This window comes from Jaculus jaculus, chromosome 1, assembly GCF_020740685.1.
Source record: "Jaculus jaculus isolate mJacJac1 chromosome 1, mJacJac1.mat.Y.cur, whole genome shotgun sequence".
Classification (NCBI taxonomy): Eukaryota; Metazoa; Chordata; class Mammalia; order Rodentia; family Dipodidae; genus Jaculus; species Jaculus jaculus.
Genome location: NC_059102.1, coordinates 334,436,767 through 334,725,124, shown reverse-complemented (window position 1 = coordinate 334,725,124; position 288,358 = coordinate 334,436,767). Strand labels below are relative to the sequence as shown.

At 44.6% G+C, this 288,358-nt stretch overlaps 1 protein-coding gene and 1 pseudogene across 7 annotated transcripts; one reads left to right on the top strand and one right to left on the bottom strand.

The window, feature by feature from the left end:
- Nucleotides 1-59,900: 59,900 nt before the first annotated feature.
- Nucleotides 59,901-281,557, bottom strand: Rps6kc1 (ribosomal protein S6 kinase C1). 7 transcript variants are annotated; one of them, XM_045156300.1, is made up of 15 exons: nucleotides 281,433-281,557; nucleotides 258,320-258,355; nucleotides 245,352-245,472; nucleotides 229,944-230,059; nucleotides 214,667-214,760; nucleotides 202,490-202,849; nucleotides 158,599-158,714; nucleotides 150,899-150,991; nucleotides 111,709-111,756; nucleotides 110,497-110,629; nucleotides 98,493-100,055; nucleotides 98,132-98,221; nucleotides 75,075-75,157; nucleotides 73,777-73,872; nucleotides 59,901-60,765 (listed from the first exon to the last, which is right to left on the bottom strand). In XM_045156300.1, exons 1-15 carry the CDS (start codon nucleotides 281,535-281,537, stop codon nucleotides 60,655-60,657), a joined length of 3,165 nt encoding a protein of 1,054 aa, XP_045012235.1. In that variant the 5' UTR covers nucleotides 281,538-281,557; the 3' UTR covers nucleotides 59,901-60,654. The 7 variants fall into 7 exon arrangements, with proteins under 7 accessions (XP_045012235.1, XP_045012241.1, XP_045012260.1 ...); XM_045156306.1 differs by lacking the exon at nucleotides 150,899-150,991; XM_045156325.1 differs by lacking the exon at nucleotides 202,490-202,849.
- On the top strand, nucleotides 114,886-115,048 carry LOC101594632 (annotated as a pseudogene).
- Nucleotides 281,558-288,358: the final 6,801 nt, after the last annotated feature.

Sequence of the window (288,358 nt, the reverse complement as noted above, 5' to 3'; positions counted from 1 at the left end):
CCAAACCCATGCCATCACCCACCATGGGACACAGGCATGGAACTTTTTTTTCTAGCACAGGATTTTTCCATTGTCTTTTGTTCCCTCATATCTTGTGATGCCCAGATAGTTACCAAAATAACCAGGAGCTGCAACATCTGGGAGCCCAAACAGGCACAGGAAAAACACAGCAGAAGGGGAGATCATGGAAACAGGAAACAGAGAGGGGAGAGGGAAAGATGTCAAAACAAAGGTGGCGTGCCCAGGCTGCGAGAGAGGAGCCGCCAAGGGAGGCCAGGAGGTCAGCCCTTGCCACGTCCCTCGGAAGGGTGCAGAGAACTGCCTGCCCCGCCACTTAGTGCCTCACCTACACAGATTTACAGGAAATGTTATGGCCTCCTTCAAAACCAAACACAGCACTAAAACCAACTGCCCTCTGCAGGCAACAAACCCAGCCTGTCTGGGCCTGCCAGCCTCCAGAGCAGACAGGATGGCAGATAGCCCCCTGGGGACAGATACAGAAGCCCTCTTCACCTGCACCCAGTCAGGCCCAGAGGCTTCCAAAAGCATCTCTTCTTCCCTGCATCTTTCTTATCCCAGCCAGCACTAAGTCAGACCCACTTTTTTAGTATTTGACCAATCTGAAAAAAATGGCTTTGACCACCCCCCCCCAAACCAACTGCCCACTCAATTCCTAGCCCAGGCTTCTAGCTCCAGCCAGGGTAAAAACTCTACCCAGAGCTTAGGGGGCAGCATGGGAGTGGCCTTCACTCAGTATTGGTCAGTTCACAAGTACCTAGGGCTTTCAGAGTCACAGGACCTAAAGTTCATCAAACCCAACCCTTTTCTTCTAGACATATTTTTTTTCTAACCATATTTTTTATATTTTATTTTTATTTATTTCTTTGAAAGAGTGAGAAAGAAGCACAGGGAGGGAAGGAAGGGGGAAAGAAAGAAGGGGGGGAGGGAGAGAAAGGGTGTGCCAGGGCCACCTGCCACTGTAAATGAACTCCAGATGCATGCACTACCTTTTGCACCTGGCTTATGTGGGTCCTGGGGAATAGAACCTGGGTCCTTTGGCTTTGCAGGCAAATGCCTTAACCACTAAGCCATCTCTCCAGCCCTTCAAAAATATTTTTATTATTTATTTGTAAGAGAGAGAGAGACAGACAGACTATGGGCTTACCAGTACCTCTTGCCATTGCAAATGAACTCCAGATGCATGTGCCACATTGTGCAGCTGACTTTTTGTGGGTCCTGGGAATCAAACCCAAACCAGCATGCTTTGCAAGCAAGAGTCTTTGACCACTGGGCCATCTCCCCAGCCCCTCTTCCTCCTCCTTCTGCTTTGTTGCATGTATATGTGCATGTGGCGTGCATGTATGTTTATGCCCATTCACACGACTTCCGTCTTTTAAACCCAAGTGTGTGTGTGTGGAGGTGTGTGTGTGTGCATGCACAGGCTGAAGAAGGGCAGGGGTCAGTGCCAGATGTCCTCCTCAGTCATTATCCACCTTATTTTTTGTGACAGAGTCTCTCACTGAAGGTAGAAATCACCAATTCAGCTAGACAGGTTGGCAAGTGAGCCTTAGGACTCTTCCTGTCTCCACCTCTCCAAAGCTGGGGTTTCCAGCATGCACCACCACACCAGCAGTTTACGTTGGCTCTGGGGATCTAATCTCAGCCACGACGCCACCCCCTGACTTCTTAGACATGAATTCTCCATCTTCATCGCAGTCACAGTGAGAAAACCGTTAGCTCATAGAGTATAGTGCCAAGATACCAGCAGACACACAGGGACACTGGTTCACCTCCCACCCACGACACTGCGCTGCTCGATGCTTGTCCATTCATTTTCTTCGAATAAAAGGATCCTGACCACCACCACATCTCACCAGAACAAAATGCCACCTTCTTATTTGGCTTTTCCAGAAGCTTCCCTGGGTTGGAAACAGCCTGGCAGAGAGCTGAGCTCCTCTGCTTCAGCCATCCGCCCCTCCCCTCAGAGTAGCCACCACCACCCTGAGATACTGTCCCCCAGGACAGACTGGAACACTGAACCCAAGAGTCAGGCACTTACCCCACGAAGTCCTGGCTGGTGGCCTTCCCAGGAAAAGCAAGGGCCATGGAAAGAAAAGCAGGCATGTCCTCATTCCACAGGTTCCTGGAACGTTCCTCCACCCTCTCCACTGGTCACAACCCTGTGAGTGAAGAGAGGGCGCTCTCTGGGAGGTTCGCCATGGCTCCAGAACTTACATCATGTGTGCTTTGTCAAGAGCTCCCTCCTTTGAGCCCAAGAAACATGGGGTCAGCGTTCAGCATCAGCCATCAGGTGGCAAACCCCGCCTGCGTGCTTGCAGGGAGAGCAGTCTCCCTGAGGGACAGCTTCTCTCTGGAATGTCATGCACACGCCTTTGATCTCAAGCAAACGAAGTTCAGTAGGTGCATGGTTTTCCTCCCTGCAAGACTCCAACTAGGTAGTCACACACATTTGTGTGACAGAAGCATGAACCTAAGACAGAAACAGGGAAGCCAGGTGGTTGTGGCATTTATAAGCAGAGTGTTGAGGTAACTTGGAGGTGAGGAAAAGTAGAGGATTTTGAGACTAAAACCCCAACTTGAAAGCTTAGGGAGCTGAAAGGTGACAGCACAGATTCTGCCATATTTCATGGGAATTCTTTTCTTCAGCTGCTTCAAGTGGGGACTAAGGAGCCAGGGAGGACTCAGTGCGCAGTGTGCACGGGCCTCCACCTCCCAAAGCCCCCAGGCAGGCCTTCATCCAGGCTGGAAGGGAGCTCCGGGGGGAGCTTTTCGGCACAAAGCGACCTCCCTCTTGAACCCGTCTCACTCCAGGTTTCTTTGAGAAGGTGCCAGGGTTTCGCTTGCTGGCTGGGGAGCAGCTCCTTGCTTGTGAAAGGCGAAGCAGGACGAGTTTTTGTCGCCCGCACTGCTGGGAGGGGCCGGGGTCCAACGGTGAGACCCCCATAGAGGAAGGACCTTAGACAGCTGTCTGCCAAGGCACAGAGGCACGTCTTTCTTACTTTATGAGAAAGAAAACAAACAAACAAACAAAAAGATCTAAGGAAAAAAGAAAGAAAGGTAACCATGGAGCTCTTTCCAAGGAGTCTAAGACAGCCCTCTCCGCCAGCCGGGAGGGGAAGCCTAGCTTTGTTCTGATGGAAGGATCCAAGGCTTATTTGGACCAGAAGAAAACAAAACCGCTGACTGAATAACCCGACGCCTCTGGACGGCTACAGAGGCTCTATCTGGTGGAGCCCATGCTGCTGGCTTCCTACGGAGATGAGAACCTCCCCCAACACCGCCATTCTCTACAAGTCCGGCTCTTGGCATGGAGCTGGGGCTCTCTCAGTAAGGGATTAGAGGGTCTGGGGCCTGCTCTGGCCTCCTCCCTGACAGCCCCACATGGAATTAAAATACCCAGAGCTGGAGGGGCTCACTGGGAACCAAACCCCACCCCACTCCCCACTCCCAGCAAATCTGTGACTACAAGGTCCCCTAAAGTTTGGTAATGAGATTCAGTCCACTGGAAGATGTCTCACTAGCTTTCCTAGGAGAGGAGTCATTCAACTCTTAAAACAGGATCAAAAATAAGCCCAAGGGGGTTGGACACAGCTCAGTAGCACAGAACTTGCCTGGCATGTGTGAGGCCCTGGGTTTGATTCCCATGACAAGGAAGCATGAAAGAAGAAAGGAAGGAAGGGAGAGGGGAAGGAAGGAAGGAAGGAAGGAAGGAAGGAAGGAAGGAAGGAAGGAAGGAAGGAAGGAAGGAAGGAAGGAAGGAAGGAAGGAAGGAAACAATAGAAGGGAACAGAAGGGAAGGGAAGGAAGAAAACTCCAGTTACCTCAGTGAGAAAAAGAAATATTTGTATTCTTTTGGGGTTTTTTGTTTTGTTCTGTTGTTTCATTTCAAATGGTCCAATTGATACTCTGCCTGACAGAAGAGGACTTTTTCACACTCCAAAGATACAACAAGTACTGTGCACTGAATGCATGTCTAGGGTTAGGATAAGGGGAGATCAGCATCTGAAACCCCAATACATAAAAAAAAAAGGATTATCAAGGGCTGGAGAGATGGCTTAGTGGTTAAGGCACTTGCCTGCAAAGTCCAAGGTCCCAGGTTTGATTCTCCAGGTCTCATATAAGCCAGATGCACAGGGTAGCACATGCATCTGGAGTTCATTTGCAGTGGCTTAAGTCCCTGACATGTTCATTCTCACTCTCTCTCTTTCTCTGTCCTTCTCTCAGTCTCTAATAAATAAATAAATAAATCAGGAAATTTTTTTTTTAAAAAAAGGATTATCATATCCAAGGAATAAATTTCTTTCTCTGTGACCCACTTGACTTGTTCGGCTCCTGGAATTAGCGGTTAAAGCATTTATTTAATAATAATGCGTGTCCACTGATTTAATAAGGACCAACTTGGCATTTCGACCACCATGGGATCCATTTGCACTGTCACCAGTGTTACCAGCTGGTCAGTAGACAGAGCACACACGAGGACGGAGAGCGTTGCTCTTCCCCACCTCCTCCCCCCTGCACACACTGCGGGGACTTCTCAGGGGCCCCTGCTCTCCCCCACCTCAAAGACTGCCCAGAACCACAAAGAGGGCAGATTCACCCCTAGGATGTCCACAGGACAGCAAGGACAAAATCTGGGGGAAAAAAATTGCCTTTCCTTCTCAAAAGTCACATCACATTTACTCAGCCAATGGTTATCAACCTTAAAAAAAATGTGAACTAGACAGAAAAGCCCAGTCACTCATGATTCTCAACTGGCCTAGACATTAGGCTCCAGGAAAATTTGTCATGACTTCCACAGATAGTAAACCAACTTGGGGCTGGGCATAGTGGTGGTGGCGCACACCTTCAATCCCAGCACTCGGGAGGCAGAGGTAGGAGGATCGCCGTGAGTTCAAGACCACCCTGAGGCTACATAGTGAATTCCAGGTCAGCCAGGGCTAGAGTGAGACCCTACCTTGAAAACAAAAAGACTTGAGAAACATTTGGAGTTATCTGTAAATGGTATTTAACTGCTAGTTATCATTAGTTTTTTTTTTTTAAATAACTTCTTTAAACAATAAGTATTTATCGTATGCTTACTAAAGGCCAGATCCTGCCCTAAACACTGGGGACATCAGGCTGCAATAGATCATACTCCTGCCTGGCCTCATGAAACCTCCTTTCTTACAGGGACAAGGGCTAAATTCCATGTGAACAAAAGTAAATAGCACTTATGAAAATAAATTTCCAACAATGGTGAGGGTTACAAAAGAAATAAAAGCATGGTGTGGAAACAGATGAAATGAAAGGGTGACCGCTTTGACCTCTGGGGGCAGAAGACCACGCACTAAGGCTCAGGAAAGCCTGGGGTGCAAGCTGCCCACGGAAGGAGCAGGAGGCAAGAGTGAAGGGCGGTGGGAGCCATGGAAGCCGACCCAGGAGAGCAGCTTCCCACGGTACCAGAGAACTTTCCTGTCTGGATGGGTTCTGTTTTTCAGGTATAATTAATCATAATAATTTCTTTCCAAATACCTTCCCTGCCCAGGCCTCTGGTTTTATACTTGCCTTTTCTTCAGTCCCTCCCCCGTCTTCCTTCCAGCACACCCACACCACACCCATACCACACCACACCCACACACCACACACCCACACCCACACCCACACCCACACCCACACACCCACACCCACACCCACACCCACACCCACACCCACACCACACACACACACCCACACCACACCACACCCACACCACACACCCACACCCACACCACACCCACACCACACACCCACACACACACACACACACCACACACACACACACACACACCACACACACACCACACACCCACACACACACACCCACACCACACACCCACACACCCACACACACACACCACACCCACACCACACACCCACACCCACACCCACACACACACACACCACACACACACCACACATACAAACACATATACACCACACACACACACCACACATATTCATCACACACACACCACACATACAAACACATATACACCACACACCACACACCCACACACACACACACACACACCACACATACACACACCACACATACAAACACATACACACCACACACACCACAATTACAAGGACTTCCCAAAGAAACTGAAGTCCCTTCTTCAAAACATTAAGACCACCCGTAAATTGGGCACATGACCAAAAGTCTGAGAGGGATGAGTGAGCCAGATCCCCATGGCTGGATGGACAAGCCACCATGCCAGAGAAAAGAGGGGGCATCTGTGAGACTTCTCTACATTGTTTTGTTTTGTTTTCCTTCCTCAGTTCTATATGAATGATGCTGGTTAACAATGCTCTGTAAAAAAAATGAATTAAGAACTAGTATGAGGTGAGGCACATATCCCGACGGTTGGCAATTACAGCAACTCTTCTTCTTTCTTTCCTTTTCCCTGTGAGCAATGTCTCCCTCCTCCTCCTCCTCCACCCAGGCCAGGCTCTGGCACCCTTGCTCAGCCAGCAATCTTCCCTTTTCTTGCACTTCATGCGAAGGAGCATTCAAAAGTTGGACAAGGTTTTAATTCAACTTGATCATCTTCTCAAAAAAGAAACGTAGAAGAGAAAAAGAAAAGAAAGGGGGGAGGGAAGAACAAAAGTTGGGAGAGGCCAGACTCAATGGGTATGATCTGAATGCATATTTGTGTTATAACTAATAGAACCAGCATCAGAGAGGGACCAAGATCAAATAAACGGTGAAACCTGACAAAGAGAAGAATGGATGGTATTGGAGCCATCTGTTTTGGAGGACACCCAAATCCGCCTGAGTCTGTGAGGCCGAGCTACCAGCTATTCTAAGGCGCCCATTCCAAGAGTGGCCTGACGCGATCCACACAATCAGCTTCTCTCACCATCACTTTGGCTGCAAGTTTTTTGTGCAATTAAGTAATTTATTCCTTTCTTCGGCCTCCTGATTCTAATGAATCCGAGCCACAAACAAGCCTCAGTTGCTCCCATTCAAGGAGTCTGATTGCATCTGGCTGTGATTGCTGAAACCCTGAAGAGGAAGCAGGGAAGGGAAGCATATTGTTTGGGGGGGTAATAGGTGAAGACCTGCCTCTCTTGACCTATAATACATTAGTGTCAGTGAACATTTGGCAGCCTTCAGATGATTAGCAATGAAGATGAATCAAGCAAAAAAGAGGTAGGAATCTGCCTCTGCCGAATCACCAGCCCTGCATACATTTGCATACTGATGAGCTGTTCTTTTGTCTGTGTTCCTAATTATTATGACACATTATGTCTTCATCACGCAAGATTCTGATCCGTCTTGTTCAAAATGCATGTAGAAAAAAGTGCTGTTTATTGATTCAACATGTAACTTTTATTTTTATGTTTGCTGTAATTAAATACATATTTGATTGCCTTTGCCTGCTGTCCTTTTTTTCACTCTTTTTTTTTTTTTTTTTTTTGCTCTTATTTATTTCATCTTGTTGACAAACACACAGGTAACCTTCCTTTATCAGGCTCAGATCACTTGATGCTTGCTGTCTTCCCCAAGCTGCCTCCCTCTCTCATCTCAGGTGCTCACTTTTCATTACCTTGCAGAGGAGGAAAAGAAAAAAAAAGGACAGGGGCAAGCCAGTGTCCTGGTGACAAGGGGCATAGCTGAGAGGGGCTGCGCGGGCTGCCGCCTCACCAAGAGCAAATAAAGGCTGGTGACTCCAGAGGAGGGCTTCACGGCGGGGCCCTGGGCCACAGAGAAAGCGAGCCACGCCGGGCCATCCCCCACGGGCGGCCCGGGGTCCGTGGCCAGGGTGGACAGCCTGGCTCTGCCAGGCCTCCGGGCCGCCCCGCGGAGCCCCTCGTTCCAGAAGGGAAGTTGTAAGAGAAGCCAAGGCAGACCCTCACAGGCCACCCAGCCAAGCAGCATCCTCGGGGAAGCCGGGCCAGGAAACAGAGCTCGGAAGGAAGGGCTTCCTAAGAGAGCATGGGACACGCCCCGAGGGCCCGAGGGGACAGCCTCCGTCAAAAGACTGGGGACGCTTTGGATGCGGAGGCGGGCGAGCAGAGAGGGCGCGGCGCGTTCATTCCTGCTGGCCCCGCGCCCCGCGCCCCGCGCCCCGGCCCGCGCCCAGCCCAGCAGCCGCAATCGCGCAAAGCTCGCGGGCCTTCGCGAGCGAGCGGAGGCTGGAGCCCCGCAGCGCCAGGGTCCACGCACGCCCAGAGAGCAGGCAGGGCCCACCGAATGCAAATGGCTCCTCGCTGAAGAGGCATAATGCCCAAGCTCTTCCTGTTAATGGGCAATGATTGGCTGGAAATGTAATCAACAGCTCTGCCCCCAACATCCACTCCACAGGAGGGGTGGGGGAGATCCATATTCATGAGGACTCGCCGCCGCGGGTGCTGGGTGCAGAGGGAGGGGCCGTCCTGGGGCGTCCAAGGTCCCCCCCCCAGAGCAGTGCGCAGCCCTCCCCCCAACACGAACCCCACGTCGGTGAGCAGCCCTGAACCTGGCACGAAAGAGAACTTGAATGTAAGCAGTGGATGCATAATCCCTTAGCGGGGAGCGTGTCTGCGCGGGTGCCCCCCGCATCGGAGTTGTTAGGGACACAGAGCCAATGGCCACCAAAGCACAGGTACTACACAGGCGTCATGAGAGCCATCTCAGAATCACAAACAGTTAGCCAAGCTGTTTTCTTCCGAAAGATCTCAGGCTGTCTGTATTAGTTGGCTGCTGTTCCCATAACAAAATAACTTGGCCATTTATCGTGTCACAGCTCTGGAACTAGAAGTCTAAGATCAAGGACTTCATTCTGAAGTCATGTCCTTTTTACAACTTACACGTTTAAATGTCCTAAAATGATGGTCATGAGAAATGCTAAGGATTTCTTTTCTCGTGTTTATTCTTAGCAAAATTAAAACCCAGCAATCTTCTGACCGGTTCCAATTAAACAATATAAATCTATGGTGTAGGGGCTAAGGAGATGGTTCAGCAGTTAAAGGCGCTTGCTTGCAAAGCCTGCAGGCCTTGAGTCAATTCCCCTGCCACCCATGTAAAGCCAGATGCTAAATGTGGTGAAAGCTTCTGGCATTCTATTGCGGCAGCAAGAGACCCTGGTGTACACACACACACACACACACACACACACACACACATTAAAAAAGAAAGAAGAAAGAAGGGAAGGAAGGAAGGAAGAAAGAAAGAAAGATTCACACGACTAAATCCTCCCAACTGGTGCATGTGATACCCTGAAGAGCATGAAGGACTTTGCAACTGTGAATCTGAGTTTGAGATAGGGAAATTATCCTAGATTCTGTGGGTGGGCCCAATACAGTCATGGGATCCTACATAAAAAGCAGAGGCTCAGAGTCAGAGCAGTTGATGTTAGTGAGCAGTCTCTCTCTCTCTCTCTCCCCCTCTCCCTCTCCCCCCACCCTCCCCCTCTCTCCATGTGACAGCCTTTGCAGGGTCTCTATCTTCACTTCCCAGTGCTGACAGGAAGGAGACAGGAGCCAAGGAAAGTTGGTCGTCTCTGGAAGTTGGCAAAGTGATGGGCCAACTCCAGTCGGAACTCAGCTTGCCACACCTTGACTGTAAGACTCTATGTGTGGAACTGTAAAATAATAAATTTGTGTTCTTTTTAAACATTTAAGTTTGTGGCACTTTGTTACAGCAATAATAAGAAGCAAATACACCTTCGCACTGGTCTTCCGGCTTTGCCCCCGACTCTGACAGTCTATTCTTAAACAGAAGGCAGAACCATCCTTCTAAAGCCCAAGTCAGGTCACTCCCTCCTCTACTTCTCACCTTCCTCCAGGCCCTGCTTTGAAGAAACGATAAGCTGCCTGACCCACCAAGGCCTCTCCTACTCCTTCCTCCCACCCGTTCCACTCTGGCCTGACTTTGGATACCCTCCCGACTTGAAGGTCCTTATACTTGCTGAGCCCTCTGTCCAGAGGGCTCCTGCTCCCAGACATCTGAGAGCTGTCTACCACACCTCCTTCATGTCTGTTCAAAGGGCACCTTCTCCATGTGGCTTTCCTTGAATGTCTAAACCCGGAGTCCTCCTCCAGCACCCCGACCCCCACATCTCGCCCTGGTTCTACGGCACCCACCCCTTCGGCGTGCTGTAAATGGAACTTTCTCTGTTCATCTCCATCTCCAGTAGCACGTATACTTCACTAGAACCCGGGCTTGGCTACTTTACCGAAGTTACCAGAGCAGCATCTGGCGGGTTGTCAGTGTGCAATAAACATCTGCCAGCCCTGCCCTGTCAGGGCCACGCTGACGTTGCTCCGCGTGGATACTGAGCCCAGCAGAAGCTAGATGGAGCTACGAGCCGTGTGGGAGGGTTAAGTGCTGACTCAGACCACAGCGATGTGGGTGGGGAAATGCAAACTTCAGAACGTGGGGAACCTTATAAACATATGACTTTGCTCAAGAGCCCAGACTTGTCAGGATCCTCTGGGTCCTGCCCTCTACCCCACATTAGAGGCCCAAACAGCACGGATCAGACAGCAAGAGGGGTAGTGAGTGGGGAAGGAGCCACAGACAGTGACATGGGACCAGGGTACCAAGACAGGGAGGACCAGTGTCTTGTTCTCCAGAGACTCACAGAGAAATAGTCTCTCAGATGGTGACCGTTCCTCAGTGGTGCTGTGCCCCCACCCTGGGTCTCAAGGGAAATGGTTCCTGATGGGCCTCCACTCACAGGTCTGCTGTCCCTGGAGGGGGAAGAACAGGAATCCCCTGGGAGGCCACGTTCCGGGCAGGAGTTTCATTTGTTTGCAATAGTCATCTCTGTAGTCCATAAACAAACAAGTGAAAAGATGCAGCGAGGTGTAAAAATAGATTTGCTCAGGGCAGACAACTGCGCATTCCATTTATTTACCTCTTCTAACAAACCGATACCTGGGGTGACATTTATTAATAAGCGGCATTACCAGGTGCCTGATATGTGGCTCACGGAAATTAATTACCCAGCCCATGGTAAAACCATAACAAGCCCACGGTGCTGTAACATTTGTGCTAATTGAAAATGAGATAAGTGCTGTGGGTGCAATTTGCATTCAATGCAGTGTATTAATTATCTTTAGTTCTCTTCGTGATAAATACACCTGACTGAATCACTCTCCTAATTTACCGGGTAATAGAGTTGTAAGTGGATTCCCTTAGGTCCGAGGGAAGGCACAGGGCTGTGGGCAAGATGGAGGTCCAAGTCACCTCTGAGCCCCTCCGCCAGGTTAACTTGGGTACTTGCACTTGCTACAGCATGCCCCAGGAAGACAGCAAAGTGCGCCTGCCATGTCACCCCAGCTCCCAGCCTCCGGCACTAACCCTTCCTTTCTCTTGTACCACGTGCAGAGATTGTTCCAGAGGACGTCAGAAAGCACAGAGAACTTGAAGTCGGAAGGGCTGTATTTCAATCATTACTGACTCTACACACTGAATAGGCTCCCTTCAAGGAAGAGCCCCTTGCTAGGCATCGCCCACACACCAACCCAAGACTGCATGCATTTGGTTCCAAGTGGAGAAGAAATTCGAACTTTCACTGCAATAACGCTGAAGGAAAAAAACATGAAGACCGTAAAACGTTGGTAGCTGCAGCCAATTAAATGCCTGGATGCTGATGGGGGGAGAAGACTCCGGTGACTCCAGTATGTGATCTAGACCAGCACCCTCAATCATGCCACCTGAGAAGGAAGGCGCCTCAAGACGCAGGGCAGGAGACAGATTTTAGTGCTCTGAGGTGCAGATCGCCAGCCTGCCAGCGTGGGGACCTCCGCGAGGTCTTTTCCACTTCTTTAACTTTTGGCAATGCCTTTCTTCGCGCACTGAATGAAAACTATACTTTTTTCAAGGGAGAAGTGGCTGTAGCAGCTCCTGGGAAATTTTGTAGCAGCTCAGGACCTCATGAGGCAGGTGATCCTCAGCCGACTAGGGCCCTGCCTCCTGTCCCCACCGTCCTCCTCTGCCCCACAACAGACTCTCCAAGACAGCGCCGCCACACGGAGCTCGCCTCTCACCTGGCCCTGTCTCATCCCTGGTCACTTTGCTTGGTGCCTACCCGAGAAACACCTGTGCCCTCCCTAACACGCGCACACGCTCCCTCGCCCCGTCTGGCACAATCGCATGGTCGGTCTTTCTGGAGTGAATACGAATTTGCCATTATCCCTAAAGTAGATAAACCAAATTCAAGTTGTGACCTAGTCCGAGCAGTGCATAAAATATGTTCTCTAATTAACAAGCTTGCAGGGTGTCTCAGCCCTACCCAGAGCACTCAAGGTGTCCAGGAATCCCTTGAGACAAGCAAATGTGACCAGGACATCCCCGCACCTGCCAGAGGGAGGCTCCGGGCTGCTTCTCAACCTCCTGATGATGGTCCCTGGGGGCAGGAAAGAGGGGCTGTAAACACCTGCAGGATAAACAACCTGGGCCTGAGGGAGGCGAGCCGATCCCTGACACAGACCACGGACAGGGAAGACACCATGGTGAACCACCGCTGGCTCTCAGGTACCTTCTCCTGTACACTGGAAAGGCAGGCCTATTCCAAGCTGCCACCGTCCCCAGGGGACAGGATAAAGGTGGCTGAGGGAAGCCCCGCTGAGCACCAGGGCCGGTGTCCTGCATGGCTGTTCAGGCACAGCCCTACTGAAGAGACAAGAGGGACTGTCCCCTCCTACAGCCCTCATGCTAAAGTAAGGCCCAGCGACACCACCACGGAGATCCAAGGGGTGTGGTCTTGGCTCCCACCTCTCAGTCCCTGTGTGTGCCAGCACAGCCACTGCCGCCAACTTCAGATGCCACCAGCTCTCCTACTCAGTCATGATTCCATATGAAAAACGACAGTGTTCCGCGGCTTCACCTGATAAGAGTACATTTCTTCTTTCAGGTAAATGAGTATGTTTTACATTTTGGCGAAAGAATCCAACTTCTGACATGTCATTTCTTTCTTGAATTGACTAAATGTTTGGTCCCCCAATCTAAATTCAGGTGTTGAAGCCCCAGACCCAAATCTAACTACACTTGGAGACAGGGGCTTTAAGGAGAAAACTGAGGCTACATGAAGTCAAGCCAAGTCCCTGATCCAATAGGACCAGTGTCCTTAGAAGAAAAGACATGGGAGTCTCCCTCTCTCCCTCTCTCTCTCTCTTTCTCTCTTTCCCTCTCTCCCATGAGAACAATTCAATAAGACAGCAAGAGAGAGAAAGAGAGAGAGAGAGACCTCTCAGAATGATACAGTACCTTGATTTGAACTTCCACCCTCCAGAATTATGGGAAATACATTTCTGTTACTTAAGACCCCCCAATGTCTGACACTGTATCATGGCAGCCGAAGGTAAGCCACACACCTTGGTCAGCACAGCTGGCATTTTCCCCGCTGGGAAACAGCCTGCTCCACAGGCAGGGTCAGCAGAGTAAGGAAGATCAGCAAGAGAAGGAAAAGAAACCCAGGCAATGAGTCCAGGAAGGCTTTCTTCAGAAAAGAGCTTTGAGAGCCTGTTACCTCAATGTTATACATGTTTCACTCTAACAAATTCTTAACACTGGCCAGGTTTGTCCTCTCGAACAGGTAAGATGTCGTCACTCCCCTGCTTGGAGTCCCCAGCAGTTCCATCCTCCTCAGAACAAAATGCCCAGTGCGCACCAGGTCCTTACAAGGCCCCCTCTGACCTCGCCCCCATTTCCTTCTCTCTGACTTTGAGGCCAGCCTGAGACTACATAGAGAATTCCAGGTCATCCTGGGCTAGAGCGAGACCCTACCTCAAAAAAACAAACAAAAAAAAAAACACAGAGAGAGAGAATGGCAGGGCCTCCAACCATTGCAAACGAATTCCAGACACATGTGCCACCTTGTGCATCTGGCTTACGTGGGTCCTGGGGAATCGAACCTGCGTCCTTTGGCTTTGCAGGTAAGTGCCTTAACCAACCACTAAGCCATCTCCCCAGTCCTCCAAAACCACTTTTTATTTGGCTTTTTGATTATAGCTAATATTTTTTGCCAGAAACCTGACCTGAGCTTCAATTTAGTTACTTTTCTTATCACTGTGACAAAATACCTGAGAGATGTAACACAAGGAAAGAGCAGCTTAAATGATCCAGCCACCATGGAGAAGCGTGGTGATGGGGTGACTCGGCCCTGATGATGTAGAGGCGCAGATGTGGTGGCAGGAGCTGGCGCTGCAGCTTATTCACATCTTGGTAGGTCAAGAAACAGAGTCAGGACTGGACACCAGCCTGGCTTTAACCCTCAAAGGCCCACCCCCCATGACCCACCTCCACCAGCCATGCCTCCGGCCCCATCAGCTCTATTGCATCTGTCCACCTGCTGGGGACCAAGTGTGCAAACACACATGCCTTTAAGAACACTTCACATTCCATCCATAACACCTTCCTTCTTAGGGTTAGCTCAAACTAGTGCCAAAATGGACATATCTCCCCAAATCTCACTAATAGACAAAATTCCCTTTACAAGTTTGCATTGGCCAGCCTGGGATTAAACTTTCTCCAAAAAGACACATCATGTTAAAAGGGTCAAAATAAGATTTCTTGTTGCTGAAAATTATCACCATTATGTTCTTTGAATGTGAGCAGAAAACCGAGTTTCCCCGGCAGCTCAGCGCTTCACTGTCTCATTGAAATCATTGAGATTGGAAGCGCAGAATGGCACAAGGGCTTCCTGATGCCGCAGATCCTCCTGCTGAATTGCTGGGCTTGAAGAGTAATTATGCACTGTGTGATTTAAGATACATGTTTGTCCTGTTTTCAAAGGAGAAAACCCACTATACAGGGGTGAGGGGGGCAGGCTGAGCAGAGAGGCCTAAGCCGTTGCATCCACCTCTTGACTGAATCTGGGTGTCACACAGAATCGGGTCTCTTAAAAATCCCCTCTATTCCTCAACACCCATTTCATGCTCTTTAAAACAAAAATTACGCAACTGAAGGTCATACTATTCTGCTGTCCTCATTTGGGGCGATTCATATAGCAAAAGCCGATTCAATGGACCTATATTCCCACAAAGTGTTTCACTGGTGTTAACAGAGGAAACATGGAGTAAAAAGAAAAAAAAATGTTTATTAAAGTTTCTATGGTCAAAAAGTTTGCTGGCTAGAAATAAGTTTTGTATAATCAAGAGTCTGTAACAAGATTTCTTGGGACATTTCAGGCTAGGAAAGGGAGAGAGTTAGGAAAAGGGTGGCCAGCAGGTTCAAAGTTACAGGAGAAGGGGCTGGCACGCTGTTGCACAGTACGGTGCCAATGATCACTTGCTTACTACAACTATGGCAAGACACTTGAGATGGCTGGGAAGAGAGACTTAGTTTGCTCAGGTTCCAGAGGTCCAGTCCCGTGGGGTGGCAGTGTGGCTGGGAGACCTCTGGTGACACAGAACAGCGCACTGAAGTACGTGGTGGAGGAGGCTGCTCACCCGCGATGGTCAGCGAGAAGCGAGGAGAGGAAAGGGCTGGGGTCCTAGTAGCCCTTCAAGATGTACCCCTATGACCCAACTTTCTTCCACCAGGCCTGCCTCCTAGACTGGGGACCAAGCTTTTAATGTAGGGGCTTTGGGGGGACTAGCAGTATAAGCAATAATTCAAGATCCAATGTAATAATAATGGCAGCATATTGTACATCTCAAAAGCCAGAGTTTTGGAAACTTTCATCATAAAGAAATTATAAATGTTTGAGGTGATGGATATTTTTAAGCTGGTTTCAACAGCATACCAATGTGTACATGTATTAAACAGCACATTAATACATGCATTTTTATATTTTACATGTCAGTTAAAGTTAACTTTAATTTTTTTTAATTTTTATTTATTTATTTGACAGCGACAGACACAGAGAGAAAGACAGATAGAAGGAGAGAGAGAATGGGTGCGCCAGGGCTTCCAGCCTCTGCAAACGAACTCCAGACGCGTGTGCCCCCTTGTGCATCTGGCTAACGTGGGGCCTGGGGAACCGAGCCTCAAGGGATCCTTAGGCTTCACAGTCAAGCGCTTAACCGCTAAGCCATCTCTCCAGCCCTAACTTTAATTTTTTAAGAAGAAAAAAACATACTGGTAGGCATCTCATGTCCCCATGTCAGGGCACTGTTGGTTTATTTCTCTAAACCATGTGACCATAGGATACTTTCTCAAGTCCCTAGGTCAGAGCACCATGGTTATGTTTCTGTAAGTCACATGACCACAGATAGTTTCTTTAGAGAACCTATGGATTCCTAGTCTAAAGCTAAGGTTTCCCTAGATCTCTGAATTACAAAGAAATTACCAATTATTTGGAGGGAGGGTTGAACTATGTCCCTCCAAAAGACATATTTTCTTCTTAACTTCTGATACCTGTGAATGTAACTTGATTTGAGAATAGGTCTTTGCTAAGGTAATTGAGTGAAGGTGGTATCAATGGATCTGCCCTGAACCTGCTATGTCGTGGGCTAATTATTAGGAAGGGTCACATTAAGACAAAGACATTGGGAAAAGACCTTGGGACAGCAGAAACAAAGACTAGAGCGGTAAGCAAGAGACTCCAAGGATCAGAGGCACCACCAGAGCTGGAAAGAGGAAGGAAGGATCTTCCTCAGAGCCTCAGAGACGGTATGGTCATGCTGACACCTTGGCTCTGGACTTCCAGCTTCTGGGGCTGGGAGAGTGAGTGTTTGCTGTCCCAAGCCACCTGCTTGGCATATTCTGTAAGGCCAGCAGGAGTGAACTCACACTGGGGGACAAGGCACATAAGTGCCTGGCTGTAAAAGGGATGTCGCCACCCAGCTGTGCAATAAGTACCACAAGAACAGACTAGAAGGAGATTGAGTCAGGGAAGTGTCAGAGGAGACTTGATGGAGAAGCTCTCCAGTCTCTGCATGGCTTCAAGAAGGAAAGTGGAAGAAGAAGAATAAAAATAAATTCTTCTGTGTTTTTAGGAGTCTAACACACGCATGCACACATGCACGCACGCATGCAGGCAGCTCAAATGAGTGACTAACAGAGACCACCATCCGTCTGAGATCTTTCTTCCTGGACACCCATTCTGTGTGCCTTGAAGGCACCAAAGCACCCACCAGTCCCTCATAGGTGAGCTTTGCAAAACACAAGTAGTTTTCATTTGTTGTGGACTGTGGAGTTCATGCTTGGTTGGCAAGTCATGGAAGGAGATGCAAGCAAGAGCGGCTAAGCAGTTAATGATTTACCTCCAGCCAGGTACCTCGCCCTCCTGTCTCAGCAGGAAATGAATGCCCCAAAGAGGAGAAATCTCTCTGAAACTTTGGGGTAAAGAGCTCCACCGAGTAGAAGAGTGGGCAAGGTTTCTGTGGGGGACGTTAAGGGACTCAGGAACACCTTAACTTTTAGCGCACAATGCGCCTGTTAAATAGACCTACTAATGGTGTTATTGCAGCTAAAAACAGCGACTTGAAAATGTTGTGTACATTATTACCGTCATTATCCACCAACTGTAAGAATGCTATGTTAAAACTAACTCAAAACACCTCAGGAAAGGTAATTGCTACTAATGGATCTGAAGTGTGTAAAATTGGATGTCATTACCCTGTCCCCCCATCACAGGGCTTGGGGATGCTGCTAGAGATGGCAGGTAGGAGACTCACTCGTCTTTCAATCAGGGCTGTGGCTTGAACAGAGGGCCAGCTGGCTTTCAGGCTGTCGCACAAACATTCCACCCTGTTCCATGTTCCAGACAAGTGCTTACGTGGACCTCCCAAGGTAGGAAATGGAGACTCAGAACAGCTCCTCTGTCTTCCCCAAGTCCACACCTGGAGACGTGATAGATGTTTCCTACCCCAGGAATACTCCCCTCAGCTGCCAGTTTCTCAGATCAATTTCCACCTAATGAGTCAAATCCTCCTGACCCTGAAATTAAAGGTAATACCTCAGAATCAAAGGCTTGTAAAAGGCAAGTGGGTCACCTCAGTGGTGGTTCTGTCTGCAGAGGCCTATGTCCCACTAAGAAGGGAGTAGACCCAACCAGTTCCCTGGGGGGCAGCTGCTCCCTGCATCCTACCTTGCCTCCTAGCTGCTTTGGGATCAGGGTCTGCTCTCCTGAGGCATAGCCAAACCACCCTCAGCTGTAAGCACCCCCACTCTGTGCTGATCCCCATCCCCTCACACATGCCCCCAAAATGTCCCTTTCCCAATGCCAGTCAATATATTTTTTTTTAAAAGTCTCAGTCCAAGTGTGGGGGTGGGGAGGGAGGGAATTACCATGGGATATTTTTTTATAATCATGGAAAATGTTAATAAAAATTTAAAAATTAAAAAAAAAGTCTCAGTTCTTGAATGTTTTCTGAACCTATAAAAGGAATGTCTCCAAGCAGCACATGCTCCCCAATGTCAAGGTGCCTCACGAGCCCAGCTCTCTGGACAGCTCCTGCACACCCATCACACACCCATACAAACTTCTTCACACATCACACACCCACACAGACTTCTTCACAGAAGATCCCGGAAAGCTGATGTTGACCAGGAAGTTCATCCTCTTTTCCAACCACAATTTGGAGTTTCCTTCCTCCCTTCCAGATACAATATAGAAGAAAAAAAAAGTTCAAAAATTGTGTAAGTAAGTTCTGATCAAAAGAGAGCTGTCTAATGTGGGTAACATCCACAATGATCAGAGAGACCTACAAGGTTTCCCAAAAGAAGACAGAATTTGGTCAGAGTACTTGATGACCCACCAAAGGTTAATGGTAAGACCCTACTACCGAAGATACCATATGCTGTTGGGACAGAACATGGAGCAACCTGGCCGGAAGCTGGAAGAGAGTCAATCCCCAGACAGTTAGCTCATCTAGTGCTAGAAGGTGTTACATGAGCAACGGGGAAAAAGACCAACATCTGACCAAGCAACTCGTGGTCTAAGCTACTCAGCAAAAAATAGCCTGATGTGATGCTCACAAAAGTGCAATAATGGCACACAGCCATGGTGGGTTACCAACTGCTCTTGACTTGGCTAATGGATTTGCTCAGTTGAACAGAACCCATACCTGGAATGGGAAATAAGTCAGAACCATATCCATAAATGAGCCCACTTTCCAATGTCAAGCTCCCACCAATAGTGGGCCACAAGAGAGCCTGTACCTATTAAATTCTCTCTAAAATAATAATGGGTATCCATGCATTTTGCACTGACTTCACTCCCCATTGGAGAATTTGCTTCTCTTTTTCAGACAGATGCAGAACCTGAGGAGAGAATCAGCCCATCACACCCCACCAGGGCACCAGCTGAAGCCATAGAGTTAGTGAGGAAATGAGCAAAAGCCACTTTCTCGGTGAACCTGGTACCATCACAAGGGTGAAGGAGACAGACACAGAGAACACTCAACTCCTACCAAACCAGATACCCAGAGGCACAGAGGCTCCCCAAACCTCATCATTGAAATAGACCTAAAATGAACCCAACATGGCTCAAGGAAATTCGTGAAAGAGGGCAGAAAGATTGTTAGAGCCATAAGTTGGGTCATTATGCACAGAGACATTGCCTCTCCCCCATAACTTATGGCCACTCCCACAATGCAACACCCGCAATCCTCATGGGGGGACGACAGGAAGAAGGCTAAGGATGGTATCATCATGGCTGTAAACACACTATATATATAACTAATAATAAATATTATTATTTTTTACTATTATGCAAAAAAGCGAGAGCTGTCGAAAGTCTAACTTTAAAGGAAAAATAAATAAATAAAAGTTCTAAGCCAGCCATGGTGGTGCACACCAGTAATCCTAGAAAGCCTACGGGAGAAGAATGAAAAGTTTGAAGCCATCCTGGGCTACAGAGATCCTGTAAATAAATGACTAACCAAACAAACACACACATATGTAATGTTCCACCCATGTAAGCTATTCCATCCATATCCACTGGTTGGTTTCCAGAGACTGGGACATGCAGAATGCTCAGAGCCTGGGCCTCAGAAGTGGGTTGCTGAGTGGTTTCCAAGTCCCTGGGTGAGCTTCCCCACGGTAAAGTGCTGCAGGGGAGAAGGCAATACAGGCCCATGCCTGGCAGTCAGGGTGCCACAGAGGAAGGCCAGAACCCCTGAAGAATGACCCATCTGGAAAAACACTCTGATTGGTTGGTTGGATGTTGGCTGTTTTGGTGTTGAGAGAGGATCTTAGTGTGCAGCCCATCTGACCTCCAACGTGGGTTCCTTCTGCTTCATACTTCCCGTGTGCTGAGAGTGCCAGCCCATGCCACCTTATCCAGCTACTCTTATTTTTAAAATAGATTCTTATAAAGAATCTCAATAAAGGGCTGAAGGGATGATTTAGTGGTTAAGGCATTTGCTTGCAAAGCCAAAGGAGCCAGGTTCAATTACCCAGGATCCACATTAGCCAAATGCTCAAGGGGCACATGTATCTGGAGTTCATTTGCAGTGGCTAGAGGCTCTGGTGTGTCCATTGTCTTTCTTTCTTTCTCTCTCTCTGTCAAATAAATAAATAAAAAATAAAATATTAAAAAAGAATCTCAATATAGATCCTATTAATTTATTCATTCGTTAACATCATTTATTTCTTTGTTTATTCAATATTTGCTTATTTAGTTTTGACCTACTCTGTCAATGTAGGGATAAAAGAGATGCAGATGGTTGTAAAACACCATGAACGTGGAACTTACCTGTGATTCTGAGAGGCAGATAATCACAGATGTATGTCTAAGGTCTAAGTAAATATATCTTGACCATTTTTCTTATGAAGAACTATTAAGGAGGACAAAGTGATAGGGTTGGGTTTTCTTCAAGCAGATGTTAGGGAACATGTGAAAACAACGCAAGGATGAGAGATATCTGGGGAAGAGTTTGGAAAGGAAGCACAAGGGCTGGAGCTTAACCAGAACAGACACAGAGGGCCTCACGACTGCCAACCACAGAATAATGGCTCCTCTAAATCACGTAAGTCTATAAAGTACTTTGATCTCTTTGTCATCCTCTCTCTTGCACCTCCTCCCCCTTCCTGCTAGTTTCCTGCCTCTTCCCAGAGGTGTCCCCTCTACTTTCATGATGTCTTAAAACCATCTAGAGGCCACAAGGAAGAGAAAACGTGATCTTTGTCTTTCAAAGTCAGGCTGATTTTGCTTGATGATCCATTTTCCTACCAATAACCCAGTCTCATTATTCTGTATAGCTAGACAGAACATCATTTTATACGTGTATCCTGCTTTCTTTATCCATGCATCTACTGATGGGCAGCTCTGCTAACTCCGTAACGTGGCTTCTGTGGACAGTGTGTGGTAAAGATGGGTGTGCACTGGGGTGTCATTCTGAGGGACAGAAGACTCTGAAAGGTTTTCATAAGGGGTGGAGGACAAGTTAAGATCTGTTTAGAAGGGGTCCAAAGATGGCCATGTGGAGAAGAAACTGTGGATACTGGCGACACAGTGGTGGCTGCAACAATGCAGAGGTGGGCGTGGGGAGATGGGCCAGCAGTGGGCAGCAGTCAGATCGCCATGGTGCGCTGACAGAGGACCGCCAGGATTTGCTGACAGGCAGAACAGGAATGGAGCGATGGGCCAAGTGTGACCTATTGTGAGGCCATAACTTTGTATACACAGCATCCTCTCTTGGGTCCGCTTTGTCTTCAAAGCAAGATAGCAGGACCCAAAACAACTCTAACATTTTTGCCTAAATGTTTGGCAAGCAGAAAGATTAAAAAGCAGATCACTTTTTTCAATTTATTCACAGTTTTTTTCTTGTTTTCAGAGGTAGAGTCTCACTCTGTCCCAGGCTGACCTGAAGTTAACTATCTAGTCTCAGGGTGGACTCAAACTCACAGCAATCCTCCTACCTCTGCTTCCTGAGAGCTGGAATTAAGGGCGTGCACCACCACGCCCAGCTTATTCACAACTTTTTAAAATCATGTATATGATGTATTTTGATCATAATCTCTTCTCGGCACTTTCTCTTAACTCCTCTTCCCATTTCCCTTCTGATGAGCCCATTCTTCTTCCCAACCAGTCCTTCGGTGCGTGTGTGGATGTGACCCGCTCACTTTAATCAGGGCTGCCTGTGTGGGCACGGGGCTGGGGAGGGGATTATTTACCAGGGCACGTGAAACCTGCCAGTGCCCACACCACAGCACCATTAACTACCTGATTCCTCAGGGAACAATAAGGAAGAGGGAGTGGAAAGAACGCAGACTGCTTTTTAAATACGCAGCCATCACCCCAGCGTTCTTGGAATTCAAACACTACCCTTGGGCTCACTGACCGCTTTCTCCTCCTGACATTCACTGCCAGCTCTGCCAGGTCTCAGGCAGTCCGAGCTTCTCCCATGCCCATGGCAGTTATGCGATCACTCTCAACACCCCTGTGTACACGAGGGTCTTCCACAGATCTGGCCATTTGATTTCGCAATCCAGTTATCTTCTATTTGTCTTCGCATTATCGAATGTTTTCTACACCCCAAAGTTAGCTATGAAGTGGGCTGTGAGCCAAGGATGCTGGTCCAGTGGGCGAGGTTAAGGCTCTGGTGTGAAGGGGCAGGGATGAGTAGGGACTGGTTTTATGAGTGGTCACAATATTGCTGAGAACTTTCTAGAATGGCTTTTCCTTCTGTAGGCAACTGGAGACTTGCATAATGAATGCTTAGACAACATAAGGATCCTTGAGCCAATGAAGCGGTCTGCTCAGCAAGTTCTCATCATGGTGCTGGAATGTCACTCAACAGAAACAGCTCCTGAGGCGTCTGGCTGTACTTATTATCACAATTATTATAATGCCAGATGTTCAGTAGGCTCCCAGAAAGAAATCCTTTCATACAACCTGCTCCTAGACTTACCATGTTTGTTATACAGGGGTAATAAAGAGGGAAATGGGTAAGAGCACACAATTCTTGCTGGGTTTTTTTGGAAATAAATTCATGTTTCTTCTTTCCTTTTAACTTTAACAACAACCCCAAATTGTTCTCCAGTCCTGTTATCACTGCAGACTGGCACCATCCTTGACTTGCTGCCCACTACAGACCCTGAGGAAATGTCAAGCAAGTGCTCTACACTGGGGGTGGGGGCTCCCTGGGGGCCAAGGCAAGGAAGGGAGCCAGGAACAACTCAGGTGGCACAGGGGGCAGCCCTGCTGAGGCTCTGTGGGCACTGCTCAGCGCTGCACTGCATTTGCAGAATGGGTTCTTCTGTGGAGAAGCCAACCCTGGGCCCAGGCTAGAGCAAGTCACTGGGGAGAGTCCACTGGCCTGTCACGTCTGCGGTATGATCTGAATAAAGTCAGCCTGGGCTGGGGTAAAGTGTGTGTGTGTGTGTGTGTGTGTGTGTGTGTGTGTGTGTGTGTGTGTATACTTTATCTGTATACAGAGGAACGGATGCTATTCTCACCAGGGCGATGTAAAGAGAGACAGTGTTCATTACACCCTCAGGTTCCTTTAGAACATGTTGCCTAGAACAAGCATGTGTTCAAAAATTCATTCTGTGGCAGCCATTATAGCAAGGGGAACATTCCAAACCCCACCGCCTTCTCATGGGAGCCCTTGTGAGAGACAGCAGATCAGCACTGAGTCCTGTTGCCCAGAGCTGGCGCTGACTGACCCTACATGATCTTGTAAGCTCAGGGTAGGAATATGAAGTGAAAAAAATAATGCACCTCCATGTCTCACACCTACTACACATATGTGCACATGTCATGGTGACCACCACTGAAGGACACCTCTGTCCCACATGGCTGGAAGCATTAGCGGGCATCGTAGGTGCTTGTCAATACTTGTTCAATGAATGGGTCACCACTCTTCGCCTGCTCCAGAGCCCTCAGCTACTTACCATCCTCCCAGTGGAGGGCCAAAACCATCAGGAGCTTCTAAACGTCCCTTCACAATTGGTTAAATTCCAAAATCCCCTTTAAGTGACGCAGTTTCTATACGCCTGCACAGGCTTAGTCCCCTGCATTCCAAACAGCATCACATATTTGTAAACACATTCTGTCTGAAACATAAAACCTATATAATGTTCCCACAATTCACTGTTTGCCAATACTGTTTGCACATTGCTAATAATGGTGTTTTCCCCTAATTACTGTGATTGGAATACATGTTAAGATTTTTTTTTAACTCAGGTAGACAAAATTGTCATCAATATGTCCAGGTCTCCTCCTTTCCTGGATACACAGAGAGTCACATCTTCTGACCACTGACACTATGAGGTTGGGGGGGCACAGACTCGTCTAAAGAACAATGCTATAACTAGTCGGACGTGGTGGCACACGCCTTTAATCCCAGCACTCGGGAGGCAGAGGTAGAAGGATCACCATGAGTTCGAGGCCACCCTGAGACTACATAGTGAATGCCAGGTCAGCCTGGACTAGAGTGAGACCCTACCTTGAAAAATCAAAAACAAAAAATGCTATAACTGTGTGTTATTTCCAGGTTGAAGCACTTAAAAGATATTACCTAGGTGGGTGATGGCTCAGTGGTTAAAGGTGCTTGCTTGCAAAGGCAAAGCCTGCTGACCTGGTTTAATTCCTCAAAGCTCACATAAAGCCAGATGCAAGGTGGCACATGCACCTAAGGCCCAGTGTGCCCATGACAATGAGAGGCAGAGAGACAGGCAAACCCAAAGCTCATGGGGCAGCTAGTCCGACGTTCCTTTGAAGTCCAGCAGTTTGTTGTGCAGTGACAAAAGACCCTGTCTCAAAGAGGAGGTGCACAGACACCTCAAAATTGTCCTCTGACCTCCACATGCACACTGCGGCACATATACCCCCCACCCACATAAATAAATAAATAAATAAATGTTTTAAAAGATAACCCTCAGTGTTCTGCATCCTCATTGCCTACCATAGTGCTATAGTTAGGGTCTATAGAACAAGATCTCTCACTAGAACCCAGAGCCAGTAAATTCGACTAGTCTAGATAGCCCTGGTGACTCCCCATCCATGACTTCAAAACTCTGGCATCACCAGAAGGCTGCCATGTCCTCCTGGCATTTACATGGGTGATGGGGCAATGTGGATTCAAACTCAGGTCTTCGTACTTGATAGCAAATGCTGTATGAACTGAGCCATCTTTGCAGCACCAGATATTTCAGTTTCTGATGCCCAGACTCTACCACTACCTGGACCTTCTACTACTCATCAGGCCACTCTCATGAGCACAGAGACCTCAGGGATTGGAAGCCTCGGAGACTGGACAGCCCTATCTCCAGCTAGCACTTGGGTCTCTGTGTTGAGACATCATCCCTTGTTCTTCTCAAGGGCCCTTGGAGAGAACCCTCGCTCCCTCAGCCACACCTGGCTATAAGCAGAACGCAGAACAGGATGCCACGATTCTGAGAATAAGCACCAGCCACTCCACGAAACACCACGTCTCTGTCCGGCTTCTCACTTGTCAGACATGAGGCCGAGACCACCAAGTATTTTAGGCTTTGATAGAACTTAACCAGAACCAGTCAGAACTTCAGTGGCTACACCTGCCGACTTGGGACGTAAGTAAGATAATCCACAGTCCGTTTGCATGACATTGTGGAATCGAAGGCTCGGAGTTTTCTAATATTCAATGATTGGTATTTGTTTCCTTTGAAAGGCAGAAAAATTCTTTCTTCCTCTAGAAAGTCCTTAGAAGCCAAGCCTGACGAGAAACATACCTGCAATTCTAAATACTCTAGAGCCTGAAACAGGAGGACCACAAGTTTGAGGACTGCTTGAACTGTACAGCTGGTTCAAGTCCAGCCTCCAGCCTGAACAATGGAACTTGGCTTTGTGAGTGCAGCTCAGGGCCAGGCCACTTGCCTAGCAAGCATTAAGCCCTGGGTCCAATCTCCAGTGCTGAAAACAATAACGTGCTCCATAGGGTAAAGTGGAATAGAAACCTGAATGGGAGCTGAGGAGATAGCACAGTGGTTAAAATTGCAAAGCCTGCTGGCCCAGGTTCAATTCCCCAGCAGCACATAAAGCCAGACACACAAAGTAGCATATGCATCTGGAGTTCATTTGCAGTGGCAGAAGGCCCTGCATACCCATTCATTCACCCCTCCCCTCTTTCTCTCTCTCTCTTCCTCTTCCCTTGTTAATAAATGAATAAAAAAATTTTAACCTGGAGGTTATAAAACCTAAACCAGCTCTCCTAACAGTTCACGCAGGCCGAGCCCAGTGCACTTCCCTGTAACTCAGCTTTCTCCTCCCGCTGGCTCTGCTCCCCTCACCATCAGGAGACCTCCTTCCTCTCCTCCACCGCCTCCTCCTCAGCTCTGCTCTTACTGGACAATACAGCCTCCTAACATGTTTAAAATATATGTGGGGAGATGGTCACTCTCAAGGTCAGTTGATTTATCCTTTAAGCCTTGCTCAAAATCAGACTGGGGGCTGGGACAAGAGCTCAGTGAGAAAGCCTGCTGAGCTGAGTACAATTCCCAGAAGCCACTGAATGAGTTTATAACCCAGCACTGGGAGGGAGAGGCTGGGAGGCCCTAGCCAGCCATACTAGACTAATGGGTGAGCTCCAGGCCAAGGAATGGCACCCGGGCTGGTTCTCTGGCCTCTACGTGCTCATGTACACACACATGTGAACACACACGTGCATGTGCATGCACATACACATACACACATGTGCGTGCACACATGCACAAACACAAGCATGTGCACATGCACACACACACACACACACACACACACACATGATTGGTAGCATCAAGCTAAGGACTTTCCAAACCCTCGTAAGACAAAGTTTCACCCAAGAATCAAAGGTTGTCCTTGCGGCCAGCCGGGCATGGTGGTGCACACTTTTAATCCCACAACTCAGGAGGCAGAGGTAGGAGGATTGCCGTGAGTTCAAGGCCACCCTGAGACTACATAGTGAATTCCAGGCCAGCCTGGGCCAGAGTGAGACCCTACCTCAAAAGAAAAAAATGATTGTCCTTGGAACATAGATTCTGGAATGTCTGAGTCTCTATCCGTTAATTTGACAATCAAAATAATGTCAAATATATGGATAAAAATCTGACCATGGATGAATGTAAAAAGAATACGAACAGAAGAAAAAAAAATTTTTGTTGAGACAGGGTCTCCTTATCTAGCCCAAGCCAGCTTTGAATGCGTGATGGATCGTGCAGCCTCAGCCTCAGGAACACCAGGGGGTTACAAGCGTGCGAAACCATGCTCAGCAAGAGAAGACCTCTCAGTGGGTGGATCTGAAATCTTTCATGACAAAATTGAATTGCTGGGCATGGTAGCGCATGTCTTTAATCACAGCAGTAGGGAGGCAGAGGCAGGAGGACTGCCATGAGTTCAAGGCCACCTTGAGACTACATAGTGAGTTGCAGATCAGCCTGAGCTAGAGTGAGACTCTACCTCGAAAAAAAAATAAATAAATTGATCAGCAATCTCGTTCGACATCCCAATCTCACAGAAACCAAGACGCCGCTAACCTCTGCCTAATGCTGTCACTATTGCCTTACCTGCTTTCTGCCAGTGTTGGGCTTACACAACATGTGGACCTCTTGCAGTGACATAAAAATACATACTACAGTGTGCCACCAAGGCACTGCTCAGCTGGCTTATGAGTCTTTTGGAATCGCACATCCACATGCCGCACTTTCATTCGGGCAGATCTGTAACTTGGATCAGGATTCTTCTAAAGCAAATGGCAGTACAAAGGAGATGGCTTTTCCTAGGATGTCAAGTCAAGCGGTGGACACTTAGACATGGACGGCTTTCCCACTGACCTCCAACTGCAGCCCCAGATCACAGGGCACCACTGACCACCAAGCCTACAGCCTCAGATGTCTCTTTGTCATCCTTCCCTTCTTATTATCTTTTCTTTTCTGTGTTGGTTTGATATTTTGTTAAAAAAAAAAAAAAGAAGATTCTTAAAATTTCTTCCTGTAATCATGTTACTCTGCATACAAGAAATCAAACCTCAGAGCTGGAGAGATTGCTTAGTGGTTAAGCACTTGCCTGTGAAGCCTAAGGACTCGGGTTTGAGGCTTGTTTCTCCAGGACCCACGTTAGCCAGATGCAAGAGGGCACACATGTCTGGAGCTCGTTTGCAGTGGCTGGAGGCCCCGGCACATCCATTCACCCCCCCCCCCCACACCCGCTGCCTCTTTCTCTGTCTGTCACTATCAAATAAATAAAAAGAAAAAAGAAAATAAGCCTCAGTAATGAGGTGAACAAAACAAGCTGACCAGATCCGCGCTTCTCTTCCAGGCCAGGGCAGATCACGGGTGGAGCAGAACCTTCACGAAGAGCACTGTCCAAGACCGCCTGCTCATTTCCTCCCAGCAGCTGTTGACTAAGCCTGAGTCACTGACAGAGCCTTCTCCAGAGTCATAACTGCTTCTGGCCAACCACATACTCAAGATAATTGATATTCAACTTTACAGATGAAACCAGCAAACCTCCACTAGCCAGTGAAAATGAGACTGAAACTAACACGGACGAGGTCACTGAGCGATTGAACCAGTCTAGTCATCCAGTGATTAGACTTGGTTTCCCTCCTGCTCTCCTTTTGAACTGAAAATGCCCCACCATGGCCCTCGGTGTCCTTGGCTTCTGCAGCTGTTTCCCATCCAAGGACGGTATTACAAGACTTCTCCCGGGAAGACAGGAAAGCACCAGCAGACCAGAGACCATTTTGTACAGTCCAACTTGGTGAACCAGGAAGTTTGTGGAGTTGTGGGGCTTCTGACAGGAGTGGGGACTCAAGGGCAGCTACATAGCCAGGATGGTCCGCCCCAAAAGTCTGTCTCATGGGTGGCCACTCTACTCAATCTTTTACCTTCACGTAATCCTGGTCACGTGAGGACCCCCTGCGCCTCATCAACTCCCTCCTCCTTTCGCAAAGGAATGGATGCTACCAGGCCTCCAATTTTATGACGGCCTTGGTGGTGTGAGCATAGCTACTCTGCTTCATGACAGCAATGATGATGTTGAACCTGAAGAAACAGTTGTATTTCCCTAAGCCATAAGACAAGAGCCATTTTGGGCTGGGAAGATGGCTCAGCAAGTAAAGTGTTGGCTGCACAAACAGATCCTCAGACCTTGTGTGAAAAGCCAGAAGCTGTGGCAGGCTTCTGCGATCCTAACACAGCTATGGCAAGAGAAGGAGGCAGACACAAAAGAATTTTCCAGAAGCACATGGACCAGTTAGCATGGAAAACTGAATGGAACAGTGAGAGACCCTGCCTCAAAACAAGATGGAAGGTGAGAACCAAGCCCACCATTGTCCTCTGACCTCCACATGCGTGCCATGGCATGTGCTCCCTCACTCACACCCATGAGCACGCACACGCGTGCGTACACACACACACACACACACACACACACACACACACACACACACACACACACAATCTTTAGGGGCTGAGAAGATGGCCCAGTGTAAAGTGCTTGTCACGCAAGCATGAGGACCTGAACTCTAATCCTCACTAACGACACAAAAGACAGATGTAATCCACCACTAGGGAAGCAGAGAGAGGTGGATCCCAAGACCTCCTGGCAAGCTCATCTAGCTGAATCAGTAAGCTTTAGTTTAAGCAAGAGACCATATCTCAAAACATAATGTGGAAAGCAACTAAGAAACTAAGAAAGACACCCAATGTTGTCTCTGGACCTCCACACACACGCACACATGTGGATGCACACACACATCCCCACACAAGCATGCATGCAGACTCATGCACACACACACACACACACACACACACACACACACAGACTCGTGCACACACACACAAGCATGCACACACACTCATGCACACACACACAGACTTGTGCACACACACACATACACACAGACTCGTGCACACACACACAAGCATGCACACACACTCATGCACACACACACAGACTTGTGCACACACACACATACACACAGACTCATGCACACACACAGACAGACAGACTTGTGCACACGCACACAAGCAAAAACTAAAAGGATCATCTTTGGCCACCTGTACCCAAACTAGCAGAGCTCTGGTGACTTCCTGCTGAAAGCATGTGACATTTGTTCTTCCTCAAGGTGGAGCCCTCTATCAGGGTGCCTCTGGCTCACCCATCTGAATAGAGCGCTCCGGTGCTTACTGGTGCCCTGGCCCATGTCTTTCTCCACCTGCTGGGCAGACAAAGCACATGAGAGGATTAAGACACATTAAAAACCACTGTTGTGTTAAGATTATTACAGCCACACTTCTTATTTTCCAAGTGCCCCTAAGGTTAAATTTACAGTGATTACCTCCTGATGAAAAAGGGAGTTATGGGCTGGAGAGATAGCTTAGCAGCTAAGGTGCTTGCCTGTAAAGCCAAAGGATCCAGGTTCGATTCCCCAGAACCCACATAAGCCAGATGCACAAGGTGGCGCATGCGTCTGGAGCTTATTTGCAGTGGCTGGAGGCCCTGGTATTGTGTCCATTTTCTCTCTCTCTCTCTCTCTAATAAATAAATATTTTTTTAAAAAAACACACACAAAAAAAAAAGAAAAAGGGAGTTACATTAGTACCCACAGGATTATAACCAACTCTGTCCCACTAAAGATTTTCAAGGATATCTGTAAAAATCTATTTTCTAAGAAGACTCAAGATCAATCTTGAGTCTTTTCTGAGGTATTCTTTTCTTTAAACTTTATTTTGACTTAAAAAAAAAAAAACTAACCTATTTCCCCAGAAGACATGTGTTTGGTTTTGAAATGACAGTGGACTGAAAAGCTTTGATTTTCTGCCACCTACTCTTCTCCAAAGTGCTACATGAGTGGCACCTGATCTAGCGCACCCCAGCTAGAACTGTCTTTATCAAGCAGGTAGGGAGAGGGGGAAACGCAGGGGTAATTTTTTTCCCAATATGTTTGTCATTATTATAGGTTATATATACAGAAGGAAAGTTAATTAAGCTTTTTAAAAAAATCCATCACACATCAATGGCTGCATTTTAATGAGTACAAAAAGTTGAGGTGTTTACTACCAATTAAAGTGGTTTTTAAATAAGCATTAATTAACACAGAGATTCAGAAGAAAGTTACACCTTGTCAGAGAAAGGCCAGTGCAGGCGATGCCCACTCCTGCTCCCATTCATATTCAGATAGTAATTACCACCAACCCTATATTTTCCATAATAATGAGGAGACGGTGTCCTGTCTATCAAACAACAACACACACACAAAAGTGGTGGAATTAGAAATTCTCAACCTGAAAGAAAGTTTTTAATTTTTTTTTCCTTCTGGGTTGTTCCCCCATCTGTGTCAGTTATTCGAAGAGGAAGTTGGCCTGACTTTAAGGGTGAGTGTCTGTCTTTTCTCCCCTTTGTGGGGAGCATGCAGGGGGCCCTCATTGGTCAGAGAGGGATTACTTACATCTACATCAGCAAATCAGAACAATCCCTCCTCCACGTTCCAGGAGGCAGAAGTACTGCTTTGTTTCTTAATAAATGTGCATTTGCATAATCCCAGCCCCTGGACTCTGCTTCCTTGGAAGACAGGTTCATCTTTCCCAAGATCATAAAGAAAAAGGCCGAATCTTTAAAACGCAGGCAGTACCAATCCGATGGGTTCTCTCATCGTTGAGTGATGAAGAATGTGCTAGAATTTGGGGCAGTCCCTGTGTGAAGCCTGGGAAGCTGGTGCAAAAAAGGGGTTCTCAAGTGTCTCAAGCACCCTCCAGCCTGACTCCCCCCCCCACCTTAGAAGTCATACACAACTGCCGAGCAATCAGCATTATCATTTCCTCATAAATACAGACGGGAGCAGACGCCCGCTGTCCGCGTTCTCAGTCTCCCCAGCCAGGTGATCTTTCCAATATTAACGTGTTTGGGGAAAAGGTGGAGTTAGTGACCAGAAGACACCAAAGTGAACAGAAAATCAGAACAGGGCAGCAGAACGGCAGAGTGGTGTGGGAGGATTGTGTTCCCAGGGATGGCCTGCTGTATAACAGGAAGCTTCTCCCCTATGCTCAAATCACTTTGACCCAAAGGACAGGACACCTCAGTTAGGAAGAACCAGCGAGTTCAAGAGATCAACGAGGACACTCTAGTTAACAAGGAGATAGATAGTATATTCTGTTACCATAAGGTAATACAAAATGCCAGGAAAGTGGATTAAATGTTCTCTCCACAAAAATATTAAGTGTGGGCTGGGCAGACGGCCCAGGGGCTGAGTGTGCGGGCTGGGGTTCAGTGCCAGCGCCCACAGGAAGCGCTGCATGTGAAGCGTGCGCCTGTAGCCTCAGCACTTCGAGGCACAGACAGGAGGGGTCCTGGAACTTGCTGACTAGCTAGACTAGCCAAATTGATAAGCCCCAGGTTCAGCAAGAGACTCTATCTCAAAAATAAAATAAAATAAAATAAGATGGAAGTGAGGAAAACAGCCAGTGTCAACTTCCAGCCTCCACACGCATGCACACATGCACATATGAACATGCAAACACGAACACACACCACACATCTCTACACACAAAAATTCACTATGAGACATAGTACACGCATATTAATCAGCTAGATTTTAGTCACTCTACACTATGCCAGATGATATAACAGAAAGATCTTGAGAACATCTTGATGTACAAAGTAAATATATACAATTTTACCTGCCAGGTTACAGCTTAAAAAGTGGCTCTGTAAGAATGTGGAAACTAAAGAACCAGGTAAGGTAGGTGGTGCACACCTGTAATTCCAGCACTCAGGAGGGTAACTGAAAGTTTGAGGCCAGGCTGGGATACTTAGTAAGACCCGGTTACACACAAACATAAAAGAATAGCGTTTGCATCTACCAAACAAGCTCTAAAGGCATTTGGGTAATACCTTTTTTTTTTTCCAACTAAATAATCAGACTGTTCAGCCCTTCCACTATTTAGTTTGGTGTTTTTAATAACTGCCGGCGGGCTGGAGAGATGGCTTAGCGGTTAAGCGCTTGCCTGTGAAGCCTAAGGACCCCGGTTTGAGGCTCGATTCCCCAGGACCCACGTTAGCCAGATGCACAAGAGGGCGCACACATCTGGAGTTCATTTGCAGTGGCTGGAGGCCCTGGCGCGTCCATTCTCTCTCTCTCTCTCTGCCTCTTTCTCTCTCTCTGTCACTCTTAAATAAATAAAAATGAACAAAAACATTAAAAAAAAACTAACTGCTGGCATTGGTGCGGTTCAGACGTGAAATGTCTCCCACTGGCTCGTGGGTTTGAGCGCTGGATCCCCAGGTAGTGCCATTGTTTCGGCAGATTGTGGGACTTTTAGGAGATGGAGTCTTACCGAAAGGAGGGGGTAGGGAGGGGGAGGGTCTGAGCCTTTAGAGCCTGGCCCCTTCCTGTCTGCTCCCCACTGCCGGCTGCAGCCACTCCTGCACTCGTTCTTCCCACTGCCGTCACGAACTCTGTCCCCTTGAACTGTGTGCCAAGTAATCCTTTCCTCTGCCTTTAGTCAGACATTTGATCAAGGCAAAGAAAGATCAAAATATAGTCTAAAAACATAAAGACCCCTTTGCACCTCCTTTCACAGGGCCACAAGCAAGCCTACGTTGTTTTCTTTGGACCCCAATTTCCAGTGTGGATTCTGTTCCCATTTCACTGACAAGAAAGCCCCTCCTACGGTGATTTCATTGGTCACGTCCTCACCAAGTAAGAAACTCTTTAGAGTTGTAGTTTTTAATGACCCAAGATTGAGCCCTAAACAAGACAGAGTCCAGGGACCTATGTTGGAAATGCACAAAGGATCAAGTTGTCTAAATTGCTATGGGACTCATTCTTGAAGTTGGGGCAGCTGAAGAGACATTAGTGTCGCCCAGAAAGAAGTGGATCCTTATTTATTTACTTATTTAAGAGAAAGAGAGAGAGAAAGAAGGAAAGGATGAAACGAAGGAAGGAAGGAAGAGGCAGAGAAAGAAAGAGAATGGGCACGCCAGCATCTCTATAAAAATAAATAAAGAAAAACTCCACATGCACGTGTCACCTTGCCCATCTGGCTTACATGGGCCCTGGAGAATTGAACCTGGGTCCTTTGGCTTTGCAGGCAAGTGCCTTAACCACTGAGCCATCTCTCTAGCCCACAGAAGTGGCTTCTTTCCAAAGCATAAAGCATAACCAGGTGCAGGATGCTTCCAGAACACCTCACAGAGAAGAGAGAAGGGAAGGAGTGCTAGTTGCCTTAGATTGGGTTGAAGCCCCGTGTTACGCCTCAGCTAATAGATGGACGAGGCCTGGTCTGCAGTGGTCCATGCCTGTAATCCCATACGTGGTGGGCTAATGCAGGAAGATTCAGAATACCAAGCCTGGCAACATAGCCAGGTTTGTCTCAACAAAAACAAAAACAAAGCCAGACATGGATGAAGACATAGTTTGACCATTGGTCTTTTAGTTGCCACCATCCACTTTCATGATCCTGAAGACCCTGCAGTAGCTTCAGAAGTTCTATGTAAGACATTTGGAAGGGTTTAAGTAGCTAGTGCTGGCCAGGTGTGGTGGCTTAGGCCTGTGATCCCAGCACTGAGGAGCGAGGTAAAAGGACTGCTGAGTTCAGGGTCAAGCTGGGCTACCTAGCAAGACCCAGTCGTAAACAGATAACAAAACCACACATGCAAACCAGATCTGCGGGTTTTCCATTGTTGAACGTTCCTCGGAGAGACCCAGGGCACTGGTGTGGGAACAGAGAGGATGAGCACTCATTGGCCATGAGGTGGTGGTGGAGAGGGTGGCCAGGCTCATCTGTCTTCACCCATGCCCTATGCCTGGCAGATGTGCAGACAGGACAAGTGGTCAGGGGCTGTGGGCATGGCATGTCAAAGACAGCCAGCGCTTGCATGGATTTGCTTCCTAGTGGCATCACTGGCTCTGCTAGTGACTTCCTCCTAAAAGACCAATCAACTTACACACCTGCCCTTGTCACAGCTAGACAGCCCAGCAGGGCACAGAGGATGGGGGCTGGGAAGATGGCTCAGTGGCTAAGAACGCAGAGCCCTATCACAAGAACCTGGATTCAATCCTCAGCCCCACTTTAAAAAGCCAGGTGTGGGGCTGGAGAGATGGTTTAGCGGTTAAGCGCTTGCCTGTGAAGCCTAAGGAGCCCGGTTCAAGGCTCTATTCCCCAGGACCCATGTTAGCCAGATGCACAAGGGGGCGCACGCATCTGGAGTTCGTTTGCAGTAGCTGGAGGCCCTGGCGCGCCCATTCTCTCTCTCTCTCTCTCTCTCTCTCTCTCTCTCTCTCTCTCTCTCTCTCTGCCTATCACTCTCAAATTTAAAAAAAAAAAGCCAGGTGTGGCCCCCCACGCACAAGACCGCAGGCCTGAGGGGGCGGAGACAGGAGAACCCTGGGCCGTTCTGGTCAGCCAAACTCACTGAAAACTGGCAGCTCCGGGTTCAATGAGAGACTCCGCCTCAAGGAAACAATGTACAAGACAGGCAGGAGAGGGCACCTGAAGTTCTCCCCGGGCCTCTGCACAGGTGTGCGCAGGGCGTGCACGTTGACTGCACACACATGCACACAATATACAGACAGACATACACATACTCCACACACACATGCATATATATACATACATCCACCACGTAAGGCACACACACTATATACATACAACACAGTGCACACACACACAAATAAACAAAACAGAGACCGAGGGTAGACCAGCCAGAACCTCTGGAAAAAAAACTCAAAACCCTAGGGATTTGGCTCACAAAGACTATGGGATACTGACCCCAAAGGAGGAGAGGCTGGAACTCTGTGTCCATGTCAGAGACGCACCCTCACAGAGGAGTACAAGCACCCCTCTTTAATGTAGCTGTTTGTGGCTGGCAATCTCCTCTGCTTTATCTGATCCATTTGCACAGTGATCAACAGTCTTGCAAGAACATTTTGGGGCTGACTTGCATCTTGCGGGGAGAGAAGGCTGGCAACCCCGCAGTGCCAGGAGGAAGAAAGCACTGCCGCTTGCCACGGCTGCCACCTCGGCCTCTGCTTCTCATTCCTTTCTCTGCTCACTTGGGCCTGGTTTGAATCCTTAGGTGACTGCAGCTCTTTTTGGAAAATGTGTGTTCCCTGGGGAATGGGCATGGGTAGCATGCCTCCCTGGTCAGGTCTAACAACATAAACTGTTCCTTTTCGCGAAATCCCCCAGTTATGTTACACCCATTGTCTTGCTTTATTAAAATGGAAAGAACTCTCCCCTATGTGTGTCCCATTCTTCCATTTATCAGAATTGGGATAGATTGTGCCTTTCCACTCAATTTGGACAATGAAATGAGTTTCATTTTTATTTATGGGCTTCATAAATCCGTTTCACTTGCTGATTTTCATGCCCCACTTCCACGCTGTTGTGTTGGGATTTCCCACCCTGCCAGGCAATTAAACCAAAACTCATGGAAGATCCTTTTTTTCTTTACAAAACTCGTTTGAATTCAAAACACACATAAATCATCTCCACTTCAGGTCCAATATATGTAAGAGACAGGCTTCTCAATCTTGCTAAGCATCCAACTCCCCAGATGATAAGCAAGCTTGCATTGGTTCTAAAGGTTTGTTCAAAATTCCAGGATGGAAAGAACTTTTTAATTTTAGATGTTATGTTCTGTTTCCAGATCTGGTGCCAGGGATACGGGAAGGTGGCACCCCGGCTCTGGGCTGCGCAGCGTGGGGGACAGCAGGGGCTTGCAAACCGAGACCAGCTGAGCTCAGAGCAGCAGAACCTGAGACACTCAGCAGCAGCAACGTTCCACCAAGGGCGCAAGCTTGAATCAGCAAAGGCAGGTCCAGGCACCCATGCCCGCCGACTCCCTGCTGAGGGAAGGGTGGAGAGGCTTGCTCTCGTGTCCTCTCCCTCCATATCTCTATCTTTCTCTCGGGACTTTTTCTAAATACAGAACAGCCCAGTGGCTTCCACTGATAAGGCTGCATCCAAGAGACACCATAGAGCCTACCCAGTACAGTTACCCTGTGGGCGGGTCCAGGCAGAGTTCAGACTCACTTCCCAATAATCCAAGGAAAGAAAGCCAGTGCAAGTTCATTTAGACAGATATGTAGTAACCTGAAATCTGCGATGGTCCAGAAACAGGCCAAGGTGAAACTTATTTTGGTGCCTTCTTTCTCTGATTCAGTCACATCATTCTCTCTCTCTGTACTGGGAATTGAACCTAAGACCTTGTTCATGCTAGCAAAGTGCCCTACCACTGAGTTCCATCTGCTTTCACAATTATTTGTTATTGATTTGCTGTATGCGTGCACATGTGTGTGTTGAGTGTGGGTCCACATGTGACAGAGCACCCGTGTGGGGGTCAGAGGACAACTTTCCAGTCAGTCCTCACCTTCCACCATCTCACGTTCACTGCTCCATTCACGAGCTTCCTGGAGGTTCTCCATCTCTGCCTCTCTCCCCACAATTAGAGGCACTGGGATTATAGAAACCTGCCACAGCTTCCAGCTTCTACACGGGGCCTGGGGATCTGAACTCATGGACCCAGAGTTGTGAGCACTGAACCATCTCCCCAGCCTCCTTTTCCAGTTTACCCTTCCGGTGAACTAGAAAGCTCGTCAATTTAACAACGCAGACGTGGAGGCGTGTGCCGTGGAGACTGTTAGCCTGTACAGCTCTTTCGGACCAGGCTCCACGGTGGCCTTCTTGGAGTGCAGAGCATGGAAGGCAGTCTGTTTGGCTTTCTTCACAAGTGAAGAAGCTTGCTGCTTCATGGCGTTGATACAGCCAGTGGGGCTCACTGACTGAGGCGTCCCACTCTCTGGGGGTGAAGTCTGGGAAGGCCAGCTCAGGAGCAGGCGCCTGTAAGTGTGCAGCCCGACGCGGACACGGCTGACACAAGCAGTTTTGGCCCAGTTGGCAGGTGTCTCCCTGGAGTGGAGATAGGTGGACCAGAATGTGACGAGGATGCCACCAGCTATTAGGATCATCCTCCTCCCTCTGGCTTCGAAGACATTGCCCTAGTGGCGAGGAGCAAGTTAGCCTGCATACTGCTCTATTCACTTAGAAGTTACTATTTCTATGCAAAACAAATAAACTGAGCCAGCGTGGTGGCGCACACCTTTAATCCCAGCACTTGGGAGGCAGAGGTAGGAGAATCACCGTGAGTTCAAGGCCACCCTGAGACTACATAGTGGATTCCAAGTCAGCCTGAGCTAGATAGAGCGAGCCCCTACCTTGAAAAGACAAAAACAAAAAGACAAATAAACTGGCACTCTGACTTACTCTGTGTGCGCACACAGGCACAAGCGCAGCCCATGCCCCAGTGTGCACAAGTGTGGGGAACTGGAGGTCACCCGAAGGTGTCATCCCTAGGTATGCCAACCACCTCTTTCAGAGACAGGGTCTCTCACTAGCCCGGAACTCATCGATTAAGCTAGACTTGCTTGCTAAAAAGCCCTAACCTGTCTGTGCCCAGTGCCAGTATTACAGGCGCGTGCCACCACCCCGGCATTGGATGAGCGCTGGAGACTGAATTCGCACCCTCATGCTTGCATGGCCAGTTCCTGACTGACTGTGTGACGTCCCCAGCCCTGTAATCTGATACTAGCACAACCCTTTGAACTTTTACTAATATGGAGTATCGATGCCCCTGAATCTGATAAGCTACGGTGAATCAAGTTTTGGAACTTGCCAAGTTGAAATCCAGAGCCCAAATAATGCCAGCCACAGCAGGGAGCAGTACCATGGCACTTCCTGCCTCAGCTGCTAGCCAACCCTCTTCAACGTTCCCAACACTGCATAACAGCACAGGAAGAGCTTAATTCTACCTTGGGGATGCCGTGTGCTAAAACAAACAAGAGAAATATTAGCTAGAATGGCACTTTCTCTGTCCCACTAGATTACACAATAGCACTGAAGTAAAAATTCCTCAAAGAATAAAATGTTTGAACAAAATCCCTGTCCTGAATAATGCTGAATGAAGATGGACTTGAACCAACATAGAGACCCAAGGGTATTGCATAAAGTTGTTCAGGTTGTACACTGTACAAGAGCGCAATCAAAAAGAGGTGCCTGGCCGGCCGTGGTGGCGCACGCCTTTAATCCCAGCACTCGGGAGGCAGAGGTAGGAGGATTGCCGTAAGTTCGAGGCCACCCTGCAACTCCATAGTGAATTCCAGGTCAGCCTGGGCTAGAGTGAGACCCTACCTCAAAAAAACAAACAAACAAAAACAAGAGGCGCCTGTCAGAGCACAAGCATGGAAGGTGTTCTACTTACTGGCCAGGAGCAGTAAATGCTTGGTAGGGGGGAGGCTACCTTGTTAAAAATTGTACAAATAGCGGCAAGTGCCCAGCTCCAGAAATCAGAACAGCAGCCCGACGACCCAGGCAGCAACTTGACTGAGACCAAAATCACCCAAGGTAACTGGGATTGCACCAGGGAAGGGTCTCACTTGGTCACAAGCTGACTTGGATCCCTCAACAGACCAGAACTCTAAACCTCTTTGTTGATAGAGGATCTGGTCATTATAGTAACTACTCTTGCATACATACTCGGGGCTGTTTTTGATTGAATGTGTACAGTGTTTAGTTAAATTTTAGAATCTACCTGTATTTTATTCCACTCAGCCTGCTTGAATACTCCTATAGCAGGGAAACTCAACCCCTAAGAACATCTTTGTAGATACTCTGAGAGTCTTAAGAGCCACACCTAATACCTTAAGGTCCTACCCTGAAAATATATTACATCAAATCAATTGATACAGCTAAGAATACACAGCTAGCTAGAAAATCCAAGCATTAACTTAATCCAAGATGCAAAAATATATACATTATAACACAAGAAACACTAAAAAGCAAGACGATATAAATCCACCTAAAAGTATTAATGCATCAGAAATGTCCTCCAGTGAGAAAGAGTTAGAGGAAATGCCTGAGAAAGAGTTCAAAAGAATAATTATAAATATGTTCAAAGAGGTCAAAGAACACATGAAAACAATCAAAGAAGAAATCAAAGAGGAAATCAAAGGAATCAAAGAAGAGGCAGGACACCAATTTAATGAAATAAAGAAGGCAATACAAGACATAAATAGGGAAATAGAAATAATAAAGAAAAACCAGTCAGAATTACTAGCAATGAAGAACACAGTTAATGAAATAAAAAACTCTGTAGAAAATCTCACCAGTAGGATGGATGAGGGAGAGGACAGAATATCTAAGCTAGAAGACCAGGTGGCAGACCTAATGCAGTCCAACAAAGAGAAAGACAAACTTATAGAAAAGTATGAGTGGGAATTTCAAGATATTCGGGACACTATGAAAAGATCCAATATAAGAATTCAGGGCATAGTAGAAGGAGAAGAACTCCACTCCAGAGGCATATTAGGCATCTTCAACAAAATCATAGAGGAAAATTTCCCCCAAATTGGGAAAGAGGTGCCAATACAGTTACAGGAAGCCTTTAGAACCCCAGCCAGACAAAACCCAGAAAGAACCTCTCCTCGCCATATTATAATCAAACTTCCAAACACACAAACCAAAGAAAAAATATTGAAAGCAGTTAGAGAGAAAAATCAAGTTACCTACAAAAGCAAGCCCATCAGGATTACAGCAGATTATTCAACACAAACTTTTAAAGCCAGAAGGGCTTGGAGTGATATATTCCAAGTTCTGAAAGATAACAACTGTCAACCAAGGTTACTTTATCCTGCAAAGTTATCCATTCAAATAGATGGAGAAATAAAGACATTCCATGACAAAAGCAGGTTAAAGGAGTATTTGAAGACAAAACCAGCTCTACAGAAAATACTTGATAGAATCCTCCATGCTGAACAAAAGGAAAAGCACACATATAAGGAACCTAGAAAAAACAAGCTATACTCAAATACCAGTTAACAGAAGAGAGCACAGGTAGAACCAGAAACACACACACACACACAAATGGCAAACATAAATACACATCTTTCAATAATATCTCTTAATATCAACGGTCTCAATGCCCCAACGAAAAGACATAGATTTGCAGACTGGGTTAAAAAGCAGGATCCTACAATTTGTTATCTCCAAGAAACTCACCTTTCTACAAAGGATAGACATTATCTTAGGGTGAAAGGTTGGAAGACGGTGTTTCAAGCAAATGGGCCTAGAAAACAAGCAGGGGTTGCTATCCTAATATCAGACAGGGTAGACTTTAGTCCGACGTTAGTCAAGAAAGATAAGGAAGGTCACTTTATATTGATTAAGGGCACACTCCAACAGGAGGACATTACAATCCTAAACATATATGCACCTAACATGGGGGCTCCCAAATTCGTCAAACAAACACTATTAGAACTAAGGTCACAGATAACACCAAACACAGTGGTGGTGGGTGACTTTAACACCCCACTCTCATCAATTGACAGGTCATCCAGGGAAAGAATAAACAGAGAGGCATCTGGACTAAATGAGGTCATAGAAGGAATGGACCTAACAGATATATACAGGACATTTCATCCAAAGGCTGCAGAATATACATTCTTTTCAGCAGCACATGGAACATTCTCTAAGATAGACCATATATTAGGACACAAAGCAAATCTTAACAAATTCAGGAAAATTGAAATAATTCCTTGCATTCTATCTGACCACAATGGAATTAAACTACAAATCAGTAGCAAGAAAGGCTATAGAGCACACACAAAATCATGGAAGCTAAACAATACACTACTAAATGATGAGTGGGTCAATGAAGAAATCAAAAAGGAAATCAAAAAATTTATAGAGTCAAATGATAATGAGAACACAACATACCAAAATCTCTGGGACACAATGAAGGCAGTTCTAAGAGGTAAATTTATAGCCTTAAGTGCCTATATTAAGAAATTAGAAAGGTCGCAAGTAAACTACCTAATGCTTCACCTTAAAGCCTTGGAAAAAGAAGAACAAGGCAAACCAAAAATTAGTAGACGGGAAGAAATAATAAATATTAGAGCAGAAATTAATGAAATAGAAACAAAAAGAACAATCCAAAGAATTAATGAAACAAAGAGTTGGTTCTTTGAAAGGATAAACAAGATTGATAAACCCTTAGCAAATCTGACCAAAAGAAAGAGAGAAGAGACACAAATTAATAAAATCAGAGATGAACAAGGTAACATCACAACAGATTCCAGAGAAATTCAAAAAATCATAGGGACATACTATAAAAGCATATACTCCACAAAGTATGAAAATCTGAAAGAAATGGATGATTTCCTTGATCTATATGACCTACCTAAATTAAATCAAAATGAGATTAATCACTTAAATAGACCTATAACAAACATGGAGATCCGAACAGTTATTAATAATCTCCCAACTAAAAAAAGCCCAGGCCTGGATGGATTCACTGCTGAATTTTACCAGACCTTTAAGGAAGAGCTAACACCATTGCTTCTTAAGCTTTTCCAGGAAATAGAAAAAGAAGGAATTCTACCAAACTCCTTCTATGAGGCCAGCATCACCCTGATACCAAAACCAGGCAAAGATAGAACAAAAAAAGAAAATTACAAACCAATCTCCCTCATGAACATAGATGCAAAAATTCTCAACAAAATATTGGCAAACAGAATACAAGAGTATATCAAAAAGATCATTCACCCTGACCAAGTAGGCTTTATCCCAGAGATGAAGGGATGGTTCAACATACGCAAATCTATAAATGTAATACATTACATAAACGGGTTGAAGGACAAAAATCACATGATCATCTCATTAGATGCAGAGAAAGCATTTGACAAAATCCAACATCCCTTCATGATAAAAGTCCTACAGAGACTGGGAATAGAAGGAACATATCTCAATATAATAAAGGCTATTTATGACAAGCCTACAGCCAACATATTACTAAATGGGGAAAAACTGGAAGCTTTTCCACTAAAATCAGGAACAAGACAAGGGTGTCCACTGTCTCCACTTCTATTTAATATAGTTTTGGAAGTCTTAGCCATAGCAATAAGGCAAGAGACACACATAAAAGGGATACAAATTGGAAAGGAAGAGATCAAGTTATCATTATTTGCAGATGACATGATTCTATACATAAAGGACCCTAAAGACTCTACTAGCAAGCTGTTAGAGCTGATCAAAACCTACAGCAATGTAGCAGGATACAAAATAAATACACAGAAATCAGTAGCCTTCGTATATGCTAACAACAAACACACAGAGGATGAAATCAGAGAATCACTCCCATTCACAATTGCATCAAAAAAAATAAAATACCTTGGAATAAACCTAACCAAGGAAGTAAAGAATCTATACAATGAGAACTTTAAAACACTCAAGCGAGAAATTGCAGAAGACACTAGAAAGTGGAGAAACATCCCTTGTTCCTGGCTTGGAAGAATCAATATCGTGAAAATGGCAATCTTACCTAAAGCAATCTACACATTTAATGCAATCCCTATCAAAATTCCAAAGGCTTTCTTCATGGAAATAGAAAAAACAATCCAAAAATTCATTTGGAATCACAAAAAACCTCGAATATCTAAAATAATACTGAGCAACAAAAAAGAGGCTGGTGGTATCACCATACCTGATTTTAACCTATACTACAGAGCCATAGTAACAAAAACAGCATGGTACTGGCACAAAAACAGACATGTAGATCAGTGGAACAGAATAGAGGACCCAGATGTAAGCCCAAGTAGCTATAGCCACCTGATATTCGATAAAAATGCCAAAAATACTCATTGGAGAAGAGACAGCCTCTTCAGCAAATGGTGTTTTGAAAACTGGATAAATATCTGCAGAAGGATGAAAATAGATTCTTCTCTCTCGCCATGCACAAGAATTAAGTCCAAATGGATTAAAGACCTTAACATCAGACCGGAAACTTTGAAACTGCTAGAGGAAAAAGTAGGGGAAACCCTTCAACATATTGGTCTTGGCAAAGGCTTTCTGAATACAACCCCAATTGCTCAGGCAATAAAACCACAGATTAACCACTGGGACCTAATGAAATTACAAAGATTTTGCACCGCAAAGGACACAGTGAAAAAAGCAAAGAGGCAACCTACAGAATGGGAAAAAATCTTCACCAGCTATATATCTGATAGAGGATTAATATCTAGGATATACAAAGAACTCAAAAAGTTAAATAATAAGGAATCAAACAAGCCAATCAAAAAATGGGCTATGGAGCTAAATAGAGAGTTCTCAAAGGAAGAAATACGAATGGCATATAAGCATGTAAAAAAATGTTCTACGTCACTAGTCATCAGGGAAATGCAGATTAAAACTACATTGAGATTCCATCTCACTCCTGTCAGATTGGCCACCATCATGAAAACAAATGATCATAAATGTTGGCGGGGATGTGGAAAAAAAGGAACCCTTCTGCACTGCTGGTGGGAATGCAATCTGGTCCAGCCATTGTGGAAAACAGTGTGGAGGTTCCTAAAGCAGCTAGAGATTGATCTACCATATGACCCAGCTATAGCGCTCCTAGGCATATATCCAAAGGACTCATCTCATTTCCTTAGAAGTACATGCTCAACCATGTTTATTGCTGCTCAATTTATAATAGCTGGGAAATGGAACCAGCCTAGATGTCCCTCAACAGATGAGTGGATAATGAAGATGTGGTACATTTATACAATGGAGTTCTACTCAGCGGTAAAGAAAAAGGAAGTTATGAAATTTGCAGAAAAATGGATGGACCTGGAAAGTATTATACTAAGTCAGGTAACCCAGGCCCAGAAAGCCAAGTGCCACATGTTCTCTCTCATATGTGGATCCTAGCTACAGATGACTGGGCTTCTGCGTGAGAATGAAAATACTTAGCAGCAGAGGCCAGTAAGTTGAAAAGGAGACATAAAGGGTGGAGAAAGAAGGGAGGAGGATACTTAATAGGTTGATATTGTATATATGTAATTACAATGATTGTAATGGGGAGGTAATATGATGGAGAATGGAATTTCAAACGGGAAAGTGTGGGGGTGGGGAGGGATGGAATTACCATGGGATATATTTTATAATCATGGAAAATGTTAATAAAAATTAAAAAAAAAAGTACAAATATGTAATCGCCTGTAGAAATGGTAAAAGCTAAGGGAGTCAGTATCTATTTAAAATATATGGCTGGAGAGATGGCTTAGCAATTAAGGCACTTGCCTGCAAAGCCTAGGACCCATGTTCAACTCTCCAGATCCCACGTAAACCAGATGCACAGATGATGCAAGCGCAAGGTCACACATGCCCACTATGTGGCACAAGCATCCAAAGTGCAATAGTAGTGGCTGAGGCCCTGGCATGCCAATTTTTGCTCTCTCCCTCTTTTTCTCTCTAAAAATAAATAAATATTGTGGTGTGTGTGTGTGTGTATTTAACATATAGCTATGTGTAGGCACTACAGAAGTTCTCATATATACTCTTCAGAGTGATAATACCCTATATCTTCTACAGTCATCATTTCATTTCCCCTTTCTTTTTTATGTTTTTTTTTTTTTTTGAGGCAAGGTCTCACTCTAGAGTAGGCTGACCTCAAACTCACCAGTGCTAGGATTAAAGGAATGAGCCAGCACACCAAGTTTCATTTTTTAAGATCATGTTATTGTCTAAATGGGCATCTTTGGATACTAGTTTTAGCCTTCTTAAGAATCCTGGTGTCTTTGAATTCTGTGGGTTTAAGCTGGAAGCTTCTCTGTACTTATCTTCATGAGTGGTCTGCCAGAGTAGCCAGGCTCCTTGATGGGCATCTGACGCTGCTCCCTGCTCACAGTGGGGTTCAACCTGGGTCTGTGTGCTGTAGTCCTTCAAACTGACAGCGCGGTCAAGCCCATGTTCGCACTCAGGCTAGGGCTCCCTGTTCATGCCCCGGCCAGAGCCTCTATCACCACAGGCTGAAGCCCCTGTTCACCCTGAGGCTGAGACCCAATATTCACACCCATGCTGGGAGCCCATATTCACACCTAGGCTGAAGCTCTTTAGCCAGATTTTAGGTAGTGTCTGGAATATTCTAGAAGACATGTGTCTGGCTGGCTTTCTTTCAAGCTCATTGTTATTCAATGCTTGAGTTTAAGCACTGGGGGCTGCTAACTGGTGATATCCTAATGCTGTACTTTTTTAACTTTGACAGTTCTCATACATGGCACAGTGTCTTTTGGTCATAAGCCCCATTCATCGCCTTCTTTGTCTTCCAGTCCCCCTTTACACTGACCCCATTCTGTTTTCCAGCTGGCCCTCTTCTAGTTTTTTTTTTTTTTTTTTTTTCCCTCCTGTGTCACACTTGATGGAATGTTGATGGGCTCAATACTGGGAAGGTCTTGTGTAAGTAATGACCGCCCTGTGAGGTCATGAATGCAATGGCCACTTCGTGTGTGGAAAACAGCATTCCAAAGCTGTAGCTAATCCCACTCAATGCTCTTTCACTTCCTCACAGGTATTAAGTCCCAACGTGGGAATTGCATGGGTGTTATGGTCTAAACGCAGGTGTGCCCAGCCCTCCGATCCCCCCCTTTGCCACCAAGCTACAGGTAACTATTTGATTCTTACATTTTTTTAGGATGATGTCTTTCTCCTCACACCAGTTGTCTACATCCTCCATTTGATTTCTCAGGAAAAGGTCATGGGAACTGTAGTAAGTCAAATGACTGGGTCTTCCCGACATGCACAATGAAATCCCATCCCTAATGTGACAGTATCTCTCCATGCCCCTCATGTAAGGACAACATATGTCAACAGCACACAGTCCAAAAGCAGGCCCTTGCCATAATCCAATCACATTGGCCCCATTCTCAGACTCCTAGCCTCCAAAACTAGTAGAAACCAATATCTGTTCATATCCACTCAATCAAAAAGAAGTGGTACCTTTTACAGCACCCCTAATAAGAGCACAGAAACACCAAGTTCCTGCATATTGATAACTCTGTGTCCTTTAATTAAAAGTCAGTTGTGCTGGATATAAAATCTTTGGCTCATTCTTCCTTTCCCTCTATTTTGTAAATATTTTGTTTATTGTATTCCCTCAATAAAGTGGTACCACTGAAAAGGGTAATGATAAACTTTTACCTTCAGGAACCATGTGCTTGCTTCTAGAAGCTGGAAGCATCTTTTTCTCTTTCCTCCATGTCCTCCTATCAACATTCCCTGGCATGCAATGTGCCCTGCCTATTGGAGTCCCATATTTTCTTTCAATTTCAGAAATGTTTTCCTGGATTTACATTAGTTCAGTTCCTTTATTATCATTTTTCTTATGATCTGTCTATTTACTCTAGGATCTATCTGCCCATCTCAGTAGTGAATCCTTTTGTGATATTATTACTGCCAACATATTTGTATTAGGCACCATGTCCCATTTTTATTTACTCTTTTGGTCCCTCTAGTCTGCATTTCTGAAATACTTTTCCTTCTAATTATTCTCTGAGTTGTCAACTCATTTGAAAGCATTCTAATTATGTCTCAGGTCTTAGATAATTTTATAATATCTTTAGGTTCATTTTGAAATAGTCAATTGGCTTTGATCTGTCTTGTAAGCACATTATTCTGGAATGCTTTCACTGTGTAGAACAATACTCTATTTATTCTAATCTCAACTATCTTCTTTTCCTTATATATTTGCATCAAACTTGGTATTTATTTTCTCCCTTCTGGGATAGGGTCTAACTGTGTAGCCCAGGCCAGCCTTAAGTCCACAATCCTGCTTCAGTGTCCTGAGTGCTAGCCACAGGGGCCACCCACCACACTGAGCAATCTTCGCCTGTTGTTTTTACGTGAAATTAGTTTTTCTATGCAATGACAACAGAGTGGTTGATCTCTAACTTCATGGTGCATCCTCCCCTGGTGCTTCTGTGAAGTGTTTGACGTTGCATCTTCATTCTGGCTTCCTGACTGCTCCTCTCTCCTTCCCTCCGGATCTTTCCCTTGTCTCTATCCTGCTCACTTCTGGTTCTATTCCCCGCAGCACCTCTGGAAAGTCCAGGTCAAGAGTGTCCAGACCAGCTGCCTCTGCCTCCTCATCTTGAGCTCCATGCCTGCCTGCAGCTGCTGGTCTTGGGCTGAACTTCCCAGGAGGACTATTGAGTGTCTGGACTTCTGTTCTCAGGATGTCAAAACTACACTGCTGTCCCCTTCATCTCCAACACCCAAACCTTCTTTGGCTGCTGGTATTTCATTTTCAACTGTGAGTGTTCTAGAATCCATGCCACCTAGTTTTTCTAAAAAAAAAAAAAAAAAAAAAAAAAAAAAAAAAAAAAAATTATTGAGAGAGGGAGTGAGAGAGATTTGACAAGGCAAATAGAGAATGGGCACACCAGGGCCTTCAACCACTATAAATGAACTCCAGATGCATGTTCCACCTTGTGCATTGGGCTTACATGGGCCCTGGGAATCCAACTTGGGTCCTTAGGGTTTGTAGGCAAGTGCCTTAACCACTAAGCCATCTCTCTAGCCTCATGGCACCTAGTTTGTAGAAGATATTTTCTCTGAATTTCTGATCATTCTCAGTTCCTTTGTGTCCATACATGGGATGGTGAAGGTAGCGTGGAATTCCTGTCATCTCCATCATTTAAAAACTATTTTATTTATTTTTTAATGTTTTATTTACTTATTTGAGAGAGAGAAAGAGACAGATGGGGGAGACAGAAACAGAGAGAAAGATAATGGGCACTCCAGGGTCTCTAGCCACTGCCTAGGAAGTCCAGATACATGTGCCACCTTGTGTATCTGGCTTCCATGGGTACTAGGGAATCAAACCTAGGTTCTTAGGCAAGCACCTTAACCACTAAGCAATCTCTCCAGCCTCTATTGATTTCATTTTGAGAGAGAGAGAATGGGTGCAGAGCCTCTAGCCACTGCAAATGAACCCCAGGCACATGTGCCACTTTCTGCATCCAGCTTATGTGGGTCCTGGTGAATTGAACCTGGGTCCTTTGGCTTTTCAGGAAAGTACATTAACCACTAAGCCATATCTTCATCTTTTAACTCAAGCCAAATTTTGTTTCCTCTTGGTGGCTCCCTTGAGCTGTCCATGGGCCTCAGTTTAACAAAGAGCCTTTGTCCTTGTCCTACAGTGAGATATGTGCAGGATGCTGGGCGTGTGAATGTGTTTGGGTGGGGAGATGTGTGGAGAGAGGCCATGAGTGCATTCATCAAATGGTATCACTGACAAACATCTGAGAAACAGATTAGTTAAAGGGGCAGAGACTTATTTTGGCTCACAGTTTCAGGGGATGTGCAGAGCATCAGGACAGGAGGGTGTGGGGACAAGACAGATGGGGTGGGGGAACACAGCTGCTGCTCACCTGGTAGCACCCAGGCAACAGAGAAAAGATGGGAAAGAGTGCAAGACGCGCCCTTTCAGTTCCCATTCATCAGGCCCCACTTTAGACTTCATTGCCCTCCAGCAATGCCATCAAATTATAAATGTATCAGTGGAGCAGTCCTGTGATGAGAACATGGCCTCATGATCCACTCACCTCTAGGTGACCGGACCCACCAGCTGGGGACACATGAGCCTCCAGAGGACACTTCACATTCCAACCACAATGGGCTGATAAGTGGGGCAGAGTTGCAGGAAGTTGAAGGTACAATCCCTGCCCTCAGTTTATAACCAAAACTCCACACACCTGCACTCAGGGACTCCAGCCACCTGGATCCCGGAGCCAGCTCTTCTTGAGCGCTCCATGCCAACTGGAATGAATCAACCTCTCAGGACCCTCATGTTTCCGTCTGTGGAATTTTATAAAGTGGGGGAAAGAGAAACAATGGAAGCACACATCACTTGGTCACCACCACCTCTGTCCCTGAGGGTGCGCACCACATGTTCGTGGTGTTGTCTCTGCCCCTCCACCTTGAACATTGTGTGCCTGACTCATTCTTTGCACTAGGAGTCTGCACCACGAGAAGATGACTGAAAGCCGAATTATGTGGTCATGAATTTAGAAAGTTCCTGAGCCTCACCAAAGATGACAAGGGTTAATGTGTCCATGGTTGAAGGTTCCCCTCATAAAAGACCCTTCACATTGAAGAAATGGCCTTCACTTCAAAAGTCAGTCATCACAAAGCACAGAAGAGCTGAGTCTTTAAAATGCATTTTTTATTATTCAGCCTTCAGCAGAAATGTCACCTTTCTAAAGCAAGCTGTTATCATGTGCGCCCTGTGCCAAGCAGGAGCCTCGGAGGAGCTGGATTTTATCTCCACGATTTTAGTGATTTGTGTTTCTCTTTCAAGAAGTTCCATGCCTTAAGGCACCCGAGGTGCCGATGCACAGGAAGATGAGGCAGCTCTGAAGCATGCAACAGGGCCCTCTGTAGAACAAGCCTGGGAGCTGGCATCAAAGCCAGGGGCCACAGGCCTCCTGCCTCTTCACTCATGTCCCCTCCACACACCTCAATGTCTTCTCGTGTGCTCCTTGGTTGAAACCATATTCTCAAAGAAGCTGGGTTTTGTGACAGGGCCCCATCCACAGTTTGGGCATACAACAGGCCTGGAAGCAGCCAACGCCACTGCCGGCGACGCTTGCCAATAAGCCAGATGCTGCCGCGCACTGGCATCTGGGTCCTGGAATAGCAACCATGCTCTCAGTCTGGCTAGGGATTCTGACCCCAGCTTCGAAGGAGACAAAGGCAGGAAAGACAGAGGCGAGCAGGGGAGGGCAGGCAGACTGCAGAAGGTCTCTTGGTAATTTCCCGACCATGGATTTAGAGCCTCCACACAAAGGCTGGTGGAAAGCTACTCCCAGAGCCGCCATGGCCGGCGGGCGGGTGAGGCAGTCGGAGATGCAGGGCCTTCGAGGTGCTAGGGCACCTGGGGCTGGGAGACGGCTGCGGCCAGCAGCGCCAGCGCTCCCTTCCTCTCCTCCGAGGCCCGGTCCACAGGGGAGCCAGCTATGGGATGTGGCTTCAATCTGCAGCAGGGGACTGAATGGCAATGCTAGATGTCTGTTGCTCCCACTCTCTGGGTGCCAAGGTGTGCCCGTGCCAGCAAAGCCAGTGAAACAGGGAAGGCCAGATCCAGACCCCAGTCAAGGGGGTCTCCTCACAGTCACAGAAGGAGAGATAGGGGTTCTCACCCCAGAAGCGAAGTTCAGACAAAAGGAAGAGCCAAGCCTTGTGGTGACTCCTGATCCAAGGTGCTGCTGGCCCAACCCACCGGCAGCCTTGGCTGTGGTTACACTAGGCAACCGGGAAAGGGCAGGCAGAACCTCAGCATGGGGTTCGACGACAGACAAGAAACCAAGACCAATCTGCAGCTCTTTCTTCCTAAAATGGCTGGATTCATCTCCATGCCAGCCCATTGTTGCTCAGAGCCGGTCCCTCAGAAAGCTGGTCTTGGAGCCAGTGAGCATGCTCAGCAGAGCCTCACCTCTGCAGCCAAATGACCCAAGGCAGCTCCCAGGGCCATTCTCTCGGTGCAGGGTAGAGCCCCTAGAGTCAAAATGGCTACTCTGTCACCTGACACCCCATCTTTTTTTTTTTGTTTGTTTGTTTTTTCGAGGTGGGGTCTCACTCTAGCCCAGGCTGACCTGGAATTCACTGTGGAGTCTCAGAGTGGCCTTGAACTCATGGTGATCCTCCTACCTCTGCCTCCTGAGTGCTGGGATTAAAGGCGTGCACCACCACGCCCGGCCTGACATCCCAGCTCTTAACCAGACCTAACTAGGGTGCTGCTAGCCCTCAGGTGTGGGGCACTTCGGGAAACCGCAGCCATCGCTGGCTGGAAAGAGTGTCCTTTATAAAGGACGGTGTTATTACTACTGAGGGTGCATCTATACCCAGCTGTTCATGTGGTAACCCTCCAGCTGGGAACAAATTATCCAAACATTTTACAGGTAGTTATTGAGAAGTCAAGCATGGTCAAGACATAATGTTAACAATATCAGCTAATATTCTTTGCACTTTATGAACAAAAGATCCTTAAAGTAAAAAATAAAACAATGAATTACACCTATTCTCCCCACCCCCACACTCACACCCTTGAGCTTCATAGAGCATGTAGTTTCATTCTTTGCTGTGAAATCTGATGCCCACTGGCCAGAGGTAAAAGCAGACCGCCCAGGACCCTCCCCGCAGTCCTCCTCAGACGTACGATGCAAAACCGCAGGGCTCTGCTGTCGAGGTCCAGTGAGGATGGTCTGCTCTACTTAGGAAACTTGGTTTTGAGTTTGCCCTCTGGTTCTGAACAATGCAGGAATCCAGTTTCAACTGCAAACCTCCTCGAGGAGAAACATGAAACCCAGCAATACTCAAGTCACCAAAACTCAAGTAATTTTCATCTGACATTTATGTCCTCTTTGTGAAAGTGAACCTGTGAGAACAGAGGATGGGCGTCCTGTGGCAGATGGGGCGGGTCTCCCTCAGACTAATCTACCCTCCACCCTGCGCTCTGCCACCTTCCTGCTGACCTTTTCCCTTCCTCGTCTTCACCGTCACACTCCTGTCGATCACACTCTTCCATCGACGCAAGGCCTGCTTGAGCGAGTTTCTGAGAAAATAGACGAAGATGCAACATCCCCCAACTTAGAACGCACATCACGGGCAGGAGCCGTGTCACACGGGCAGGCACAGGTGCTGAGCTCAGGTCAAAGCAGTCAGCGGGCCTCAACTAGCGCGGCAGACTCGCCTGCAAAGTTAGGTCTCGCACTGCTGACCCATGATTCTAGTAGTTGGGATGTAGTTGGGATGGCAGCCACATCTGCCTTTCAACTCTTCCCCAACAAAGCCAGCCTTGATGGCCACGACTCTCGTTTGCTCACTGTGCTGTGTTTGCGTGTGCGCGCCCCTGGTGAGTGCGGGATGAAGATGCCGCCGCCTGGGCCTGTCCATGAGGGTGCTGGTCCTCCCCTTCCCCTTATTTGAAAGGCTCCTGCTGCTCGCCACTGTGGAAGCCAGGCTAGCTGGCCCACAAGCTTTGAGATCCACCCCCCTGCCTCTTACCTCTAAAGAAGAGCACTAAACTTTCAGACACCCACATGCTGCAGCCGGGTTTATGTGGGGTCTGGGGATTGGACTCCGGTTGCTACACTTGACAGGAAACACTGAACTTTTTTTTGGTTGCCTTTTGTTGTTTCTTGTTCTTTGTCCTACAACTTATTTGGAAGTAATTTCAAACTTAAATAATGCTACAGTCAAAACCACCTGGCTCCCCTGAACTAGATGAACACTCGTCGAGAAGCACGGAGCTAAGGAAGGCACAAAGAGAGAGAGATCTCGTAAAAGTGAAGTCAGAGAAGATTCAAATAGAACGCAAAGTGCTCCGTGAGTCAAGTGGGGGAGGGAGCCGGGACGAGGATGTAGGCTCTGGGCAGACAGCACCACTCTCAGCCTGCGGGGACTCCTCCCAGGGGAGTCCTTGGGTACCACGCTTACAAAGAAGCCATGAGCTCCCACAAACTCTTGCTTTAAGAGGAAAGGACGCAAGTGTTAGACTGGGAAACGCCACTAACACTCCTGAGGGAATAAGGATGCTCGGTGGCTACCCTCAATTTCTGTGCTAAGTCCTAACTCCTCTCTCACCTCTTCTCTCTTCCCCTCAACTGTTCTCCATTCTACCCCTAAAACTTTCTTTCCAGCAGCAGCTGTCACCACCACGCGCCCCCACGCAGCCTGCATCCCGGGCTCAGCCTACCTGCCAGGGTCACTACCCCAGCACACCAGCCACGTGACGCCCACCCAGCCTTCCATGCTCCTGTCTGCTTGCATTTGTACACAACTGGGGTTTTTTTTTGTTTCCTTTCTCTTTTTGAGTTTTTTTTTTTTTTTTTTTAATGTCCCGTGGAAACTTCTCTTCTCCCTAAACAGAAAACTTCCTCTGCGTAGACAGCTTATTTCCACTGGCAGGGCCGCTCCCATCAGGAAGGGGCTGCTTACCTCTCACAGCCGCCCAGTGTTTGCTGCACTCTGACCTCCTTCTTGTGCATGCTTGTCTTCCCTGCTGTTCCACGAGGTCCGTTAAACAGGTACATCTGCTCACTGAGCAGAGAAGCCATGCTGAGTGAGGCAATGGGGCACATGATAAGACGTGAGGCAAGCACTTTGCCAACTGAGCCACTGGCCCAGCCCACACTCAAATCTCGAGGTCCATTTGCCTCTTTTGATGGGAAAACAAGTTCAGGCCTTGTCACCCCCTAACCTACCAAATAGCCAAGCTTTTGGAGGAATGTGATCAATATTCCCAGAACAGTTAACTGTTTATGAGTTTATTTCACCTGAGATTGACAAGACTAGGGTGTATGTGCCCCAGAGTTGGCTCATTGTCATTCGCCCTGCCACATTCAGTAAGAGACATTCCTGCCCTTTGCAAATGCTGGCCACCTCCTTCACCACCAGCACGCCAACTGCCTACAGCCCAACGCAGAGCTAGAACACACTTGCTCCATCCATCCCAAGGCAGGCTTGCCATCTCTGATCCCAGAACAGTAAGAGTTTCAGTGTCTGCCAAACTCTTTCTGAGGGATGGACAAAGAAATATTTCTTTAACCCCAGCTATGATGGTTTGAATGTAAAATGGTCCACACAGTCTTGCATGTTTGCATACTTCACCCCCACTTGGTGGTGCTGACTATAGAACGTTTAGAAGGTGGAGGCTTGCTGGAGGAAGTGTATCACTAGGAAGGGAGCCTTGAGGAGTCACAGCCCAACCCTACTTCCCCTCTGCTGACATGAAGATGTGATACAGGCTGTCTGCGCCTGCCACGAGGGGCTCTACCCTCTGGAACTGTAAACAGAATTAAATCCTTTTCCTTCCATAGGTGGCTTCTGGGTGGATATTAAAATAACTGATAAAACCAGCTCAGCAACATAAGCTTTCTGTCACTCCACACTCCTGACCCCAAAACCCCACAAGTACTCTTCACTGACCTGGGTACCTCTCTCACATTGTTCTTCCTAGAGGAGACACCTAGATCAAGAAGTCACACAAGGGGGCTGGAGAGATGGTTTAGTGGTTAAGCGCTTGCCTGTGATGCCTAAGGACCCCGGTTCGAGGCTTGGTTCCCCAGGACCCACATTAGCCAAATACACAAGGGGGCACATGCATCTGGAGTTTGTTTGCAGTGGCTGAAAGCCCTGGCATACCCATTCTCTCTCTCTCTATCTGCCTCTTTCTCTCTGTCTGTCACTCTCAAATAAATAAATAAACAAAAAAATTTTTTTAAAAAGAAGTCACATAAGGGAGACCAAGAAATAATGCAAGAGCACATCATCTTGCTCAATCTCACACTTAGGACAATCTTACTAGGAAGCCAGCCTATTCTGCTTTTCTGTTGGTCCTTGAGAGAATGAGTGGCATGAGTCAGAGACCACAGGACTGCTTCCCCTCTCCCTGCCGCTGTGCTGCTTACGGCTTTGCCGTTCAATAACCCTTCAGCACTGGGGGCTAAATATGGGATTCTCAAGATGTGCCAAGAAGGCATCAAATACTGAAAAAATACCTAGGATGGTGGAATGCCCAAATGGGAAAAGAGAACATGATTTTTGTGCTCTGACCATGCCTGCTAAGGGACTGAGTCTAATGAACACCAAGACATGACGGGAGGGCAGGCAGGGAAGCAGCAGGTCACGGAGGTGGCTGAGGAGGGGAGGAAGGCGATGCTGGCATGCCCCTGTCTCCCCTCAGCAATGCGCTGCACTCTGAACCTTCACTTCTCCTTCCTGGGAAGAGCAGACCGAGAAGCAGCTCTTACCATCTCACGCTGTTTAAGGTCTTCATAGTCGTAGTCCACTGAGCCTGTGGGATTGAGTGGGGAGACCAACCCCTGACTCTAGGATTAAACCAGAAAATAACTATAAGAAAGCAGTGGGGTACCTATGTAAGATTCTCATTAGCCTTGTCTTTCTCAAGTGTGGGCTTTCCCTCTTGGTTCACACTGAAAAGCAGAAACTGCTTGGCATACCGGAAGCACTCAGAGCTCACCTACCCTTGTTCTATGGGTGAGAGAATGCAGCCAGAATGGTGTATTGCGATTAACCCAGATTTTATGTGTTACTTCATGAGCATCAAGGAAAGAGTTAGGGACACTAGGCTTCACTGCCCACTGCTCTTAGATTAAGCAGAGGTTAGACCAGCTCCTCTAAGGGAAGAAGAAGATCCATGTTGTGTTTTGGTCCTGACAGTAGGGAATCAAAATGAGGCCAGGGTACGGTCAGTCAGAGTTCCAGGGAGGCAAAGAGCCATTAGAGCTCTAGACAGATGTCTATTTGGATCGTAACTTGTGGGCCAGGAAATTCAACCAAGGCATGCTATGTGTATTGTTAGCGGCTGTAAATCGTATCCTCCTCAGCACATGCACCGCATGAGAGCAAAACTCCCCACTGGTTGCCAGTGACCCTGAAATAAGCTGGTCTAGGAAAAGGCTGAGGGCGAAGCCCAACAGGAGTTGTGGCTGTTTAAATCAGCTTAAACATCACACTGGTCAAAGGAACAAAGTTCTGGCGACCTGCCTCACAGCACGGTGGCTATCAATAATAATTCACATTTCAAAACTGTGAAGAGAATGGATTAAAGTGTTTTCAGGGCTGAGGAGATGCTCAGTGGGAAAAGTACGCTGCGAGCCCAAGGACCTGTGCTTCCCTCCCTGAGCCCATGTGGAAAGACTGATGTGGTGGCCACATGCCTGGAATCCCTGCTGGAGAGGCAGAGACAAGAGGAACCCTGGAGCTCACTGGCTAGCTTGGTGAGCTCCAGGCCACCGAGAGACCCTGTCTCAAAAAGAGGTGGACAGTGTTCCTGGGAAGAACACCCAAGGTTGTCTTCTGACCTCCACAAGTGCATGCATGCACATGCACACACACACACAAAACAGAAATTTTTTTCAGTGCAAAGATATAGTAGTTGTCAAGATGTAAACACACTGACATGACTGAATCATTCCACAATGTATGTGTGTGCAACCCATAAATGCAGAATTCTTTCAATTAAAGTAACTTAAAAAAAATGAGATTCATGCCAGGCATGGTGGTGCATGCCTTTAATCCCAGCACTTGGGAGGCAGAGGTAGGAGGATTTCTATGAGTTGGAGGCCACCCAGAGATTACACAGTGAATTCTAGGTCAGCCTGGGCTAGATTGAGACCCTACCTTGGAAAACAAAGAAAAAAAATGAGGTTCTTTGTAATAACAGATTGAAAAGGTCTTTGTCTCCAATAAATTAATGTCACAGTTTCAGCAAACTTTCCTTTATTCTTAGGAACCTTACTAGCCTACCCACAGGGCAGAGATGTTAGACTCCACTACAAGTCATGGAAGGGACACTGAGCTATCTGATACTGGCTGCTTGTCTGGACTGAGCCATTCACAAAGAAAGAATGGGGGGCAGATCACTGGATAAAGACCTTGCCCCGCAAGCATGAGGCCCTCACTTCAGATCCCCAGGACCCACATAAAAGCCAGAAAGCGATGGCCTTCATTATCCTAGTATGGTATGAGCTAAAAGAGAGGTGAAGTCAGAGAATTTCCCAGATGCTTGTGACTAGAGCAGTGAACTATGAAAGACCCTGCCTCAAAGTGAGGGGAAGGTGAGCACCAGCAACTTTCCTCTGAAACACACACACACACACACACACACACAGAGAGAGAGAGAGACAGAGAGAGACAGAGAGAGACAGAGAGAGGGAGAGGAAGAGGGAGAGAGAGAGAGACTATTAAAGAAAAGAGGGCATAGCAATAAGTGCTTCTGTTAATCTCATAAAACCCAAAAGAAGTTCAGGTGTCTGCCCATCCACGGTCATCACGCATCAATCACAAGAGCCAAATGGAGAAACAAAACAGCTCAACAGGTATGCTAGGTACCCACAATGGAGGACTGATAAGAGATGAACAGCTAAGCAATTAACCAGTTTAGTAAGAGAATGCCATCAGAAAAACCACTCTGGAAAGATTGTGACCACTCCTTGAAGCTGATTTCCAGCTCACCAGATGAGTAGGTTAACAAAATGTTACATATATTCACAACAGAGCACTGTTCAGCATAAAAAAGAATATTCTTGGCTGGAGAGATGGCTTAGTGATTAAGCACTTGCCTGTGAAGCCTAAGGACCTCAGTTCTAGGCTTAACTCCCCAGGACCCTTGTAAGACAGATGCACACAGAGGCACATGCATCAGTGGCTGGAGGCCCTGGTGTGCCCATTCTCTCTCTCTCTGTCTGTGCCGCTCACAAATAAATAAAAATAAAAAAATTTAAAAAAAGAATATTCTAAACCCTTGGAAACTTCACATTAAGTAGGTCCAACATGCACAAAACTTAAATATTATTTATTTTCACTTATAGCTACCTAGAATCATCAAATTCATAGGCTAGAAGTTGGGGAAAGGGAGGACAGGAGTTACTGAGATGGGACCAGGTGATAAGAAGTTCTGGAGGTGAGCAGTCACAACACAGATGTCAACTTTCATCCCACTCAATTGTGGGCTGAGAAACAGATTTCAAATTATAATCTACATTTTTCTCTATAAGAAATCACATGTGGAATTCTTTCATGGTTTTGACTTATATTCAGTCCCCTGCTTAACAAAAAGAAGGAAGGAAGGAAAGAAGGAAGGAAGAAAGGAAAGAAGGAAAGAAAGAAAATACAACAGAAGCCACTATTGCTGACACCATTCAACCACACATCAAATAAAAATGGTCTGGGTTTCACCTACAGCTATTTCCTGTGTGTGTTATGACTAAAATAATTCATGTCCACCATGATTATAAATTATGTTAAGTATAAACGCCAATCTAACATGCAGAGAGAAATGAGGGAGAAACCAAAGCAACGGAAGTTTGTCAACAGACCAACATAGGAACCATCTGCTGACTTGACTGGGCTTTAAATGCAGAGACCCAAGTCACGCGGAAGGGCAGAGACTGTCACCTTAGCTGTGAGGTCCTTTGTGACTTGCATGTCACAGGGCACTCTGGAAGGAAGTTCTGTAATGGCTGGTGCTAAGTCCTTGCAGATTTCCTACCCATCCACACAGGAAGTCACTCTGTCTCACCTGCATGACTTCCTGTTATGAAGCTGGGGCATTGCTGAGCTGAGATGCAGTTCCAGGGACTGATGTCATCTTAACTGAGGTATGACCCTGGTGACCTGCTCCCCAACCTGGTATTGTTGCAGCCCTTCAGCTGGGTTTCAAGTTATACAGGGTCCAAAAAGGAAAAGCGGAGTGAAATGATAAAATAATAGAAGTTGGAGAACTGCTTACACACTTCCTGCATCTCAATCAAACCTTTTCTTCTTCCACTCCATCTGTCAGGAGCCCTAGTGGACAATGACGGATGGCGCTGGGAAGATGCTACTGGAGCGGGGGCAGGCTTCCACACAAACCTGAGCTGGCTTGCCGTGTACACACAAGGCTCTGGGTTCTATCCTAGATTCAAGAGAAAAAGCAAACCAACACAAAACCCCACCACCCAGATTTCAATCACTTCTGGTGGCCTCTGACTTGGATACAGGACTTTATTCTTTCATCTTTGGTAAGTATGGACATTGACACTTTATAACCTTGTCAGTTTTTATAAACAATACAAGCTAACCTTAGTGACATGGAAAAGCAGCGTAAGTAAATGTTTGGAGGTGTGTTAACACTCGGTGGCACGGTGTGACACACATTAGGAGTTGAGCTCTGCACACTGCCTCACGGGGGTGCTGGTGCCAAGCAGCAGCAGGAGAAGCTGGTAACATTCCCCCCCCACAAATTAATCCTTTATGTGTTTAAAAAAGAGTTTTAAGGACTAGGAGATTGCTCAGTGGTTAAGAGCTCTTACCTCTTACACATGAGGGCTTCTTGAGCCAAAGATCAACTTTCCCTCCTCCCCACAGAACCCACATTTTAAAAACAGAAAATCTGGACATGGCCACATACATCTGTAATCCCAGCATGAAGGAAGGGACCAGAGAGTCACTGGCGGTTCAGTGAGGGATAGTAGTTCTGGTTTGAGAGAAAGAAACCCCGTTTCAAGGAAATGCATGGTTGAGTCAGAGAAGGACAGACACCCGAAGTTCTTCTCTGGCCGCTGCAGGCATGTGCATAGCACACCTATCTGTATCTGCATGCACACATGCTTATCCCATACGTCACTTAGCACACCGCACACACACACATGAAGTGTTTTAAAGATTTTAACTTAAGTTACTAAATGAAGATGAGTAAATTTTACCAATTTATTTTTTCATGATTTCTTAGTCCTTGTAAAGCTGACAATTTGGGGGAATAAATACCCCTTCCCTTTTTCATCGCATGTGTGTGAACAGGAGTGCAAAAGAAAACTTGAGAGAAGCAGCCAAAGGTGGAGAGTGGCCGACAAAGGCATGGCGGGAAGAAGGGCGGCCGAGCCGCGGTAGCAGTGGCCCGCGGTTGCAGGAGGCAGCACGGCGTGCTCTCCCACACCACCGGGGTCCCATTCAAAAGTGCTCGTGGCGTGGGTTCCTTCCAAGCATCCTGTACTTCTCTTTTTGCCGACCTGTAGGTGACACTGTTCACAAATCACTTTAAGTGTTATTTGGCAAATAATAAAGTGATCATATCAACCAGCCTGGGTTAGCAGAAACATGGTTAGCTGCCTTGGAAAAGTCTTCCTCCCAAGTGGAACTTCCTTCGACACTTCCTAGCAGAGGGCCATCTTGAAGGGCAGTCCTATTTCAGGTGGGTTTGCAATATACCTGTGTCCCTAGATGTAAATTCAGTCACACCTTGGTAAAGGTATAGATATAACAGCTGCTAGCAACACGAGCTAATGTCTTGTCCAGACAGTAACTGTGGACAGATCTTTTAGCCTCCTCATTCCCTCCAAAGTCCTTGTTCTCTGGCTGCGGCACACTGTAAAGGAGGCCACGACCCTTCTGCCAGAAATGCTGGTTACAGGAGATCTGCGTATGTGAGCTGTTACCACGCCACGTGGTCTTCACCTTGTCAATTCTGCCCAATCCACTGGGGTGAAAAATGGATGAGATTTGATATCTTCAACTCCGGCCACTCCAGCACCCAGGCGTTCCAGGGGGTTGAACTGCAAGAGCTGAGAAAGAGGCTATTGTGAGTGACAGAACAGAGTGCCTAACTTCAACCTCAGCAACAGACCTCACCACACACAGCTGGCTGCTTTCTTTCAAAGAGCAATGGCTACCATCTCTGGTTGGGAGCTGCTGGGATATCCAACACCCCTCTGGCTGTGGGTTTGTGAGGATATGCAAACTCCAAAACCTAGTTTACGGCTTTTCATCTGCTTGGAATTGTGACCTTGAGTAATTCACAGGTCTCCCTCATCTCAAGTAGTACAATGGTATCAAGTTCCCATTCTAAAACCACACTAATTACAATCACATTAATTAGCTGGTGCACTAACTTTTGAGAGACAGCTACTTCCTGTTGATTCAGAAGCATGGGAGAGCGCTGGAGATATGGCTTAGCAGTAAAGGCACTTGCCAGTGAAGCCTAAGGACTCAGGTTCAATTCCCCAGCACCCATGTGAGCCAGATCTACAAGGTGACGCATGCGTCTGGAGTTCATCTGCAGTGGCTACAGGTCCTAATGTGCCCATTCTCTACCTCCCTCCCTCTCTCTACTAAACTCCTTCACTTATTCCTAAAGAGGAATAAGTTACATAGCATAAACATATCTAGTGTAAGCACTCAACTCAGTGACTTGTAATAAAGTCACCCAGATCTAGGATACTCTAGGTTTGCCTCATGCCATTTGTAGTTGACCCCACTCCCACCCCGTTCTGAGCTCACAATTTGTGGCCTCTGAGGCTCTTTACCTTGCCAAAGCGCAGTGCGTAATTCTCATGCACACTGAGGAGACATCCCCTTCCCATTTCTGAGGAGTGCTCTGCTGTGGGTACAGTCAGTTTGGTGATCTATTCACCAGTTAAGGGGCCTTTGCGCTTTCCAGTTTATTAAGGGCTATAATGAATGATCTGCTGTTAACAGACACGCGCTCATCTCTTAGGAGTCCATGCCGAGGATGGAACTGCTAGATCGCAGCATAGTTTGTGTCTGACTTGTCAAGACTTGCCCGACTTTCCAGAGCGGCGGTGCCATCATCCCCGCCAGCAGTGTGAGAGCACGAGTTCTCCATCACAGCCACACCTGGCCTGCTTTGTGAGAACAACCTGCTATGGACCTGAGCGGTGTCTTATTTTATAGTTTTAATTTCATTCCCTAATGGCGAATCACGGTACGTACCCGTTCATGCCCATCTTAGCCATTCACATAGCTTCCCTGGTGAAAGAGCTAATCCCTCAGCCATTTTCCAGCTAAACTGTCTATCTTATTGTATCACAAAGTTATTTATTCATTCTGACCACAAGTATAAATAAATAATTTACAAATATTTCCTCCCACTCTATGTTTTGCATGCCATGCATGTGCTTTTAATCCTACTGATCTTTATTTTATCAATTCTTCCTTTTATGGATCATGCTTTTGTATCATAGCTAACTAGCTTTGTTATATCCAAGGCCATGAATATTTTGCCTTATGTTGTCTTCTATAAATTTTATGGTCTTACCTTATAAGCTATGTCCAGTTAGTTTTTGCTGTAATAAAGCAAGGGCAAGGGCCTGCTCCTTTGGGCTTGGCCAAATGAATGAATATTTGATTTCCCAGAACCATTTGTTAAAAACATCCTGTTGTCTTAACTACCACAGTGCAGGAGGCAGCTACTTAAATCCCCAACTTCATGCTTCTCTTTTCAAAACTGTTCTGAATGTTCTAGGTTTTTTTATTTACTTATTTATTTTACCTTTTCATATACAATTTGGAGTTGGCTGAAATTTCTCAATTTCACTGATCTTTTCAAAGAACCAACTTATGATTTGCTTTTCTTACTTCTGCATATGCATATGTGCATGTGTATGTGTGCACGCACGTGTGTGTGCTTGTGTGCGTGTGCAGGCACAGGAATGGAGATGAGAAAATGATCTCAGGTGTGCTCTTGCCTTTTGCTTTGCTTGAGGCGCGGTCTCTCGTTTAGTGCTGCGTTCACATGCTTCTGGAGACTCTCCTGCCTCCACTCCCCTCCTGCCACAGATGCACTGGGGTGACAGGCGTGCGCTAGAGCCAGCATTTGGCTTCACGTAGACTTTGAGGATCTGAACTCGGGTCATCATGCTCCCAGTCCTATGTCTTTGATTCTATCTTACTGATTTTTTTTTCTTCTGTTTGCTTCTGGTTTACTTTGCAGTGTGTGTGTGCATGCCCTGTGAATGCATGTGTGTGCATGTTTGCACATGTGGAGGAGTGTACTGTAGGTACACACGCACATGTCTGGGCATGGATACTGGAGACTGACATCAGGCGTCTGCTTCAGTCACTCTCTATCCTGTTCTCTCAGACAGAGCCTCACACTGAAGACAGAGTTCACCAACTAGGCTAGACTAGCCAGTGAACTTCAAGGATTCCCTGTGTCTGCCTCCCCAGCACTGGGAGGCACCACTATGCCTGGCATTTTACCTGGGACTTGGGGATCTGAACTCAGGCCCTCATGCTTGCATGACAAACACTTTACCAGCTAAGCCATTTCTTAACCCTATTTTGCTTATTGTATCTCTTCCTCCCCACTCCTCCTCCCCTCTCCATATATTTTTAAAATATTTTTTATTGATTTGAGAGTGACAGAGAGGCAGGCAGAGAGAGAGAGAGAAAGAGGAACAGAATGGGCACGCCAGGGCCTCCAGCCACTGCAAATGAACTCCAGATGCATGCACCCCCTTGTGCATCTGGCTAACGTGGGTCCTGGGGAATCGAGCCTCGAACCGGGGTCCTTAGGCTTCACAGGCAAGTGTTTAACCTCTAAGCCATCTCTCCAGCCCCTCCTCCATAGTTTTGCTGTCCTCTCCCCTGCCTCCTCTTCCTCTAGAACCTGACTGTATATATCTCGGTGCCCAGGAGCAGAGTGACAACAATACCACAGAGTCCCACTGTCTGTCCCAAAGTTCAGTTGTTTTCAAACAGAAGCACTTCTCAGACTATTACATTATTTGATCACTTTTCAGAGTACTGCAACAATAGGTTTTACCAATTCTTTCCAGCTCTTATACCTCTGGGGGAAGAGTCAATCCAAGTCCTCACACAGCCACAGTGACTCAGATTTGTTGCTATAGCAAATAACCTTTTCACAGAAGGAAGTTGAGATACAACTTAAATATTTAGAGGTTACTTTACCATATGGTCACACACATATGAAATTATACTATCTAAATTTAACCAAAGCTTCTAAGTCTTCTTTCTTTTCTTCATTCTTTACTCATGATTCATTAATTCAACAATTTGTAGAAAAAATCTAAGTGATTGCCTACGTGTCAGTCCATTACTTTTTAAAATCTTTTTACCTCATCACCAGCAGCTGCCTTGCTGAGCATCAGCAGCCCTGTGATTCAAGCGTGCTTCATCAGACTACAAGCACTGTGAGCTTCCACAGTCCTGTTCACAACAAACGTGGGTGACATTCATCATGCGTCAGGTGTTATTCTAAGTTTGTAAAATGGGTTAATTCATTAGCTCATCGCAACCTACAGACAGCTTACTACTAATAACTTTCATAATAAATTTCAGGCCAGTAATGGTTACACAACGAAACTCTGCCTTTAGAAACAACAAGAGGGCTGGAGAGATGACTCAGTGGTTAAGGCATTTGCCTGCAAAGCCAAAGGACCCAGGTTCAATTCCGCAGAACCCACATGAGCCAGATGCACAAGGTGGCGCATGTGTCTGAGTTCATTTGCAGTGGCTGGAGGCCCTGGTGCACCCATTCTTCACCCGCTCTCTATCATAAACAAACAAACAAATGCAACAACAAACAAAGGACTAAGCAGATGACTCAAATGGATGAAGCATTTAGTGTGAGTCACCTTCATAATGCTGAGACTACACATCCAACCAGAAGCAGCTTACAGGAGGGAAGGGTTCATTTTAGGCTTACAGTTTTGAGGGGGGGAAATCTCATCATGGTGGAGAAAGCAGGGCAGAGCAGGAAGCTGTCACATGACTTGGAACTGTACTGAAAAGCCTCAAGCCCACCCCCACCTCCTCCAGAAAAGCTCCACTTTGAAACGGTCCCTCAGCTAGGGACTGAGCGTGACACCTAACCACAAACACAAGAGGCTACGGGGAGCACTGCACATTCAGTCTACCTCACTGCGCAGTCACAAGTACCTCAGTCCAGAGCCCACAAAAAGCTGGACGCTGCAGCGAGAACAAGAGGCACGGGAGACAGAGGAGAGGCACCTGGAAGCTTACAGCCAGCAAGCCCGGCAAATGCGACAGCGACCATCAATGCGCCTCAAGTAAGGTGGAAGGCAGACAAGGACCCACGCCCGACGTTGTCTTCCGACTTCACGCACTGTGACAGGTGCACGCACACACAATCTTTCACTTGAAATTATTTTGTCTAGCATTCACAGTGACTCCAGTACCATATACTGAAGCCATATGCTCAAAAAGCGTTTATATTAGTATAGAAGTTACTACAATGTGCTTACAAAGTTGTTTACAAAACAAGTATCATAGGAATACCCTAACCGTATTAAATTGATTCTCACAGATAATTCATGTCAGCTGTCCAAATGTGAAAAGCACTAGATATTTTACTTGAAGTTTTACTTCAGCTAGGTATGGTGACTCACTCAGCACGTAGGAGGCAGAAAGGAGGTTTGCTGTGAGTTTGAGGCCAGCCCGGGCTACATAGTGTGGTTCTTCCTTATAAAAGTTTAACATCAAATAATGCAAAGTTTAGTTATGATGTTAGATTCAGAAATACTTACAACATTTCAGGAAACATGTGTTAAGTCGGGATGGTCTCCCAAAATGGTCATCATGGTCAGCAGAAGGGTGACAGAGGCATAAGGAAGTAGACTATCCACATTCTTCAAGAAACCACCCAGTCATTATCCTCTCCTTGCCTACCAATGGCCGAGGTCATGGTTTCCTGCCTCCTTATCTCCTAAGTCACCTGGTCACTGTTCTGGTATCACACCCTAGCTATTTTAAATGGTTAATGTAATGATCTCCCCTAAAGGAACTTTTCTATTCAACTTAACTAACCAGTTCTTTTTCCTTCCCCACCTTCCCCAACTGAAAGAGCCCTATAGAGCTCACTACCTGGAAACTCAGGTTGGCTGTGCTCCTCTCTTGAGACTCAGCCCTGGCAGCTCATGCTTTTCCCAAATAAAAGCTTTCATCTTTGCCTCACAGTGGTTTGTGTGGTCTTGGTCACTCCCAAACCTTACATCTGGTCCCCTGACATGGATAGGAGACTTCCAGTTGCCCTCTTGGGCGACCAGGCCTCCTTTCCCCTGACCAGACCACCGAGCTGCCACTGACCCTCTGAAGGCTTCGGCTCATCTCTGTCCGGTACCAGCTCTCCCGCCCGCCACAGCTCAGCCCCACTCTTCTTCCCTTCTTCGTCTCCTCCCTCTTTCTCGGTAGGTGTCCCTCTCAGGGTAACCCCTCCTCGTGGAAGCAGTGTCGACACACCAGGCTATACCCTTACCCCACTTCTGGGCCCCAACCCGAGGTCTTGAGAAGTATGCACTCTTGGCCCCTGGGCCTCTCGCTCTCTAGTCAACTGTGCCCTAAGGGGCGCCTTTTGGTTCAGTCTCAGGACCCTCTCCCCCTCCCCCTCTCCCTCTTGAAGTCTCATCTTTCCCTGCCAGCTGCTTCTGCCATCAGGAGCACAGGTGCCCACCTTGCCCACTAAGAGGCTACAAGCCAACAGTTGTGGCCTGCACAGGCTGTGTCCATGTGGGAGGTGCAGGGCCCGTTCCCCTGGTGGGTCAGGGGGTCACATTGGTATTCTGTATAAGCCAGTTTAAGCCCTCGTTCCTTCCTCTCACTGTTGTTTTGCTCTTTCCCTGTCTCCTTAAGAACTTAAAGCCTCTATTCCTTATACCAGTTAAAAATGTTTACTCTGTGCCTTTATATGTTAAAAGTGTTTAACTTGTTTAATTTTACAGATCTTAATATCTTAAATTGATCAAGACTGTGGGGACCTTTAAAATTAAACTGAGTGCAATTTATAATAAAAAAAAAAAAAAAAGAACTTAAAGCCTCTACGACTTGGACGACATCAAACCACATTGTTTGATCTTTCTTTGCAACTCTGCCTGGCCACAGTATAAGCTAGACAATGGATCCAAATGGCCTGAGAATGGTACTTTTGATTTCCAATTTCTCACTAATTTAGAAAACTGCCAACGTACAGGCAGGAGGTGTGCAATACCCTACATATATTCAGGTACTTTTCTCTCTGCGTGCACGGCCTTCTCTCTCTGCTCTACCTGCTCTTCTCACCAGGTCTTTCTAGCCAAGGTCTCGGGAATGCGCTCTCATTCAACCCCTCCCGCATATTCGTCCTCACCCTCTGCTTTTGACCCGGACGCCATACGACCTGGCCCAACAGCTTCATCTGTCTTCATCTGTCTCCTGTTCTGCCTTTGGGCCACCACCACCACCACCATCTCCCATCTCCTCTCCTCTTTCCCCTCCTGGCCAGCGTACTGGTTCTCACGGGGATGGAATGTACCCTTTACGTGAGGTCGCAGGCACTGAAGGAGTCGTTCATGTTCACATGCCTTTTTCCATGTCTGATTTATCCCAGATTGAAAAACACTTCAGGTCTTTCCCCACTGATCCAACTCACTATACCAAAGAATTTCACTATCTTATAGGCCTGTGACCTAACCTGGCATGATCTCTTTGTAGTTCCTTCCTCCACTCTCACTCCTGACAAACAAGAATATGTCTGGGTGGCCGCTCAGGCCCATGCTGACGAAGCTCACTTAACTGATAACACCTTCTCAGTAGGGATGCTTGCTGTCCCAAGGGAGAACCCTGACTAAAAATACCATGTTCCCAGAAGGATGGCCCATGATAAGATGGTTTTCTGCCAACTGGCTGGCCTCCAAAAGGCATCCCATAAGTTTGTGAAACTCCAGATGCTTACCAAGAGGCCTAATGAAAATCCAGCTGAGTTTATGGGACGCCTAACTGAGGCACTCACCCAATACACTCGCCTCAACCCTGCTTCTCAAGTAGGCATGATAGCTCTCAATACACATTTCCTGTCCCAATCTGCCCCTGACATCAGGAAAAAACTTAAATGCCTAGAAAAGGATCCTCAATCCCCTCAAGGAGATCTGCTTGACCTGGCATTTAAAGTTTTTAACAATAGAGAGGACCAGGAATGGACTGAGAGGGTGGCCAGAGACAGACGGCATTTCCAGCTCCTGGCTGCAGCCCTGAGGTATCCTCCAAAGAAGACAATGGCGCCACAACGCTCACCACGAACACCCTGCTTCAAGTGTGACCACACCAGTCACTGGGTGAAAGCCTGCTACAACCCGCTCCCGCCGCTAGGACCCTGTCCCCAATGCAGACTTGCTGGACACTGGAAGGTCGGCTGTCCTTCTCTGCCTCAACAAAGGTAGGCCAGCCTCTTCCCCTCGTCCCCCATGAGAGCCAATAGCTGATCTTCTGGGCCTGGCGGCTGAAGATTGACGGTGCCCTGGGACCTCGGTCCCCCATACTCTGTACACCACAATGGAGGAGCCCAGGTCAGTCCAGCTGGCAGAAAGGCCTGTCTCATTTGTTACAGGGGCCACTTGGTCAGTCCTGCCAACCTCCTCTGGTAAGACTTTACCCTTGCCGATTTCTGTGCTGGGCACTGATGGCCTATCCCACTCCCCACGTGTCACTCCCCTTTACCCTGTGTAGTTTGGGACACTCCCCTCTTCCATTCATTTCTTGTAATACCCTCTTGTCCTGTTCCCCTCCTAGGTCGAGATCATATGCAAAAACTCCCTCTCTCTCTCTCCGACTTACTGCTCACATCCTGTTTTCCTCTTCACACCAGCCAAGTTTCCCCCTCTCTGTTTCTGAGATTGAACCCGGGGCATGGGACTCTTCCTCACAGGCACCAGCCTTTCACCACACGCCCATCCTCACCAGACTCAGAGACCCCACATACTTTCCCTGCCGTCTTCAATACCCAGTCTCACCTAAACATCGCCAAGGACTCAAACCTGTTATTTCTCACGTGCTGCAAGCTGGGCTCCTTCACCCCACTCATTCCCCTTGCAATACTCCGATCTGGCCTGTTATCAAACCTGACGGGACCTACTGATGGCACCTAGTCAAGACTTGCACCTAGTCAATGCCACTGTTAGGCCCATTCATCCTGAAGTCCCCAACCCTATACTCTCCTCTCTCACACCCATTCTCAACTACTCACTTCAGTTCTTGACCTCAAAGATGCATTCTTCTCCATCCCACACCACCCCAATTCCCATAATCTCTTCACTTTCACCTGGGAGGACCCCGATACTCATACTGCCTCTCAACTCACCTGGACTGTCCTTCCCCAGGGTTTTAGAGACAGGCCCCACCAGGCTCTCTCCACTGACCTCTGTCCCTGGTTCTGTGGCCCAGCACACTTTTACACTATGTAGATGATCTTTTGCTCTGTTCACCCTCTCTTTCTCTATCTAAACTACATACCAACAAACTTAACTTTCTTGGATCTAAGGTATATCGAGTTCCCCCCACCAAAAGCTCAACTTTCTTTAACCCAAGTGGGGTACCTGGGCTTTCTCTTTACCCCCACCTCACAATTCACCCTAAACCACAAAGAGCATCTTTGCTCCCTCTCACTGCCTACCTGTAAGGAAGAAATCTTTCTTTACTTGGCTCTGCTGGGTTCCTTAGAATGTAGATTGCAAACTCTGCCCTCCTGGCAAAGCCCCTTTATGACAAGGCTAAGGAAAACCCTCACGAACCCCTAGACCTAAGTCAGACACAGACGCTGCTTCTCCAGCCTGCTCTTGGAAGCTCCAGCCCTTGCCCTTCCTGACCTTCGGCAGACATTTCTTCTTTATTCCACAGAAAAGGGGGGACGGCAGTGGGAATTCTGGCCAATGAAGGGTCCATCCTTTGCCCCCGTAGCTTATCTTTCTAAGCAACTAAAACACTCCGTCCAGGGTTGGCAACCATGACTATATCCTCTCGTTGCAGCTGCTCTTCTGGCCCAAGAGGCACAGAAATTCACTTTTTGAGAACAACTCACTGTCCTCTCCCCACACAGGCTTAAAGAACAAACTTTATTCTCAAAACTCACCTGTCTAAACTGACTTCTGAACTTCACCTTTCCTGGCTCCAGTTTCTCCCACTTGCCGCAGCCAGAATCAGAGCTACTCCTCAGGCCCCTCCTTCCTTAGACCTTTTTAACTCATGAATGGATGCCCCTTCTTGTTAAACCAGCTTCCTCCACTACCAGAAACTCCTCTCCATGGGTACTTACCAACTGTTACTTTTATCCGAAAGCTTCTCCGGGAGCATGCTGACCGCCTGCTTCCCCAGGCATCATAGGGAGCCACAACTTTCTCACTTAACCCTGGAGATCAAGTCTACCTTAAGCAGTCTTGCCCACAAGGTCTCAAGCCACTCTGAACCGGACCTCACCTGGTGATCCTAACCACCCCCACGGCTGCAAAGCTTCAGGTCATCCCCAGTTGGATCCACCGATCATAGCTAAAGAGAGTCAAACCACCTCCGTCCTCCCCGACCTCGTCCAGGGCTAAGTACGCCGCCACCCCAATGGGCCCTCTTAAGCTTCAACTCTTTCATGTTCCTACTCTTCCCCTGACCCAAAGCGCTCCTCGTGAACACAGCGATGCGCTCTGCCTCCTTCTCTTGCCCCAAGCCCTCTGTCCCTCGCCTCTGAGCGCTCGTCCTCCCTTTATGACTGGGGTTTTGACGTTGCAGCTGTTGACAAGGGTAACAAGCTCCTTAATTCTACCTTCTGTTCTCCCACAGGGTGCACGGAACCCATCTCCCTCACCTTCTTGATAACAGATGTTGCCAGAGACTACCCTGAAGCGAGCTCAATACAGAAATGGCGGAAGTCTCTGTTTGTTCAGGACCAAGTCGTAACAGCATGCTACACAGGCTCTGACGCTGGGTGCTCACTAGCGACCTCACCACTCTGCCGCCTCTAGCCACCATGGAACTGCTCCTTATCCCCTGCCCTGAAGGGAGACCCATCGACTGCATTATCCACTCTCTCCATTAGAGCTCATAGCCCCTATGGTCAGCATGAAGACATTACAGAAGAGAGACCACTGTCTGTTATCATTAACAAAAAGCTAGAATGTTAGGTCAGGATGGGCTCCCAAAATGGAGTTACCATGGTCAGCAGAATGGTGACAGAAGCATAGGAAAGTGGATTATTCATATTCCTCAAGAAACCATCCAGTCTTTATCCCATCCTTACCTAACAAGGCCCAGGTCATGGTTTCCTTCCTGACTCCTTATCTCCTAAGCCACTTGGTCACTGCTCTGGTTATTTAAAATGGTTAATGTAATGACCTCTCCTGAAGGAACTTTTCTTTCCAACTTAACAAATGAGTTCTTTTTCCTTCCTCACCTTCCCCCAACTGAAAAAGCCCTCTTGAGCCCACTACTGAAAACTCAGACTGTGCTCCTGTCTTATGAGTCAGCCCTGACAGCTCATGCTTTTCCCAAATAAGAGCTTTCGTCTTTGCCTCAAAGTGGTTTGCATGGTCTTGGTCACCCCCAAACCTTATAATATGCACATGTAAGTTCTTCCCTTTTTGTTTCAACTGGATTTTCCACCCCATTCTTTCTAAGATATGACTTCAATGTAAAATTCCAAAGGTTCGTATTTTGTTGTTTATTTTTTATTTATTTGAGAGCGACAGAGAGAGAGAGAGAGAGAGAGAGAGAGAGAGAGAGAGAGAGGCGCAGAGATAGAATGGGCGTGAGAGAATAGGTGTACCAGGGCCTATAGCCACTGCAAGCGAACTCCAGAGGCATGCGCCACCTTATGCATCTGGCTTACATGAGTCCTGGGGAACTGAGCCTCAACCAGGGTCCTCAGGCTTCACAGGCAAGTGCTTAACCACTAAGCCAACTTCTAGCCCCAAAAGTTCATATTTTAACTCTGACTAAAGTCAGTTTACTTATTGAAGGGACGCTTTCACTATTCACAACTCTAAGTCTACAGGCAAAGAGTAATTGCTTTACCCACAGCCGACTTCCTTACTGTTTCCAATGTTATCCATGGCCTCAAGAGAGACCACACAGACTGCTGCTCAAGAGCCTGTCAGCCAGAAGCATATTCCCCATGATGAAGCCCAAACCACCCCCACCGCCTCCAGCCTCCCGCGCACAGAGTGGAGCGCGAGGCAAAGGAGCGCCCGGAAGGTCTTGCCCCTGTGCTCCACCTGACCAAGGGTGAGCTACAAGCATGCGGCATTCCCCACACACCACCAACTTGTAAAGCATTTCAAAGGAAATTGTTTCCTTTAGCACCACTCAGTTCCAGGACAGATGACTGGCTATGAGACCCAAGAACAGAGCAAGGAGTAGACAGATCAAAGAGGGACAATTTACCCTATCGCAGAATAATTATTTCCATATAAATCAGTGTTTTTTTAAAGACTCTAATGACTTGTGACTAGTTGAAGAGGAAAGTCAAATGACAAATTGCTCATCAAGCCAACAGCCCCTTTATCTCTTTCCTGACAAGTTCCCTCACCTGAGTGGTCACTTCCTTAGGCTGTGACAGAGGCTGATTTACTGCCAGCTGCACGTCTGTGTCTAGGACAGCACATAGCTCCAGTCTACGCTTCTCCCCAGGAGTAGACCTTTGCTTACTGCAAAGAACTTTGCTGCATTCTCTGTTAACACTCCTTCCTTCAGTATCATATGATAACCACTCTTTCCTTCAGTATTAAGTGAGAATGACTCCTTTAAGGAAAAGAAACAAGCAGAAGTTGCTGGCATTCTCTAAATCATCTCCTCCTGTGGGGTGAGGGGTAGTGATTATATCTTCTGCTTCAACAAGTCAGGACAGATCAGAAGCAGCTGTCCCCCATCACATGGGCTGTCTCCTGTAGTTACCCACTGCCTCTTCCTCCCTCGTCCACAGGGCTCTGGGGATGCTCCTTTGTGCCCCTGGGCCAAGTACCCTTCCCTGTGACCAGCTCCTGTTCTTCCACCTTTCTGCAAATTCTAAATCTCATATTGTGAATGGACTTTCAGTATAGCTTTTGGTTTATGACAAGAGAACTTAATAAGCAAACTCCAACTTATCTTTCTACACTCACAATCACCTGATATTCAACCCTTACCCAAAGTTTTGATTTCCTGAACTGGGTCTCACAGATCTCTTGCTTGCTTCCAGTCAAACTGTCCATTCCACCCAGACTCTTCTCCCTTCATCCAACTCTGCCCTGCTAAATGATGTCAAAGACACAGCAAAAATAGCATTCTGTCCAAGAAAAGTCCTAACACTGATAAGAATGTGCCAAATGACATTAATGGCCAAGTTCTGCCAAATGATAAAGCTGTAAGACTCACCTAATTTGTAGCTGGGGCGACAGCTCAGAGGAAGTACTTGCTGAACAAGCACGAGGACCAGAGTTCAAACCCTCAGCACTCACACAAATGCTGGGTGGGTCTGGACGCCCACCTGTAATTCCAGTGCTTGGGAAGCAGAGACAGGGAATCCCCAGGGCAAGCTGGCTAGCTTGACTAACCACACTGCACACTGGCAACCCTGGGTGAAGGGAGAGAGCCTGTCTCAGTCAGTATGGTGGAGAGCGACTAAGGAAGATGACCATAACACTAACCTCTGGCCTCCACATGTACACACTTGTGTACACACACACGAGTGGCTTAACTTGACAAGATTGTTAATACTTCTCACCTACACAATCTAAACAGTTTATGGGTGAAAACAGCCATTCACCTAATGGTTACAAAACAAAATGCTAAAAAGAGAGCAGCCCAGACAAGATTAAGCAATATTCAAATATGATACCTACACAAATACATGGAATTGTCTAAATATTAGCCTTAGTGTTTTTTTAAGAAAAAGATTCATACTGAGTGTGTAACTACAGGTGAGTCTTTCCTGCCAAAAACTAATTTCTTTAAAGCTTGATAAAGCCACAGACTTTGCTAAGCTGCACAGTTGAGAAACTTAGCCAAGAGGTTGATTCAATTACCTGTTGAATGAGTGAGCGAGCCTCTTCAGAAACACATTCTGGCATGTTCAAAGTAGTGTGTGTATTTATTCCTGCTGGATGGCACTCAACCAAAGTCTGAAACAATCAATCAGGCACATTTCTTATTCCCATTATTATCACACTCTGTTCTATCACAGGGCTTATGGACAGTGAGTACAGAAAGCCCTACAACTACCTGAACCAGAGGCACAGTCATCAACACAATGTTACTACACAGATCAGGATGGGGCTATGAGGCTCCAGACATTTGACAGAAACCATGCTCACATCCTAGGCTTGGTAACCATCCCTTTTTCTTCTTTACTGAATGACTGGCTCATAATACTTTAAAAAAAAGAAAGGCTCAGGGCTGGAGAGATGGCTGAACAGTTAAGGTATTTGCCTGCAAAGCCAAAGGACCTCGGTTTGATTCCACAGGACCCACAAAAGCCAGATGCACAGGTGGCACATGCATCTGGAGTTTGTTTGCAGTGGCTGGAGGCCCAGGCATGCCCAGTCTCTCTCTCTTTCTCTTTCTCTCTTTCTGTCTTCCTCTTTCTCTCTCGCTCTCTTAAATAAATAGCTCAAAAGTGAAAGGGGACTTGTTATCTCTGAATAATTAATGTTCTTAAAACCCTTTGAAATTTAGAATTTTCTGGTAAAAACACTTTAGATCTACAAAGCATTTTCTAATTTAACTGTATATAAAAATGACTTGTGAAATACACAGCAATCTTACAGTAGCTACTTAAAATATTCAAGGCAGAAACTTAACAAAAATACAACTGTTCATTTCCTCTGTTTTCTTCCTAGGAGACATATGAACAATATGTTAAACTCTCTCAACTTTAAGCATCACACTTAAAGGTTATCATCATCAGAAGGTATATAAATTCTGTCCTTAAGCTAGACCAGATAGGGAAAATGCATAGTGTAGAGGGGGAGAAAAGATGTTATCTTTAATATCAATATTAATTTTCTAAAAATGAGAATTCCCTTTTCTTCAGACAAGACATTGAAAACATCAGAGACTTCTAATAAATGTATATTACAAACCTATGGATCTGATTCAGTTAAAGCTATATCACAGCATGTGGCATAGCAATATAACCATCAATTTGTTCAGTGTTACACAATACTTTTTTAAAAACCAAACTTGACAGACTTGCATTTCTGTTTCTGCAGAGGAGCTCCTCTGACTCAGGACTTGACCTAAAACTACAGGCAAAGCTGCTGTGCTGCTTCCAAGCCGAGGTGGCATATGGATAAACGCATTAACTGTCCAGGTCACTACGTACCTTGCCAGTGAGAAGTTCAAAGAGGACAGCGCCCAAACTCCACCAATCACAGGCTTCAGTTTCTTCTGTGATTGCTCCAACCTCTAAACATACCGGGGGAAAAAAAGGTTGATATTAAAATTCCAGAGGTCAATTAAACTTTCAAAATTAACATGTATTAGCAAGGTGACCTTTTTAATGCTGAGAAAGCATATACTAAATATTACTGGGCTTTCAAAATTCCTGAAAGTTCCTTATCCTCTTGGTCACCTACTGTGGTTGCATTTTTTCTGATGCAGTCATACATTAAGCAGAGACATTTGCTCTTCATTTGATGGAGGGACACCTTCAAGATGTTATATTTAAGGGTTATGCGAACCTACTAAATCAGCATTTTTTCCATCTTTCAAATTCAAAAAAAGTATAGTCAATTTCACCTCACATTTTTAGTAATAAAGACTATAATCATAAGGAACCTCAAAAATTATCTAAGCCAGTGCTAATTAGCCTGTTCCACATTAGAAACAGGGAGGTGGAGGGGGGAGGACCTGCCTGGCCAATGTCGTGGAGGAGGGAGCAGCACAAGGAAGACCTGGCTTTAATCCCTTCTTCCCACTACAGCAAAACCAACTGCTTGCAACTAAAAAGGAGCCTCTAAAATGCCAGGTACAGATGTACTGTTTCAAGCTATAAGTGATAAGGGCTTTTAGAGCATGTAAAATTAGAATTTTATCTATTATCTTATCATTTACAACTTCCTGAAATACGAGCTTCTAGGTGTCTTTTAAGTTTCTCCTCATTTTACCATCTTGAGGTTTTTTTCTTTTTTTAAATCTCTGAGCCATTTTCAATGTCTAGTCCTTTTCTAATAGTATTTTGTCACTCAAAAAGTCTTGTCAATATCTGCCTTCTCGGGCTGGAGAGATGGCTTAGCAGTTAAGCGCTTGCCTGTGAAGCCTAAGGACCCCGGTTCGAGGCTCGGTTCCCCAGGTCCCACGTTAGCCAGATGCACAAGGGGGCGCACGTGTCTGGAGTTCGTTTGCAGAGGCTGGAAGCCCTGGCGCGCCCATTCTCTCTCTCTCTCCCTCTCTCTGTCTTTCTCTCTGTGTCTGTTGCTCTCAAATAAATAAATAAATAAATAAAAATTAAAAAAAAAATCTGCCTTCTCAATTCCATTCAAACAAAAAAGCATTTTACTGTTTGACCACAGGTAGCCTGGAACTCATAACAATGGCGTTGAGGAATTTCTAACTGGTTAAGTTGGAACTTGGAAAATAGTAAGCAGAAGTGGGGCTCAGGTGCCCAATTTATTTATTTATTTGACAGAGAAAGAGGGGGACCCAGCCAAAAGGACCTAGGTTCAATTCACCAGGACTCACCTAGGCCAGATGCACAAGGTGGCACATGCATGCATCTAGAGTTCATTTGCAGGATGGAGCCCCTGGTGTACCCATTCTCTCTCCCTCTCAAATAAATAAATGAAAATTTAAAAAAAATTTAAAAGCATGGTAAGAAAATATGAGAAATATTCTAGTGACTTGCCTCTGGGTGGTGAGAATTTACTACTTATCAAAGTATATAAAGATGGTACAAATTTTTTAAAATATAGCAAGATGATGTGAAATAATCCAAATTTGTTGGAAAAGCTACAGAGGAAGATAGACACGTATAGCTCATCATCCCTGAGACAGTGCTCCCCACAGTCTCCCCACAGGTCCAGTGCTCCACATAGTAGAAAGGATGGTGGACTAGGAATCACAAGTCTGGGGTTGAATCTTCAACTCATCTGATCTCTTCCATGATGTGACACTTAGATCTGAGTCTCTAGTTAAGTTTAGCTCTAAATTCTATGACTTAGGATTTCTTAACATCATGATTTCAACAAGTACAATTTCTTGGGAGCTGTTTCAAAGCGCCTCTCCCTTTCTGTGCTGAGTGAACACCCAGGTTCTAAGCTAAAAAGAACATAAACTTGGTCCTAATCTCACCATGACCCAGTACACCTGTGTCACGTGCTGAGTCAATCAAATACCCCTGAGTTGGCAGCTTATTGTTTTGCTTCTGAAGGCCACTTACTGCTGCCTGCCTGTGCCCCCAGTCATGTAACCCAGAAGTTTAACCCACCACTAGTGTAAAGAATTTAAGGTGGTTTCAAACTGCCTACCATACTGTCCATAAAAAATCTGAGCTATTAGAGCTCAGCACTCAGTCTTTGGAAGTTATTCTCCTGAGTCCATGTCAACATGAATAAGTTTTCAGATTCTCCACTCTTTCTCTGGTGCCTTCTCTGTGTGACTCAGTTTCCCATAACATATTTAGGAATGTTAACAAGGATGTTCAATCCTCCAAACCCACATACATGCTGGGCATGGTGGCTTGAGCCTGTAACCCCAGCACTGGGGATCCTGAGCATGCTGGTCAGCAGCATGAGACATTCTGATCTCCAGGAAGGTGGACAGCATACCTGAACTTGAAATGGTGGCACATGTACACAACTGCACCCCACAGACACACAAACAAACACAAATATACCCCACATATGCACATTAATCAATCAACGTGAACAAGGGGATGTTCCCACAAACCCTAGTAAAGATGAAATTTGTCAGAGTCCTGTCATTAAGTATAAACTCTGTACATCCCCTTCCAGTTCCAAGCAGGCAACACATCAGTTTCCTTATTAAAAAAAAAAAAATTATTTTTGAGGTAGGGACTCGCTTTAGCCCAGGATGACCTGGAATTCCCTATGAAGTGTCAGGGTGGCCTCGAACTCACAGCAATACTCCTAACTCTGCCTCCCAAGTGCTGAGATTAAAGGCTCAAAATTCTTAAACAGGGGATGAGGAAATGGCTCAGTAGGTAAGAGTGCCTGCCATAAAGAGGGTCTGAGAGGGCTTGAGTTCAATTCCTAGCTGGGCATAGCCATGAACACCTACAGCCCCAGTCCCATAAGCAGCAGAGACAGGAGACGAGCTGGGCTTGTTGGTCAGCCAGTCTGACTCTGAACAGTAGCTATAGGCTCAGTGAGACTCCATCTTAAGGAAATAATGCAAAGCAATAGTGGAGGACACCCAACATCCTCCTCTGTGCTCCATTCATTGGTATACACAGCACACACATGCACATCCATCACATACCCCCAAACACCACACATACCCCCAAATTCTTTAACAACTTCTCATGAACCATTCAAAAGCATGTGAAGGCCTGGCTTAATCAGGAGCGTTCATGTAACCAGGCCTCAATGTGTCAGATTCACTCAACTAACACATACACAGAAGCAGCATGGATGAGACTGTGCTTTGGCCACACTGTTAAGTAATGAGAAGCTAACACCGACTTCCCACTAGCATCCTAGTAATTTCATCTTTTAGCTCAAGAACTTTAGTTATTCCATCTCTTTAATCAAATAGTAGGTGGTATGCATTTCTTAGTTTTATAAAGGTTTTACCTGTTCAGAACAAGACCCAAAGTTACTGCTCAGCAACCTGTCTGGCATGTGCCAAAACAAGCTCGCCCTCTACAAGTGGGCCACTTTCCTCATAATAAGCATCTGCTACCATACGGATGGTTAAACGGCAAAACAGCAACTGGCGTTATGTCTGTAATAACGAGCGAGGAGCTGTGCTACCATTCTACACGAGTGCGTTAAAAGTTTCCAAACAAGCTGATAGAGAACGTATTTCTGCTGGGTGACTATGCAGATGGAGAAAGTATGCTGATGTGACTGGGGAGAAGAGAGGCATCTGACCCACTCGGCTCAGAGGACTGCAGGAAGAGAAGATGCTCAGTCTACAAAGTGCTGGTGGTACAAGTACGGGGACTTGACAAGGCAGCACATACTTATGTTCCCAGCACTGGGAAGATGGAGACAGGTGGCTTTCTTTCTCTTTGCCACTTTCTCTCAAATAAATAAATAGGAAAAAAAAAAAAAAGATCAGGCTAGGGAGATGGCTTAGTGGTTAAGGTGCTTGCCTGCAAAGCCTAATGACCCAGGTTCAATTCCCCAGAACCCATGTAAGCCACATAAGTGCACAGGGTGGCACATGCATTTGGAATTAATTTGCAGTGGATGAAGGCCCAGTGTGCCCATGTTCGTTCATTCGTTCATTCGTTCATTCATTCATTCATTCATTCATTCATTCATTCACTTCCTTTCTCTCTCTCTCTCTCTGATAAATAAATAAAATATTTTTTTAAAAAAGAAAACAAGCCCATGTTCTGCCTTTCTCCCACATCACCACTGGGAATATGTGCCCAAGGGCAATGGGACAGAGTGTGCGGTGCTGGAATGCTCTTATGGTGAAGAAATAAACAGTGTGTCTTCCAGAGCCTCAGACTTTGTATGTGTGGGAGAGGGCGAGGCATTATTATAAGAAACACAGACCAACACAATGTAAAATTTGCATGGATTTGCCAGATAAAAAAAACAACTTCAAAGTGGGCTGGGAAGTGGTTTGGGAAGTGAAGTGCTTGCTGCGCATGCATGAATAACTGGCTTAAAGCCCCAGAACCTGCACAAAGGCTGGGGTGGTGGTGCACACACCTGGAACTGCACGCGGCACTGGGAAGACCAGGGGCAGGAGGATCCCCAGGTCTTGCTGCCCGGCCAGTCTAGCCAAACAATGAGCTCCAGGTTCAGAAAGAGGCCTGTCTTGAACAATAAGGTAGAGAGCAACTGAGGAAGACCCAACCTCCACATCTGGCTTCTGTATGCACACCGACTACATGCACATACACACAAACGTCCATCCACAAACTCAGGCACACCACACATGTACATACACCAAAACAAAACACAAAAAAAGGCTTCCAAGACACCTCAGAATCCTACTTCAGGAGGCCCCTGAGATACACACTTTATATCATCTCTACAAATAGAAGGCCTCAGATAGAACACTTACCAGGCATTTCACAAGACAGACAAGGTATATCCTTTTACTGTTTTCTATGAGCTTGCTCCACTGGTAGCCTACTAACGAGGTTCACGGGGTTCACACTGCTTTGGAATCCCTGGATCCTCAGCAGGTAGGAAATGACCACCATAGGGCTTCCACATGGGTGGCCGGTCCGAAGAGCCCAGTGTAAGGCAGCAGGGTGGCCAGCTAGCCAGTCCACAACGTGTGCATGGGACCCGAGACACCGGTGGACACACGCTAGTGCTGCAGTCCACAACGTGTGCATGGGACCCGAGACACCGGTGGACACACGCTAGTGCTGCAGTCCACACGTGTGCATGGGACCCGAGACACCGGTGGACACACGCTAGTGCTGCAGTCCACACGTGTGCATGGGACCCGAGACACCGGTGGACACATGCTAGTGCTGCGGTCCACACGTGTGCATGGGACCCGAGACACCGGTGGACACACGCTAGCGCTGCGGTCCACACGTGTGCATGGGACCCGAGACACCGGTGGACACACGCTAGTGCTGCGGTCCACAGCGTGTGCATGGGACCCGAGACACCGGTGGACACACGCTAGTGCTGCAGTCCACACGTGTGCATGGGACCCGAGACACCGGTGGACACATGCTAGTGCTGCAGTCCACACGTGTGCATGGGACCCGAGACACCGGTGGACACACGCTAGTGCTGCGGTCCACACGTGTGCATGGGACCCGAGACACCGGTGGACACATGCTAGTGCTGCAGTCCACACGTGTGCATGGGACCCGAGACACCGGTGGACACACGCTAGTGCTGCGGTCCACACGTGTGCATGGGACCCGAGACACCGGTGGACACATGCTAGTGCTGCAGTCCACACGTGTGCATGGGACCCGAGACACCGGTGGACACATGCTAGCGCTGCGGTCCACACGTGTGCATGGGACCCGAGACACCGGTGGACACACGCTAGCGCTGCGGTCCACACGTGTGCATGGGACCCGAGACACCGGTGGACACACGCTAGTGCTGCGGTCCACAGCGTGTGCATGGGACCCGAGACACCGGTGGACACACGCTAGTGCTGCAGTCCACACGTGTGCATGGGACCCGAGACACCGGTGGACACATGCTAGTGCTGCAGTCCACACGTGTGCATGGGACCCGAGACACCGGTGGACACACGCTAGTGCTGCGGTCCACACGTGTGCATGGGACCCGAGACACCGGTGGACACATGCTAGTGCTGCAGTCCACACGTGTGCATGGGACCCGAGACACCGGTGGACACACGCTAGTGCTGCGGTCCACACGTGTGCATGGGACCCGAGACACCGGTGGACACACGCTAGTGCTGCGGTCCACACGTGTGCATGGGACCCGAGACACCGGTGGACACACGCTAGTGCTGCGGTCCACACGTGTGCATGGGACCCGAGACACCGGTGGACACATGCTAGTGCTGCAGTCCACACGTGTGCATGGGACCCGAGACACCGGTGGACACACGCTAGTGCTGCGGTCCACACGTGTGCATGGGACCCGAGACACCGGTGGACACATGCTAGTGCTGCGGTCCACACGTGTGCATGGGACCCGAGACACCGGTGGACACATGCTAGCGCTGCGGTCCACACGTGTGCATGGGACCCGAGACACCGGTGGACACATGCTAGCGCTGCGGTCCACACGTGTGCATGGGACCCGAGACACCGGTGGACACACGCTAGTGCTGCGGTCCACACGTGTGCATGGGACCCGAGACACCGGTGGACACACGCTAGCGCTGCGGTCCACACGTGTGCATGGGACCCGAGACACCGGTGGACACACGCTAGTGCTGCGGTCCACACGTGTGCATGGGACCCGAGACACCGGTGGACACATGCTAGTGCTGCGGTCCACAGCGTGTGCATGGGACCCGAGACACCGGTGGACACACGCTAGTGCTGCGGTCCACACGTGTGCATGGGACCCGAGACACCGGTGGACACATGCTAGTGCTGCAGTCCACACGTGTGCATGGGACCCGAGACACCGGTGGACACATGCTAGCGCTGCGGTCCACAGCGTGTGCATGGGACCCGAGACACCGGTGGACACACGCTAGTGCTGCGGTCCACACGTGTGCATGGGACCCGAGACACCGGTGGACACACGCTAGTGCTGCGGTCCACACGTGTGCATGGGACCCGAGACACCGGTGGACACATGCTAGTGCTGCGGTCCACAGCGTGTGCATGGGACCCGAGACACCGGTGGACACACGCTAGTGCTGCGGTCCACAGCGTGTGCATGGGACCCGAGACACCGGTGGACACATGCTAGTGCTGCAGTCCACACGTGTGCATGGGACCCGAGACACTGGTGGACACACGCTAGTGCTGCGGTCCACACGTGTGCATGGGACCCGAGACACCGGTGGACACATGCTAGTGCTGCGGTCCACAGCGTGTGCATGGGACCCGAGACACCGGTGGACACACGCTAGTGCTGCGGTCCACAGCGTGTGCATGGGACCCGAGACACCGGTGGACACATGCTAGTGCTGCAGTCCACACGTGTGCATGGGACCCGAGACACCGGTGGACACACGCTAGTGCTGCGGTCCACACGTGTGCATGGGACCCGAGACACCGGTGGACACATGCTAGTGCTGCGGTCCACAGCGTTTGCATGGGACCCGAGACACCGGTGGACACACGCTAGTGCTGCGGTCCACAGCGTGTGCATGGGACCCGAGACACCGGTGGACACATGCTAGTGCTGCAGTCCACACGTGTGCATGGGACCCGAGACACCGGTGGACACACGCTAGTGCTGCGGTCCACAGCGTGTGCATGGGACCCGAGACACCGGTGGACACATGCTAGTGCTGCAGTCCACACGTGTGCATGGGACCCGAGACACCGGTGGACACACGCTAGTGCTGCGGTCCACAGCGTGTGCATGGGACCCGAGACACCGGTGGACACACGCTAGTGCTGCGGTCCACAACGTGTGCATGGGACCCGAGACACCGGTGGACACACGCTAGTGCTGCGGTCCACACGTGTGCATGGGACCCGAGACACCGGTGGACACACGCTAGTGCTGCGGTCCACAGCGTGTGCATGGGACCCGAGACACCGGTGGACACACGCTAGTGCTGCGGTCCACACGTGTGCATGGGACCCGAGACACCGGTGGACACACGCTAGTGCTGCAGTCCACACGTGTGCATGGGACCCGAGACACCGGTGGACACATGCTAGTGCTGCGGTCCACAGCGTGTGCATGGGACCCGAGACACCGGTGGACACACGCTAGTGCTGCGGTCCACAGCGTGTGCATGGGACCCGAGACACCGGTGGACACATGCTAGCGCTGCGGTCCACACGTGTGCATGGGACCCGAGACACCGGTGGACACACGCTAGTGCTGCGGTCCACAGCGTGTGCATGGGACCCGAGACACCGGTGGACACATGCTAGTGCTGCAGTCCACACGTGTGCATGGGACCCGAGACACCGGTGGACACACGCTAGTGCTGCGGTCCACAGCGTGTGCATGGGACCCGAGACACCGGTGGACACACGCTAGTGCTGAGGTCCACAGCGTGTGCATGGGACCCGAGACACCGGTGGACACATGCTAGTGCTGCGGTCCACAGCGTGTGCATGGGACCCGAGACACCGGTGGACACACGCTAGTGCTGCAGTCCACACGTGTGCATGGGACCCGAGACACCGGTGGACACACGCTAGTGCTGTGGTCCACACGTGTGCATGGGACCCGAGACACTGGTGGACACACGCTGGCGCTGCGGTCCACACGTGTGTGGGACCCGAGACACTGACATTTCCTAGCACTGTGAAGCATAGCCGTTCCTTCTTCTACCTTCCTTGATCCTCATCTCTCCTTCCACTAACAGCCTGTTCTTTTCTTCCCCCTGGTATTCTTTATCGTCCCTCAGATGCAGTTACTGCAATGTCTAACGACAGCCAGGTCTTATGTTAGGTTCTTACCACCGTGACAAAATATGGGGCATGAACAACTTAAGGGAGGAAAACCTTGTTTCTGCCAGCCCCATCCAAGAACAACTGCTTCCAAAAGTAGAATAGCCACTGTGTAGAATGACATCTTTAACCTGACCTGGCTCAACATAGAGGAAACAACTGTAAAAGGGGCATTTTCTCCTTGAGACATGAGGGGGAAAGAGACACTAAGTTTTATAACCATCACTTTAAAAGCCAGGTCAAAACTCTACAAAATGATAACATATCGAGAAGGGACTCGTTCATCAATGTCAAACTGACATCACAACCTGCTATCCTACTTCCACAGATGACTCAGCTACCACCAGGAGTGTGTTTTTAGGTATGGTATAAAGAAGAACTTCCTAGTAGCTAGGTGATTAAATGTTAGAACAGTAAAATAAATACTTACAAAACTTCTATTTTATAGGCTTTAAAATATTTTTTCTTTAATTATGAGGATGAATGACTTTGGTTGTCCTTTTAACACCCTTAAGAGCAATAATTCCTAAATTAAAATTTTTAGTACTTATATTATTATATTGCCACAAAGAAGGTTTTTATGGCTACCAAACCCCTGCTCTAAAACTGCTTTACTTGTAAAACCTGTACAAAAACTTTAAGCACAAACCAAGAGTACTGACTCAAATATAAAGCTACACATTCACATGCAAGTAGGTAACACCAAAAGCAGAGGCCATGAGGAAATGCCGAAGCAATCTGGGATGCTGGTTCAAGGTAAAAAGCTAACAGTGACACCGGGAAACCCTCTCAACGTCAGGTTTGAAAAATCTTTGAAAACGTACAGAAGCATCTTAAAGGATATCATCTACCAATTTTTGTCAGTTTTCCAACTAGTTTTTGTAGGTTCCTGAGCATGTCCTTCCCCTGTTAACCCGATTTCTTATCTGCAATGTCTAGTCTGGCCAAAGCAGTGCCCTGATTCTCCTCAAGAGTGGAAGTCTCATAGGCAATGAGCAAGATCATTTAGGAGACAATTTCTCAGGTTACTCTCATAAAAACGCTTAACAAAATGGTGACACCCCAAAATCTTGAGTATCTGTCTTTGTGTCAAAGAGAAGAGCAGCAGGGCTCTTGCGGTGTCACCTGAAAGCGATGACAGCCACACTCCCAGCATTCTTTGCACCTATTCCAGCCTTAAAGGGATCATCCTGAGAAGTGCTTGCAAAAGCCCTCATGAGCCCATCTCACATTCCCCTCCATTAATCTAAAATGCCTGATGAGTGACTACATCAGGCGAAGCCCCCTCTCCTTAGTCTGTTTCCTTCCACACCCCTGCCAAACTCCTTTTCCCTGGGACCTTACCTGCGGTGGCTAGTGAAATGAAGCCACGTCACTGAGCCTGCCCAACACCATCTTCTCACCGAAGCACTCCCGGGTTTACCTTGTCCACAAAATTATGTGGGCATCAAGTACACATGAGCATAGAGTAACTGGAGAATTTAATTCAGATATTCTAGCTAGAGAAAAGACCACAACACAGTGCTTTGTTCACGTTTAACACCTCACACAACACCAATCCAGGACGCTCTTCAGAAAAGTAGTGTGGTACTTAGCAATGCATGTTGCCTGAAGCTTGCTAAAAAGAATGAGAGTTCTGTAGGCCTAGGAGAGTCAGTTTTCTGATTCTCCCTTATTCAGCCAGTAGTAATAGTGTCTTACCTAAATCTAAAAGTAGTAGTGTTTAACCTTAATCCAAAAGTAATAGTAACTAACAGAAACACAAAATAGTGCCTAACTGAAACCCAAAAGTCATAGTGTCTAACCAAAACCCAAAAATTAATGGTGCCTACCTGAACCCCAAAAGCAAGGCCACAGCTAGCACCTCCTGACACAAAGCAGCCAAGCAGCACAAAGCATGGACTCACCCCAAGATGTATACTGAGCCAGGCACGATGGGGCAGACCGTAGTCCCGCACTCAGGAGGACTGGGAGCCTGAGGGTAGCCAGAGCTACACAGTAAATTTTAGGTCAGCCTGAGTCCACAGCGAGACTGCCCAGGACGAGTGGGGGGGAGGCAGCCTTAGTCTCAGCTGAGAGCAGGAGACCTGAAAGATACCGAGAGGCACTGCGACTTCCGTGCCCACAATGCCACACATGTCACAGGCCCCGACCCCACCTCTGTAGACTGTGCAGTCTAAATAAATGCACGGTTTATGAAAGCCATGGCTCAGAGATAAAACCAAAGACTGCTGGAAAATATATCTGAAAATTCACAAAACTAGCAAATGCAGGTTAAATTCAGCCAACATTTAAAAATGCTCTCTAAAGACGAATCATCTTGTATTTGAAGCAACTGTGGTCCTTCAATATCCCAAATCCAGAATTTACCTTTGTTTAAAAAGATGTCAGAGGGCTAGAGAGATGACTTAGAAGTTAAGGCATTTGCCTGCGAAGCCTAAGAACAAATGTTCAAATTTCCAGGTCCCATGCAGCTAGACACAGTTATGCAATATCTCAAATGTGCACAAGGGGGCGCACACAGCTGGAGTGTGTTCACAGTGACTGAAAGTCCCTGGCACACCCATCATCCCTCCCTCCCTCTCCCTTCCTCCCTCTCAAAAATTAAAGATGTCAGCCGGGTGTGGTGGCACATGGCTTTTGTTTTTTTTTAATTTTTTTTTTTGTTCATTATTTATTTATTTATTTGAGAGCAACAGACACAGAGAGAAAGACAGATAGAGGGAGAGGGAGAGAGAGAGAGAATGGGCGCGCCAGGGCTTCCAGCCTCTACAAACGAACTCCAGACGCGTGCACCCCCTTGTGCATCTGGCTAACATGGGACCTGGGGAACCGAGCCTCGAACCGGGGTTCTTAGGCTTCACAGGCAACCACCTAACCACTAAGCCATGTCTCCAGCCCGGAACATGCCTTTAAGCCCAGCACTTGGGAGGCAGAGGTAGGAGGATTGCTGTGAGTTTGAGGCCACCCTGAGACTACATAGTGAATTCCAGGTCAGCCAGAGCTAGAACGAGACCCTATCTTGGAAAACCAAAACAAAAAAGTTCATTTATGATGGCAGGAAACCCTAGTATGTCCATTTTCTCTCTCTCCCTCCCTTCCATCCCTCTATTTGTCTCATATATATATTTAGACAATTTTTTAAGGAATAACATAAAAAATAAAAGATGTCAGAATGCTTTTCAGAGAATCCCACAGCCTCTGCTAGCAATTTACTATTGCTGCTGTCTTCCCTCCAAAATGTGACAGGAAACTACAATCAATTTTGAATTTTCTTAGAAAAAAAATTGTACCTACAAAAACTCTACTTTAAGATAATTATTTAAGTATTTCTCCTAAGATAGGCATGGCAGCTCATAGCTATAATGACAATAGTTGGGAAGCTGAGGCAGGAACACTGCCATAAGTTCAAGGCTTGGACTATAGCAAGAGACCCTGTCTCTAAAGCAAACATATATATCTTATTTAAAAACTAGTAAAATATATTTATATCAAAAAGTATATAATATATAAATGAAAACATGCATATGTGTATTTCTCCTCAATGTTTTTTTTGTTTTGTTTTGGTTTGGTTTTGGTTTTTCAAGGTAGGGTCTCACTCTGGCTCAGGCTGACTTGGAATTCACTATGGAGTCTCAGGATGGCCTCAAACTCACGGCGATCCTCCTACCTCTGCCTCCCGAGTGCTGGGATTAAAGGCGTGCGTCACCACGCCTGGCCTAAATGTTTTTTAATATGTGTGTGTGAATGTGTCTGCTGGGTACCTGCATGTGCACATGCGTGTGGAGGCCAGGGTTTTGCTGTCCTGAAGCTCACACAGTAGGTTTGACTGGCCTGGAAACTCCGCCCCCCAGCACTGGGCTTTCAGGAGCACCACATCCAGCATTTTCAAGTCATGCTGGGGAAACATCAGTCTTCACAGTTGCAAGGCAAGCACTTTAGATTAAGACAGCTTCGTTTTTCTTAACCACACTTTTTTAAATAAGTATAATCTTAGAAATCTGACTTCGTTTAACTCCTAAAATTAAAACAAAACAGTGAAAAGGCAGCCATTGGGGCAATGTTTTAGGTAACACTCCAGTTAATTCAGCATTCATATGCTGAAACACTCTGTCACATACATAACACAAAGTGCATCTATCACAATGATGGGCCAGTTTCAAAGCCACAGACCTGAATACCACATAAACATACCAAGCAGCGGTATTCTTTGGGGGAAATTAAGCTTCTTGATGTCATACCCTTTTCCTGTTTGCAAATCATATCTGACTTTTAAGGCTTCCTAAACTCTGTTTTGGAAAACAAACAACAAAAAAAGTATTGTCTTTTAGGATCAAAGAGCTCTCTGATAAATATGACAACAACAAAAAAAGGCAAAATTTTCTAAGCCTTAAAAAGCAAACACTTAAGAGTAGTAAAAAAAAAAAAAAAGCAGGAATATCTAAGTTTCTCAAAAATTTTTACATTTTGTAAGACTCAAAATGATCAAGAATTTGTTAACTCTCCTCTAAGGGAGCCACATTTCATGAATGGATTTACACAAAGTAGGAAAAAGCAAGTTAAAAACATCTCATCTGTCATGAGGAACACTTGACTCAAGAAAAAAAATAAATAACTCCTGTTAGGAGCACTCCTTGTCAGCTAGGGCTCTGAAACCCTGGTGCCATTCCTGCCAGTCTCCCCGTGGCATCTGTGGCTAATTGAAAGGGACAAGAATTAGAGACTCCTAGTGGATTTCTCTCACGGAGCGTGCTGCGTATAAAGATTTTCAATGCAGGGCTAAGCATTACTCTCAGGACAGCTGATGCCCGAAGAGCAGAGAAAGCAGCAGAAGAAAGCATGTGCGCGCCCAACAGCACGCAGAACTCAGCTGTGGAAAGAGGGCGGCGACACTTGTCTTGTTCGCTCAGCGTTGCCCGTCTGTACACAGAGCTGCTCACCATAAAGGGCTATTAATGTCCCACTTGACCAACTGTGTATGTCTTCTGTTTGGGTAGTCTCCTTTTGATATAAAACCTCAAAAATAACTGTCAACATTATTCCTGTTGTGTCTTTACTTATGGCTTTTAGGCACAGTTCCTGGGACACAGGGAGCCTCTGAGAAGTACCTGTTGAGTAAGTACTCCCCACCTTGCGTTTCCAGCACTGCTCACCCACCTCTACGGAAAGGCTGCGCCAGGCTGGAGAAGGGCTCGGGGTTAGCCTGAAGGTTAGCTTCAAGGCATCTGCCTGCAAAGCCAAAGGGCCCACACTCAGTTTCCACGGAATGCACAAGGTGGCACATGTGTCTGCAGTTCATTTGCAGCAGCTGAAGGCCCTGGAGCATCCATTCTCTCTATCTGCCCCCTCTTTCTCTAAATAAATAAAAATAAAAAATAGAATTTTTAAAAGGCTTCATTGCATTTGTTTGCTTCAAGTCCCACTGGGCATGGGGCTCCGCCTCAAGTTCTTTGCACTTTTGCACATTGTGGATGACAAGGTTCAGACATGTGTAAGGCACATTCAACTCCTATCAAATCATGGGTTAGGGTAGTGAGAATAAGGATCAGACAGTTTTTGAGCCTTCAATTCTGGGAGTAATAGCTCCCCATGCTGCTTCTGGGCAAGCACCTGCCCTGGTGCCAGTGGCACAGGTGACATCAAGGTAAAGTAGGTGGCACGCATGGGGCAGAAAGAAGACAGGACTAGAAACTGACTGAAAGCAAGCCTCACTGTCTGTGTTTACCCCAAACCTCCCACACCTGTGAGTATGAAATGTGCTAAGCACTGGCTATGACACCTGCCTGGTGACAACAGGGATCGTCAGTATCAGGAGGAAAAACAACTTTCTACTACAGACTATCTACCTCATTCCAGGGTATTACTTTAGATGAGACACTTTTTTCTTTGGGGGCCAGGCACTGAGATAGTCTTAAAATATATAGCCTGAGCTGGCTTTGAACTCACAACCTTCCTGCCTCAGCCTCCCTTAGGGGTTATAGGTGTGTGCCACCAGGTCCAGCTTAGAGACAAACTTTTTAATGCTCTCACAAACAAGAAAAAAAATCTTTTTTTATTTGCATCCTGACGCCCCCTAGTCCTTAAAGCGGCATTTAAATTTCAGGTTTGGATTGATTCTCTAATAGCTACAAATACATTACCAAAGACGAGCAGTTTAAAATGTAAAAGTCATATGCAAGCCATCATGGAGCTAATTTGGACAAATGCACTTTGCCTAAGAATTTACACCAACTCTAATACAGAAGATCTAGAATATTCTCAGACACAGATAGAGCCTAGAATTACCATTTCCGGGCCTATCCTTTCAAATCATCAGTTTGTACCTTTTTATTCTTACTTTAACAACTTCAGACAAACACTGCCTGCTCACTATGTTCTATACTTCCAAAGTTCTCCAACACAACTGATTCAATGTTTATCCACGTGGCACTCACACCAGACAGGGGAGGTAGACTATATGAAAGTTCCCTGAGCCACACTGCTCTAAGTAGTTAATGTACTATCCACACTAGGCTAGTGGCAAAGCCTGGCACTTTCTAGGAGTAAAGGAAGTGACTGGGCTTGCTCTCCCACGTCACAAGTTGATGTGAGGTAGGAATGGGTGCTGCTCCACCTGGCACCCACCCACCTCAGGCTCTAGCCTTACTTCCTGCCACACCCCCTTATTAATCGAGCTGGTGTTCAGGTGATTTGATTACCTGTTCCATCTGGGGTGGTTGTAAGGTAGGAATTTGGCTCTCCTGGCTAAGCTTGGTGAGAAAATGAGTTCTGCTCTTTTCCACTCCCTAGCTCTGGGTTTCTTGTTATGATAACTGGTCATCTATGACCTGAGTGCCCCTGCAAAAATAATCCACACAACTTGGGTCAAAACTGGATTTCACTTGACTCAGCACTCCAAAGCTAAGAATTACTTGTTCAAGGGAGTTGCTCTGCCGTGTGGTGGCCCAGAGACGGGCGCTGCTGTTCATGGAACGTAAGCAACCCAATCTGCCTTGTCATCAGTACCTTTCCCAAATTTCAGGAAGAAGATATTTTATCTCCCTCTCTCTCAAATAAATAAACAGCATTACTAATTTATCATTCTTATATTTTTCCTAATTCTTATTGCTGTGAATGATTTCTTCTCTTGGGATGAACTAATGTACCATGCACAAAGACTCCAACCAACAAAAACTGAGCTCTTTCTTACCCATTCATCTTGGTTTCACACTAGAGACAAATCACACTCAGACCAACAAAAGTGTGATGGCAGGATGGGTCTGTTCAACACAAAGCGATCTAATGCGAGAGGTAAGGCAGCGTGACTCGAGCGAGGGTGCAGGCAAGACGGCAGGCACTTCCTGTGGGGACGGCCTAGGGCACTGGGCCCCCAAGTCTTCCTGAACAGTCCGCTGTCCTTGGTACCAGGCCTTCCTGGCTGAACAGAAAAGACCTCTGCAGGCTTATGGCTCTTGCTGTTCCTACTCTTTATTTAATACAAGTGTCATCACCATGGGGAGGGGGTAAACATCAGAGAATCTGCCAAGTGTAAAAGTGACCCTACTTTATGTCTAACCTGGCAGCTCACTATTTTGTTTTTATGACAATAACTCAAGACAAAAGATTGAGTACGCTTGCTAATCGGTCCAGGAAGACACTCAGCAGCTCTGTATCAGAGAGTTCAAGTTGTGCTAACAGGTAAATCACTCAAAGGATTACTGTACAAATCATAACATTTGATTATTAGTCATAAAGACTTTACTCTTTTAAGTTACTTCTAAAACTCCCTCTTACTTTTTCCTTGTTTTTAGGAAAAATAAAAAGGACTACACCAAGACAAGTGTTTCTTAGTTATATCACTATTATTTCAAAATGTATAATGCTTCCCCCTGAAAAACATTATACTCTTAAAATGAGATTTCAGGTACTTGCTGAAATTAATCAGAATTCATATAATTCTACCTAAATAATTCTTCTTTAAACAATTTGTTTGTTGAGTACCATGCACTCAACTTTTCCTTCATTCAAAAGTTACTTTACTACTTCCCCTAAATAAAAATATTTGCTTTAACTACTTTCTTTACATGCCATATTTTTATGTAGAAACTCCTTAAGTGAATAAAAATATGTACTTTCAGCATATTCCAAATAAAATTCATTGAAATCTAAAATGTTTTATGAAAAACCAGTATTTATCCTTGAGGAGAAAAATTTTCATGATCTTGAATATTGACTGTTTGGAAGACTGTTGTATGATCTAACACAGGTCATTTCACCTACATGCAACAAATATAATTCACTACTATTAAACTGAGCCTAGAAAGTTTTAGTAACTTGTCCAAGATGATACAAAGAAGACAATGCTTTCTCTAGACCCAACTTCTACAGAATAGTAACTCTCAATACCATGTAAATTTGTAAATTTTCAAATTCTAATGTTCTCAATAGATTTCAGGCCATCTAAGGTCTGAATCCAATTTCTAATTATCAAATACCTACCAGCACAGAGTACTGAGCTTACAAAGTGGAAATTATATTTATGTAGAAAAGCAGAGGACACTACCTCAACAAATATTTGAATAATATTTGATAAAAATCAGCTGTAAGACCAAAGGAGAGCAGTCCATAAATGCAATGCCCTGCATGGAAAGATGCAGACCCTTTCAGCATGGCTCTCCTACTTCCCGACCTGTACTGAATGTCACGTCACTTTCAGCACGGCTCTCCTACGTCCCGTCCTGTACCAAAGGTCACGTCATTTTCAGCATGGCTCTCCTACGTCCCGTCCTGTACCGAAGCTCACGTCACTTTCAGCACGGCTCTCCTACGTCCCGTCCTGTACCGAAGCTCACGTCACTTTCAGCACGGCTCTCCTACGTCCCGTCCTGTACCGAAGGTCACGTCACTTTCAGCACGGCTCTCCTACGTCCCGACCTGTACCAAATGTCACGTCACTTTCAGCATGGCTCTCCTACGTCCCGTCCTGTACCGAATGTCACCTCACTTTCAGCACGGCTCTCCTACGTCCCAACCTGTACCGAAGCTCATGTCACTTTCAGCACGGCTCTCCTACGTCCCGTCCTGTACCGAAGCTCATGTCACTTTCAGCACGGCTCTCCTACGTCCCGTCCTGTACCGAAGCTCACCTCACTTTCAGCACGGCTCTCCTACGTCCCGTCCTGTACCGAAGCTCACCTCACTTTCAGCACGGCTCTCCTACGTCCCGTCCTGTACCGAAGCTCACCTCACTTTCAGCATGGCTCTCCTACGTCCCGTCCTGTACCGAATGTCACCTCACTTTCAGCACGGCTCTCCTACGTCCCGACCTGTACCGAAGGTCACCTCACTTTCAGCACGGCTCTCCTACGTCCCGACCTGTACCAAAGGTCACGTCACTTTCAGCACGGCTCTCCTACGTCCCGTCCTGTACCGAAGCTCACCTCACTTTCAGCATGGCTCTCCTACGTCCCGTCCTGTACCGAAGCTCACCTCACTTTTAGCATGGCTCTCCTATGTCCCGTCCTGTACTGAAGCTCACGTCACTTTCAGCACGGCTCTCCTACGTCCCGACCTGTACCAAATGTCACAGCACTTTCAAGCCCGCCTCTCCTATGTTTATGTCCTGCACTGATTGTAAACTCTTAGCATAGCTTTTCTGTGTTCACTTTTCGGTGTCAGCTGTGAGCTGGTTCCAAGTGTGAAATTGTCTAACAGAGGAAGCAGAGCTGTCATTTGACATCTGGGAGCGTGGAGATTTGGTTGTGATGAAAAGCATTTTGGACTTCTTCAATTTACACACGTATTCACCTGTAAATTTTCAAGTTTAAGCTACTCAGGGAGAAATACCAATGTAAGTTTCAAGTGTTTAAAACCATAGGCTCATGACAGGGTGGAAAAGTAAAAGTGCAGGATACACAGAATGGCACATGAACTTGTTTAAGGGTAGGACGGAAAACATAAGTGATTATGTCAGCACAATAACTAGCCTTTAAATAATTCCTTCATTTGTGCTAGATTGCATGCTGAACTTTCAACTGTTGTCTTTTATATTTTGTATGGGTAATAGTGTAAGTCTTATTTCTAGCTTCTATTTTATGATGACAGTCAAGATAGCCAAGAAAAATGCTATTAGCAAAACATTAAATACTGTCCTGACCTCTGGCTGGAGAGATATTTAGTGGTTAAGGCACTTGCCTGCAAAGCCAAAGGACCCAGGGTTCACTTCCCCAGGACTCATTTAAGCCAGATGCTCAAGGTGGTGCATGTGTCTGGAGTTCGTTTGCAGCAGGTGGAGGCCCTTGCGCACCCATTCTCCCCTCCCTCCCTCCCTCCCTCCCTCCCTCCCTCCCTCCCTCTTTCTCTCAAATAAATTTTAAAAAATTAAAAAAATATATTGTCCTGACATTCTATTTTATTTTTCCTTCACACTCAAATGTTGTAACAAAAATTCACTCTATGTTACCCAGCACTAAGGCAGCTAACATCCTCTGGCTAGAACCTTCACATGTTGGTGCTTACAGCACCAGAACAACACCCGGCTGCCTGCAGGGAAAAGCGTGAAGCAGAACCACCGGCCTCCCAGTTCTGTTCTCTGATGCTCAAGGTGGACACAGAAGAACCACCTGAGCATCCCCTGGTCAAGTACCTGGCTGCTTCCTGCCACGGAAGCTGGACAGCGCTGCATTCACATTATCTTGCTACACCCATCTCTACTCTGTGGGCCATGTCTGTGCTTTTCTGCTGAACTCCATTCTGCATGACTGTGGTATGAAAGGAATCCATTTGCCATTAATGATGTTTATTTAAAATAAAACCTTGCTAGAGAAACATCCTAGATAATCAAAGGACACAAAATGAACCTGAAAGGAATGTTTTCTATGTTGGAAATGGGGCTGGAGCTGGAAATAGAGGGTCTGCAGCCACAGCCATTTGAGGGCAGTGATGGCTTTTCATAGATGCAGACTGAGGAAGGGCCACAGGTTCTATCTTTTGGTTGCTGGATTTGTTTTAATATAAAATAAGGCAACTGTGTTGAAGCTCTTGTTTTCATTGCAGGAGCTTGTGGCACCCTGGGCTTCTGGGCAGCGTGCGGAGCCGACAGGACTATGACTTTAAAACTGAAGCTCACAAAGCTGACAGAGACTCTTAAATAACAGAAGGTGATCATCTGCATTTCAAAATTTACCTATCTCGCTTTTCCCCTCAATTAGACCAAAACATGTTGATTCCCAGGTTTCTGTGTGTGTGCTTCTGGTTTAAACTTATTTATAGAGCAGAATAATGGCCCCCCTGCTAGTTTGGCATTTGTTCAAGTCTCTGTCCATGTAAACTGAATCTGTTACTGGAAATTTTTCTCAAAATATCTAGGCACACCATCTACAAGATAAAAGGATACAGTGCTGATAGAATGAGGCACAGGGCAGGTGGGTAATGTTTTTTTTTCGGACAAATTATGAGATAAGGACTCCCAGGAGGGAGGAGTGACGGAGAGAGGCTACATGCTGTGTAAACAGAAGTGACCCTTTCTCATCATCTTCTGACAACTTTACTTTCTGACTAAACATGAGAGGTTAGCCATGCTTTAGTTACCTGTACAACAGTTAGAGTTATGAAGTAAGGGGCGAGGGGACGGGGGAGAGGCATTACTTCAATTCCTGGACCTCCTGGGGTGGCTGGGTGTGTTACTGCTGCTCTGAACACCAACTGCTGCTCTCGCCCTCTGAGAAGGTGAAGACCTGCTCACACTTTGGACACACAGTACTACCGCTCAGTTTCCAGAAAAGCAACACGTTACAACTTTTTGCTTCAATTCCCTTAGTATTGCAAAGAAGGAGGGGAGTGCAGACACTTGGCTTCGATTTTAACTCTATAGATTTGAGATCATCCAAGTTACAGTAAGGTGAGCACTGGTCTTCTGTTAAGGCCATTACTGTTTCTACTTAACCTGTTGACATACTTGCTCCAGCTGGGGAGAACTGCCTGTACTGCTCTGCGCATCCCTTAGTGACAGCACAGTGGTGCGCTAAACAGCTTGAGGGGACAATCCTTTTATGCAAACAATTGCAACAAAGCCCGTCCTTAGATAACAGTTTGGTGGTTGTTGTCAAACGCTAGAGAAGGACAACCTGAAAGAGGACAGGGAAGGAAAATCCATTAATGTACACTGCCACCTGCTGGTGAGCTGTAAGAAAGGAGACTTCTGGGGAAAAACAAAGTTAGTACCTGGAAACTCGGTGTGCACCTGTAGATGAACGTGGCATGGCTTTGCCACACCCTATCAAGGCCTCCAGTGCTATGATGCTACAGATACTAAAGTAAGGCTGTGCAAGAGATAAAGTATTCATGTACTCAAATGCCAAAGCACACCTTACAGGTAACCTCTTTTCCATATGGAAGAACAAAAGCAGGAACGAAGGTGCCTGTCACACGTGGCCGCTGGCTTTGTTCTACACCTCACACTGCACTCCACCTTCAGCAGCCAAACCCAAAAGAATGCCCAAATTCAGAGTGAGCCCTAAAGCCTCTGAAGCCATTGTTATTGATAAATGCAGCTATACTGACTGATCCTACAATGTTATTTTGTATAAACTAAAGAGTGGTACTGCAAATTCGAGAACTGGTAGTTATAATAAAGTGAGTGGGCCATAAAAGTGCTTTGCCATCTATGAATGACGTAAGAGCATCACATACCTACTTGAGGAAGATGAGAAATGAACAAGCTCTGTTGTCTCTAGGCTGAATTAAATCAAACAGCACTAATGGGAGAACAGGGAAGGGAAGAAGAGGGTACAAAGGCTCTCATTCATAAACAGTTATTTTTGCAAGGTTTTAAGACACGTTCTTTACAGGTTAAAGCACACTGCCTCTCCTCAACACAGCATATTCTTAGCAGTGCCAGCTGTAATGAGAAACAAGGCTTCGGCCCTACTGGCAAGGGGTGCTTCCTGTGAGGCACAGCTGCATCAAGTGAGCAGCAAAGCAACTGCTAGTGAATAAGCCTTGCACACTGGATTAGGAGTAAACCTTGCATAGTGCACAAGTAAACTTGGCACACTTATGAGTAAACCATGCATAATTTGCTGAGTAAACTTTGCACACTACAAGTAAACCTTGCACACTGTAATGAATAAACTTTGCACACTTACTGTGAGTAAACTGCGCACTGTACAACAACACGCAGATCCTGCCCACACCATCAACCTGAAACTCCTCTGAAGCCAGGGGCCACTGAGTGTAAATTCAAGTCTCCTAAAGAGACTACGTGCTACTCAGAAGGGAGCAAGCTTTGGATTGACATGTGGCAGCATCTGTACTGGTAACTGAAAACAACTCAAATCTTAATTCACAGGCTCAAGCTACCTAAAACTGTCAACAGAAGACTTAATGCCCACAGAAATGCATATCTAGTTTTGAAAAATAAAAATGAGTGGCTGGAGAGATGACTAAGATGTTAAGGCACTTACGTGCAGAGCCTAACAACCTGGGTTCGATTCCTCAGTACCCATGTAAAGCCAGATGCACAAAATGGTGCATGTATTTGGAATTAGTTTGAAGTGACTGGAAGCCTTTGCATTCTCTCCCTCCCTCTCTACTTGCAAATAAGTAAATAAAATATTTTTAAAAAAATAAAATAAAGATGAAACAGTAAGGGCAAAATAACCTGCCATGTCAAATACTTGGCTACATAGGCTATTTTAAATTAGGGAGAATGCTTACTAAAGGTCCTCAGATATAGAAAGAACTTTTAAACGTGTTCCCAATTGCCAAAGTGGCTCAACACTGAAATCACACTGCACTGAAAGAACACGTTTCATCACTTCTAGCTTTGGGAATTCCACCCTTTAGTCAGCTACTTCTCCCACATTATAATCAAAATGATTTCAGCAAAGAAGGGCGGGCACTTTAAGGTTAAACTGAGAGTGCAATGAGTTGTCAGGACATATCAATGCTTTGAACAAGAGTAAGTGTTAATTATGCATGCATGGGCACACAAAGGTACCAAGAGTAACACGGATGAAGTATGATACAGATGTACATGTAGACACACCTTCACATACATTCATCTACGGATCACATGCTGGCTTCATCCCTATTTTTTTGTTTTGAAGGACTGAAGCCAGAACAGACCCTGCACATCGTGAGCTGCTACTTGGATACAGAACGGCAAGCCCAAGCTCTTTCAAGTGGAGCATTTAAGAGATTGCTCTCACCTGGGGCACAGTACATTCTTGCCATGGCGTCACTGTCACAGGAATCTTCAACCTCACTCCACCTGCTAAAATACGTTAGCTGAATGTGTCCTAAAAACAAAACGACAGGAGAAATCAAAACATTTTTCTCTTCCATTTTCTGCAGAAGTGAACTGTAATTACTCCTTTTGTAGCTAAAAACAGTATCATTAAGAATAATGGCATCATTAAGTACTAGAAGCTATTACTGGGGGTGAATTTGCTGCACTGATAATGAAGCTCTAGACAGGAAATGAAGATACTAATTACAAGATAAAACGCCTACTCAGTTAATTGGAAGCAACAGCGAATAAAAAGAAATGCATTTGCAAAAGTTCCTGACCTCTATCATTCAATAAGATGTTGTTTGGGTTCAAATCGCGGCACACAATCCCCTCTCTATGCAAAGCATCAAGGGCTACTACCATCTCAGCTGCCCATCTTTGAATGCAGCCCTCTGGGATGTAAAACCTGGAGCTTAGTGCTAATTTTTTATCAAGGTCCTCAAAAATCTGATGGATTTCCTTGTCTCCTGCTACTGCTAACCCACTTTGTTCCTTCGTCTCAGAGTCTCTCTGGAATAAAGAAGCCGGAGTGCCTCTAGCCAGATCATCCATGTGACCTGTGGGCAGAAGCACTTCCTCCACGTGGGGAGTGTCCATGCTTGTGCCGTGTTCATCAGCCCCTGAGAGCCGACTAGAAATACGGAATAAGCTCTCCCCTGCATCATCTGCTGTTACTGCCGTCCCCATTGCTCCAAGTCCTTGAAACTCAGGACCAGAGCTGCAGAGCAAAGATGTGCCTCCTGAGCCACTATGATCAGCAGCTGCCTGGAATAACACTCCAAGATCCTCCTGCTCATGGCGCCTCTGGATGCCACAGCACTGGGGCGCCAGAGAGTCACTCGGCTCCTCTGGGGCCTGGCATGGTTCAGGGCTCAGCCTGAGGCATAGCACGTCGGGGGCTTCCAACAGTTTACTTTCTATTCTGCCTGCAATGGTCTGTGAAAAGGTGGTGGGTCCCACTGCTGAAGCTTCTTCTGTTGCCTCCAATTCACCAGGTAGATTTACCAGAAGATCAGGCCTGCCTTCTTCAGCACCACCCACATCCTCAAACGCAGCATCTTTAAATGAAATAACTGGGACTGAGTCATCTGAGCCCCTGCTAATGGTGTCCTGAGCTTCAGATTCTCCCTTGCTTTCACTGGTATCAAAACTCCTGCAAGGGCTGTCTCCATCTTCAAGCAGAAAGAATGGCTTCAAAGGCTCTGACTTTAGACTGCACAGCTTTTCTCCCAAATCAAGCCCCAGAAGTTCACTGGCGCTGTCCTTACTGTCTATCCTAAAGAATTCCATGGGACTGTTTTTCGACCGAGTAAGGGAATCAGAGGTTCCTAGACAACGAACTGCTTCTGGGTCATCTCCGGGAAAGAATTTCACTTGTGTGCTAAGGCTGTCACTGTCAGCAGCAAGGGCTATTGGGAAATGCTCAACAACTCCAGGACCAACATCACTCCCTTCAGGCTTCATGAATGGCTCTTCATTCAAGGACCCTGGGTCGATCTTTTCCCGCCCATATTCATTGCATAGTGTTAAATAGCTAGTGGTGCACTCCTCTTCAGAGCTGGAGCCAGAGTCAGGCCATCTTGGAGAGCTGTCTTGGCCTTCATCCTCCTGGTTGCTGTCCTCTTGAGAACTTGAAGTGAGGCTAGTCTTCAAAGGTAGAACTCTGGGCACGCTCCCTCCATCGCTCCCTCTGGATTCAGAACCACTGCCGTCCTGAGGCCCACAAGATGGCTGTGGGGGAGCAACGTTACCAGGTGCGGACTTCTTCATTTCCTTGATGTCAAAGCTTTCTTCAGAACATCTGTTTAGGAATTTACTGATATAGGACCAGAGTTTGCCACCTATGAACAAATACAACAAGAAAAGTTAAGATCTCCAAATTAGCAGTTATTTAAGCCACTGGAAAAAATTAAGTATTATTAATAAAAAGCTAGTCGATTAGATCCATTAATTTCAAATATCCAATGTGGCGCAAGACAAGTATATTTAATAAAATGTGAGGTTATTCTTTAAATTTTATTGCTGTTGATGTGACTATGGTTCCAAGTATATCCCCTCATACAGAGTTTAAAAAAATATTTATTTATTTATTTTCAAGCAGAGAGAGAGAGAGAGAGACAGAATGAGTATGCCATAGCCTCTAGCCATTGGAAACAAACTCCAAATGCATGCACCCACTCCATGCACCTGGCATTACATGGGCACTGGGAAATTGAACCCAGGTTGTCAGGTATTGTAGGCAAGTGCCTTAACAGCTGAGCCACTTCTCCAGCCTCAATTTTTATTTATTTTTAAGAAGGGTCTCACTCTAGTGCAGGCTAACCTGGAATTTACTCGGTAGTCTCAGCATGGCCTTGGACTCATGGCAATCCTATTTCTGCCTCCCAAGTGCTGGGATTAAAGGCATGTGCCACCACGCCAAGCTCTTGATTATTTTTATAACAACAAACTTGTTTCTTTCTCTGAAGGAAATTAGTTTGAACAAGTAAATAGATGAGTATTAGTTAGTCTTGGAAACATGATAATGTTCTATTCTGCTTATGTAATAATTGGTCAATCAGAAATACATGTATTGTTTAAACTGTAAACTGCAGTATGGAGGGGTGAGAATCAAGAGTGTAATTCCAGCCGAGTGCGGTGGCACACACCTTTAATCCCAGCACTTGGGAGGCAGAGGCAGGGGGATCCCCATGAGTTCAAGGCCACCCTGAGACTACGTGGTAAATTCAGCCTGGGTTAGAGTGAAACCCTACCTCAAAAAAAAAAAAAAAAAAATAGTGTAACTCCATTCTGAAAATGCCCAGATCAGAAATGGAGGAGTAATCTGGCATCTGATACATAATTATGTTTCTGTAAGTATCATATTAATAATACTTTTCTACTTGTGCCCCCAACATATGTGATAGGCTTTGCAGGACCAAGTAAAACTATGCAGGAACATTAGCTGGGCAGGCATTAGTGAGGTAAACTATAGCAATTCTAATTTTGTATTCTAATATACACCTATAAAACCAGACCACACTAAAATCAGAAAGCTAAGCAAAAATGACAAATCACTTTTACAATGATCACAAAAATGAACATAAAGTGACAGGGCATATTACAGCACAATGCTGGTTACCTAGTTACTTTGCCATGTTCTTCTTTTGATTTTAACCATCAAACTCAGAGTGAGAGGGCTTTTCCTAATTAGAATCTTAACACCAAAACCACCACAATGGATCACAAACAGTACTGGAAAAAACAGTATGAAAAGAATAGCTTATTAAATTTGAACCAGAAATCTCAAAAACAGTAATGTAGACAACACACTTTGTAAAAGCATAGCTTCCAAAACTGGCATGAGTTAAAAATAATGAATTAAAAGTAATGAGCTAAAACTAACACCACGGGAGGGGGCGGGGATTCAATGGGTAAAGCACCAACTCCACTCCACGAGCGTCGGGCTTGGGTCTGCCCAGAGCGTGCGGAGAAGGCTGGCGCTGTGGCTGGCTCGGCAACGCCGGCACACCTACAGCATGGAGGGCAGAGACTGGACAGTCTTCTGGATGCTTAAATGCAGCAGTAAACAACATACCCTGCTTGGTCACGCAAGGTAGAAAGTGAGGACTGACTTCCAAAGTTGTCCTCTGACCCTCACACACATGCCATGGCATGTGTGCAAACACAGTAAAAATAATTGAAAATAGTAAGTTGCCATATTTGTATGAAGAGTAAAAGTTTTTCAGCTGCTAATGAACACCATACATCAAGAGAAGAGAAGCTAATGGTTTTGCTGGTGTGTGGGCACATGCACGTGTGATGTGCTGTGTGGGCACATGCGTGTGTGAGGTGCTGTGTGGGCACATGCACATGCCTCCCTGTGCAGTGCAGAATGCCAGCTGTCCCACTCCAGAGCTCTTCTGCCCTTTCTTTACATTTGAGAAGTTGCCGGCTCTGTGGGATATACTTATCATCTCTTTAAGTCCCCTGGCCATTCTGCTGACAAGACTGAACCAGCTCCTCTGTCGCACTCCATCACTCTATCTTGTGCCCAATTAACCTTCCATTTTAGCACATATCTTTCCATTCTGTCTACCTGTGGAGTTGCATAAAATTCTACACAAGGATCAGCAAACTACAAACTATGCTGTTTGTTTCGGTCCTCCCCTCCCCTCACGACAGAATCCATTTGAATTAGATTCCGTGCCCTCAACCCCAGAGCCAGGGCTCAGCTTTTCCTCACATTAGGCTTAGCACTAGAAGACTTCCTGCTTGGTGTCTCTGGTATCTGCTTGTCAAAACCGTAACCATCCTTGAAAGTCCTTCAGAGCGCCGTCTTGTATCACCTCTGCACCCCTTCAGCTGATTTAATTCCTACCTTCTTCAAACGCTTTGTGTCATTTTCCCCTCTCATGACACAACATTAATGCTGCTTCTATTACCTCCTTTCCCAAAGTGCAGGGTCTTCATAACTATAGGCAAAAGGCTCCATCTAGCATGTACAACAGGTATTTACTAAGACTTATTAAACTGAGTTTAAAAAGGTAACAAATACCCTTACAAACTTTTTCAAAACCTGTCGGCAAAACAGGTCTATAAGGACTAATTATATTACTGGGAGAGTCATACTTGCTATGTTACAACTAATCTATTGCTTTACTGCAAAACTTTTAGAAAATGCCAAAAAGAATAGGGAAAACAAAAAGAACAAAAACCAGCATGATCCAGAATCTAACAATCAACAATATTAAATGTACTATATTTGTTTTCAAAATTTTATTCACAGTGAACATCCTAATAACTCTAAAATCAAATGTTAACACAGTACAACCACATGATCTCATGATGTAAATATTCCTTACAAGCAGACATTTATGGTGTCTTGAGTCATTTAATGTGAGAGTTAAAATCATGACTATATCTGAATATGCCCCCAGGATCTAACTGACAAATTAAAGTACTTGTTCAAGAAGAATAAACTTTTATTTTATTTTATTTTATTTTATTTTATTTTATTACTTGGGGAGTGGGATTTGGGGGGCAGGGTCTCTTGTAGACAAGACTGGCTTCAAATGTAGCTGAGAGTGATCTTGAACTTCTGATCATCCTGGGTCCATGCCCCAGACGCTGGGTTACAGGTGGGCACCACTGTGCCCAACAACAGCGTAAGTTTGTTTTTCATGGTTTTCACAGGTAATGCTCACCTGTCCTACCAGCATCCGTGTCCACGAGCACAGACAGCACAGTGTCACCTCTGCCAGGTATTAGCAATTATCCATTTTACTAATCAGTTATGGCGTCCTGTGTAATTTTCATTGTTTTCATTACTAGAAAAAATTTCAATGTGGCAGTTGGTGGGCTGGGGAGATGGCTCCACAGATAAAGCACTTACTGTGAAAGCATGAGCACCTGAGTTTGGACCCCTAGGCCCCATGGGAAAAGGCAGAAGCTGTGGAGGACTTCTGTGATCCCAGTAAGCCTATGGTAGAAGGCAGGTAAAGACAGAATTTCCTCGAAGCTCAAAGACAATCTCACCCAGAGAAAAGAGCAGTAAGTGCAACCCTGCCTTAAATCAGGGAGGAAGGTGGGGACATACGCTCAAAAGTTGTCCTCTAATCTCCACACCTATCCACGGCTGACACAGGCCTGCACTCACAGACGTGAGCATGCAAACAACGTCTTACCAACCACAAGGTAAAAGAGAACCAAAGGGAAAACCGTGATGGCTGCAATATCTCTATGGAATCTATTCACAGCTTGAACAAGTACCCTAACACAAACTACAAACTGTCAAAGAGAATAAACTGTATTCGCCTTTTACCATTCTCTGAATTTAATGCTCAATATGGAAATTTAATGCTCAATATGGAAAACAAAATTTTGACCCTATCACATTCTCTCCTCAATTACTAAATCATGAAAATCACAAAAGTTACAAGAACATATAATCCCCCTTCAGCAAAAGCCAGGCATAACATTAATTCTGCAAAGTTAAAGTCAAGCCTAACAAACAAACTGGACACCAACATCAACATTATTACGACAGTTACATTAACCTAAGAAACTTACTGCAAATTACAAAAAAAAAAAAAAAAAAAACAGAAAATACATAAAACATAGATAATTTTAATGCTTCAAGAATATAACAGACACTTTTTGTCTTGTTTGGTTTTTCAAGGTAGAGTCTCACTGTAGCCCAGGCTGACCTGGAGTTCATTATGTAGTTTCAAGCTGGCCTCAAACTCACAGCAAACCACCAACCTCTGCCTCCCAAGTGCTGGGATTAAAGGTGTGTGCCACCATGCCTGGCATTTCTCACTTTTTGAACCAATTAGCACTATGAAATAGTAGTTGGTAAGATTTAAGTCTCCATCTCTAATCAGATTTTTAATTTACTGCTTTTCTATAAGTCTGCACAGTAAATGTGCTATTTTACTTGACCAGTGTCAGAACTTAAATGTAATACATATGATAAGATACTGCTATAGCAATGATGAAATCATCTTTTGACCCAGAAATTCAATTTCTAAACATTTACACTACATATATGCCTAAATAAATAAATGGATGGACGGAAGGACAGATAGATTAAACACACACACACACACTCACAAGCCATATATGTCAAAATCCTACTCAGTGCAAATACCAGTTATAGTTCTAACTTATTTTCTTCCAAGATAGGATCTCACTCTAACCCAGGCTTACCTGGAATTCAATAGGCAGTCCCATGCTGGCCTTGAACTCACAGCAATCCTCCTACCTCTGCCTTCTGAGTACTGGCATTAAAGGCATGAGCCACCACACCCTGCTCAAACACCAGTTATAGAGAAGTAGTTGAATGATAGAAAATGTGTAAAACCACTTTGTATGTACTAAAAACAAAATCACAGCAACATCTGGTATTATATACCAAGCTTCAGATCTATCAACGATTTAATCCTCATGTCTACCCCACTCAGTGGCCAATTACTACCACCCCTATGAAAACTGAGTCATCCCAGGCCCCTCCAAATCTTGCCTGTTAACTGGCTTTGACCTCGTATTTAATAAGCATCTATGTTTTTCCTCTCAGTCTAGTCCTTCCACTACTTACTAAATAGAAGCAGCCCCATTCTTCCAATGATTACAGTAAATGTTCTGGGATCATGGGCGGCAAGATCACATCTGTCAGCTCCACTTTCAAGATGGATTTAGACACACAACAGCAAGAGCATGTGAGCATGCATGTAAGGTCCCACTCTGACAGCCTTCCCTCCCCACCACACTGCTATGACTTGTGTGGGAAGCTCAGTCACCAGTGTGAAGTTGTTTGTTAAGCAGTGGAGGGACCCCTTTAAGAGGGAAGCCTAGTGATGGGTCACTGGATCTCTTGGGAAGGGATCAATGTCTTTCCCATGGGACCCCAAGCTTCCTATATTAGCCTATGATCATCATTTTGTACATAATCTCACCATACTAAAATCATTCACCATGAAGTCCTTAGTAGAATCAAATACTGGAGCCATGGTCTGCAGAGCTAAATTAAGTATACTCTTTATAAAGTACTCAGCCTAAGGTCTTTTGTTACAGTAACACAAAACAGAGTAATATATGCATCTTCTAGGCCAACATCATTTTCACCTCAGTTGCTGTACAACTTCCAAGCTGGTCTCCTGGCTTTACTTTCTGGCTTCCCAGTTTCTATTTTTCACAAAGCAGAGCAATGCCTACACTGTCATCCCAGGGACGGTTCATCTCTTCCACTCAAGTTCTGACCAACAGTCAGGTTGCTTAAGTGGCTTTAGGCCACACAGGTCTGCCGGCCAGACTCCTCACATCTCTGGGCATTCCTCCTCCATTCTGCTCAGCTGCCCTCATCTACCTCTACTTATGCTCCAAAGATTCTCCCAGCTATGGGCTGAGGTGCTGCTTCTCCATTGCCAAGGCATCTCTCCTCACAAAACACATGGCTCCTTCCTTTTAGTCAAGTGCCTTTTCTCAGTGAGGTGACCATCCTACCAGAACTCGTCATCCTGTTCTCAGTGAGGAGAGCATCCTACCAGAACTCGTCATCCTGTTCTTAGTGAGGAGAGCATCCTACCAGAACTCGTCATCCTGTTCTCAGTGAGGAGAGCATCCTACCAGAACTCCCCATCCTTTTCTCAGTGAGCAGAGCATCCTACCAGAATTCCCCATACTTTTCTCAGTGAGGTGACCATCCTACCAGAACTCGTCATCCTGTTCTCAGTGAGGAAAGCATCCTACCAGAACTCGTCATCCTGTTCTCAGTGAGGTGAGCATCCTACCAGAACTCGTCATCCTGTTCTCCGTGAGGAGAGCATCCTACCAGAACTCGTCATCCTGTTCTCCGTGAGGTGAGCATCCTAGCAGAACTCGTCATCCTGTTCTCAGTGAGGTGACCATCCTACCAGAACTCGTCATCCTCACTCAGTGAGGTGAGCATCCTACCAGAACTCCACATCCTTTTCTCAGTGAGGTGAGCATCCTACCAGAACTCGTCATCCTGTTCTCAGTGAGGTGAGCATCCTACCAGAACTCGTCATCCTCACTCAGTGAGGAGAGCATCCTACCAGAACTCGTCATCCTGTTCTCAGTGAGGTGAGCATCCTACCAGAACTCGTCATCCTGTTCTCAGTGAGGAGAGCATCCTACCAGAACTCGTCATCCTGTTCTCCGTGAGGTGAGCATCCTAGCAGAACTCGTCATCCTGTTCTCAGTGAGGTGACCATCCTACCAGAACTCGTCATCCTCACTCAGTGAGGTGAGCATCCTACCAGAACTCCACATCCTTTTCTCAGTGAGGTGAGCATCCTACCAGAACTCGTCATCCTGTTCTCAGTGAGGTGAGCATCCTACCAGAACTCGTCATCCTCACTCAGTGAGGAGAGCATCCTACCAGAACTCGTCATCCTGTTCTCAGTGAGGTGAGCATCCTACCAGAACTCGTCATCCTATTCTCCGTGAGGTGAGCATCCTACCAGAACTCCCCATCCTTTTCTCAGTGAGGTGACCATCCTACCAGAACTCCCCATCCTTTTCTCAGTGAGGTGACCATCCTACCAGAACTCCCCATCCTTTTCTCAGTGAGGTGACCATTCTACTGGAACTCCCCATCCTTTTCTCAGTGAGGTGACCATCCTACCAGAACTCCCCATCCTTTTCTCAGTGAGGTGACCATTCTACTGGAACTCCCTAGTCCCTTCTCCATCCTTGGCAAAATCTGACTCTGTCTGCCAACCCTCCCTTGTATATTGTTCAGTCTATGTCCCCTCTAAAGTATCACGTAAGCTCTATCATGCAGGCAGTATGGTCACTGTATAACAGAGTGCTATCTCTGTCTCAGTGAGAGTCAAGAAATTTCTAAGTGATTGAACTAAAATAGGACATTAAAGGGCTGGATAGTCTAGTGGTTAAAGTGCTTGCCTGTTAAACCTAAGAACCCAGGTTTCCCAGATGCACAGGGTAGTGCATACATCTAGAGTTTATATGCAGTGTCTGGAGGCCCTGACATGCCTATTCATATAAACACTCTCTCTTTATCTGCCTGCCTTCCAATAAGTAAATAAATAAATACTTTTTAAAAATAGGAACTGAATCTAAGTGCCTCAAACATAAATAGTTCTGTAAGCACTAGGAAGCTAGAGCTATTTAATAAACATTAGAGTAACTATTTATACACATGAAAGTGATTCCTTACGACCTGTGCACAATCTTCTCATCCTCAAAGGTGCCACAGTAAGTGTCATAGCTGTACAGAAGGTAACACACAGGTTATGAACAGGTTCACTCCACTGATCAAGCCAAATCTGGAAACTTACCAAAGCCTCCTCTCCCAGAGCTCCAACCCACCACAGGTCTCACTGATATCCCCTTAAGACACAAAGATCCCAAGAGGCCATGCATCATATTCTTCGTGGACTACAATGTTAACCATTCACTGCTGTAGTCTGGCTTTCTCTCACCTACTCATCGCACAACAGTGAGTGACCTTTTTTCAAATACAAATCAGGTCCTATCACTGCTCAAGAAACTAACAGCTCCCCAGTGCACTAGAATGAAAGTCAAAAGCTTGCCTTGCAACACCAGGCTCCTGCCAGCTCCCCACCACCACAGAGGTCTCACCTGTCATGCCCCATGTACAGCTTCCAGACCTGTTCTCACACTGGTCCAGGCACTTGGACCTCATGGTCAAATGGATGCTTCTGCCACTTACAGCTCATCTTAAATGTCACCATCTCAGTGAGGAGTCCGTGACTATTGAATCTAAAGCAGTCCCTGACCATTACTGCTGGACTGCCCCACATTTAAGATGACCGTGGCCTCTACTAGCATCCAATCTCCACTGCTTTCTGTTTTCCCTTGACCTGCACATCAGGCATTTAACAGATACTGTTGCTCCCGCCGCACCTGCTATTCCACCTCGCCCAACATATGCTCAATACACTCGCTGACTAGTAAGTGAGCCAACCGAGAGCTCTTATTTCCTGTAATGTACTATCTTAGTGTCAGGAAACTTCTTAAAACAAAGCAACGGACACGTGATAAGGTCAAAGGAGATCCTCCTTCCAAGTTTCAATGACCTAACACAGATTCCATGGACACATGACCATTCTGAATGAGGGGTATTCGCAGGACAGGGAAAGGGAGGCGTGAAGATGAACCCAAACAGGAGCAACTTGGAGGCTAGTGCCTACTGAGCGCTGCAGCCTTGATGCCAGTGTGAAAGCAAAGCCGCGGCTTCTGCTTGAGGAGAAGAAAGGGAAGGGAGGGAGGGATACGATGGCAGAGGAACACTCAAGTGTGATGTGGACAAGGCAGAGGAGGAGGATAGAGCTGCAAATAACACGGTGAGCCGCGGTTGAAATTCTGCCACAGATAATCTCCACCAGGAGCAATCCACACTAGGAAACAGAATACTGACTATAATTACATGCATCCTGCTGACCTTGTTCTAAATTACTATGGATTATGACTACGCAAGTTATTTTGTTCCACACCAGAGGTGGCTGTATTTTGCTATCAGATGACATGACCTCTAATTCAATAATGTCTGTAATGCACTGGTATACTCAGATAAAAGCTGTCTATAATGTCTGAACAAAGGTGAATTAGTTATCCAATTCACACACGCAATTAACTCTCTTAATACCTGTGAGACCATGGAGCCCCTTCTGAATTTCCTATTAGGCATTGCATATGGAGGTCTTCCCTCATCTGCAGTTATCTTGTACTGTACTTCATAATCAACAATATTAGGAGTTTACTGCCTCCATCAAAAAATATGCATCAGTTATCAACAGAGACCTTATCCCAGATAGCAATGAGATTCCTTTTTCTGAGAAAATGTATGAAATTCAGATGTTTATGCCTACTGGTAAAGCATAATAGTTCTTTCTCTCATAACATGAAAATAATGCCCTCATGATATGGAAAGTAATTTAAAATTTCCTCATTATTTTAGGAACACCTAAGCTGGGCATGGTATTCCAGCACCCCAGAAGCTGAAGTGGGAGGATTGCTAGGAGGTTAAAACCAGCCTGTGGTACAGAGTGATTTCCAAGTCAGCCCAGCCTAGAGTGAGACCCTCCCTCAAAAAAAGAAAAAAAATCAACACCTCTTAGAAGCACCAACAGGCTATGTCATTTAAATTTATATTTGCAAGCTATATTCATTCTAAATAAAAGAATATTGATTTAAATTCAAGCGTTAATGGGCAAAACCAAATCAAAACATGAAATTTTTTTGGCCACCTGTTTCCTCTACTAAGAGCCGGAATTTCATAAACAGTTTGAAGGCAGAAAGCCCTGTGCCTCTGCTTTGTATCCATATGTGATGCCAATGGCTGTGTTCATGAAAACTCAGAGCAGAATAACGAGGTAATGTCAAATGTTAAGCAAATACCTTGCCTTCTATGAAAAGGAGCTAATTAATTAATTCTTCAGGGGATGTTTTTCATTTCAGTCATCTAACATAAATGTATCCTTTCAGTTGAGGTGAGGGGACAAAATAAAAACCCTTAAAATCAAATCTGGCTCTCAGCAGGCATTCGCATCGATGCTGTCACTGCACTTGATGAATTCCTGAGTAAGGAGCCATCTCTATGGAGGACCACTGTCCACAGTTCAAACAAATCTGCTGTTCACTTGGGTTTTCAAATCCCAGAGCAGGGAGGAAGAGCCAAGGAGCAGGGAGCAGTTTCCTCCATGGCTTCATATCCCCTGGGTGCTGACGTAGCTGTCACAGAGAGAGCGTGGCGCAGCCGGCCCTCGGCACTGCAGACGCTAAAGACAGACCAACCTTCGGCCAGCTGCAGCACGAGGAACACCGACTCCTCGGAGATGATGTACTTGTGCAGACACACCATGTTGGGCACGCAGCGGGGGATGATGGTCTTCCGGCTCCTGCTGAACTCACTGCTTCTCCTTAGACCCTGACAGAGAACAAAAAGGTCAGCTGTCCCCTTGGTCGCCTTGGGAGCCTGCTGTGCTCTGTGTTTATCAACCACACTAATCTATCCGAGGTACTCGGGCTGCAGAGAAACCACTCATCTGCTGCTCTGTGCCCCTCGGTCCCTGGAGGCTGTGCTGATGGCATCTGGCGTGAATCCAGGGAACGGAAGATGCCACAAAGCTGCCATTAAAATCAATTACGTGGGTCAGTGTTTTTATTAGCGATGCTCTCAAACTAAGTCATCAGGATGACACACGGTCACTTCTCCGTGACCTTCTAAGCTTTACTGGACTTCTGTGCATCTTTAGAGTGGCAGACAGTGTGAGAGCAATCAAATTCTCCAGGCACAAAACATATTTCTAGATCATGTAAGCAACTTTAAAATTCTATTCCAAAATAGCACAAAGGTTAGTACGGTCTTCTCTAAAAGAGCAAGATTTCTGCATTTCTAGTGCCACTCACAGGATTAAAAAGCAGGGACATGTTGGTGACAGAGTGCACTTGTAAAAAGAAAAGGAGTCCACATGTGTCCATGTGACTTTCTGCTTTCCCTCATCAGCAGAAGAAATACTATGAAAGAAAAAATATAATCAGTTCACTTCCAGGGTATCTTTAAAACATGTTTATCATAATCTATTCCAAAACCAATTTCAAACTTAAAAAACTGACACTTTTTTCCTCATCTTATTAGTTATCAAATGAATTGTATTATATGTTGAATTTGGGGACAGCAATGTAGTTAACACTTCTCCAACTACCTATAGAAAATTTTAATTCTTAAGAACTATAACTGTAACTAAAAGTGAGATTCACTAATTATATAAAAGGTATTTAAGATATATCCTTAATTCTTCATTATCCAATGTATCTCTTCTATGTTCTATAATGTAAAACTTTTTAAATAGACATTTTTAAATAGACTTCAACTTTGAAGAATGAAAAATAGATATCACCATAAACATAAAAGAATATCCAAACATACATGCAAAATTATTTTATTTGCAAAGCATAATTTGAAAGTAAATTTTTAAATTCACTGAACATATTAATTCTACTTACTTTTAAAATGAATGTCTGTTCTGTCCTTGTGTCCATTACAAGTAAAACCTACATAAAAGAGGAGCATGATTTTATAACAATATAATAAAACTATTACTTTAACTTTTGGAAACTAAATTGGGGGTGATAGCACTGAAAACCCCACACACTAAAATCTAACATTTAAAATTTAACAAGACCAAAACAGTCTTGTGCACAATAGATTTTGTTATAATTTCCTTTTCTAAAAGAAAAATGCTACAGCTTAAAAACATGGCTGTGTGTTTTAAAGTGCATTTCTTGAAAATAAATAGAGGGTTGAAGAGATGGCTCAGTGGTTAAGCACTTGCCTGTGAAGCCTAAGGACCCCGGTTCAAGGCTCGATTCCCCAGGACCCACGTTAGCCAGAAGCACAAGGGGGCACATCCGTCTGGAGTTAGTTTGCAGTGGCTGGAAGCCCTGGCGTGCCCATTCTCTCTCACTCTCTCTCTCTTTGCCTCTTTCTCTGTCTGTCACTTTCAAATAAATAAATAAACATTTTTTAAAAAACAAAAAAAAAGGTAAATAGAAATCCGGGCATGGTGGCACACGTCTTTAATCCCAGCACTTGGGAGGCAGAGGTAAGAGGATCTCCTTGAGTTCGAGGCTACCCTGAGACTACATAGTGAACTCCACATCAGCCTTGAACTAGAATGAGACCCTACCTCGACAAACCAAAAAGAAAAAGTAAATAGATAGAAGTGGTAGTATGTGCCTTTAATCCTGGCACTAAGGAGGCTGAGGTAAGAGAATGGCAAGTTCAAGATCAGACTGGACTATACAGTGAGTTCCAGGTCAGCCTTGGAAAGAGAGAGACCTTGTCTCAAAAACAGACAAACACAGTAAATATTTCAAACAAGTAATTTTCCCTCATGAAACAGATATGGCAACTAAGGAGGAGTGAAGAAAACTAGTAAAGTTTCAACTTTCTCCTGAAATATCTCTACCCCTCTTTTTTTAATTTTATTTTATTTTGAGGTAGAATGTTACTCTAGCCCTGTCTGACCTGGAATTCACTATGTAAACATCTCAGGCTGGCCTTGAACTCACAGCAATCCCCCTACTTCTGCCTCCAAGTGCTAGGATTCAAGGTATGCACCACCGCATCCGGCTCTCTTGAAATCTCGCCCTTGGCTCCTGTGGCTACTCAGACCTTTGGGTACTTGGGTACTGCGTCTCCACTATGTGCCTGTCCAGAACTCCTCTTTCTACCACTGCTGCCCCTCACAAGGTGGCCAAATCTGAACTCTCCTTGGCCTCCCAGGAGAGACCAGCTCTTACCTGGCCGGCAACAAAGGTCTCCTGGCAGTCGCCCCTCTCCCACCATGGTGCCCTGGCTCAGTTCTCAAAGTGGCAGCCACGGTCTTAAGTCAGCTAGAGCTCGTCATTCCTCTCACCTGACCCCATGAAAAAGCCCAGTTCTGCAAAAGGACCTCAAGTCCCTCCACCATCCCCATACTGCCACCCTCCCTACTGTCTCAGAGAAAATATTAGCGTGAATGCATGCCCCCCAGCAGATTCAGATGATTTATAAGCTTGTAATTTGGATTACCAGCCACTTGACTGGAAGAGGTATCACCTGGGGCTGTTCCTGGGATCCAGCCCTAAGGTGTTACTGGGGCAGGGTCTGATTTCCAGTCTAAAGTATGCAGAGTGAGCTTTGGCAGTCCGGCTGCTGCAGGTTCCTGCATGGTCGGGTTGATCTGCTTAGATCTGTGAAAGGGGACCAACTTCTTCTGCCATCAGTGGAACTTCTCCTGGATCTGTAAGCAATTTACTTCCTCCCATAAACTGGGTCAGTTTGGAAGATCACACCAGCAGCATGGAACTGACTGTAATAGTAAGAAAGTACCCTACTACAATAATTTTCCCTACATACTATGGCAAAGGCTGGCCAACTTTTTCTATAAAGGCTAGTCAGTAAAATAATCTAGGTCTTTCAGGCCCCTGAGTGTCTGCTGCCACATTTCAAACTGACCACTTCAGCCTGCAAACAGCCACAGCCTCACGCCGGCCACAAGTAGAGTTTACACTACGGGCGTCAGCAAGCGCTGCACACGAGGCCGCCATGGGGAAGGGGCGGCAGCAGCAGTCAGGGACCACTTGCCCGGAGAGAACATTGGGGCTGGGGTGAAACATAGGGTTGGAGATGGCAAATCCCATTTTACACATGATGCATGTAAGCAAACATGGTAGCTTCATCCTTGCCCTCTTGAGCTTCTGACCCACACTATTTCAATTTCCACTTACTTGCAATAGCACATTACACAGATTCCTCTGGGATGCTTCCCTTGTGCCCAAAGCAAAACAAACCAAGCCTGTTCATCCTACAGAACTGAACAGCACCACCCTCCATACAAGGTCTAACACCCAACACTCCCTAAGTCATTCTGAGCTCCTCCCATCATCTCTCTCACCTTGAGAACCGGTGACCACATCAGGCCAGTTCCACCTCCTCAGCACATCTCCTAACCTCCTCCTAATCTTTAATTGACCATGTTCTCAGTATTCACTATGTGTTATGTGATCAATGTAAATCCTATCAACAGCCAACAAGGCAATTCTGTCATTTCTATTCTACGCACCGACACTGTTACAGCTTCATGTGCACTGCCGTCATGGTCAGTGACAACGGCACCCACCATTGGTGAGGACTTCACTGAGATGGTCTTACAAAGGTACAGCAAGTGTTACTGCTATCCTCACCACTGCCCCTCACCCCGGAATGCTCCCCAGCCATTAGCAAACAAGTATTCATCTTTTCCATGTTCAGGTCAAATGCCACTCTGTCTCAGAAACACTGAGGATTTTCTCCCTCTGTTCTTCCGTTTCCTGTCACTTCTATCGCGTATCTCAAATCCTTCTACTTAGGTTTAGATGTTCATTTTCATCTCCTGACCAGACAGCAAGCTCTTTATGGGCATGTCCCAGGTCTCAGCACCATTATGTACCCCAGAGATGTCTCTTTCTCATCTCCAGAACCTGTGAGCAGATTATGTTGTGGTAAAAAGACTTCGTAAATATATGTCAAGTATAGACCTTAAAGAGAACCTGGATTACATGGGTGGGTTCCAATGAACCACAAGAATACCTAAAAGCAGAGAACTAGTTCTTGAAAAAAGAAGTGGGGTTTTTACTCTCTGGACTTCTGAAGGCACGATGGGTCACCAACGGCAATACTGGAGTCGCCCACAAAAATGTGGTTAGGGCTCCCGCTCTTGCCGTGTCTGCTCCAACCGCCACAGTCTGATCCAGAAGTAAGGACTGAAGGCAGAGTTTCCACCAGTACACAAAGGACATCAGCTTCAGAAAGTTGGACTAGGCAACCTTCCTAGAATAGATTATTGCAAGACCATCCTCCATATATACAGTGACAGATCATGCTAGTTCTCTGTACATAAACAGTGAAACCTCCAAGGAAGAGAAAAGGAAAGGAAGAGAAAAGGAAAGGAAAAGAGAAGCACAGAGGTGATGATAAGGAGAAATTATTCCAGTAGGAGAGGGCGGTATGGCTGTCAGCCTAGAGATGCCATTCAGCTGCAGGAGAAAAGGAACACATATGACAGAGGAAAACAGACTCCGCTGGGGGAGAAAGAGAGCTCGCAGGACAGAGCAGTCTGCTACCACACAGAATTGGCCAGAGCGGAGGAAAAGGACCAAGAAGGGTGTGCAGACACCACACCATTCCTCTACTGCTGAAGGGAGAAGCCAGGCTGCCCTGAGCAAATAAGGGGTGAAGAGGAGATGGGAGAGGATGACCAACTTAAATTTTTCAGAGTGAAGACACAACCGTAAGCATGTTCATGACATCATCAATTTAAACAAAGGTTTGCAGAACTAGCCATTCCTTACTGCCCTCTGAGCTGCATGCACCAGGATTCTTGAAACTCCAAAGCACGCAAATACATTCACAGGATCTGAATGAGTGCAGGTGAGGTACCACGGTCCTCTTTCTACACAGCTTTAATGAGCAGGGTGCTGCTTGTGTGGAGGCATTTAGGGATCCAGAAGTCTTATCTGTCTTTACATCAACTCACCAGAAAGCCAATCATTTTGCTTAGGACACCTTTACCTGAGATGCAAAATAGAATGCTGGTAAAGGTATGAAAGCGGGACAATCACAGTAACAACCCTTGACTGACAAAAGAGAATTTTGCCCTGCACAAGTCAGGGGAGAGCCCTCTTTGCTAGTCTCACCAAGCCATGAAGTATGAAGAGGATCCAATAAAAGGCCAAGGTAGGTTGGATAAACATGGCTGGGAGGAGCCATAGTCTGTGCCCTGACTCTTCTCCCACCCAGTTTGTTTGCAGCTAGACAACGTTCACATTGAGGCAATAAACACAAGAACATATGTGATTTTTTTAAAATGTGCCCTTTGACTGTCAATTTCTCCCAAACAGGTGTTGTCTAAATGATTATAAATTGGCCTCTGGATACACCTCTTCAACTGAGCCATACAAGGCTGGTGATAATATAATTAAACCTGAAAACATCAGGCTGGTGAATGCTTTCCATCTGTTTGGCAATAATGTTTAGTTAACAATAGTCTTTAGAAGAAGCACCTTCAACTTCAGTTCTTAGTTATTTATAGTGCCATTCTTAACACACCAGTACTCCTGCTAACAAGAGCTTTAGCCACTTGGAAATTATTAGCCATACGGCTGTACACAAAGAGAGATGACTGTATTTAACATCTGTATCTTTCCAAATGCACACGCTTCAACCTCGTTTGGAGTCGTTACCTAATGACAGTGCGATGGCTGCATTAATATCATAGTTGCATGCACAAAGATCATAAGGAGCCAAACACTGTTTCAATGCCAACATTGAGCCAATCTGTAATGAAGCTGTCAGAAGAAAGGACAAAATAATAGCTTCTTTAACCCTCAAACAGAATTTGTTCATTTGTAGGCTAGCACACATCAATTTAAAAACTGCTCATGGGTTTGCTCACCTTTGTAAGACAAAAATCTAATTTGTACTAATTTGATACAATTGTCTTTCTAATAAAGGCTCCTAAAACCATCTTTTATTTCATGATAAACCAAGTACTATAACTAACACTGTCATGATATAATTGCCCAGAATGGCATACCTTAGTCAAAGAACACAATTAACATACCTCTCCCTTTTATATGAAACACTGACTTATCAGCCCATGTTAGCATAAGGCTTGTCAGGAGACAGGACTCACTCTCCGTGCATGCCACATGGACAGCGCATGCTCCTGACCAGAGGGGAAGGCCAGACAGCCCAGCCTCTTTCCCTCAAAGACAAGCCTCATGTGTGTGTCATCCCAACAAAACCATGAGACTCGACCAATCTTCACTCACAACAGTCCTAGGAAGGGCTCCTGTTGACTGTCTGGTTGGTTCTTTTTGTTAACTAGATTGGGAAAGCCTGGTATATTTAATCTTTGCAAAAATAGGGAAATATAACAAAAAGCATCAAATGATAGTTTTTCTAAGTATGCAAAAGAAATTGGAAAGAAGAGATCTACTATAAGGGTAAGTTTTCTGCCACCTACAGTGGAGACTTATCAACACCCCTCTTGGATCTTTCAGATATTTAATTTAAATGTTGACACTGGAAGTCTGAAGTCTCCAGAAAACATTTCACCTTCATTTTCTTTAAAAAAGAAAGATTACCTGGTTATTTTGGGGGAGAGTTTGTCTTTATTTTGATGGCAATTAATAGGACTCTACAAGAGTCAACAGGATGTTTAGGAAAAGCCTATGAGGACGGTCATATTGGACAGACAGAGCCTGTCCCCTTCATAACGCCGCCGTACCACTCAACGCTGACTGGATGTGATCTGAGTGAAATCTCAGCTGTGCAACGCATTCTGCTGGAAGTCTGCACACAACCTCCCTGAAAGGAGGGGACCAACACAATAAATAAGACATGGAAAATTTACATCCCAATTTTGCAAACAAGACCTTTTCTTATAGCTTCAGATGAATACAACGATACTTCCTACACTCTCTTTTAAAAATAGGACACATTGCACGTGACAAGAATTAGCTTTAACAATGTCATCCCTCCACAGAAACAGCTATGGGCTACAAACCTAGGCAGTAGAACCTCACAGCCCTCTCCAACACCACATGACGACAACCAGCTGCTTACCAGTGTCAGCTGTAAAGCCACCTAATTTGGTAGCCGTACAAAACTCAACATGGAGCTGAAGTGGTGGCTTAGCAGTTCAGGCACTTGCCTAATAATGTGCCTAAGTACCCAGGTTTGCTTCCTCAGTGCCCACATAAGCCAGACGCATAAGGAGACCCAGGCATCTGGAGTTCCCTTTGCAGTAGGTAGAGGCCCTGGTGTGTCCATTCTCTCCACCCCTTCAAATAAATAAATAAATAAACAAACAAAATAATTTTTAAAAACTCAAAATATATTCCTACTGTTAATTTTTAATGCCATATGTTTACAAGGCATCGTTTATAAAAATTTAGCTACCAGAAATACAAGACAAGATTCCTAGGTGACCCTTTGGAGTCAATCATTCTCCCCACCTAGGTCTCTCTCTTTGGCATCACAAAGCCAGTGATGTTCTGGGTACCTGTGCCCACAACTCTGAAAACAAAAGATGCTGCACTCACAGTGTTCATTCATCAGAAGTTGTAGCATCAAGAGCACTGGCCCTTATCAAGATACTTCACTCATGTTAGGCCATGAGCCAATCTGTCCTTGGTTTCATGAAAGTGCTCAGATGAGAAGCAAAACTGTAAGACCTAAATTTGGCCTGGATAACCATAACTCTATCTCAAGGATCTACTTTCAGTAGTAAAAGCATAAAAAGTCCTTCTAGGACTTAAGAGGAATACCAAAATATATATATGTATATTTGGATGTAACCAGTGGTTAATTAGGATGAGAACTTCTAACAGAGTACATTATTATGATGGAACCAAGTGGGCAGATGCACAAACTCTACCTGGTTCAGAGCCCTGAGCTGGCTGGAGCAGAAGCAGCTAGATCTTCAGGCTTCTCCTGAGTTCAGAAATACCTTCAAAGGGAGAGGACAGCAGACCAAACCTCCAAGACTGTGTGAAGACAGTGCTCAGAATTCAACCATAATTTAAAATAAACAAGCATCTGTGACTTCTAAACTATCTCCTACTTCAATTTACCTAATTATCTCTATGTCTCAAGGATTGTCAGGAAGGGACAAAAGAAAACACCAGGTTAAGGAAGCCCAAGTAACATAACACTAAACTGGTAAATAACCTCTTTATTCGTAAGAAACAACCCACCTTAATTTTCTTGAAGTGCCCAGGCACTTGCACAGGTTCAGTGTGCTAATTGTTAATTAGAAGACGGTTTAGCAGTGGAAGCTCTTTCATGTGCACTACTGACTCTTCATCAAACGGTAACTTTCCAACTTGACACCAGCCTAGCCGGTGGCAGCCTGAAGGTTTACCATCTGCTGCTACCCAAAGTCACCATGGCCACCTTCAGAACATATGCATCAAAGCCCCAAGATAAGAGACTGAGGAAATACTGCCTAAGTCAGCATAAGGGGGATGATGAACCCAGAGGCAGGCAACGGGCAAGCTACCAGAAAATGCAGAGCATCGGGAACCAGCAGTCACCCACAAAAAGCACCCAAGGTCACTGGATTCCAGCAGCAGGAAAAGGCAAGAGAAAGAACTACTAATGGAATGTACTCAAGTCTTTTCTTTGCAAGCACAAATATTATGATCCCCTGCAATCTTAGTCAAAATAAGCTTGTGCTAAACAAATGAAACACAAAACTGAATATGCTTATCTAGCCTATGAATAGCAATAAAGGCACATACTGTCTACTCATCCACAAAAACAGGACATTTGCTTTGGAAGGTCTCTCTTCCGGGCACTGTCATACCTATATTCCAAACCTAACCCAAGGAAAACACCCTTTGAGACAAGTTGAACATTCCAAAAAATACCAATTTAAAAAATCTAATGTCTGAGTACTTAAAATGTCATCTAGCCAGACATGATGGCACACACCTATAATCCCCACTCAGGAGGATCAAAGACTCAAGGCCAACCTGGATGTCATCTATTTAAATAATGATCACATTTAGCACAGTATTTTATATAAACTTTACATACACACACACACACACACACACACACACACACAGAGAGAGAGAGAGAGAGAGAGAGAGAGAGAGAGAGAGAGACAGACAGACAGACAGACAGACAGACATAAATATTATGGTAGAGCATAGCTTTATTCAATTATAACACTGAATACCTGAAACCTATTCATCTTAATAGAAATTCATTGACATGAACATTTCTTGTACTTTATCTTTGTGTTTGCTTTTGAAAAGACACTGAGTTTTAAACATAGGAAAAAAATATACAAAATCTGTTTTAGAAATTATACTGAATCATGTTTTAAATATCAGTTTCAACATGGTAACCATGCATTTAGTTTGTGTGAATTCAAATCTTTTTATTATTATTATTATTTTAACTTTTTTTTGTATATTTGAGAGCAACAGACAAAGAGGCAGAGAGAGAGAGAGAGAAAGAGAGAATGGGCAGGCCAGGGCCTCCACCCCACTGCAAACGAACTCCAGATGCGTGAGCCCCCTTTTGCATCTGGCTAACGTGGGTCCTGGGGAATCAAGCCTTGAACTGAGGTCCTTAGGCTTCACAGGCAAGTGCTTAACTGATAAGCCATCTCTCCAGTCCCCCGAATTCAAACCTTAATCCAGACTGTTTTTTCAAAATTCCCATGGGGAACCAGTAATAAATTAATTTAAAACTAAGGTACTGTTAAAACACTCAGGTAAGCTGGATATGGTAGTGCACATGTTTGTTTGTGGTTTGGGGGGGGGTTGTTGTTGTTGTTGTTGTTTTTGGTTTAAGGTAGGGTTTCACTCTGGCTCAGGCTGACCTGGAATTCACTATGTAGTCTCAGGGTGGCCTCGAACTTGCAGCGATCCTCTGCTTCTGGAGTGCTGGGATTAAAGGCGTGCACTACCACGCCCAGCTTGGCACACGCCTTTAATCCCAGCATCGGGAGGCAGAGGTAGGAGGATCACTGAGAGTTCTCAGACTCCATAGTGAATTCCAGGTCAGCCTGGGCTACAGTGAGACCCTAACTCGGGGGAAAAAAAAAAGAACAAATGTTATGCAGCTGAGGACTCTCATAATAGGGCTCATTTGTACTGCCCTTTACTTTCACCTAAGTAACATGACCGTAACCTGCTGGGCTTCCACGTGCACTTTCCATAACCCTATACTCAGTAAGAATGCCCATGCGGGCTTGACTTGGACCCACGAATACTTAGGAACTTGAATAATAATTATGACAATTTTTTAGGGATCATGGTTTATCATTGTGACAATGGCTAAAAATAAAGCAAATGCTGCCAAAATAACTTGCCATCTACAAAATGTTGACAATATATTATGAATCATAATGTTACAATTTTGGACAAAGAAAATAAGCATATTTTGCTACTGATAAAGTAGATTTGCAAATACAATTCACTCAGAATTCAAAGGCTAATCATTCTTCCATTGTTTCATTTCCCCAAAGGGCAGTAAAGCATGGCTGACAAAGTCTTTCTCTGACAGACTGATACTGGGATGAGAAGAGATTTTTAAATGTTTCTGCAGCAGATCTTGACACGGTTCTACAGTTTCTATGAATACACAAAAGGCCTAGAAGAGTGAACAGTCTTAGAAGAGAGTCATAGAGGAATGGTACTACCCAACCCACGACCTGCTCTGAAGCTTCGGTTATGGTTATCGAGAGGGCACGCTACTGGCTAATCCAGAGACGGTGGTAGAGTACTTGCTGAGCACGTGCAAGGCCCTGGGTTCAGTCACAAAAGCAACAGTGAGAGGGCAAGGGGGAGAGAGAGAGAGAGAGAGAGAGAGAGAGAGAGAGAGAGAGAGAGAGAGAGAGAGGGAAATATCAATGATACATCAATGGATCTGAAATGTCCCCCAAGGACCCGTGAACTCATCAGTGGCTACAGAGCTCCTAGTCCCTATGTGTGTGGCTGTGAGAATGCAAAACTCTCTACCTTCTTCTCAATACATGTGTGTGGAAATGAGAATGGGGAATTTCTATACTTTCTTCTCAAGTTTGTTGTAAACCTACAACTATTCTAAAAGTCTTTAAAAATGTGTGGGGTCTCTTATCTGCCTACAAGTCACTTGGCCAAACTCCTCAATTATGGTGCAAATTGCTAAATGTCATCATGCCCTAGTAGGCAAAATACAGGTTAATCCTCAGTCAATAATCTGGCAGCAATTATTTCAGCCATAAATCTCTTCCATTCCCAGGCACCACGTGTCAGTGCCTGACAGCCCTTCCTCAATGATGTCTCTCACTAGGACGGGAGGGAGAACTCGGTGAACAATAACCCTACCACAGAAACAGCTTTGATGTGTGAGGAAAGAGTTTTACTTTGTATAATTTTTCAAATCCTAAGCTATACATCTATTACTTCATAGAAGCTGCTTCCAAAGGACATAGTGTGTCTTTGTAAGAAACCGATATAAATATAGCAAAAGGCAGAATATAAAAGACAGGGAAACTGGGTTTAAAACAGAATTGCTAAAGAGCTAGGAAAAACAACCACTTAGGAGGCTCTTCTCAGATCTTTACACCTTTGTCATTCTCATTTGATTGTGTTTTGTTTTTGTGAAGAATTTGCCCAAGGCCATAAAGAGATTATGCTAAAGAGAGGTTAAAACTCTAAAGTTCTGGGCTTATAGGCTCAAGTTCAGCTCATGCCATTCAATTCCATAGTGAATCTATTTATTGTATTTCTCTAGTATAAATTCTCAAGTTCACTTGAGATGGTGGTTAGTAAATCTGGATGAAAATTCAATTAAGGCTATAGTCTATTGTGCTTAGCTTTACTCCTTCCTTGTTTTTGCTGCAAGAAGCCCAACATTGACCGCAGAGAGCTTCCTCGACTTCACTGTCCATTCATGGCTCTTCCTGTGCTCTGTGTGCTCTACAAATACGCCTGAATCCGTTCACGGCGCCTGAAAGCTGAGCTGGATCCCTGAAGAGCAGCGGCACGGCCACACAGCTCTGCCACACAGTGCACGGTCCACTGGCAAGTGCTCACTCAAGACTGAATGCACAGAACATCTTCTTGTCAATCAATGCAGGCCCCGCTGAGCTGCCAGTATCAAAGGTAGCCTGATTCCCACTTCCAGAGGAAAACAGTGAAGACAAGGAAGTCCTAAAACCTTAGTAAAATTAGTGAGATTAAACTTTTGTAGCGGATGGAGCCAAACTCTTGGTATTGGTAAAAACTTAATATGTTAATAATATAACCAAGAAAATATATTTATTGTAGTTACATGGGTTCATGTGTTTAGTTCTCCAAACTAAAACTACAACACGTATGAAACACAAAGGCACACCACACCGGAGACTTCTCTAACTGCAACAAAGGACCTGCCAATAACGCACCGGTGTGCCATGGGAGGAGTAGGCGTGCTCAGTACAGCTGTGCTGTACCTCACGGGTCACGTGACTCCATAAGCACACTCACTACCTCTTCCTCAACAAGTTTGCCTGGTCACCTGAAGAATCTGAAGGCTAGCCAGAAAAGGCACAAAACAAACAAACAAACAAACAAACAAAAACCAAACTTATCGCAGAACACAAAGTCAATCCCATAGAATTCTTCTTCCAGGATACCACTCTAAGTCATTACCCTCAAAAAGGGGGAAGGGAACCCAAACAGAAGAGCTCTAAAAAAGGTGGAGAAAACACTACCCGAAAAACCTTGAGTGCTGACTGGTAATTCCCAGGGCCAGAAGTGCCCCTACCCACAGTAAGCTGTTGGTCAGAGATATGAGGTCCCCAAATTAATACAGGCTATTGCCAAAACACTTGTTTCCCTACAAATGCTAAAAGGTAAGCCCCTATCCCTATTGTAGAAGACACCACAGCCTGTGCAGGAGTGGCACAGAGCCAATGCAGGTAACCCACTGCTCACGGACTGGACATGAGACCTGCTCAGTGAGGGTTAACTCACATCTGGCTCTGGGAACTAAGCCAATTTCCCTAGAACAGGAAACCAACGGGCTCCAGAGAGACCTCCACTGCTCTCTGACTCAGGAGAAGGCATATGCACATGCAGGTATCTTTCTAATGACTAGGCTCGTCCCCTGTTACTCAAACTGTTCTCACTTTTGGTTGGAGAATCTGTTCTATTTTATACATGGAGGAGAATATGGGGAAGAACAAGGATGCATCAATACAAAAAGAAAAGAGAGCCAAATGTCTACCAGGAGATGGGTCACCTCTGCATCCTCTATCCAGGGGAAGTGGTGACACAAATACTGCTCACGGCTAGCCTGGAAACCAGTTCCAAGGAAATGACGACAGACACTCTGGTCACTCTAACCTTAAAGAAACAGAGATCCGGAGCCTACAGAGAAAGCAGCACTAACTCAGATCTCTACCTTGCCCACCAAGGCTCAGGGGGGATCAAAGAAGCGGGGCGGAAAGACTGCCAGAGCCTCACGGTGGTAGAAATACCCAACAACACCACGTCTCCCCACCCCTGCAGACTGACTGAGGCTCTTGTCCCCACAATGAATGCCAACAACCCCAGCAAAGACCCTCAGCAGAACTGGGGAGGGGAGAGTGGGGCCATGCGTGCAACCTTTTTATTTAAAAAAATAATAAATTTTAAGAAGTTATCACAGAAAGCCAAGTGTGGTGGCTCACACCTCTAATCCCAGCACATGAAAATGGAGGCAAGATTGCCTTAAGTTCAAGGACAACCTGAGCTATATGAACTAAAGTTCCCAGAAAAAGGTTCTATCAGCTGTACCTACTTCCAAAAAGGCTGAATGGACTGACAGAGCTCCTGTGATCACAGAGGGGTAAATTGTAATGAGGTGCTAGGGTCCTGGAAAGTTCTTGTACCCCAAACCCTAGGTTCACTTCTAATTTTCATCAAAGAATTGAATAAAAAAGAAGACTGAAGGATAATTATTAAATTATTATATTTAGGGCTGGAGAGATGGCTTAGTGGTTAAATGCTTGCCTGTGAAGCCTAAGGACCCCGGTCCAAGGCTCGATTCCCCAGGACCCACATTAGCCAGATGCACAAGGGGGCACACGCATCTGGAGTTCATTTTCAGTGGCTGGAGGCCCAGGCGTGCCTATTCTCTCTCTTTCTTCCTCTTCCTCTCTCTGTCACTCTCAACTAAATAAATAAAAATGAACAAAAATTTTTTTAAAAAAATTATAATATTTATTGAGGGAAGTACAGAGCCAAGGAAAGGCACCCACATGGCTAGAGATCCCATGTGGAGGGCCTGGAAAAAAGCATGGGAAGAAAGAGAAAAGAAAATTCAAGGCGCTCCTGCCACGTGGGGAGTCAGGGGATAAAGAACACATGTGGAGCTGGGGGGAGGGGGTGCCCTCCAGGCTTGGCCTGGGCCCAGCCAGCCCAGGCCCAGCCCACAGACAGCTGGAAGCTCCCAAGTGGTCAGCGAGCCTGCCCTCCCCTTGCAAAGGTATTTATAACCTTTTAGTGGAAGTGGGCTGTCTTCCAGCTCAGGTGAACCAGAGGGAAAGCTGTTGGTTAGGGTTAGGGGCTGTCTCAGGAAGAGGTTAGCGCTCACACCAAGTTCCAGGGGCTGAACTTGACCAAACACAACATTTAAATCATATGAAAGACCTGCCTCCCAGGAGAAGTCCTGGCTATTTGTGGAGAAACAGGTCTGGGGAACTAGGCAAGAGATAAGTGAGATCATCTTTGATTCCTGCACTTTTCACCTTCAGGGGTCTAGTCACCCTAACTCTATCCCCTTCTCAGAATGTTGCAAGGTCAGAACCAAATTACTTTGGGCTTCCTGTAGCACCTCAAGAGCCTAATATCCATGTGCTATCAGTTGATCAAGTATGCCCTTTTTGGAATGTACTAACTGACCACCAGCTTCCACCAACCCAAGGGCTAAGAGTGTCATCAGAGAGCATCTGAAGCCTAAGGTCAAGATTTTCTCACTTTGCTATAAGCTACCTACCTGATGGACAGCCAATGTATTTGAAACATGCCTTGATTTATGACCTTCTGTTCTGTAACTATAAAACCTCCATGAAATTGTTAACATGTTGGAACATGAAATTTGGGGTAACCTAAATCTGTGTTCCTGAGCCATGGCCACACATACTTGGCTCCAGAATAAACTCTCTCTCCTCCACTTTGAGGTGAGAGCTGTGTCTTTTGCATCAACAGCTACATAGTTAAGTTCTAGGCAACCTTAGATAAAAGGAAGCTCTTTCTCAAAAAACCCAAACCAGCTTGGGGGTGTGGCTCAGTGGCAGAGCACTTACTATGTACAAAGTCAAGGGTTCAATACCCAGTGCCACCAAAACCAAAACAAAGTGTGGACTAAAATGCCTGAACAGCACTGTATCTACATCCAACAAGGCTGAATGGTCCAACAGAATGATGACCATGGAGACAGAACGTTGTAGGATCACAGCCAAATTCCCTTGGGCTACTTTTAGCCCTGCAATAGCTATTTATTGCCTACCTCTATGTCTGACCTAACATCTACACGACTATAAGGCGATCAAATGAAGCCTTTTTATTTATTTATTTTTATTTATTTATTTGAGAGTGACAGACAGAGAGAGGAAGAGGCAGATAGAGACAGAGAGAATGGGAGCGCCAGGGCTTCCAGCCACTGCAAATGAACTCCAGACACGTGCGCCCCCTTGTGCATCTGGCTAACGTGGGTCCTGGGGAATTGAGCCTCGAACCGGGGTCCTTAGGCTTCACAGGCAAGCACTTAACGGCTAAGCCATCTCTCCAGCCCAGATGAAGCCTTTTTGGAATGTTCTTACAGACCAACACCAACAGCTTTCACCAACCCAAAGACTAGGAATGTCATCAGATGATGTCTGAAGCCAGTGGAGGAGATTGCCCCAGTTTGCTGCAACCAGCTGTTGCCTGCTCACCTGGTTATTTCCAACAACGTATTTGCAAAATGCCTTGGTTTATTACTCTTGTTCTGTAACTATAAAAACTTCATGAAATTGTTAATACCCTTGAACATGGAATTTGGAGTAATCTGAATTCGTGTTCCCAGGCCATGGTCACTCATATTCGGATCTAAAATAGACTATCTTTTATTCCCTTTGAGGTGAGGGCTGTGTATTTTGGACTGAAAAAAGAAATAAGTAAACCAAACAAATTAATGAGCAATATGGATCAATGCTGTGGCAGATAAATTCATGGTAATAAAAGAACATAAGCCAAAGGTAATAGAGGAACGCAAGGGAGGCTTTAGAGAGAAGATGATAATTAAAGGAGAGAAAGTCAAATAAAGGAGAAAGGGAAGAACAGCACTGCAGGAGGAGAGATGGGAGGTGATGTACTCACCAAATTGCGGGTTAGGTTCACCCTTACTGCAGGAGGAGAGGTGGGGGGTGACATATCGCTGACCTGCAGGTTCAGTTCACCCTCACTGCAGGAGGAGAGGTGGGGGGTGATGTATCGCTGACCTGCAGGTTCAGTTCACCCTCACTGCAGGAGGAGAGGTGGGAGGTGATGTATCTCTGACCTGCGGGTTCAGTTCACCCTCACTGCAGGAGGAGAGGTGGGAGATGATGTATCTCTGACCTGCGGGTTCAGTTCATCCTCACTGCAGGAGGAGAGATGGGAGGTGATGTGCTCTCTGACCTGCAGGTTCAGTTCACCCTCAGGAGGTGATATATCGCTGACCTGTGGGTTCAGAGTACCTGTATGCTCCCAAGTAGTCCAGAATGAACAATGATGTGTTCTTTTATATCTGGTAACAAAGCCCAGTGAGAGTCAAAAGAGAAACTAAGGTTTAGTCAAGTTTTCTTAACTTTGAAATCTGATCTTTATTCTAAAATGTAGGTGAAGGTATTAAACTTGTAAGCAAGGGGAGCATGTCTTTCCAGAGGATCATCCCATAACTGACAGAGGCAGCAGTGTGCATGAAGAAGGAAAGGAACAGTACATTTCAGACAGGAATAATGAAACGAGTACACACTTCAAACTTGCACACGATTCAAGACTCCAGAGTTTTAATTCAAAATGGGCTGGATATAATCACCTGTACTTAGAAAGAACTAGGCCAATATAAAAATGATCAATAGTGCAATAATCAATAATGCAATCAATAATAATAATAATCAATAATGCAATAATGACTACAAAACCAATAGGAAAAGTTGATAATGATTAGCAACATTCTATAAAACAGAAATCAAGTGTTAAATGTCTAGAAGCACAAAAACCCAACAAATGCAAGTCAATCCTGTTGCAGATGCCCAGAAATAAAAGGTTACCGGTGCGCCCAAGCAGGAGGACCCGAGGAGAATGCACACAGTGCACTGCAGCCTGGCAGGAGGACCTGAGTAGAGGAGGACGAGGAGGAGGATGAAGAAAATCCCTCACTTATCAGTTCAAGTGGAGAGCACAGCCAGCTATATGGCCAAGATAACACCAAGGGACACCGGAGCACAACACAAGAGTCCAGAAGACTCTCTTGGGTGTCCAGGGAGCTGAAGGAGCATTGGAGCGTTTGCATTTGAGGCATGTTAACAGTTCTAAACTGTGACAGGGACACAAGAAAAAGAAAAAAAAAGCACTTGAAGAAGGTTATACAGGATGACTTAGAGATACTTGAACACACTGAAACTTAGGCCAATTTTAAACAAGATAAAACTTAAGCAAAATAAATGTGAAAACAGTGCCATGCATGGACAACATTAACTCTCCTGGAAGAGCTAAGACACAGAAGGACAGGATATAAAACCAAGAAAACAGCATTTGGCTCCGACAGTACTTCAAAGAGTGGGTAGCAAACAGAATGAGTTCTGCCTCTAAGCTTCTTTCTAGACTTTTCCATGCGGCTTTCGCACTCATGTACTTACCTATATCTTTCCAGCTGCAACAAAAAATAAGAACTATGACATGTATAGCATACTGTGCCCAGCACCCAACACAGTGCCTGCCTGCCAGCAGTAATCAGAAGATGTTTCCAGATTTGCTACTAAAAGGCCCTGAGGCTAAAGAGCCATGTCATGGTGCATCACAGATCAAGTGTCCTTTCGAAGTCTGCGAGATAGTATCAGGAAACCAGCCTCTTTACTTCAGTGATTTAAGTAATCCAAGTATAACACTGCCTTTACATCTTTATTCATAAAAATATCTCAGGTAAATTCTTCTAAAATTAAGTTATCTGAGATAAAAAATACCCTGAGCTAGGCATAGTGGCGCACACCTTTAATCTCAGCACTTGGGAGACGTAGGAGGATCGCCGAGAGTTCGAAGCCAGCTTGGGACTACATAGTGAATTCCAGGTCAGCCTGAGCTAGAGTGAAACCCTACCTCAAAAACAACAACAACTAAAGAAAAACCAACAACAAAAAAAATACCTGTAAGTCTAACATATTAATACCATATATGCCAAGAACTTTACAAGTACAGAATGTACTATAGATAAAAATGTATATATAATTTATAACTAGATATATCATTTATAACTGCATATATAGTTTATAACTAGAAAGCACTTCTAATTATAAATTTATACTTAATAAGGAGAATAAGATGTTGAAGTACTGGGCTGGGCTATGGCTTAGGTTAGAGCACTTGCCCAGCCTGTTCCACGTCCTGGGCTCAAATCCAACAGCACTGGGGGGGGTGAAGCTATCAAAGCATGGAACAGGAACAAACCTGATGCAAATTTGTGTCTCTCAAACACATGGTTGCCCTTACTTCCAAATAGTTTATAAAAGTGGGGGGGGGGATTAACATGGGATTTTTTTTATAATCATGGAAAATGCTAATAAAAATTTAAAAAAAAACAAATAGTTTATAAGATGCTATTCCCTAAAGATACTATTCTTAGTTTTAATCACAGACCTTTTTGATTCTATGTATAAACCTTTCAACAATATTCATGAATTCATTTGTAGTTATTAACATTATTAATATCAGCACAATCTAGAACTCTGAGAAATGCTTACTTGGGTCTTTCTGATTTTTGCTTTTTTATTTGTCGCGTGTGTGTGTAGTATTTGTGGTGTGATAAGACTGTGTAGGCCAGAGCAGAAAGAGCAGCAGCGTGCTTCCTTGAGAGAAGTCTTTCACTGGTCCTGGAGCTACTGCTTCCAGAGTGGCTCATGATCTCTGCTCCCCACAGGAGCAGGGTTACAGACATGTGTGGCAGCTCCCAGCTTTTTTACACTGGGGATCGGGAATCTAACTCAGGAAGAATCAGACCCTCGTGTTGATGAAGCAACTAAGCTTACCTGCCAAGCCATCTCCAGCCCCTTAAGGTCACTCTTCAAGCTTCTGCTAAGAGGACTCTCTCCCATGTACAGCACAGTCCTTCATGCAACAGCCCGGCCACTTGTCCCACATGCCCACGGCTGACAACCCAAGACTATCCTAACGTGATTCCATCTGTACAACTTGCTTCCTTCCTCTCAGACAGCAACTCTTCAGCACAGCTCAAATGTCTCTTCCTGGCTGGGTACTAACAAACCAGAACAAACAGGAAAAGTCATCCTCAAACAAATGCATACACTTAATGGATTTGATCCTATTTAAGACAAGGATCTAAAATGATCACCATAACTCACACCACAAGCAGCCTAGGATTGGTAAAATGTTTACATTCTCAAAATGATCTCAGCACTATTAAAAATGGCATATTCTTGTGTCAGATACCAGCGTGCGTTCCAAAGTGCCATGAAGTCTTATTAAAAGTAAGGATTAGGAGGGAATTACCATGGGATATATTTTATAATCATGGAAAATGTTAATAAAAATTTTTTAAAAAGTAAGGATTAAAAATAAGTAAATAAATAGGTGAAAGTAATGATTATATGAGTACCTATTAACCAGCAAATTTGGAAGGAAAAAAAAAACTGTATTTGCAAATTCTGTTGGACCAGAGATTTGAGAGCACTCTGTATTACCCACCCCAGCACAGTCTCAAAGCACAGGAAACAAAGCTTTACTGTGCTACCAAAATGCAAGAAAGGTCTTGGGTTTGTTTTTTTAATAAAAAGAAACTAACCAAACAGCACTGAAAGCAAATCATAATGAATCAAGATTGAAAAAGTTCAACATCACACCTAAAATGCAACAGTTAACTAATATGTAGGCATCACACCTAAAATTCAACAGTTAGTTGATATAGACATCTGACTCCCAATCAGATAGTAATTCTCAATGAATCCACTCAACATATATTGGCTAAGTACCTGTTCTATGCAATGCCTGGGTGAAAAAAGGAAATCAATGAACACACCAGACAGGTTCTGTCCCACAAACATGGAAGTTCAGCTCAGGAACAGAGCAGTTAGAAACAGTCTGACAGGAGCCACGTCAAGCGTCAAGTGTCAGAGCCACAAGAAGGAAAAGGGTCTTTAACTTAAACACGGGACACTGAGGAGGTCCTGAAACAGTGAGGTACACAGACCTTCTGATAGATACACATGAGACCTTAAAGACTCAGAAATACTTCTGAAGTGAAAAAGGCAAAAAAAAGAAGGTTCCATGAGGTCACAGGCAAAACCTACCAAATAATAAGAATTTAGATGGTAATTTTAACATGTGTGCAGAAAAAGAGAGACAGAGAGAAAACAAAGGCTGCAGGGACTATCAACATGTAAACACAGTCCTCCATGGAGAACCTCAGGATGGGTGAATTACATCTTTTTTGTTTGCTTGACTTATTTATTCTATTTTCCATAACAGAGTGGGAAATTTTCATACTGAAGGAAGTTTAAGCCAGGCATGGAGGCTCACACCTTAAGTTCTAGCACTCAGGAGGCTAAGACAGGAGAATCACTTTTAAGTTCAAGGCCAACCTGGGTTACAGAGTGAGACACAGGTCAGCCTGGGCTACAGTGAGACCTTGGCTAAAAAAAAAAAAAAAAAAAATTAAAAAGTAATAATTGAAGATGATTTTTCTCTTGGAATATTCATCACAGACAATGGAAAATAGCAAAATACCCTGGGTCAGACAACAGGGACCTCATTAAGTCAATTATAGGATATGTTCAATAATTTTAAATTAATAGAGAGACTAATTTAGGGTGGCATTTCTCAGCTGAATTACACAGAATTTCTGAGGCTCAAACATTAAAAATGGTAGGAGTGTACAACTCAAATTTCTAATTTTTAATTAGTTAATACAGTCATAGTATTTCTGTGTCTAAAATGGCATCAGTATATCTGTAAGCTCTCAATGTCAATGGCTAGTAAAGACCAAATGAGACCCTGACTTAGCTATTCATTCAATTACTGCTAAATCCTACTGGCCACTGCAGGGATTTGTGACTGCAACAGCTTTAAAAATGTTACTTACTATTCAGCCGGGCGTGGTGGCGCACACTTTTAATCCCAGCACTTGGGAGGCAGAGGTAGGAGGATCGCTATGAGTTCAAGGACCCCCTGAGACTACATAGTGAATTCCAGGTCAGCCTGGGCTACAGTGAGACCATACCTCGAAAAATCTAAAATTTAAAAAAAATTCTATTCATATGCTAATTAGCATTAATTAGGCACAAGTTTTTGCTTTTTTAAAAAACAATAATGAGCTGGGCAGGGGGCACATGCCTTAATCCCAGTACTTGGGAGGCAAGATCGCTGTGAGTTCGAGTCCAGGCTGAGGCTAAACAATGAGTTCCAGGTTAGCCTGAACTACAGCGAGACCCTACCTCAAAAGAAAAAAAAAAATAACGTGTGACAATGATAATGAAATAGAACAAGTCGATGGTGCACATAAGTGTCATCGTAATAATGCAGTTTTGAATGAAGAGAATTAGGGTATCAACAGAAAGGTCTAGAATCAAACCAACACTCTGTGGAGATAAAGTAAAGGAGAGCTTCAGGTTCTTTACTGCAAAAAGCTTGGGAGCACTGAATACTGCGACCTGCGTCCTACATGTACAGGGAGGTGTGCGTCCTACCAAGGCTGCTCCGGGCCGGCCGCCACCTCCTGGTGTCAGCCCAGCTCTGCAAAAGGTGCCTGGGCCACATTTCTCCTGTAGCATCAATATAGTAATGCAGTTTGAGATGAAGTCACTATTAAAGACACCACGTTTTCAGCCAATATGGTGTTAATACTCACTGTTTTCATCTTGAATACTTTATTTTTACAACAGTTTTGGGTGCATGCCAAATTGAGTAAGAAGTACTGTTTCCACACACATCCACACGCACACAGCCTCTACACGACAACAGCTCCCACCAGAGAGGCACCGCTGAAGGACTGACCACCACAGCAGCCCAGCTGACATTACCATTCATCTCGCTGTACACTCTCTAGGGTTGGATGAATGTTTCGTGACATGTATCTAGCACTATGGAATACAAGAGAGTGACGCTGCCCAAAAATTCTTCTGTACGTTAGTTACCACTGATCTGATACTTCCCCATGTTTCAGCACCTAGTAACCACTCATCTTTTTACTGTCTCCAAAGTTTTGCCTTTCCCAGCATGGCATGAAGTTGAAATCATATTGTTCATAGCATTTTCAAATTATCTTTCATTATCAATATGTGTTTAAGTTTCCTTCATGTCTTGGGGTTTGATAGTTGATTTATTTTTTGCAAGTGAAAAATATTCCATTTGTTTGGTTAGGCCATAGTTAACCATTTACCTACCTACTTAAGGACATCTTGGTGGTTCCCAAGCTAGGGCAATTATGATTATGCTCCTGTTCAGGTGTTTTGTTCATGAGGTATGAAAGAGGGACGGCTCAATCACAGGTATGAGTAGGCACAACTGTCTTCAAAAGTAACCGTAATACTTCGATGCTCATCAGCACCAAGAGGAGCTCCTGTTGCCCCCATTACAGTGTTAGGCACTGTTGGGACTCAGGGTTCAGCCAGTGGACAAGCAGCCTCAGTCGTTCTCATCTGATCCCTACTGAGATATGATACTGAGCATATTTTCACATGCTTGACGTGGCTGTTTGAATCTATGTCCCCTAACAGACCTGGGTGTTGCTGAGTTTTCAGCGTGTGCCACTAGCAGGCAGACAATCTTGCTGCTGGTGGGGGGCATCACTTGGGGTGGGTCTGTTTTCAGCCTAAAGGTCTGCAGAGAGCTTGAACTCTGTCTGGGGTTCCATGCGTGTGCTTGCTTCTGGTGGTGGTTTCTTCTCTCTCTGATTGGATATGCGAAAGGGGGCCAGCTTCTGCCGTCTTTATGGAACTTCCCCCGGATCCGCAAGCCTGAAATAAACCCATTCCTCCATAAATTATTTGGTCTGGAGGCTCATCCCTGAAACACGAAGCTTACCACGACACTCAGCATCATGCTCCTATCAGATTTGGTGGCTCATTGTTGCAAAGCAGTGAACCCATTCACCTACCGACTTAAGAACGTCTTGGTGGTTCCCAAGCTGGGACAATTACGATTAGAGGTGTCACAAATGCTCCTGCTCAGGTGACTTGTTCATGTGGGTAAATATGAAAGAGGGATGGCACACTTGAGCCATCTTCCCAGCTCAAAACTATGTCTTTTAAGGAAGTGTAGCAGTTCAATTTTTGAAATTAATGAATTTCATATTGGCATACAAATTTATGAAATTTAAGCTGTTCATTGTAATCTTTTATTCTTTTAATATGCCTGAATGGAGTGAAGTCCTCTGTTTTAGTTCTGATACAGATGTCTTTCTCTTTCAAATATTCTAGCTACAGGCTTATCAACTGTATTGATTAATAAAGCTAGAACTATCTTTTAGCTTTACTAATTTCTCTATTGAGCTCCTGTTCTTCAGTTTCACTAACTTCTGCACTGATTTTCACTGTTGCCTGTCTTTGGTGTCAGACCTGCTCGTCCTTTTCTGGACTCCTAGGGCAGAACCTCACGGGGCTGCTGCTGGACCTTCTCTCTGTCCTGACATGTGCAGTCAACACTATACATTTCCCTCCAAACTGCCTTGTATTAATTTAGTTTACTAAATAATTGGGAAAATACTCTGAATGCAGAGTGCATGGTCTATCCCTGTATAACTACTGAAACTTCATTTGAATCTACAATTATTTTACAGTAAAATTGACAAGAATGATACAGGTGGGCTGGGTAGATAGCTCAATGGGTAAAGCACTTGCTACACAGCTGTGGGTACCTGATGTGGATACTAGAACCTATGTAAAGCCAGATTTGGTCATGTGAGCATCAACAATCCCAACACTTCATTGAAAAGGGAGCAGAGACAGGAGAATCTCCCAGAAGCTCACAGACCAAGTAGCCTGGTGAGCATACAGGTTAACGAAAGTCTCTACCATAAAACAGGTAAAGGCGAGGACCAACACTGGAAGTTGTCCTCTGGCCCCCACATATGCTGTGTGGCATGCACATACCACACACCAACAAAAAACTAATTTAACAACAAAAAAACTAATTTTAAAAATGGGCCAGGCATGGTGGCACATGCCTTTAAGCCCAACACTCGGGAGGCACAAGTAGAATATGTTTGAGGTTACCCTGAGACTACGTAGTGAATTCCACTGGGCTAGGATGAGTTCCTACTTTGAAAAATTTTTAAAAAATGCATCATGGGCTGGAGAGATGGCTTAAGAGTTAAGGCACTTGCCTGTGAATCCCAAGGACCCAGGTTCAATTTCTCAGTAAACATGTAAGCCAGGTGTACAAAGTAGCACATGTGCCTGGAGTTCATTTGCAATGGCTAGAGGCTTTGGCATACCCATTCTCTCTATGGGCCCCCACCCCCATTCTCAAGTAAGTAAATAAATAAATAAAATGTTTAAAATATCATGTTTATTTACTGATCTATCTGTGCTATCCAATGTATCTTGCATTCTATTTTATCTGTGGATTTTTCCGTGCCATAACTCTATGAAAGAACTACAATACTGTAAAACAAAAATATATGAATGCAACTAATGATAAAGTAAGTAAGAATAATTATTATTATAAAGTAATGACTATATATTACAAGAAAACTGAATTAATCCAACATGATCCAATACTTTCCTGGTAAACAATATTCTTCTTCTGTGACTTTTGAGAAGCCACTGCTGTCAATATTATAGTAAATATGTAGTTTGTCATCTATATGAAAATAATATATTCTACTATGTATACTGGTATACACAGTAAAAGACATATTTAATGGTAAGTAAAATTGTAAGTTACAATGACAATACTAAAATCAGAAACTGCAAGCATAAAATAACAAGTTTCAAAATATCACAATATATTCAGCAGTATGTCAGTATACTTCAAATGCATAGTCAACTATTTATATTTTAAATTTTACTTTTATTTATTTTAAAGAGAAAAAAGGACGAGAGAGGGAGAAAATGGGTACATCAGGGCCTCTAGCTGTTGCAAAAGAATTCCAGATGCATGCGCCACCTTGTGCATCTGGCTTACATAGGTCATTTGGCTTTGCAGGCAAGCAACTTAACCACTAAACCATCTCTCCAGCCCAACTATTTATTTATATATATATATATATATATATATATATATATATATATATATTTTTTTTTTTTTTTTTTTTTTTTTTTTTTTTTTTTGGTTTTTCGAGGTAGGGTCTCACCCTGGTCCAGGCTGACCTGGAATTAACTATGTAGTCTCAGGGTGGCCTTGAACTCATGGTGATCCTCCTACCTCTGCCTCCCGAGTGCTGTGATTAAAGACGTGCGCCACCACAGCCGGCTTTATATTTTTAATTCCCTAAAAGACTTCCTCTTTGGACCATGAACTGGCTGTTTATAAATATACTGTATAGCATCCCAGTGTTTAGAGTTTATTATGTTTCTGTAACAATAGCATAATTTAGTTAGCATCTGCTGTACAATTTCAGTCTTCACAGATTTGTTGAGGTTTTAATTCAGGCTTTGGAAGCATTCTATCTCTGCCCGTGTTCCACAGGACCGGAGAAGTGTGCGTAGTCTACTACGTGGATGGCGTGCTCCATAAATCCGATTGCATCCTGCTGTTTGATGGTACTGCTGAGTTCTCCTACATCCTCTGCTAGTGTGCCATCAGGTTAGTCTCTCAATTGTTGAGAGACAGTGCTGAAGCTTCCGATTACAACTGTAGATTTGTATATCTCTCCTTTCAGTCTATTAGTCTTGCCTTTACTTTTATTTTCTGTTTTCTGATGTCATATGTTTACGTATGTAGGACAGCTATGACTTCCTACAGCACTGACTGTTCGTCATTATACAATGTTCTCCCTCTCTTTATCCAATGTTAATGTACTAATTCACGTTTTCTTTTAATATTTCTATGTCATTTCCATACTTTTACTTGCAACCTACATACAACACTATCTGGAGTTTCTGATAGATACCACAGAGGTAGGTTATAGTTCTAATCCACTTTGGTCATCTGTTTTCTTCAGTTGCTATATTTTTATCATTTATAATTAATGTAATTCATGATGTGTTAAGGCTTATATTTATACACATTTTTAAAATTTGTTTGGGAGATTGTTAGTTGGGTAGTTTGGTTGTTTTCTTTCCCATCCTTCTTATAAATTACTTGAACATTTTGTAGAATTATATTTTAGCCCGGGTATGGGGTACATCCCTGTAATTCTAGCACTATAGATATTAAGGCCAGAGAAACACAAGTTCAAGGCAAGCCTAAACTGCATCACAAAATTCTATCTTGATTTTACAAACTCCATTTTAGTTTATGTACAGTTTTTATGGTATCTCTACTTATGACACAAGAATACGTAACATGTGAGCACATACAGCAGAAGCACTAATGGTGTTACTGCTCTGCTGTGAGCCCACAGTTCCCCTAACTGTGTGTGTGTGTGTGTGTACTTATATACACATATATAATTATTATTTATTTTACTTACTTATTTATTTATTTATTTTTGTTTTTCGAGGCCGAGTCTCACTCTAGCTCAGGCTGACCTGGAATTCACTACTCTCAGGGTGTGCTCAAACTCACAGTGATCCTCCTACCTCTGCCTCCCAAAGGCTGGGATTAAAGGTGTGCACCCCCACACCCAGCTATTTTTTTTTATTTTATTCTTACAGGAGTACAGATTAATTTTAGCACACAGTTACCAAGTTTTCTGCTTATCATGGCCACTGCCACTGTTTCTGTGCTCGTGGTGAGGCAGAGCAAGATGGCAGCAAGAGCCCGTGGAAGAGGGACATACCTCACGCACATGCAGAGCCGAGGAAGCTGCTGCACATTAGAGTCCTCATTACCCAACTTTCCCAAAGGGGACATTCTAGACACTGCAATGCAAAAGAAAATTCAGGACAGGGGCGCGTGGCCACGACGGCCGACTGGACTGGCAGCAACAAGGGCAGAGACACAGCTCCACACTGCCACCCTCAGCAGCCCGGAACTTTCTCTTAAACCTAGGGTTTGTGGCTTCAATGGAAAAAAGAATTTCAAGACTAGGCAGTATGAAACAGAGTTGGTATTTTGTCAAAAACATTTTAACAGGGCTGAAGAGATGGCTTAGCAGTTAACGTGCTTGCCTGTGAAGCCTAAGGACCCATGTTCAACTCTCCAGGTCTCTCATAAGCCAGGCACAAGGTAGGCAAGTGTACAAGGTCGCACATGCACACTAGGAAGCACACGCACACTAGGAAGCACACGCATAGGGAGTTTGATTACAATAGCTAGAGGCCCTGGCACGCCAATTCTCTTGCTCTCTCATGCATGCACTCCCACGTTAAAAAAAAAAAAAAAAAAAAAAAAAACCAGGCCAGGATTGGAGAGATGGCTTCGAGGCTGAGGTACATGCATCTGGAGTTCATTTGCAGTGGGTAGAAGCCCTGGCACATTCATTCTGTCTCTCTCAAATAAATAAATAAAATATATTTAAATTTTTCTAACAAAAAAATGCCCAGTATGTTGGGCTTGCCTCCCCCCTCCCCCAAAAAAAAAATTTTTAAGGGCAGGAGAAATTGCTTCGCAGTTTAGGCACTTGCCTGTGAAGCCTAAGGACCCATGTTCGACTCCCCAGATCCCATTTAAGCCAGATGCACAAGGGGACACAGGCGCAAAGGTGGATCTCAATTACAGTGGCTGGGCCCTAGCGCACCAATTCTCTATCTCACACTCACTCTTAGGCTCGCTCTCATTAAAAAATATTTTAATACAGATTTTAAGCACAAGAGCTGAGAGAAGGAGAGTTGTTCAAAAGAAAAATAAGATATACCGCAGAGCATGGATCACAACTGTTTTAGCAGAAACCATATATTTTGGTGGCTCTCAAGTCACATATAGAAATATTGCTAAGAAGGCCCCTTCCTCTTCCTTTTCTATCTGTTTTGATCAATGAGATTATCATGTGGCTTTGGAGCAACATGGACAGACTTACAATCTGTAAGCAAGAGCCTTTAACCACTGAGCCAAACCGCCCCTAGCCAGGATTATAATATGATACACTAAAGCCAGGGGCCACTGGTATTGCACTTTTTAAGTAAAGAGGGTTTAAGCAGATGTTTGTTGTGCCAAAATTCATATTCTCAGCGGGTGAGAAGCTTCAACTAGACTCCAGAGTGAGGCGCTCCTTTGCTCTGTCACGCCCCCATAATTTTCTATCTTTCTACCCTGCCCCATTGGCTGGACTATAGTTTTTTTTGGTATAATAGTGAATTTCCTCAGAAACACTCAGCTTTGGAATACCTAACAACTAATCAAACTGCCAAACCAGAAGTCCAACTCAGTTACAAATTACCTACAAACATTCCTTATATATACAGGCTATGTAGTTGTATCTCCCCCACAACACAAAGGGCAACACCTACATATGCAAACAGTTTCTGGAAAATGGAATGTGAAATGAATGGGATGATCCCTCTGTGTAAAGTACCATGACCTCCCTGTATCGCTTTGTTTCTCAATATCTTTTGATTACTTAGCATAGACTGTTCCTTTCTGCCTATGTGACCTATGTAACCTTGTGACTTCTTGTAATATCCCCTGTTGCTTAACAGTATGTAACTTTGTGGTTTAGCTCCCAATCCTGTTTTTACTATAAACATCATGTGGTTATTTCCAATAAAAGCTGACACTCTGAACAGTTCAAGGCTGCATCTTGAGATCCCTAACTCTGGGATGCAGATCTGGTATACCAGATTTCTTCTCTTTCTTTCTTTTTACCCAATAAAACTTTGCCTCACATTCTGTGAATCAATGGTCTTACTAGTGCAACACCACACCCCATTATATCTTGGGGGCTCATCTGGGATCCACATTTCAAGACCTCCTCCACAACTCTGGGGCAACCAAACCTGAGAAGGACACCGAATCTTAGCCCAAGAACCATATCTCCATCCATCTGCATGTTCCTGGTTTTGGAGTTGGTAGCAAGCCATTGACAGGGAACTTTTGCCTAGGACTGCTGGCCCCTCCCTATTGGGTAAGAAACTTCTGGAATTGCTTTTTCCACTCTTTTTTTGTTCCTGGCTTTTCTGATTTTCTGGACTTGCATTCTTTTCTAGATCCAAGAGGGAAGCTGGATGCAGCATTAATTCCCCTGGATGAGGGATCAAGGAGTCACCCTTGGCCTTCTCTGGCTCTGTTCAGAGATTTTGAATGGAGGTCTGTTTCTGGTTCAGCTTTGGTTTGACAGCGTATCTGTTTCTGGCTCAGTTTCAGTTTGGCAGCCATGTGGCAGTGTCAGGGGAACCATTATTGCTAGCATGTTTGTGTTTGGTGTCCTGTTCATTTGTCTTGTCCTTGTCTTTGAAGATATGGGTCAAAATCATTCTGTTGAAAAATCTCCATTAAAACTAGTTAAAAAGTACTTTAAAGATCTTCAGGGGAAAAAAAAAGATAAACAGTAAAATGAGCTATGCCTATTATCCTAGCTACTTGGGAAGCTGAGACAGGAGGATCTCCAATTCAAGGTTCCAATTTGATAGCCTGACTCCACATTTTAAGCCATGTGACTTTTAATTACTTGATAAAAGTAAGTAAATTTTATTTCAATTTGAACTGTGCTTGACGTTTCCTCGTTTGTTTGGGCTTTAAACAAATACAACACTGTTTATAGATACCTTTTGGTTTCTTTATTAATCCAAGAAGTCCAAGAGGTCTGTCTCTCCTAATGTTTTTGTTGGCATTTGATTAATTTCAAGGCTTTTTGATTTTTGTCTTTAAAAGTCAGATTTAACTAAAGCCTACAGTGAGCTAAAATTTTTATGTAAACAAAGCCATATTTTGTTACATGATCTCATAAATATAATTACTGAGTTTATGTTCTAGGTCAACTTCAACTTACATAGAGGATTATTAAAAAACAACTAAATTCTCTCTGAGGTGGTGACTCATAATTTTCCAGGTATTACAAAAGATTGTAATATCCTGTTACTTAAGAGAAAGAGGCAACTGGCCTATGTTCTAGGCCAGCCTGCCTCAAGATAGAAACAAAATCCTGCCTAAGTTACTCCTAATAAAAGCATTTTCAAATGTATTAGAGGTATTGATAAAGATTATCCCCAAAATAGTTGTCATGTTTTGTCTGCCTTCATAGAAAGTATATTTCATGGAGTTTATTAATAGGAGCTATCTCAAATCAGTGGGCTATATAAAGTCTGAAGATATACATAGTGGTATTATAAAGCAAGTTTGGTTGACAGGTAGAGATGTTTTGGTGACCTAAATACTAAGGAAGCTTTTTCTCTACAATTTCCAGTAGTAAAATGGGTAACTCATTGAAGCCAGACTACTTGTTTCTTTGTCAGTAGATAGTAAGGTTAATCAATTTGGTGTAGTTTTTCTTAATAGTCTTATAAGAAAGATGGTTAATTATGGGTTGAGATGAGATGACTGAAGGAACTGGGAATGTATTTTTCAATTTTGGACATAGAATGTTAAAAATGCTTTTTGAATGGAACTTAGATCAGAATGTTAAAGTAAGCGGGTGAAGATGTGCATATGTAGAAAGTATGCTCCAAAAGTTTTATGTAGGGACATAGACTTAATGTAAATATAGCTGACATGAGACACAGGTGATGTCCTATGCTACATGGGTCACAAAGTCATAAGCACAGACATAATTCATATTCTTCGGAAGTCTAACCAGGCTAGACATAGATAAGACCCGATTACCTTATGTACTACAAATTTGAAAAATAAATTTCCTAGGTAAAAACAAACAACTTCAGAGTAAGACAAGGAATACCAGGATGCATAGCTCTTGGCTCTGTCGTTTCCTTTTGCTCTTGCTTACTGTTTATGCTATTCAAAGTCATGACAAGCTGGACTCTGGCAAAAGGAATGACACCCCCTTTATCTCACACCTCATTCAAGTTTAAGCCATGTATCCCCCGACCCTGTCCAGAGACAAAATGGCCAATTGTCTCTGATAAAGAAAAGGGAATGACAAACAGCATATAACTTTGTTTCTCTTTATAGTTCCTCTCTTTTGAACACCTAAAGTCACATCTATTAGATAAAATTTCTCAGTAGACAAAAAGTAAAATAGGTAAACTGAGTCAAGGTACCTGATCAAATTACAAGCTCCTTATATAAACCAAACATCAGACTTACCTAAAATGTATATCAGGATATAAACAGATGATAAAAAAGGGGCATCAAATAAATGATGGCTTAATGGCTAAGGTGTTTATCTGGGAAACCTAAAGACCTAGGTTTGATTCCTCAGCAACCCCATTCTTATTGCTAAACCTGAATCTGATTTAAAGCAGGTTCTTTGGTACCCCTTCTCAAGACAGTCTTCTATACCCATCAGCCCTCATAGGGGGGCTGTCAACAACTCTTGCAGACCCTCTTCACCAGAGAGGAACATGAAAGAAATAGAAGGGAAGTCATGAAACTAGTGTTAGGAGCTGGCAGCCATCTCAAGGAGAACTCTAATGTTATTAATGAGATCTTTCCTTCCACATGACCAGACTGGGATCCCAGCACCACCCTCAACCTCTTTGTCTGGACTCTGAGGCGTGGTCTCCAGGCAGCCGCTCACTCGGTGCCCTACAAATTTGCCTAAGGTGAATGAAGTGACCCAAGGGCCCACAGACTCCCCCACTGCTTTCCTAGAAAGGCTGCAGGAAGCATATGGGACAACCCCCCCCCCCCATAGATCCCGAGGCCCCTGAGAATAGGTGAGCTATTAACACTGTGCTTGTAACTCAGTCCACACCAGATATTAGAATGTAGGTTCAGAAAATAGAAGGCTTTGAGGGTAAACTTCTTTCAGAGTTGAGAAAAATTGCTACCAGGGTATATAATATAGAGATACTCCAGAAGATAGACAAGCTAAGAAAATGGCTAAGGTTATGGTGGCCACCCTCCAGAAGGCACAGGGCCAGAGCCCCACAAGCCCTTATACTTTGCTCAGTATGATGCCACCTGAAAGGCAAATATATACTGTGCTGGACCTAAGAGAGGCTTCTTTAGTACCCCATTGGCAAAGGGAAGTCAACCCATTTTTGCCTTTGAATGGACAAACCTGGAACAAGGCACCAGTGGGCAACTAACCTAGACCAGGCTTCCACAGGGGTTTAAAGATTCCCCACCCTATTTGGTCAGGCTCTTCATAGTGACTTGCAGGCCTTTCACAAGGAAATGCCTGAGGCAACTCTCCTATGATACACGGATGATCTCCTCCTAGCTGCAGAAATGGAGGAGGAATGCCTCGGCCACAGAGCATCTCCTGGACAACTTACAACATCTGGGCTATCGCGTATCAGCCAGGAAGGCTCAGCTATGTGCGTAAGGCAACCTACTAGAGACACGCACTCCAAGGAGGTAAGCAAATGCTGTCAGCCTCTAGGATTCAGGCCATCACTCAAATCCCCACTAAGAAACAGATCTGAAACAATTCCTCAGAGCTGCAGGGTATTGCAGAAATTGGATCCCAAGGTTTGCTGAATTAGCCAAGCCTCTATTTGAGGCCACAAGAGGAGCCCCCCCCCAAAAAAAAATTTTTTTTAATTGGACTTAAAATGAGAAACAAGCATCCCAAGAAGTAAAGTCAACTCTGACATCAGCCCCTGGGGCCATGGCATTGCCCAGTGGTCTACTTGTCTAAGAAGCAAGATTCAGTAGCCACTAGTTGGCCCCTTTGTCTCCAGGTTATTTCAGCTACTGCTATTCTGACAGAGAACATTGACATATTTTAACCTTGGGCCAGACTTTATCAATTATGGTTCCACATGATAGAGAGTCTTTGAAAGAGCCTCACAGACTGATGGCTCTCCAGCTCTCACGTAACCCACTATCAGGCCTTGCTCTTAGGTCAACCAAGGATACAGTTTCACTAAACCGAGGCTTTGAACCCAGCCTCACTACTGCCAGAAACTGGTGAGGCATCAACCCCTCTGCATGAGTGCCTAGAGATCCCCTCCACCTTCCATGGACTCTGCCTGGGCCTGACAGATGTGGCTTGGCCAGACCCTGATCTGGTCATGTATTCTGATGGCAGCAGCGTTGTTATGGATGGAATGAGGTATACAGGGGTGGCTGTGATGACTTTGGAAGAAACCCTATGGGCTGAGGCCCTATCTTGGGGTACATCAGCTCAGAAAGCTGAACTGATAGCACTAAGCAAGGCTCTGATATTAGGAAAAGATAAGGCAGTAAATATCTACCCAGACGGCCGTTATGCCTTTGCCACGGCACAGGTACGTGGGGCCATCTACTTGGAGTGAGGGCTATTAATAGCAGAAGATAAAGACATTTAAAAAATGAAATTTGGACTTATTGGCTGCCATTTAGATGCCTGGGTCATCAGAAAGGGGAGAGCACAGAGCGAGAGGGCGCAGACTGGCAGGCCTAGCAGCAGAGCGCTGCTCTCAGCACCCGTCAGGTTGTTTGATCATCCTCCCGGCACCCACTCTCCCTGAGAGACAAACGTTCATGGAACAGGACCTGCAGCCCACCTCTCACCTGATGAAGGAACAGACCCCACAAAGAGGATGGACGACTCTTGCTGCCCCAAGCCCTAGGGCAGAGACTGGCTAAGCAACTAACTCATTTAGGAAACAACAAGCTAGCCAAGCTAATAAGGAAAGAGCTTTTCTTTCCAGGTATGGACTCAACCATCAAGGACAGCACCACCACTATGAGGCCTTCCAACTGACAAATGCCTCCTCTGGTAAGGTGCTACCCATGGAGGCGAGAGAGCGGGAACAGAGCCAGGTAGACAACAGAGGGAAAGCCAGGTCAGTTTGGACGTAAATATTTCCTTGTTTATGATGATACCTTCGCAGGATGAGTAGAAGCATTCCCAACCAAGTCTGAGAAAGCCCGAATAGTGACCAAGGAATTGGGAGAGGAGATAATGCCCCCGCTAGGTGTTGCGCTGCAGAATAAGATCAGATAATGGGCCTGCCTTTGTGTCAAAACTCACTAGGGAATTGACCAAGACATTAGGGATTAATTGGAAATTACATTGCACCTATCATCCCCAAACTTCAGGACAGCTAGAAAGGATGAATCAGACCTTGAAGGAGACTTTAACTAAATTAACCCTAGAGACTGGCAAAGGATGGGTGGGACTCCTTCCCTTCTGCCCTGTTAAGGGCCAGGTGTACCCCTTATATAAAAGAAATTATTCCATTCAAAATTCTGTATGGAACCTCTCCCCCCATCCTGCCCAAGACGGGTCTTGAACAGATAACTGACTTTAATAATGAAAGGCTTCTTTCTATCCAAGCCTTACAAAGAGTCCAGGAGTCCCTTGTTCCGGCAGTCAAGGCTGTTTTTCAGACACACCCTGTTTGCCGCCATGCCTTTCAGCTCAGCAACAGAGTTCAGATCAAGAGACACCATATTGGGACGTTGGAAGGGCCCCCACCAGGTCATCCTAACCACTCCAACGGCCATAAAAGTGGAGGGGTCAAAATAGAAGAGGATTAGACTTACTTTTTATGAATCAAAGGGACCTATGTATGGCTTTTGGTAAAATCTGTTGCTTTTATACCAATCAGTCAGGAACAATCTGAAATATACTGGCTTCAGTTAAAGAAATCTCAAAGAAAGAGAACTTCAGAGACAAGCCACTAGTAATTGGTTTCAATCTATGTTTAGTTGGTCTCCATGGCTAACTTCCCCTGTCTCTTCTATTGCTGGCCCTCTGATACTACTGCTCTTAGGCCTTACTATAGGACCCTGCATTATTAATGTTCTAAATAGATATATAAAGAATAAATTCTGTTAAACTCATGGTATTGCAGACAGAATACACCCCCTTAGATAAAAATACCCTAGACGTCATTCTTCATAAATCAAGAATTTGACTTAGTGTCATATTAGAGGAGGAAATGAAAAATGGAATGTGAAAGGAATGGGATGACCCCTCTGTGCAATGTACCATGACCTCCATGTATCTCTTGAGATCCAGAACTCTGGAATGTACCAGCTTTCTTCTTTTTGTTTCTACCCAATAAAACCTGACCTCACATTCTATGAGTCAATGGTCTTACTTGTGCGACACCAGACCCCATATCACAGTTTCCATGAAGACACAGTAACCCACCGTCTGATTCCCACAATGGTCTTTCCACCCATTTCTATTTGCCCTGCTCTTATCACAAGGAAATACAAGTGAATGCATCTGGGGCCTGAAAGGAATCTACAAAACTGATCTAACATAACCGCACCATGCTTGGATTCCCTCTACAGCATTCACAGACCCTTCAGCCCTTACTGTCTCTGAAGACATGAAACTCTGCAGAGTTGAGGGATCCCATCTCCCTTGCTCAAGAGACTAAGTCCTGGAAGTCATCCTAATTATAAGCTAAACTTTCTTTTTCTGTTGCTTAGAACCCTTTGGCTCTAGGTGCATGGGGGAGGGAGGTTAACCATCCCAATGAAACTCAACTTCCTGATTTGTCTTAGATAAGCCTGGCATACACCTGCCGTTCTGGCATAACTACTACCCCTTTCGCCCTCTGGATTCAAGCATGGCAGAGCACCTATGCAGGAAAGACCTCAAATAATGGAGAACCACACATGAGTTTATGGGTTAAGCATCCTCTAATTTTCAGCTGTTCTTGCAAGGGATTTTGAGGGCCTCCACTAGTCAGATAATTCTTGCAATCATTCACACCAGCTCATTTATAGTTTGAGAACCTGAGTCTTTGAATTCCTTAGTGAATAACTATGCTAAGGAAGGACTTTATAATGCCAATTAAGGAACAGAATGTCAATTACTTCTGTCTGAATACTAAACCAACAAAAAGCTATGGGATGACTTCCCTCTGGGTAGAGACACCTGTGAGTCACCTTGTGCAATGGTGCCAGGTAGCAGTGTCACATTATGCCAGTAGGTGTCACTCTGTCTATGATGTATTCGAGATTATTTCCACTTCAATTCACTCATTCAGCAACTATTTACTAATTAACCACGATGTGATTGGCATGATTCTAAGACTGGAATGTAGTACAGAAGCTAAAACCACAACACTGGCCTCAGGAAGCTCAGTCTGTTGGACCTAACTTTCTAGCAGAAATCCTTTTCCTAATAAAACTCAACACAGAGACATACTTCCCTAAGCTAATAATGTGCAGTCATTCATAAAGAGCAACTCCTACAACAAAACAGAACTGGAGAAATGTTTTGTGGGAATTATGTTTCCTGTGTATTTTCTAGACTCGTGAATGTATTCAACACTCTTTCCAAACTCCAAATCACTAAAACCCAATATTAGGTATTTCTCATACAAAATAAAGGAAGTTATCTTGAGCAATAACCCAAATAGTTTAAAAAAATCTACCTACTCATAGTTTTATAAGCAGATACCATGTTATAAATTATTTAAAAGATTATTTGTAAAGTGTACTGATTCCAAAATATATTCTTTCTTCTCCGTACTTATAAAATGGCAACTGCTAAACACCACATACTTCCCAGGAGAATAGAGCACACAGAAGCAAACCATGCCTCAACTCCAGACACAGGAATGCCTCCACTGTCAAGAGCCCTATTCATACAAATCTGTAAGGCTCATGGCTATTTCCAGGACTGCAGGGTGACTTGAAGCTCAGCATAGCAATGAACAGTCACATTAGAAACAAATCTAAGGTGTGGGCAGACATGCTGCATCAAGAAAGAAGCTCGCCTACACCAAACCCACAGAGCCAGCAACCACAATGTGGGTCCATCTACTATTCAAGCACAAGGCTTTCCACAATGACAAAACAACAACAACTACTACAGCAAAAAAGGCAGAGACCAGAAAGAAAAAAGCTAGAGAAAAAGGTGGATAAAAAGATATTTTCAATTCTTAAGCAAACAAAGTCTTACCACTTTCAATTCTTTTAAGCTCAAGCTTCAGACATATAAATTTGGGAAAAGTATATTTCTAAGAATAAAACACCAGGCGAGAGAGATGGCTTAGTGGTTAAGGCGCTTGCCAGTGCAACCTAAGAACTCATGTTCGATTCCCCAGATCCCTCATAAGCCAGGTACACAAGATGATACATGTGCAAGGTCAGACATGTGCACAGGGTGGCATTGTGCATCTGGAGTTCAATTACTGTGACTGGAGGCCCTGGTGCACCAATCTTTTCTGTCTCTCACTCTCGCTCTCTTTCATTAAAAAAAAAAAAGTCCAGTGTGATGGGCTTACCTTAAAAAAATAAATAAATAAAACACCAACAGCTTCATGAGACACATGACTGGAGGTTCTCAAACTATAATTTACTGCCTCAGCTAACTAATACACTGCTCACCGCCCACAGAGTCACATGCACACTGCTCGCTGCGCATGGCATCACATGTACACAGCTCACTGCCCGTGGAGTCACATGCACACTGCTCACTGCACATGGTGTCACATGTACACAGCTCTCTGCACATGTAGTCACATGTACACTGCTCACTGCACATGGAGTCACATGCACACTGCTCACTGCACATGGTGTCACATGTACACAGCTCTCTGCACATGTAGTCACATGTACACTGCTCACTGCACATGGCGTCACATGTAGGTGTCACATGTACACTGCTCACTGCACATGGCGTCACATGTACACTGCTCACTGCACATGGCGTCACATGTACATAGCTCACTGCACGTGTAGTCACATGTACACTGCTCACTGCACATGTGGTCACATGCACACTGCTCACTGCACATAGCATCACATGTACACAGCTCACTGCACGTGAAGTCACATGTACACTGCTCACTGCACATGGCATCACATGTGCACTGCTCACTGCCCGTGGAGTCATATGCACACAGCTCACTACACATGTAGTCATATGTGCACTGCTCACTACGCATGGCGTCACATGTACACTGCTCACTGCCCCTGCAGTCACATGTACACTGCTCACTGTGCATGGCATCACATGTACACTGCTCACTGCATGTGGAGTCACATGTACACTGCTTACTGTGCATGGTGTCACATGTATACTTCTCACTGAACATGGCGTCACATGTATATTACACACTACATGTGGAATCACATGTATAACTCTCATGGAGTCACAAGCACACATCATGGAGTCACATGTACAACTCATGGAACCACATGTACACCTATTATGGAGTCACATGTACACCTCATAGAGCCACACGCACACCTCTCATGGAGTTACATGTACACCTCATAGAGCCACACGCACACCTCTCATGGAGTCACATGTACACCTCATAGAGCCACACGCACACCTCTCATGGAGTCACATATACACCTCATAGTCACATACACACCTCTCATACAGCCACATGTACACCTTATAGAGTCACATGCACACCTCTCATGCATCCACATGTATACCTCATGCAGTCATATGTATACTGTATACTCCCTGTGGAGGCACATACACACTGCACATTACTTATGGAGTCACATGTATACTTTAAAGTACAAGGACTCAATGACATCAAGTCAAAGATGAAAATTAGCATGCTTCAGAAAAGATGCTCAACTTACATGTTAAACAAGGCAGTTTCTTTCATGGAAAGTGGTACAACAGGCCTGACGAGGTAGGTCAGTAGTTAAAGGCCTTTCACGAAAGGCCTGGTGGCCCACGCTCAATTCCCCAATGCCTACATAAAGTCAGATGCACACAGCAGCATATGCATCCAGAGTTTTGTTGCAGTGGTGAGAGGGCCTGGTGTGCCCATTTCTCTCTTTCTATCTCCCTCCCTCCATCCATCCCTCTCTCTCTTCCCCCCTTCTCCCTCCCCTCCCCCTCTCTCCCTTCCTCCCTCCCTCTCTCTCTCTCCCCCTACCTCCTTGCAAATATATCTAAAACATACAAACTATCTGACAGGCCCAGTATTAGTTAGCATTTGGCATGTCTGGGATAGCAGTAAATGTAAATGCATTCAACAGAAGATATCTGTTAGCTTTACATATTCCATATATAAAAATGTATGTGGGCTGGAGAGATGACTTAGCAGTTAAGGCGTTTGCCTGGGAGCCAAAGGACCCAGGTTCAATTCCCCAGTACCCACATAATCCAGATGCACAAGGAGGCCCATGCATCTGGAGTTCATCTGCAATGGCTGGAGAACCTGGCACACCCGTTCTCTGACTGTCTCTCCTCTCCCGCCTCTTTCTCTCTCCTAGCAAATAAATAAAATAAAGTTCTTTTTAAAAAATGCATGTGTGTATGCTAGGAAAAGCAGTTTTTGGAGTACATAAAGCTCAAGGTTTGTCCTGAGCATGCCTCTAAGTTAAGTTAGCTACAAGACTTTTGGTCAAGTTACCCTGTGTGTTTTAACAACACTTTCCACCAAGATGTACATAATAGGACTGTAAGGATTGCAGAAACTGTTTTTATATAAAATACCTACTAAGGAGATGTCACACAGTAGGTACTCAAAAAATGGCTGTTATAAAGAATGCACTTTTCTTTTTGACCACTACCATGACTACGCTGAAGAGCATTGGACAACTCATCTCACGAGTGTAAATCACTCCGGCGCATCTCCTTATCATAGCACGTTCATAAAATAAAACCCTTACTCAACTGAACGACAGCAAATCTGCACCTTCTCCTTTGCACAAATGTATTTTGCATGACCTTACATGAATTGCTTAGATAAAAGCTTTTCCTCTGCTGCTTTTGTTATTTTAAAGTGCAGATGCATTTGAGTCATTTTCTCCTTTTGTTTCATATCCTTAAGATCCAAAGCTTCAAAGACAGAATGTCAGCATGCAGTCAATTTATGACTGAACTCTTCTGGAGACACTGAGGAATTACCTTGTCAATCACCCCAAGGACTCTGAAGGCCTTCAGCTCCTCGGCAGGGCTCCTTAGGTTCCAAGAGGGCCTTGAACTTAGTGATCCTGGAGGCTAATGGAAGATATCAAAGATGACACATCAATCAGGGAGGTACTTGAAGAAGACTGCCTGCTGAAGCAAATACCAGGCCAAAAGAAACTAAATTTATCATAAATCAGAGAAGGGAAAGATAAAAGGAGGAAGTTTCTGTTTGTCTGCAATGTAAAATAAAGAAAGAAAATCAAAAAGAAAAAGCAAGGAAAAAAGTTGGAAGCAAATAAATCATAACATTGAAAACAAAATTTTAAAAAGAAAATTTAATGAGGTGGAATTGTTTCTAGCACTATCATAAAACTTTCTTTAAAAAAAGTACAAATGGGCAGGAATCAATAACAATTTCATATTTATCCTACACAGACAAACAGACAGCAATAATCCAGAAGGAAGGAAGGAAAGAACAATGAGTTAGTGGGTAAACGTGGAGCAGGAGGAACACAGGCATTCGTCCTTGTCATGAAGCCGCAGTGCTCTAATGTTTCTTTACAAACAGAAATATGTAAATTCGTACATATATACCATTATGCTTTAAGAATATTCACAAATTCAATAAGGACTATCACAAACAATATTTAAAAAATTAGACTTCATAATATAACCAGTAATTATTACAACAGAAGTTGCTTAAGGGATGATTCAAATATATAACTATCTGTGAGGTGGAAAACAGTCTACTTGCTACAAAGAAGGAGGGGTCAGTGAAAAGAAGAAAAGACTTTAAAAACAATACTAACTTCCAACTATTGGTGTTAGTTTTTCTCTGGCAATAAAAAGCCTTTAGGTTAGAAAAACTCTCAGGATGCCTCCACTTGGCGTTTACAACCAGAAAGTGCTTCCATAGTTACTCCTTACATAAAAATGGTAAGGCTTCAAAGGGTGACAGGAGACACAATGCTGATTCCACACACAGAAGCCCACTACTAACAAAAACATGTTCTGATACCGAGGACATAGTTTGCCACTGTTGAGGCCGTTAAGCTGAGGAACAGCCAGGTGGCCCAGGGTACCTCCCCTGTTCCTTGCAGAGCAGCACCCAGCACCTTCCTCCTGTGGGGAATCTATGCTCAGGCACATGCTGGGAGGACAGAGAAGAAAGGCCAGCTTAGACCTGCAGTGGAAGTAGCACAGTGAAGGCCAAGCTGTCCTTGAAGTGACTTGACAGGAAAAACCCTATTTAACATCTCATACGTATGCATGAAGGGGTGTGCATATAGTTAAAGATATGGGATACACAGCCAGTGCATGGGCAAAATCTCCAGTTATCTGTCACTCAGGGTAAGGATCATCCCCATCGTACCCCAGGGAACTGGATGCTCCCTCTACTTAAACTCATCAAAAGAACCCAAGAGAAAACTCAGGGCTCCTGTATTTGCTAGAGTCCCCTCTAGTTCTGTGGAATATGTGCTAGGCTTTAATAATAATAAATCTATACTTTCACACCTACTGTACCACATCTCATACAATTCACTGTTCAAGTCACAAAGAACCTGCACTTTGCATGCAGGAACAGCCCCAAAATGAGGAGAAACAAGATGTTCTGGTTCCCCTAACATGAAGAAGGGAGTACTAAAATCCTGCTTCAGACACAGATCTTTCCAGCATTCCTGAGACTGCTTTTGTTTTCCAAACTAAACTTCTGAAAATGTGAGCCAAAACAAACCTTTCCTTCTTCCAGAGAACCTTTTCAGGCATCTTGTCACAGTCATAGAAAGCTGATTAACACAAACATAAAATTACTGTAAGGCATACACTACACCTAACCTCAGGAAATTCACAATTTACAAAACAAGGTAGTCACTAACTTCTCTGGACCAAAGCCACAGTGGTCAGTACCTTCTCTAGGCCAAAGAGACAGTGGCCACTAACTTCTCTAGACCAGAGACATGGTGATACTAACTTTCCTGGACCAAAGACACAGTGGTCACTAACTTCTCTGGAGCAAAGACATGGTGATCACTAACTTCTCTAGACAAAATTATGGTGATCACAAATTTCTCTGGACCAAAGACACGGTGATCACTAACTTCTCTGGACCAAAGACATAGTGGTCACTAACTTCTCTGGACCAAAGACATGGTGATCACTACATTCTCTGGACCAAAGTCATGGTTATCACTAACTTCTCTAGAACAGAAACATGGTGATCACTAACTTCTCTAGACCAAAGTCATGGCGATCACTAACTTCTCTGGACCAAAGACACAGTGGTCACTAACTTCTCTGGACCAAAGACACAGTGGTTACTAACTGCAATAGACCAAAGTCATGGTGATCACTAACTTCTCTGGACCAAAGTCACAGTAGTCCCTATCTTCTCTAGACCAAAGACACAGTATTCACTAACTTTTCTTTATTCTTTAAACCTCTACAAAAGTTTAAGATCAGAGAAATGAACAAAGAGAGATCATGAAATAAAATCATCAATTTGAAAACCTTGTACTTCTTACATGTACTAGCACTTAAATTACATAGAATCCTATAGATCTTCAGAGGGCACAAGGAAACATAAATCCACAAAAATGTTAAAAAGAAAAAAAGGGTTTGGAGATCATATCCAACAATCTCAGGTTCATTTTACTTTGTTCCAGATGAGAAAGCTGAGGAGCGGCTAGATTTAGCAATCTGAGAAGACAAAATGAGGTAAACTAAAGGGGGACTAAACCATACTTATATGTGGGCATGCTAGTACATGCCTCTGATCCCAACTCTAGGAAAACTGAGGCAGGAGGATCAGGAGCTTAAAGCCAACCTTGGCTATGCAATGAGAATGTCTCAAGAAAAAAACTGCAAACTTTGTGCATCTCTGTACACAGAGCTCCTGAGCCTGGGTCTCTTCTACAGGTTTTCAGCTTTGAAATACTTGCTGGGCACCAACCAGCCCAGCAACCACTCTCAGCCTCACTTAGACCATTTGTGTGCTGACACTTCACTGGAGCTGCTGATGACCCACAGAGGGTGAGACAGGACATGATCTGAAACATTTTCTAAAGAAACATTAGATTACAACCAATAGTATCAGCAAACGACATCCATGACAAAAAAGTACTTTTTTATTTGTTTTTCAAGGTGGGGGTCTTGCTCTAGCCTAGACTAACCTGGAATTCACTATTGTAGTCTCAGGCTAGGATCAAACTCACAGTGATCCTCCTACCTCTGCCTCTTGAGTGCTGTGATTAAAGATATGTGCCACCACACGCAGCAAGAAAAAATACTCACGATGTTGTTAGAGCAGGTGAACTCAAAATCTACACAATACTCAGAAAAATCCACATACTGTCATCTATACCTTGCAACTGTATGATGGAAAGGTTTGCAAACTTTACAAACTACAACCTGTGTCCTATGTTTAGACAATTTACTGTCTTTTTCTGAATTTCATTGATCTTAAAAGAGTTCAATCAAAAACATAAAAAATGCTAGCTGAGCATGATGTCATACGCCTTTAATCCCAGCACTCAGGAGGCAGAGGTAGGAGGATCACCATGAGTCCAAGGACACCTTGAGACTACATAGTGAATTCCAGGTCAGCCTGAGCTAGAGTGAAACCCTACCTCAAATCCCCCCTCCCCACCACCACCAAAAGAAAAAGAAAGAAAATGATTATATATACACACACACACATATAATATGCTATGGTAAGATTCTCACAAAGCAAATCTTGTATTAATATTAATTCTTAAATCAAAATCATCTAAGCCGGGCGTGGTGGCGCATGCCTTTAATCCCAGCACTCGGGAGGCAGAGGTAGAAGGATCACCGAGAGTTCGAAGCCACCCTGAGAATACATAGTGAATTCCAGGTCAGCCTGAGCTAGAGTGAGACCCTACCTTAGAAAACCAAAAAAAAAAAAAAAAAAAAAAAAAAATTTAAAATCATCTACAACTTAGAAAGAAATCAGTCTTCTTCAGTCAGGATTTCACCTTCTAGCAAAGCTCACTTCCTTTCTTCTTAGAAAAACTTGCTCCTCAAATTTTCTTGGAGCCTTTCAGTTATGAAATAATGAAGGAAAGAAAAGGAGGGAGAGTGTCCTGAGTCTTTACTGACCTTTGTTGCTAAGGATATGAACACAGCAATGGGAAATGTAGGTCCTCCACTGTTATCACAGATGGAAAAGGAAATGCTTTGGCGGACCACACTGCCAGAGAGGAAGGTGGGAACGACCAAAGATGTAAAAGCCAAAAAAGATTCGATTTTCTCAACTAGACAGGGTAGAGAGAAATGTTGGCACACTGATTCCAAAGAGAAGTAGTCAGCTTTGCACAAAATTTAAGATAAGTGGACAAAACCTTTCATACAAATCTGCTCACTGGTTGAAATTCAAGATCTAAGATGGTTAAGGAAATAATGAATTCACCAAACTAATCATGACACTTTTGGAAGATGTGTAACCCTAAGTCACAGTTAAGGAAATGAGCCTGTATCTGACCAGTAAACTGACAGGCTTCACAGAGAAACACACAAACTGGAGAATTACAAACCAATGCCCACTACAAAGGACACACACTACACCTGCCTCCCCCCCCCTCTGTCTCCAGCTCCCAATCCCCTCTTCTCTACCAGCCTGCCTCAAGAACAAACCACCACCAGTCCACATGAGATCACAATCAGCAGACACCCTCGGTGCACTTTCTGGTGCCTTTCCCGATGTGGTACATGTTCTTGACAGTCTCTCTGTCCTCTGTTTTGTCAACTACAGAGTTGTGTGTTCAGTTATGGTACAAGGTTTGCAAAAGGGACTGTGATCTTTTGTATAGTTCCAAAGTCTCTAGTTTGGGGCTAGGCTATACATCAACTGTTAAAAGACACTTAATGAATATGTGGCAATATGATCAGCTTTACTCTATTAGATCTATATAGTTTTCATTATACAATATGCTTGAAAGTAAAATCTGGGTTGGTCTACTTCATAGTTCTGTTCTCCAAGTGAGAAATGACACAGGAGTCCATGCTCACGCTGATTTAACTCAGTGGGTCACTCTCTGTCCCTCTCCCTCTCCCTCTAACAAATACATGAAAGTAGGAGGGGAAATAGTTGGGAAGAAGGAGTTTAGTGGAAGAGGATAAGAGGACAAGGGAGGTGAGTATGATCAAAATACACAACACACACGTATGAAACTATCAAGAACAGAAATTAAATTTAAAACAACTACACAGGAAGTTTTAGATATTTATTTGGTTAAAAAATTATGGTTCCATATGAATGTATGCAAAGGTCATAATATAACCCATTACTTTGTACACTTAATATATGCTAATAAATCTTTTTTTAAAAGAAAAGGAGTTATGACTCCAAAAAGCTCATGAGATACAGTAAGAGGGATGCTGAGATAAGAGGAATGAACTAAAGCAAGTAGAGGTAGAACATTCAAAGTTATTATTTAGGGAATTCCTCTGATTTATTTAGTGTAACAAGCAAGTTTGGGGGCCCATGTTTTATCATTGTGCCCCAAAATAACATTGAGAATGCATACAGTAAGATTGCATACAAGAGGCTGCCCACCCCATGGAAAATAAGAATTGAATTCAAAATATACTTAGACAATAGGAAAAACTTAAGAAACAGAACATAGAAGAATCAGTAATTTGCAATCTAAATATTATTCAGCAAAATATATACTTAAAACATGATCATGGGGCTGGGAAATGGCTTAGCAGTAAAAGATGCTTGCTTGCAAAGCCAGCTGACCTAAGTTTGATTACATCAAAAGGAACTGGGGAGATGGTCTCTTTCAAATAAATAAAACAAATTTTTAAATGTGATCATTGTTAAAGCAAATAGTATATCTTAACATTAGCAAGTCTAATTTGGGTAGCTGTCTTTTTTGGAAGTGCTATAGACTGGGCATATTATAAAAGCACTCTAATACTGAGCCACATCCTCAGTCTCTTATTACTTATTTTGCAACAAGATCTTTCTATGAAGTCTAGATTGGCCTTGACTTATTCTGTAGCCCATGCTGACAATGAACTTGCTCTTCTCCTACCTCAACCTGGGATTGCAAACCTGTACCCCTAGACACAACTGTAACAGCATTTTTTGGAAGGTCATACAAGATACAAACATGGTTTCGACAATAAGCAAGAAAAAGTTAGACTGGCCCAATGAATCAAGTTAAATAGTGAGCTTTTTATAAACCAAAACACTGAAATATTTCCTAATTTCTTAAACATACAAAGGATTACATATATAAAGAAACCAGGCATGGTGGTGCACACCTTAAATTCCAGCACAGGGGAGGCTGAGGCAGGAGGACTGCCATGAGTATAAGGCCAGTCTGAGGCTACAGCGTGAGCTTCAGGTCAAACTGGGCTACACTGAGACCCTGCCTCAAAACAACAACAAAAATGTGTGAGGAAAGTGCATAAAGTAGATATGAAGAGGGCTGAAGCAAAGGGCTTGACTGTGGTAAGCTGCTTTTCAGAGTGTCTCGTCTGGTGGATATGCGTGCTCAGGGAGAGGGACATGTATTCGCAGATTGAGTGATTTTTCTTAACTTTATTTAATCCTAAACAGCTACACCAAAAGGGATTCTTACTTTACTTTTTCAAGGTAGGGTTTCGCTCTAGCCCAGGCTCACCTGAATTTACTCTGTAGTCTCAGGGTAGCTTCGAACTCACAGCACTCCTACCTCTGCCTCCCAAGTGCAAGGATTAAAGGCATGCGCCACCACACTTGGCTCCACAAAGGATTCATACTGCTCTTGTTTGACAGGGACAGAAACAGACACTAGGAAGTTAGCCAGAAGCCCATGTTAAGCTTTGCAGGCAGGGTTGGGGCAGTCACACATAATCTAATTACCACTATTAGGGTGAAGCCTTTACAGCTCCAAGTTACCTGCACATGTACTGGAGGACCTACACGTAGTAGTTTCAGCATGAATCAAAGAACTGGGTAGGGACTGGACAGGTGTAGTTACCACAACAATATAAATCATGGTTGTTTGGCAGATGGTGAGATTAAAGGTATGTGACTATTAATTTTCATTGTCAACTTGCCTGGATTTGGAACCACCTAGGAGACACACCCACCAGCAAGACCATGAGGGTGTGTCCAGAGATGTACTAAGGAGGGAAGACACTCCTTACATGTATGCAGCTAAGAACAAAGCACCAGCACCTGTCTCTCCATGCCCTCTGACCCACCCAGGTGTGAGCAGGCCTGTGACAGCTCCTGCACCCACGCCAACCCCACCATGACAGACCACACCCTTCACACCGGGAGCCACAATAAACCTCCCCTCCATTAAACTGATTCTTGCCAGGTATTTGTCCATGGCAATAAGCAAAGCAACTGTACTAATGAAGGAGTAAAAAAAAAGGAGGAAAAGAAGCCCCACTTTACTTTTGTGGTATGCTATAATTCTTTTCTTTCCACCAAAAACAAAATTTCCAGAAACTACGATTCTCAAATATTCTAATTACACATAAATCGCAGAAACAACACAGTTTAAAAAAAAAAAAAAGAAGAGGAGGAAGAGAGGGAAGAGAAAGGGAGGAGAAGAGAGGAGAGGGGAGGGGAAGGGAAGAGAGAGAAGGGAAGGGAGGGGGAAGGAGGGAGAAGAAGAAGAGAAGGAAGGAGGAGGAGGAGAAATACAGAAAATACAGAACAAAGCGCAACTCACCTGAGATGCGTCCTCCAGCTGAGGCTTGCAACGGAGGCTGGAGACGCTTTCTGCGCGCATGAGATACTCTGCTGTCCTTCTCTTCACAGCCTCTCGGCGAGTGGGGCTTGACTCTCCTAGCACGAGAAAACAAATATCTGGCCTTATGAATGGTGAAAAATATTGTTAGTCTAACATAGACATTAACTCCCTTTTATCAATTCACCGCTTCTTCACATTTCTAACTATAAAGACAATCAAAATTGAAAAAAACATGAATGTTAATAGACTCAATAAGGTCTCAACCTAATCCTCCGTCAGTTTCCTTGACCCAGATTCTGACACTCACCTACTTAAATGTGTACTACAACTGCTGCTTTTCAGGAAGAGCCAAATACATATGGAATGCAGTGTGTAATGCTCTGAAGACAAAAGACCAACCCTAGAACAGACTGGATTCAGCTGTCCACTTCAAAATTTAGAAACAGAATGCACGTTTAATAAGAGTGGAAACATGGAGTTGATATAGCATGGGCTAAAAAAAAGTACCACCAAACTAGAGAATAAAGCTGTAGGGTGATCTTGAACTCATACTGTCTTGTAAGCTTCATTATTTTTTCATAATGAAGTAATAAACTGTCACTCATCTCACATCTGCAAGCAAGAATATGACTGAATCCCAGAATACAAAACTTTGAGTCATTAAAATTATTTGGATCCATATTTCCTACAAAAAGTATCCTCCCCTCATGCCTCTCCCCTTTCAAAAAAAAAAAGCCCAGGCCCTTACAAAAGTTTAGAGAGCACTGGGCTCTCTCCCCTCTGAATGGAACGTTTTCCATGAGTGTATTTGGAAAGAGACGGCTGCTCAAGGTTGGTTCTTAACTGTCCAAAGGCCCATGCCCAAGGCTGGGGCCCTAGCGTGGACCTGTTAGCACTCTGGGGATTCTGGAGCTGGGCCTTCTCCTCTCTCCTACCTTGCTGGCCACCAGGTAAGAAAGTGACCACTACCGCACATTTCTACACAGGCTGCCTCAGTGCAGCCCAAACAATGAAGCCCATCAGTCACAGACCAAATCCTCAGAGCTATAAAACAAATAAATCTTTTCTCACTGCAAGTTGAGTCTCTGTTTTCTGTCACAGTGACAAAGTGGTAGCTCACTAGCCCAGATCCCACAGCTAAAGGTTACTAAGTTTGAAAACCAGAGTACTGTCTGATCAGTTACATTGTCTTCTTTTTTTCCTATTTTTTTATTTTTATTTATTTGCAAGCACAGAGACAGAGAGAGAATGGTTGCACCAGGGCCTCCAGCCACTGCAAATGAACTCCAGATGCGTGCACCACTTTGTGCATCTGGCTTATGTGGGTCCCGGGGAATCAAATCTGGGTGATTAAGCTTTACAGGCAAGCACCCGGCGCCACCTCTTCAGCCCTGTGACAGTCTCTTCACAGGTGTAATTTTCTACTCTTCTACAGGACTCAGGACTTGTTGTCATCAAAGCAAATGATAGCCTGTGTTGCTGTGGCCTATGACAAGTCGCAACTTTTCTCAACTCTATAAACCTCTTCCCCATCCAGCAAGATGAAAATACACAACTCTAATGGCTGTGGCATTAAAAGAAACAAAAAATGTAAGATTCTACAGCGATATAGAGGGGTTCACAAGTTCAAGGCTAGCCTGGTCTATACTGCAAGACCCTGTCTCAGAAAATAATCAAACAAACCAACTTTCCTACCACAACACAACCACGCAGAAGCAGACCTGCAAAGCTTTGAAGCCTTGCTTGGGTCTCAGAGCTCAGTGCAGAGAGTCACAGTCCCAGCATGCGGACACGCAGAGCACTGCAGGCAGGAAAAGCGCCTGCCCCACTAGCCGCTGCTGGGGAAAAGCCTCCTCCTGCCACTTCACTTCCAGAAAATGTTCCTTCCTCTCCCCTCCACAACCACGGGATTTGCAAGAGAGCTGCTCTCAGCTGGAGAGCTCAGCCTCCTAGCCACTGAGACCTCCTGAGCCCAGGCCAGGCTACCCTGTCCCCAGCTGAACCAGTCACAGAACCCTGCTCTTCCCTCCTTGGAGAAGAGAGGTGCTGGCCCAGCACATACTGGGCCTCTGTAGTTCAAGCTGTAACTAAGAGGACTGGGAAGTGTCAGCAATCAGTTCCTGACAGGGTGAAGAAGCTAACCTCAAAGATGGACACACAGCAAATGTGACAGACCAGCACTGACCCCACAGGGGACATCACTGAGCTCAGACAGACCAGCACTGACCACACGGGGGACATCACCGAGCTCAGACAGACCAGCCCCAGCACCAGAGAGAACATCACCAGGCTCAGGGAGACCAATACCACAGGAGACATCACCAGGTACGGGTTTTAGGTTATCAACATTCCTGCCCAAAGTAGTCCAAATGTGGAACTAAGCCCATACAATACAAAGAATCCTGAAAGAAAACAGACCTCAGAGAAAAGCTGCATCTTAGTTTAAAACCTCACTTTTGCTAAATAACTTTCCTCACACACCTTTTACACTGCTATTCCATTTCTTCCTTGCTTCATGAGGAAAGACTCATAAGTAAAACTGGTCTTCTTAAGAGGAAATCTCTGATGCTTTTTAATTGTGAAACAATCTGTATTTATTGACTCACTAGATCCTCAAACCACATTAAAAATATCAGTATACCTATGCTTCTGTCCCTAAATTTCCCTTTCTAAATCCAAAGTTTGTTTTATTTATTTATTTATTTATTTATTATTTATTTATTTGAGAGCGACAGACACACAGAAAGACAGATAGAGGGGGAGAGAGAGAATGGGCGCGCCAGGGCTTCCAGCCTCTGCAAACGAACTCCAGACGCGTGCGCCCCCTTGTGCATCTGGCTAACATGGGACCTGGGGAACCGAGCCTCGAACAGGGTGCTTAGGCTTCACAGGCAAGCCCTTAACCGCTAAGCCATCTCTCCAGCCCTAAATCCAAAGTTTTAAAAGGCTTTTCAGTTTGGTTGAGAAAAAAAATATATATATATAGCTGGGGAAATGGCTCATTCAGTGAAGTACTTGCTACATAAGCATGGAGACTAAATTCATACCCCAGGACCCACAAAAGCTGGGCACGGTAGCATGCAACTGTAATCCCAGCTCTCAGGAGGCAGAGACAAGAGGATCCTTGGGGCTTGCTGAGTAGCTAATCTGACCAAGTTAGTAAATTCAGGTATAGAGAAGGATTGTGAAAGATCAATCTCTGGTCTCCACATAAAATGTATACATGTCGATTCTGCACACACATAAGTACACATGCACACACATAAACACACATATGTTCCAGGCACACAAACAACTGTAGAAGACACTCAAGATCAGCCTCTGGCCTCAGCATATAAATGTGTGCACATACATCCTACACGTGCACGTATACGCACGTGCACAAACACGCCATGCAAAGAAATACAGGTAAAAACTATGCTTGATAATTGTCTATATAACTACATATGATTTAGAAATAAAATATTCCACAGAAATAACTAGTTATTATGTGTACACACTAAGAGGCCCTGGCCCTTTGTTGACTTTTGGGAGCTGTGAGCCATGCTACAGGTAACTCTTCATTCCTCTGCCTAGCAAGCTCTAACTTAAACCCCCATTTAATATTTTTGGTTCACCTTGGGCTCCATAGAAACTGGAATATTGTTTTGAACTCAATTTATTTAGGCTTCATAAAGCTTCAAACTTTGCTCCATGCAAAACACAGCCTCATGAAATAACTTGAAATCCAATAGAACAACAAGCCATGGTGAAGTAGTTTTCATCATATTTTGTTATCAAATCATTGTTTATTAAACTTTTGGCTTTGCGGCCACTTTCTAGGTAGTCTCCATAGTAACAGAAACAAGGGCTCAGAGCCAGCAGCTGAACGGACTCCTGCTGACACCAGGCCCACTTCCATGGGAACGACAACCAAGTAGCAGAGCACTGGGAGGCCTTTCAGTGTCACCTCACACACACAGACACTGACTCCGCCTGTCTCCAGCCTTCTGAAGGTCACAGCTCCTGCTAACAAACACCAGCCAAGGATACAGGCCAGCCCTTTCAGTCACCTCTGGCCCAATGCTCACTGATGACTGTGCCAGAAAGAAAAGATGAAGCTGCAAGTTTCTGGAATAATTCAAACTGAAATTACTGATAAATGGGCTATACAGATAGCTCAGTTCATAAAGTGCTTGTCTTACTCATATGAGAATTACGTTCAATCCTGAGAACCCACTTAAAATGCCAAGTGTAGTGGCACATGCTTGTAATTCCAGGGCTAGGGAGCTGGAGACAGGTGGATCCCTGGGACTTGCTGGCCAACCATTCTAGCCTAACTGGAGAGCTACACAGGTCAGTGAGACACCCTGTCTCAAAAACACATGGGCAACTTACCTGAGGAATGACACATACGTGCACACACAACTACACACATACGCATGTGCATTTTAAAAAGAATTACTGGGCCAGGGGCTGGAGAGATGGCTTAATGGTTAAGGCACGTGCCTGCGAAACCTAAGGATCCAGGTTCTATTCCACAGAACACCACATAAGCTCATTCACTTAGTGGGAATGTAAGATGATACGACCACTATGGAAAGCAATATGGAGACTCCTAAAAAGGTTGACTACAGAGTTACCAACAACCAACACACCCAGTTATTCCCTTACTGGGCACACCTTCGTTCAGACAGACTTGCTCAACCATGTTTACAGCTGCTCAATTCATAATAGCTAAGAGCTGGAATCAACCTAGATGTCCATCATTAGACAAATGGATAACCAAGATGTGGTATATCTACATGATGGAATCCTACACAACAATAAGGAAAAATGACAATGAAATTTGAAGAAAAATGGTTGAACCTGGAACAGATCATTCTCAGCGAACTCACCCAATCACAGAAAGATAATCGATGCATGGTCTCAGTCATCTGTGGCTCCTAACCTGAATTGGCCCAAGACGCTGACATACCTAATAAGCATCTCGAGGACTGGACAATAGGGAGGGTGGGGTGAAAAATAGGGGAAGGGGAAAGGTGGGAATGGGAGACATAAAACTGGACCCAAATGGCAATGGTACCATAAAATTCTACATCCTAAAAGACAGACTAAACAGTTGAAACTTCATCAGTTCCTTAAAGGGAACACCTGAATCACAGGGCCCTGAAGAGGATATGATGAAGACTAACCTTAATCTTCTCCTGTTTCTCTCTCTCTCTCTCCTTTATATTACCTATCTTCTTCTTCCTTCTTTTCCTTGGCACTGGCCTGTAACTCCCAGTACCAGCATGTGGTTAACTTCTACAATAAGCTGTTGATCAGAGAGACCTACAAGGTTTCCCAAAAGCAGACAGATTATTTCTGTCAAAGTACATGATGACCCACCAAAAGTTAATGGTAAGACCATACTGCCAAAGATACCAAATGCCATTGGTATGGAACATGAAGTGACCTGGCTGGAATCTGGAAGAGTCAGTCCCCAGACAGTTAGCACGTCTAGTGCCAGAAGGTTCTGTATGAGCGACTAGGGGAAAATGGCCAACATCTGTCCAAGCAATTCATGGTCTAAGCTACCCAGCAGCAAACAACCTGATGTGATGCTCACATAAATGTAGTAGTGGCACACAGCCATGGTGGGTAACCAACTGCTCTTGATTTGGCTAACTGATCCACTCAGTGGAACAGACCCATAGCTGGAGCTGGGAAACAAATTAGAGCCATATCCAACAAACAAGCCCACTCTCCACTATCAAGCTCCCACCAATTGTGAGCTACAAGAGGGCCTACACCTATTAAAGTCTCTAAAATAATAATGGTTAACCCATTTATCTGGTGCTGACTTCACTCTCCATTGGAGAATGTGCTTCTCTTTCTCAGATGGATGCAGATCCTGACGACAGAATCACAGCCCATCACACCTCACCAGGGCCCCCGCTGAAACCAAGAGTAATTAAGGAAATGAACGAGAGTGCTGCTTTCTTGGTGAACCTGGTACCAGCACAAGGGTAAAGGAAATAGACACAGGGAATGCTCAACTCCTACTACACCAGACATCTAGAGACACAGAGGCTCCCAACCCCTCATCACTGAAGCAGATCTACAATGAACCCAACATGGCTCAGGGAAATCTGCAGAAGAGGGGGCAGAAAGATTATTAGAGCCCCATGGTGGGTCATTATGCACAGAGGCATTGCCTCTTACCCATAACCGACAGCTAACCCCACAGTGTACAACCCACACTCCCCACTGAGGAGGGGCCACACAGTGGCATGTGCATCTGGAGTTCATCTGTAGGGGCTGGAGGCCTTGGCATGCCTCTTCTCTCCACCCTTAATTAATTAATTACTGGCCTAAGGGAATAGCTCAGTTGGCAAAACATGTACCTCCAAAGCATGAGGATCTGAGTTCCAGCCCTAGTACCTAAGCAAATGCCAGGCCTGGCAGCACATGCTATAATCCCAGTGCTGAGCAGACAGAGATAGGCAAACCCTTGAAGCTCACTAGCCAATGAGAAACCCTGTCTCAAAATATATATGGGGGCTGGAGAGATGACTTAATGGTTAAGGCACTTGCCTGCAAAGCCAAATGACCCAGGTTCAATTCCCCAGAATCCACGTAAGTCAGATGCACAAGGTGGTACAAACATCTGGAGTTTGTTTGCTGTGGCTGAAGGCCCTGGCACACCAATTCTCTATCTGCCTGCCTGCCTCCCTCTCCCTCCCTCCCTCCCTCCCTCCCTCCCTCCCTCCCTCCCTCCCTCCCTCCCTCTCTCTCTCTCTCAAATACATAAAAATAGATTTAAAAAAATAGATGGGCAGAGCTTGAGAGATCTCTTAGCAGTTAAGGCATTTGCCTGTAAAGCCAAAGAATCCCCTGTGCAGTTCCCCAGGACCCATGTGAGCCAGATGCACAAAGGGACGCATGCGACTAAAGTTCGGTTTGCGGTGGCTGGAGGCCCTGGCGTGCCCATTCTCTGTCTGTCTGTCTGTCTGTCTGTCTGTCTCTCTCTCTCATAAATAAATTAATTAAATATATTTTTAAAAACAGATGGAGAGTGGCTGAGAAAAGTTTTCTTTTGTCCTCCACATGCACACATATGCACATAAACATACATATACATATACATATACATATACATATACATATACATATACAGGAACAAAAATATTACCAAGCCATATAGCACCAAGTAGATTTTAATTGATGAAAAATGTATAATTTGGGCAGGGAAAGTGGCTCAGCAGCTGAAGGCACTTGCTTGCACAGCCTGCTGGTCCAGGTTTGATTTCCTAGCACTCATGTAAAATCAGGTGCACAAAATGACTCATGTGTCTAAAAAATTTGTTTGCAGTAACGAGAGGACCTGGCTTGCTGCCACCTATAAATAGATAAATAAATAAACAAAAAATGTATGATTCACTATAACTTTCTTAGTTTCTTGTAGCTGGTCTTTATTTACAAACAAGGCTGAATTGGAAAAAAGCAAGGCTGAGCTGGACAACAGCTGTAATGGCAGTACTCGGGAGGTAGAAGTAAACAACTGTGATCCCAGTACTCGGGAGGTAGAAGTAAACAACTGTGATCCCAGTACTCGGGAGGTGGAAGTAAACAACTGTGATCTCAGTACTCAGGAGGTGGAAGTAAACAACTGTGATCCCAGTACTCGGGGAGGGGGGGGAGCAAACAACTTGATCCCAGTACTCAGGAGGTAGAAGCAAACAACTGTGATCCCAGTACTTGGGGGATAGAAGCAAACAACTGTGAGCCCAGTACTTGGGGGATAGAAGCAAACAACTGTGAGCCCAGTACTCAGGAGGTACAAGTAAACAACTGTGATCCCAGTACTTGGGGGGGAGCAAACAACTTGATCCCAGTACTCGGGAGGTAGAAGCAAACAACTGTGATCCCAGTACTTGGGGGATAGAAGCAAACAACTGTGATCCCAGTACTTGGGGGATAGAAACAAACAACTGTGATCCCAGTACTCAGGAGGTACAAGTAAACAACTGTGATCCCAGTACTCGGGGGATAGAAGCAAACAACTTGATCCCAGTACTCGGGGGGTAGAAGCAAACAACTGTGATCCCAGTACTTGGGGGATAGAAGCAAACAACTATGATCCCAATACTCAGGAGGTAGAAGCAAACAACTGTGATCCCAGTACTCGGGAGGCAGAAACAACTGTGATCCCAATACTCGGGAGGCAGCAGCAAACAACTGTGATCCCAGTACTTGGGGGGTAGAAGCAAACAACTGTGATTCCAGTACTCAGGAGACAGAAGCAAGAGTATCAAGAGTTCAAGGCTGATCTGGGCCACATGAATCCCTGCCTGAAAGAGAGAGAAATTGAAACATAAGAAAGAAGAAAGAAGATGGGAGGGAGGGAGGGAGGGAGGGAGGGAGGGAGGGAGGGAGGGAGGGATAGGAAGAGAGAGAGAAAAAAGAAATAATAAATCAAAATATTATCTGGGCTGGAGAGATGGCTTAGTGGTTAAGTGCTTGCCTGTGAAGCCTAAGGACCCCGGTTCGAGGCTCGATTCCCCAGGACCCACTTTATCCAGATGCCCAAGGGGGCGCATGCATCTGGAATTCATCTACAGTGGCTGGAAGCCCTGGCGTGCCCATTCTCTCTCTCTCTCTTCCTCTTTCTCTGTCGCTCTCAAATAAATAAAAAAAAAAATAAACCAAAAAAAAATTTTTTAAGCATTATCTACTTGTACATACATGCTGTAACACACACATGCATAACACCAGTCTACAATGGTTTTTATTCAAGGAAAACTGCTTACCTAGACTCTTCCTTCTGCCCCCCATTAGATGACATTACTATTATTTCTTCAATAATACAGGCAGTTAAACTCTAAATACTAAATAGACACACAAAAAGGGGAACCCAAAAAAGGAGGGGGAACTGAATTTTGAATTTGATTATTCCATTGAATAGAACAAGAAAAATATACAACAGAATAAGCACAAGTGAGGATGGCAACAAGGAAAGAAAAACGGAGCCTAAGAACTGAGAAGTACGCCCAGCAGACAGCATCAGAGAGTAGAGACCGAGACGGCGGAGAAAGGCACAGGAAAATCAGAGCTCAAAGACACACTTCCCACTCTGTAACAGGAATGAAGAGAACCTATCTCAAAAGAACCTAACTCATAAATATATATGCAATTCTGTGAAAAGTTGCTGTAACAATACCAAAGCAGGAAGGATGGTTCTTTCTTGGGGAGAGACCTGATTTTTTCACTTACTTATCTTTGTTACCCAAAGATTCCTTTGGAAAGTAAGATGACCCCCATAGGCTTGTTTGAACACTATCCCCAGGTGATGGCACTGTTCTTTAGAGATGCAGTCTTGATAGAGAAGTGGGAGGGCATTCAAGTGTTATACCCAGAGCCATGTGCTGTGTTCTCTCCCTGGCCTGCCTGCCTCCCCCTTTCTCCTCCTCCTCTCCTCTCTCCCTTTCTCCCTTCCTTCCTGCTGATGTAACAACATGATGCCAGCTTTCTTCTCCTGCCATGGAGTGTGTACCCTCTGAAACTGTAAGCCAAATTAAATTTTTCCTTCCCTATGTCGCTTCTGGTCAAGTATGCTGTTCCAGTAACAAGAAAGTACTGATACAGTAATAAATACAGAAAACAAAAGGTCTTTACTTATTCATAAAAGAAGAGGCATTTTTACTCATGAAGCTAATAAAAATATGTTTCACAACCTAGAATAAAAGGTAGTACTTCCAATCCCACTTTCTATCCTTAGCTACTAAGAATAACAGAGCAAAATAAAATATTGCGGAATGTAGACCTGGCCAATTCACAGGACTTCAAAGACAGAATGACTACCATAAAATTCACAGGACATTTTAAGACTTATCGTGTTTTGGTTAGCACTTCACCACACGCACAGAATCAGCCCCACCTAAGGCTCTCCTGGCCCCAGCTCGTGCCTCCATTTACTTGCTCTGCACACTTGCCTCGCGCCTGGCGTCCTGGCCTCGGCCCAGCACAGAGAACAAGCAGCTCAGTCTGGGTGCGGGGTGTGCGCACTGCGGCTTCTCCTTGTACAAGTCAGTCACATAACGAAGCCTCCGGTTGCAGCTGGCCTTGGTGGCCACGCTCTTTCTAGTGCTGATTTCTTATATTATTTAATGGTGTTTTGTTCTTTTCAGGTACAACCCGTCTTTCTGCCTCATGCTAAGTGTTCTGACAACAAAAGGCAACCTTGAGAGAAAGGGCAGCGTAAGGTCTGCATGTCTGTAACCGCACAGGCGCTGGCATTTCTGTGTACAGCAACAACCGTCAACTGGGGAATCGCTCCATTTGCATTTAGCCAGTCCCCATTCATAACTTTCCAAAACCAACTGTCACATGACCACGAGAAATTTAAAAGTCACCAAGAACATAAGAATAAAAAAAATCCTAACAACATCCCTACTAAGACCCAGCCTCACTGGAATGCTGTTATTCTGCAATTCTTTTCTCCATCCCTGCTTGTTGAATGTCTGCCTAAACATGCTCCTTGCAAGTGCAGTTTCTTCCTGCTCTGTAACTTACTTTTCTTTCTTGTGCAATTTAAATTGTTTGTTTGTTTGTTTGTTTTTTTGATTTTTCAAGGCAGGGTCTCACTCTAGTCCAGGCTGACCTGGAATTCACTACGTAGTCTCAGGGTGGCCTTGGACTCACGGAGATCCTCCTACCTCTGCCTCCCGAGTGCTGGGATCAAATGCATGCGTCACCACGCCCGGCTTGCGTTGTGCAATTTTAAAGGAAAGAAGTCAAAGCCCATCCTTGTCTCCTTTTAACACCGGCAAGCCAGTGCAGTAAACAGTGGAGTGTGGGGCTGGGTTTGGTTGTTTAAAGACAGGGATACACACACTCTGGGTTGGCCTCAAACTAGCCACGTAGCCAAAGATGACTTTGAACTCCTGCTCTTCCTGCCGCTACTTTCTAACTGCTGGGGTTACAGGTGTACAATACCACACTCAACTCTTGCTTTTTGTGTTTTGCAGGGTTTCTTTTTCTTTCTTTAGATAGGTAGGGTCTTGGTATGGAATCCCCACTGGCCTCTAACTCCAGAACTTCCTGAGTGCCCAGATCTCCTAGCCTCAGCCTCCTGAATGCTGAGATTATACTTGATAGCAGCTGGGTCTTTTGTTGGTGACGGTTTGGATCTATCTCCTGCTTCAGTGATGAGAACAGAGCCCAGGCCTTGTACATGCCAGGCAAACACTCCACTTCTGAGCTACACCCCACTCGTAATAATAACTCTTGTCCAGAGAACAACACCCCTAAATTTCTAATCTTCTTAAGTACTAAAGTCAAATGGCTCTTAAAGGGTTAGGATAAGCATCAGAGAGGAGGGGGGAGGGGAGGGGAGGGGAGAGTAGGGGGAAAAGGGAGGGGAGGAAAGAAGAAGAAGAGGAGGGGAGGGGAAGGGAGGGGAGGGGAGGGGAGGGGAGGGGAGGGGAGGGGAGGGGAGGGGAGGGGAGGGGAGGGGAGAGGAGAGGAGGGGAGAGGAGAGGAGAGGAGAGGAGAGGAGAGGAGAGGAGAGGAGAGGAGAGGAGAGGAGAGGAGAGGAGAGGAGAGGAGAGGAGAGGAGAGGGAACAGGAAGAGAGGAAAGGAAAAAAGAAGAAAGAAGAGGGGAGAAGAGAAGGAAAGAAGGAAAAGAAATGAAAAAAGGTTAATGGTATTGTGGTGAGAGGGAGTCAGGTAGCTTTGTTAGGTAGTTTAAGTGACTGCGCTCTGAAAGTAAAGAGCAGAAATGTCAAGTCTGCCCTTGCAATCTCCGCTTTACTAGACATCAGAGAAGGACCTCTCTTCTCCATATCTCTTGACTAAAGGAGTTCCCTATATCTATTTTCCCATAAACAACCTGAGCCCCTCTTAGGAGGGAGCTCCCCTTTCCTAGAATTTACATATGATCCTGGCATTGTTATTGTTTAAGCTCAGTCTAAAACAGTTCATGGCTGGTCTCTTCTTGAGCCCTTACTCTGGCTCACCTGAGCCTAAAGCTGAGCCCCATCACAATAAGGTGTATGCATTTCTCTTCCTTGTTCTGTAGACTCTCTTTTACCCCTCCTAACTCCTGAATTTTTTTTAAAAAGTAGTAATTTCATAATTATTCTTCTCAGTCCGGTTTAATCTCAATTCTTTGGGTAACAGAAGACACAAACTCAGGATCTGGGGTTCAAGGACTGCTTGTGAACCCACAGAACCCTGTTACTCCAGCAATCAGGAGTCTGAGGCAGGAGGATCAGGAGTTTAAAATCAGCCTCATCTACACAAGAAGACCCTGTCTCAAAAAACAAACAAAAAGCTAATGGGAGGGTTTCAAGAAAAAAAATGAAGAATAAAAACTAAGGAGCTAAAACTATTCCTTCCAGCCTAAAAGTAAAGTAAGGAAACTTTTTTGTTTGTTTCTTTTGAGGCAGGGTCTTACCTAGCCCAGGCTTTCCTCAACCTCAGGGCAATCCTCCTACCTCAGCCTCTCCAGTGCTGGGATCACAGGCGTGTCAGGCTGCAGAGGAAGCCGGCTGGGCGGGTCAAGGCAGGCTGCAAAGGTGAGGCAGTGGCAAGCGCGGGGAGGGGCAGACATCTAGAGCAGTAGCTGGAGGCCTGGGGCGCTCATCCATCCACCCATCCATTCACTCTCCCTCTTCCTCTATCTCAAATAAATGAATAAATAGTAAGTGTGAACCACGAAGCCCAGCTTTAAACAAAGGGAACATTAAAAATGAAATTACACAAATTAAGAAATTTAGGCTGTGGGCTGCGTGGACCCTACGCAACTGTGGTGTGAGAAGGCCTGGGCTCCCGACTCCTGGTCCCCAACTCCTGGTTCCCCTGTGCTGGTGGGTGCATGCATGGGCATGAGGCTGGGGCTCCCAGTTCCCAGGCCCTTGACTCCCTGGCTCTGAGTTCTGCTGCTGCTGGTGTGGGGCTGTTTGGACCCTGCACTCCTGCAGCCTGAGCAGGCCTGGGCTCTGGGTCCCCCACGCCCAGTTCCCCTGTGCTGGTGTGTTCCCACATGTAGCGTGAGTAGGCCTGGCTTCCCAGTTTCCTTGTCGCTGGGACAGGGCTGCTAGACTCTGTGATGCTAACGTGTGAGCTGGGCTCCCAGTTCCCCCACTCCAGGTAGGCCTACTGCTGGAGTGGGGTGGCTGCAACCCTACATGCATGCGCAGCACGAGTAACCCCGGATTCCTGTTTCCTGGTAGCGGCAGTAGGGAACCACTAGATCCTCAAATGTGCTGTTGATGCAGGATCTTGGAGGCCAGGAGGGGTTCCCTAGAATTTATGATCCCCAAATTTTGGGTTCTGTCCTACCTTTAATAAAGAATTAATAGAATGAGAAAGTCTATTGTCTGGGAACAGGTAGCCTCCTCCAAAGAAGTGCTCACTGGCTGGGGGCAGGGAAAGCCTTCTCACTGGAAGTAGGCAGACACAGGTGAACCCACATCCAGACTGAGCAGCATCCTGATTGGCACCAAGCCACGTCTCCAGCCACCCCCATATTCCTGAGCCAGGTCACCTCTATCAGGTGGCCTTTAGAGACAGACAACCCACACCGGTCACCTCTGCAGACCCTTGGTCAGGCCTGGTCCGGGAATCCCAACTTCACAATTCCCCTCCCCACACACACCCAAATCCCTGACAGGTGCCTCCACTGACTCCTTGGCACCCAGCTCTTACCCCAGACAGGGAGCCCAGGGGAATCTCTATGCACTTCCACAGCCAGCTCAGCTGGGGTACAGTGGGAAACTAGGGGAAAGTGCTACTGCTCCTGAGCCCCACAGACAAGGCAAGACATGGCTGTGACCATAGCCTGGAGACTGCCAATCTCCAAACCAACTCTAGAATCCACCTCCAGCCCAAAGCTGCTGGGGCACCTGTAACTTCTACAACCTGCACATCAGGGTTACAGCCCAACCCAATCCAAGCTGGTTCAAACAGTACAGTCACTGAAGATCAGGGTTACAGCCCAGCCCACTCCAATCCGGTTCGAACAGAACACTCACTGAAGATCAGGGTATTAGCCCAGGCCACTCCAATCCAGTTCACACAGAATACTCTCTGAAGATCCAATACTTGCTTCCTCCTTAATAAAATAAGGTTTTTACCTAAGATGAGTAGACCCCAGTGCAAGAAAAATTAAAAAGAAAGACAGCAACCTGAGAGATCTCCACCATGGCTGTCTAGTCCCACAATGAAAGGCTCCAATGAAAACAGGAATCAACAGAAATTGAATCCCAAAATGAAAGCACTAGTAAGTTATATGTCCCTGGCCAGGCAAACTGCTGAACTGGAAGCAAATCACCAAAAACTCAACAGCTGCATAAATAAAATGCACAAAGACTTTGTCACTAGGCTTAACTTAATTGATGAAAACCAGGAAACCTCAAAAGAGATATAAACAAATTGAAGGTGAGTCAACAAATAGAGGATCTCAACAACCAGCTGATTACATTTAATGAAGACATGATCAAATACAAGAACGAATTCTAGGAAGCAGCAAGAAAATCAAACCTCATCCTGAAATTGGATCTCAAAAGAAAACATAACAGAAAATAAAAATCAAATAAAGCTTTTAAAATCCTCTCTAGAAGCACTCATTAACAGAGTCAATCATATGGAAAACACAACCTCTGATCTGGACAACAAAGAAGAATTTGATCAGGAGCCCAAAAACTTTGAACTGCTCACAATATCATGAGAACAGAATATAAGGTAACTGTGGGATACCCTAAAATGACCAAACACCTTCAACATGGGTATACCAATGGGGAAGAAAGCCAGGCCAGAGGTACAGAAAATATATTCAACAAAATTACTGAAGAAAATTTTCCCAACCTCCCAAAAGAAAGGCTCATCCAGATATAAGCTCACAGAACACCAAACAGGACCAAAGAAGAAGGCACCAAGGTACATCATAGGTAAAACTAAACAATGAAAACAAAGAGACAGTGCAAAATCAGCAGGAGAGAAACAATACATTACATACAAAGGCAATTCCATCATAATGGCCTCAGATTTTTCCATAGAAACATGAAGCTAGAAGGGCTTGGAATGTATACTTCAAAGCCTAAAAAACTATGGCTTCCAACCCAAAAAACTGTATCCTCTGGAAGTATCTCTCATAACAGATGGAGAAAAGAGCTTTCCAGAACAAAAAGCTAGCACAAAGCCCAACCTACAGAGAATTCTTCAGGAAAATTCCACACAGAAGAGTCAAAACAACCAACCTCAAGAACCTACAAGAGAATGAACACAATAACCAAAACTAGAGCACGCATGAAAACATTCAAAGCATCAAACCCCATGAACACACTCCAGCACTGCAGGGTTTAAATTAAAGCAAGCCTCACAGTTGTAACTTTAAATATTAATGGACTTAACTCGCCCATAAAAAGACACAAGTACAGGATGGATCAGAAACATGGATCCTTCAATCTACTACCTTCAAGAAACCTACCTACCTAGCCATTAAAGATAGACACCTCTTCAGAGTAAAAGGACGTAAAATGATTTTCCAAGCAAATAGAAGAAACAAGTGGATGTGGCTATATTAATATCTGACAAAGTAGACTTCATACCAAAAGTAATTAAAAAAGACAAAATAACCCACTTTTTACTCATCAAGAGAATGACCCAACAAGAGGCTATAACATAAATTTATATGAACTGTTGCAGTTAGCTTCACATAACTGGGATGAACTTCCAAACCAGGCACAGTCTGTCTAGGCAAGGTGATGTTTTATTCTTTAAAATTACTTAGGATTGACATGCATTCAGTGAAGTTAAAGAATAGAAAGGGGGAGAAACAGGAAGTCAGCACGAAGTGGCTCTCATACAGGTTTGAAGGAGTGTGGCTGGGGTCCTGCTAAGTTTCCGTGAAGTCAGAACTGTATGTTCTGTGCTGAGCACTGAACCCTGCCCTTTTCCTCACCTGCCTGTGACAGAAGCTCCTAGTGTTGCTCCCGTTTTTCTCCTGCTTATTCTGGCAGAACACTATGATTGTATGTCTGCAGTTGTTCTCCTGATGTTGCAAAGTTGGAGTAGTTTCTCCTCTGTTCACAGAAGAACACAAGTCTGAAGTTCTACAAATAAACTTGTCTCAGCCTTGCTGGAATCCCTCCAACCCAAGCCTGCTTCAACCCTGTAGCAGACAGCTTCAGGTTCACTGAGATGAACTTTCAAACCAGACACAGTTATGGGGGAAAAAAAAGATTATTGAAGCTTACAGATCCAGAGGAAGTTCCATAATGGCAGAAGAAGTTGGCTCCCTTTCACCAGTCCACACACAAAGAAATATACCATGAGCAACACCATAAGGAAGCACACTCCAGTAACCCCAGGCAGAGCTCCATCACTCTGCATATCTTTACTGGAATTCTAGATCCACCCCCATACCTTAGGGCTGGACCCTAAAACCAGCGACACCAAGTTATAAGCTTAATTAATCTTCTGGATCTATTGGGGGACATCCATTCAAACTACTACATTCTACCCCTGGCACTCAATAGCTTCATAACCATCTCATGTTGTATATTGTATTCAGGTCCACTTCAAAGGTCCCATAGTCTTTCCCAACTTTAAGATTGTTCCAAAGTCCCAAGTCTCATCTGAGAGATTTTTTTGGGGGGGAGGGAGGTTAAGGTAGGGTCTCACTTTAGCCTAGGCTGACCTGTAATTCACTATGAAGTCTCAGGGTGTCCTCAAACGCACGGTGATTCTCCTACCTCTGCCTCCCAAGTGCTGGGATTAAAGGTGTGTGCCACCATGCCCAGCTCATCTGAGACTGAAGACTGTCTCTTAGCTGTGAGTCCTATAAAATTAAAACAAGCTATATACTTTCAACATGTAAAGGTACAGAGTAAACATTTCCAACTGCTACAAGGCACAGAAGGAGACTGGAACACTGCAAACTCAATAATCATCAAGTAAACATCTACAGTCCAACTCCGATATCATAACCAGTGACTGACCATCTCAGATTTTCCAAATCCACCCTTCCAGCTGGGCGAAATAGCCAGGGAAAACTTCCTTCCTGAGCCAACAGTGCTCCATGGCAGCCCTTGCACAGTCCTGGTATATCCAAAACATCTTTGGGTCTCCATGCAAATGACGATCTGAATTCCAATGGCTCCACTGGTCTCTAACAGGATCATCAGGCCCTGCCTATGTGCCACACCTCAGCAGCAGCTCCTGGCACCATGTACACTCCATGCATTTTTCATACTTCCAAAACTAATATCAGGTGCAGGATACAGCCATATTCTTAATTCAGGGACAAAATCAATCATGACCTTAAAGAGCAGGTTCCTTCCTTTCAGTTAACTCCTTTCAAAAGAGTTTGCATGTCTATCATTCAGTCTTTCCTCATGCAACCTTTCCATTGTTACAATGTAAAGTAGTTGGGCCAATTTCCTTCCAAATGCTCATGTATTTGACAATAGCAGCTTCACCAGCCAGTCTCAGCATAACCTTAAACTTGCTTAATACTTTCCAACTTCAAATCTTAAATTTCTCAATTTCTTACCTTTAGCCAAGCACATTAGTCGATTACAAATTTAATCTTTGGGCTGCTGAACTTCTAAACCAGGCACAATTTGTGGGAGGAACAGCAATTACCTGAAGCTTATAGATCTAGGGGAAGTGCCGTCAGGACAGAAGAAGCTGGCCCCCTTTCACAAGCCCACACAGAGGAAAATTTCACCACCAGCACCATAAATATTAGCACACTCCAGGAACCCCAGGATTCCATATGGAATGGCAGAAGGCCCTGGATATCCGAAAACATCCACAGCAAAAGAAACACCTCTGCAGCTATCACCAATCTAAAGCTATACCATAATGTCACAGTAACAAAAACAGCATGGTACCAGATTAAAAGCAAACATATAGACAAACAGAACAGAACTGAAGACCCAGCCCTTAGTTCAAGTAATTACAACTCCTTGCTCTTTGGCACTGCGCCAACAGTGTACGCTGCAGAGAGAGCATCTACAGCAAAAGGTGCTGCACAAACTTGATGACTACGGCAGAAGATGAGACTAGACCGCTCGGCTCGCCACGCACAAGCCCGACTCCAAATGAATTAAAGACGTCAGTGTAAGACCTGAAACTCTCAAACCACGGGATGAAAAAATAAAGGGGACATTCCATGATATAGGAGTGGGGAAAACTTCCTGAACAATACCCCAGTAGGCCAGGAAATTAAACAAACACTCAACCAGTGGGATCTCATGAAGCAAAACGCTTTGTCCAGACAAACATACCATAAACAGAGCCAACAGACTACCCACAGAATGGGAGAAAATCTTGATAGCTGCTCAATTCACAATCACTAAGAAGTGTAATCAACCCAGATGCCCATGGTTTGATGATTGAATAATGAAGATGTGGTGTATACACCCAATGGAATTCTACTCATCAGTAAGGAAAAAGGATACATTGAAATTTGTAGGAAAATGGACAGACTTGGAACAGACCATATTAAGCAAATTCACACAAGCACAGAAGGACAAACACTGAGTGTTCTCCCTCATCTGTGGATCCTAATTGGAACAGCTTAAGTTGCGGGCATATCTGACAGGAAATTTGAGGGACAGATAACAGGGATAAAAGTGTTTGGGTAAAGGGAATGGGAGGGTGGGGAGACACACACAAAATTAAACCCAAAATGACCTGGTACTATAAAAACATTTCTCCTGGATAGCAGACTAAAAGATGTAACTATCAACAGGAGTATAGAGGAACTGTCTGGTAAAAGGGCCCTGGAAAGGGTGGGATGAAACCTAACCCTAAACCATTTGGCTCTGGCTTATAAAGCACATAGTTGGAACTGGGAACCAAGTCAGAATCCCATGGAGAACAAGATCATGGACTCCAACAAGAAGCTCCCACTAGTCTTTGACCAAAAGACAGACTACACCCATTAAAATCTCTCTTAGTTAACAATGCTTATTCCATTCAACCTATGCTGTTCTCATTCTCCACTGCAGAATCTGTTTTTCTTCTTCAGAAGACAGCAAGAACTGAGGAGATAACCACCCCTTGCAATCATTGAGGGCCCAGGTGAAGCCAGAGCACAGCTTCCACAGCGAGCCTGACAACCTGCACCAGCGTGGTGGAGACAGACGCTGAGGACGCCCAAAACATACCAAAGCAGAAACCCGGACGCTGCTGAGAGTTCAGCACAAGGTACACTTAAAACTCACCCACCACGGCTCAGGGAATTTTGCAGAAGGGGGCAGAAAGATTATAAGAGCCACAAAATAGCCAAGGAAATGTCCAGAGGCATTAACCCCCACACCCCCTGACAATAACTGACTGCTGCTCTCACATCTCAGAACTCACACCACTAGGAGGAATGCCACCAATCTCACTGAGGAGGGAAATGATGGTACTAACACCTGATGTGTTCATACAAAGTTTCTACTTAATAAAAAAAGGAAGAAAGAAATTTCTATCTGCCTTACTGGTAAACATGGCAAGTTTCTTAGCTTTCATCAAAGCTCTCACTTGCTCTCTCTCTCTTGCTATCTCTCTCTCTCTCTGCCCCTTCCCCCGACCACAACTGCCTTCCCTCCCTGGCTCTGTGAGGATCTGAAGAAGGTCCATGTATCAAAGACCAAGTGTTTTCTTGACATCATGATACTAATTCACACTGTTTTTCTTTGAAATCCTGTAAACTGATGAACAGAATTATTGCACATGCATAAGTTATTATTCACAATTCTAGAAATTTCACCAGATGCATAAATGCATCCCTTCTTGAATTGACTTGGTATACATGAGAACTAGACCAGACTTCATCTTACCTTTAGCCAGCTTTAACATGAAGATATGTATATCCACATCTATTTAATCAAGTGCACAGCAATACTGCTGAAGAACAATTTAAATCTGGCTCCAGGAAAAAAAAAAAAAAAAAAGGAAATTCCTCCTAACAATGAATGTTCTTTAAGTAAACTACCAGAATGAGGAAGCTCTTCATACCATTTATTCCTCCCCCAACCCCCAGGGAAGATGCTTCTCAATAGCAAGTAAGCTGGCATGTTCCAGCACACTGTCCTTTTAGTGGTACATAAACAATGCATGGAGAAGACCTTTCAATAACACATTAACTAAGCAGATAAGCACAAATGACTTTCCACCAATAATACTAGGATTAACAATTTAGTTGTCACTCTTTGTCCACAGGGGTGAAGATCAAGACACCCACTGGATGCCCAAAACCTCAGACAGAGCCAAGTCATACACACAGCTACTGTGACACCATGGAAGTCAAACTGACAACCAAGTGGCCACTAAGTGACTGAGGGCCAAGCGTGTACAGCACACACTAGGTGAAGAACAGCTCACGTACAGGTAGGACTGCACCACCAGACGGCACCACCAGCGGTCACAGAGCTACTCAGACTGGGGTACGACTGTAAACTGAAATTATGAGTTGTTAATTTCTCAACTTCTCCATTTAATATTCTCAAACCAGGATTGACCACAGACAAATAAACCAGAAAAAAATAAAACTAAGGAAAAAGGGAAGATTGGACATACATGCCTACTGCTATGCCCTGACACCCCAATACCTCAATAACCTCTTTCTGTAACTTAATGTCTTTCTTCTTCTATCAAACAGCTACAAAAAAGGCAAGTCAGTAAAAGGTTTTAGGGTTGGAGAGATGGCTTAGCATTTAAGGTGCTTGCCTATAAAAAGCCAAAGGACCCAGGTTCAATCCCCCAGGACCCATGTAAACCAGATGTAAATCAGACTTCTAACTCCTGCCAAGGCTCAGGGGACACTGCAGAAGAAGGGGCAGAAAGAGTTTAAGAGCCACAGGGTGGGTAAAAACATCCCAAGGCATGTCACCACCACCACCACACACACACTCATAATATCTCCCTCCCTCCCTCCCTCCCCCTCTCCCTCCCCCTCTCCCTCCCCCTCTCCCTCTCCCTCTCCCTCTCCCTCTCCCTCTCCCTCTCCCCCTCCCTCCCTCCCTCTCTCCCTCTCACTGAGGCCTTCATGACCCAACGGGGAACAAACACCAGTAACTACAACGAGGAGGTCCTTCAGTGGAATAGGAACATGGAAGAGGGAATATAAGTATAACCTTTTTAAACAAATAAAAACAAATATACAGGCTGGAGATATGGCTTAGCAGTTAAGCGCTTGCCTGTGAAGCCTAAGGACCCCGGTTCGAAGCTCCATTCCCCAGGACCCACGTTAGCCAGATGCAGAAGGGGGCGCACGCGTCTGGAGTTCATTTGCAGTGGCTGGAGGCCCTGGCGTGCCCATTCTCTCTTTCTCTCTGCCTCTTTCTCTCTGTCACTCTCAAATAAATAAGAATAAACCAAAAAAATTTTAAAAAACAAATATAGCTCATGTATTCTAAGTAAGTATAAACCACTGTGTAAAAATATGAAGCCTACAAAGTTTTACTGTTTGACAGTAATCGTTTAAAAAACTTTTTTTGGGGGGGGGTTCTTTCCAGGTAGGGACTCGCTCTAGTCCAGGCTAAGCTGGAATTAACTATGTAGTCTCAGGCTGGCTTCCAATTCACGGCAATCCACCTACCTCTGCCTCCCAAATGCTGGGATTAAAGACATCTGCCACCACATCCGGCAACAACCAACTAAAAAAAAATTATGAGGTAGGGTCTCACTCAAACTCAGGCTGATCTGAAATTTACTCTGTAGTCCCAGGCTGGGCTTGAACTAACAGCAATCCTCCTATCTCTGCCTCCTGAGTGCTGGGATTAAAGGCATGTGCCACCATGCTTAGCTCCATTTTTTTAAATTTTTTTAAAATATTTTTTAATTTACTTATTTGCAGACAAAGAATGGGTGCATCAGAAACTCTTGCAGCTGCAAACAAACTCTGGCTTTACATGGGTACTGGGGAAGGGAACCTGAGCCATCAAGCTTTATATAGTGACCTGGTTATTTTTCACATGGCATCCACTGCTGAGACCATAAAGACAATCAGCAAGCTGCTGAGAAAAGGTAGGTTGACATTTTCAATACTTCATAAGAACTGAAAGTTAACTGAGCTGTGAGATTTCCATGGGAAAGGTGAATAGCAAAGATACAGCAAGCTATGCATTCTATACTACAGACTGTTAACTTAAATAACTATAACTTCCTGTTTAAGCCCTGATCAAAGTGCCAAACAACCTGTTAATGCTCAGACACAATAGCTTTTCATTTTGGTTTTATTTTTAATTATTTCATTTGGTCTACAGATATTTACCTTTTTTTCTGATCTGAAGTAAGGATTTTTTTACTAATCACAGGGATTAAACCAGTCCTCTCACTTTAATGTTTCTAAGCTGCACTAGTAAAGACATGAAGCCGTGCTGACACTGATGACAGAGATGGCCATTAGAAGCCGGAGGCTCCTCCTCGGTCTCGGCCTCCGCTTCAGCGCAGCTGTGCCTCACACAGACTCACATGATGAAAACATTGAGATGAGAAACCACCCACTTGGTTTATTTTCCATATGACTTTCCTGTAATTATTTTGTAAACTGTTCACACAACAATACATAAAAACATCTGCAAAAACAGGTAATTAATGTGTCAAGCCAAACTAATGCATTTTTATGGTGTCCATGCTTCGTCAACTGTAATTATAACTCTTTTTTAAGCAAATGATGATGTGTTTGTTGCAATGTGCAAGTGGTTATTTTAGATGCTCTGTTTACTGTTCGTACAATCTGAATAAAAAACTCTGCAGTTACTTTACCCCACATCAATGCTATACCTAGCTTTTTGCTGAAGCAGGAAAGTGATTCTCTTTTTCCAAGCTATAATTTCCAGTAAACATTTTTGTCATTAAAACATGAAACTCTAAATATAAAAGTTGACATGAAAATAAGCAACAATTCAAGGGACACATGCCAGCGAGCCATGTGTTACCCTGTCTTCCATCGCAGCCCCATAGGAATTGAGGCCCTGTGCCCGTGAGCTGTGGCACATGAAGCCTTCCGAGACCTGCACCCAAGAGTCACTCTGGCTTTGAATGCCACCATATCCATTCCAGAGCTGCCAAATAGGTGTCTGCATGGCAAGCCAAGAATCAGACCCCCCAAGACAGACTGCTTCATGGTCACTTGGCTCCAGGAAAGCTCAGCAGTACTCAACTTCACTCACGTGCAGTCCCTGCGGCCCAGGTGTGTGGCCCCAAGAGGAAGAAGGAAGCACAGCCCTGACCCTTCTTCTCAGCCAGGCGTAGTGGCTCGGGTACGTAATCCCAGAAACTAGGAGTATAGACAAGAGGGTCAAGAGAGTTCTAGGCCAGCTCAGGCCATGTAACACACTCCGTGCCATCCCAGACTACATTGCGACCCTGTCTAAAAAACAAGGAAAGAAGGCATTAAAACGTCCATTGTTATACTACAGAAAAACCTAGATACTGAAGAACTCACAGAAAACATGCTGTGTGTTTTTGTTTTATGCTCATTTTCTTTTGTTTTTTGTTTTTCGAGGTAGGGTCTCACTCTGGTCCAGGCTGACCTGGAATTCACTATGTAGTCTCAGGGTGGCCTCGAACTCTCGGTGATCCTCCTACCTCTGCCTCCCAAGCGCTGGGATTAAAAGGTGTGTGCCACCACACCCGGCTATACTCAATTTTCAAAGACAGTAAAGAAACAGATACTTCGGGTCTAAATTTAATTCTTTATTTTGATAGAAATCTTTCTTAATAAGCTACTCAGTTTTACCATGAAATATATTAACGTTTATTTAACTTTGTTGATCCCAAGAATGTGCCACTGAGACATGCTCTAGGAACCTATCCCCAGCTTGTGTGCAAAAAGATTAGATACTGATAAAACCACCACCTTCCCAGTCATGCCTGGGCCTCGTTTGGGGGCTTATGGGTAGAGCCCCGTTGAAGCAAAGAGAGGCCTAGTTCCAAGGGTATTAGAATAGAAAGCATGGGACCAAAATGAGAAAAAGGACCAAGATAGTGCTTATGAGAGACTCAAATCAACTCTGAGTCAGATTAGTTAGAGTTCTAAATAATAAAACCCACTCATAACCAGTTATAAATATAAAGGTAATAATACATATAATTAATGTGATTTCAATGGCTAAATTATAACCTTACCAAATGTTTTGTGTGTACATCTATATGTGGTGTATGTGTATGTGGTAGTTTGATTCAGGTATCCCCCATAAACTTAGGTGTTCTGAATGTTAGGTTCCCAGCTAATTTGTGAATTAACATCTGCTGGAGGCGTTGTATTGTTGGGGGTGGGCTGATGGGTATTATAGCCAGTGTTCCCTTGCGAATGTTTGGCACACTCTCCTGTTGCTATGGTACACCTTATGTTGGCCAGGGGGTGCTCATGTCATCATTTTTACCTCCCATCATGGAGATCCCCCTCAAGCATGCAAGCCAAAATAAACCTTTTTTTTCCCACAAGCTGCTCTTGGTTGGGTGATTTCTACCAGCAATGAGAACCTGACTGCAACAGTGTATACACATGCATGTGGGTGTGAAGGCATGCAGGCACACATGCATATGGGTGTGTGTGTTAGGCCAGAAGTTGAAGTCAGGTCTTCTCTGATCACTCTCCTTTTGATTTATTCTGACACAGTCTCTCACTTGAAGCCAGAAGCTCACATAAGCTAGCTTGCTAGCTTGCTAGGATCCCATCTCCTTCAGCAGGCTGGGACCACAGGCAGCCACCACCATAGCCACCCGAATGTATGTGGTTGCGAGGGAGCCAAGTGTGGGCCTCATGCTTACATGAGAAAACGCCTACCCGCGAATGTGTTGTCCCAGCCCTGACTGTGTCAGAGATTAGGGATGACTACACTGGCTGCGCACACAGCACTTAGATGAAAGACAGAAGCATCATCTGACATTTTCAAAGTTACCATGTTGACTACTGGCTGTTCACTACATAATTTAGGACTCAAATGACTTGTCCCCATCTCCAAGCAGCCTTTTCTACAGGCTTACTGTTCCTGAGCTGGGCACCACTTATACGTGCTACAGAGCCACGCTTATTCAGAGAGGCTGACAGCCTTTCCTGTTTGCTGGATGCTGATGGATCAGCAAACTGCTTTCCCTAAGACACAGAGGGCAATGAGATGAGGGAGGTGACACCTCACAGACCACAGTGACACAAAACAGAGGGTTTGCAGGGAAATGGAACCCACCTTTAATCCCAGCAACCAGGAGGCAGAAGTAGGAGGATCACCTTAAGTTTGAGGTGAGCCTAAGCTACAGAGTAAGTTCCAGGTCAGTCTGGGCTAGAGTGAAACCCTGCCTCAAAAAAAAAAAAAAAAATGGGGGGTTCTGGAGAGGTAGATGGCACAGCAGTCAAGGCGCATGCCTACAAAGCCTAAGGACCCAGGTTCATTTTCCAGGTTCCACATAAGCCAGGTGCTCATGGAGCTCGTCTGCCGAGGCTGGAGGCCCTGGTGTACCCATTCTCTCTAGCTCGCTCTCGCTCTGTCTCTAATAAATATGTTTTTTTTTATTTAAAAAGCAAATTTTTTAATTAAAAGATTACTTATGTGACCTCCATTATCTTTTATCTTCCTGTTGTCTGGGGCTGTTGTGAATAATTACTGATGTCCTATAATGCTAAAACTAGCTACAGAGAGGAGGGCAAGGAGCATAAGAAGGCTGAAGAGAAATCTCAACAAACTTAAAGATTTAAGGATCTAGTAAGGAAAAAGCTGGAAGAGCAGGTATGAAAAGGCCAGCCTAAGAATTAGAAATTCAGGGAACTGTGGCATCACTAGATCAGCTCAAGATTTGGCAAAGTAGGGGCTGTAAGAAACTGTCACGGCAGAACAGGCATAAGTATTAACAAAGTGCCATTAGGACTTAAAACACAGAACTCATGAGGTCTGTCCATCTGTCCAGAATGCACAGTTTCTCCACACATCTGCTCAGGTGTCCATCTGTCCAGAATAACTGTTTCCTCCACATATCTGCTCAAGTGTTCATCTACCCAGAATGCAGAGTTTCCTCCACACATCTGTGCAGGTGTCTTGTCTGTCCAGAATACATGCCAGGCACAGGTAAGGGCCCCAGAATACAAGAGGTTGCAGCAAGCTTAGATCCCTGTAACCTTGGGTTCCAAGGCCGGCAAGAGTGAGGAGGCTGCACCACACACACACACACACACACACACACACACAGAGGTCGCACGGAGCCTAAACCCTGAATAACCTTGGGCCCTAGGGCTGCCAGGAGTGAGGCCGCTCCCTCCCCCCAGGCCAGGACACCTGGGCATCCTGATAAGATTTAGGTTTCCCTTTCCCCAGAGCCTTGTGACCTCTGGCCACTTTCCAAGCACGTCCCTATATGTTAATGAGGTATCAGCCAACAGCCTCCACACAGCCCACCAATAGCTTTTCCCAACACTATGCAGACCCTGTGACTGTTTCCCACTCACCCGTGACATCACTACATGCTGATTAGACATCACCAGGACCTTTGCAGTAATCAGTCCCCTTATGAGCCGCACCTCTTCCCGCTCTCTCACAAACGCTTATTAACCCATTCCCCTGACAAATAAATGAGCTGTTCTCTGAAGCAGCTTCCCGGGCATTTCTTCCCATTGCACTCACAGCCACTTGAGAACCTGCTCCACAGTTGTCTGGACACCCCTGGGAAACCGATGTGCAGCAGGCCCAGGGCAGCCAGGAACCACAACTGGCGCCTGAACAGGGACCCCTCTGAGACACACCAGGGTAGATGAGTGCTCCCCTGGAGGGACATCGTCCTCCTGAGGGTAACGGCCCCCTGCAGCCTGGCCTCCATGACTGAGGGCTAGCTGGTTTCTCTCCTTCCTCCTTTCTTTCAGTTTGTATCATCACGAGGGACCAAATATGGTGTCCTCTGGTCTTAGTATCTCCACTCTTTTTCTATCATGAGTAATATCACCAAGACAGCGGTGCCTCGGCCTGCACAGACACAGTGTCCCCGCTGCCCTCCGATCCCCTCCCTCCTTTCCCCTTCACAAAGCCGGCTCTAGGGCATACTCACCCTGTGAGGAGGCCAGACTAAGGAGACACCTTTCCACTCACCATGTGCCACCTGGGCCAGCGGGCAGCCCAGCATCGTGGCTGCTGCCTCCATGCCTACCAGACACAAGCCCGGTGAGAGCCAGGCGGAGTGGGGCAGGAGCTGGCTTTAACTCACTACCTTCAGACCAGCCCCTGCCATGGCCAGGGGCACTGCCTCCTGGGCTGAGCCCACAGGCCGCCTGCCTGCCGGCCTGCTGCGCCAGCACCATGAAGCAGCAGGGAAAAAAAGCCGGGTTTAACTAAAGCCTATAGTGAGCTGAGATTTTACGTAAACAGTGTCATACTCTGTTACATGGCATTCATAAATATAACTGCTGAGTTTATGTTCTAGGTCAACTTCAACTTACACAGAAGGTCATTGAAAACAATAAAATTCTATCTGAGGTTGTGACTCATAATTTGCCTAGTATTTAAAAAAGATTGCAATGTCCTGTTACTTAAAAGGAGGAGGCGACTGGCCTGGGTTCTAGGCCAGCCTGCCTCAAGAAGGAAACAAAACTTTGCCTTAGTTACTCCTCATAAAAGTATTTCCAATAATAAGATGGTTAACTCTTTGAAGCCAGACTACTTGCTTCTTTGCCAGTGGGTAATAAGATTAATCAGTTTGGTGTAGGTTTTCTTAATAGCCTCATAAGAAAGATAGTTAATTATGGGTTGAGATGATTGAAGGAAGTGGGAAGGTATTTTTCAAAGTTGGACATAAAATGCATGTTAAAAATGCTTTCTGAGTGGAACTTAGATCAGAATGTTAAAGTATGTGGATGAAGATATGTGTATGTAGAAAGGATGTGAGAGATCTAAAAAGACAAAATTTTGCCTAAAATTAATTTCCTTTTATAAGGAACAGAAAGCTAATTTTCAGGCTAAACCTAAACACCAAGCCTATAGTTAAAAGATTTTTCAACTGTTTACAGACTCTAAAGGATGCTCTAAAAGTTTTATATAGGGACATAGACTTCATGTAAATTCAGCTTACATTAGACACAGGTGATGTTCTATGCTAAACAGGTCAGAAAATCATAAGCACAAGTATAATTCACATCCTTTGGAGGTTTAGCCAGATTAGACATAGACAAGACCCAGTCACCTTGTGTATTACAAATGAGTAAAATAAATTTCCTAGGTAAAAACAAACAACTTCAGAGTAAGAGAAGGAATGTCAGGATGCTTAGCTCTCTGCTCTGTCGTTTCCTTTTGTCCTTCTTAGTTATATGCTATTTAAAGTCACGGCAAGCTGGACTCTGGAAAAAGGAATGGTGCCACCTTTATCTCAGATCCTGTGCAAGTTTAAGCCATGTGTCCCCCAGACCCTGTCCAGAGACAAAATGGCCAAATGTCTCTGACAAGGGAAAGGGAATAACAAATAACATATGACTCTGGTTCTCTTCATAGTTCCTCTCTTTTGAACTTCTAAAGTCCCATATATTAGATGAAATTTCTCACTAGATAAAGAGATCAAATAGGTAAACTGAGTCAAGGTATTTGAGCAGGTTACAAACTCCTTACATAAACAAACATAAGCATACCTAGAGTATATATCAAGGTAAAACCATCTGACAAAAAGACATCAAGAAACTCATTTCTGGCATCTCAAGTCCAATACTTGTAACAAACTTAACTCTCAGGACATCTTCCCTACTTTAGGGTATAGGCCCTTGCTCAAACAATGGTCCTCATCTGAGAGAAATAATTTCAAGCTCTGTGGTTGTTTCCAGTGCTCCCTGGGTAACTAGGACCCACACAAGTGTCTGAACTAATCAAAGATGTTTTCACACACAGGTGCTATTGTCTTACTTGTCCTTTTCTGACCATTTCTAGGTTACACTAATTGGTTAACTATGTATTATTTTCAAGACTGATAACAGATTCTGCCTGTATTTTTAACTATTAGATATTCAAAGACGTACTTCCTATGCCTCAGATAGGGCTTATGCTGCCATATCTGAGGCACAGAAATTTTAATAAGTTGTACAAAATGATTTTTAGAAGCTCTTGTGCCATTCTCTAACTAAATCTATTCAGTAATAAAATGTGCTCTGTATGTACATACATTCAGGCTGGTGTGACTTCCTTTCTAAGTATGTTAATCACCTATGTAGAAGCCAAAGCCAACTGGAATTATCGGAGCAAAAAGTGAAATATTTTGGCCTGAGCTCCCAGGTCACGAGGTCACTGGAGATGATGGGACACTTCTGAACTGGCCCTCTGGTAAGTCATCTGTCTTCCTGATCAAGGAGGATACAGAGACCCAAACAAAAATTGGTTTACAGTCTGAAACAGGAGAGTCACAATTGAGGAACAATCAGTCCTCCTGACTTCCCAAACAAGGGAAAACTACTTGGCCCTGACTCATCCTAACAGACAGAAAACACCAGTAAGCTATAGGGCTACTCCTGGGTCTCTAAATTCTCTTTGGAGAACCATTAGTGACATCCAAACTTAATCCTTAATTAAATTTTGGCTGTCTGCTTGGTCTTAAACACTAAGAGAGAAATGTATAACCAAAGATTTAAAAAAATATCTCAATACATGAATGGTCTATTAAGTAATACAATAAGAGCTTTCCAAGAGGGGAAACAAACAAGACCTTAAGGCATGTTGTCCCCTTTTCTAATAGTTCTAATTCTATAATAAGGACAAAGAAGGGTTATTTTCAAATCTAGAATATACATAGATGACTCTAACTAAAGGTCACTTAATTCAAAAAACTTCCCTGTACTGCAAACAACAGTGAATCTCTTCTAACTTGTGCCAGAACATCCTTAAGTAAGTTCTGAGACCAAAAATATATTTGTACAGCTTTTAATGGCACCCAGTGGCTCTATGGTACCAACCTCTGGCCCTGGCTAACCCCAAGATGAATTTAAAAAGGTACACTCTGAAAGGCTATTATTAAGGTTAAATGTTGTGCATATGTTTCTGATAACTCTGCTAATATTTCATCTGTTCTACAAGCCACATTGAAACAGATTCAAGCTATGTCAAACACTATTGTGCCATTCAATGAACAGTTCTAGAAGAAAATCTCAGCTACCCCATGGTCAGATGGTCCTGAGACAATCCAACTCCATCTACCTGGGTTCTCTCAAATGCTCCCTAAGACCTAGAAGTCCACAAGAAGGATAGGCTTGGAGGCAACCAGTTTGCTGTGTGCTCACTTCTCATTAGCTCCTTACCTTTATTCTTTCTCCCCAATGTTCTTTTCCATGACTATCTTCCTGCACTCCATCAGTACACTTCCAGGGTCCTTTAGAGCACTTCCCCTCTCTGGGAGAGACTCTAACTGCCACAACTTCAAGCTCCCTTCAACAGAAAATAGTTAACACTCTGACTTCACTGGCCCCCTTGTCTTCTAACAGCAGTTAGCGTGTCTTCTCATGAGAGATAGAAATGAAGGGGAGTAGAGTTAGGGTGACTGGACCCCTGAAGTTAAAAGGGGCAGGAAAGTTTTTCTTATCTCTTGCCCAGTTCCAAAGAACTGTTTTACCACAAACCCTTCCTGGGAGGGAGGTCAAAGGACGGAGGAAACCCTCTCTGACTTTATATTAAGAACAAAAACAAACCTAGAAAGAAAAATTCCCAAACCCTCTCAGGGGGGCCCAGCTCTCTGCCAGCCTGTGTCATTGCCATCAAGTGCAGCAAGTCCCTGACTCTGCAAAGGACAGGCCTCACCCTCTTTTATGCCAGTCAAGGTATGCCCCTTTGCCTGTCCAGCTCTATGCCGATCAGAGCTGAATGCCTCCTCAATAATTCCATAACCAAAACCACTTGTGTCAAAACACCTGCTCTCCTATGGTGCAAAGGGCTAACCACCCCATACATAAATGCTTCCTCTCCCACTTATTGTTCCCCAGTCTTGATTGTTCTGCAGGTGTACATCTACGGGGACAAAGAAGTGGCCTACAAGCTCTGCCCATGTCAAACGAGAGACTTTCATGCCACTGCTGGTGGACCTCAGTGTGGCGCAGTCCCTGGGAGCCTCCAGTCCTTCAGGAGCAGCTCTTGTCCAGACCAACCACCTCTCAGGGGACTTCCAAGACAAGCTTGACCAGGCCATGATATCCACCACCAACAGGCTCAGGTCTCTTCAGAGACAATTAAACTCTCTTGTGAGTGTGGAACTCCAAAATCACAGAGCCTTAGACCTATCACTGCTAAACATGGGGGGGGACATGTGTGGTCTTGGGAGAAAAATGTTTTTTGTTAATGAATCAAACATTGTTGAACAAAATGTTCAGAAACTCCTCAAGAAACTCCACAAGAAACTACTTGACTGCTACAAACCTGACAATCCCACACCTGATTCTCTAACCCCTTAGTCACTTGGCCTCTCCCCTTCCTTGGCCCCTCCTTGCTATAGGAACCTTGTTACTCATGAACTCTTGCCTCAGCAGATTCCTCAGACAGGGGCTGAAGAGATGGCTTAGTGGTTAAGCACTTACCTGTGAAGTCTATGGACCCCAATTCGAGGCTCAATTCTCCAGGACTCACATAAACTAGATGCACAAGGTGGCGCATGAATCTGGAGTTTGTTTGCAGTGGCTGGAGGAGGCCCTGGTGTGCCCATTCTCCCTTCCTCCCTCCCTCCCTCCCTCCCTCTCTCTCTCTCTCTGGCCCCCTACCTCTTTCTCTCTCTGTTGCTCTCAAATAAATAAATAAAAATAAACAAAAAAATTTCAAATTGGGCATAGGGCACACACCTTTAATCTCAGCACTTGGGAAGCAGAGGTAGGAGGATCCCCTTTGAATCCACCCTGAGAATACATAGTGAATTCCAGGTCAGCATGGGCTAGAGTGAGATCCTACCTCGAAAAGTAAAATAAAATTCTCAGACAACAAATAACTAATATTGCTAAGGTTGCTGTTACTCAGGTCCCTGTGCACCACAGAGCTCTATCTGGACCTATGGTAGACTAGAAGAGCCTCGCTCAACATGATGACACTGCTCCATTATAAAAAAGGGGAGCTGTTGGGCACAGGTAAGGTTCCCCCAGGCCACAGAGGGTTAAAGTGGGCCTGAGCTGGCTAAGGGGCTGAGGGCTAAAGGAGGTCGGGCGAAAGGAGGTCGCAGCAAGCCTAGACCCCCATAATCTCAGATCTGGGGGCAGGCAGGAGTGAGGCTGCTCCCTCCCCCCAGCCCGGGGCACCTGGACATCCTGATAAGATTTAGGTTTCCCTTTCCCCAGAGACTTGTAACCTCTTGCTGCTTGCCCAGCATGTCCCTACATGTTAATGAGGTATCAACCAACAGCCTCCACACAGCCAATCCCCTCACATCCCACCCCATAGCTTTTCCCAACACTACATAGACCCTGTGACCTTTTCCCGCTCACTACATGCTGATTAGGCATCACCAGGACCTTTGAAGTAACCAATCCCCTGATGAGCCGCACCTCTTCCCACTCTCTCACAAACACCCATTCCCCTGGCAAATAAACAAGCTGTTCTCTGAAACCACTTCCTGGGCGTTTCTCCATCACACTCACAGCTGCTCAAGACCCTGCTCCACAGTTGCTTGGACACCCCTGGGAAACCAATGCACAGTGGCCCCAGGGCAGCCAGGAACCACAAATAAATGCATAGCTTCCTCCACGCATTGGCTCAAGTGTCTGGCTGGCCAGAATAGTTTCCTCCATACATCTGTACAGGTGCCAATCTATCCAGAACACATGGTTTTCTCTACACATCTGCTCAGGTGTTGGCCAGGACATGGAACTCAACTGACCAGACTTGCTAGGTTAAACCACGAAATTTCAACATTCTATTTCCCCATGGTTAACCAGATCATCTAAGCATATTTTCCTCTTCTGCTATTCCTTCCTTCTAATCCTATTTTTGTATCCTGGGGACCAGGATACTATCAACCCCCAGTTAGTAAGCCAGTTGACAAGAAAACCTCCAATCAGGTGTTTTTCATCTTTGTGGTTAGTCTTCCCTGTCACTCAAGGCCTGCTCTCTACTGCTCTGACCGGTGCTTGTCTCTTCTGGGGAAGGAGCTGTCATGGACTCAACTCATTCAAGACGACTTTATGTCAAGATTCTATTGAATGTGTGGGGTTTTTTTTTCTCCATAAGCGCCACAAAAGAATGGATGAACTTTAATTAATCAGGAAGTAATTGTATCATACCCCTTATAATTCAAACAGCAACTTAAAGGCTGGGATAGAGCTCAGTGATAGAGCCCTTGCCTATCACGTACAAAGCCATCAACACCTAGCACCACAAAAAGGGGATATTAAAAACAATGCTTCACTTAGTAAATTTTCAAGTTATATACAATAGTCAAAATCCTTAGAAAATACAAATTACTGGGTCAAAAGAGATGACTTAGCAGTTAATGGTTCTTGTCTGCAAAACCTGACATCCTGGGTTCAAGTCCTCAGAAGCACAAAGTGGCACATGCATCTGGAATTCATTTACAGTGGCAATAGGCCCTGGTGTGCCCATTCACATTCATATTCATATTCTCTCTCCTTGCAAATAAATAATAAAAATAAAACATTTTTAAAAATTACAAATTATCAAGGATGACCAAAGGAGACAAATGTCTTCTTTAAAAGCTCAAATTTTAACAGATACCTACAAAAGAAACTGAATTAGCTATTAAATCAGCTACTTAATTCCTATAGGACTCTCCTGAAATCTGTTAAGCATGTCATAATTTTACTGTGAATATATAGGAAAGCAACCCTCTGTAAACCATGGAGTGAAGGTCATATTGTCAGTACATACACAAATCATGGGCAAATAATAGCAGTCAAAACACAAATGGATGGGACTGGAATGATGGCTTAGTGGTTAAGGTGCTTGCCTGCAAAGCCAAAGGACCCAGGTTCAATTCCCCAGAACCCACATTAGTCAGATGCACAAGGAGGCACATGCCCATCTGGAGTTTGTTTGCAGTAGCTGGAGGCCCTGATGTGCCCATTCTCTCTCTGTCTCTCTTTGTCAAATTAAATAAATAAATAAATATTTTAAAAAACACACAAATGGAGCCTGGCATAGTGGCACACGCCTTTAATCCCAGCACTTGGGAAGCCGAGGTAGAAGGATTGCAGTGTGTTTAAGGCCAGCCTGAAACTACATAGTAAATTCCAGGTCAGCCTGAGCTACAATGAGACCCTACCTCAAAAAAAAAAAAAAAAAAAAGGAGGGCTGGAGAGATTGCTCAGTGGTTAAGGTGCTTACCTGCAAACCCAAAGGACCCAGGTTTGATTCCCTGGTACCCACATAAAGGCAAATGCACAAAGTAGCGCATGCATCTGAGGTTCATTTATAGTGGCTAGAGGCCCTGGTGCACCCATTTTCAATCTCTCTTTCTCTTTCTTAAAATAAAAAAAATATATATTTTTAAAACACAACTGACTAAAGTTGTTATACATCAAAAAAAAAAAAAACCCACTTATGTGTCCTCTGAAATCTGGGGAACAATAGCAGCCACTCAATTCCAATCTCCCCACAAAACCTCTCAAAATACAAAAAAATCAAGTGAGAAGTAAATCCACATATGACCCACATTTCAGCATTACTAGGAGACAAAGCATTTCATGACATTCAGGTTATCTGTAAACAGGGAAATAAAGTAAATTAGAACAGAACTCCCTGGGCTGCTGTCACAGGCCTGGGATACACAGACACACAGAACAAAAAGCTCCAGTGACCCCTGAAAAACGACATGAAGGGCCCCAAGGCTCACGTGGGAAAAACGATCCCAGAAAGACAAGACACTAAGATAGCACAAGTCCTCCTTGCTAGACCTGGCAGTTGGAAGTACAGTCAAGAAAGGGCTTGAAAGTGAGGGGAAGAAGCACAGGAGGGGCTCCTGCTTGTGAAAAACGCAGGGGGAGGGTGAAAGGAAAAAACAGAGAAGGATGAAGGTTGCAGAAACACAACGGAAAGAGAAGCCTGCCCTACAGCAAAGTGCAAAGCAGAGGAGCAAAGCAAGTAGATGCTGCTGCTGCTGCTGATGATGATGATGATGATTATGATGATGCTGCCGCTCAGGAACCTTCCCTGCTGCAATTACGATAGGGGCAAAGCCTCCACACAAGAGATCTGAGAGTGGTGACCTCAGGAGAAGTCAGACTGGGAGGGAGAGGAGGATGCTTCCCAAGTGTGGGTCCTATTTTGCCTTTTAAAGTGACTGCTAGTTCTAAAGGCATTTACAGTGCATGAAAAGAGCCTGAGCCACAAATTTACATACTTTTCTAAACATGGAATTTTACATTGATCAAAAAAAAAAATGAAGAGCTGGGGAGATGACTGAGCAGCTAAGAGCACTTGCTGTGCAAGCGTGAGGGCGTGAAAGGACCTGATTCAGCCTGAGTTCAACTCCCAACACCCATGTAAACAACTGGGCATGCAAAGGATACCAGTACCCACAGTGAGGGCCACAGCATCACTGGGGTCCGCTGGTCAGCCAGTGTAACTGAAAGTGGCAGCTACAAGTTCAATGAGGAATCTAGTGACGACAACACATGTGACTTAGCGGGAGAGGAGGACATCCAACACAAGCACACAGCGCACACAATTCTGCACACATGTGCGTGTGGATCACATGCACCAGACCACACATTCGACACAAAAAACGGAAATAGCTATCATAGACTTGTGTAGAAAATTACAGTCTAAGAAACATGTTATGTGTAAATACTCAGAACAAGCCCTTCTGAAAGATATGTAGGGGCTGAAGAGATGGCTTAGCGCTTAAGTCATCTGCCTGCAAAGCCAAAGCATCCCGGTTCAATTCTCCAGGAGCCACGTAAGCCAGATGCACAGGGGGGAGTGCATGCATCTGGAGTACCTTTGCAGTGGCTGGAGGCCCTGGCACGCCCATTCCCCCTCCCTCCCTCTCTCCCTCCCTTTCTCTCTCTGTCCCTCCCTCTCTCCTCCCTCCCTCTCTCCCTCCCTCTTTCTCTCTCTCAAATAAATAAATAAAATATATTTTTAAAAAAAGATATGTGGAAAAATAACATATGACATGGCAATTGGCCCAGAAAGGGAAGGTGAGGACAACAAGGCAATTTGTTTTGATTATTCACTGTCATAGCTACTCTTCCACATTCTACAGTGCTGCTCAGTTCACCCGCTTCACCAGGCACTGTTTACACAACTTCCCCTGGGTGATTCCACCAGTCACTTCTCACTGCAAGGGTAAAACTCCCAATAAGCAGCAGCTCAGGAGCCGGGCATGGTGGCGCACGCCTTTAATCCCAGCACTCAGGAGGCAAAGGTAAGAGGATCGTTGTGAGTTGAAGGCCACCCTGAGACTCCATAGTGAATTCCAAGGTCAGCCTGGGCTACAGTGAGACCCTACCTCGAGTCTCTCCCACCCCCCAAAAAAGCAGCAGCTCAGGAAAGAAGGTTTATTTGCAGGCTTACAGTTTGGAGAGGAAGTGTTCATTCAGGTGGGAAAGTGTTACAGGAGCAGAAAGTCACTGTCACAGTAGCAGGAGGGAGGAAGCAAGACAACAGGAAGTGGCCCTGGGTTATAGACACTCAAGGCCTGTCCCCTGGGACACACTTCCTCCAACAAGGTTCCGCCTCGTAACAGTTCCATAACCTTCCTGAACAGCTCCACTGGCAGGAGTAAGTGCTCAAACACTTGAGTCTACAGAGACACTTTACATTCAAACCTCCAAACGCCAACCCTGGACTTCAAAGATTCCTGGCCATCTCATGATGCAAAATGCCTTCAATCCAACTAAATAGTCCCCACAGTCTTTACCAGTCCCAACACTTCAGAAGTTTAAAGTCCAAAGCCTCATGTGAAACTTAAGACAGTCTCTTTCTTAACTGTGAGCCCTGTGAAATCAAAGCACAAGCTACACTTCCAACATGGACTGCCATAGAATAACGGTCCCGTCCCCAAAGGGAGGAGCGGGAACACAACAAAGACCAAAAGGAGACCAAAACCCAGCAAGCAAACACCAAACCCTACAGTCCCATGTCTGGTCTCGGGGACTGGGATGATATCCTTCGAGCTCCCAAAGGCTGGAGTAACCCCGTCCCTCCAGCGGTGCTGCCTGTAGCCTCTCTCTTGGGCAAGACCCACCCCTAGCCTGCAGCTGTCCCTAGTGGACATTCTGTGGCTTTGGTGTCACCAACATTCTGGATCTCCACTGTGACTAAGATTCGCCATTACACCTTCAGCAGTGCCATAGAGCCTCCTTGCAGTAACTTGATGATTGTTTTTGCCTCAACAGCTCTCTGGAAGCAAGACACAATCCATGACCTCCATCTTGTATCTCTCATTCTTCAAAAACCCAGTGCCCTGGGGACAATCCTACCAAGTTCTACTATCAGCTCTAGATGAAGCTTAGCGTTGAACCACAGCTGGAGCTGCCACTATATGCTGACCATGGGAAGCAGGGGCCTCCTCATTCTTCCTTCAGGTCATTTTCTTTCAAAAGAATTCACATTCTTGGGTTGGAGAGATGGCTTAGTGGTTAAGCGCTTGCCTGTGAAGCCTAAGGACCCCGGGTCAAGGCTCGATTCCCCAGGACCCACATTAGCCAGATGCACAAGGGGGCACAGGCGTCTGGAGTTCGTTTGCAGTAGCTGGAAGCCCTGGCACGCCCGTTCTCTCCCTCTCCCTCTCCCCCTCCCCCTCCCTCCTCCCTCCTCCCTCCTCTCTCCTATCACTCTCAAATAAATAAATAAAAATAAACAAAAAAAATTTTTAAAAAGAATTCACATTCTTACTAGCTTGAGTCTCTAATGGGGTTTTGCCCCTAGGGTCATCCTTCCTACCATCCCAGCCCAGCCCAGATGTGTTTATCTGTAATGGGGGTCATCTCTTCAACAGTTACAGCTAAAGAGGGTACAGTCTTGGGACCTGGTATCTTTTATTTTTTTTTTGCTTACATTTCTTTCTATATCAAACTTTTATTTTTCAAATCTTTCTGCTCTGTATTTTCCTCTATTACATTATAGATTTGAACCAGGGCAGCAAAAGGAAACCATGCCACAAACTCAATGCTTTTCTGCATTGAAATTTCTTCTACCAAGTAATTAGTCTATAACATTTTTATAAAAATACTTTATTTATTTGCAAGCAGAGAGAGAGAGAGGAAGAAAGGAAGAGAGAGAGAATGAGCATGTCAAGGCCTCCAGCTGCTGCAAACAAACTCCAGATACATGTGACACTTTGTGCATCTGGCTTTATGAGGGTACTGGGGAATCAAATCCAGGTCATTGGGTTTTACAGGCAAGCTCCTTAACTACTGAGCCATCACACCAGCCCCTAGTCCATCACTTTTAAATTCAGATTTATTCAGCTTCTCAGGATATGGGCAAAATGCAGCCAGTTTCTCTGTCAAACTATCAGATGAACTGTCTCTTGTCCAATTCTCAACAGAATCCATATTCCCCCCTGAAAACTCTTGAATCAAGCCTCCATTCTCTACATTTCTCTTGGCCATTTAGTCCTCCAAACTCCCACCAGAATGGCCAATTAAGCTCTGCTTACAGCACTCACTGTAAGGCTTCTCTAATCCAATGTTCTAAACCTTTCCTCATTCCTCCTACAGATCAATTCTAAAAAACTGAAAGCCTGGAGAATGGCATTTCAAAGGGGAAAGTATGGGGGGGGTGGAATTACCATGGGATTTTTTTATAATCATGGAAAATACTAATAAAAATTTTAAAAAACTGAAAACCACATGATCATATTTATTGCATCAATGGCCCCATTTCTCAATAACAATTTTCTGTTATCAGTTACATTCTTGCTGGTGGGACAAAATTCCCAATGAGAAGCAGCTTAGGGAAGGAAAGGGTTGATTTCAGCTTGCAGTGTCAAGGGGAAGTATGCATCATGGTGGGGAAAGCATGGCAGTAGCAGAAAGGAGGAATCAGACTCGTATCAACACAAAGAAAGTAGAAAAAACAGGAAGTAGAGACACAACGCAAAACCTCAAGCTTCACCCCAGTGACACAGATCCTCCACTAAGGCTCTACCTCCTAAAGGTTCCACGATCCTCCCAAAGCACACCTCCAACTGGAGACAAAGTATGCAAATACATGAGTCTAAGGGGGGGGGTGCGGGGGGGGGGGATTTATGCTCAAACTGTAATAGTTACCAAGTAACCCCACCCAACCAGGTTAGAAAGACAAAAGGTAGGAGCGTATGATTCAGGCCAGGCCAATCCTCCTTGGGCATTGACTGCAGCTACAGAGGAAATCATCAGCTTCCTCCAGGATCCTGAGGATTAAGTCAGAGAAGGGATACTGTATATGATGTGTACAGAGGCAGATCCACAGAAAGAGACCACCAGGAGTAATCCTTAAGACACCTGTTGCAGTCAGGCATTTATAAAGCAATGCCACTCTCGGTACCAATTACCACTGGAGTCAGTTTGCACTACTGGTAGAAATCACCCAACCAAGAGCAGCTTGTGGGAAAAAAAAAAAAAAACAGATTTATTTTGGTTTGCAGGCCCAAGGGGGAAACTCCATGATGGCAGGGAAAAACAATGACATGAGCAGAGGGTGGATATCAACCCTTGGCAAACAGCAGGTGGACAACAGGAACAGGAAACTGTGCCTAACACTGGCAAGAGGGAGCTGGCTATAAACACCCATAAGCCCACCCCCAACAATACACTGCCTCCAGGAGGTGTCAATTTCCAAATCTCCATCAGCTGGGAAGTTTATGGGAGACACCTGAATCAAACCACCATAACACCTGAATTGAGGAATAGGTTAACTACTGAACGACTCATTTTTATGGGCTAACATTCTTTTCAACGTTCACTTCTTTCAGTTACCCGGATTTTTTGTTGCCTGTAACTGAAAGAGTCCAGTCTAACATAAAACATGAAAGGAGTAACCTGAGTACACAGTAATTTAAAAGGAAACTCTTCACTGTGAGCATCAAGACCAGGAAATATAGTGTTCTCTCCCAACCTATGAATTTGTTCCTTCTGCATTCACTGGATCAGCAACTGCCTCTTCGTGTCAGTACACACTTTCGAAACCAACCAGAGACAAAAGAAACCACCATGCTGATTGGAAGAGTGGGCACAAGAGTAGTAGCAGATTTAAATTGTTTCAAATCTTTAATTTATTTATTTGCACGCAGAGAAAGACAGGGTACAGAGAGAGAGAGAATGGACACAGCATGGCCTCTAGCCACTGCAAACAAACTCCAGATGCATGTAACACTTTGTGCATCTGGCTTTACATTGGTATGGGCATGAATTGAAGGCAGGTCATTAGGCTTTGCAAGCAGTGCCTTACTGCTGAGCCATCTCTCCAGCCCCAAATCTTTAAGTCTTAATTTTACTGATTTAAAACTCTTTCTTCTAACTAGTTCAAAAATTGTTAAAATCAGGAAAACAAATCTTCAACAAAACAAAAAACTTTTCATGTTAGAAAATACCTACATTGAAGGCTAGAGAGATGGCTTGGCAGTTAAGGTGTCTGCCTGCAAAGCCAAATGACCTAGGTTTGATTCCTCAGGACCCACATGAGCCAGATGAACAAGGTGTCACATGCGCCTGGAGGTCATTTATAGTGGCTGAAGGCCCTGATGCCACCATTCTCCAGCTCTCTCACTCTCTCTCTCTCTCTCTCTCTACCTCTATCTCTCAAATAAATAAAATACAATGAAATAAAATAAGAAAATACCTAAACTTGTTTTATAGTGTTCTGCATTAACGACACCACAACAACGTAGAGATGATCAATGAGCATACCAGATCAACCTTATGATAAAGACTAAGTGGCAAATGGGTTTTGTCCATAGAAGGCAAGAGTGGCGCCCTATAAGGAAACCAATGCAGTTACTAACAGGGCAAAAGGGGTGACCATCTCAATGGATGAACTTACTGACAGAGCAAAGGCGGTGGCCACCTCAGTGGATGTGGTTACATCTCTGATGCAGATAGCATCTGACAGTATTCAACACAGTATCAAAACAACCTAAAGCCAGTAATAGAAAGGAACATCCTCAGATTGATCACCAACACCATTTTTGATGATGAAGGACTGAGAGCTTTCCCCTTAAGACCAGGGTGCTAGTTTCTGAATGTTCCTCACTATACTGGAAGTTTTAACCAGGGCACTAGGAAAAAAGATAAAAAGAAAAAAAAAGAAATACAAAGTATACAAACTGAACAGGAAGATACAAAATTACCTCTATTCAAAGGCAGCACATCCTGTGTGCAAAATTACAACAACGCACAGTAAAACAGCCTCCACTATAACCAAGTTCACAAGCTGATGTACAGAAACCAGCATACAAAACCCTGTCGAATCTATGCAAAAGGAACGCAACATTCAAAAAGAAAAGTGCTATATGTATATGTATACATATATATTTGTTTTTTGAGGTAGGATCTTGCTGTAGCCCAGGGTGACCTGGAACTGACTATGTGATCTCAGACTGGCTGCAAACTAACAGCAATCCTCCTACCTTGGTATCCCAAGTGCTGGGATTAAGGGTATGTGCCACCACACCCAGGAAGAAAAAAAAAATGTAATTAATTTCATTTACAACAGAATTTGAAAGAATAAATTCTACCCAAGAAGTGAGTTTATATGAAATTACAAAGGATCCTAAATAGTTAAAATTATATTCAATATGAAGGGAAAACCTCTCAAAGGGTTTCATAAATAGAAAGCTTAAGAGTCAGCTGGGCGTGGTGGCACACTTCTTTAATCCCAGCACTTGGGAGGCAGAGGTATGTGGATCACTGTGAGTTCGAGGCCACCCTGAGACTCCATAGAGAATTCTAGGTCAGCCTTGGTTAGAGTGAGACCTTAACTTGAAAAAACAAAACAAAAAAGAACAAGAAAGTTTGAGAGTCCATGCACCAGAAGGAAAGAAGATCCATATCACCGTCACCCACTGTAAAACCATCTTTTAAGGCTCCAGACAGCAAAGTCTCAGTGGATAAAGCATCTGTGCCTAACTCTCTTGAGCTCAGACTCCACATGTAAGGGAGGGAGGGAGGGAGGGAGGGAGGGAGGGAGGGAGGGAGGGAACTCCTACACATCAAAGGACTAGCCCCAAACGCCCACAGGTGGTTGCTGGTGTATGTGCAGTCACGGAAGGGACTATTGCTCCTGCTATGTTTTACACATAATCAAATGTGAAACTGTGAGGACTGAAACTGGTGTTCTTATAATATTGGTTTAAAAATTAAAGTCATAAAGATGGCAGCCTAGTTCAAAAATAAAAAAGCAAGAAACAAATGCAAGTTCTGTGAGTGTAGTTCCCATAGGTTATCTGACTAAAGCTCATCATACTACAAGTAAACAGAGAGCTCATGATTAACTTTTTGGATAGTATATGAACAATAAAACACAATCCAAAGCAGGAAGAGAGAGATACACGTGTTTCAGAAACAGACATGCATGACACAAGAAAATTATGCTTAAATGGTGAGCGTTAATTTAGACAGGCTTATCAGGGAGGAAGACAGAGAGGATCCATGGAAGGAAAGGAGAAAAAAAAAACAGCAAAGTTAAGTAACTAAATTAAGCAATTTGTGTCATCTGCTGATACACATCAATAGTTTCCAGTCGGAAGCACCGATTTTTATATTTCTAGTGCCATCAAGTGGCAAAATGACGAAGCTTCCTAAGACGAGTGGGAACAACTTAAAAAGACCACCAGTGCCATCTCAGCACTGACTTCCCACCGGGGAAGGGGGCATCTCAGCACACTGTCTGTAACTCATTCCTGTTGCAAACCTACTCTAGAAGACACATAAGGAAGGCACAGACTGAAAATGAGTATACATTCTGACCAGACACTTCCCCACACACAGCACAATCCAGTCCAAAGTGATCTATCAATGCAATGATGAGAACAAATGACTTCAGAATCAGTTTCTCAATAAGAAACATTAAAACTTAGGCTGGAGAGATGGCTTAATGGTTAAGGCCCTTGCCTGCAAAGCCTAAGGACTGAGGTTCAATTCCCCAATACTCACATAAGCCAGATGCACATGCTGGCACATGAGTCTGGTAGTGACTAGAGGCCATGGTGCACCTGCCTCTTTCTCTCTTTCTCTCAAATAAATATTTTTTTAAAAAAGAAACTTTAAAACTTATGGCTGAAATTACATAAAGGTGGACTTAATGAAAATTAGAATGAAAATCATATCTGAATTATCTGAAGCTGTGTACTAACAGTCCACCTGATTACATCAGCAACTTCAAGTTGGTACCAATTATTAACCAAAAAAACAAGTAGCAACAAGATTTTAACTCCTTTCATTTCTACACACATAAAACATTAAAAATAACTATGTGATTCCCCAGTCCCAGTGAAACAAGGAGCAACTGTAAACTCTGATGTTCCTGCTACAGATGAACTTGAGCTATGCAGATCGCTGTGTGTTCAAGGCCAGCCTGGGCAAAAATGAGACCCTGCAAAGAAGGAGAGAGAGAAAAGAGGGAGGGAGGCCAGGAGGCAAGGAGGGAAGGAGGGAGGGAAATTCTGCTAGTTCTACTTACAGACATTGAGTTGTTCTCAGTCGTACATGTCCCAGGTCACTTTCACTGACTAGATGAATTGAAATTGCCATAACTGATGAAGAACAGAGTGGTAGGCAAACCCAGAAACACTCCTCTCCCCCTCCTGGTGAACACTACAGGCCAGTCAGAGGAAAGATCATTCATAAAACAGATCTTTTTGGAGACCAACTGTCCACAGCATTACATATCTGTGGTGTTACCTGGGTTCACTAATTTACACTCCCAGCTCTACTTCAACACAGGATGACACAGCGGGTATGCACATGTGCACACCCGTTCTTTTCCACATACCAGTATATGCACGTTCACACGCACGAATGGAGACAAGCTGTACCTTGAACACCTTCTAGGAGCAGATCAACGCCCTTCCTGTAAAACTCAGCAGCAGCATCATAGTCGTCCTCCTCTTCCTTCTTTAATGCCAACTTGATTAATTCTCCTGCTTTCTCCAGGTAGTCTCTCTTGCCAAGCCTAGGTTTCAAACTGCCGGGAAAGAGGCTACGACTTTCCCGTTCTTCTGCTCTGTTTGGTTCACTGTCAGAAGCAACAGCCCCTAGTGCCGAAGAATCCGAAGAAAGACCGAGACCAAAGGTTCTAAGGGGAGAGTTTTGATTGGAAGCCATTCCATCATCTAACTCGGCAAGAGAATCCGCATCAACAGTGAGGGACAGGAGATCACTGTCACTGGAGAAGCCTGGAGGTGGGATCACAACAGGAGCAGATGTTAAAGTGAGCAACAGCCAACGTGCACAAATCACACTAGCCATGCCTTTTGCTATCAACAATGTGATGGGGACAGCATGATCAGTGCTGAAGTCACCTCTGCAGTGTCTTTCAGCTGCTCCTCACTGCTGCAGTCTGTAAAGACAATCTCCTTACCATAATCTCCAAACTTAAAGTGAAGACAAGTCACTAACCTTGTCAAAGGAGCCTTTACCACAAGATCTTGCAAACTGTTTACAGAAAACTACTGCTTAAACGCAGCTACTGTAAGCAACAGCATTACGTAAGGATACTGTAGATTAAAACAAGCAAAAGCAAGTGTTTGCATCCCAGCTCATAACACTGTGTGACCAAGAGGAAGTCTCTTGCAGTGAAAATAAAACTTACGCATAGAAAGCATAAGAAACTGTCTGGAATCATGACAGTTATAAACTAGTTCTGTAAGGATTAAATAATACATCCCCAGAGATGTGCCTTCAGGGAGCCATCCATCTTTGGAAAATGTATGCTATTTAAAGGTTCTTTTCAAGGATGGATGCTTAGAAATGTTCGTTTTGGCCTATTCTGCAGGCTTGTGGAGAGAAGCTGAACTACACTCTGTGCCTTCGTTTTCAGACAGAAAAGGAGCAAAAAATGCTGAAGAGTCATCAGTGAAAGCTGTTCCTCCACGACACACAATGACTTCACGGTAAACAAGAGATTCACAACGGATGGCACATTCTCTCATCTCAGGACTTCCCATCACATCTTTGAAATGACTGAGGATTCCAAACAGCTTTTATGCAGACCATTTACCAAGACTGTCTTGATGTAAGAACAGAAGAGGGAACACCTCCCAGGAAGCTGTTGCTCAGGGAATCCCCGAGTCACCCAAACCAACACAGGCTGTTGCCAAGCCTCCTTGTTGCCCACCAGCATCAGATGGCGCATCCTTGTTGCAGAAGATACCACATGCAAGACACAGAAAAAAACTCAAGCGAGAACTGAGCCAGATAGCTCCTGCCTGCTAACTAGCTGTCACAGTGCTGGACAGTGCTGTGCAGCCGGCTGGGGGACCACCGCAGAGTTAAGTGGTGAGAAGAATGTAGGAGCCAAAGAAAGGGGGAAAATACAAGGGAACACATCTTCCAGGCAAAAAATGGCCACTGTACTCATGACCTCACAGCAACTGTCATTACCTACACAAGACTTAATAGTAGGCCTATCAACATGCTGTCCTGAATGATGGAGAACGGTAAAAAATAAAAATGAGCCAGGCATGGTGGCACACACCTTTCATCCCAGCATTCAGGAGGCAGAGGTAGGATTACCATGAATTCGAGGCCACCCTGAGACTACATAATGAATTCCAGGTCAGCCTGAGCTACAGTGAGACCCTACCTCGAAACACAAAAATAAACAAACAATAAACAGAAATAAAAATTATATCAAAATAGAAGAACTAGTTGGAAAGAAGAAGGGGTTTGGTGGAAAGGATAAGAGAAAGGGAACAAAAAAAAATTTTGCAGGGCTAGAGAGACGGCTTCATATTAAGATGTGTGCCTCCAAAGACTAAGGACCCAGGTTTGACTCTCCAGTGTCCATATAAGCCATATGCACATGCTGGTACGTGAGTCTGGAATTCGCCTACAGTGTGGCTAGAGGCTCTGGTATACCCATTCTCATTCTCTTTCTTTCTCTCTCTCTCTCTCTCTCTCTCTCTCATGAATAAACAAATATTTAAAAATAAATAAGTAAATTCGAGAAACAGAAATATTTTAAATAAAATATTAAGGACTACAACTTGCTAACATAATCTTTATGAACAATTTGGCAAAAGAGGGTATCTTTACTGAGAAGTGACACCATTTCATATTTCTACAAGTTTTAATTTATAGGTCAACAGAAGATAACTAGATTCTCAAACTTGATTCCATACACTATCTGTCCTCATATGTTATCACGCAGACACATAATGGCAAAGGGAAACTGGTTGCATACAGCTTTTCAGATCGTTGTGGTCATTGTCCCTCAAAGCCAAAACTCCACAAGCACTGCTTGCATAAAGCAGCAATAACGAGGACTATCAAATCCAAACCGGGGCTGGAGGGATGATTACATAGTTAAGGTGCTTGCCTGCAAAGCCTAAGAACCCAGGTTCAATTCCCAAAAATCCAATAAGCCAGATGCACATGGTGATGCATGCATCTGGAATTCATCTGCAGTGACTGGAGACCCTGGGGTGTCCATTCTCTCCCTCATCCTCTCTCTCCCTCCTTCTCTCTCCTCTCTCTCTAGTAAGTAAGTAAAAATATTAAAATCTAAGCAGTATAATTTCTGGGTTTGATTATATTTAAATCTATTTATAGAATGAACAGATTTTTTTCTAATCCATGGTTACTTGTAGCCTAATAAATCGATTACTTTGAACTAACTGTTTAATGACTAACATTGATCTTCCAAAGATCATACCAAACTTTCATTACTTTGATTTTTTTTAAAAAGGCACATTTGCAAATATCACATTGTATCTCATTACAAATTCTCTAGGTATTGGGAAACTGCCAAACCACATTATGGATAAATTTTATGCAAGAACAACCTACTACCTCTCACAACACAGAGAGAGGATAAACTACCACATACAACGACACTGAGAGAGGACACACTACCACCAACCACGACGCTGCGAGAGGACACACTACCACCAACCACGACGCTGCGAGAGGACACACTACCACCAACCACGACGCTGACAGACGACACACTACCACCAACCACCACGACGCTGAGAGAAGACACACTACCACATACCATGACGCTGAGAGAGGACACACTACCACCAACCACGACGCTGAGAGAGGACACACTACCACCAACCACGACGCTGAGAGAGGACACACTACCATCAACTACGATGCTGAGAGAGGACACACTACCACCTACCACAACGCTTACAGAGGACACACTACCACCAACCACGACGCTGCTAGAGGGCAAACTACCACCAACCACGACGCTGAGAGTAGACACACTACCACCAACCACGACGCTGAGAGAAGACACACTACCACCAACCACGACGCTGAGAGAAGACACACTACCACCAACCACGACGCTGAGAGAGGACACACTACCATCAACCACGATGCTGAGAGAGGACACACTACCACCTACCACAACGCTTACAGAGGACACACTACCACCAACCACAACGCTTACAGAGGACACACTACCACCAACCACGACGCTGAGAGAGGACATACTATTTTACAAGATAAACACAGATATATAGGGTTGTCATCATACAGGCAAAGGAAAAGGTTTGGAGGCAAAGGACTCTTGTAGTACTTAAGCCATTTCTCAATTCCCTCTTCCTCACGGAAGAACCTGAAATATCCTGTGGAGAAGTCTCCTCCATGCCGTGCTCACAGGCTAGGCAGACACCCCATCACTAATACAGGTCAGCCCCACAATGACATTTTGCTAGTTTGGATATAAAATGCACCCAAGTGAGCTATATGTTACAAGACTGTTCCTGGCCCATGACAGTACTGGGAGGGGGGGAATCTTAAGAGGTAAGATCTAATGGAAGACAGGTCTCTGGGAGTGTGCCCTTAAAGAGGAGAGTGAAAGCTTGGTCCCTTCCCCTCACTCTGCTTCCCAGGCTAATGAGAAGGGCAGCTTCTGTGGCCACACCCCCACCTGGAGGTCTGCCTTGCTGCAGCTAGCCACTGAGCGAAAGCTTGAACAAGGAAGCCTGAGCAAACCTTTCCTCGTGTGTGCCTCAGGGTCTTTGTCACAATGATCAAAAGGGAACAGAGACACACTTTAAAACTCCCTTTACCACTATAACTTTATCTCATGGTAGAGTGCCTTTCCTTTTTCCTTAACCCCCCCCCACTTTTTTCCATTCTAAGGATCAAACCCAGAGTCTCGTACACAGTGTAGACAAATGCTCTGCCAATGAGCTAAAATACGAGCCCCACAGAGATTAATTACATTAGAAAGATGACAGATAAATAGATATTTGTATAGATATAGATATAGATGATATAGATATAGATATAGATATAGATATAGATATAGATAGATATAGATATAGATATAGATATAGATGTAGATATAGATAGATATAGATATAGATATGTATAGATAGATGCATGTATATACATACGTGACTTTTAAATACCCAATATCTACTTTATTCATCTTCCATCCTTAATACTTTTGTTGATACAGTGCTTGCTAAGCTCTTGGAAATAATGGTCCCACATCTCAACTTCTTTTATGTAATCCTACATGTAAATATCACATGGAGACTATAATCCAGAAAGAAAAGAAACAAGACACAGCAAGCAACAAACATGTAACAGACTCTCGGCTGAGAGGATGACAACTGATACCTGATACAACGTAGACCCTTTCTGACGAAAGTTAAGCCAACTTGAAGCCAGCCCATCTTTTTCAGGGACTCTTCGCCCCAACAGCAGTTAAAACGTGCACCTTTTCCCAACACCAGTTTTTTGGAAGTGGTACAAAGTCATAAGTTCTGTGAAAGCAGCAGACCTCAGGGTATGTATCACAGAGAATCCAATCTCCAACCATTAGAGGCACCCCCTCCCTCCAAGACTACTGCTGTGGCTGTGACAAGAGGATTTATTTAACATTCCATCCCATCTCCCCATCCTCACCTCCAGGTTTTGAACTGCCCAGAGTCAGGCAGTATAGCAAATTCTACCTAGGACACCATCTGAAAGACAGGCCTGGGGCTGGCGGGATGGCTTAGCGGCTAAGGTGCTTGCCTGCAAAGCCGAAGGATCCTGGCAGGACTCACGTTAAGCCAGATGCACAAGGGGACGTGTGCATCTGGAGTTCGTTTGCAGTGGCTGGAGGCCCTGGCATGCCCATTCTCTCCCCTCTCTTTTTCCCTCTCTGCCTCTTTCTCTCTCTCAAATAAGTAAATAAAATATATTTTTTTAAAAAGAGACAGCTGGGGCTGGAGAGATGGCTTAGCGGTTAAGCGCTTGCCTGTGAAGCCTAAGGACCCCGGTTCGAGGCTCGGTTCCCCAGGTCCCACGTTAGCCAGATGCACAAGGGGGCGCACGCGTCTGGAGTTCGTTTGCAGAGGCTGGAAGCCCTGGCGCGCCCATTCTCTCTCTCTCTCTCCCTCTGTCTTTCTCTTTGTGTCTGTCGCTCTCAAATAAATAAATAAAATTTAAAAAAAAAAAAAAAAAAAAAAGAGACAGCTGGGCGTGGTGGTGCACACCTTTAATCCCAGCACTTGGGAGACAGAGGTAGGAGGATCACCTTGAGTTTGAGGCTACCCTGAGACCACATAATGAATTCCAGGTCAGCCTGGACTAGAGTGAAATCCTACCTCAAAAAAAAAGGAGCTGTGAAGGCACAGCCTTTATCCTATTTGCCATCGGAAACCCACATTTGAAGACACTGTAAAGAGACAGTCTCCTATGGAGCAACAGGTGGCCTCCCATGGGTAGATATATACAAAACACAAGGCCTCATGACTATTACCTAATCACCTTCACCACGTTCCCAGGTTCAAATGCTGACAGGCAGCAGAGGAAGTTTCTACTTGTTCTAGCAATGACACCTGCTTCATGTGCAAAGCAAGATCCCAGCCAGCAGAGCAAAGGCTGCCAGTGCACAGCACCCACAGACACAGGTCCGTAAGAAACAAGCCTGGAGCAAGCATCGAACCCAAAGGCAGCAAGAGTCTTGGACTTGATGCTCCATCATCAATTAGCAATAGCTATTGTCACGAAAAGCCACCTCAGATGCTTCATACATTTAATAGCATCTAGGGACATGGCCATGCCTCCCTCTGGAAATATCCGTGAGGAGCACCAACGCAACTGCTGTGTGTTTTCTGGAAAACAGAACATGCTCAGAAAACACCACCGTAGCCCTAACGTAGCCTCCTAATATGGCTGTGGACAGAGAAGCTCCGTCACTCCCCCCCCCCCCCCCCCCCCGTGCCCCAGCGGACTCGAATTCTGCTCCTTCCCACCACCACCTCTGAGCACTGCAACTTCAACTGTCTTCATTCAAGGAGCTCATCCTGAACTCTCTATTCCAAAAATGCCCGTCTCCCTCCTCTCCATAAAATCAACTGCTTCATGCTAGACAGAGTTCTTGTGAGTGTTCTCAAATGCCCAGGATGCCTCCTGAGATACGGCTTAACGACAATTTTTAGTTGGAAAACAAGGCGTTGACATAACATCTAATGTTCCTTCTAAGCTTCCCATTTCAACAACATGTCATGAGTTTTGGCTATTCTTCCCACCCTGACACTAAATCCCTAGTATTCATCTCACCTTCAACCACTCTGGGGTTTTGAGGAGAGAACGTTTACCTTCTGCATCAGCCACTCTTCGCGCACACCTCCACACTGACAACTCACTCTCAGGTCACGTTTGTTCATTTGCTTGGAAGGTTGACTGGTTAGCTTTTTGAAATGGGGTTTCAAGGTAGCCTAGGCTGGCCTTGCATTTACTATGCAGCTGAGGATGACTCTAAACACCTGATCCTCCTGCCTCTACCTCCCAGTTACTGGGATTACAGGCATGCACCGCCAGGCTTGGCTTGTTTTTATCTTGAAAAAAAATAATAATAAACTTTTTTCCTATTAATGTCGGCCTTTCCCACCAAAGAAAATTCAATTAATAAGTGAATAAAATGTATAAATAAGCACTTAAGAGAAAAAAGAATGTGTTCAAGCTGAGTAAATAACTGACCTCTAATCTATCACAGGCCAACTAAACCCAGTCCTAAAACTCTGAGTGCCTATGGTGCCACCTCGTGGACATCTGTGAAATAAAAAACTGAATTATTTTTAATTGGAGTTCCTATATTTTACACTATATACCCTGCACTACACAGACTTTAAGTTAATCTTCAAAACAGATTTAGGTTAGTAGCCAATCAACTGAAAAATATCCTTCCATAAGATGACTGTATTATGAAGAAGTGACTTTAAATTCACTAAATGAAAATACAACAAATAATTTCAAAATATATTGGGCTAGAGAAATGATATCGCAATTAAGGCATTTGCCTGCAAAGCCTAAGGAGCCAGGTTCAATTCCTCAGTACCGACATAAAGCTAGATGCACAAGGTGGCACATGTGTCTGGAGTTCATTTGCGGGGGCTAGAGGCCCTGGAGCTCCTATTCTATATCTAGCTGCTCCTTTTCTTTCCTTTCTCTCTCTCAATCTCTCATATAAATAAATAATTTTTAAAAACTATTTAGGGGGCTGAAGAGATGGCTCAGAAGTTAAAGTGCTTGCCTGCAAAGCCTAAGGACCCAGGTTTGATTATCCAGTGCCCACGTACAAAGTGGTGTATGCATCTGGAGTTCAACTGCAGTGGGCCAGAGGCCTTGGTGTGCCATTCTCCTTTCCTTTCTTCCTCCTTTCTTCCTTCCTTCCCTCCCCTCCTCCCTTCCTCCCCCCCCCCCCCCGCAAATAAAAGACTATTTAAAAAATTTTTTTTTCTTTTTTGTTTTTGGTTTTACGAGGTAGGGTCTCACTCTAGCCCAGGCTGACCTGGAATTCACTATGGAGTCTCAGGGTGGCCTCGAACACATGACAATCCTCCTACCTCTGCCTCCCAAGTGCTGGGATTAAAGGTGTGCACCACCATGCACAGCTTATTTTAAAATTTTTTGACAGAGGGTTTTAAATCAAACTTAGGTAACTATGCAACTTTCTAATTAATTCTCCAATGTTTGAGATAAGCAATACTATCCAACTTAACAATATAGCTACAATCTTTGAGTTTAGCTACAGGAAATAATACTATGCTATCAAATAAACATACACATCTTAGGCTAAGTGTCATTTTAAGGACTCCCTTGACAAAATCAGCAGTTATACAGTTACTCTACGATGGCTAATCTGAGACAGATTCATGGACCTTTTCCAATCTCTATCATCAGAAGGACACAGGCAACTCTGAATGTCCAAGGATGTTCTGCTCTTCCACTTCAGGATATTCACTCATAAAAAGCCCATCACTCATCTGAAGGTGTAGTGAAGATCACGTAATTGCTCTCTTCTGTTGGCTGCATGAGTCTGGAAAACATCCCTCCCCAAGCTGTAAAGTCAATTAATATGCCCGGAAGAGGAAATGACTAAGGATTCCAGATGAAACTGGACCACATCAAAAGCAGCAATACCAGGCTGACAGGGCCACTGAGTAGCCTGCATCCTTGTGGCAGGCCAGCAGGGCACAGAAGCATGTCCACAGGTTGTGCCCCATGCTCCCTTTGGGCAGGTTTCCTCAAACACTGCTTAACTCCACGGCTAAATTTAACCCCAACAAAACACAACAGTTTCAAATGGAAATAAGATGTTCACAACCAATTAGCTCTCCTTTCACCTTTAAGAAAATAAAGTTCAGCCAGGCGTGGTGGCGCACGCCTTTAATCCCAGCACTTGGGAGGCAGAGGGAGGAGTATCACTGTGAGTTCAAGGCCATCCTGAAGACTACATAGTAAGTTCCAGATCAGCCTGAGCTAAGAGTGAGACTCTGCCTGGGAAAACCAAAAAATAAAATAAAATGTAAAACAATGTTAATCTTTTAACTAAAAGCCTACTGAATTATGGCATAAGTTTCACTTTCATATTAAGTTAGTTGCCAGTTCATCAGCAACTTACTGATACTTTTTTCAGAAATCTAAAAGGCATTTCTCTATTCCTCTCTATTGTAAAATAATAATTTTCATACTAAAAAAAAAATCTCACAACCTCCTTCTCCCATCAGTAAAGCAGGAGTGGCAGCCTGTACTTCTGGGTGAGAGCACAAGCAGGAACTGCCGTGTGCATCTGCTCTCCGAAACCTGGTGGTCCAGCTCCGCAAGTCTGCAGCCCTGGTCCTCATGCAGCCGTATTAATGGCTGGAACCAGCTGGGGCTGAGGCCTAGAGGGAGGCAGGTTATGTCACTGCAGACATTGCTTTCAGAAGAAATGAATGCAGTGCTGTGGGACCCTCATTAGTTCCAAAGAGAATGGTTTGGTTATACTGGCCCCTGCTCCATCTCTGGCTTCCTGTCTCAACAAGAGTTGTGGTTTAAATATGAAGTTTGAACCTGAACACTTGGTCCCCAGTTATGGAACTTTTAGGGGTGGGGCCTCATTGGAGGAAGTGTCACTGGGGAGTGGAGCTGGAGGTAATATCTGCTTCTGGTTCCAGTACCGAGCTCACTGCTTCCTGTCTCCACAAGAACTAGCCAACCTCATGCTACTGCCGCCACAGACAAGAGCCAGTCCTGCCACCACGCCTTCTGCATTGATGGGCTGATACTCCCTGAAAACTGTGGCCCAAATAAAGCCTTTCCTCAACTTGCTTCTGTCAGGTATTTTTGTCACAGCAGCAAAAAACAAAGTTACGCTAGCAAGTGACCCATTCTGCATGCGTCTGTGTGGCCCCTTTCTCCTTCTCTACCTGCTGTGACTCTGCCAGGGGACTCTTACCAAAGACTAAAGAGACAGACCACCAAATCTTAGAGCTCTAGCCTCCAAGACTGTTAGCTGAATAAATAAACCCTTTTCTTTGTTTTATTTTATTTTACTGATACAAGGTTTCATATAATCGAGGCTGGCTTTGAACTCATTATGTAGCCTAGGATGACCTAGAATGTTTTTTCCCCAGTGCTAGGAATAGAACCCAGGACCTTGTGTGTACTAGGCAAGCACTCTTATCATTGAGCTATATCCTCAGTAAACCCTCTTTTCTTGATAACGTATCCTGCCTTGGGCATGGAGTTAGGGCAAAATAAAATGGACTAATTGACCATATGATTCTAAGTGTAACTGAAGAGGACCTTGAAGCAACACATGACATATTAAAATCTGCATTTCTGGTGCAGTCCACCAGCAAACTAATTGAGAAGTAAGAAAAAGAAAACTCATTTGCAAAACACTCAGAGGAACTGTTAGGACTGAGTCACCTCACATTTGACTTTTAAGTCCACAGTGCCTGCACCTCTGCCTTTCACAGGTGCCTGTGGTGTTTGGCCACTGGGTGCTTTCTCCCTTGGTTGCCTCTGGGGTTTCCAGGCCTACCAGAATGACGGTGACTCTTACACCTTCACACTTTGTCAGAAACTCTAATGACATCCCAAAGCCACTTTCCCTCCCAGATTGCAATGAAAGGGGGGCAGACACAGAGCAAGTGAGTACAGGCATGCCAGGACTTGCTGCCAGATGCATGTGCCACTTAGTACAACTGGCTTTACATGGATACTGGGGAACTGAACTCAGGTCCTTAGGTTTTTCAGGTAAGCACCTTAACCACAAAGCCATGTCTCCAGATCTGGACTTTGATTTTAAGTCAATAGGAGGCAAAAAGAAAAAAGAGTAAAAGCTAACCACATCTCTACTTCGCAAGGTAGTAGAACAAAAATAAAGCTAAAATGTAAGTGCCTCAGGCCACACAATGGATGGGAGCCTGCTGCTCTTACCAACCCAGATGGAAATGCCCTCACCAGGCCCAGGCCCAGGCCCAGATCAGTGGGGGTATCTGGCATCACGGTGTTCCCACATACACAAGGTAACAGTCACAGAGAATCAACCCCACCTACAACTCGTCCTCAGGACAGACATCAAGGAATGTTACTCAGTGTATTATTTTGTCTTTAATAAACCAAACCTCTGCTACTTCAAATAAATCTTCAAATAAAACTTTGTTTATAAAGACCCACCCCAGTCCATATGCCAATCTCTTTTTTAATGTCATGACTTCCCTGAAAACCAGTTAGGGAATCCAACGGCACACATGTGAGCTCATGTAAGGCCTAATAAAGGAGCAATATAAGATTACATATTCTCGAATGAAAGGGACTAAAAGCAAAAAAAAATTGCTTTGGTTTAGATTCATATTATTAGAAAACATATCAAAAACACTAAAATTGCCTGAGGCTTATTCTTTCTGGGTAAGCGACTAAATTTTTAAAACCTATCTTGAAATTAATTATCTAAAAGTCAGATACTATGCTGGAGAGATGGCTTAACAATTAACGTACTTGCCTGCAAAGCCAAAGGTTCCAGGTTCAATTCCCCAGGATCCACATAAGCTAGATGCACAATGTGGTGCATGTGTCTGGAGTTTGCTTGCAGTGGCTGGATGCCCTGGCACACCCATTCTCTCTTTCTCTCTACCAGCCTCTTTCCTCCCCCCGCCATAAATAAATTAAAAATAAATAAATAAATAGGGCTGGAGGGATGGCTTAGCTGTTAAGGGTTTTGTCTGCAAAACCAAAGACCCAGGTTCAATTCCCCAGGACCCATGTTAGCCAGATGCATAAGGGGACACATGCGCCTGGAGTTCATTTGCAGTGGCTGGAGGCCCTGGTGCACCCATTCTCTCTCTCTCTCCCTCTTTCTCTGTCAAATAAATAAATAAATAAATAAAAATAAAATATGAAAATAAATGAAGTCAGATGCTGTTAAAGACACTTCAGCAAGGCCTTCTTGCACGAGCTGCGAAAGTAGCGCGCCACAGTGAGCACTGACCACTCAACACGGTACCCGTCTAAACGGCTGTAAGGAGAGACCAGTACTTTATGTTCCACCCAGGGTGAAAAGGCCAGCTAAATGCGAGACAGGGCCAGCCCAGTCCCCGTAGACCAGCACTAATGATGTGCAAGCTGTGAGGGAAAATGTATCTTAGAACAAACAAAATCCCCTAAATTCTTTGCATGTATGTATTTTTCACAATGCAAACGTAATTTACAGTCTCCTGCTATCAAAGGCTTGGGAACCCAAGAAAATCCAGATCTCTTACCTTCTGTACTGCCCTCAGGACAGGTGTCAGTGAGGGGCTCGGGGTAAGCATCAGCAGGACCAATTAATTCCGAGCCATCGTTAATGATTCCACCCTGAGGAGAGGAGAGCAGAGATAAACACTCTTAAGGTGACAGAGCCTCTGAGCTGAATGCACACATGGCAACTGTTTACCATCCACAGGCCTATGCCACACCACACGTGACTCCCATAACGCAACCGCTGCTTCACCATCCACGTGACTATGCGCCGCACCACACATGAGGCTCAAAACACAGCACCTGCTTTGCCATCATAACCCACAAGGGTGTTGAGAGGGAGTCAGAAAGCTGTTTTAGGCAGTTAGAGTGACTAGGCTCCTGAAAAGGCAGGAAAGTCTACACGGGCTAGAGATCAAAGGATGATCTGACTATGATCTCTTGTCTAGTTCTCTAGACCTGTTTTTCCACAAACAACCTGGGCTCCTCCTGGAAGGGAGGTCTCTCTTAGGATTTAAATCTAGCCCTAACATTGTGGTAGGTCAAGTTCAGCCCCCAAAACTTGGTGTCATGTCTCTTCCTGAGAGGCCCTAGCCCAAACCAATGAGCTATCCCTCGGTTCACATGAGCCCAATGGTAGGGCCCACAACCCTAAGGTTATAAATCCATGTGTGAGGGGTGGGCAAGCTCTCTGAGCTGCCTGACCACTGGAGAACCTCCATATGGTGCTGAGTTTCCCCTGAGCTTGGCCCAGGCCCAAAAGGGCCAGCCCTTATTTTCCATATGGGCTTTCTCCACATGGCAGGAGCTCTTTAAACTCTCTTTTCTGTCCTTTACATGGTTTTTACAGGCCCAATACGTGGGCACTCAAGCCACATGCATGTCTTTTCTTGGTTCTGTAGTTCTTATTTTATTCAATTATTTGTTTAAAATTAGACACGAACCTAGGATGTGGGTGCAAGGACTTTCCTGAACCCCTAACACCCCTTTACAATGTGAGGTAGAGAACAGGCAGTAAATAGGAAAAACAAAACCTATTTTCTGCATAATTTTTTCTTTAAAGCTGCTCAAAAATAGTCTCGTATTTCAAAAAATTCAACAGGAATGCTACCATGTATACAGTGTGATTTTTTTCATAGATGTATATTGCTTTAAAAGCATAGGAAATAGAGAAATGCAAAAGGAAAAGCAGCATCAGCAAGGCATGGTGGCGTGCCTTTAACCCCTGCATTCCAGGGACTCAGGTAGGAGACTCACTGTGAGCTCAAGGCCACCCTGGGCTATACAGCAGGTTCCAGGGCAGTCTAGGCTAGAGGGAGACCCTACCTTGAAAACAAGTAAAAGAAAGAAACAATACTCAGTATCCTTAGGAATTTGGTCATTTTAACTGGTGACAAATGATGGGGCCAATCAGAAAGTCACTAAATTTATCAAATTATATACTAAAGCCTATCACATAGCACTTCAAGTAAACGGGAAGCCATTTATGTTTGAGAGCCATGTGTACACACCATAGATAAAATTAAAGTAACTTAAGATATTTTTAGCAAAGAAAGACTTTTTAAAAATATAAAATTGGCTGGGGGTGGTGGCGCACTCTTTTAATCCCAGCACTTGGGAGGCAGAGGCAGGAGGAGCACTGGGAGCTTGAGGAACCCTAAGAGCCTGAGAGTACATAGTTGATTTCAGGTCACCCTGGGCTAGAGTGCAAACTTACCTTGGAAAAGATTATTTATTTATTTATTTATTTATTTATTTATTTACTTATTTATCTGGTTTCTTCAAGTAGACATCATTTGAATCGTGGATCGAGGTTTACAAACTCAGACCTCACAAGCTATTTCCTCTTGTTCTATGTATAACCAAAGCATGCAATCATTAGACCAGCACAATAGAAAGGGATTCTGTGCCACAAACGCAGCTGAATGCTCCTCTCACAGAAAAAAGGCCCACAATCCTCGGGCAACAAGGCATTGAAATAATAACCCTTCCGGTGTTCAACATTCTCCTTTCTGAATGTCCTGAACACTACCACCAGGGCAGCAAACCCCAAAAGAAGTATAAATGCCATGTCCTCTCTACCTCACACAAAAACTCACTTCTTTCTAGGCAGAAAACTTCTACCTGACAACAGAATACACACTCAAGTACACATGCAATATTCTCCAAGAAACAGCATATGCTAAGAAATTAATCAACTTTAAGGAATTAAAATCATACAGAATATGTTCTCTAATCACAAAACTAAATTTGAAGCAAGGCATGGGGTGTATACATGTAAACTCTAATACTCAGGAGGCTGAGGCAAGAGGATTTCATGACTTTGAGGCCAGTCTAAGCTAAAGAATTAGATCCTACCACAAAAACGAAGGAAAGGAGGGAGGGAAAGAGGGGATAAGATGAGAAGAGAAAAAGACAAAGGGAAAAGTAAGAAGAGAAGAAACAAAACTAACAATCAGCAAGAGAAGAAACTAGAAATTCCAGAGGCTGGACAGATGGCTCAGTGGCCTGAGGAGGCATTAGGGCGATCCCCAGCACCCACATAAAAAGCCAGGTATAGCTACATATACTTGTAACCCTAGTTCTGGTGGGGGGGGGAGGCAAAAAAATTTAGGGACTACAGAGATGGCTCAGCAGTTACAAGCACTTGCCTACACGCAAGCTGGCCTGGACTCAATTCCTCAGTGCCCACATAAAGCCAGATGCACAAAGGAGAGCATGCATCTAGAGTCCATCTGTCGTGGCAGGAGCTGCTCTCTCCCTTCCTTCTCAAATAAATGAGTATTTAAAAAAAAAAAAGGGCTGGAGAGATGGTTTAGTGGTTAAGCGCTTGCCTGTGAAGCCTAAGGACCCCGGTTCGAGGCTCGGTTCCCCAGGTCCCACGTTAGCCAGATGCACAAGGGGGCGCACGCGTCTGGAGTTCGTTTGCAGTGGCTGGAAGCCCTGGCGTGCCCATTCTCTCTCCCCCTCTGTCTTTCTGTGTCTGTCGCTCTCAAATAAATAAATTTAAAAAAAAAAAGAAAACAGCTCTGGTTCAGTGAGAAACTCCATCTCAAGGAAACAATGTGGACAGTGCTAGAGAAGAAGACTACACATGCATGTGCACAGGGTGTGTACGTGTGCACACATACCACACACACCAAAAAAGAAGAAAAACTACAAATATAAGTTGAAGAACACATTTCTAAATAACCAATGGGTCAAAAAAAGCATTAGGTTGCAGAGATGGCTCAGTGGACAAAGTGCCTGCTGCATATGTATCAAGACCTGATTTCAGGTCCCAGAACCACATACAGCTGCACACCGGAGGAGGCACCGTAATCCCAACCCTCCTATGGTGGAGCAGGAAGCGGGGACTACAGAATCCCAGAAGATCACAGGCCGGCCAGCCTGACAGTCACAGAAGTAAACAATAAAAGAGTCTGCTGAAAACGAGCTGGACAGGACCTGCGCTCCAGGTTGTCCTCTATCTCCAAATGCATACCATGGCTCACTCACAGGGATGACACTACAACATACCACATCATGGATGAACTCTCACACAAAGTAAGTGGAGGTACACAATTCCAATTCAATACAACTCCAATAAAACACAACATCACAAGACTACTCAGTGATAAGTTAATACAAGAGCCTCAGACATACACCCTGACATTAATTTTAAAAAATTACTGAAAGATATTAAAGCACATTTAAATAAATGGATCATTTCCTGTTTATGGATTAAAAACTTACACTGTGATGAGGACAATTCTCCCCAAACTGAATCACAGATTTAATACAATTCCAATGAAAATTCTGAGGCGAGGCGTGGTGGTACACAACTTTAATCCCAGCACCCAGAAGGCAGAGATAGGAGGATCACTGTGTTTAATGCCAGCCAGAGACTACATAGTGAATTCGAGGTCAGCCTGGGCTACAGCGAGACCCTGTCTCAAGGAAAAAAAAAAAAAAAAAAAAACTGACTCTAAAATTCTTATGAAAATTCGAAGGACTCAAAAATGCCTAAGAATTTGTTTTAATAAAAATAAAGCCAGGCTCAGTGATATAAGTCTATTATCCCAACCATTTGAGAGTCTGATACAGGAAGATCTCAAGTTTAAGGCAACTTGTTGAGACCTTATCTCAAAATAAAAAGTAAAAAGTTGGAGCTGGAAGGATGGCTTTGTGGTTAAAAGCACTTGCTGCACAAGCTGGACAAGCGGAGCTCACCCCCAGCACCACGTAAAGCCGGACAAGCGGAGCTCACACCGAGCACCCACGTAAAGCCGGACACAGCAGCACACGCGAGGGTGATCCCAATACACACACAGCACAGGAAGTAGTCAGAGTGTCATGAAGCTCACAGGCCTGCATGCACAGCATTCACAATGGCAAACAACAAGAGAGACTCTCAAACCAGGTATAAAACAGGGACTAGCACCCAAGGTTGTCTAACCTACACACACACACACAAAGTAAAAAGTAAGCTCAGGGTAGAGCACGTCCCAAGTATGTAAAAGGGCTTGGGCTCAATCTATAGTAACAAAAAATATAAAAATAGAGTGGGCAGACTTATACTACCTGACTTTAAAACTTATAAAGCTGGGCTGGAGAGATTGCCTAGTGGTTAAGGCATTTGTCTGCAAAGCCAAAAGATCCAGGTTTGACTCTCCAGAACCCACATAAGCCAGATGCACAAGGGGGCACATGTGTCTGGAGTTCATTTTCAGTGGCTGGAGGCCCTCGCATGCCCATTCATTCATATTCATTCTTTCTCTCTCTCCCTCTCTCTCTCTTTCTCTGCCTCTCTCAAATAAATAAATAAAGTGTATTTTTAAAAACACTTATAAAGCTATTGTAATCAAGACAGTATGACAATGGTATGCAATCAGGCAAACAGATTAACAGAATACACACATCATCAGCCCAGAAGCAAGTCTATATTTACAGTCAATTTATTTTCACCAACAGTGCCCACACAATTCAATGGGGAAAGGATAATCCCTTCAACAAATGGTGCAGTCATATGCCAAAGACAAATATAGTGTCACTGTGTATCACACAGAGAAACTATCAGAAAATGGACCACACTTAAATGTAAACTGAAACTGATAGGGGAAAAAAAACACTGAATGAAATCTGTAGGGCACTGTATTAGCCACAGAGAACACTAGAAAGGGGCGCACAAGTCCCTCAGAGACTGAGCCTGACAAGCAACACTGCATCCACGCTGTCTTTGTGCTTCAAGGAACTAGGAGGCAAAGAAAAGGCAGCTACAAATTGAGAGGAAGTGTTCAAAAACCACGTATCTAATAAGAAACTTTTATCCAGAATAGATTCAGAACCCTTACAATTCAGCAGGACAAAATAATCCAAAGGTAAATTGTGCTAGGCACAGTGGTGTATGCCTTTAATCCCAGCAGTAAGAAGGCTGAGACAGGATTGCCATGATTTTGAAGCCAACCTGGACTACAGAATGAACGCCAGGTCCATGGGGCTGGAGTAAGACACTGCCAGAAAACAACAACAATGAAAGCATAAAACACAGGAGTATATAAACATGTCACCAAGAGGCGGTATGAATAAGCACCAGGAAGATGGCAAACATCACTGGTCATTAGGGAGATAAAATCAGGAAGATGAAAGTGAGACCTCACTCACAATTCACATACTAGAGTGGTTATTCAAACTCTCAGACAACACCAGTACCATAGAGTGCTGGGGAACACAAAACGACAGTCACTTTGGAAAAGGTTGGCTCTAAAACATACCATAAAACTCAGCAATTCCACTCCTTAAAGTGCCCAGGAAAGATGAGAAGACAGATCCATGCAAACATGTCTACAAATGTCCAGCAGCATTAATAGGAAGAGATACAAGCTGGCATAACCCTGCTTTTCCACCACTCTGTCGATGTCGATGCACACAAAATGTGATAGTATTCTGTAAGAAGTGGCCCCTTTCCTGCAGCTTCATTTTGTGCCCAGGTCAACTGTGGGCCACAAATACTTAATGAAAATTCCATTAGTAAATAATTAGTAAGTTCTAAGTAGCTTTTATTATAGTATATTGATTATAATGACTTTAGCATTTGTAACAATTTTTGAGGTGCCTGGGGTCAAGCCTAGGGCTTCACACATTAGAAAGTGCTCTACTGCTCCCAGTCCTCTAACTGTCTGGTTTATAAATAAACTTTATCACATGCATGTACAGATAAAAACATAGTAGGAAGATGGGGTTTAGTACTGCCCACAGACTCAGACATATATGAAAGGCACATCCTGGAATGTATGCCTACTATTGAGGGAGGGAGACTAGTGTGACAGAATACTACTCAGCAACACAAAAGAATAGAATTTAGCCAGGTGTGGTGACACACACCCAGAATCCTAACATGAGGAAGGTGGAGGCAGGAATATGGTGTGTTCAAGGCCAGCCTGGGCTACCTCCTAGTAAGACCTGATCCTGGGGGGGAAACAAAATCAAAAGAACATAAAGGCAGGGGAGTCTGGAGCTGCTGAGCAGTGGAAGAGCCCTTACCTACAACGCCCAACTCCACTGGAAAGACAAGTGAAATACTGAAACATGATGGGAAGGACAGATGATGCCTACAACGCCCAACACCCCTGGAAAGAGCAGTGAGATACTGAAACATCACGGAAGGACAGATGATGCCTACAACGCCCAACACCCCTGGAAAGAGCAGTGAGATACTGAAACATCATGGAAGGACAGATGATGCCTACAACGCCCAACACCCCTGGAAAGAGCAGTGAGATACTGAAACATCATGGAAGGACAGATGATGCCTACAACGCCCAACACCCCTGGAAAGAGCAGTGAGATACTGAAACATCATGGAAGGACAGATGATGCCTACAACGCCCAACACCCCTGGAAAGAGCAGTGAGATACTGAAACATCATGGAAGGACAGATGATGCCTACAACGCCCAACACCCCTGGAAAGAGCAGTGAGATTCTGAAACATGATGCAAGGACAGATGAAGTTCAAAATCATATGTTAGGAGGTGAAGTTTTAAAAGTTACTTATTTATAATTCTAAGTTTCTGATTTATAATTCCAGGTATCTGATTTATAATTCCAGATATCTGAACTATCTCTTTTTAATGAAACAATGGATTAGCAATTGAACCAACATGCTATGCTATATCCCCAGTCCCTCCACATATCTGAAATGTTGGTGAGATACAAGTCTACTGACATAAATGTGTGGCTATTGGAAGGAAGTGGGAAGGAGTTTCTAGCAGGAGGCACAGGCCTGTTTGCATAAATGGACGAATCCAAAGTCAGGCACTGGTGACACCTGCACAGCTTCAAGTGAACTGAAATCAGCCACATGTGTAATTGTCTACTTAAATGCCCATAAAGCTACAATAAGTAATTAAGCCAGCAAGGAATATGTAGCAGGAACATATACACAAAGAAAATGGTGGTATAATGTAAAGTTGACTTCTGAAGGTGATTCATGAATAAGTAGGTCCATTCAGATCCTTCCTTTATTTATTTATTTATTCATTCATTCATTTTGGTTTTTCAAGGTAGGGTTTTGCTCTAGTTCAGGTTGACCTGGAATTCACTATGTAGCTCAGGGTTGCCTCAAACTCACAGCAATCCTCCTACCTCTCCCTTCTCAGTGCTGGGATTAAAAGTGAGTGCCACCATGCCTGGATTCCCTCTCTTAAGAACAGGTAAAAGTAAACCAAAGCAAGTGACTATACGGTCATTTACAGAGGGAAAAACTGTTCCATGCACACCTATGGAATGGCTCCCCAAAACACCCTTAATCTTGGTCAGAACCCGAAAGCTACAAGTCACTTTCCCAGACTCCTTCACAGTGAAGGATCATGTGACCCTGTTTGGTGAATGAGATGTAAGAATTATGAGAAAAAAATTCTGGGAAAGCATGTAAAGCTGCCATGTTTCTTTTGACCCTTTGTCTTTGTCTTTCACCAAAAAAAAAAAAAAAAAACACCTAGAGCCCTCATGCTACTACCAAACACAGCACTGCCCAGACGGTGCTCTGCTGGAGGAGAGGCCCGGGCCGTCCGCCTCGCTCTGCTCTACTGGAAGAGAAGCATGGGCCTCTGTGGTCATTTGAATTACAGACTCACAGACTCAGGTGTTTTACTAAAATTAAGCTTGCAACTTGAGCCCACAGCAGGCAGATCCTGGCTTCAGGGGAGTGCCACTGGAAGGCAGATCTTGAAGTCCAGCCCTAAGGTATGCGGAGAATGGTTGGAGCTCTGGCTGTTTTGTGGTGTTGGCTGTTGGTAGTGTCTCTCTACTTGGGTGTACGCAAAGGAGCCAGCTTCTTCCATCATTGATGGTGTGCCCCAGGAATTTGTAGGCCCTTTCCTCCCATAAACTGTTTCTGATTGTCCAAAACAGAGAAGCTGACAGCAACAGTAATGTTGGCACCAGAAGTGGGGCTGTTGCTGTGATGACTGAGCACGGGGATTTTGGTCATTTCGAACTTGTGTGCTAGAGGAATGTGGAAGGACTTGGTTTTTGGGACTAGAGAAGCCTCACAGTTTTATGAGATAGTCTGATGAGAGTTTGAAAATGCTAAATGCAAAGAGAACTGTGGACTGTGAAGGTTTGGCTTATGAACTTTCAAAGGGGAAACAGAGAACCTTGTTGGAACTTGGGTACTAGCAAAAAAGGCAAAGTAACATGTTCTGTCCAAGCCCTAAGAATTTGATCAAGGTTGAATTTAAAAGTAATGGACTGGTGTGCTTCACAGAAAGCATACACAAGATGTGAAAAATGTAAAGTTTATCACAGGGAAAATTCAAGGTACAGAGACTGATTTTAGGTTACTAAAGCTGTAATTGTTGATTAGCAGCATTAAGGGCAGGCCAACTGTTTTGCATTGAAACAACAAAAAAGATGCATGATAGCCAGGCGTGGTGGTGCATGCCTTTAATCCAAGCACTAGGGAGGCAGAGGCAGGAGGATCATCACCGTAAATTCAAGGCCACTATAGAGTAAATTCCAGGTCAGTCTGAGCGAGAGTAAAACCCTACCTCGAAAAATCAAAAGATGCCAGAGGATGAAATCCACCCACTGATGGTTCAAATGAGTAAGGATGTAAAATTCTTTTGAAAGGAGGTGGCTTGAAGGAAGACTACTGAAAGAATATGCTTTTCTTCAAGGTCAAGGCTTACCCTCTCTGGATTTGCAAATCTGGCCATGCTGCACAACTGGTGCTGGTTCTGGAAGCATAAAAATGCAAAGAAATGGATCAGGAAGCACACAGCTCCAGAAGCCGCTGTCGACGCGCAGCAAGTGAAGAAGGGATAGGTGGCTGTATGGAAACACAGTAAGGCCACTGCATGAGGATGAACAGGTTACAGTCTCTGCTGAGATGCGGCAATAGCAATCAGGGAAAAATCCCTGTACTGCACAGGCCGTTGTATGGAGCTGTAAAGACGGACAGAGACCTTCTGGATTTACCAGGACTGTGCAACAGCTAATGTGGAGAGCTGGTGGCTCTGGACAGGATGTTTGCCCAGGCTGTGACCAGACCAGCTGGAGGAGCAGAACTGAAATCCAGACTTTCGTCTCTGGTTATGAATGCTGAACTTAGAATTCCAGATGTCTGATGTATACCTGCTGGTTATTGATTTGTATTGGTCCAATCTTACCTTATTATACCTTATTGAAGTGGAAATGTTTGTTCTGTGCCATTATGTGTTAGAACTAATATGACTTGTGTTTGATATTACACGGCTCCCAGTTAAGAGACAACATTAAATCTCAGATGAGACTTGAGACTTTTGAACAATGTTAAAATTGATTGTCAAAAATTAGGAGCTGGAGAAGATGGCTTAGTGATTAAGGTGTTTGACTGCAAAGCCAAAGGACCTAGGTTCAATTCCCCAAGACCCACATAAGCCAGATGCAAGGTTACACATGCATCTGGAGTTTCTTTGCAGTGTCTGGAGGCCCTGGCACACCAAGTCTGTCTCGCGCTCGCTCGCTCGCTCACTCATTCTCCCTTCCTCCCTCACTCCCTCCCTCCCCCTCTACCACTTTCTCTATCTTTCAAATAACTAAGTAGAATTTTAATATATTAAAAAGAAGAAATTGGTTCTTTAAAAGAAATTATGGGGACCTTTGAAGTTGGACTGAATCCAATTTTCACTGTGATATGGTCATCAGTCCATGGGGCCAGGAGTGGGATACAGTAGATTAAATGTGATTGTCTGAATGTACGGCCCAATAGACTCAGGCGTTTTATTAAAACTGAGCTTGCAACTTGAACCCCTAGCAGGCAAATCCTAGCTACAGGGGGAGCGTCACTGAGGCAGGATCCTGGAGTCCAGCCCTAGGGTGCGTGGAGAGCAGTTGGAGCTCTGGCTGTTCCATGGTGCTACCTGTTAGTGTTCTCTCTGCTTGGCTCATGGTAGTGAGCCAGCTTCGTCCACTATTCATAGTGCGCTCCTACAATTTGTAAGCCTGAAATAAATTATTTCCTCCCATAAGCTGCTTCTGGAAGGGTGTTTGTCCAACTGACTACAACAACCACCTTCCTTGCTACAATCTCTCTTCTTGTCTCAGCTAATATGGTAAGCTTTGCCCCCCTTGTAGCTAAATAACTATGCATACCAGATTTTTATTTCTCAGTTTAAAAATATTCATATAATATTACCAATTCTGTATCCAGCTCCTGCCCAGCATTTATTTTAAATAGTTTACAAGATCTGAATTCTCTGAACTGTACATCTTCCACTAACTTCTCACTTCACAGTATCTAAAATTGGCTGTCTCCCAGCAGTACCTATAATCAGGGATTCCCAGGTCCAGAAACAAAACAAACAGGTAACTTTCACTGCCACTGTTTAACATCCATGGTCTAATTTCCATTAATACCCACACTAATTCCTGACCATGTGGCATCTTGCACAACTTCCACCACAATAGAGGGAAGTTCTCCTTGCTTCTCTGTAAGTACAGATGGCCTGGAAAAAGCAACTACCACAGGGAGCAGCAGGGAGCTAAATACTTCTGCTTCAAGTATATTCAGCCTCTTGACGACCACAGCGTATCACAGCAGAAGCAGATTCATGGCCTGAGCCTAATGTGAAGAACAACAAAAACTTCATCAAGAAGATCATAAGGGGGCTGGAGATATGGCTTAGCAGTAAAGACACATGCCTGTGAAGTCTAAGAACCCAGGTTCAATTCTCCAGGTCCTACGTAAGCCATATACACGTGGCAGTGCATATGTCTAGAGTTCATTTGCAGTAGCTAGAGGCCCAGACACGCCCATATTCATTCTCACTCTCTCTTCCCCCCCTTCCTCTAATAAATAAATAAAAATAAATCTTTAAAAAAAAAAGAGGAAAATCAAAAGGGATCATATGGTCATCAATCACAGACATCTGAATTACTATCACCCCTAAGTCTTAAAACTCTGTGATGTCTCTTGAAAGATCAAATTTCTTCAAATAAATCAGGTCATAAAGAATAAATTACAGGGCTGGAAGGATGGTTCAGCGGTTAAGACGTTTGCCTGCAAAGCCAAAGGACCCAGGTTCAGTTGCCCAGAACCCACGAGCCAGATGCATAAGGCATGCATATGTCTGGAGTTCATCTGCAGTGGCTGGAGGTCCTGGCATGCCCATCCTCTCTTCATCCCTCCCTCCCTCTTTCTCTGCCAAATGAATAAATAAAATGTTAAAAATAAATAAATTACAGGCTGGGGAGATGGCTCAATGGTTAAAAGCACTTGCTGCACAACACTCACAACCAGAGTTTAGATCCCAGAACCACGTAAAGCTGGACACAGCAGCACACGCGCCTGTAATCTAAATCATACTATGACAACGGGAGTCGGGAACAGCAGCGCACGCGCCTGTAATCTAAATCACACTATGACAATGGGAGACGGGAACAGCAGCGCGTGCGCCTGTAATCTAAATCACACTATGACAACGGGAGACGGGAACAGCAGTCAAGCGCCTGTAATCTAAATCATACTATGACAACGGGAGACGGGAACAGCAGCGCACGCGCCTGTAATCTAAATCACACTATGACAACGGGAGACGGGAACAGCAGCTCAAGCACCTGTAATCTAAATCATACTATGACAACGGGAGACGGGAACAGCAGCACACGCGCCTGTAATCTAAATCACACTATGACAACGGGAGACGGGAACAGCAGCGCACGCGCCTGTAATCTAAATCATACTATGACAACGGGAGACGGGAACAGCAGCGCACACGCCTGTAATCTAAATCACACTATGACAACGGGAGACGGGAACAGCAGCGCACACGCCTGTAATCTAAATCACACTATGACAACGGGAGACGGGAACAGCAGCGCGTGTGCCTGTAATCTAAATCACAGTATGACAACGGGAGACGGGAACAGCAGCGCACGTGCCTGTAATCTAAATCATACTATGACAACGGGAGACAGGAACAGCAGCGCGTGTGCCTGTAATCTAAATCACAGTATGACAACGGGAGACGGGAACAGCAGCTCAAGCGCCTGTAATCTAAATCACACTATGACAACGGGAGACGGGAACAGCAGCGCATGCGCCTGTAATCTAAATCACACTATGACAACGGGAGACGGGAACAGAAGCGCATGCGCCTGTAATCTAAATCACACTATGACAACGGGAGGCGGGAACAGCAGCGCATGCGCCTGTAATCTAAATCACACTATGACAACGGGAGACGGGAACAGCAGTCAAGCGCCTGTAATCTAAATCATACTATGACAACGGGAGACGGGAACAGAAGCGCATGCGCCTGTAATCTAAATCACACTATGACAACGGGAGGCGGGAACAGCAGCGCATGCGCCTGTAATCTAAATCACACTATGACAACGGGAGACGGGAACAGCAGTCAAGCGCCTGTAATCTAAATCATACTATGACAACGGGAGACAGGAACAGCAGCGCACGCGCCTGTAATCTAAATCACAGTATGACAACGGGAGGCGGGAACAGCAGCGCATGCGCCTGTAATCTAAATCACACTATGACAACAGGAGGCGGGAACAGCAGCGCATGCGCCTGTAATCTAAATCACACTATGACAACGGGAGATGGGAACAGCAGCACAAGCGCCTGTAATCTAAATCATACTATGACAACGGGAGACAGGAACAGCAGCGCGTGTGCCTGTAATCTAAATCACAGTATGACAACGGGAGACGGGAACAGCAGCACAAGTGCCTGTATTCTAAATCACACTATGACAACGGGAGACGGGAACAGCAGCACAAGCGCCTGTAATCTAAATCATACTATGACAACGGGAGACGGGAACAGAAGCACATGCGCCTGTAATCTAAATCACAGTATGACAACGGGAGACGGGAACAGCAGCGCATGCGCCTGTAATCTAAATCACACTATGACAACGGGAGACGGGAACAGCAGCGCATGTGCCTGTAATCTAAGTCACACTATGACAACAGGAGACGGGAACAGCAGCGCACACACCTGTAATCTAAATCACACTATGACAACGGGAACAGCAGCGCACGCGCCTGTAATCTAAATCATACTATGACAACGGGAGACGGGAACAGCAGCGCACGCGCCTGTAATCTAAATCACACTATGACAACGGGAGACGGGAACAGCAGCGCACGCGCCTGTAATCTAAATCACACTATGACAACGGGAGACGGGAACAGCAGCGCACGCGCCTGTAATCTAAATCACACTATGACAACGGGAGACGGGAACAGCAACGCATGCGCCTGTAATCTAAATCACACTATGACAACGGGAGACGGGAACAGCAGCTCACACGCCTGTAATCTAAATCACACTATGACAACGGGAGACGGGAACAGCAGCGCACGCGCCTGTAATCTAAATCACACTATGACAACGGGAGACGGGAACAGCAGCGCACGCGCCTGTAATCTAAATCACACTATGACAACGGGAGACGGGAACAGCAGCACACGCGCCTGTAATCTAAATCATACTATGACAACGGGAGACGGGAACAGGAGAATCCTAGAGCTCATTGGGCAGCTGGCCTGGCATTTATAGCAGCAAACAACAGACACCTTGTCCCAAACAAATGGAAGGTGAGGACCAACCCTCTAGGGTTGGTCTCTGATACCCACATGCACACAGGGCCTACACATGCCTAAATATATTTACCATACATACATACACATATACCTATCTGTATCCATATACACACATATACACAAAATAAATTCCTCATGTAGGTCTAATAGTATGAGAGAAATTAAATATTATGTTGCTCTTGCAGCTTGCTGGTTATATAACCTAGAATTAAATTTTTACAAATCAATATACTTTCAGTTAAGAAAGGGGAAAATCGGGCTGGAGAGATGGCTTAGCAGTTAAGTGCTTGCCTGTGAAGCCTAAGGACCCCGGTTCAAGGCTCAATTCCCCAGGTCCCACGTTAGCCAGATGCACTAGGGGGCGCACGTGTCTGGAGTTCGTGTGCAGAGGCTGGAAGCCCTGGCACGCCCATTCTCTCTCTTTCCCTCTATCTGTCTTTCTCTCTGTGTCTGTCACTCTCAAGTAAATAAATAAATAAATATTTTTTAAAAAAAAAGAAAGGGGAAAATCTATAAAAATAATCACCTTGTTTTCTAGAAGGCTAAGTAAATGAGATAGGGAAAATGTGGTAGTTAAAAACAGTGATATGAGGCTGTAAGGATGGCTTAGCGGTTAAGGCGTTTGCCTGCAAAGCCAAAGTACCCAGGTTCAATTCCCATGTTAGCCTTGTACAAGGGGACGCATGCATCTGGAGTTCGTTTGTAGTGGCTGAAGACCCTGGCATACCCATTTTGTCTCTCACTCTCTCTCCCCCCTCCCTCCCTTTCTCTGTTAAACATATTTTTAAAAAATAATGGTATCAGGCTGGAGAGATGGTTTAGCAGTTAAGGTGCATGCCTGCAAAACCTAAAGACCCGGTTCAATTCTCCAGGTCCCACGTAAGCCAGCTGCACAAGGTGGCACATGCGTCTGGAGTACGTTTGCAGTGGCTAGAGTCCCTTGCACAACCATTCTCACTCTCTCTCTCTCTTTCTCCCTCCCTCTCTCTAATAAATAAATAAAATTAAATTAAAATTTTAAAAAGTGATACCAAATGACAACTTCCACAAGTTCTGTTCAAAATAAATTAAGAAGCAGTTAAAAATGATAAGGGTGTTTTCCCAGCACTGGGGAAGCTAGCTTGGGTAACATGTGAGACACTGTCTCAGAACCAACAAAGGATAAGAAAGTATTTAATAATACATAAGTAATCTAGAAAGACTATCAAACCTTGAAAAAGTCTTCCAGCTGTTTACTGTTGTACAGAGCAGGGACATTGGCAGAGAATTGTAGCAGGTCTTCGGCACACTGTCTTCTCTCTTCGATGACAGTTTTGTCAAAGCGGCCTAAAATCAAACAAAAATCAGCTCTTACAGATGCAGTGATCACATAGATCTGTGACAGTTTTGGTCCAGAAATCGGAAAGCCACCACACAGGCCACCACTGCTGATCTTATCAAACATACTGCAGAAGTCACAATATTAATGATCAACAAACAGAGAAAAGGTGTATCTTATTTACAGTACTATTCTTTGGGGTTCTCCATAAATTTGAAAATTTTTTACAAATTAGTGAAGGGGGGCTGGAGAGATGGTTCAGTGGTTACAAGCATTTTCTTAAAAAGTCTGAAGGTCCATGTTCAATTCAGTGCACGAAGTGGCTCATCTGGAGTTCATTTGTAGTGGGAGGAGGTCCTGATATTCATTTGTTCCCTCTCTCCTCTCTTTTTTCTCTCTCCTTGCAAATAAAAAAAAAATTTGAAAACAAAATAAATGAGGAAAACAAGATGAGCAGTATATTAATATCATTAAACTAGCATATATGAGGGCTGGAGAGATGGCTCAGCAATTAAAGATGCTTGCTCACAAAGCCTGGCAGCCTGGATTCAAGTGCCCAGTACCCACATAAAAGCCAGATACACTAAGTGGCGCATGAATGTGAGCTTGTTTGCAATGGCAGAAAGCCCTAGTGTGCCTTTATTCACAATCTCTGTCTGCCTCTTTCTCTCTGTCTCTCTCTCAAATAAACAAATTTTTAAAAATAACATAAGATAAATAAATAATAAATTATTCATACTATATTCATGAGCTGAAGACTGGGAATGGGGAAGAAATAACTCAGCCTACAGGAAACTGAGACAGACTTACTAGAAGATGCCAACCAGAACTCTCATACTGGAACAGGATACAAATACAGGAGACAGAGAGGGCGGAGAAGAAGGCCGAATGACAGAGGAACGGCAGACTGAGCAATGGACAAGAGCTAATGCCAGCATAAGCTAGACACACTGCAAATGCCATCCCCAGAACGGGGGGTAGAGGGGGAGATCCCTACCACCAATAAGAAGACTACACTGGGACATTAACTGCTGAAGGTCACATAGCTGAATGGGACATAGCAGTGCATGGCTGTAACCCCAGCCCTTGTGAGACAGAGGAAAGATGGCAAGTTCTAAGTCCTGCACAGCTACATAGCAAGTTTAAAGCCAACTGCGAATACCCAGGTATCCCAGCTTCCGGGATGAGATCCTGTCTCGAAAGCAAATGAACAAACAAAAGATGGAGGAAAGGTGCGTCCTTTTCCGCACTCCACTAGCACCGTGGCCACACCGCCAGCACTGCTGCACTGACTCCTTTGCCACCAAGGCCGACTAAGTATGGGAGAGGAGCCACGAAGATGGATGGCTGACCAACAACTCTCTCCACAGCCACAGCTGCAGCCTACAGGGTTCACTTCAGTTATGAAGTGTTACAAATGGGCTGCGCCATGTCTTGAAAGAGATGAGTTGCTCACTTATTGAGATTAATCAGAAGCTTCAAATCCTAATATGGAAGCATGTGGAGAAGGTAAAGATAATCCATTAGCAACAGACACTCAGCAGGGAATCCTGCAGCTCAGAAGCCACTCCCTTCTGCCCAGTAACAGGCTTATGGCTTAATAAACCAAGCCACATATCTTTAACACCAAAGTTAAAGAAATATGCGTGCAGTTAAATTCCAGTCCAGACAGCATGAGGCAAAAATGACCCTTCTTCCCCGTCTTCACCCTCAGAAGCTGCATGGGCTATCACAGGCGAGCAGGTGGAACCTTCATGGTGTCCATTTACACACAAGTGAGAGCTCACCAACACTGCATGTGACATATGTTCTCTAACGTACAAAAACCCTTCCGTATCAGTGCATCCCACACAGATTCAAAATCTACTCATAGCTATGAAGATTTCTAAAAGCAAACATCAAGAAACAATTTATTTTCAGTCTTCTTCAACTGATAAAAACATCCATGTGTATGTGTGTGTGAATGTGTTAAGTGTGTGTAGACACACGTGCATATTCGCAGTGTGGTCCACAGACTACGGGGTACTGGAGAGCCATCAACAAAGTCAGACCACTTCACAACAGAACTGGGAGGAGCTGTGAGTCTCTAATCACTAACATCTGCACTGGTGGTCTGAAGGCAATGAGAGGGTTGGATAGATGGCTCAAAGGTTAAGACACTTGCCTGCAAAGCCTAACGACTCATGCTCAATTACCCAGTACCCACATAGAGCCAGATGCGCACAGCGGCACATGAGCCTGAAGTTCACTTGCAGCAGATGGAGGCCCTTGCATGTCTGTGATCATTCATTCATTCACATTCTCTTTCTCTCCTTCTCTCTCTCTTAGCCCCAACCTCTACTGGGCGTGGTAGTGCACGCCTTTAATGCCAGCACTTGGGAGGCCGAGGTAGGAGGACCACTGTGAGTTATAGGCCAGCCTGAGACTGCGTAGTAAATTCCAGGTCAGCCTGAGCTAGAACAAGAGTCTACCTAAAAAAATAATAATAATAATAAAATAAAATAAAGACAATAAGAGCAAAACCACTGGCCTCTTAGAATGAACAAAAGCCAAAGTACCAACCTATACTTATTAATCATCACTTGATTCCTTACTGCCACTCATTCATTGTGTTTAAAAAAATAATAATAGCAGTTTCAATTAAGAATGTCCTTGAAAATAAAATAAAATAAAATACATTTTAAAAAAGAATGTCGTTGAGTAGGGTGTGGTGGTGCACATCTTTAATCCCAGCACTGGGAAGGCAGAGATAGAAGGACTGCCAAGAGTTTGAGGACACCCTGGCACTCATAGTGAATTCCAGGATCTGTCTGAGCTAGAGAGAGATCCTACCTCAAAAAAAAAAGAAAAAGAAAATATCCTTGATCAAATGATAAAAATGATCAGTCTTAATCAATCTTGACCCCTGACAACACTGCTTCTACAATCCTTTGAAACAGAACAAACTTTAATTGTTCTGACTTGGCTGTGTGGCAGATACTAAATAAAAAGTTTAAGACAGGAACCTAACACTCCTAGTACCTCCCTCAGCAACGCAGCTGAAAAATATTCTAGCTGTCATTTAACAGCCTGGAAAAGCCTATGAATAGTATGTTGGCATCATATAATAAAATAAGTAAGAATCAGGAAGATTTGCACAACTCAGACAAAAATGGAACCAAACACATAAAGATAGATGTGCAAAGTGATGCATACATCTGGAGTTCACTTGCACTGGCAAATGTCCTGATGCACCCATTCAATCTCTTGCTCTATTTCCTTATAAATAATAGTATTTTAAAAAGCTTATCATTCCCTTTCAATGGCATCATCTGTATAACTTGAAATTTCTTTATAAATTTCAACACCAAAGCAATGCATCACAATCTATGAGTTGAGCTGTCTTTATTCATTGTTGGCTTGCTTGCTTGCCTGCATGCTTGGGGCTCTCCATTGTTTTGTGGAATTTTTCTTCAGATGAGGTGTCACTTGTCCCTCAAGGTGGCCACATAATCCTTGGCTCAATCAGCCCTCTTACCTTAGATCCCAAAGCAGCTAAAACTGTGAGCATGCACCACTTTACTCAGTTCATCTTCTTTAAGCCAGGCATTGGGAATTTATAAAAATGCAAACACTACCCTACCACTTTTTTCATGCTTTAGAAGAGTCACTTTTAGGGCTGGAGAGATGGCTTAGCAGTTAAGCGCTTGTCTGTGAAGCCAAAGGACCCCCAGTTCGAGGCTTGATTCCCCAGGACCCACGTTAGCCAGATGCACAAGGGGGCGCACGCGTCTGGAGTTCATTTGCAGTGGCTGGAAGCCCTGGTGCGCCCATTCTCTCTGTCTCTCTCTCTCTGTCTGTCTGTCTGTCTGTCTGTCTGTCTCTCTCTCTCTCTCTCTCTGTCTCTCTCTCTCTCTCTCTCTCTCTCTCTCTCTCTCTCTGTCTGTTGCTCTCAAATAAATAAATAAATAAACAAACAAAAATGTTGCTCTATGTTAACATGTATGATACTTTCATGTTTAAGACAATAAATTTAATTAGTCTGGGAAATATATGTATTTTTTGGTCTTTTTGAGGTAGGTTCTCACTCTAGCTAGCCCAGCCTGACCTGGAATTCACTATGTAGTCTCAGGCTGGCCTCGAACTCACAGCAATCCTCCTGCCTATGCCTCCTGAGTGCTAGAATTAAAGGTGTGTGCCATCATTCCCAGCTCTAGTCTGGGAAATATTAATAGCTGTAATCCACATAAACAATAGCTCACTAGTCCTCAAAATTTTAAAAAATACACAGCGAGAGAAGCACATGCAGGAATCAGCAACACCAGCTGAAAGAGGTTAAGAACAGCTGCACATCCCACCCATGAGGCAGGGGAAGCACCCAAACTCCACTTCCTGCACTGCCCCACCCTCGCCACCCACTGACCACACTCATCCCTAGCAACTGGAGACGGAAGTCCAGTGGGCAGTCAGGGCAGACTACAGCCAAAATGCAATGAACTGGACTGGAAAGAGCTTAGCAGTTAAAGGTGCGTGCTTGCAAAGCCTGGACACCTGGGCTCAATTCTTTAGCACCCAAGTAAAGCTAGATGCAAAAAGTGGCACATATATCTGTTATTCATTTGCAGTAACACAAGACCCATATGCAGATTAAAATAAAATGGCTGGGAGTGGTGGCACACACCTTTAATCCCAGCACTGGGGAGGCAGAGGTAGGAGGATTACCATGAGTTTGAGGCTACCCTGAGAGTACATAGTGAATTGCAGGTCAGCCTAAGCTACAGACCTTACCTCAGAAAACCAAAAACTATAAAATAAAATAAAACAAAACAAAATAAAATGCATTAAGAAAGTACTCTTACAACATTCACAGAGAATGTAGGTCCTTGAAGAAATGGCAGGTTCTTGGGCTGGAGCAGAAGAAACTCAAGATGAGCATTAAAAATAGAAAGTACTGGGCTGGAGAGATAGCTTAGCGGTTAAGCACTTGCTTGTGAAGCCTAAGGAGCCCGGTTAGAGGCTCAATTCCCCAGGACCCACGTTAGCCAGATGCACAAGGGAGTGCATGCATCTGGAGTACGTTTGCAGTGGCTGGAGGCCCTGGCATGCCCATTATATCCCTCCCTCCCTCCCTCCCTCCCTCTCTCTCTCTCTCTCTCTCTGTCTGTCTGCCTCTTCCTCTCTCTGTCGCTTTCAAATAAATAAATAAAAAATAAACAACAACAAAAATAGAAAGTACTAAAATTAGAAAAGGAAAATGTGATGGGGCAAGTTACAAGACACAAAAGCCAGATGAAAAGTGATGGCAAAAAAATGATGGTGAAAAATGGGGGGGCTGAAGAGATGGCTTAGTGGTTAAGACATTTTCTTATGAAGCTTAAGGAGTCAGGTTCAATTCCCCAGTACCTACATGTGGTTTGATTCAGGTGTCCCCCGTAAATTTAGGTGTTCTGAATGTTGGGTTCCCAGCTGATGGAGATTTGGGAATTAACGCCTCTTGGAGGAAGTGTACTGCTGAGGGCAGGCTTATGGGTGTTATAGCCAGTGTCACCTTGTCAGTGTTTGGCACACTTTCCTGTTACTATTGTCCACCTGATGTTGGCCAGGGCGTGATGTCCACCCTCGACTCTTGTCACCGTTTTCCCTGCCATAGTGGAGCTTCCCCTTGAGTTGGTAAGCCAAAATAAACCCTTTATTCCCAAAAGCTGCTTCTCTTGGTCGGGTGATTCCTGCCAGCAATGCAAACCTGACTGCAACAGCACGTCAGCCAGATGCACAAAGTGGTGCGTGTGTCTGAAGTTCATTTGCAGTGGCTAGAGGCCCAGACGGATCCATTTTCTCTTTATCTACCCCAATAAGCTAATTAAATATTTTTAAATGGTTTTTCCATTTAAAAAAACAATAAAAGCTGGGTGTGGTGGCACACACCTTTAATCCTAGCACCTGGAGACAGAGGTCAGAGGATCGCTGTAAGTTTGAGGCCACCCTGAGACTGTGAAGTAAATTCCAGGTCAGCCTGGGCTAGCGTGAGACTCTACCTAAAAAAAAAAAAGAAAAGAAACAAAAAAAAAAAAAAATGGGGCTGTTGGAGCATCACAACTACTACCACATTAGTGAGTTTGAAGCTAGCAAGGGGGACGCTGGGCACATAAGTTACATCAGAAAGGAACATGTGGACAGACTCGCAGGCACATCCACAGAGGCCTAGACACACAGACAGATCCAGATGTACTGAAAGAAGACAAACCAGTACAGGGAGAGGGAGAACAGTGGCATATGTAGAAGTGAAAACCAGCATCTGTAACTACCATATCATACAAACTGTTTCAGAAAAGCACCATCAATAGAGGCTCAACTCAAAAGACAAGACAGATACTGTCATGGTCTTAAAAGCTTCACTTTAAGCCAGGTGTGATGGTGCACACCATTGATCCTAGCACTCGGGAGGCTGAGGTAGGAGGATGGCTTTGTGTTTGAGGCCAACCTGGAACTACAGAGTGAGTTGCAGGTAAGCCTGGGCTACAGTGAGACCTTACCTGGGTGGTGGGCTTCCCCTTAGAGGTTACTCATTAGCTGGCTGCAAGAAAGGGAAAGGAAACTAATCACTCCCACAGTGTGCATTAGTCTGAAAGCATCTCCCCTAAGGCCTAGATCTTCACCCCTGGAGCCTAAAAAATCTCTACATAAAAGTTAAGGGTTGAAGTTGGAGCTGGGCCTGGACTGAAGGACAAGCACTGACTGTTATCACGATTCGCACTCCAAAGAGCCACTAGTGCCCTTCCCAAGAATGCAGTAACGTGGAAGGAAAGCAAGCAGGACCAAGGGACCTGGGGAGATGGGACAGTATTCCTTTGCCTTACTTTGGCTGCCAGTGTACGTGCTTAGTCAGTCTGGATAGACTATCTTCATTACCAGGCTGTTTTCATCATTCTTGACATGGGCCACAGGCACTGGAATGCAGCAGGTTTCTTTAGTCACCACTTATAACCTTCCCACCAACAGGGAAAAGTGCATTGGCAGGATTGGCTGGGGTGGTCATTCTAGCCCTAAATTGTTAACATGGCGACATGGCTGTTCACATGGCGGCAGAAGAAGGCAAGAGGACTACTGGAGACACCGAGACTTTGTACCAACTTCCAGTGAAAAGTTACCCCTCAATGTTGCTGAGCTCATCTAAGGGGACTGTCTACCTTCCTGGCCCTAGCCAGGGTTCAATGCTGGGAGCTGAGGGTCAGCTGGACAGGGGAGGGGAGAGAGCCAAAGGATGAACATCTGTATTTTTGTCCTTCTTCTTTCTCTTTGAGTAACTGTTACTTTTTGAGGCAAAGAAAAACTTAAATTCCATCACAAGTTCCTTTTAAGATAGGTAAGGAAAGATTTCATAGGGCAATGTAAAGACAAAGCAGGACAATTGAAGATCAGGTCCTTGAAGACGACAGTGATGCCGCCACAAACTAAGGAAGGCCAGCAGCCACCAAATTCCACGACACCAGAAACTATCCCCCCCCGCCCCCCGCCTCTGGAGGAAGCTCAGCCAACACTATGATTTCAGTCTAGTGCTGCCAATCTCAGCTTTTTCCACTGCACAACTGCAAGAAAACAAACTGTTAAAGAACTAAATGGCTGATGCCTTAAGCCACTAGGCTAGTGCTCATTTATCCCGGGAGCCACAGCTAATTAGGGAGCCATACCTAATGAACAGTTAGGTCACCTGACAAGGTGACACAAATTCCTGTAAAATTCCTAATGTGGGTCCACTGGACATCAGGTATGTTCAGACATGATACTGTGAGCAGAACATCCATGTAGAACCAGCCAGGAATAATTTATGAGCTGAATGTAAACTTGAAGAGCATCAAAGAATATAAAATGAAGACCTGCTAATAAGTGGTAGAAAAAGGAAAGGAGAAGAGATTCTTCAACAATGCCAATGGGGGGCTGAAGAGCTAGCCAAGTTGATAAAGTGCTTGCCTTGCAAGCATGAGAACTTGAGTTCAAGCCCCAGATCCTGTGTAAAAATGCAAGGCATGGCAACATAGCTATAATCCTAGCACCAGAAAAGAGAAGACAGGCAGATTCCCAGAGCTTACTTGGTGAGCCAACTTGGTGAACTCCAAGATAATGAGAGTCCCTATCTCAAAAAGAAAAAAGGTGGAGGCTAGGAAGAGGCTCAGAGGTTAAAGGTACTTGCTTGTAAAGCTTGCTGGGCCAGGGTCAATTGGCAGGCTTCCCACATAAGCCAGTTACAGAAAGTGGCCCAAGCATCTGGTGTTCACTTGCAGCAAGAGAGGCCCTGACACACACATACATGCAAATAAAAATTAAAAACATTAGAATGAAAAGGATTCCCAAATTTTGCAGGTGACTGATTAGGAATAACTGATAAATAAAAGCATTTGGGCCTTGAGAGGCCCTGAGCCTAGCTATAGTTGGGTGGCCTGTCTCTAGCCAGCTATGACTCAGCAGAGAGCCAAATTGCCTCTGGCCTGCTAGTTCTGCAAAAAAATAATTAAGAGTTCCCGCGCGCACTTAGAATCAATCATATCAAAAGTCGTGATGTGCTATTGGCCCTAACACCTCATCCTTTCCTGAGATCCCCACCTTTGTTCTCACGCTATATAATATAAGCACCTGCCTGTTACAATAAAGTGAGATCCTGCTTCTCCGGTGACTAGGAGAGGTTCCGAGTTGTCAACATTCACCATGCCTCTCACCCCAAGGAGAGACCGGCGGGACCGGCTCTCCTACAGCCCTACCTGCCGGAGGGCCTGGCAGACTGGCGCCCAATGTGGGGCATCTCTCCAACAGAAGAACACTGACAGGACGATCGGTCTGCAGATGAGTGTACCATCATAAATTGTGGGGCAGTCCTCGTCCAACCCAAATCCCTCGTGCTTGCCTGAGCCCTGTATCCATCCCTGGACACCTTTGGAAGTGTTCCTTGGCCTCTAAGGGTCCTACACCCCCAGATCCCCCTACAAATCCTTTTCAGACAAATCCTTTTCAAAGCCCCTCTGTACCTCCATCCTACTACAGGAAGGGCACCCCCGGGGGAGAAACAACCAACCTCTTCCCTGCAAACATTAACCCTGGGAGGCTCATGATCTAAAGGACCTTAAAAAGGCTATGTTAGAGGAAGGACCTAATTCCCCCTGAGCGGAGACCATCCTCCAGGGTTTGCTCATCATCAGTGTACCACCCAAGATTGAAAAAACCTTGCTAAAGCTGTTCTTCCTGGCCCCCTGTACATAAAGTTGTGCGCCTTCTTTCAGGAAGAGTGCCGTACTCAGGCTGAGGGAATCAGGCCGCTCAGCCCCCAGTCCCAATCACCATCGGCATGCTCTCAGGCACCACTGATGCGTTTTCCACGGGCCTCCAGCAAGCTGCCATCCCTGATCCATACCAAGGTGCGGGCTTTGGGAAAGGCCACATGGAAGAAACTAGAAGAAGGCCCATCTAAGCCCCCATCACAGGAATCACAGAGAAAGCTAGTGTAGATCAGGAATCATTCAGGACAACATCAAAAGGCTTCAAGAGGATCCAGAGAGGAGACGGCGGGACCTCCAGGACAACCCACTGTGGACAGGCTTACATAGCTTCTTACCCTACCTCCTCCCTCTATTTGGGCCCCTCCTTATCCTTATCCTCACTGTCAGGCCTTGTATAATTAACAAAATTACACAATTCATTCACCAATAGCTAGAGGCAATAAAACTCCATCAAGTTGAGATACATTACCACAGGCTGGCAACTCAGGAATTAAGTTCTCATATGACCCACTACCATCTCCTCTGCCTTCCATGTGACCGATGACGGGTAAGATCTCAAACTGACTGAGACAACCTAAGATGGGTCATGGAGTGGGTGCTCAGTGAGCTAAACACCTGGTACCCAGTGACAGGTAAGATCCCCAGGGGGACAACCTAAGACAGGGGCCATGGTGACTAATGCTCTTACAAAAACAAGAAGGGGAGATGTGGGGCCTTGAGAGGCCCAGACAAGAGGCCTAGTGGAACTTCCTGAGCCTAGCTAAAGTTTAGCGACCTGTCTCTGGCCAGCTATGACTCAGCAGGGCACCAAATTGCCTCGGGCCTGCTACTTCTGCAAATAAAAGTTAGAGTTCCCACGCGCACTTAGAACCAATCATTTCAAAAGTCGCGATATGCTATTGGCCCTTACACCTCATCCTTTCCTCAGATCCTCGCCTTCATTCTCAACTCTATATAAACACCTGCCTGTTATAATAAAGTGAGATCCTGCTTTGACAAGTCTCCTGACTCCGTGTGTTTCTCTCCAGTGACTAGGAGGGGATCTGGGTCATTGACACTCACCATCCCGCTCAGCCCCAAGGAGAGATCGGCCGGACTGGCTCTCCTACAGCCCTACCTGCTGGAGGGCCCGGCAGAAAGCCAGTCCTAGAGCAGATCTACAGGGAGGAGATCTAACAGCACTCAAGTGGGTCCCATACTAGAGAAAGGAAAGGTGACAGTGCTTCTTGAAAAGACTGTATACTAACTCAAAGAAAGCACTATGCCATCTTTTTTTAAAATAATATTTATTCATTTATTTATCTGAGAGAGAGAGAATGTGTGTGCCAGGACCTCTAGCCACTACAAGCAAACTCCACATGCATGTGCCACCTTGTGCATCTGGCTTATGTGGGTACTGGGGAATTGAACCTGGGTCCTTAGGCTTAGCAAGCAAGCACCTTAACCACTAAGCCATCTCTCCAGACCCAAATTCTATCTTTGTTACAGAATACCTATACACTAAGGTTAATCATACTGGAGAACTTAGCAGTGAGGGGCTGAGACCCAGAATAGACTCTTAGATGACTAAGAAGAAATTGTGCGTGTTTTCTATTTCTATTCTGTGAATCCCAACTACACGAAGGCATCTATGAGACAAAACCTTAAACTTTCCAGGGAGTATCTCGCCTTACCAGCTCCTCCTGAGGTCCTAAAGAAGACTAACTCATGCTGGGTATGGTGGTTTATCTCTTTAGTCCCAGCACTTGGGAGGCTGAGGTAGGAAGATTGTAAGTTCATGGACAACCTGGGACTACAAAGGGAGTTCCAGATCAGCATGGGGTAGACTGACCTGCCTTGGGCAGGGGTGGGGAGGAGGACTAGTCACCCCGGGCCTGGTATTCAGATTCTGCTGGGCAGTATGACTTCTGCTCATCATTTTCTGTCCATTTTGCTATCTGGGAGGCTGAGCATTTCTATAACAAGTCCTGAGTCCTTACTGAATAATCACTGCTTTGGTAAATTTCTCCCTCCTCTCAAATTTCACTGCATCCTCAAGAAGAAATCACAACATACTTGAAAAGCTGGTTGTAAGTGGACTTAGCTCCTTGGCACACTGTCTACTTTCCTCATAACTGAAAGCAACCGCATTCTAAGCTTTCTGAAAGTTCTAAGAAGGACCCTCTCTTCCTCTGGTTTCAGTTAACACCAGCTTGCTTACAAATCCCCACTTGTACTCTTTTAAAACAAAACTTTTAAAAATATTTTATTGATTGACTGATGGACTGAATGATTAGAGAGACAGAAAACAGACAGACAGAAAGACAGACACAGAATGAGCATGCCAGGGCCTCCAGCCACTGCAAATGAACTCTAGACACATGTGCCACTTTGTGCTTATGTGGGTGCTGGGGAATCAAACCTGGGTCCTTTGGGTTTGCAAGCAAATGCCATGACTACTAAGTCATCTCTCCAGCCCCTACTTGCACTCTTACCAAAATCATGTCACTTCTAGTGGTGACATCTTCAAGGCACTTCCTCAAACCCACAGCAACTTCCAAAACTACTGTCCACATTTGTGGGCTTGGTTATAACAGCCCCATTTTCAGGCAATAAAAACAATTAGTTATTACTATGTAACAAATTACTAAGACACATGTCTACTGTCTCACAGCCTCTGACCATCATTTTTGATATCAGTCACAATGGCCATCCCCATATCTATAATATCAGAAAAGATGTAAAATGTCCCCTGCAGGATCATATTTGAACACTTGGTCACCAGCTAGTCACATTTTTATAAGTGGCTGTGGAACCTTCAGGAAATAAGCAGACACAGAGCACTAGGGGCAAAGCTCCAGGGTTAGAGGCTGGTCGTCCTTCAATCATGACCTCTGCTTCCTGGTTGGTGCCATGTGAAAAGTCACTACTGAAAGCTCCTCCACTGCTGGCCACTCTAGTGGGCATGTGTTCTCCACCATGGTGGGCTATGTCCTCTCAACAAGGCTGTTCCTGTCAGGTATTCTGTCAGAGCAATGGAAAGGGTAATTCAGAAAATGTGTACTTGGAGTGGAAGTGCGCTATGTGATTCCCAGGCCTTCAGAACAGGTTTGCATAAGGAACATGGAAGAGTTTGGAGCTGTGGGCTAGAGAAGCCCTAGAATGTTGTAAACAGAGCAGAATGGGGCATGGAAGGGGAAGGGGCAGAAGACAGAGCATTCACACCAATACAACTGCTGGAAGGCTTGGATCACGATGTTTCAGAGGGAACTCACAGATCATTTGGCTGACTCTGGGAGATAATCTGGCTAATTTGAAATAGGCTGAATTCAAAAGTAACTGAAGCATTAATTTAACAGAGGAAAGGTCAAGGCAGCATAGCGTCGAGCTGTGGCGTAACCTCTGCTCACATCACCAGCATAGGAAAAGCTGCAGGCAAAGCTGACGTGGATAAAGTGGATGTTGGTGTTCAAAAGGGAAGCTATAAGCAAGCAGCCACCACACTCTGCACCGGGATAGACAATAGGAAAGCACCTTCATCAGGGCAAGACTCTATGCATCCAAGGCTCTAAGATATAAATGCAAACTCACTTGAAAAAATTTTATTTAAAAGGATGGGGCCAGTAAAGAACTTCCTGAACACCAAGTGCTACAGCAGGGGCTCCCTGCTGACTCAGGGCTGCCTAGAGAAACGTGCTCCCTATTCTACGGCAGGGGCTCCCTGCTGACTCAGGGCTGCCTAGAGAAACGTGCTCCCTATTCTCCACACAGGCACTCCAAGACCAGCACGGCTGTGGTAGAAAGGGCCCAGCTTCATCTCACACTTGTAGAGAACTTCTCACCATCCATGTGGCACTGGTTTTGCAGCTCTGCAGAAGGCAAGAGTTATGAAGTCAGGAAGGCTTGCACCAAAATTCAAAATGAAAATGCCAATGAGGGCTTGAGAGATGGCTTAGCGGATAAGGTGCCTGCTTATGAAGCCTAAGGATCCATGTTCAATTCCCCAGGACCCACATAAGTGAGATGCACAAGAAAGTGCATGCATCTGGAGTTCCCCTGCAGTGGCTGGAGGCCCTGGTGTGCCCATTCCCTCTGTGTGTCTGTCTCCCTTCCTCCCTCCGTCCATCCATTTGTCTGTCCGTCCGTCCCTCCCTCCCTCCCTCCCTCCCTCCCTCTCTCTCTCCAATAAATAAACTTTTTTAAATAATTTTTTAAATGCCAATGAGGCCAGGTAATATATACGAGGAAAGGCCATATGGAGAGGCCTTGAGATGCCAATGTGTGAACCCGAGGGTGAAGCCTAAGTTTCAGTGAACATCTTGGGTGCTGAAGACGCTAGCATGAGCTAACATACCTGAATAAACAGGAACCCTGTAAGACTATCTACTGAACAGAATTTCCATGTACACAGATTAAATGTGGCAGATCCCCAGGCAAATTATCTTCAGCTGTCTTGGTCCATCTGACAGACAATTAACATCCACCTCTGTGTCTGGCCTAACATTCTGTGACCAAATAAATCCTTTGGACTATGTAAACAGATCTCCTAGGTTCTACCAACTTGAAAAATAAGAATGTCATCAGATAGCAACTGAGACCAATAGGTCTCTCTCCTTTGATATAACCCACCTACCAGATGTTTCTACCAAAGTATCTGAAAAGTGTCTTCTTTTGATCTGTAACTAAAAAACTTAATGAAACTGTTAACACATTGAACTATGGAATTTGGGATAACTTAAATCTATGTTTCCCATGTCATGGTCACTCATATTTGGCTCCAGAATAAACTATCTGTTTTTTGCTTTGAGGTGAGAGCTATGTGTTTTGCACTACCACTAGAAACGTGGAATATCTGCTAAGCAAAGCTTTAAGCACTGAGTGGTGCTAGCCAAGAGACGAGCCATGCCTACTGCTGGTGGCAGGGCTTTGGAGCAGAACTCACTGTACCCATTGGCGCCTACATGGCCTCAAAGCCCTGGAGGCTGGATAGAGCTATGTGGCTTAATGTTTGTGCCATTATAGGGTTTCCACCTTGCTTTTGTCTGGTCATCCCTTGCAACCTCCCAGTCCTCCCTCCGGAATGGGAATGTTTACCGTCTCATTGTATACTGAAAGTCATCACTTGCTCTTTGATTTTACAGCAGCTTATAGCTAAGAGACTAAGTTTTCAATAAGGTTGGACTGTTAAGACTAGTGACTCTGGGCTGAAGAGATGGCTTAGCGGTTAAGGCGCGTGCCTGCAAAGCCAAATGGCAAGCACTGAGAGGCTGAGACGGGAGCTGGGGAAGGGGTCGTGCTGAGCACTGATGACCTCTCAGCCTGGGCTACACATGAAGAACCTGTCTCGGAAACTTTTTTAAATATATTTTACTTGTATTTATTCATTTGAGAGAGGGGAAAGAGACAGAGAGAATGGTTAGACCTAGGCCCTACAAACAAACTCCAGATGCATGTGTGACCTTGTGCAGCTGGCTTACATGGGTCCTGGGGAATCAAACCTGGGTCCTTTGGCTTTGCAGCTAAGTGCCTTAACTGCCCAGAAATTCTTTAAGTCTGTATTTGCACATGGTTTTTTTCAAGAACGAGTAACAATTCTTATTGTGAGAAGAGTATCAGGAAAACATACAAACTTAAGAACAAAATTGCAGAGCACCTGGTGCTCCAACACAGGAATTTGTGAAGGACGTTTCACATTTAAACTATAGCAAACAGCATGTGGGAGGCCGATATGGATGTAAATGCAACCTGATGCTATATTCATTCTTGTTTTGTTGTTGTTGTTCTTCACTAGTGGTTAAAGCACTGGAATTTTTAAAAAGCTCAGACTTCTAGTTTGTATTAAAGATAATATTCTTAAGAAAATAAACAAAAGGAAAAAGAAAGATAATATTCTTTGTAGGTAAACTGCATAAACCATTTAGCCAACCATAAAAATCAAGTAGGAATAAACATGGATTTTTAGAGAATTTTTTTAAAAAAGGTCTCTTGACTACGTCAGGTCCACATGTTAAGTCCACACATACAAAAATCACAACTAGTTACTTTTTTAAACTACAATTTCAAAGCATGCACTTACCAAAAACTATTCCTTTAGCAAATGGAGGAAACAATTCTGAATGTCGGAATGAGTGTCTGTGAATCTGCCATAGTTCTCTGTGCAGCTTCTTAAAATCACTATACCTCTTCCATACAATTATCTAGAGAGAGAGAAAAGTACATGTACATTTCATAGCAAAACAATTTCCTTTCTTATAATGAACGAGAAACAGTAGCAAGGTAGCTTTATATAGGCAGTCAGATAGGGCAGAGGCCCAAAGAAAACAAGGAAATGCCACCTGTTTGATCTGTAACTATAAAACTTAATGAAACTGTTAACACACTGAACTATGTAATTTGGGATAACTTAAATCTATGTTCCCATGTCATGGTCACTCATATTTGGCTCCAGAATAAACTATCTGTTTTTTGCTTTGAGGTGAGAGCTACGTGTTTTGCATTATCACTAGAAACGTGGAATATCTAACAAGATTAGGGCCTGTCTCTGATCCAGTCTCATCCAACATGACTGCAACAACACTCCCCAGCAAGAACTTTCTGCACTTCCTCAGCTTGGAACACCCAGATGGGCTGGCCCCTCCTAAGTCAGCTCCTTAAGTCAATGTACCAATCAGGACTCTTCTTACACACCTGACTCTCCACAAGGCCACTCTAATTAGATGTCTGATCCTTATCAAGGAGTGTAACCACATGGGTAAGCCCTCTATCTTCCTGTGATTCCTCCTGAACACCAGCATGTAAGTCTGTCTCTTCCGTTCCCAGCCTGGCTGAGAAGTGGGGGTCACCTTCTTAGGCCAGAGTATTTTCCAGTTTACATCCTACAACTGTCTTGCTTTGGAGTGTGTTCTTACTTCATTACACGTATGATCTTTCTTTGATCTGAGTCCTTCGCACACGCACATGTGTGTGTGTGTGCATGCATGCATGGTTTTTCAAAGTAGAGTATCACTCTAGCCCAGGCTGACCTAGAATTCATTATGTAATCTCAGGCTGGCCTCAAACTCACATCAAACCACTCTGCCTCCCAAGTGCTGGCATACACCATGACGCCCATCCTCTCTGGTCCGTTAGGAGAAGGGGATCTTCTGGTTCGCATGCTTCGCCTTCCCCATGTGGGTGAGTGAGCCTCCTCCGAAGCCCGTTGACTCCACACTTCTCTGTGAGGGTGTGCTCCCTGGCTTCCCTCCCTTTCCAGCCATGCAAGGAGAACAATTCTCCCTGGCTTGAGTCATTCAGCTACCTCACTCCCTGGAGCTTAATTCCCCTTAGAATAAGCCTATTAATTCATAATTTATCCTTCTAGAAGTCTGTTTTATCAATTCTTTGCTAAACTGAATAAGCACCCAAAAATTGGTTCACAGCCCCCCACTACACACATACACCAAACCCCAAAATACTGCATCAATAGCTGGAGAGAAAATAATCTTTCCATTAAAATGCCCCAAATCAAGCTGGGCGTGGTGGCACGTGTCTTTAGTTCCAGCACTAGGGAGGCAAAGGTAGGAGGATTGCCATGAGTTCGAGGCCACCCAGAGACTCCATAGTGAATTCCAGGTCAGTCCCGCCTAGAGCAAAACCCTACCTCAAAAAACCAAAAGTCCCAAATCACTGAGTAAGCAAGCACATACTCTAAGCAGAAAGGTGATATATGGGATGAATAAATCAACAGCCCTGTGCACACTGCTCAGGCTGGGGTTAAGTTTCATCTTAAACAAGAACTCACTCATCCTGGAAGATATCCAACTTGGCACAAAGAAGGTCAATATATATAAATATAATTACTCCCAAAACCAATTACTATTCACCTGGAAATAAGTCAGATGGCAAAACTTCTGTCTCAAAAACAATGTGGATGAACACAAAAGAACAGGCAACTTTTCAACACAAAGGACATACTCAACATTTGCCTCACAAGAACACAGGTTGAGGAACAGTGAAGAAGAAATCTATGTGGCAAGTAACGAACATGTGCTTTCATATTTCATAATTCACTACTTTTTTCAGGAACTAACTTAAACTAGCCAGAAAATTTCTGGGCAGAACATAATACTAATCAGAATATCACTAGAGCCAAAAAAATTCCCAAAAGAAAACAACCATCTCAATTGGAGAACAATTTGCTTCAATGATTTGAAATATTTATCCTTAGATTAAATTAGGGGGAGAAAAAAACACTAAGTACAAAGAAAGTATTTAACATAAGGACCTGATATCACCAAATCAGCCCTGTAATCATAAAATAAGGAAAAACTGAGTTCTCAATTCCTCTCTTTCTGAAAATCCTAATCATCTGACTTTACATATTTGACATGGTCTCGATGTTTCCAGGTGAACCATACTTAATGCTAAAATCAAACAATAGACCAGACTGGCAACCAGGTGTAATTTTAAAATCTTTACTAAAAACCTATTCTTGGGCTGGAGAGATGACGTAGCAGTTAAGCGCTTGCCTGTGAAGCCTAAGGACCCCGGTTCGAGGCTCGGTTCCCCAGGTCCCACGTTAGCCAGATGCACAAGGGGGCGCACGCGTCTGGAGTTCGTTTGCAGAGGCTGGAAGCCCTGGCGCGCCCATTCTCTCTCTCTCCCTCTACCTGTCTTTCTCTCTGTGTCTGTCGCTCTCAAATAAATAAATAAAAATTTTAAAAAAAAAACCTATTCTTCACCCAACTATATCATACAGCCAAAATTTCTGCCTTGATTAGTGTACTTCTTGTTTTTGTATAGTTATTCTCTCAGGAGGTGAAGCACATTATAACATGAACTTGTATATAGAAGCTGCTTCTGCGTGTATATATGTTTTATTCATTTGCTCAAAACAAAAATGGCCAACAAATTAAATAATGTCACCGTGCTATTTTGTGCTAGACAGCATACTGTCACAGAGGATGAGGGGTGAGGAGATAAGAGACAGTGCCTGTATTCACAATTCAGTTAGCTTAGAAAGAACAAGCCAGCCCGACGCATCCTTCCCAGAAGGCTTGATAAATGCTGAGGGCAATGTGAATGCTGGAGAAGGAAGGTAGTGGGGGAGAGGGGGAGAGATGGAGAGAAATCATCAGAGCAAACAGCATAAAGGGTAGAGGGAAGGCTGAGAATGAAGTTTCTAGACAGGAAGATACACAGAACTTTGACCTTTGCATCTGGCTAATGATGCTACATTCAGAGTTAAGGAAGGAGGAAAAAACAATACTTAAGGCCATACATAAGTAGATTTGGTGTAGGTGTTTGCAAGTTGTTACCCAAGACAAATGGATTTGGGAATTCAGTGTAAAATCTGTTCATCCCCAGAGCCACCAGCAAAAAGGTAACCAGTCAATAATGGGTTCTTGGCATCTGTAATGACAGTAGGAATCTACCAAAGACTGATGGGTCATCAGACACCAAAGTAAACAACTTAGTGATCCACCTTAAGGCCTTGGAAAAGAAGAACAAGATAAACCAAAAATGAGTAGACAGGAAGAAATAATAAAGATTAGGTAGAAATTAATGAAACCGAAACCAAAAAATAAATAAATAAATACAAAGAATCAATGAAACAAAGAGTTTGTTCTTTGAAAGGTTAAACAAGATTGATAAGCCCCTAGCAAATCTGACCAGAAGGGATGAGACACAAATTATAAGAGACGAAAAAGGCACCATTACAATATATACCAAAGAAATTCAGAAAATCATAAGGACATACTTTAAGAGCATATACTGTACTAAGTTTGAAAACCTGAAAGAAATGGATGATTTCCTTGATTTATATGACCTACCAAAATTGAATCAAGACAAGATTAATCATTTAAATAGACCTGTAACAAATACAGAGATCCAAGTAGTTATAAAAAAATCTCCCAACTAAAAAAATGTCCAGGCTCAGATGCATTCACTAGTGAATTTTACCAGATCTTCACAAAAGAACTAACACCAATGTTTCTCAAACTTTTCCATAAAATAGAAAAGGAAGGAATTCTACCAAATTCCTTCTACAAATCCAGCATCACCCTCATACCACAACCAGAAAAAGATAGAAAAAACAGAATTACAGACCAACCTCCCTCATAAACATAGATGCAAAAATTCTCAGCAAAATATTGACAAAATACAAAACTATATCAAAAAGATTATTCACCCCGACTATGTAGGCTTATGCCAGAGATGCAGGGATGGTTCAACATATGCAACTTAATAAATGTAATGCACTATGCAAATAAACTGAAGGACAAAAATCACATGATTGCCGGGTATGGTGGTGCACACTTTTAATCCGAGCACTCAGGAGGCAGAGGTAGGAGGATCTCTGTGATTCTGAGGTCTCCCTGAGATTACATAGTGAATTCCAGGTCAGCCTGAAGTAGAGTAAGACCCTACCTCAAAAAAAGAGAAAAGAAACCAAAAATCACATGATGATCTCAATAGATGCAGAAAAGGCATTTGACAAGTTTCAACATCCTTTCATGATAAAAATTCCTACGGAGGGCTGGAGAGATGGCTTAGCGGTTAAGCGCTTGCTTGTGAAGCCTAAGGACCCCAGTTCGAGGCTCGATTCCCCAGGACCCACATTAGCCAGATGCACAAGTGGGTGCACGCATCTGGAGTTCATCTGCAATGGCTGGAGGCCCTGGCGCGCCCATTCTCTCCCTCTCCCTCCCTCCCTTCCCCCCCTTTTCTCTGTCTGTTGCTCTCAAATAAATAAATAAATAAACCAAAAAAAATTATTTTAAGTCCTACAGAAACTGGGAATAGAAGGAAGATATCTCAACATAATAAAGACTATGACAAATCTAAAACTAACATAATATTAAATGGGAGAAAACTTGAAAGTTTCACACTAAAATCAGAACTAAGACAAGGGTGTCCACTGTCCCCACTTTTATTTAATATAGTACTGGAAGTCTTAGCTATAGCAATAAGGCAAAAGACACAAATAAAAGGGATACGAATTGGAAAAGAAGAGATCAAATTATCATTATTTACAAATGATATGATTCTTTACATAAAAGAACCTAAAGACTCTCCCAACAAACAGTCAGAGCTAGTAAACACTTGCAACACAGCAGGATACAAAGTAAACACAAGAAATCAGTAGTCTTCTACTAACAACAAACATGCTGAGGATGAAATCAGGGAATCACTCCCATTCACAATTGCATCAAAAAATTTAAAAAGCAGATAAATAAAGTACTTTGAAATAAACCTAACCAAGGAAGTAAAGAATCTCTACAATGAAACTTTAAAATAATCAAGAAATTACAGAAGATACTATGAAATAGAAAGACATCCCATGTCCTTGAATTGGAAGAATCAATACTGTTAAACTGTCAATCTTACTAAAAGCAATTTACACATTTAATGCAATCAGTATCAAATTTCCAGTGGCACAGTTCACAGAAATAGAAAAAACAATTCTAAAATTCATTTGGAGCACAAAAAACCTCAAATAACCAAAACAATTTTTATAAATTTTATTTATTTCTTTGTAACCAGAGAAAGATAGGCAAAGAGAAAATAGGCATGCCAGGGCCTCTAGCCACTGCAAACTCCAGATGCATGTGCCCCTTGTGCATCTGGTTTACGTGGGTCCTGGAGAATCGAACCTGGGTCCTTTGGCTTCACAGGCAAATGCCTTAACCTCTAAGCCATCTCTCCAGTCCATGCCAAAACAATTTTGAGTACAAAAATGAGGCTGGTGGTATCATCACACCTGATTTTAATATTACAGAGCCATAGTAACAAAAACAGCATGGTACTGGCACAAAAACAGACACATAGATCAACAGAACAGAATAGAGGACCCAAATGTAAGGCAGGGCAGCTACAGCCACCTGATTTTCAACAAAAAATGCCAAAAATACTCATTGGAGAAAAGACAGCCTGATGTTCCCAAAGCATTACAAGCCATCTCCTCAGCCCACAATATTTTTACTTATTTTTGAGAAAGAGATAGAGCTTACAGGTGTTCTAGGACCTCTTGTTGCAAACTCCAGATGTATGAGCCACTCTGAGAGTAAGTACTGGGAAATCGAACTCAGGCCATCAGGCTTTGCAAGAAAGCACCTTAACCACTGAGCCATCTCCCCAGCCCAGTAGTCTCTAATCTTTTTTGTTTTCCTTTGAGAAAGAGATAAATAAAAACAGAGAGCCAGGCATGGTAGTGCACACCTTTAGTCCCAGCACTCGGGAGGCAGAGGTAGGAGGATTGCCATGAGTTCAAGGCCACTCTGAGACTACATAGTGAATTCCAGGTCAGCCTGAGCTAGAGTGAAACCCTACCTAAAAAAAAAAAAAGAAAAAGAAAAACAGAGTGTGACTATGGGTTCACCAGAGCCTCCTGCCACAGTAAACAAACTCCAGATGCATGTGCCATTTTGTGCACCTGGCTTTACACGGATACTAGGGACTCAGAACCCAGGCTATGTCTCCAGCCCTTTATTTGTGGGGGTGGGGGTCGGTTTTTTTGAGGTAGGGTCTTACTCTGGCCCAGGCTGACCTGGGATTTACTCTGTAGTCTCAGGGTGGCCTCGGGCTCACAGCGATCCTCCTACCTCTGCCTCCCGAGTGCTGGGATTAAAGGCGTGCGCCACCACGCCCAGCTCCAGCCCTTTTTTTATGCATTTATTTGAGAAAGAGAAAAGTCTCTAATCTTGGTAAACATAATTTGTCATGAGGAAAGTGGTTTCTATTTTAAAATGTATCAGCTAAGAATGGTTGCTCACTCCTTTAATCCCAGAACTCAGGAGGCTGAAGTAGGAAGACTGAAATGAGTTCAAGGCTAGCCTGAGCTACAGTATGAGATCCAAGTCAGCCGACACTGGAATGAGACTCCACCTCAAAAATACATATGTATTGGGCTGGAGAGATGGGTTAGTGGCTAAGCGCTTGCCTGTGAAGCCTAAGGACCCCGGGTTCAAGGCTCGATTCTCCAGGACCCATGTTAGCCAGATGCCCAAGGGGGCACACGCGTCTGGAGTTCATTTGCAGTGGCTGGAAGCCCTGGCATGCCCATTCTCTCTCTCACTCTCTCTCTCTCTCCTCCTCCTCTCTGTCACTCTCAAATAAATAAATATAAATTTAAAAAAAATACGTATGTATTGGGCTTCTGCGTGAGAATGAAAATACTTAGTAGCAGAGGCCAGTAAGTTTAAAAGGAGACATAAAGGGTGGAGAAAGGAAGGGAGGAGGATACTTAAGAGGTTGATATTGTATATATGTAATTACAATGATTGTAATGGGGAGGTAATATGATGGAGAATGGAATTTCAAACGGGAAAGTGTGGGGGTGGGGAGGGAGGGAATTACCATGGGATATATTTTATAATCATGGAAAATGCTAATAAAAATTTTAAAAAAAAAAATTTAAAAATAAAATAAATAAATAAGTACATACATACATATATGTAGTATAAAACCAGGGACTGGGGAAATAGCTCCGCAGATAAGAGCACTTGCTACCCAAGCTGAGGGCCTAGCATGGACACACGCATACCTGGAACCCCACTTGTAGAAAGGAGGACATAGGGGCTTGCAAGTCAGGCAGGCCAATAAAAAGAGTGAGCTCCAGCTTTGACAGAAGAGCCACAGACACAGGACACCGGACACTCTGCTTGAGCCTCCACATGCACGTGCATAAGATGCACACATATGTATACATGTGCACATACAAACTACAGAAAATGTATATAGATGTGCATATAGATAGATAGACAGATGATTGATTGATTGATTGATTGATAGAGATAGAGGATGATGATGATGAAGACAGACAGATAGGTAGAATGAACCTCAAAATCAGCTAGGTATGGTGACATATACCTATCTCAGAAAACCAAAATAAATAAATGAATACATATATACATGCATAGACACATAATTTATATATATATATATGTAAACATATAAGTAATTCAAGCCACAGCAGTACTATGCTGCCAGGAACGTAGGCAAAAGGGGTGATGGGCCTATGAAAGCAATGTCTTATGTAAGGTCAGCTCCCTTTGAACTGGGTATTACATTAAATATGAACATGAGAACTGCTCAAGAGAACCAAAGATTTAGAAAACAATGACATCTGACATCTTAACATTCTAGTTAAGGTCATTTTCAAATGAAGGAATGGTAACTTAAGGAGTAAATTCTCACATTTACTCACAATAATGGTGAAAATAACAGACTATACAAAACAGTTCAGAGCGAGAGTGAGAGCAGCCAGAGCTCAGCATGGTGGCACATGCCTTTAATCCCAGTACTTGGGAGACAGAGGTAGGAGGATTGCCGTGAGTTCAAGGCCACACCGAGACTGCATAGTGAATTCCAGGTCAGCCAGAGCTAGAGTGAAACCCCACCTCAAAAAATAAAAACAAAGTGAGAACAGTCAGAATGAGGACAGCATTTACTTACCACCTTCCCATGCTCAACACCAGGGCTATAGAACCAAATACCTCAGGGGAAATCAGGGGATCTCTCCCATTCACAATTGCCTCAATTAAGTAAATGAAGTACCTTGGAATAAACCTAACCAAGGAAGTAAAGGATCTCTACCGTGAAAATTTTAAAACACTCAATCACAAAATTGCAGTAAACACTACGAAATGGAAAGATATCCCATGTTCTTAGATTAGAAAAATCAATATTGTGAAAATGTCAATCTTACCAAAAGCAATCTATACATTTAATGCAATCCTCATTAAAAGTCCAATGGCATTCTTCAGAGAAATATAAAAATCAATCCTAAAATTCATTTGAAACCACAAAAAAACCTCAAATAGCCAAAACAATTTGAGCAATGAAAATGAGGCTGGTGGTATCACCATATACAATTTTAAGATATATTACAAAGCCATTGTAACAAAAACAGCATGGTACTGGCACAAAGACAGACACATAGATCAATGGAACAGAGTGGATGACCCAGATGTTAATCTAGTCAGCTACAGCCATCTGATTTTTTTTTTAACAAAAGGGCCAAAAATATTCATTGGAGAAAAGACAACCTATTCAACAAGTGGTACTGAGAAAACTGGGTATCTACACACAGAAGAATGAAAATAGATCCTTCTCTCTCTCCATGCACAAGAATCAAGTCCAAATGGATCAGGGACCTTAATATCAGACATGAAACTGCTAGAGGAAAAAGTAGGGGAAACCCCTCACCATACTGGCATTGGCAATGACTTTCTGAATATAACCCCAGTTGCTCAGGAAATAAAACCACTAATAAACCACTGGGATCTTATGAAATTACAAAGCTTTTGTACAGAAAAGGACACTGTGAATGGAGAAGAGACAACCTGCAGAATGGGAGAAAATCTTTGCTAGCTATACATCTAACAGAGGATTAATATCCAGAATGTACAAAGAAGCCAAAAAACAAAACAATAAGAAATCAAACAACCCAATTAAAAAATGGGCTATGGGGCAGGAGAGATGGCTTAGCGGTTAAGGCGCTTGCCTGCAAAGCCAAAGGACCTCAGTTCAATTCCCCAGGACCTACGTAAGCCAGATAGATGCACAAGGTCTGGAGTTCGTTTGCAATGGAAGCCCTGCATGCCCATTTGTGCACTTGCTCGCACTCGCTCACTCTCTCCCTCTCTCTCTCCCTCTCTCTTTCCCTTTCTCAAATAAATAAATAAAAATAAACTTGACTTTTTAAAAAAAAGTCAAAACAAAAAAATGGGCTATGGAACTAAATAGAGAGTTCTCAAAAGAAGAAATACAAATGGCATATAAACATTTTAAAAAGTGTTCTATATCCTCAACCATCAGGGAAATGCAAATTAAAACTACATTAAGATTCCATCTCACTCCTGTCAGCATGGCTATCATCAGGAAAAAAATGACAAAAAATGTTGGCAAGGATATGGAAAAGGGGGAACCCGTCTACACTGCTGATAGGAATGTAGTCTGGTATAGCCATTGTGGAAATCAGTGTGGAGGTTCTTGAGACAGCTAAAAACAGATTTGCCATATGACCCAGTTATAGCACTCCTAGGCATATATCCTAAGGACTCTTCTCACTACCTTAGAGATACTTGCACAACCACATTTCTTGCTGCTCTATTCATAATAGCTAGGAAATGGAACCAGCCTAGATGTCCATCAAAAGGTGAATAGAGCCTTTAATCCCAGCACTCGGGAGGCAGCAGCAGGAGGATCGCCATGAGTTCAAGGCCACCCTGACAGTACAAAGTGAATTCCAGGTCAGCCTAGACTAGAGTGGAACCCTACCTCAAAAACAAAAACAAAAAAAAAAAAAATGGCGAATGGATAATAAAGATGTGGTACATTAACACATTGGACTTCTACTCAGCAGTAAAGAAAAATGAAATTTACAGGGAAATGGATGGATCTGGAAAGGATTATACTAACTAAGGTAACCTAGGCCCAGAAAGCCAAATGTTGCACATTCTCTCTCATATGTGGATTCTAGCTACAAATATTTAGACTTGTGTGTGAGCTAGAACTGAAAATCAGTAGCAGAGGCCAGTAAGCTAGAAAAAGGCTATAAGGGAAGAAGGACAGGGAAGGATTTAAGGGGATGGTATTGCATATATATAAGTAGAACAACAAATTACAGGGAGTGGAATGTTCTAAGTGAGGCCAGGGGAAGAGACTGAGTAAAAGGAGGGTAGGGGAAGGGTCAATCAAAATTCAAGATATTCTGAATAAGGCATATAAAAGCCTACTTGATTGGATAATGGCACATCCAGAGCCATAGATTGTTACTAGAAAATTTTCAGTACAAGGGACGGGATACCTTCCAGCGAGTCGTTGGCCAGGGAGGTCCCTGTTGCCTCCAAAACATTACAGGCTATTGCCAAAGCCCTTGGTTCCCCGTGAGAAGGAGACGGTAAGACCCTATTGCTGAAGACTCCATATGCCTAGGCATCAAGGTCACTGAGAAATCAAGCTGGGGCTGAGCTGAAAACCTTCTCCCTGTAGCCTAGCCAACTGAAAGCTGGGAAAAGCTGCACTGTATGCAGCCCTATGGAGACAGAAGTCATCAGTGGTAAAAACAGTGGATACCTCAAGTTTGGCCACACAGGCCAAATGACCAAATGGGTACAATAATGGCATGTCTGCTCTGGGGGAAACCAACTGCTCTCTAACTGGACTGGAGGCCTGCTCTATGGGAGGGAATACATGCCTGGTACTGAAAACCTAATCAAAAGCCTACAGGGGAGATCATGAGCCTTAGAGGTATAAAGCCTGCTCTTATCTGGCTAAATGCATATGTTATCTCACCAAACTGCCCTGCAAGCACTACAATTAATATTCATATATTAAGGCTACTCTCACTTTTGGTTAGGAAAGATTCTCTTTTCAGGTGGTAGTGACCATTGGGGATGACCCACAAGGCACCATGGTGCTGAGAAGACTTGAAGGAGAAGTGCTCAGCCATGAAACATCTCCATCACACCCTCCAAGGCTCAGGATCCACGGCAGAAGAAGTGGCAGAAAGAATGTAAGAGCCAAAGGAAGGGTAGGACTCCTTACAATTCAACTTTCCAGTAAGAAACTGGCCTCAACATCCACAACCTCACAATGCTTAGGAATACCCTCACAAGACTTTCCTAATAGGAGGAAAAGATGTAACAACAAAATGAAAGAGACACTAATGAAGAGAGGGAGGGTGATGGAGAGTGGAGTTGTGAAGGGGAAAGTGGGGGAAGAGGGGGGAGGGAATTATCATGGTTTATTGTCTGTAAGTATAGAAGTTGTCAATAAAAGTTATCATTTAGGGCTGGAGAAATAGCTTAGTGGTTAAAGTGTTTGCCTGTGAAGTCAAAGGACTCAGGTTCCATTCCCCAGGACCCATGTTAGCCAGATAGGTGCACAAGGGGCACATGCATGTGGAGTTCGTTTATAGTGGCTGAAGGCCCTGGTGAGCCCATTCTCATATTCATTCCCCCCCCCCCCCGCCTCTCTCTCTCTCTTTCCTTGCAAATAAATAGATAAAATTAAAAATATATGTATACATTTAGGGTTGGAGGGATGGCTTAGCAGTTAAGGCATTTGTCTGCAAAGCCAAAGGACCCAGGTTCGATTCCCCAGGACCCATGTAAGCCAGATGCACAAGAGGGTACACATGTCTGGATTTTGTTTACAGTGGCTGGAGCCCTGGCATGCCCATTCTCTCTCCCTCCCTCGTTCTCTCCCTCCCTCCCTCCCTCCCTCCCTCCCTCCCTCTCTCCCTCTCTTTCTCTCTGTCAAATAAATAAAATATTTTTTAAAAATTATACGTTTTTTTAAAAAGGGAAGCCGGGCATGGTGGTGCACACCTTTAATCCCAACACTCAGGAGGCAGAGGGAAGGGTACTGCCATGAGTTCAAGGCCACCCTGAGACTACATAGTGCATTCCCGATCAGCCTGAACTATAGCAAGACCCTACCTCCAAAAAAAAAAAAAAAAAAGAAAAGAAAAAACAAAAGGAGCCAGAGAGATGGCTTAGTGATTAAGCACTTGTCTGTGAAGCCTAAAGGCCCTGGTTCAAGGCTCAATTCCCCAGGACCCACAGAAGCCAGATGCACAAGGTGGTGCATACAACTGGAGTTCATTTGTAGTGGCTGGAGGAGCTGGCACATCCAATTCTCTATCTATCTGTTTGCCTCTTTCCCTGTCTGTCTGTCGCTCTCAAATAAATAAAAATAAACAAAAAAGGGAAACAAACAACTATATAGATAGCACTTTTTTTGAATGTCAACATGAAACCCACAACTTGTTATTACAAACATTAAAATTAGTGCTAGCTATCAAATACGTATACCTTATTAAACAAGCATCATGATTTTGAAAAGGGTTAACAGAGCCCGTGGCTAATACTAAAGCCACGAGACTTAAAGATGGAAAATTCTCATTTACATGTCTTAGCACTAACCAGGACCCGAAATGACACTGGAGCTCGAGTGTGGTAAAACCTCCCTCCACACATATACAAACACTGACAAAGTATGTCACATTCTGACCAAATGTATAAAACAAAACTTTCAGATGGATAAATATGTTACCTCCTGGACATCTTCTGGATTTCTTCGTGAAACCACCTAAAATAAAACATACGCAGAATTATCTAATCATTATCAACACAGGATTTAACATTTTCACTATTGTTCTTAATAGCAATTGCATTAAAAAAATCTCACTTGTGTATAAGATATACTACCTTAGTAAAAAACTCAGCCCATATGGTAATTACACTATCTTAAATAACCATTAAAACATAAGGAAAACAGCAGATAAAATTGAATGCACATGTCTTACACTTGTTAGAGAAGGCCTCTGGCCTTGCTTCTTGAATTACTATGCTAGCATGCTTGCCTACCTGCCTCTTGCCCTACACAGAAATAAGAACCATCATAATAGGAGGAAAAGATGATGACATCAAAATAAGAGAGACTGATTGAGAGGGGGAGGGGATATGATAGAGAGTTTAGTTTCAAAGGAGAAAGTGGGGGGAGTGAGGAAATTACCATGGGATATTGTTTACAATCATGGAAGTTGTTAATTATAAAAAATTTTAAAAATGCAAAAGAAAACAAAAATAAAGAAAAAAGCTGTTTTTTAAAAAGCCTGCACTGAGGCCCATGTGCTAGTATCTCTCCATATCCTCCCCCAGACAAATCTCTCTCCATATCTTCCCCTGGTGGTACTAGGAATTAAACCCACCCCCTCGCATACTAGGCCGGCACTACCAGTGATTTACGACCTCAGCCTTCTCTGTGTTTCTTATAACTATGAATGAATCTTCAATTAAGACAATAAATTTCAATTTAAAACAAGAAATGACAGCAACAGTTCTCAAATACACAAATTTGTGAGAGGTAACTACCTGGCCACATAATGTTCAAGAAGAAAACAAAAGTAACACACATAAGTAAATGTAAGATTCAGAGACGAATAATCCTTCAATTGGTCAATATTCCATCAAAAGGATCAGGGCCTTGGCTCAGTGGTAGGTAGGGCAACTGCTAGATGTGAGGCTGTAGGTTCATTTCCAGAACCCCAAAAATTCCCTGAGCCAAAAGAGGAAATTCTTCCAGACTCCTCTGGTTACAAAGGCCAAAAAAGTCTAACATCCACCAGTTAGAAATATTTACTGACAAAACTTTGGAAAAGAAAAAGAATTGTGGGCTGGATAGATGGCTTAGCAGTTCAGTGCTTGCCTGTGAAGCCTAAAAACCCCTGTTCAAAGCTCATTTCCCCATGACCCACGTTAGCCAGATGCACAAGGGGGTGCACGCATCTAGAGTTCATTTGCAGTGGCTGGAGGCCCTGGTGTGCCCATTCTCTCTATCTGCCTCTTTCTCTCTGTGTCTGTCACTCTCAAATAAGTAAATATAAATAAACAAAAAAAATTTAAGGGCTGGAGAAATAGCTTAGCAGATAAGCACTTGCCCGTGAAGCCTAAGGACCCTGGTTCGAGGCTCAATTCCCCAGGACCCACATTAGCCAAATGCACAAGGGGGCACACATGTCTGGAGTTTGTTTGCAGTGGCTGGAAGCCCTAGCACGCCCATTCTCTCTCTCTCTCTCTTTCTGCCTCTTTCTCACTGTCTGTTGCTCTCTAAATAAGTAAAAATAAAAATAAAAAGTATTTATTTATAAAAAAAAGAAAAAAAATTTTTTTAAAGAAAAAGAATTGTCATTAAAAGTGAGAAAAAACTTATTTGGTATTAGTATTATATAATTTATATCATACTATTTAAATATAATTTATTTGAGAGAAAGAAAGAGGCAGAGAGAGAGGGAGAAAATGGGCATGCCAGGGCCTATAGCCATGGCAAATGAACTCCAGATGCATGCACCCCCTTATGCATCTGGCTTACATGGGTCCTGGAGAACTGAACCGGATCCTTTGGCTTTGCAGGCAAACACCTTAACTGCTAAGCCATCTCTCCAGCCCTATACGATTTAAATTATACAATATCATCAACATAAGTATAAAATGAACATAAAGATACAAAATGGTATATTTTACAGAAATAAGATACATCAGCCAGGCATGGTGGCATACACCTTTAATCCCAGCACTTGGGAGGCAGAGGTAGGAGGATCACTATGAGTTCAAGGCTACCCTGAGACTACAGAGTTTATTCCAGGTCAGCCAGGTCTATGAGACTCTACCTCAAAAAAAAAAAAAAAAAAAAAAAAAAAAAAAAAAAAAGATGATGATGATATATCAAGCACATTAAAATGTTTGCTTATGGGCAAGAGAAAGAAAAAGACCTTTTGCCCTAAGGCATACTGGCTGCCCTCTAATAGTTCTAATTCTATAATAACAAAAAAAAAAAAAAAACAAAACCATAGATGTCACAAGGCTTATTTTCAAGTCTAAAATGTATATGGATGACCCTGACCAAGGGTCACTTAACTTATGAAGACTTCCTTACACTGGGAACAAGGGGGAGTCCCTTCTAACTTGTGACAAGACATCATTAAGTAAGTCCTAATGCCAAAAATTCATTTGTACAGCCCTTAATGGTACCCAATGGTTCTATGGTACCAACCTTTGGCCCTAGCTACCCCCAAGACAAATCTTAAAAGGTATACTCTGCAAGATTGTACAAAATATGGTATATTCAACCCTTATCAAGGTTAAATGTTGTAGGTTCCTGATAAATCTGCTTATGTCTCTCATCTGTTTTACAAGCCATACCGAAACATATTCAGACCACGTCAGACACTACTGGGCCGTGCAAAGAACAGGTCTGGAAGAAAATCTCAGCTACCTCATGTTCAGATGGTCCTGAGACAACTCATCTCCATCCAACTGGTTTCCCTCGAATGCTCCCTAAGACCTAGAAGTCCACAAGGAAAATGCTAAAGGCAACCAGTTTGCTGTGTGCGTGTGCTCAGTTCTCATTAACTCCTTTCTTTAATTCTTCCTCCCCAACATTTTCTTCCAAGACTACCTTCCTATACTCCATCAATACACTTTTGGGGTCCTTTAGAATAGTTCCCCTCTCTGGGAGAGACTCTCCAACTGCCATGTTTCAACAACCACATTCAGTTGGAAGTAGTGCAAAATCTGAGGTCATCATCCCATCCTCTAACAGCAGTTAAGAGTCTGTCTTCTCATGAGAAGGGAGAATAAGATAGGGGTGCAGATAGGGTGACTGGACTCCTGAAGATTTAAAAAAAAAAAGGGAAGAAAGTTTGCACTTAATAGAAATCCAGATGATCTGGCTTCTTTTCTCTTCCCTAGTTCCCTAGATCTGTTTTTACACACACACAAAAAAAAAAAAAAAAAAAAAAAAAAAGACCTGGGAGGCAGATCTTTCATCGGTTTTTTTTTGGGGGGGAGGGGGGATTCCAGGTAGGGTCTCACTCTAGCTCAGGCTGACCTGGAACTTACTGTGTAGTCTCAGGGTGGCCTCGAACTCATGGCAATCCTTCTACCTCTGCCTCCCGAGTGCTGGAATTAAAGGCGTGTGCCACCACGCCCAGCTTTTCATAGGATTTAAACATGCTGGTTGATCAAGTTCAGCCCCTGGAGCTTGGTGTCAGGGCTGGCCTCTTCCTGGGTCAGCCCCTAGCCCTAACCAACCAGCTGTTCCTCTGGTTCACCTGAGCCAGAAGACAGCCCACCACTATCAAGTCATAAATACTTTGCAAGGGGAGGGCAGACACTCTGACCACTTGGGAACTTCCAGCTGTGCATGAATTTTTCTCTTGTCTAGGCCTGGGCTAACTCAGCCCAGGTCCAGGCCAGGCTGGGAGCCCCCCTAGCCCTTACTCTCCGTATGGGCTCTTTATCCCCTCCAGCTCCCCACATGGCAGGAGCTCCTTGAACTTTCTTTTCTCTCTTTTCTTTCCACTTTTTTCTTTTAACTAGGCCCTCTACATGGGATATCTATCCATGTGGATGCCTTTCTTTGGCTCTGTATTTCCATCAATAAATTTAGCATTTTAAAAAATAAAAAGGGGGCTGGAGAGATGGCTTAGCAGTTAAACGCTTGCCTGTGAAGCCTAAGGACACCGGTTCGAGGCTCGGTTCCCCAGGTCCCACGTTAGCCAGATACACAAGGGGGCGCACGCGTCTGGAGTTCGTTTGCAGAGGCTGGAGGCCCTGGTGCGCCCATTCTCTCCCTCTCCCTCTATCTGTCCTTCTCTCTGTGTCTGTCACTCTCAAATAAATAAATTTTAAAAAAATTTTTTAATTAAAAAAATAAAAAGGCCTTCAATGAATCAATGACTATATACCAAAAACTGAGTAAGATCAATTCACTCAATTCATTGCTCAAAAAGCCCAAAATAAAAGCAAAAAAAGAAAAGTGAACTTAAAGCCAAACCAATGTTGGTTCAAATGATGTTCCTCACTCCAGGCTTAAGCTCACATATAAACCAACTTCAAAATGGCCTGGCTAATATGAACATCAAGTAACACAAAAAACTCCATCATTCAAATTTTGAGTTCCTTTCTCCCTACCACTGAGTTCAATCATCTCAACACATCCACCTAAAACTTCCAGAAAACAAAGGTTTTCAATTTCTTGTCCTCTATTCTCCAAATTTTAGAAAACAGATATCTGGATATCTGGTGAAACAACTAGATGGTTTTTCCTAATTTGGAACAGGGCTGTCCCAACAGAACTTTTGTGATAACACAAAGGAAGTTGCATATCTGTACTGCTCAACATGGCAGTTACAGCCACATATATACCACTACTAAGACCTTGAAATATGGCTACTTTAAGCAAGCAACTTTTTACCTTTATTTAAATGAATTTAAATTAAATTAAAGCCTCATGTGGTTAATAATTTTTATAACTGACAGAATACAAAGATTAAAACAACTAACAACTATACATTATTCAAATATTTCACTTAAAGTATTACTTTGTAGAGAGGGTGTGTCATGTGTAGCATGGTAAGTGATGTGTAGTACATGCACATGTGTGTGTAAAGAGATGCATGTGCCCCATGTGCACTCAAGCTCTCTATGGCTCTTCCACTTAGTTCCTTGAGAGTCTCTCACTGAACCCAGAGCTGCCATTTTCAATCATACTGGCTGACCAGTGAGCCCCAGCAATTCTCCTTTCTATGGCTCCCACAAGACTGGCATTTCAGGGCTGGAGAGATGGCTTAGCGGTTAAGGGCTTGCCTGTGAGGCCTGTGAAGGACCCCGGTTCAAGGCTCGGTTCCCCAGGTCCCACGTTAGCCAGATGCACAAGGGGGCGCATGCGTCTGGAGTTCGTTTTCAGAGGCTGGAAGCCCTGGCGCGCCCATTCCCTCTCTCTCCCTCTATCTGTCTTTCTCTCTGTGTCTGTCGCTCTCAAATAAATAAATAAATAAATAATTTTTTAAAAATGCAAAAAAAAAAAAAGACTGGCATTTCAGGTGTGCATGGCTATGCCCAGCTTTGCATATGAATGTTGGGTAATCAGACTCAGGCTCACTCATACCAATAAGTCATCTCCCAGCACCTTTATTATATCCAAACACCAGCCTGCCACATGCACATACTCAAAATCTTCCCACATTTATGAGTATTTCACTAGACATATTTACTAAAATTACATTATTTAGATTTAATTTTCCTTCCTGTTCCTGCTTAACATTTTTGCAAAATACACTAATGAGAAGTCTTGGATAATCAATTCATAATCATTAATAATCAACCCACCAAAAACTATTAGCCCAGGATCAATCTCCGTTAGGCTTATTCCTGAAGTTTATAATTTATATTACTTTGAAAAATCAAGAAATTTCCTGAATACACAAATATACTGAAGTACCTTACTATTTTTTTTAATTTTTGTTTATTTATTTATTTATTTGAGAGCGACAGACACAGAGAGAAAGACAGATAGAGGGAGAGAGAGGGAATGGGCGCGCCAGGGCTTCCAGCCTCTGCAAACGAACTCCAGACGCGTGCGCCCCCTTGTGCATCTGGCTAACGTGGGACCTGGGGAACCGAGCCTCGAACCGGGGTCCTTAGGCTTCACAGGCAAGCGCTCAACTGCTAAGCCATCTCTCCAGCCCAGTACCTTACTATTTTAAATAATCTTCCCTAAGTATGCAACTGATATTTTACAACAGAAGAAACTACTTTTAGTTTGGTGTGCATACAAGTGTCACACACTGGATGTCTGTTAGGTACAGCACTCCTAAAAATCAATTTTTGTGTTCTACATGTGCCAAGTACATTGTCCTGATCCTAATACAAACTACAGGCTTCAAGCCATCCTAACAGAAATAGTTCAGGGCTGGGGAAATGACTCCACAGGCAAAGTAATTGCTATGCAAGCACGAGAATGTGAGTGTCAATCCCCAGCACTCAATGTAAAAGCCAGGCACAGCCCAATGTCAACTTCTGGCTTCCACACATACCCATATACATGCCCACCACACATACACTCATTAAAAGTAAAAATAGGGCTGGAGAGATGACTCAGCAGTTAAGGTGCTTGCCTGCAAAGCATAACGATCTGAGTTCAGTTCCCCAGTACCCATGTAAAGCCGGATGCACAAGGTGGCACATGCATCTGGAGTTTGTTTACAGGACTAGAGGCACTGCAGTACCCATCTCTCTTCTCTCTTCTCTCTTCTCTTCTCTCCGCCCCCCCTCGTGCGCTCTGGCTCACTCACTCTCTCTCTCCCCCTCTCTCTCCTTAAATATAAATATTTTTAAAGTAAAAGTAAATAGATTGAGATGGGAAGGTAATATGATGGAGAATGGAATTTCAAAGGGGAAAGTGGGGGGGAAGGTATTACCATGGGATTTTTTTTATAATCATGGAAAATGCTAATAAAAATTTTAAAAAATATAAAATAAAATAAATAAAAATAAAAATAAATTAATAAATAGGGCTGGAAAGATGGCTCCACGGTTAAGTGGGCTTTCTGCATGTACAAGGATGAGAGCCCACAGGGATCTACAGAAGCCACATAAACAGCTGGGTGATGCCACACACTTAAGATAACCCCAACCCCTCAGACGTTAAGAGACCAGGAGGGCTGGAGATGGCTTAGCAGTTTAGGCACTTGCCTGTAAAGCCTAAGGACCCAGGTTCCATTCCCCAGTACCCGTGTAAACCAGATGCACGAGGTAGCACATGCATATGGAGTTCATTTGCAGTGGCTGGATTCTGGTGTGCCCATTATCTCCCTCCTTCTCTCTCTCTCTCAAATAAATAAATAATATTTTTAAAGAAAGAAAGTTGCAAAAACTCATATAATGGAAAAAAAGAGAGAGATCAGGAATTGCCAGGTTCATGAAAAGCAGAAAGCTCTGGTATCGCTGAGACGCTGGCTCAAACGGGAACAGTCAAACAGGTGGAGCAGCAATGAAGCAGGACACCTGACGTTCTGCTCCAGCCCTGCAAATGCAACGGGGCACATGCACATTAATACACTGTACGCACACACACACGCACGCACGTATGTACATGCATACACGTCACAGTACATACATAACACACACAAAAACAGAAATATTAGTTAGCTAGTTCCACAGGATGCCACTGCAACACGCTGGCTGCAATGGCAATCGCTGCCTCATGGAACACTCAGTGACTGGGGGAGAGGGACAGGGACATAAACTTTCCAAACGTATTTTCAAATCCAGAGATCACAGGGGATAGGCAATAGGCTGGGAAAGATGTCATCCCGGGTCCCTCAAGCTAACACTGCATCTTCACTGTCAGGCCACTGGGGCGCCCTGGAAGCAGTCACGAGCACGGCTTCAGTGGTTTAACGGGGGTTGGGTTGTGTTGCACATATATGTATATAATGTACCCATGCATGTATGTGTGTGCACATGTGTGCAGGTCAGAGGTCAAAGATGGGTGTCTTCCTCAGTAGCTCTCTACCTTATTTTGGAGACCTTCCCTTACTGAACCTGGAACCCAGGATCTCTTCTGTCTCTTTGTCCCCAGCTCTGGAATTACAAGTATGTGCTGGAGATCCAAACTCAGTCCTCATGCTTGTATGGAAAACACTTTGCTAAATGAGCCATCTTCCCAGGCCCAATACATATACACACACATACTATATAAATACATATATATATGTGTCTATGAATATATATGTATATGAACATATATATATATATTCATACATACATACATATATACATACATAATTTGAGAGAAAGTGAGAGAGAGAAGGAATGGGCATTCCAGGGCCTCTTGCTACTACAATCAAACTCCAGATACATGCACCATTTTGTGCACCTAGCTTTACATATGTACTAGAGAAATCGAACATGGGCTGGTAAATTTTGCAAGAAAGTACCTTTAACGACTGAGCCAACTTCCCTGCCCCCCCCCAATTTAACTCTTTTAATATCTTTGTAACAGAAGTAACTTCTGGTTATTACAGAAAATTTTAGTTTAAGTATTCATAAGCTGCTAAGTGAAGGTTTTCACTGTAAGTTTAAGTTTACAAAAGGCATTACTCTTCACCCTGCACATATTTCCATATGAAGGTAGCTAGACAGGCATTAGCGGGCTTCGAGACCACTCAGGAGAAGGAAGGACCCTTCTCTCAGCATCAGCCGTGGCCACCTCCCCTTGCTCTGGTAAACTAAGCAGGGTGAAGGTATCAGGACTTTGCTGAGGGAAAGCTCTTCCTCTTGGTCAAAACGCTATAATCTGAGTTCTACTTCTGGTCTCAGGTGGAGACATTGTAAACTACCCAAAAGAAAAGATTAAAAAGACATTCTAACAACTCACTGGGAGATATCTCATCCCTGGAACTTGTATTTTTGATCATCCAGTAACTTTTAGAAGCAACTTCATCCACCACTGTAGAGACCGTCACTTAAACAGCACTGGCTACAGCATTATTCTTGGTTACTGTGGTACTTTAAATAGGATGTCCCCATAAACTCATGTGAGGTTTTTTTTTGTGGGGGGTGGGGAGCAGGTTTTTCTGAAGTAGAGTCTCACTCTAGCCCAGGGTGACTTGGAACTCACTCTATAGTCCCAGACTGGCCTCAGAGTCACAGAAGCCCTCTCACCTCTGCCGCCCAAATGCTGGGATTAAAGACATGCACCACAACTGCCCAGCTTAAACTGTTTCAAGTGCTTGGTCCCCAGACGGTGGCAGTGTGGGGAGCAGAACCTCCCTGGAGGAGGTGTGTTTTCTATTGCTGCATTGTCCACTTGCTATGCAGGAGCTGATGTCCAGCCTCTGTTCATGCCATGCTTTCCTTGTCCTTAAGAAGCTTCCGCAACAGACTACAAACCAAAATAAACCCTTTCTTCCCATCAGCTCTTCCTGGTCAGGCATTTTGTTCCCCCAACAAGAAGGTAAATTCAACAATAGCCCACCAAAACTAAGTAAGTCTTTATTGCTAACATGCCACACACCTCAGAAAGAAAATAAACAAAGCTGGAACTGAGCTGGCTAGCTTTCTTCCTGTCAGAAGATCCTACATAACCTGCTGGGGGTGAAAAGACATTAACATGCCTACCCAGCAATGGATCCTGTGGACTTTATAACCAACCTGCAAGACAAAATGTATTCACTGATGCAATAGTGGCAGGGGAGATGTGGGAGTAACCAACTGTTTTCAGGAAAGCTGATTCTCCTGAAGACAGGCTAATGGGAGAAATAATCACTCCTTTGGTGAAATAATGTACTTAACATCTACAGAAGCCCCTTTCAATGCAACACATGATTGGATCTCCCATCACAGATGAGACCATACCCCTCTCAGACTAAATATGAAAACTGATAATTACCGAGAGGAATTCTTACAGATCTAAACTATAAGCCTTCCCACTTTCTGAGCTTTAACTCAAAGTGTAACTTTGGGCTGGACAGATGGTTTAGTGGTTAAGGCATTTGCCTGCAAAGCCTAAGGACTTATGTTCAACTCTCCAGGTCCCACATAAGGCACAAAGTGATGCAAGCATACAAGGTCACACATGTGCACAAGGGAGTACACACGTTTGAAGTTGGATTGCAGTGGTTAGAGGCCCTGTTACACCAATTCTCTCTCTCTCTCTTGCTCTTGCTCTCATTCTCGCTCTCTCACATTAAAAAAAAAGGCCAGTGTGTTGGACTTGCCTCAAAAAAAAAAAAAAAAAAAAGTATAACTTTCCCTTTTGTCCTTTCTATTTCTTCTTTGGATATTAGCCAAAATCCTAAGCAGGCTTGCCCAAACACACACATGCACACACACACACACACACACCCATGCAGCTGCTTACACTTTTTTTTTTCTTACACTAAATTTTAAACTTACCCCATACATGACTTACTGGCACAGTACTGATTTCCAGTGCTTCCTTAGTCTTGTATCCTATCTTCTATACATTCCTTTCTCATCTGTTTCTCTAAACTGACTAGCCAGCTGCCTGCTCAGTCAGGGATCACTTTCTGCTACCTCCACATACAGCACCAACAAAAGTGCCTTTCTCAGGCTAGAAAGATGGTTTAGTGGTTAAGGTTTGCCTGTAAAGCCTAAGGACTCATGTTTGACTCTCCAGGTCCCACATAAGCCAGATGCACAAAGTGATGCAAGTGCATAAGGTCACACATGTGCACAAGCGAACACACATGTCTGGAGTTTGATTACAGTGGCTGAAGGCCCTGGCGCACCAATTTTTTCTCACACACTCACTCTCTCTGGCACTCTTGCATTAAAAAAAAAGAAAAAGCCAATCTGTAGGGCTTGGCTCAAACAAAAATCCTTTCTGACTCCTGTCTTTTCTCTAGATAGGATAAACCCAATACTTTCTTTAATATTTAAACACCTTTGATGAGTTAGCCTTTACAAACAATCCCCAGATATAATCTCATTAAGTTCCTTAATTATGTATCTACTATTTGATCATTCTGCCTATAACCCTGACACTAAGCAGACCACTTTCCCTAATAAAAGCAAGTGCTCCTCTTGGTGGTATGGTTCTCAACTTAGAATGTCACCCTGTGGGGTCGCTCAAGACAATTTTCAAGTATCTGAGAGACCTGGTTTACTGTGACTCAGTCACTTAGCAATTTCTATTACTGGCCCTAACTCAAAAGGCATGATTTTCTCATTCTCAACTCCATCTCCTTATCCCTGGCAGCTGCTAAGATGTAGTTTGCCTGACTAATAATCTAATAAAACTGCTCTCAAGTTTCCTTCTGAGTCTGTTTCCAAATTCTTTTAACAAGACGAAGAACCCACAAAAGAGAACTCCATGTCCTCATTAATAGTGATATGGGAATGTGAGGTATCTTTGAGAGTGACAGAGCTTTTCTCAACTCTTGGCTGCACAGTAACTCAGGAACTGGGGTACCAGAAGCTCACACCATACAAACCTGCACTGAGTCAGTGGCCTACAAGTCCTTGTCTTATGAATTTCAAAAAATGAAATGCACAGACCTGAGATGGTGATGCCTAGGAAAACTTTATTACAGAGTTTAAGAGTAGGAAAGAAAGCAGAGCTCCTGCTTCCTGTAAGGCAGGAGAAAGTTCCCAGAAAATGGGAACACCCACCTGGAGACCTGATTGGAGCCTTTTGTTGGAATTTACTGGATGGGGGCGGAGTTAGTTGATCCAGCCCCACCTGAAGTATTCAGGTGCTGCCAGGTTTCCAGAAAAGGAAAATATCCTTCTTGGAAGGAGTGACTGGCACTTCTAGGAAAGGGGGAACTCCTACAGAAGAGACCAGACCCTTCTGACATTTCTGGCCTCCAGCAAGATGGAGGCTTCTAGAACTCCTTTAAGGAGAAAGAGACTAGAAAGAAGCAGACTCTCCCTTACAGGCTCAAGGACATCCCTTGATTTTCTTTCAGGGGCCCTGTTCCCCCTAAACTGCCTCAATAGGGGGAAGCTAATATAGACAAGTGTTCAGAAAATTAAATCTAAAGCTATTTTGGCTCAGTAGAAGGGCACTTGCCTAGCATGAAAAAGGCTCTGAGTTCAAGACCAGTACTGCCAAATAGAAAAAGGCTTTATGAAATATGAAAGATCCCAAGAGCACACACAAAGCTGAGAGACTTGCTATCCTGTCCTGAGTGTTCTCCTTGATCTCTTTGCTTCCACTTCCTGTGTTCCTCTTCCTCCTCCTCTCCAACACTAAGCACTGTGAGAATCAGTCTTAAACCTTGAGTCTTACCCTCCTCTTCAGCATGAATAGTCGAGCTATTGCTGTCTAATTCTTTCAAGGCACTCTACCAGGGATAGGGGAAAACATGACTCTGTACATTTATACTTGCAAATCATTTTGTATTTGTGATTCATTTTATCCCTCGACAACATGGAAGTCAGGCAGGAGTGGTTATTATGAATCTACCTCCTCAGACAAGAAAATAAAGTCAAATGGTTACTCATCTTCAGATGTGGGTTTACAACCTTGATTGAGCCCTCTATCTGTTACTTTCAGCAATACTTAAGTTTACTTATCCTTAAGTGCTTAGGCATTAACAGGCTTGGAGGTCATTAAAGATGGACCCTCCCTACACCCCCTCTCGTGATCAGCTTCGCCCCTGCATATTTAAAATACTCTATGAGGGCTGGGGAGATGGCTCAGCAGTAAAAGGTGCTTGTTTGCACACCCTGACAGCCCAAGTTCAATTCCCCAGTACCAACATAAAGCCGGATGCACAAAGTGGCTGATGTATCTTGAGTTCATTTACAGTGGCAAGAGGCCCTGGCACATCAATAATTACTCTCTGCCTCTTTCTTTCTCTCAAATAAGTTATACACATGTGCCTACTTTTTCCTGGTTGTGAAACAAGTGATAGAGATTATTAGGAACAAGATAAAAGCCCAAAAGAACACAGGCACCAACCTGCCCTGATGGACGAGAAAACAATGCCAGACCAAACCTAAACCTGACTTATCAAGATGGCATCACAGGCAGCCCTCTGTTCTCTTGATCGCCTTGTTTTTCCTCCTTCAAGGAATTTTTCCACAGGACTTTTACTCTCCAGCAGACTCATTCTGAGTCTTCTCCACAACCCAAAATCCAACCAAGGTCTCCTGTACAGATTTAAGATTTAAACTTAACCAATAAAGCTCATCCTAGCTCAATACCTAATTTACATATAGACACAGGCCAGTCAAAAACCCCATTCCACAGTGCTCACTGGCCACTCATTTTCTCGACCAGTCTCTATCCTAAAGAGCTTCTCTTTACTTTCACTTTCAATAAAACTTTAGTTGTTTGTCCTTCAGCTGTCCTTGATTGTCATTCATCAAGGTCCAGGGACAACAGACTCTACCCTATAAAAACTGGTTACAAAAGGACTCAAAGGTAAAAAAAAATTAGCAACATTATTTCCACAAAACCTTGTCACTAATCAGTTTTATTTATTCTTACATTTATTTAACAAGTATCAGCACCTACTATGCTACAAGGAACTGAAGTTCAAGGGAGAATACACTGATTGAGTCTGAGTCCCTCATGCCACTTGCATAAAGACAAAATCACTCCCAAATACAGGACCAAGTTCACCGTGGCATCCCACTGTAACCAATTCAGTATTCCCACCTACGTTCTCACTTGCACACTTCTGGGAACACTGTGTTTTTCTGCTGCTGTTTTGGACTGGAGGCAGGATTCAATGATGAGCGTGATTAAGAGGGGAAGCATAGGATAGACCCTCAAGGAGTCCAAGACCTACCATTTGTCCACAAGATCAACAATGGAGATGTATACGACCCCAGTAAGCTTGAACCTGGCCCTCTGTGTCCCAGCTTGGTGCAGATGGACATGATGACTAGACCAGTGTGAACGTCCTAGGCACCCCTACATAAATGCCTGAAGCCTACACTGGGAGCTGCTTCAGGTCAGAGACATGAATGTCCCTTGGGAAGGGCTACTTGCAAAGCCCCTCAGGACATCCCAGACAAGCAGCAGGTTGTTTACAACCCACTGCCCAGAAAGCCCCACAGGAAAGCAGGCTAGAGGCCAAAGTCCATGCATCATGTGCCACACAGGTCCTCAAGTGACTATTGGGGGCAGCTGCTAAGATGGGAAATGGACAATAATGCCTTTCAGTATCAACATTAAATGTGATATACAGATGGCAAAAAACATACAGGCCACTTTTTCCATTTTTCAGACACAATCTCTAACAGTAGATCAAGAACATTGGACTATACAAAAATCTAGCTACCACCTTTAATCCATTACAGCACTAAGGAGGCAGAGGTAGGAGGACTGCTGTGAGGTCAAGGCCAGCCTGAAACTACAGAGTGAGATTCAGGGCTAGAGTGAGACCCTATCTTTAAAAAAATAAAATAAAAAGTAACTACACTGAAATTTTTCTTGTAATCAGGTCAGTCAAATAGCACACTCATCAATATAACACATGCAATCCTGACTTCCACACACCAAAACCACAATGCTGGCAGGATGAGTGAGCGCCTCAAAGCTCTCAGCTCACCACTGCAGTACCAAATCCAACCTCCCTCTCACCTGCATCACAGGCTCTCTCCCCCTAACCACCCTGCAGAGACACAGGTGTGCCTGGCTGGCAAGATGTGAGCCAGTAATCATCTGCCAGGCAAGTAAACTGGACCGCTGAAAAAACACCCCTGCACAGGCCATAATTAGACACTGTACATCATTCTCTCATTCTCTAAAGCCAAAGAGCTCCGGGGTAAGTCAGATAAGTCAACAGAACAAATGTTAAACATTTGACTTTCTAAAGAGTTTTCCTGAAAGCAGTAGGTTGAAATTAAGTACTCTGGGTTGACTGTTTGACGTCCCCTGCAACTCATTTTGAACCTTTAGTCCTGAGTGTGGCAGTTTGGAAGCACAGCCATGGGGAAGCAATTAAGAGACTTGTGACCTTGTAAGAAAAGCACAAATGATCTCTCTCACCCATGACAGGTACAGAATGAGGGAAGCTATCAGCAAATCAAGAAGGGGAATCTCAGTTGGGCGTGGTGGCACATGCCTTTAATCCAGCACTCTGGAGGCAAAGGTAGGAAGATCACTGTGAGTTTCAGGCCAGCCTGAGACTAGGCAGTGAATTCTAGGTCAGCCTGGGCTACAGCAAAACTCTACCTCAAAAAAAAAAAACACACACACACACACAAGAAAGAAAGAAAGAAACAGAGAGGGAAGAAAGAAGGAGGGAGGGAGAGAGGGAAAGAAGAACAAGACATTTTATTGTCTAGTACCTTGATCTTGGATTTTCCAGCCTCAGAACTGTGAAAAATAAATGTTTGGTGCTTGAATCACTCAGTCTTCATGGTCTTGTTGTAACAGCTGACTAGACAGAAAGGACTGCCACTTTCTGCATTATGACAACCTCAAACCCCAAGAGAATAAAGAACAGTAACAGATGTGCTTAAATGACAGGTAACCCAGTGCTTGCTAAATCTGTTCCACCTGGTACTGGTTTTGGAAATGTGACAAATGCATGGAATAGAATGCCAAGTACTATGCCACAGTAGTGTGAGGCAGGGCTCAAGTCCCTGCACAGAGGCCTGGGAGGCCACTGTGTGGGCTACGAAGATCCACAGGTGGAGCAGTGATCCCAAGACGATGGAGACACCAGGACTGCGGATGGCCAGAAAAGGAGTGCTGCTGGCTTACAGCACATTCGGCCTGGGCAACAGGCAGCACAGCTGGACGGATGGAGTTACCCAAGCCTTTTGAAGCCCAGAAGATTTCATTCCAAGTCCCAGGTGCCACACGTGGAGCTGCGGGATTTGCTGTCTGCCCTGCTGGTGTCTAGCCACTCTCTCCTGGCCCGCGCCTCCGCTCCTCCTTCCTGCAATGGGGCTATTCACTCTGTGTGACTGTGTGTGTGAAGTGAGTGGAGTTTTGCATGCTATTCACTCTGTGTGACTGTGTGTGTGAAGTGAGTGGAGCTTTGCGTGCTATTCACTCTGTGTGACTGTGTGTGTGAAGTGAGTGGAGCTTTGCGTGCTATTCACTCTGTGTGACTGTGTGTGTGAAGTGAGTGGAGCTTTGCGTGCTATTCACTCTGTGTGACTGTGTGTGAAGTGGGTGGAGCTTTGGTGTGAACGGCTCTCAAAGCCTCTAGTGTTTGTGAATAAGCCTCATATTTGACCCCGGCTAGTGGAGCCTTTGGCTTTCCTCTCTGCCATGCTGTCCCCACCATGATGAAACTTCCCTCAAAACTAAGCCAAAATAAACCCTTTCTTCTCATAAATTGCTTATGATTGGGTGTTTTGTACCAGCAACAAAAAGGTAACTGCAATGCAATCTAGCTATATATGCCTTAAGACTCATAGAATTAGCCAAGCATGGTGCCACAGCCTATAATCCCAGAAGCTGAGGAAGGAGGAGGGGAAGTTCGTGGGCAGCCTGGCCTACATGGTAGCTGCCGGCTAGCCTAAGCTACATTTTGAGAACCTGTCTCAAAATAATGAAGTTAAAAATTCATGGGCTCACAAAAGAAAAGGAGTCAATTTCACTGTATGTTGATTTCTGTGGCACTGGGATTACAGTATTCTAATCTCAAAAATAATACTGCAAAAGTCTGCATCTTTCATGCCTTTGCTCAAGTCTCTTATTGTCTAGACAATGCACTAGGACCAAGAATAAAGTTAAAAAGATAGTAGTGAGGGGCTGGAGAGATGGCTCAGTAGTTAAGGCACTTGCTTCAAAGCCTAATGACCCAAATTTGATTCCTCAGTACCCATGTAAAGTCAGATGCACAAGATGGAGCACACATCTGGAGTTCAATTGCAGTGGCTGCAGACCCTGGAACACCCATTCATAGTCAGTCTTTCCCTCCTAATAAATATACACATATATATAAAATCTCCCCCTGCCTCTCTCACTCTTTTGCAAATAAATAAAATATTTTTTAAAAAAGACAGCACTGAGGCCAGGTATGGTGGCTCATGCCTATAATTTCCAGCACTCAGAAGGTTGAGGTAGGAGGATTGCCACAAGTTTGAGGCCAGCCTGAGCTACAGAATGAGATCCAGGTCAGGACATCCTGGGGTAGAGTGAGACCCTGCCCCAAAAAAAATAAAATAGAGGGAGGGAATTACCATGGGATATATTTTATAATCATGGAAAATGTTAATAAAAATTTAAAAAAAGAAAAAGAAAAAAAAGAAATGATTCAGCAGAGAAAAATAAAATAAAATAAAATAAAGCCAAGCATGGTGGCGCACGCCTTTAATCCCAGCACTCGGGAGGCAGAGGTAGGAGGATTGCTGCGAGTTCGAGGCCACCCTGAGACTCCATAGTGAATTCCAGGTCAGCCTGAGCTAGAGTGAGACCCTACCTGAAAAAACCAAAACTAAATAAAAAATAATAATAAACTTAAAAATGAAAAGGCTCTGATGGGACTGGCGAGATGGTTCAGTGGTTAAAGGTGCTTGTTACAATCCTGCCAGCTGGAGTCCTATTCTCTAGCAACTGCATAAAGCCTGAAGCAAAGTGGCACATGCACCTGTGACCCAAAGAACACCTGTGGCAATGGAAGAAGAATTTAGAAGCTCAGTGGTGGGCCAGCTAGCCTGGCATATACATGAAGCAAATTATCAAAAACAAAACATGACAACAAGGGAGACCCTGTCTCAAGCAGCCTAGAGAGGACAAACACCCCAAGTTGTCCTCAGACCTCCACATGTGTGTCATGACATGTGCATGCTCATACACACATCATACACCTCCATTCACACAGATACACACACACACAATGAGAAAAGAAACTAACACACTAGCATAGACAAGGTGGGAAGAATAGGCTTAGATATTTTGAAAGATAAAAGTGGTCCTGGAAAGGAAAATCAGCCACATATTCACCTTGCCATCTGCAGTGGCTGCTGCAAAGCTGGAATTACTCAGGTGTGTGTTCAAGCCCAGCCCCTTCTGGACACTGCACACAGGTGTGCTGACTTCTCCCAGATTCAACCTCAGACCCAAAATAAAAAGCCTGCTTGCTCACAAGGCTTGAGGTGGGCTTTTTCCTCTTTTCCAGCTCCTGGGCTATTCACCTCTCAGCAACTGAGGTTCTCACCACCAGTAGTAAGGTTTTGGCCTTCACACCCTGGAACCTCAGCACCCTGGCAGCAGCTAAGCTGCCCCGTGGGAAAGGATACACATGTGGGTGTTTCCACTCCTCACCCCTTGGTTCTCAGACTAACCTCTCCTGCCATTCCCCCTTTGTTAGTCCAAGGACTCCACCCTCCTGACTTCTGAATAAATATACTAATTTACAAAATTAATACTTCCCAGTCTTGTTTTATTTCAATTCTTTAAGTAAGCAGACATGAGCTGGGGTTTCATTGTGTTTGGACCCCCAAAGTAAGTGCCGTCTCAGTCCCAAGCACTGCAAACCTCCACAGTTCTGCTACAGATACAGGCCTTGGGGAGTGCTCCTAACCCATCCCAGACCTGCAGAGCTTCGTGCACAGACTAGGCTCCAGTCACAGACCACTGAGTGTGCATGGCTCCTCCTCTTCTTTTTTTTTTTTTTTTTTTACTTGCATAATAGATATAGCCTTGAACACATTATAGACTGAAAGTAAAGATTTCTTCAGTCTCTTGGTGAGTTAATACATACAGCCAACCTGCCCTGTCCCGATTCTGCAAAGCAGGAAGCAGCACCTAGACTGTTCAAGCCAGTGTTTCAGAGCCAGAGCTCAGTTTACATCTAATGCAGTGGGAAAGAAGGCAGCTGTCAGGGCTAGCTGCAGCTTGTGGGTGTTTTTTGAGGGAGAAGGCTCCTACACCCCTTCTTTTGTATAGTAATCTAATTGTATTGGTTAAAATCCCTTACAAAATGTTCCCTAGAGAAGGCTAACTTTATTTAGACACTGCAGAGTGATTGATTGATATGGAAGCAGAGAGAGACAAAACAATGGGCACACGAGGGAATCCATCCACTGCAAATGAACTCCAGATGTACGAGCCACTTTGTGCATCTGGACTTATGTGCAGATTAGAGAACTGAACCCAGGTTGTTAGGGTTAGCAGGCAAGCACCTTAGCAGCTGGGCCATCTCTCCAGCCCGAAGATTTTTTTTTAAGCTTGTGAAATTTTCAATGGCTTCTCTGGAAACTTCTACAATTTTTTATTTTAGTAAAATACTTTTTGTTACTCTAAAAAGAAAATTAAGAAGCAGTAGAGTTGAACTAGGAAATCTGTTAGCAAGCTTGTCCCTTGTCATAAAGTTATCTCAAGCCTACCAAGTTCAAAAGAACTGGAACAGGATAAAACAGTACAAAGGAGATTTAAGACAAAAGAGCTCCTCTGGGCTGGAGAGATGGCTTAGCGGTTAAGTGCTTGCCTGTGAAGCCTAAGGACCCTGGTTTGAGGCTTGATTCCCCAGGACCCACGTTAGCCAGATGCACAAGGGGGCACACGCATCTGGAGTTCATTTGCAGTAGCTGGAGGCCCTGGCGTGCCCATTCTCTCTATCTGCCTCTTTCTCGCTCTCTCTCTCTCTCTCTCTCTCTCTCTGTCACTCTCAAATAAATAAATAAAAATGAACAAAAATATTTTTAAAAAAGAGCTCCTCTGCTATCCGAAGTTGAATGTTCTTCTAATTTTGTTCCTATGGATCAAGAGTATAGAAATTACTCCTCAAAACTAAGTCAGTAGTAGGAAATGCACAGAAGGCACTCCTGCCTTTCATCACGAAGTTCTCAGGGGAGCACTACTTACATGATTAGTTCTCCTGAGGAAAGATGTTTTTCTCCTTACGTTTCAAAACATAATATTTTACTTGCTTTATAACGTTAAGCATAGTTATTTTTAAAATACACTGCTAGGGCTGAGGAGATGGCTCAGCAGTTGAAGGTGCTTGCTTGCAATGCCTGCCAGGCTGGGTTCAACTCCCCAGCATCCACTTAGGGCTGGATGCAAAAGTGGCTCATATACCTGACGTTTGTTTCCAATGGCAACAGACTGCATGCATAGGTGTATGTGCTCGCACACATACATATACACACATTCTCTCACTCTCTCTCTCAAATACTTTTTTTAAAAAAAAAAGTAAAATATTACCTCTATTTTGACCCTCTTCTTAGAAAACAAAATGTGAAAGAGTAAAATTCAGACTGGGCATGCATCTCAGTGGTATAAGGTCTGCCCCCTTGCTCTAAGGCCCTTGGTTTGATACCCAGCCCAAATAACAACAAAATGGTAACACTGTAAAAATAAAATCTGTACCATAAGCAGTAAATGAGAGCACAACATTAGCAGGCAGAAGAAAGTCAGTACAAGCAATTTTCAGGTTGAAATGACCACAGCAGTACCAGCATGCACACTGAACACGTGGTGTTCACTTGCAGGCAATGGGCTACTTCACCTTTCCATTTACCCTGCTATGAAACAGCTCAGGGAACCGTGTGCAGCATCGCTAATCTGGGATCTGAATTTGGCTAACCTTTCCTTCTGCAAAGGAAGAACACATGCAGTTGCCACCCTCAGTGCTTCTGAGTCACGCTCCACAGTCACACTCCAGGCCTTTACAGGCTCTACCTTTTTCTTTTTTTTAACCTTTTTTTTTCTTGTTTTAATTAGCAAGAACGTATTTTGTATGGATGCATCATGTGTTGGTACCATCTTTTCCCTCCTCCCTGCCACGATTCCGCAGGAGGCCCTCTCTACCTTTTCCTTCCGACCTTTATATCCTATTTGTTTACTGGTTCTCTCCATCATACCTGCCTTAGTTGGTACATGTTTCTAGTCCCTCGAGGAACTGCAATCTGTCTTCTGAATTCCCACATCTCTCTCTATACAGTGTCTGTGACATAAACTTTCCTATACCATTATACCTACTAAAACCCCATGAACCCCATCCTGCCAGAAGGCCTAGATTTATGTTTTATTCAGTCTTGTAACCCTCTTAGCGCTTGGAGCCCTGAAACGACACATTCACAGGCTGGACTCAGGAGGAAAATGTTCAACAGTGATTTGCAGCCCCATACACCATGCACTGCTCTAACCGAAATGCAGTGATAGGATCTACTCTAGATCTAGGAAGAGACACAAACCCGCAAGCAGACTAATAGAATATAATTTTGTGTTATACAGTTCTGTATTCTAAGGCAATTTCCTCCTTGAGTAAGGAGGGAGGCTCATGAGATTCAGGAGGTGAACAACACATGTTCTAAAGCTGAAGATTTTTTTATTTTATTTTAGGGAGAATGAGTGAGCAAGAGGCAGAGAGAGAGAGAGAGAGAAAATTAGCATGCCAGGGCCTCAACCACTACGATCGAACTCCAGTGGGCACGTGCACCCTTGCACTTGCCTCACCTTGATGCCTGTGGCTTACGTGGGATCTAGACAGTCGAAGGTGGATTCTTAGGCTTCACAGGCAACCATCTTTACCACTAAGCCATCTCTGCAGCCCTAAGGCTGAAATTTTTAAGACCCTCTCGAAGGCCAGCAAACAACTACTGGGGAGAGGATGCGCCCCTGCTGCAAGAGCAGTGACTTCCGCGGTGCAGCTTTAGTGAGTCGCCACCCATAGCAGAGTGGGCTTTTCAGTGATGTGCCTACCTCTGAGTCACCCGCACCCCTATAAGTGACCCGTCACTCCTTTTCTATGAGTGACCCCAATAAACTCATTGGTTCATCCAGCTGGGTCCTAGTGCACTCACACTTCGGTTTGTCATGTGTACCTATCTGGAGAGAAGAGGTATCTGTTCACATCTCCCCAGGGAGAGTTCACAAGCCATGAGGGATGCAAGTACTGGGATGTGACAGAAGCTTCGTGTCTGCTGACCTCTGCTCTGATTTTGTAGGCTACATATTAGGAAACTTAAAGCTGGAGTTTTGAAGATCCCAGTGACTAAAAAGGGCTCAAGGGTGGTACAACAAGAATGCCTTAATCTCATACTATTTCTGAGAAAAACTAAACTAACACTCCATTTATGCAACAACCTTACTTGCAAAGAGGAATGGCAAGTTCACCTCACTCCCAGTAAAGCAATCTGCAATGTGCAGCCACAAGACCTGGACTCATTCTTTCAGCAGACTTGCTTTCCACCAGCTCATAGTGTCTGACGTCACACCTTTTCCAAGTGTCGCCCGCCACTGCCCCTGCAAGTGTAAAGCTACTCATTCCGCAGACCTGCTCCCGGGCTCCCCCAAAAACGACTTGTGCAATATATTACTCTTTAATCCACACCTCTCTGCTTCAAAACTTTTAAATATCTTTTATTGTTATTATGTGAGAAAAGAGGGCACATAGAGAGAATGGGGTGCCAGGGCCTGCAGCCGCGGCAAATGATGTGTGCACCCCCTTGTGCACCTGGCTATACCTGGGTCCTTTGGCTTTGCAGGCAAGTGCCTTAAGTGCTAGGCCATCCTCCAGCCCTCTGCTTCAAAATTTAATAACAGCTATAAAGTTTGTTTCTAACCTGGTTCCAAACCCAAGATCTATTAATGCCTTGCAATGAAATTTTGGGTAAATGACAGAACATTCAATCTCAGTTTCCACTCCATGAAAATGAAAATTAGGTGGGATGCTGTGTAGAGAATCCCCAGTGTATTTACCCAAAGGCTTATTTCATGTTGTTGTAAATTTCATAGAAGGGAAATGCAGACTCTTCAAAACTGAGTATGAGCAAGGGACTTAGTAAGCAGAGGTACTACCAGTCAATTAACTGATCAGAGCAGCTCACCACTTGCAACTGCACTCAAAGCCACGCATGCAAGCTCATTTCAGTCACTTTCTCAAGGGTCCCCTAAAGGAAGCCCAGGAAAACTCCGAAGGAAAGACACAGCCCAACTGCAGAGGTGTGTTCACACACACACACACACACACACACACACACACACACACACACACAGAAAGAGAGAGAGAGAGAGAGAAAGGGGGGGGAGGAAAGACACAGCCCAACTGCAGAGGTCCAAGAAAGGTGGCCTATCAGTGTGACATCTTTCCCAACAGTCACGTCCCTCCCTCAGAGCAACCCTGTCGCTGACTGAGCGCGCACACGCACGCACACACACACACACACACACACACACGTATTCCTTTGCATACGCCAGACACTAGTGCAAAATTTCGTCCTGAGAGAAAGTGCGCCGGGCCGGAGGCTGAGTCACGCACGGAAAGCCATCTTCCAGCGCCCACCCGAGCTCGGGGCGGACCCCCGCGTCCCCGCGCAGCCAGCGCCCGGCCTTGCCCGAGGGAGCCGGGCCTCGGCCGACCCCAGCCGGGCACGCCCACCCGCGGGGCGCCGGGGGTCCTCTCGGCGACCCCGGCCCCGACACTCACCCGGGCGGTGACCTTGTACACCGTGTGTCCCCGGGGGTGGCGCCGGGGCTCGGTGACCGTGTAGAAGCGGGCCAGGTCGGCGCTCCGTCCCCGCGGGGAGCTCATCCTCCCCGGCGCCGCGCACGCCGCCCCTCCGCCGGCCCGGCAGCCGCCGGCCCGCCGCGCCCCGCCCCGCCCCGCCCCGCGCAGCCCGGCGCCCTGCGGCGGGGCGGAGACCCCGGCGGGTCCGCTTCCGGGTCGGCAGAGCGCTTCCGGGTCGCGGGAGAGCGGAGGGCTGAGGGCGGGTCGGGCCGGCGGTGGGCGCGCCCGCGGTCCTGCCCGCTTTCTGCCTCCCCGGCCTGCGGTCGGCCTGCTGGCGACCTGAGTTCGGTTCCCCGGGACCCACATAAAGCCAGACGTGCAAAGTGGTGCATGCATCTGGAGGACCAGACGCGCCACTTCTCACTGTCTGTCTCTGTTCTCTCCCTTGCTTGCAAATAAATAAAAAATATGTATATTTAAAAAGAAGAAGAAGAAGGCTAAGCGTGATGGCGCACTCCTTTAAACCCAGCACCGGGGAGGCAGAAGTAGGAGGATCACCATGAGTTCGAGGCCCCCCGAGACTACACAGTGACCTCCAAGTCAGCCTGAGCTAGAGTGAGACTCTACCTCAAGAAAAAAAGAAGGGAGGGAGGGAGGGAGGGAGGGAGGGAGGAAGGAAGGAAGGAAGGAAGGAAGGAAGGAAGGAAGGAAGGAAGGAAGGAAGGAAGGAAGGAAGGAAGGACGGACAAATGTGAGTTGGAGACCTTAAAACCCAGGTTCGCTTCTCCAGTACACACCTAAAGCCAAATGCCCAGGTGGCGCATGCATCTGGAGTTTGCAGTGGCTAGAGGCCCTGCTGCATCCATTCTCTCTGTCTTCTCTCTCTGCTTGCAAATAACTGTTTTTTAAACAGAAAGACAAATGTGTGATAGGTAGGCAGAGAAGAGGCAAAAGAACATCATGCCTTCTTTCCCTCCGGTCTTTCTCCTCCCCTCAACTCTGTGGAGAGGGCTCTGTCACCCATCTATTCCCATCTTCCATTCAACCTGGCTTCACCGAAAAAGTTTCTAACAGCCTCGAGCTAAGAATTTTCAGCTTCAAAGTTGCTACTTTTCAGAACTGTTCTGCATCCCTACTACATAAGTCAGCATGATGTATTTTTTTTCTTTCTTTCACAGTCAAATGGCTCCTCAGTGTCCTTTGCTGTTGCTCATTTTCAGGGTTTTGCCTCTGATCCTTTGTCAGCTCTTCTCATTGACTCACAAAGCCGCATGTGTGTACATATCTCGTCTAATAGGTACCAAGAGTTACTCAAGAAAGCTGGATGTGGTAGCTCATGCCTGTAATCTCAACACTCCAGAGGCTAAGGCAGGCAGGCCACCATGAATTCAAGGCCACCTTGATCTCAAAAGAATAAAAATAAAACTGAACTTGAATAGCCCTATATCACAGAATTTAACACATCATTCAAAATCCCAACAGAGAAAGTCTGGGTTGAGGGAGTAGTTGTTTAGATAGCTCAGCAGTTAAAGGCACTTGTGAAGCCAGTCGGCCTTGGTTTAATTCCCCATTACCTACATAAAGCCAGACACAGAAAGTGGTACGTGTCTGGCACTCCTTTACAGTGGCAAGAGTCCCTGTGTGTGTGTGTGCGTGCGCACACACACACACACACACACACAAATAAAACATTTTGTAAAGAAAAGCCAGTGTGTCTTCAGTGATTAATTCTAGCAAACAAGCATTTACTGAAGAAGTAATCTACAAAAACTCATCCACATGAACCCTAGGGGTGTAACATCTGCTGATGTCTGGAAAAATGTATATAGTATGCTTAGCAAACTGCCCAGTAAGCACTTTTATTAATATTTATACCCTTATATTAATGCTACTCTCACTTTGGGTAGAGAATCTTCTTTTTTCAGATGGCAGTGACTTTGGGATGACTCAGAAGGTATCATAGTGCTGGAAAGAAGTGACTGGAGTACTGAATAACTTCTCAATCACGACTTCCAAGGTCTAATGCGGAAGAGGTGGCAGAAAGAATGTAAGAGCCAAAGGAAGGGTAGGACTCCGTACAACGTGCTCCCTCCAGACATAAAATGGCCTGGATATCCATGACCTCACAGTGCCTGACACTACCTACACAAGACCATCATAAGAGGAGGAAAAGACCATGACATCAAAATAAAAAAAAGAGACTGACTGAGAGGGGGAGGGGATATGATGGAGAGTGGAATTTCAAAAGGGAAAGTGGGGAAGGAGGGCATTACCATGGGATACTTTTTATAATCATGGAAAATGTTAATAAAAATTAAGGGAAAAAAACTCATCCAAAATAGACTACGTAATATTTACCACCTGTTTTATGAGATCACCTTTCCCCTAAGACAAAGATATTTCCAGAAGAAAATGAAAGACCAATATCCCTCATAACATAATGGAAAAATCCATAACATGGTATTAATAATTCAGACCCAGTATTGTATAAGTGTTTAAGACATCATGAGCAAGCAGATTTTATCCCAGGAATTCAAGGTCAGAACAACATTCAAAATTAACCCATATAATATCATGTCAATATACACACACAAAAAAAAACTATATCCATGATTGAAATGCTTAGTACAGCCAGGAGTGGTGGTGGACTCCTTTAATCCCAGCACTTGAGAGGCAGAGGTCAGAGGATCATCATGAGTTCGAGGCCACCCTGAGACTACATAGTGAATTCCACGTCAGCCTGGGCCAGAGTGAGACCCAACCTCAAAAAACAAAAAAAAAAAAAAAAGAAAGAAAGAAAGAAAGAAAAAAAGAAACAAAAGAAAAGGGCTGGCCTGGAGGAATGGCTTGGCTGTTAAGACTCTTGTCTGCAAAAGCCTAAAGACCCAGTTTCAATTCCCCAGGACCCACATACACCAGCTGTGCATGGGGGAGCACACGTGTCTGGAGTCATTTGCAATGACTGAAGACCCTGGTGCACTCATTCTCATTCTTTATCTGCCTCTTTCTCTCTCTAATAAATAAAATAAATCCTCTTTAAAAGAAATAAGGGGAGATGGCTTAGCAGTAAGCCTATGAAGCCAAAGGACCCAGGTTTGGTTCCCCAGGACCCACAAAAGCAAGATGCACAAGGTAGCACATGCATCTGGAGTTTGTTTAGAGCTGAAGGCCCTAGCATGCCTATTCTCTCTCTCTCCCTCTATCTCTCTCTCAAATAAAACAGTAAAAAAAAATTTAAAAGATTAGAAATCAATAAAGTAAATAAATAAGTAAAATTTGTAAAAAGGGCTGGAGAGATGGTGCAAGAATTAAGGCACTTATTTGCAATGGCTGATGGCCCAGGTGTATTTTCCCAGCACCCATGTACTGCAGGGTCCACCAGATGGTACATGCATCTGGAGTTTGTTTGCAGTGACAAGAGGCCATGGTATACCCATTCTTTCCCTCCCTCCTTCCCGTCCTCTCTGTTTGCAAATTATTTTTTAAAGGTGGATGTCATTTTTTCAAAGAAATTAAAAATAAAATTTCTTATCAAACTAAGAAAAAACCTTTTAAATGTATAAACAGTAGCTGCAATAAAAACTAAAATTAAGGGGTCTGGAGAAATCAGTGGTTAAGTGGGTACTGCAACTTTGAGGCCAGCCTGGTCTACCTAATGAGATCCAGGCAAGAGAAGCATGCCATGCCCAGAAAATTCTTGAGAAGAAAGGGAGAAAATAAGTATGAGACTCCAAATAGACTGAACACAAGTATTAAATATTCTGAGACTGAAAAGCCTCTGAAAGAAGAATTCAAAAATTGTTATATTGGGGTTGGAGGGATGGTTTAGTGGTTAAAGCACTTGCCTGCAAAGCCAAAGGACCCAGGTTCAATTCTCCAGGACCCATGTTAGCTAGATGCACAAGGGGGCACACCCTTCTGGAGTTCATCTACAGTGTCTGGAGGCCCTAGCGTGCCCATTCTCTCCCTCTCTCCCTCTTTCTCTGTCAAATAAATAATAATATATTTGTAGTATATTGTATTTATTTATTTGAGACAGAGAAAGAGAGAGAGGGAAAGAATGGGTGTGCCAGATCCTCCAGCCATTGCAAACGAATTCCAGATGCATGCACCCCTTGCGCATCTGGCTTACATGGACCCTGGAGAATTGAACCAGGATCCTTTGGCTTTGTAGGCAAACACCTTAACTACTAAGCCATCTCTCCAGCCCTACAATAAAATTTTTTTAAAAATGGTTATATTGAGGTGTTAAAGGTGCTAGGCAGGAAAAGAAACCTTGGGACACATTCCCATAACTAAAAACAATCTTTCCAGGCATGGTGGCACATGCCTTTAGTTCCAGCACTCGGGAGGCAGAGGTAGGAGGATTGCCATAAATTCAAGGCCATCCTGAGATTATAAGGTGAAATCCAGATCAGCCTGAGCTAGATTGAGACCTTACCTCAAAAAAACCAATATATAGCCATGTGTGGTGGTGCACACCTTTAATCCCAGCACTCAGGAGGCAGAGGTAGGTAGGTGAGTTCGAGACCACCCTGAGACTACATAGTGAATTCCAGGTCAGCCTTGACTAGAGTGAGACCCTACCTACAAATATATATATATCTTTTTTAATCACAAGTTTTCATTTTAAAAGCACTTACAATGTTACTCCTCTGTAAAACCCTTCATTGGATTCCACTGCCATAATTTCTTTGTCATAGATTTTATTTTTTTATAAGGGAAGCAAGCCTGCATAGATTGCTTCTGCCTACTTCCTTTTTTGTTGTTTATTTTTATTTATTTGAGAGTGAGAGACCAAGAAAAAGGGAGAGAGAGAGAGAGAATGGGCATGCCAGGGCTTCTAGCCACTGCAAACAAACTCCAGATGCATGTGCCCCCTTGTGGATCTAGCTAACATGGGTGCTGGGGAATAGAGCCTCAAACTGGGGCCCTTAGGCTTCTCAGGCAAGCACGTAACCACTAAGCCATCTCTCCAGCCCAGATTTTATATTTTTAATTTTTATTTATTTATTTGCCCAAGCATGAGTGCATGAATGCATGTGCGTGTGTGTCTGTGTGTGTGCGCACATGTATGAATACACTAGGGCCTCCAGACATTTGTGTCACCTTTTGCATCTGGCTTATGTGGGTGACTGCGGAACTGATCCTCCTGGACCTGCAGGTTTTGCAAACAAAGCTCCTTAACTGCTGAGTCATCTTCCTCGCCCCAGTCACAGCTTTCAGAACCCGTCATGTGGGCTTCCTGCTCACTTCCTCATCTCTTGTCTCTGAGCTTCACCAAACCCATTGCAATTTCACACTTCATATCTTCAAACTGTGTTGCACAGGGCTGATGACGCTTTTGATTTTCCCACCTAGCCTTCCGGAGTTGGCTCATTCAAGGATTGAAGTCCATCTGAAGCCTTCCTTCACAGTCCCCACCTTCCCTTCCTTTCTGCCACCACAGATGTGCTACCACACCTTTACAGGGTTGTGATGTCCCATGCACAGGCTCTTGAAAGCCCAATGGGTCTCATTCCACTAAACTATGATCTCATCAGAAGCCACAGCTATTTGTGCTTTACCTCTGCATCCCCGTTTTCTATGGCAGAGGTTGGAAGAGGATGTGTTGAAAGCCTGAATAGCAACTGTCTAAAATAGCTCTCCAACAAGTTAATTAAATCTTTTATCGCCATTGGTTTGCTTGAACTCACAGTCACCCTCTGGTGTTTTCATTCAGCTATGCTGCATAAACTTCATAAACTTACGTGCTTTGAATGCTGGGTTCCTAGCTGGTAGCAATTTAGGAACTAGAGCCTCTTGGAGGTGGTGAATTGTTGGGGGACAGGTTTGTGGGTGTTATAGCCAGCTTCCCCTTGCCAGTGTTTGGCATACTCTCTTCCTGCTGTTGTCCACCTGGTATTGGCCAGGTGGTGATGTCCACCTTCTGCTCATGCCATCATTTTCCCCTGCCATCATGAAGTTTCCCTAGAGTCTGTAAGCCAAAATAAACCTCTTCCTCCCACAAGCTGCACTTGGTTGGGTGTTCTGACAGCATCGCAATGCTGACTACAATATCCTCCTGTCCTCCAGAGTGCTGGAATTAAAGGTGTGTGCCACCATGCCCAGCTTGGTTTTCCTTCTTTGAAAAAGTTATTTACATATAACTAGGTTTCTTTTTTTTTAATTTTATTTATTTACTTGAGAGAGAAAGAGAATGAGCATTCCAGGACCTCTAACCACTGCAAACAAACTCCAGATACGTGCATCACCATGTGCATCTGGAGGTGGGTACTGGGAAATCGAACCTGGCTCCTTAGACTTTGCAGACAAGTGCCTTAACTGCTGAGCCATATCTCCAGCTATGACTACTGTTCTTGTTACTGGAACAAAACGCCCAAGCAGAAGCTGCCTAGGGAAAGAGTTTATTTTGGCTTACATGCCAGAGGGTAGAGTCTACCTCAGCTGGGGAAAGCCTGGCAGGAGCAGGAAAGCCAGTGTCACATCAGCGCATCAGCAGGGAGGAGGCAGAGCGGGAACAGGCAGCGGGGCTGGAATACAAAACCTCGAGGCATCCTTCCTGCAGTACCAGTGCAGAGAAGTAGATTTTCCTTTAATAATGGTGATCTGGACCCAAAATGTCTGCAGTCTCTGGGCTTGGGACCTTAAATTTGTTTATATTTCTTTCTATGGCAAACTTTATGTTGCTCCTGTCTGTGGTGGTTTGAATGCCAATGTATGTCCCCCATAGACTCAGATATTTTTAATTAAGCTGCCTACATAAGCCTTCAGCAGGCAGAGCCCTGGTGGAAGAAGTATACCACCTGGGGCAGATCTTGTAATCTGGACCTTGGTGTGTTGAGAGCCAACTTGAACTCTGGCTGGTCGTGCATGCTTGTGTTGGTTTTTCTCTTTCTGCTGTG

Bases quoted from the DNA above. Each gene is read 5' to 3' on its own strand.
- Rps6kc1 (XM_045156300.1), bottom strand. From the start codon at position 281,537: ATGAGCTCCCCGCGGGGACGGAGCGCCGACCTGGCCCGCTTCTACACG. The intron at 245,473-258,319 runs GTAACATATTTA...CTCTCTCTCTAG, and splicing joins ATCCAGAAGATGTCCAGGAG to ATAATTGTATGGAAGAGGTA. The intron at 150,992-158,598 runs GTGAGTTGCGCT...ATCTTCCATTAG, and splicing joins AGCTGGAGGACGCATCTCAG to CCTCCAGGATCACTAAGTTC.